This window comes from Pleurodeles waltl, chromosome 1_2, assembly GCF_031143425.1.
Source record: "Pleurodeles waltl isolate 20211129_DDA chromosome 1_2, aPleWal1.hap1.20221129, whole genome shotgun sequence".
Classification (NCBI taxonomy): domain Eukaryota; kingdom Metazoa; phylum Chordata; class Amphibia; order Caudata; family Salamandridae; genus Pleurodeles; species Pleurodeles waltl.
The window spans coordinates 1352060760-1352349117 of record NC_090437.1 but is presented as its reverse complement, the minus strand read 5'-3'; the positions used below and the strand labels follow the sequence as shown (position 1 = coordinate 1352349117).

Below are 288358 nucleotides of genomic sequence, written 5' to 3'. Positions count from 1 at the left end.
AAATAACGTGTACGTTATTTCACTCAGGCTGCACTGGTAGGCCTGTGTAAGAATAGTCAGATCTCCCTATGGGTGGCAAAATAAATGCTGCAGCCCATAGGGATCTCCTGGAACCCCAATTCCCTGGGTACCTCAGTACCATATACTAGGGAATTATAAGGGTGTTCCAGTATGCCAATGTGAATTGGTGAAATTGGTCACTAGCCTGCTTGTGACAATTTGGAAAGCAGAGAGAGCTTAACCACTGAGATTCTGGTTAGCAGAGCCTCAGTGAGACAGTTAGGCATCACACAGGGAACACATATATATAGGCCACAAACCTATGAGCACTGGGGTCCTGGCTAGCAGGGTCCCAGTGACACATAACAAACATACTGACAACATAGGGTTTTCACTATGAGCACTGGGCCCTGGCTAGCAGGATCCCAGTGAGACAGTGAAAACACCCTGACATATACTCACAAACAGGACAAAAGTGGGGGTAACAAGGCTAGAAAGAGGCTACTTTCTCACACAACCCTCCCCCCAAACGAAGGAGAATAAGGCTAACCTTGGCCATTTGAGACTTTATTGTCTAAGTGGTGATAAGTGGAGAGTAGCTCTGCAATAGACTGGTTACTCCCTTTATCATCCACTATATGGTTACTTCCCTGTGGGGATGTAAACCACCCTGTTTGAAGTTTTTTAGCTAACAAGCAATGTGAAGATATATTTTCAGAGTTTCTATCAGTAAGTTTTAGTTTAGAACAGTGGGAATTGTCCACTGGACCTATTTCTAGTGATGAGAATGCCAGACAGGGATACTGTCTCAGTAAAGCCATAGCTGGGCAAAAACTTTGTCCATTTGGCTGGAATAGAGAACAGGGATGCTGTTTCACTTGAGTTGGAGCAGGGCAGGGATGCTGTCCTTATGAGCTCCACACTAGGGCAGGGCTGCTGCCCTAAGTGTTGTGAGGCAGTGCAGGGTTTCTACACTAAAGTTTCTCTGGGAGGGTTGGAGGGATGCTCCATGTTAACTAAAATGGTGCCTTTTTCCTCACCAATATTAGTTATCGCACAGAGAGGTACTTCCACTTCAGGGAGTACAGCTATGCCAGCTGATGATTCCCTTGGTACAGGTGCCACCCCAGGAGAGGTTTCTCCCACCACAGGAATGGTATCCTGAATGGCAGGGTGGTTAGGGGATACTGTGATACCCTCTTTACCTGTTGGAGAGGGATCCTGAGTTTTCAGGCCTTTTTCTCTCCTTTGCTTTTTCATTTCAGTAGAAATGAGAGGGAACAATTCCTCTGGGATGCCCAGCATGGCTGCATGGGCATAAAACTCTACATCAGCCCAACCTGAGGTCTCTAGGTCATTACCTAAGAGACGGTCTACAGGTAAGCTAGGTGATACTACCACCTGCTTAGGGCCAGTAACTCCACCCCAACTAAGCTGAACTATAGCTAAGGGAAGAAACTTGGTGGAGTTATAGACATCAATAATCTTGTACAGTTGTCCAATGATGTGTTGTTCAGGAGGCACTAGGTTTTCAGTCACCAAAGTGATACTGGCACCTGTGTCCCTGTAGGCCTGGGCCTTAACACCATTTATTGAAAATGTCTGCCTGTACTTATCCATTGTAAGGGGACAAGCAGCCAGTGTGGCAAGGCCAATGCCACCAGGTGTGACAGAAACTGTCTTGGGACTGACTACCCCAGTTTCTATGATGGACCCATAAGTGAACCCAACTACACCCTTAGTTTGACTGTTGGCAGCAGTCCCACCACTATTACCACTACTGATAGGGGCACTAGAGTTCGATGTATTGGTGGTGGTAGGCTCAGGGGGTTTACCTGGACAGGACTTGTCCCCTTGCCAATGGCCTTTATTTTTACACATATAGCACCAAGGGTTTTTAATGTGTGTATGTTGTGAAGAAGAGGAAGAATTTGATTTATCTCTACCCCCTGAAGAGTGTTTAGGATTTGAAGAAGGATCTTTGGTTTTACCCTTATCCCCATGCTTATCCTGAGATTTCTCCCCATTTTTCTTCTTGTCATCCTTGTCACCCCCTGTATGAACTTTTCTGTTCACTCTTGTTCTGACCCATTTGTCTGCCTTCTTTCCCAATTGTTGGGGAGAGGTCAGATCTGAGTCCACTAGATATTGGTGTAACAAATCAGACACACAGTTATTCAGAATATGCTCTCTCAGAATTAGATTGTACAGGCTTTCATAGTCAGAAACTTTACTGCCATGTAACCACCCCTCCAAGGCCTTCACTGAACAGTCAACAAAGTCTATCCAGTCTTGTGAGGACTAGTTTCTGATTTCTCTGAACGTAATCCTGTATTGTTCAGTGGTTAAGCCAAATCCATCCAAGAGTGCATCCTTCAAAACTGTAAAATTATTGGCATCACTTTCTTTAATTGTAAGGAGCCTATCCCTACCTTTTCCATTGAACGATAGCCATGGGATAGCAGCCCACTGCCTTTGAGGGACCCCCTGTACCATACAGGCCCTCTCAAGTACAGCAAACCACTTGTTAATGTCACCCCCCTCCTTGTAAGGGGGAACTATCTTGTGCAGATTCCTGGAATCATGCTCTTTCACAGGATTGCTATCAGGAATACTGTTGCTGCCACCATGGGGTCCAAACCCCAACCACTGTCTCTCCTTCTCCAGTTCTAGGGATTCCCTGTCTGGAGCCAGCTGTTGCTGTTTAAGCTTCAGTCTGGTCTCTTCCACTCTCAACTTATTGAGTTCCCTTTCTGACAATTTGTCTTGAGGGTGGGTGGGTTGGGAATGCTTTGACACAGAAGAAATATTGGATTCAACAGAGGGAGACCTGCCTCTAACAGCTTGCACTATAACAACTTGGCCTTCAGAAACAAAAACATCCCTACTATGATGGGAGCTTCTACTACTACCAGCATTGCTAGGTGGTCTGCTAAGGGGCAGATTAGGAAGAGAACCCTGTACACCTCCATCAAGGGGTTCCCCTGGGTCAGAGTGTGAGCTATCTACTAACTTTTCAGATGAGGGGCCACCCTGGGCCTTATCATTCTCAATAAGCACGTTAGACAGAAATTCTCTAGAAGGGTTCTTTCCTACCACTAAACCTCTATCAATGCAGAGACTCCTTAGGCTCTTAAAGTTAAGATTGTCATATGTTGTATTGACCATTTTAAGAGAAGTTCCTACATCAGATATGATAGAAGAAGGTTTGGGGACAGTCAGAAGAGGGAACAAGTTTCAGGACTTTTTAAAGAACAGAAAAAAACTTTTTTAAACTTTTTGAAATTTTTAGAAAGTTTAGGAGTACTTTTCAGCACTTAGCAAATAGTGTAATAGAAGAAAAGCAAAACTTTTTCGTTAGGTATACATACACTAAACTTGTTTTGTATATTTTTCTCATATGAAAAGTACAATATCACAAAATGGTAAGTAGTTAGAAGTACTTATCCCACTGCTGCACAACCAATGTAGGAGGCTGGCCTGGCTTGTAGTGGGTACCAAGGGGTACTTGCACCTTGTGCCAGGTCCAGGATAGGCTAGTAAGAAAGGTAAGAGCCTATCAGAAGGAGTCTCTGACGTCACCTGATGGCACTGGCCACTCAGAGCAGTCCAGTGTGCCAGCAACACCTCTGTTTCCAAGATGGCAGAGGTCTGGAGCACACTGGAGGAGCTCTGGGCACCTCCCAGGGGAGGTGCAGGTCAGGGGAATGGTCACTCCCCTTTCCTTCGTCCAGTTTCGCGCCAGAGCAGGGCTGGGGGATCCCTGAACCGGTGTAGACTGGCTTATGCAGAAATGGGCACCATCTGTGCCCATGAAAGCATTTCCAGAGGCTGGGGGAGCTATTCCTCCCCAGCCCTATCACCTTTTTCCAAAGGGAGAGGGTGTAACACCCTCTCTCTGAGGAAGTCCTTTGTTCTGCCTTCCTGGGCCAAGCTTGGCTGGACCCCAGGAGGGTAGAAACCTGTCTGAGGGGCTGGCAGCAACAGCAGCTGCAGTGAAACCCGGGGAAAGGCAGTTTGGCAGTACCCGGGTCTGAGCTAGAGACTCGGGGGATCATGGAATTGTCTCCCCAATTTCAGAATGGCATTGGGGTGACAATTCCATGATCTTAGACATGTTACATGGCCATGTTCGGAGTTACCATTGTGACGCTATACATATGTCGTGACATATGTATAGTGCACACGTGTAATGGTGTCCCCGCACTCACAAAGTCCGGGGAATTTGCCCTGAACAATGTGGGAGCACCTTGGCTAGTGCCAGGGTGCCCACACACTAAGTAACTTAGCACCCAACCTTTACCAGGTAAAGGTTAGACATATAGGTGACTTATAAGTTACTTAAGTGCAGTGGTAAATGGTTGTGAAATAACGTGGACGTTATTTCACTCAGGCTGCACTGGCAGGCCTGTGTAAGAATTGTCAGATCTCCCTATGGATGGCACAAGAAATGCTGTAGCCCATAGGGATCTCCTGGAACCCCAATACCCTGGGTACCTCAGTACCATATACTAGGGAATTATAAGGGTGTTCCAGTATGCCAATGTAAATTGGTGAAATTGGTCACTAGCCTGTTAGTGACAATTTGGAAAGAAATGAGAGAGCATAACCACTGAGGTTCTGGATAGCAGAGCCTCAGTGAGACAGTTAGTCATAACACAGGTAACACATACAGGGCACACTTATGAGCACTGGGGCCCTGGCTGGCAGGGTCCCAGTGACACATACAACTAAAACAACATATATACAGTGAAATATGGGGGTAACATGCCAGGCAAGATGGTACTTCCTACATGTGGCAGCTGTGGAGCCTGTGGACAGAGATGAGGAGGAAGCAGAGGAAGAAGACATTGATAACAGGGACTCTGTCATACAGCAATATTTCCAGTGACACACAAGTGAGAAATTTTGTTTTACAATTACATTCACTTTCACACTTCTACCTCTATCCTGTCTGTCAATTTGAAGTAGTATCTGCTAACTGAGTGATACATTTCCATTACGGTTTCACAGGTGTGGTTAACAATGTGTGTCATCTGCTTGCATCCTTCATGGACTTGTGATGTGTGCATAGGTATGTTGACATTACTGTTGAGAACGGATTTTGTCACTGTCATAGCTAATACACATTTTCAAAATCACAGGCTGATTCCAGATTGTTTTGTGGTTCAAGGGTGTTTATTGAAGTGCTAATTAATGGAGGGGGTGGCAAAATGGTGATGGCTGTTGGTGGATGAATGTCCATGGCAGAGTCCAGTCTATTAGTCTTACAGGTGCATTGCCCATATTGGAATAGGAACTGGAGCTGGGACAGTTCCTATATGGACAGGGTGACAAAGTGGGACAGTGGGAGGACAATCAGGGTGGTCTCATTTTCTGGCGGGGGTCATGCCATCTTGCTCTGTCCTGTTCCTGGATCTCAGGGACCGCTTGCGGGGTGGTTCTCCGCCTGCAGGGGGTGGGGTGCTGGTGTGGTAGTCCTGTGGCGGGGCGTCCTGTCCACAAGCGCCGGCGGAGGTGGTGGACAGTTCATCATCCATGCTAGTGTCAGGGGCCCCTTGGAGTGCCACGGTGTCCCTAATGGGCTTTTGTATGTCCTTCAGCACCCCTACGATGGTGCCCAGGGCGGAGCTGATGGTTCTGAGCTCCTCCCTGAACCCCAAATACTGTTTGTCCTGCATGCGCTGGGTCTCCTGAAACTTGGCTAGGACCGTTGCCATCGTCTCCTGGGAGTGGTGGTATGCTCCCATGATGGAGGAGAGGGCCTCGTGGAGAGTGGGTTCCCTTGGCCTGTCCGCCCCCTTTCGCACGGCAGCCCTCCCAGTTCGCCTGTGTTCCTGTGCCTCCGTCCCCTGGAACGTGTGCCCACTACCACTGCCTCCAGGTCCCTGTTGTTGTTGGGGTGGTGGGTCATCCTGGGTTCCCTGTAGTGGTGGACACACAGCTGACTGACGTGTCCTGGGTACGGAGGTATGGGCCCGCTGGGTGGGTGCTCTGCTGGTGTTGCCAGAGGGTGGAAGGTCAGTGTTGGGCTGTGCCTGTGCGAGGGGAACTGACTGTCTTGAGGCCCACGATGGTCCGGGCTGGTCATCTGGATCCAGTTGGCCAGAGCTTTTGTCATCACTGTGGGCCTCTTCTGTGGGTGGGGTAGAGATGTCTGGACCCTCCTGTCTGGTGACGTTAGGTTGTGGTCCTGCAGGGGTATAAAAGCATGATTATTGCATCTGTGTGTGTCATGGTGTGCAATGGGTGGGTGTGCGTGTACCCCAGTGCAAGCACTCCTGTGTGGGGGCTTGTGTGATGATGGTTCGGGGGTGTTATGTGTATGTGCAGTGGGCATGCTTTAGTGATGGGTGTCCATGCTTAGTTGTGTCATGCAGGGCTTGGTGTTGGGATTAGTGAAGAGTTGGAGTGATAGGGGAGGGGGTGAGGGTGGGGGGGGGTGTGATAGCATGCAGGTAGGGTGGGGGATATGATAGTTAAGATTTGACTTACCAGTGTCCATTCCTCCACCGACTCCTCCGAGGCCCTCAGGCCCTCAGGATGCATCATGGTCAAGACCTACTCCTCCCATGTTGTTAGTTGTGGGGGAGGAGGTGGGGGTCCGCCGCCAGTCCGCTGAATCGCGATGTTGTGCCTGGTGACCACTGAACGCACCTTCCCACGTAGGTCGTTCCACCGCTTCCTGATGTCCTCCCGATTTCTTGGGTGCTGTCCCACTGCGTTTACCCTGTCGACGATTCTTCGCCATAGCTCCATCTTCCTGGCTATAGAGGTGTGCTGCACCTGTGATCCAAATAGCTGTGGCTCTACCCATACGATTTCCTCCACCATGACCCTGAGCTCCTGTAGGAAAGTACCATCTTGCCTGGCATGTTACCCCCATTTTTCACTGTATATATGTTGTTTTAGTTGTATGTGTCACTGGGACCCTGGTAACCCATGGCCCCAGTGCTCATAAGTGTGCCTGAATGTGTTACCTGTGTAGTGACTAACTGTCTCACTGAGGCTCTGCTAATCAGAACCTCAGTGGTTATGCTCTCTCATTTCATTCCAAATTGTCACTAACAGGCTAGTGGCCATTTTTACCAATTTACATTGGCTTACTGGAACACCCTTATAATTCCCTAGTATATGGTACTGAGGTACCCAGGGTATTGGGGTTCCAGGAGATCCCTATGGGCTGCAGCATTTCTTTTGCCACCCATAGGGAGCTCTGACAATTCTTACACAGGCCTGCCACTGCAGCCTGAGTGAAATAACGTCCACGTTATTTCACAGCCATTTTTACACTGCACTTAAGTAACTTATAAGTCACCTATATGTCTAACCTTTACCTGGTAAAGGTTAGGTGCAAAGTTACTTAGTGTGAGGGCACCCTGGCACTAGCCAAGGTGCCCCCACATTGTTCAGGGCCAATTTCCCTGACTTTGTGAGTGCGGGGACACCATTACACGCGTGCACTACATATAGGTTACTACCTATATGTAGCTTCACAATGGTAACTCCGAATATGGCCATGTAACATGTCTATGATCATGGAATTGCCCCCTCTATGCCATCCTGGCATAGTTGGCACAATCCCATGATCCCAGTGATCTGTAGCACAGACCCTGGTACTGCCAAACTGCCCTTCCTGGGGTTTCACTGCAGCTGCTGCTGCTGCCAACCCCTCAGACAGGCATCTGCCCTCCTGGGGCCCAGCCAGGCCTGGCCCAGGATGGCAGAACAAAGAACTTCCTCTGAGAGAGGGTGTGACACCCTCTCCCTTTGGAAAATGGTGTGAAGGCAGGGGAGGAGTAGCCTCCCCCAGCCTCTGGAAATGCTTTCTTGGGCACAGATGTGCCCAATTCTGCATAAGCCAGTCTACACCAGTTCAGGGGACCCCTTAGCCCTGCTCTGGCGCGAAAATGGACAAAGGAAAGGGGAGTGACCACTCCCCTGACCTGCACCTCCCCTGGGAGGTGTCCAGAGCTCCTCCAGTGTGCTCCAGACCTCTGCCATCTTGGAAACAGAGGTGCTGCTGGCACACTGGACTGCTCTGAGTGGCCAGTGCCACAAGGTGACGTCAGAGACTCCTTGTGATAGGCTCCTTCAGGTGTTGCTAGCCTATCCTCTCTCCTAGGTAGCCAAACCCTCTTTTCTGGCTATTTAGGGTCTCTGTCTCTGGGGAAACTTTAGATAACGAATGGAAGAGCTCATCCGAGTTCCTCTGCATCTCTCTCTTCACCTTCTGCCAAGGAATCGACTGCTGACCGCGCTGGAAGCCTGCAACACTGCAACAAAGTAGCAAAGACGACTACTGCAACTCTGTAACGCTGATCCTGCCGCCTTATCGACTGTTTTCCTGGTGGTGCATGCTGTGGGGGTAGTCTGCCTCCTCTCTGCACTAGAAGAAATCTCCCGTGGGTCGACGGAATCTTCCCCCTGCAACCGCAGGCACCAATAAGCTGCATTACTGGTCCCTTGGGTCTCCTCTCAGCACAACGAGCGAGGTCCCTCGAATCCAGCAACTCTGTCCAAGTGACCCCCACAGTCCAGTGACTCTTCAGTCCAAGTTTGGTGGAGGTAAGTCCTTGCCTCACCTCGCTAGACTGCATTGCTGGTATCCGCGACTTTTGCAGCTACTCCGGCCCCTGTGCACTTCCGGCGGAAATCCTTCGTGCACAGCCAAGCCTGGGTCCACGGCACTCTAACCTGCATTGCACAACTTTCTAAGTTGGTCTCCGGCGACGTGGGACTCCTTTGTGTAACTTCGGGTGAGCACCGTTTCACACATCCTCGTAGTGCCTGTTTCTGGCACTTCTCCGGGTGCTACCTGCTGCTTAGAGGGCTCCTTGTCTTGCTCCACGTCCCCTCTACCTTCTGGTCCAATTTGCGACCTCCTGGTCCCTCCTGGGCCACAGAAGCATCCAAAAACGTTAACCACACAATTTGCAGCTAGCAAGGCTTGTTGGCGTTCTTTCGGCGGGAAAGTACTTCTGCACGACTCTACTAGGCGAGAGGGATCTGTCCTCCAAAGGGGAAGTCTCTAGCCCTTTGCGTTCCTACAGAAACCGCAGCTTCTTCTGTCCAGTAGAAGCTTCTTTGCACCCGCAGCTGGCATTTCCTGGGCATCTGCCCATCTCCGACTTGCTTGTGACTTTTGGACTTGGTCCCCTTGTTCCACAGGTACCCCAGATTGGAAATCCAGCATTGTTGCATTGTTGGTTTGTGTCTTTCCTGCATTATTCCTCTAACATGACTTCTTTGTCCTTAGGGGAACTTTAGTGCACTTTGCACTCACTTTTCAGGGTCTTGGGGAGGGTTATTTTTCTAACCCTCACTATTTTCTAATAGTCCCAGCGACCCTCTACAAGGTCACATAGGTTTGGGGTCCATTCGTGGTTCGCATTCCACTTTTGGAGTATATGGTTTGTGTTGCCCCTATCCCTATGTGTCCCCATTGCATCCTATTGTAACTATACATTGTTTGCACTGTTTTCTAAGACTATACTGCATATTTTTGGTATTGTGTACATATATCTTGTGTATATTTCCTATCCTCTCACTGAGGGTACACTCTAAGATACTTTGGCATATTGTCATAAAAATAAAGTACCTTTATTTTTAGTATAACTGTGTATTGTGTTTTCTTATGATATTGTGCATATGACATTAAGTGGTACTGTAGTAGCTTCACACGTCTCCTAGTTCAGCCTAAGCTGCTCTGCTAAGCTACCATTATCTATCAGCCTAAGCTGCTAGACACCCTATACACTAATAAGGGATAACTGGGCCTGGTGCAAGGTGCAAGTACCCCTTGGTACTCACTACAAGCAAGTCCAGCCTCCTACGTTGGTTGTGCAGTGGTGGGATAAGTGCTTTGAGACTGCTTACCACTCTTGTCATTGTACTTTTCATAAGAGAAAAATATACAAAACAAGGTCAGTGTATATACACATAGCCAAAAAGTTTTGCATTTCCTCTTTTCACTCTTTTCTAAGTGCTGAAAAGTACTTCTAAACTTTCTAAAAAGTTCTAAAAAGTTTTAAAAGTTTTTTTCTCTGTCTTTCTAAAAGCTCTGACAAACTTTTTTCTCTTTTACTATCACTTTAACTCTCTCTAAAAATGTCTGGCACAGGCCAAAATGTTGATCTGTCCAAACTTGCATATGATCACCTTAGCTGGAAAGGAGCAAGGAGTCTCTGCATAGAGAGAGGTTTGAGTGTAGGGAAGAATCCTTCCTTGGAATTGTTACTTAACATGCTTAGAGAACAGGATAAGGCTAGAAGTGCCCCATCTGTTGAAAAAGTAGCTAATGGTTCCCAATCTGATCCAGGGACTCCCCCAGGAAAAGATTCAGAAAATAAACTTCCTAGCCTGCCCATTACTAGACAGTCTAGCATAGTTGGTAATGATGAAGAGCCACACCATACAAATAGTGTTGTCTCACATCATAGCAAAAGCATTTACTCACAACACAGTGGTACTGATGTTTCTGTTAGCCAAGCTGTTAGGGTGCCCTCTGTAAGGGACAGGTCTCCTTCTGTTCATTCCCATCATACCTCTGTATCTAGAAATGTCCCTCCCACCAACCCTGATGACAGATTGTTAGAAAGGGAACTCAATAAGTTGAGGGTGGAACAAACCAGACTGAAGCTTAAAAAGCAACAGCTGGATTTTGATAGACAGTCTTTAGAATTAGAGAAGGAAAGACAGAAGTTGGGGTTTAGAAACCCATGGTGGCAGCAGCAGTATTCCCCATAGTCATCCTGCAAAAGAGCATGATTCCAGGAATCTGCACAAGATAGTTCCCCCTTATAAGGAGGGGGATGACATTAACAAGTGGTTTGCTGCACTTGAGAGGGCCTGTGTTGTACAGGATGTCCCTCAAAGGCAGTGGGCTGCTATCCTATGGCTATCATTTAGTGGAAAAGGTAGGGATAGGCTCCTTACTGTGAAAGAAAGTGATGCCAATAATTTTACAGTACTTAAGAATGCACTCCTGGATGGTTATGGCTTAACCACTGAATAGTACAGGATAAAGTTCAGAGAGACCAAAAAGGAGTCTTCACAAGACTGGGTTGATTTCATTGACCATTCAGTGAAGGCCTTGGAGGGGTGGTTACATGGCAGTAAAGTTACTGATTATGACAGCCTGTATAACTTCATCCTGAGAGAGCATATTCTTAATAATTGTGTGTCTGATTTGTTGCACCAGTACTTGGTGGACTCTGATCTGACCTCTCCCCAAGAATTGGGAAAGAAGGCAGACAAATGGGTCAGAACAAGGGTGAACAGAAAAGTTCATACAGGGGGTGACAAAGATGGCAACAAAAAGAAGGATGGTAAGTCTGCTGACAAGGGTGGGGACAAATCTAAAAATGAGTCTTCATCAGGCCCACAAAAACACTCTGGTGGGGGTGGTGGGTCCAAATCCTCCTTTAATCAAAACAAAGAAAAGAAACCATGGTGCTATTTATGTAAAGTAAAAGGCCATTGGACAACAGATCCCAGTTGTCCAAAGAAAAGCACCAAGCCTCCTACCACTACAACCCCTACTGCTACCCCTAGTGTCCCTACTAATAGCAGTGGTGGTGGGAGCAAACCTACTAATAGCCAATCCAAGGGAGTAGCTGGGCTCACTATTGGTAACTTAGTTGGGGTTGGCCTTGTTAGGGAGGCCACAGAGGCTGTGTTAGTCTATGAGGGGGCTATTGATTTAGCCACCTTAGTTGCTTGTCCCCTTAATATGGATAAGTACAAGCAGCTACCCCTAATAAATGGTGTTGAGGTTCAGGCCTACAGGGACACTGGAGCCAGTGTGACTATGGTCATAGAGAAACTGGTCCACCCTGAACAACACCTACTTGGTCACCAGTACCAAGTAACCGATGCTCACAACAACACACTTAGCCACCCCATGGCTGTTGTTAATCTCAACTGGGGGGGGGGTTACTGGTCCAAAGAAAGTTGTGGTAGCCACAGATTTACCTGTATACTGTCTACTAGGAAATGATTTGGAGACATCAGCTTGGTCAGATGTGGAGTTGGAGACCCATGCAGCAATGCTGGGCATCCCAGGGCATATTTTTGCTTTGACAAGGGCTCAGGCCAAAAAGCAAAAAGGACAGTGAAGCTTGGATCCTGGAACAATGGACCAAGTGCTCCCTAAAGCTAGGGCTAGTAGAAGCAAACCACTTCCTACTATCCCACCCTCTACAGTGGATTCTATTTCTGAGGAAGAATAATTCCCTCCCTGTGCAGAACCTACACCAGAGGAGCTTGAAGCAGACACTGCTGAGCTTTTGGGTGAAGGGGGGCCTGCCAGGGAGGAGCTGAGTGTTGCACAGCAAACCTGTCCCACATTAGCGGGTCTAAGACAGCAAGCTGTCAAACAGGCTAATGGGGATGTCAGTGACTCTCACAGAGTTTACTGGGAGGACAACCTCTTGTACACTGAGCATAGGGATCCTAAACCTGGAGCTGCCAGGAGATTAGTGATTCCTCAGGAGTACAGAAAGTTCCTCCTAACTCTTGCCTACGACATTCCCCTAGCTGGGCATCTGGGACAAATGAAAACTTGGGACAGACTTGTTCCCTTGTTTCATTGGCCTAGAATGTCTGAGGACACAAAAGATTTTTGTAAGTCCTGTGAAACCTGTCAAGCCAGTGGCAAGACAGGTGGCACCCCAAAGGCACCCCTTATTCCACTGCCTGTGGTTGGGGTTCCCTTTGAAAGGGTAGGGGTTGACATAGTTGGCCCCCTTGACCCTCCTACTGCTTCAGGCAATAGGTTTATCTTGGTGGTAGTGGACCATGCCACAAGATACCCTGAAGCAATTCCTTTAAGGACCACTACAGCACCTGCAGTGGCAAAGGCCCTCCTGGGAATATTTTCTAGGGTGGGCTTCCCAAAGGAAGTAGTATCAGACAGGGGAAGCAATTTCATGTCTGCATACTTAAAGGCCATGTGGAAGGAGTGTGGTGTAACTTACAAGTTCACAACACCCTATCATCCACAAACAAATGGACTGGTGGAGAGATTTAATAAAACTCTCAAAGGCATGATTATGGATCTCCCTGAAAAACTCCTCAGGAGATGGGATATCCTTCTACCATGCCTCCTTTTTGCCTACAGGGAGGTACCCCAGAAAGGAGTGGGCTTCAGCCCCTTTGAACTTCTTTTTGGACACCCTGTTAGGGGTCCACTCACACTTGTAAAGGAGGGTTGGGAACAACCTTTAAAAGCTCCTAAGCAGGATATTGTGGATTATGTACTTGGCCTCAGATCAAGGATGGCTGAGTACATGAAAAAGGCCAGCAAAAACCTTCAGGCCAGCCAAGAGCTCCAGAAGCAATGGCATGATCAGAAGGCTGTTTTGGTTCAGTACCAACCAGGGCAGAATGTGTGGGTCTTGGAGCCTGTGGCCCCAAGAGCACTCCAAGATAAATGGAGTGGACCCCACACAATTGTTGAAAAGAAGGGAGAAGTCACCTATTTAGTTGACTTAGGCACTGCCAGGAGTCCCCTTAGGGTGCTCCATGTCAACCGCCTGAAACCCTACTATGACAGGGCTGATCTCACCCTGCTCATGGCAACTGATGAGGGACAGGAAGAAGACAGTGATCCTCTACCTGATCTCTTCTCTTCCACAGAACAAGATGCTCTTGTGGAAGGTGTAGTTTTGGCTGATTGTCTTACTGCTGAGTAGAAAGACCATTGCATAAATCTCCTGGATCAATTCTCTGAACTCTTCTCTACTGTGCCAGGTACCACTTCTTGGTGTGAGCACACTATAGATACTGGAGACAGTTTACCTGTCAAAAGTAAGATCTATAGGCAGCCTGACCATGTCAGGGACTGCATAAAGCAAGAGGTGCAGAAAATGTTAAAACTAGGAGTGGTTGAGCACTCTGAAAGTCCATGGGCTTCTCCTGTGGTACTTGTACCAAAACCCCATTCCAAAGATGGAAAGAAGGAAATGCGGTTTTGTGTAGACTATAGAGGTCTCAACTTGGTAACCAAAACTGATGCTCACCCTATACCCAGGGCAGATGAGCTCATAGATACACTGGCATCTGCCAAGTATCTAAGCACTTTTGATTTGACTGCAGGGTATTGGCAGATCAAATTGTCAGAAGATGCTAAACCTAAAACTGCATTTTCAACCATTGGAGGACATTACCAGTTTACTGTAATGCCTTTTGGTTTGAAAAATGCACCTGCCACTTTTCAAAGGTTGGTGAACACAGTCCTGCAAGGGCTGGAAGCTTTCAGTGCAGCATATTTGGACGATATAGCTGTCTTTAGCTCCAGCTGGGATGATCACCTGGTCCACCTATGGAAAGTTTTGGAGGCCCTGCAAAAGGCAGGCCTCACTATCAAGGCTTCAAAGTGCCAGATAGGGCAGGGTAAGGTGGTTTATCTGGGACACCTTGTTGGTGGGGAACAGATTGCACCACTTCAGGGGAAAATCCAAACAATTATTGATTGGGTTCCCCCTACCACTCAGACTCAGGTGAGAGCCTTCCTAGGCCTCACTGGGTATTACAGGAGGTTCATTAAGAACTATGGCTCCATTGCAGCCCCTCTGGGGAGAATGTTCATTTAAAGTTCTGTAACCCAAGCAACACTAAAAAAATGCTCTTTCATGGCCAAGTCATCAGCAAGTTGGACTACAGGAAGACCCTCTACATTGGGATCATCAAAAAACAAACTAGAAGCTATCAGAATCATCTTCACCCTCCCGCACATCACACACATCTCAGGTAGCTTCACTGGCTCCCGATAAACCAACACGCTAATTTCAATCTCCTCACACACACATTCAAGGCACTAAACAAATTAGGGCCACTAACTTGAACAATTGCATCTCATTTCGCGAACCTACCCAACACTAATGCTCCACAGGACTCCTACTTGCACACATCCAGCGCATACACATGATCAGAACAGTATTACGGGCATTCTTTTACATCACTCCTGAAGCATGGAACAGTCTCCCACTCCACATCAGAGCCTCCTCCTCTTTTCTTGAATTCTGCAAGAAGCTGAAGATCTGGCTTTTCAATTAACCTACCTGCCACATGCAGGGCCAGGCACACACACGCTCAGGGCCAGACACACACACACGCTCAGGGCCAGGCACACACACGCTCAGGGCCAGACACACACACACGCTCAGGGCCAGGCACTCACACGCTCAGGGCCAGGCACACACACGCTCAGGGCCAGGCACACACACACGCTCAGGGCCAGGCACACACACACGCTCAGGGCCAGGCACACACATGCTCAGGGCCAGGCACACACACGCTCAGGGCCAGGCATACACACGCTCAGGGCCAGGCATACACACACTCAGGGCCAGGCACACACACACTCAGGGCCAGGCACACACACACTCAGGGCCAGGCACATACACGCTCAGGGCCAGGGTACTCTCACGGGTGATAGTGCACTTTACAAATACACATACCAGAATATAACGCTGAGTTGAGCTTCTACATGCCAGATCAAGGCAGGAGACACTGCATCTCCACCCATCTTTACACTAACTTCTTAAACAATCTTCTCAGGAAAAACAACCTAATGCAAACATGTCCAGTATATTTGCCAAGGTCCTAGCACCTATCCTGAGCCACTGCCCATGATGCCCATGATGCATTGATGATACGTGGGAGAGGCCAAGAAATACAGCTCATCCTGCAATCAACTTTGAGCCACAGATGTAATGAGCAGGGAAAGCTTCATAGAAGAATTAGCACACCCACAAAGGCCACACAACAGTGAGAGGCCTCACCCAGCTGCATACAGTATTGCATCTCTGCAGCCCCTACCTCATCCATCAAAGCTGGTGGAGCCCCAGAGACAAAATCCTTCTCCCACAGAGCAACATTGGCAGTATATGTGCAAAAAACTCAAGCACACTAACCGGGTAATGGTTAAATCTACAATTTTTATAATACCTCTGACTGCCTGAACATACTCCCCTCCCCTGCAGACTGCAGAGGGCAGATCTAAAGACTGATTTTACAGAAATAGGACAAGTGATATGGCCATTAATGTTACTGAGAGTACTACATTTCTGTTTCCAGAAGGAATAGCGCAGCTTGGACATTGCATTTATTATGAGTTGTTTCTCTGCTACCTGAACTAGTCTTCATCCCGATACCACCCTGCCTGGTCAAGTTTGCTACCTCCTGAAAGTTCAGTGGAGTTGACCATGAAAAGTCTCTCACTGAAAGTTTTGTGGAGTCGACCACAACATCACTGCTTAGTCCATAACTGCTCCCAGGTGCTGTGCACAGCTGTGAACAATTTCCTTCTACAGACCATAGCTAGAGAAGATTAAACTTTTGAAGAACCCACCGTATTAACTTTGATCCCTGCCCCAGGACTTGCCACGTCGCCAGCCTTGCCTTGCTCTTGTGCCTTAAGCACTGTCCCCCGGGTACCCTGCTACTTGAAACCCTAAACTGTGACCAACAAGCTAGGGTACAACCTCCAACACTTTTGTGTCATCACAGGGTGTCAGGTACTGGCACCTTGGTGAACAACTACCTTAGATACGTGACTAGTCGGACTCCAGTAACTGCGCCTGGACCGCAGGTGTCAGTAACAGGAACCGTCACCGCTGGACCAGCGCTGTGTATGAGGAAGGGTGGGCACTTGTGGGACAGTGAGCAGACCCGAAACATCTGAGGTAATGCCAACTGCAGAAGCCAGATCACTGCAATGCAGGCACTGCTATCATGGCTCTAGCTCTGAAGACTAACCCTGTGCATGGTGGTCTATAGATTCCATTGTTAATTGTTTCATAGTGTCTCCTATCTAGGAGCTATAATACTACTGTATTTTGAGTATAACTCTGGCCCAGAGGGTCCTAGATCAATTCTGGGAAAATACTAAAACATACGGTGAGCTTAAGCCAGCTCATTACTTACCAATGGTTGGCTTTGTCTCTCTCATTTGCTTGTGTCTTATTTGACAGCATTATTTTCTCGTTTGCCCCTCCCTTGGAGCACAATCCATTTACCATTCTTTTGATTGGATGGCTGGTATCCTTTCACTATTCATATTCAGGGAATGACATTTTTCTTAAGTATTAGACAAGTGGATGTGTGTTCTTTCTCTCTCCCTGTGTGTTGGTTCCTTTCCCAATCACTGCCGTGTATGTGTTCCATGGTGGTCCCTTACCCGCACCACTTGATCTCTCTTTTGTGTTGCTTTTCCCAAACAAAACTCACCTCCACCCTCTGTGCTGCACCCTCTTTTTTTCTCCTACTGCCTAAAACTTTTCACTTGCTACATGATCCCACATCACATTCCTTCCCACCACCTGATCCACCCCACAGCTCCACCATGACTCACCTTCCTTTTTAAAAAAAAACTTTTGGAGGGCCGAAAGCTCCTATTTTATGATAACCCACTCTGATTTCAAAAGAGTGCTTTTGCACAACTGATAATTCTTTTAGCTTTATTTGCTATACCAAGTGGGATCTGCCAACTTGGATCGGAAAATTAAAAAAATTAAGTAAATGGAGTGTACGTCATTTAGTATGGGTGCATTCTAAGTGACAGCCTGCACTTCTTGGTCATGCCAGATGCATACACTACTGAATGATGCAGGTTCCAGCAGTAGCACGTTTGTCACACCATCACATCATCTCATTTTTTTTTTGCTGATGCTGCGTAGCATTGCCAAAAAGTATTGGAAAAAGCAATGGTGAGAAAAAGTCAAAACCCTTTGGCTTTGCCAACAGTTGTTGCTGCTGTGCCTCAGTTTGTAAATAAAGCACAGACTGAATGGTGATGTTTTAACTAATAATGTGTAAACTGCATTTTATGGAGTGTCTAACCCACCTCTCCTCCTTGAGGAACTCTTTCAATGCTCAGTACCACTCCTTTGAGAGAGTTACCAAAGGGAAGAACTTAGGCCCACATTTATACTTTTTAACACAAAACTGCGCCGGTGCAGTTTTGCGTAAAAAAAATTACCGCCGGCTAACGCCATTTTGTTGCGCCGTGCAGGCGTCATATTTATACTTTGACGCACGGCCGCGCAATCAACAGGTGGGAGTCATTATTTTTGACGCACACCGCGGCGTCAAGTCGTAAAGGAAAACGACGTTAACGCGGCGGAAATGACTGTGGTTCGATTTACGACACCGCAACCCGAATATGCGCCATTTTTTTATGCAATAGCGTCAAAAAAACCTGCGAACACTGCAAGTGCACCAGAGGAGTGCCAAAATGGATCCCAGATGCCACTACAGACCCCAGGAAGATGACAGCAGACCAGGAACCAGCCAGGACGATCCATACAAGAGCCAGGACACTTATAGAAAGAAAAGAAAGTGTCGCTTCAGTGCAGAGGAGCAGGAAATTCTGGTTAAAGAGGTGACGGAACACCAGCACCAACTGTTTATCACCTCAAAGTTGGCAATCAGTAGGAGAGAGGCCATATGGCAACAAATTGTTGACAAGATTAACAGTGTGGCTGAAGTACGCAGAACAGTCACCGAGTGTAAGAAACACTGGCATGACTGCAAACGCAGGACCAAGGAAAAGATGGCCAGGAACAGGAAAGCAGCACTGCAGACTGGAGGTGGGAGTCCAGCACACCAGGAGGCCCTGGACCACATGGAGGAGATGGTCGCAGCCGTCATCCCCGAGGAGATCGTCACAGGGATTCAAAGACAGGACAGCGCAGACTACCACGAGACAACACACATGCAGGGTAAGTAGCATGGGGAATTATAATGCAATAATGTTGACTGGAAGCGGGGGGAAATACCTACTACACATTGCATGTAAGTCATCATATACATGGAGTGGCATGGGTAAAGGGGCACCGCAGGGGGGCATGGCCTGCACAAACAGAAGCTGGGGCACACCATTACACTACACCAACAACAGTCCCATGGGGGCATGCTGTCATGCCAATGATGGAGCAAAGGGAAAGCCACGACAGGAGGGAAGGCCACTACGTCAAACTTACATCCTGGCACTCGTCAGCCAACATATCTCCTACATTAACTAGGGCCCTATTAGCAATCCTCCAGCCAAACCGACAACTGCAATATAACTGCAACAACAGTTTCCACTACCACCTCTGATCTGTGTGCAGCTCAAGTAGCCAATAGCAGTAACCTCCCCATGGATCATACACACCTAAATTAGGGAGTGAGGATGACATCAGCAACAATCTCCTGAAACAAGACAAAGGCCCCAGTACACTCATATGTCAATGCCCATAGTTGTCGCAAACATCAGCCAATGTAACAACAATAGGAGCGACACAGCACTAAGGACACACCCATGCTGCATATGTCAGGGTCCATCCCGTGCCTGGCTAACAAGGCAACATCACAAATGTCATACTGCTCAGACAACAGCATTGAGGAGGGGACACATGGAACTGGTCACTGAAATACACCTGCACAGTCAGATAACAAAATAAGACACTGATAAGACTATCAGGGCAATCCAATGTAACACACATTACCCAACATCAGCAGGGTACATCAACAATGTCAACATCCATATCACAACACAACATTGGCATGCATAGGATATGCTACATGTCAAGTAAAATTAAGTTGATGTGAACGATCAGGGATTTGGGCAGGTCCTGATAGTTAAGTGTGGTGCCAGGGCCATCACAACACCTACAGCCACTGAAAGGTCTCACCATGAGAATGTATATACACGGAGGGTCGAGTAGGACAAGAAGGTGGCAATTCTCTAGTTGGCATAAATCTACACCTAGAGGCGATGAGGCTGACAAGTCGGATAACTCAATAACATACATGTGACACACAGGTGGGCCATAGGCCTGAAACAATGCCCATCTGAAGGATTGCAGATATTAACACAAAACAAGATCACAAAGTGAATTCATCAAAAGGCAGGCACGTCACGTCAAAAATGTCACAACACAGACACACTAATTGTACCCTGTTTCATTGCAGAGGAAGATGGATCTCCTGCCGATATGCCTGTCCCAGATTTCCCTGATGACATGGATGACGAGCCCATAAACATTCCCCAGGAGACTATCCAAAAGGTCCTTGAAACCCTCCAGACCCCACCTTCAGTCACAAGGAGGAGCACAGAACAAGCAGCCATCGCAGAGGACCCACCCACCATCCCAATTGCAAGACCTGCCAGCTCCAATACAGCTGAGGACTCAGACGACACTGGCACCAGCTTTGAGCGAACTGTAGTTGGAGTACAGTGGGAGCTGGCCAAGGGGGTACGGGTGGGGATGCAAAATATGGCATGATGTCATCTGCAGATCAGGCAGCAGCTATGCAAGCCCTAACATCCACACTGCAAGGACTACAAGAAACTGTCAAGGAATTCACCACTGCAGTAAGGGAGTTGCCACAACACCTCGCACCCCAAACATTCCACTGCATGCACGAATGCAATCATGACTCCCTCAGGGCTGACCTGGCTGCCTACCATCGTGATGTGGCTGCTAGTCTCAAAAACCAGCAGACCCTCCTTGCTGCAATACTGCCCTTAAGACCTTCACAGGGAGCAGCGACCGGGATGTCTGACTCCACGTCTTCTACCACTGAGGTGTGTGTTGCCCCTTCACAACCAACAACAACAAGGACGAAGCAGGCAACACACACATCAGAAGAAGAGGACATGGAACAGATCACATTCACACAGAAGAGTACCCGGAAGCACTAGTTCCTGCACCATGGCCTACTTTGACCAAGGTCCAACGTTTTGTCAAATCTCGGTCTTACAACAACTATACTCAATGACTGTTCTGCTAACCACTGTATGACTTGTCAGCATTGCCAGTGAATGTCTCTCTCCTACTAATCGGCAAATCCTGTCCCTCTGCACTGTCTATAACATCACCCCAGCATGTCAGGAGCATTATCCACACCACTTCTGTAGGATCACCATGTAAGATTGCACTAGAACGGACTCAGCAAACATGGACAATGTACATATTGCACTACAGCACCTATCAATAAATAGCACTTGCACACATAATAAGTCTCTGTGTAATTTGACACATCAACTGTGCAGTAGATAACGCAAATGTGCCTGTGTTCAAATCATGTAGCTTGTCAATACAACTGTCCTGACATCATGTAGTCTGATACATCTGTGCAGTGGTCAGGATTGCATCATAGCCTGCCCATCCTGAGGAGAATAACTGATGAATGGAGAAACCACACACAATCAAGCTGTGTTGGACAGAATAATGCTTCCTCAAGAGATATCAAAGTCAACTATTAGTGGCTGTTAAATGTTGTCACCATGCAATACTAACAGATTGAACTGTGCAGTCTAATCTAAGCAAACACTACAAAACACAGCATGAATCAATCTTTCTGAGTTAACACCCGAATAGGTAATCATGCTGAATATTGACACAAATGATCTATGTCAGTTATGAAGACAAGAAGACAAGAGTGTTAACAAGACCTCATCTTCGAAGGTGTCCCTGAACATCACACTGCAGTCCGACCTAACACTGTCCCCACAATACCAAGTCTGGAAGCACACTTTGTGACGTAGAAAACATACTCATCGACAAAAATCCTTTGTGATCCATGTCAACTCCGATTGGTGGTTCGAACAAATGGTGGATTCTTACCAAGGTAGCACTGGGGTAGCTGCTATTTTACACCTCAGTTTGTATTTGTTTGTAGCATAGGACACAAATGTCATAGAACAACAATCATCTACACTGATGCCAAGGACATGATCAAGTAGCAGTTAATACATAATGTAAAGGGTTATCTATATATTTATTCAAAACTAATCACACCAGAGGCAACAAAGGGAAAAGTCATACCTACCCTAATCTAACCTGACTACTCATTACCCACAACTGTCCCTAACTAACCTAAGCTAAACTTACTCTTCACATATAACGAATCGATCTAAGCATCAACCCCCCACCCACCATTATGAGACAGGACACATGGAGGACAACACATACTAACCTACACACATACTCTACTATCCTAAACAATCCTATATTTTTTTGTAATTTTTTTAAAATAATTTTTATATATGTATATATATATTTTTTTCAAACACACAGGAACCCCAACATTGACCCCCACCCACCCACCCACACACTTAATAAGGAAAAGTAGAAAGAATCAGGACCCCCCACCCACCTCCCTAACACTAACTACACTAACAACCTATACTAACCTAACACTAATCCCCCAAACCCACTAATCATGATAACAAGGAAAGAGGAGGGAGGGGAGGGAATTATGTCCATAGAAAAAAGTTCTTCCTAGAGGTTGGCCCTCCGGAGGGTCCGCCTGATCGACTTGACCCGCTTCTTCATGTAGCTGACATGCTGGCTAAGATTGTTCACCTTCCTTAGAACTCTGTCCATCTTACGCTCCAAAGCCAGGAATGCCGCAGGGTTGATTGTTGGTGCTGGTGCCGTTTTTGTCCCGGCCGAGGTGCTCTGTGGCTGTGTGGAGCCTAGCCCACTGGACTGTCCTGCAGCTGTCACACTGCTGGGGCCTAGGTGTGCTGCAGATGTAGGGACAACTGTCCCCGCTGTGGGTGGGGCCACCTAGGGAGAACCGGTGGTTGTGGTGGTGGTGGCTGTAGTAGGCAATGTTGGGCCACCCTGTGGTGAAGCCCACCATGCTCCGGAGGCCCGATCCGACTGGTATTTACGGGCCATCCTTCGGAACCCCGACTGCACCTGCAGGATGTGTCGGAACCTCATGGCCCGCCTCTCAAATTCATGCTTCTGGGCGGGTGTCATGTTTGCAGCTGTGAAGACAAAGAGCAACTATTTACCATAGGAACTACATTGTGTGGAATAGCAGAACTGGTCAATCTGACAATAAATTTACTGTACCTGTAACAGCTCATATCACCATACAGATCATTGAAAGTCTCTGAGGAAGTACATGGGAAGCCTGCCTACAAAGGTCATCTCACACATAGCACATCCAAAACCTACATGATGGGTAACAACTGGCAATAACTTGTCATCAGAGCACTGACAGTTGCAGCTAACAATCATGCTGCACCTCCTCCGCCTATTGCCTGGACTACATATGTCAGTGTATGTGATGAGATTTGTAATATGATTTGCTAGTACAGTACTCATGTGCCACACCTCAGTGTGTACACTAGGTTCAAAACAATTTTTCAAATAGTCACAAGTATGTGTAACATACTGGTTGCTTCAGTCCTAGGTACCTATTCACAAACCCATGTCTGTGTTTGGGGGGGTGTAGGAGGCTGGACTGGCTTGTAGTGAGTACCAAGGGGTACTTGCACCTTGCACCAGGCCCAGTTATCCCTTATTAGTGTATAGGGTGTCTAGCAGCTTAGGCTGATAGATAATGGTAGCTTAGCAGAGCAGCTTAGGCTGAACTAGGAGACGTGTGAAGCTACTACAGAACCACTTAGTGTCATATGCACAATATCATAAGAAAACACAATACACAGTTATACTAAAAATAAAGGTACTTTATTTTTATGACAATATGCCAAAGTATCTTAGAGTGTACCCTCAGTGAGAGGATAGCAAATATACACAAGATATATATACACAATAGCAAAAATATGCAGTATAGTCTTAGAAAACAGTGCAAACAATGTATAGTTACAATAGGATGCAATGGGGAAACATAGGGATAGGGGCAACACAAACCATATACTCCAAAAGTGGAATGAGAACCCCGAATGGACCCCAAACCTATGTGACCTTGTAGAGGGTCGCTGGGACTATTAGAAAATAGTGAGAGTTAGAAAAATAACCCTCCCCAAGACCCTGAAAAGTGAGTGCAAAGTGCACTAAAGTTCCCCTAAGGACAAAGAAGTCGTGTTAGAGGAATAAGGCAGGAAAGACACAAACCAACAATGCAACAACGCTGGATTTCCAATTTGGGGTACCTGTGGAACAAGGGGACCAAGTCCAAAAGTCACAAGCAAGTCGGAGATGGGCAGATGCCCAGGAAATGCCAGCTGCGGGTGCAAAGAAGCTTCGACTGGACAGAAGAAGCTGCGGTTTCTGCAGGAACGCAAAGGGCTAGAGACTTCCCCTTTAGAGGAAGGATCCCTCTCGCCTTGTAAAGTTGTGCAAAAGTGTTTTCTCGCCGAAAGAACGCCAACAAGCCTTGCTAACTGCAAATTGTGCGGTTAGAGTTTTTGGACGCTGCTGCGGCCCAGGAGGGACCAGGAGGTCGCAAATTGGACCAGGAGGTAGAGGGGACGTCGAGCAAGACAAGGAGCCCCCTTAGCAGCAGGTAGCACCCGGAAAAGTGCCAGAAACAGGCACTACGAGGATGCATGAAACGGTGCTCACCCGAAGTTACACAAAGGAGTCCCACGTCGCCGGAGACCAACTTAGAAAGTCGTGCAATGCAGGTTAGAGTGCCGTGGACCAGGCTTGGCTGTGCACAAAGGATTTCCACCAGAAGTGCACAGGGGTCGGAGTAGCTGCAAAAGTCACGGTTCCCAGTAATGCAGTCTAGCGAGGTGAGGCAAGGACTTACCTCCACCAAACTTGGACTGAAGAGTCACTGGACTGTGGGGGTCACTTGGACAGAGTTGCTGGATTCGAGGGACCTCGCTCGTCGTGCTGAGAGGAGACCCAAGGGACCGATAATGCAGCTTTTTGGTGCCTGCGGTTGCAGGGGGAAGATTCCGTCGACCCACAGGAGATTTCTTCGGAGCTTCTAGTGCAGAGAGGAGGCAGACTACCCCCACAGCATGCACCACCAGGAAAACAGTCGAGAAGGCGGCAGGATCAGCGTTACAGAGTTGCAGTAGTCGTCTTTGCTACTATGTTGCAGGTTTGCAGGCTTCCAGCGCGGTCAGCAGTCGATTCCTTGGCAGAAGGTGAAGAGAGAGATGCAGAGGAACTCGGATGAGCTCTTGCATTCGTTATCTAAAGTTTCCCCAGAGACAGAGACCCTAAATAGCCAGAAAAGAGGGTTTGGCTACCTAGGAGAGAGGATAGGCTACTAACACCTGAAGGAGCCTATCAGAAGTAGTCTCTGACATCACCTGGTGGCACTGGCCACTCAGAGCAGTCCAGTGTGCCAGCAGCACCTCTGTTTCCAAGATGGCAGAGGTCTGGAGCACACTGGAGGAGCTCTGGACACCTCCCAGGGGAGGTGCAGGTCAGGGGAGTGGCCACTCCCCTTTCCTTTGTCCAGTTTCACGCCAGAGCAGGGCTAAGGGGTCCCCTGAACCGGTGTAGACTGGCTTATGCAGAATTGGGCACATCTGTGCCCAAGAAAGCATTTCCAGAGGCTGGGGGAGGCTACCCCTCCCCTGCCTTCACACCATTTTCCAAAGGGAGAGGGTGTAACACCCTCTCTCAGAGGAAGTCCTTTGTTCTGCCATCCTGGGACAAGCCTGGCTTGACCCCAGGGGGGCAGAAACCTGTCTGAGGGGTTGGCAGCAGCTGCAATGAAACCCCAGGAAAGGCAGTTTGGCAGTACCAGGGTCTGTGCTACAGACCACTGGGATCATGGAATTGTACCAACAATGCCAGGATGGCATAGAGGGGGCAATTCCATGATCTTAGACATGTTACATGGCCATATTCGGAGTTACCATTGGGAAGCTACATATAGGTATTGACCTATATGTAGTGCACGCGTGTAATGGTGTCCCCGCACTCACAAAGTTCAGGGAATTGGCTCTGAACAATGTGGGGGCACCTTGGCTAGTGCCAGGGTGCCCTCACACTAAGTATCTTTGCACCTAACCTTTACCAAGTAAAGGTTAGAAATATAGGTGACTTATAAGTTACTTAAGGGCAGTGTAAAATGGCTGTGAAATAACGTGGACGTTATTTCACTCAGGCTGCAGTGGCAGGCCTGTGTAAGAATTGTCAGAGCTCCCTATGGGTGGCAAAAGAAATGCTGCAGCCCATAGGGATCTCCTGGAACCCCAATACCCTGGGTACCTCAGTACCATATACTAGGGAATTATAAGGGTGTTCCAGTAAGCCAATGTAAATTGGTAAAATTGGTCACTAGCCTGTTAGTGACAATTTGAAAGAAATGAGAGAGCATAACCACTGAGGTTCTGGTTAGCAGAGCCTCCGTGAGACAGTTAGGCACCACACAGGGAACACATACATATAGGCTACAAACTTATGAGCACTGGGGTCCTGACTAGCAGGGTCCCAGTGACACATAACAAACATACTGAAAACATAGGGTTTTCACTATGAGCACTGGGCCCTGGCTAGCAGGATCCCAGTGAGACAGTGAAAACACCCTGACATACACTCACAAACAGGCCAAAAGTGGGGGTAACAAAGCTAGAAAGAGGCTACTTTCTCACACAACCCCCCCCCCCAAACGAAGGACAATAAGGCTAACCTTGGCCAGTTGAGACTTTATTGTCTAAGTGGTGATAAGTAGAGAGTAGCTCTGCAATAGACTGGTTACTCCCTTTATCATCCACTATATGGTTACTTCCCTGTGGGGATGTAAACCAACCTATTTGAAGTTTTTTAGCTAAGCAACAATGTGAAGATGTATTTTCAGAGTTTCTATCAGTAAGTTTTAGTTTAGAGCAGTAGGAATTGTCCACTGAACCTATTTGTAGTGATGAAAATGCCAGACAGGGATGCTGTCTCAGAAAAGCCATAGCTGGGCAAAAACTTTGTCCATATGGCTGGAAGAGAGAACAGGGATGCTGTTTCTCTTGAGTTGGAGCAGGGCAGGGATGCTGTCCTATGAGCTCCACACTAGGGCAGGGATGCTGTCCTAAGTGTTGTGAGGCAGTGTAGGGTTTCTGCACTAAAGTTTCTCTGGGAGGGTTGGAGGGATGCTCCATGTTAACTAAAATGGTGCTCTTTTTCTCACCAATGTTAGTTATCCCACAGAGAGGTACTTCTACCTCAGGGAGTCCAGCTTTGACAGCTGATGATTCCCTTGGAACAGGTGCCACCCCAGGAGAGGTTTCTCCCACCACAGGAATGGTATCCTGAATGGTAGGGTGGTTAGGGGATACTGTGATACCCTTTTTACCTGTTGATGGAGAGGGATCCTGAGTTTTCATGCCTTCTCTCCTTTGCTTTTTCATTTCAGTAGAAATGAGAAGGAACAATTCCTCAGGGATGCCCAGCATGGCTGCATGGGCATAAAACTCTACATCAGCCCAACCTGAGGCCTCTAGATCATTACCTAAGAGACAGTCTACAGGTAAGCTAGGTGATACTACCACCTGCTTAGGGCCAGTAACTCCACCCCAACTAAACTGAATTATAGCTAAGGGAAGAAACTTAGTGGAGTTATGGACATCAATAATCTTATACTGTTGTCCAATGATGTGTTGATCAGGATGCACTAGGTTTTCAGTCACCAAAGTGATACTGGCACCTGTGTCCCTGTAGGCCAAGGCCTCAACACCATTTATTGAAACTGTCTGCTTGTACTTATCCATTGTAAGGGGACAAGCAGCCAGTGTGGCAAGGCCAATGCCACTAGGTGTGACAGAAACTGTCTTGGGACTGATTACCCCAGTTTCTATGATGGACCCATAAGTGAACCCAACTACACCCTTAACTTGACTGTTGCCAGCAGTCCCACCACTAGTACCACTACTGCTAGGGTCACTAGAGCTTGATGTATTAGTGGTGGTAGGCTCAGGGGGTTTACCTGGACAGGACTTATCCCCTGGCCTATGGCCTCTATTTTTACACACAAAGCACCAAGACTTTTTAAATTGTGTAGGTTGAGAAGAAGAGGAAGAATTTGTTTTATCTCCACCCCCTGAAGAGTGTTTAAGATTTGAAGTGGGATCTTTGGTTTTACCCTTGTCCCCATGCTTATCTTGAGATTTTTCACCATCTTTCTTCTTAGTGTTCTCTTTGTCACCCCCTGTATGAACTTTTCTGTTCACCCTTGTTCTGACCCATTTGTCTGCCTTCTTTCCCAATTCTTGGGGAGAGGTCAGATCAGAGTCCACCAAGTACTGGTGCAACAAATCAGACACACAATTGTTAAGAATATGCTCTCTCAGGATCAAGTTATACAGGCTGTCATAATCAGTAACTTTACTGCCATGTAACCACCCCTCCAAGGCCTTCACTGAATGGTCAATGAAATCAACCCAGTCTTGTGAAGACTCCTTTTTGGTCTCTCTGAACTTTATCCTGTATTGTTCAGTGGTTAAGCCATAACCATCCAGGAGTGCATTCTTAAGAACTTGGAAATTATTAGCATCATTTTCTTTCACAGTAAGGAGCCTATCCCTACCTTTTCCACTAAATGATAGCCATAGGATAGCAGCCCACTGCCTTTGAGGGACATCCTGTACAACACAGGCCCTCTCAAGTGCAGCAAACCACTTGTTAATGTCATCCCCCTCCTTATAAGGGGGAACTATCTTGTGCAGATTCCTGGAATCATGCTCTTTTGCAGGATGACTATGGGGAATACTGCTGCTGCCACCATGGGTTTCTAAACCCAACTTCTGTCTTTCCTTCTCTAGTTCAAAAGACTGTCTATCCAAATCCAGCTGTTGCTTTTTAAGCTTCAGTCTAGTTTGTTCCACCCTCAACTTATTGAGTTCCCTCTCTAACATTCTGTCATCAGGGTTGGTGGGAGGGACATTCCTAGATACAGAGGTATGATGGGAATGAACAGAAGGAGACCTGTCCCTTACAGAAGCCACCCTAACAGCTTGGCTTACAGAAACATTACTACCAGTATGGTGAGAATAAATGCTTTTGCTAAGATGTGAGACAACACTATTTGTATGGTGTGGCTCATCATCATTACCAACTATGCTAGACTGTCTAGTAATGGGCAGGCTAGGAAGTTTCTTTCCTGAATCTTTTCCTGGGGGAGTCCCTGGATCAGATTGGGAACCATTAGCTACTTTTTCTACAGATGGGGCACTTCTAGCCTTATCCTGTTCTCTAAGAATGTTAAGTAACAGTTCCAAGGAAGGATTCTTCCCTACACTCAAACCTCTCTCTATGCAGAGACTCCTTGCTCCTTTCCAGCTAAGGTGGTCATATGCAAATTTGGACAGATCAATATTTCGGCCTGTGCCAGACATTTTTAGAGAAAGTTAAAGTGATAGAAAAAGAGAAAAAAGTTTTCAGAACTTTTTAGAAAGACAGAAAAAAAACTTTTTAAACTTTTAAGAACTTTTTGAAAGTTTAGAAGTACTTTTCAGCACTTTAGAAAAGAGTGAAAAGAGGAAATGCAAAACTTTTTGGCTATGTGTATATACACTGACCTTGTTTTGTATATTTTTCTCTTATGAAAAGTACAATGACAAGAGTGGTAAGTAGTCTCAAAGCACGTATCCCATCACTGCACAACCAATGTAGGAGGCTGGACTGGCTTGTAGTGAGTACCAAGGGGTACTTGCACCTTGCACCAGGCCCAGTTATCCCTTATTAGTGTATAGGGTGTCTATCAGCTTAGGCTGATAGATAATGGTAGCTTAGCAGCGCAGCTTAGGCTGAACTAGGAGACGGGTGAAGCTACTACAGTACCACTTAGTGTCATATGCACAATATCATAAGAAAACACAATACACAGTTACACTAAAAATAAAGGTACTTTATTTTTATGACAATATGCCAAAGTATCTTAGAGTGTACCCTCAGTGAGAGGATAGCAAATATACACAAGATATATATACACAATAGCAAAAATATGCAGTATAGTCTTAGAAAACAGTGCAAACAATGTATAGTTACAATAGGATGCAATGGGGAAACATAGGGATAGGGGCAACACAAACCATATACTCCAAAAGTGGAATGCGAACCACGAATGGACCCCAAACCTATGTGACCTTGTAGAGGGTCGCTGGGACTATTAGAAAATAGTGAGATTTAGAAAAATAACCCTCCCCAAGACCCTGAAAAGTGAGTGCAAAGTGCACTAAAGTTCCCCTAAGGACAAAGAAGTCGTGTTAGAGGAATAAGGCAGGAAAGACACAAACCAACAATGCAACAACGCTGGATTTCCAATCTGGGGTACCTGTGGAACAAGGGGACCAAGTCCAAAAGTCACAAGCAAGTCGGAGATGGGCAGATGCCCAGGAAATGCCAGCTGCGGGTGCAAAGAAGCTTCGACTGGACAGAAGAAGCTGCAGTTTCTGCAGGAACGCAAAGGGCTAGAGACTTCTCCTTTGGAGGACGGATCCCTCTCGCCTTGTAGAGTCGTGCAGAAGTGTTTTCCCGCCGAAAGAATGCCAACAAGTCTTGCTAGCTGCAAATCGTGCGGTTAGCGTTTTTGGACGCTGCTGCGGCCCAGGAGGGACCAGGAGGTCGCAAATTGGACCAGGAGGTAGAGGGGATGTCAAGCAAGACAAGGAGCCCAATTAGCAGCAGGTAGCATCTAGAAAAGTGCCAGAAACAGTCACTACAAAGATGCGTGAAACGGTGCTCACCCGAAGTTACACAAAGGAGTCCCACGTCGCCGGAGACCAACTTAGAAAGTCGTGCAATGCAGGTTAGAGTGCCGTGGACCCAGGCTTGGCTGTGCACAAAGGATTTCTGCCGGAAGGGCACAGGGGCCGGAGTAGCTGCAAAAGTCGCGGTTCCCAGCAATGCAGTCTAGCGAGGTGAGGCAAGGACTTACCTCCACCAAACTTGGACTGAAGAGTCACTGGACTGTGGGGGTCACTTGGACAGAGTTGCTGGATTCGAGGGACCTCGCTCGTCGTGCTGAGAGGAGACCCAAGGGACCGGTAATGCAGCTTTTTGGTGCCTACGGTTGCAGGGGGAAGATTCCGTCGACCCACGGGAGATTTCTTCGGAGCTTCTAGTGCAGAGAGGAGGCAGACTACTGTAGGAAAGTACCATCTTGCCTGGCATGTTACCCCCATTTTTCACTGTATATATGTTGTTTTAGTTGTATGTGTCACTGGGACCCTGGTAACCCAGGGCCCCAGTGCTCATAAGTGTGCCTGAATGTGTTACCTGTGTAGTGACTAACTGTCTCACTGAGGCTCTGTTAATCAGAACCTCAGTGGTTATGCTCTCTCATTTCTTTCCAAATTGTCACTAACAGGCTAGTGACCAATTTTACCAATTTACATTGGCTTACTGGAACACCCTTATAATTCCCTAGTATATGGTACTGAGGTACCCAGGGTATTGGGGTTCCAGGAGATCCCTATGGGCTGCAGCATTTCTTTTGCCACCCATAGGGAGCTCTGACAATTCTTACACAGGCCTGCCACTGCAGCCTGAGTGAAATAACGTCCACGTTATTTCACAGCCATTTTACACTGCACTTAAGTAACTTATGAGTCACCTATATGTCTAACCTTTACCTGGTAAAGGTTAGGTGCAAAGTTACTTAGTGTGAGGGCACCCTGGCACTAGCCAAGGTGCCCCCACATTGTTCAGAGCCAATTCACTGAACTTTGTGAGTGCGGGGACACCATTACACGCGTGCACTACATATAGGTCACTACCTACATGTAGCTTCACCATGGTAACTCCGAATATGGCCATGTAACATGTCTATGAGCATGGAATTGCCCCCTCTATGCCATCCTGGCATTGTTGGTACAATTCCATGATCACAGTGGTCTGTAGCACAGACCCTGGTACTGCCAGACTGCCCTTCCTGGGGTTTCTCTGCAGCTGCTGCTGCTGCCAACCCCTCAGACAGGCAGCTGCCCTCCTGGGGTCCAGCCAGGCCTGGCCCAGGATGGCAGAACAAAGAACTTCCTCTGAGAGAGGGTGTGACACCCTCTCCCTTTGGAAAATGGTGTGAAGGCAGGGGAGGAGTAGCCTCCCCCAGCCTCTGGAAATGCTTTGTTGGGCACAGATGTGCCCAATTCGGCATAAGCCAGTCTACACCGGTTCAGGGACCCCTTAGCCCCTGCTCTGGCGCGAAACTGGACAAAGGAAAGGGGAGTGACCACTCCCCTGACCTGCACCTCCCCTGGGAGGTGTCCAGAGCTCCTCCAGTGTGCTCCAGACCTCTGCCATCTTGGAAACAGAGGTGCTGCTGGCACACTGGACTGCTCTGAGTGGCCAGTGCCACCAGGTGACGTCAGAGACTCCTGCTGATAGGCTCCTTCAGGTGTTAGTAGCCTTTCCTCTCTCCTAGGTAGCCAAACCCTCTTTTCTGGCTATTTAGGGTCTCTGTCTCTGGGGAAACTTTAGATAACGAATGCATGAGCTCAGCCGAGTTCCTCTGCATCTCTCTCTTCACCTTCTGATAAGGAATCGACCGCTGACCGCGCTGGAAGCCTGCAAACCTGCAACATAGTAGCAAAGACGACTACTGCAACTCTGTAACGCTGATCCTGCCGCCTTCTCGACTGTTTTCCTGCTTGTGCATGCTGTGGGGGTAGTCTGCCTCCTCTCTGCACCAGAAGCTCCGAAGAAATCTCCTGTGGGTCGACGGAATCTTCCCCCTGCAACCGCAGGCACCAAAAAGCTGCATTACCGGTCCCTTGGGTCTCCTCTCAGCACGACGAGCGAGGTCCCTCGAATCCAGCGATGCTGTCCAAGTGACCCCCACAGTCCAGTGACTCTTCAGCCCAAGTTTGGTGGAGGTAAGTCCTTGCCTCACCTCGCTGGGGTGCATTGCTGGGACCCGCGACTTTGCAGCTACTCCGGCCCCTGTGCACTTCCGGCGGAAATCCTTTGTGCACAGCCAAGCCTGGGTCCACGGCACTCTAACCTACATTGCACGACTTTCTAAGTTGGTCTCCGGCGACGTGGGACTCCTTTGTGCAACTTCGGCGAGCACCGTTTCATGCATCCTCGTAGTGCCTGTTTCTGGCACTTCTTCGGGTGCTACCTGCTTCAGTGAGGGCTCTTTGTCTTGCTCGACGTCCCCTCTCTCTGCAGGTCCAATTTGCGACCTCCTGGTCCATCCGGGGCCCCAGCAGCGTCCATAAACGCCAAACGCACGATTTGCGTGTAGCAAGGCTTGTTGGCGTCCTTCCGGCGGGAAAACACTTCTGCACGACTCTCCAAGGCGAGAGGGATCCTTCCACCAAAGGGGAAGTCTCTAGCCCTTTTCGTTCCTGCAGAAACCTCAGCTTCTTCTGTCCAGTCGAAGCTTCTTTGCACCCGCAGCTGGCATTTCCTGGGCATCTGCCCATCTCCGACTTGCTTGTGACTTTTGGACTTGGTCCCCTTGTTCCACATGTACCCTAGATTGGAAATCCACAGTTGTTGCATTGCTGGTTTGTGTCTTTCCTGCATTATTCCTCTAACACGACTATTTTGTCCTTAGGGGAACTTTAGTGCACTTTGCACTCACTTTTCAGGGTCTTGGGGAGGGTTATTTTGCTAACTCTCACTATTGTCTAATAGTCCCAGCGACCCTCTACAAGGTCACATAGGTTTGGGGTCCATTCGTGGCTCGCATTCCACTTTTGGAGTATATGGTTTGTGTTGCCCCTATCCCTATGTTTCACCCTTCCATCCTATTGTAACTATACATTGTTTGCACTGTTTTCTAAGACTATACTGCATATTTTTGCTATTGTTTATATATATCTTGTGTATATTTCCTATCCTCTCACTGAGGGTACACTCTAAGATACTTTGGCATATTGTCATAAAAATAAAGTACCTTTATTTTTAGTATAACTGTGTATTGTGTTTTCTTATGATATTGTGCATATGACACTAAGTGGTACTGTGGTAGCTTCACACGTCTCCTAGTTCAGCCTAAGCTGCTCTGCTAAGCTACCATTATCTATCAGCCTAAGCTGCTAGACACCCTATACACTAATAAGGGATAACTGGGCCTGGTGCAAGGTGCAAGTACCCCTTGGTACTCACTACAAGCCAGTCCAGCCTCCTACATTGGTTGTGCAGTGGTGGGATAAGTGCTTGAGACTACTTACCACTCTTGTCATTGTACTTTTCATAAGAGAAAAATATACAAAACAAGGTCAGTGTATATACACATAGCCAAAAAGTTTTGCATTTCCTCTTTTCACTCTTTTCTAAGTGCTGAAAAGTACTTCTAAACTTTCAAAAAAGTTCTTAAAAGTTTAAAAAGTTTTTTTCTGTCTTTCCAAAAAGTTCTGAAAACTTTTTTCTCTTTTTCTATCACTTTAACTCTCTCTAAAAAAATGTCTGGCACAGGAAACAATGTTGAACTGTCCAAACTTGCATATGATCACCTTAGCTGGAAAGGAGCAAGGAGTCTCTGCATAGAGAGAGGTTTGAGTGTAGGGATGAATCCTTCTTTAGAACTGTTAATTAATATGCTTAGAGTACAGGATAAGGCCATAAGTGCCCAATCTGTAGAAAAGTAGCTAATGGTTCTGAATCTGATCCAGGGACTCCCCCAGGAAAAGGTTCAGGAAAGAAACTTCTCAGCCTGCCCATTACTAGACAGTCTAGCATAGTTGGTACAGAGGCTGAATCACACCATACTAATGGTGTGCTCTCACATTATACTGGTAGCCAAGCTGTTAGGGTGCCCTCTGTAAGGGACAGGTCTCCTTCTGTTCATTCCCATCATACCTCTGTATCTAGAAATGTCCCTCCCACCCACCCTGATGACAGATTGTTAGAAAGGGAGCTCAATAGATTGAGAGTGGAACAAACCAGACTGAAGCTCAAGAAGCAACAGCTGGATTTGGATAGACAGTCTTTAGAAGTAGAGAGGGAAAGACAGAAGTTGGGTTTAGAAACCCATGGTGGCAGCAGCAGTATTCCCCATAGTCATCCTGCAAAAGAGCATGATTCCAGGAATCTGCACAAGATAGTTCCCCCTTATAAGGAGGGGGATGACATTAACAAGTGGATTGCTGCACTTGAGAGGGCCTGTGCTGTACAGGATGTCCCTCAAAAGCAGTGGGCTGCTATCCTATGGCTATCATTTACTGGAAAAGGTAGGGATAGGCTCCTTACTGTAAAAGAAAATGATGCTAATAATTTCCAAGTTCTTAAGAATGCACTCCTGGATGGTTATGGCTTAACCACTGAACAGTACAGGATAAAGTTCAGAGAGACCAAAAAGGAGTCTTCACAAGACTGGGTTGATTTCATTGACCAGGCAGTGAAGGCCTTGGAGGGGTGGTTACATGGCAGTAAAGTTACTGATTATGACAGCCTGTATAACTTAATCCTGAGAGAGCATATTCTTAATAATTGTGTGTCTGATTTGTTGCACCAGTACTTGGTGGACTCTGATCTGACCTCTCCCCAAGAATTGGGAAAGAAGGCAGACAAATGGGTCAGAACAAGAGTGAACAGAAAAGTTCATACAGGGGGTGACAAAGATGGCAACAAAAAGAAGGATGGTAAGTCTTCTGACAAGGGTGGGGACAAATCTAAAAATGAGTCTTCATCGGGCCCACAAAAACACTCTGGTGGGGGTGGTGGGTCCAAATCCTCCTTTAATCAGAACAAGGAAAAGAAACCATGGTGCTATTTATGTAAAATAAAAGGCCATTGGACAACAGATCCCAGTTGTCCAAAGAAAGGCACCACAGCTCCTACCACTACAACCCCTACTGCTACACCTAGTGTCCCTACTAATAGCAGTGGTGGTGGGAGCAAACCTACTAATAGCCAATCCAAGGGAGTAGCTGGGCTCACTTTTGGTAATTTAGTTGGGGTTGGTCTGATTAGGGAGACCACAGAGGCTACTTTAGTCTCTGAGGGGGCTATTGATTTAGCCACTTTGGTTGCTTGCCCCCATAACTTGGAGAAGTCCAAGCAACTAACCCTAATAAATGGTGTTGAGGTCCAGGCCTACAGGGACACAGGTGCCAGTGTCACAATGGTGATTGAGAAACTGGTGCACCCTGAACAACACATACTTGGACACCAGTACCAAGTAACCGATGCTCACAACATAACACAAAGCCACCCCATGGCTGTTGTAAATCTCAACTGGGGGGGGGTAACTGGTCCAAAGAAAGTTGTGGTAGCTTCAGATTTACCTGTAGACTGTCTATTAGGGAATGATTTGGAGACATCAGCTTGGTCAGATGTGGAGTTGGAGGCCCATGCAGCAATGCTGGGCATCCCAGGGCATATTTTTGCTTTGACAAGGGCCCAGGCCAAAAAGCAAAAAGGACAGGGAAGCTTGGATCCTGGAACAATGGACCAAGTGCTCCCTAAAGCTAGGGCTAGTAGAAGCAAACCACTTCCTACTATCCCTCCCTCTACAGTGGATTCTACTTCTGAGGAAGAAGAATTCCCTCCCTGTGCAGAACCTACACCAGAGGAGCTGGAAGCAGACACTGCTGAGCTTTTGGGTGAAGGGGGGCCTGCCAGGGAGGAGCTGAGTGTGGCACAGCAAACCTGTCCCACATTAGAGGGTCTAAGACAGCAAGCTGTCAAACAGGCTAATGGGGATGTCAGTGACTCTCACAGAGTTTACTGGGAGGACAACCTCTTGTACACTGAGCATAGGGATCCTAAACCTGGAGCTGCCAGGAGATTAGTGATTCCTCAGGAGTACAGAAAGTTCCTCCTAACACTGGCACATGACATTCCCCTAGCTGGGCACCTGGGTCAAATGAAAACTTGGGACAGATTGGTTCCATTGTTTCATTGGCCTAGGATGTCTGAGGACACAAAGGAATTTTGTAAGTCCTGTGAAACCTGTCAAGCCAGTGGCAAGACAGGTGGCACTCCAAAGGCACCCCTTATCCCACTGCCTGTGGTTGGGGTTCCCTTTGAAAGGGTAGGGGTTGACATAGTTGGCCCCCTTGACCCTCCTACTGCTTCAGGCAATAGGTTTATCTTGGTGGTAGTGGACTATGCCACAAGATATCCTGAAGCTATTCCTTTAAGGACCACTACAGCTCCTGCAGTGGCAAAGGCCCTCCTGGGAATATTTTCCAGGGTGGGCTTCCCAAAGGAAGTAGTATCAGACAGAGGAAGCAATTTCATGTCTGCATACTTAAAGGCCATGTGGAAGGAGTGTGGTGTAACTTACAAGTTCACAACAGCCTATCATCCACAAACAAATGGACTGGTGGAGAGATTTAATAAAACTCTCAAAGGCATGATTATGGGTCTCCCTGAAAAACTCCGCAGGAGATGGGATATCCTTCTACCATGCCTCCTTTTTGCCTACAGGGAGGTACCCCAGAAAGGAGTGGGCTTCAGCCCCTTTGAACTTCTTTTTGGACACCCTGTTAGGGGTCCACTCACACTTGTAAAGGAGGGTTGGGAACAACCTTTAAAAGCTCCTAAGCAGGATATTGTGGACTATGTACTTGGCCTCAGATCAAGGATGGCTGAGTACATGAAAAAGGCCAGTAAAAACCTTCAGGCCAGCCAGGAGCTCCAGAAGCAATGGCATGATCAGAAGGCTGTTTTGGTTCAGTACCAACCAGGGCAGAAAGTGTGGGTCTTGGAGCCTGTGGCCCCAAGAGCACTCCAAGATAAATGGAGTGGACCCCACACAATTGTTGAAAAGAAGGGGGAAGTCACCTACTTGGTTGACTTAGGCACTGCCAGGAGTCCCCTTAGGGTGCTCCATGTCAACCGCCTGAAACCCTACTATGACAGGGCTGATCTCACCCTGCTCATGGCAACAGATGAGGGACAGGAAGAAGACAGTGATCCTCTACCTGATCTCTTCTCTTCCACAGAACAAGATGCTCTTGTGGAAGGTGTAGTTTTGGCTGATTGTCTTACTGCTGAGCAGAAAGATAATTGCATAAATCTCCTAGGACAATTTTCAGAACTCTTCTCTACTGTGCCAGGCACCACTTCTTGGTGTGAGCACACTATAGATACTGGAGACAGTTTACCTGTCAAAAGTAAGATCTATAGGCAGCCTGACCATGTCAGGGACTGCATAAAGCAAGAAGTTCAGAAAATGTTGGAACTAGGAGTGGTTGAGCACTCTGACAGTCCATGGGCTTCTCCTGTGGTACTGGTACCAAAACCCAATTCTAAAGATGGAAAGAAGGAAATGAGGTTTTGTGTAGACTATAGAGGTCTCAACTTGGTAACCAAAACTGATGCTCACCCTATACCCAGGGCAGATGAGCTTATAGATACACTGGCATCTGCCAAGTATCTAAGCACTTTTGATTTGACTGCAGGGTATTGGCAGATCAAATTGTCAGAAGATGCTAAACCTAAGACTGCATTTTCTACCATTGGAGGACATTACCAGTTTACTGTAATGCCTTTTGGTTTGAAAAATGCACCTGCCACTTTTCAGAGGTTGGTGAACACAGTCCTGCAAGGGCTGGAAGCTTTCAGTGCAGCATATTTGGATGATATAGCTGTCTTTAGCTCCAGCTGGGATGATCACCTGGTCCACCTTTGGAAAGTTTTGGAGTCTCTGCAAAAGGCAGGCCTCACTATCAAGCCTTCAAAGTGCCAGATAGGGCAGGGTAAGGTGGTTTATCTGGGACACCTTGTTGGTGGGGAACAGATTGCACCACTTCAGGGGAAAATCCAAACTATTATTGATTGGGTTCCCCCTACCACTCAGACTCAGGTGAGAGCCTTCCTAGGCCTCACTGGGTATTACAGGAGGTTCATTAAGAACTATGGCTCCATTGCAGCCCCTCTTAATGACCTCACATCCAAGAAAATGCCTAAAAAGGTATTATGGACAGCAAGCTGTCAGAAAGCTTTTGAGGAGCTGAAGCAGGCCATGTGCTCTGCACCTGTCCTGAAAAGCCCTTGTTACTCTAAAAAATTCTATGTCCAAACTGATGCATCTGAATTAGGAGTAGGGGCAGTCCTATCACAACTTAATTCTGAGGGCCAGGATCAACCTGTTGCTTTTATTAGTAGAAGGTTGACCCCTAGAGAAAAGCGTTGGTCTGCCATTGAGAGGGAGGCCTTTGCTGTGGTCTGGGCTCTGAAGAAGTTGAGGCCATACCTGTTTGGCACTCACTTCATTGTTCAGACAGACCACAAACCTCTACTTTGGCTAAAACAAATGAAAGGTGAAAATCCTAAATTGTTGAGCTGGTCCATATCCCTACAGGGAATGGACTATACAGTGGAACATAGACCTGGGAGTAGCCACTCCAATGCAGATGGACTCTCCAGATATTTCCACATAGACAATGAAGACTCATCAGGTAATGGCTAGTCTTATTGTCCTTCGTTTGGGGGGGGTTGTGTAGGAAAGTACCATCTTGCCTGGCATGTTACCCCCATTTTTCACTGTATATATGTTGTTTTAGTTGTATGTGTCACTGGGACCCTGGTAACCCAGGGCCCCAGTGCTCATAAGTGTGCCTGAATGTGTTACCTGTGTAGTGACTAACTGTCTCACTGAGGCTCTGCTAATCAGAACCTCAGTGGTTATGCTCTCTCATTTCTTTCCAAATTGTCACTAACAGGCTAGTGACCAATTTTACCAATTTACATTGGCTTACTGGAACACCCTTATAATTCCCTAGTATATGGTACTGAGGTACCCAGGGTATTGGGGTTCCAGGAGATCCCTATGGGCTGCAGCATTTCTTTTGCCACCCATAGGGAGCTCTGACAATTCTTACACAGGCCTGCCACTGCAGCCTGAGTGAAATAACGTCCACGTTATTTCACAGCCATTTTACACTGCACTTAAGTAACTTATAAGTCACCTATATGTCTAACCTTTACCTGGTAAAGGTTAGGTGCAAAGTTACTTAGTGTGAGGGCACCCTGGCACTAGCCAAGGTGCCCCCACATTGTTCAGAGCCAATTCACTGAACTTTGTGAGTGCGGGGACACCATTACACGCGTGCACTACATATAGGTCACTACCTACATGTAGCTTCACCATGGTAACTCCGAATATGGCCATGTAACATGTCTATGAGCATGGAATTGCCCCCTCTATGCCATCCTGGCATTGTTGGTACAATTCCATGATCACAGTGGTCTGTAGCACAGACCCTGGTACTGCCAGACTGCCCTTCCTGGGGTTTCTCTGCAGCTGCTGCTGCTGCCAACCCCTCAGACAGGCAGCTGCCCTCCTGGGGTCCAGCCAGGCCTGGCCCAGGATGGCAGAACAAAGAACTTCCTCTGAGAGAGGGTGTGACACCCTCTCCCTTTGGAAAATGGTGTGAAGGCAGGGGAGGAGTAGCCTCCCCCAGCCTCTGGAAATGCTTTGTTGGGCACAGATGTGCCCAATTCGGCATAAGCCAGTCTACACCGTTTCAGGGACCCCTTAGCCCCTGCTCTGGCGCGAAACTGGACAAAGGAAAGGGGAGTGACCAATCCCCTGACCTGCACCTCCCCTGGGAGGTGTCCAGAGCTCCTCCAGTGTGCTCCAGACCTCTGCCATCTTGGAAACAGAGGTGCTGCTGGCACACTGGACTGCTCTGAGTGGCCAGTGCCACCAGGTGACGTCAGAGACTCCTGCTGATAGGCTCCTTCAGGTGTTAGTAGCCTTTCCTCTCTCCTAGGTAGCCAAACCCTCTTTTCTGGCTATTTAGGGTCTCTGTCTCTGGGGAAACTTTAGATAACGAATGCATGAGCTCAGCCGAGTTCCTCTGCATCTCTCTCTTCACCTTCTGATAAGGAATCGACCGCTGACCGCGCTGGAAGCCTGCAAACCTGCAACATAGTAGCAAAGACGACTACTGCAACTCTGTAACGCTGATCCTGCCGCCTTCTCGACTGTTTTCCTGCTTGTGCATGCTGTGGGGGTAGTCTGCCTCCTCTCTGCACCAGAAGCTCCGAAGAAATCTCCCGTGGGTCGACGGAATCTTCCCCCTGCAACCGCAGGCACCAAAAAGCTGCATTACCGGTCCCTTGGGTCTCCTCTCAGCACGACGAGCGAGGTCCCTCGAATCCAGCGACGCGGTCCAAGTGACCCCCACAGTCCAGTGACTCTTCAGCCCAAGTTTGGTGGAGGTAAGTCCTTGCCTCACCTCGCTGGGCTGCATTGCTGGGAACCGCGACTTTGCAGCTACTCCGGCCCCTGTGCACTTCTGGCGGAAATCCTTCATGTACAGCCAAGCCTGGGTCCACGGCACTCTAACCTGCATTGCACGACTTTCTAAGTTGGTCTCCGGCGACGTGGGACTCCTTTGTGCAACTTCGGTGAGCACCGTTTCACGCATCCTCATAGTGCCTGTTTCTGGCACTTCTCCGGGTGCTACCTGCTTCAGTGAGGGCTCTTTGTCTTGCTCGACGTCTCTTCTCTCTGCAGGTCCAATTTGCGACCTCCTGGTCCCTCCGGGGCCCCAGCAGCGTCCAAAAACACCAAACGCACGATTTGCGTGTAGCAAGGCTTGTTGGCGTCCTTCCGGCGGGAAAACACTTTTGCACGACTCTCCAAGGCGAGTTGGATCCGTCCACCAAAGGGGAAGTCTCTAGCCTTTTTCGTTCCTGCAGAAACCTCAGCTTCTTCTGTCCAGTTGAAGCTTCTTTGCACCCGCAGCTGGCATTTCCTGGGCATCTGCCCATCTCCGACTTGCTTGTGACTTTTGGACTTGGTCCCCTTGTTCCACAGGTACCCTAGATTGGAAATCCACAGTTGTTGCATTGCTGGTTTGTGTCTTTCCTGCATTATTCCTCTAACACGACTATTTTGTCCTTAGGGGAACTTTAGTGCACTTTGCACTCACTTTTCAGGGTCTTGGGGAGGGTTATTTTGCTAACTCTCACTATTGTCTAATAGTCCCAGCGACCCTCTACAAGGTCACATAGGTTTGGGGTCCATTTGTGGCTCGCATTCCACTTTTGGAGTATATGGTTTGTGTTGCCCCTATCCCTATGTTTCCCCATTGCATCCTATTGTAACTATACATTGTTTGCACTGTTTTCTAAGACTATACTGCATATTTTTGCTGTTGTGTATATATATCTTGTGTATATTTCCTATCCTCTCACTGAGGGTACACTCTAAGATACTTTGGCATATTGTCATAAAAATAAAGTACCTTTATTTTTAGTATAACTGTGTATTGTGTTTTCTTATGATATTGTGCATATGACACTAAGTGGTACTGTGGTAGCTTCACACGTCTCCTAGTTCAGCCTAAGCTGCTCTGCTAAGCTACCATTATCTATCAGCCTAAGCTGCTAGACACCCTATACACTAATAAGGGATAACTGGGCCTGGTGCAAGGTGCAAGTACCCCTTGGTACTCACTACAAGCCAGTCCAGCCTCCTACAACTACCCCCACAGCATGCACCACCAGGAAACAGTCGAGAAGGCGGCAGGATCAGCGTTACAGAGTTGCAGTAGTCGTCTTTGCTACTATGTTGCAGGTTTGCAGGCTTCCAGCGCGGTCAGCAGTCGATTCCTTGGCAGAAGGTGAAGCGAGAGATGCAGAGGACCTCGGATGAGCTCTTGCATTCGTTATCTAAAGTTTCCCCAGAGACAGAGACCCTAAATAGCCAGAAAAGAGGGTTTGGCTACCTTGGAGAGAGGATAGGCTACTAACACCTGAAGGAGCCTATCAGAAGGAGTCTCTGACGTCACCTGGTGGCACTGGCCACTCAGAGCAGTCCAGTGTGCCAGCAGCACCTCTGTTTCCAAGATGGCAGAGGTCTGGAGCACACTGGAGGAGCTCTGGACACCTCCGAGGGGAGGTGCAGGTGAGGGGGGTGGTCACTCCCCTTTCCTTTGTCCAGTTTCGCGCCAGAGCAGGGCTAAGGGGTCCCCTGAACCGGTGTAGACTGGCTTATGCAGAATTGGTCACATCTGTGCCCAAGAAAGCATTTCCAGAGGCTGGGAGAGGCTACCCCTCCCCTGCCATCACAACATTTTCCAAAGGGAGAGGGTGTAACACCCTCTCTCAGAGGAAGTCCTTTGTTCTGCCATCCTGGGACAAGCCTGGCTTGACCCCAGGGGTGCAGAAACCTGTCTGAGGGGTTGGCAGCAGCAGCAGCTGCAGTGAAACCCCAGGAAAGGCAGTTTGGCAGTACCAGGGTCTGTGCTACAGACCACTGGGACCATGGAATTGTACCAACAATGCCAGCATGGCATAGAGGGGGCAATTCCATGATCTTAGACATGTTACATGGCCATATTCGGAGTTACCATTGTGAAGCTACATATAGGTATTGACCTATATGTAGTGCACGCGTGTAATGGTGTCCCCGCACTCACAAAGTTCAGGGAATTGGCTCTGAACAATGTGGGGGCACCTTGGCTAGTGCCAGGGTGCCCTCACACTAAGTAACTTTGCACCTAACCTTTACCAAGTAAAGGTTAGACATATAGGTGACTTATAAGTTACTTAAGTGCAGTCTGTTATTTCACTCAGGCTGCAGTGGCAGGCCTGTGTAAGAATTGTCAGAGCTCGCTATGGGTGCAAAAGAAATGCTGCAGCCCATAGGGATCTCCTGGAACCCCAATACCCTGGGTACCTCAGTACCATATACTAGGGAATTATAAGGGTGTTCCAGTAAGCCAATGTAAATTGGTAAAATTGGTCACTAGCCTGTTAGTGACAATTTGAAAGAAATGAGAGAGCATAACCACTGAGGTTCTGGTTAGCAGAGCCTCAGTGAGACAGTTAGGCACCACACAGGGAACACATACATATAGGCCACAAACTTATGAGCACTGGGGTCCTGACTAGCAGGGTCCCAGTGACACATAACAAACATACTGAAAACATAGGGTTTTCACTATGAGCACTGGGCCCTGGCTAGCAGGATCCCAGTGAGACAGTGAAAACACCCTGACATACACTCACAAACAGGCCAAAAGTGGGGGTAACAAGGCTAGAAAGAGGCTACTTTCTCACAGGGGGGGTGAGAACAACAAACATTTCCAAAATACATGCACACCCAGGAGTGTATAGAAAGCTCAACATGTTTTTGGCTCTACACACACACCACCAGTAAGGGCTATCAACAAATTGGAGTCAGATAAACCTTGTCCTATCCAAGGCCCACACATGTCAGAATGTACAGACCTAGGTCAACATCACATACTTCCAGTGAGGCATAATTTTCAACAGACACAGAGGAGCAAGAACGCCCATGATCATGAATAGCATGCACACCTAGGCCTTTGCACTCTAATGGACAAATGTAAACAACACAGACTCAGACAGTATTCTACAACAATATATTAATGACAAAACAACAAGTAAGATGGCACTCTGGACACAAAAGCACAAAATCACAGGAAAACACTCTGCACACAGCCACACAGTCTAGAATAATCACAGACTGCAAAGTGAAAGTGAAAGTAGACCCACTGTACAGAATCTGTAAACAGGATATCCTATTACATCACATCCTGCATAACATGGCCGCCGTTTTTTTCCATTATGCGTCATATTTTTACGCATACAGCTTGTGCGTCATATTTTTGGACGCACAGGAGTGCAAATAATGCTGAATCAAAATATTTTTTATAATTGGTAAAAATTATTTGTTTGCGGCATAATTTACACTTCCAGAGGTGAAAATTAAGCCGCATGCAAATATTATTTACCAATTATTAAAAATATTTTGACTCAGCATTATTTGCACTCCTGTGCGTCCAAAAATATGACGCACAAGCTGTATGCATGAAAATATGACGCATAATGACAAATATGTATTTTATATGTCCAAATGAGTCATGAAATTTTCCTTTACCAAACGGTGCTAAATAATAAATACTGGGGTTAGCGAAAGCAAAAGTGCCTTACAGGATGTATGGAAGGTATTCACAGTGCAATAGTAATGATTGGCCAAAATGGAGATTACTCATAATTGCGCACACATGTAGGTAAATGCTGTTTGCGACTTTCCAAATATGAAAGAGCTAACAGGATGTCTTTATTAGCTAATTTGTGAGCACATGTATCAAGCTATTCCAAATTGCAAAATGGCAATTTAGGTAATGCAATTGACGCCTAAACAATTTTTGGGGGTAACCATGTGCTAATTACGAGTTAATGTAGCTAACATATGTTTCACTATAGACATGTAGTGCACACATGCCCCTTAAGCATGTGTGTGCTTCACGTGTCCGTAAAAAGTGTTTAATTGGGGTGCAGCAGAGGGGGACTTAGGCCCCCAGCACCCTGGGATTTGCTGTTCCTGACTTGCGAATAAATCAACGGTTTTCCCAATTTCAGTAATGCTAAACCATTGGCAGCAGGCCCATAGATGCAAATTGAGTATGATTCTCTGTTTGCTAATCTGTAATCCCATTAGCCCATTTGAAGTTTGCCCTATTACTTCTTTAGAGAATTGTGACATACCATTTAGCATTGATTTATTAGGAAATTCTCAAAGTTCCTTATGTCATAATTTCAAATAGGTTTTTGATGTATGTGGCCCTTTATGCATTACCTGGTTTAGTGGCATGTTTCAATCTTCATGCTAGTTTACAATTGGGACACTACTGTGATAAGCTGCTTGCAACCACTATTTTGAATGAATGGTACATGTACATGTGTGTGGTCCAATGTTGATCCTGTATCAACTGTTAAGGTGTATGTTGTCACTGTTACGTCCAGGTCTCATCATGAGTTAGTGGCAGCTAATCGTGTATCCAATGAGTATCCTTTGGAGATAAATGTGAGTAAAGTCATTGAGGACATGGTAACCTACACGTGGATGGTCCCACCCTGTCACTGAAGACGTGTAATGAGACTTTCAACTGGGCAACCTTGGTGTGCTGAGTGAGAGTATGTCTCAGGTGTCAGGATCCGGCATGTGTCATTGCAAAATTTGTACTCAAGTTGGCCTCTGTGGATGGAAATGCATCTGGGAACATCATAGCCTCTGTGCAGAATAATATGGCTGGTATTCACCACACACGAGCCATCTCTATTATTTGGACAATGTTACTCAGTGTGTGAACTGTCAGGGTCCTCAAATGTGTCGACTTTTCATGGACATTATCTGAGGTTGCTGGTTCTGCTGGAGGCCACGTACACCATCAAAGGCTATGGGCCAGGTATACTGTCACACTTTGTAGTTTAGGCATTAATGAGGCCCAGACAACGGATGAGCCATGATTTAGCTATTCAAGGGCACTGTAACAAATATGATACCAATAAAAGTCAGATGATGCAACACAATGTATTTGAGTATACATTGATGAGGTAAATGACAAATTAGCGTCTGAGGAAGGAGAGGTTTTGAACAGCAAGTGTGGTCCATATCAGCCACCGGGAATCTTTAGGGTGACCCACGGACAGGTGCCAGTCAGGCTGACAGGATGCAGGGTCAATCAGGATCCAGCTCTTTCAGAATTGACATGATCAGTGGTCTGACTAAGACTGGTCAGAGGGAGCAGTAGGCAGTTGACATGTCAAACTTTGTATGTCCTGTGTTATTCTGAAGGTGACACATGAACCCAGATACAGTGTTACTCTGCAACATTAGTAGCAATGCTTAACGGTGTAATTGTAAAAATAACTACATCTATGCTGTAGGAGGCATCAGCAGGGACAGTGCATGTAAATTTGGCTGGTGTGCATGGAGGTGATCACTGGTGTGGCCTCCATCAGTGTCTCACAAGTCCTGTCGGATGAGAATTGCTTTCAAATGGCCTACAGTACGTTTCACACAGGAAGCAAACTACAGGTGATACCAGGCCTTAAAAACTCCAAGCCAGTGTATTATTTGAGCTGACTTCCATGCAGTCAGATAGTACAATGACAATGGTATACCATAGGAAAGGGTGTGGCACACTGGATGACTCTTGTTAGTGTGTGTGTGTGGATGAGGGAATATCAGGGTACACATATTTGTATTCCAGGGACCTCTTCAGACAGGTGCGGTGTGACCAGATGCTTGGGTGTGTCATGTTTTTAGAAAAGGGCTGACATGTAGATGGGATGTGATGTGCTGGATGCTTGTCATATGTGTGGCACTTGTGCTGTGTATGTTCTGCTTATGTGTAACTTTAGTGACAGATAGTCTTTGCAAAGATTGTATGTAGCTGGAATTACTGCTGCCAAGGGTCTGGTCATACATTCCTGTTCCTGATGCAAAAGCATGTCAACTGCCTGATGTATGAGGCCTGTTTTCCCCTAGTTGAGCGATGGTGTTTTCGTTGTGTGCAATATGCCGCGATGAAACATATTTCCAACATGAATGTGTGTAAAAGGTGTGGTCCTCAGCTATTGCCCTTCAAAGGTGAACTGTACAGGATGTCAGTCATTTACATTGTGTGTGTATGTGACCGTTGTATGATAGGCATCACATTTGTAGTGGGATTTTCTGTGTCCTGATTGTTATATCATCAATGCTCCATGAGGTGACATTCTTCTTCTGATATTTAGAGCTAAAGGTGTGCAGAAATGATTAGCCAGACCATGATGTGGTGTTTCTTATCAGTGTTTATTTACAATGGTTCATTAAGCTGTGATGGTGATAATATTTTTAAAAAATTGTTCACAATGTGTTGGCGCCTACGCACTCCAGCTGCCGTGTTTGGTTGTTCCCCCTCATGTTGCAGGGCAGCATCCTGCTCTTCCTAGTCTTCAGGCATGTATGGGTCTGGTTCCAGGAGGGGAATGTTCCTTTTGATGCAAATGTTGTGCAGGATGGAACATGTTAGTATGATCTTACAGACCATCTCGGGGGAATATAGTAGGCTACCACCAGTGCTGTCGTGGCAGCGGAACCTTGACTTGAGGATGCCGAAGGTCTGCTCGACAATGCTGCGTGTCCTCTTATGGGCGTCGTTGTATGCACGCTCTGCAGCTGTACTCGGGTTGCCAAATGGTGTCATTATCCATGGCTGGATGCCATACCCCTGATCAGCTGAAAGAGAAAAAGAATGGGATCATGTTGATGTAGCTGGCCCTATTGAAAAGACCTTTCATGGCAGTAGTTGTCTTGTGTTGTCTTTGACTCTTTTGTGTACTAATGTGACATCCTATGCTTGTAGGCTGTACCATCTGCATTGTGTTGTTTCCTTGGCTGAGCAAGTGTTTGTCTGCTAACCGTTTGTCATCAGTATGTTTTGGGAATTTCAGTGCAGTGTGCCCTCCCTAGCATTGTGACTTGTGATACAGGTGTCCGTGTGTCTTCACTTGGGGTGAGATGATAGTTCCATGTACAGTTAAAATTGAAAGTGTTGTTAGCACGTTCATATGTAAGTACCCTGGACATCCCATACCTTTAGTCTTCTGCAATGTATTAATGTAAAGGTCATTAGGACACTTACAATTTGCGAGGTGACATTTAGGCAACCACACTCATTAATGTCTTCACATTCGGCTGTACAGTAAAGTCCAATGTGTGACAGGTTCAATAGTGAGTTAAGAAACATGGCTAGTGATGTCAGGACCTCAGTGTGTTCCTGTTGACATGTTGCTGTTGTGGTGTATGTGTTGTGTGTCCTAGAGGGTTGCTGTGCAGTGTGTATATATGTAGGTTATTGTACTTACCAACAAGAAGTCCATTGCCATACCGTCCATCCTGGAAGTGTTGGTTGATGGTGCAGTGACGGAAGATGTATGAGTCATGTACACTCCCAGGATATTTAGCCACGATGTTGGTGAACATTCCTTGATCGACAATGGCCTGCACGTTGATGGAATGTGTGTGCTTCCTGTTGCGGTAGAGGTGTTCAGTTGCAGCAGGTGGCACAAGGCGTACATGTGTGCAGTCAATTGCACCAAGGACGTGTGGGAAGCCACTGATTGCGTAGAACCCCTGTTTTGTTTCCTGCTGCTTCTGCAGTGTGTTAGGGAAGCAGATGTGGCGGGGTGTCAGTCCAATCAATCATTTAACTTTATTTCGGTAAGTAAAAAACAAACCATTAAAGTACAATACACAACAAAGAGAAAAAGGGCCTCTTAAAAGCAGGGGGGTACTAAACAAATAAGGTAAAAGCACAGGTAAAAGGGACAAGACAAGTTTAAAAAACAAACAAGAAATAAGCAGCCAGATAAACATCACTTAATATAAAGAAAGGCTGCACTCAATAATGAGAATAGTTACCTGAATCAGCACTGGTTAAAAATATAATACACCAATATCTATATCCAATGGAGCAATCACACATCCAAATTGACAAATATACATAAATAAGTCTAAAAATTAATTCCCCACTCTTGCTCCTTAAAATTGCTAATCTCAGATGTCAGAATAATACATATTTTTTTTATTTTTTTCCCCCATTAATAAAACTGTCTGGGTGGATGAGTTTCGTTTTAAAATTCTCACGACATAAAATGAGGGATCAGTTCCATAGGACTATAAATAATCCATAATAAACCAAACCAAGGTCTATTTCCTGTGCAACAAAAACTGCAATCATACATCCAAGTTGAGTAAATATACATAGATAAAACTAAACAATGACTACACAGTTTTGCCCCTTAACCTTGCTAGTCTCAACCGCCAGATAGACTCGAGAAATCTTGCCACAGGTAGAGCTATCTGGACGGACGGGTCACATTTTAAAATTCTCTCAGCGTGGAGACAGGATCTAACCCCTAATTGTTTGCAAAGCGGGATGAGCCAAAGTGCTCTTTGTTTGTGATATGCTTGACAGTGGAAGAAAACGTGTGGAACAGTTTCTTCACTTTTACAACCCATCGGGCAACCTTTAGATCTATTAGTTGAACTGGACCATTTGTACGTAAAGCAGCACAGAGGGAGAGACCCGATCCTAAACCTGATAAAAAGGGCACGAGCAAATGGAGATGTCCAACCTGAACATTATGCCAGTAAGCATCCTTTAGCAGCTGTGCAGCATTTTTAGGAATAGAAATAGGATCATGCCAATAGGAACCTAAGCCAAGCCGAGAAAAGTATTGTTCAACAAAAAAACACCATTTAGATTTAATACTAGAATCACAGCCCACCACATTGAGAAGGCCACACCGAAAAGGGGTTAGGGCATCTGTTGTCCACAGCCGAATCCAAAATAGCAGGGGCCTTAGGGCAGCAATCTGTGAGATTGAGAAAATATTTAGGCCCAGGTGAATGGGCAAGGATGGGGTACTCGATGGAACCTTTAGCATCATTTTTAGAAACTGATTTTCCACCCTAGCCAGATTTGCCAAATTACAGTGGCCCCAAAGTTCAGCTCCATATAAGGCGGCCCCTCTAGCTTGAGCTTTGTATATTTCCAGTGCAGGAGATATTGCAAATTTCGGGGAACTAGAGGCAAATCTGACAATTCCACCCGCCCTCTGCTTCAGGCATAATAAAGATTTATGGCGCTGGGCATGCCAAAGATGTGAATCTTCCATTTTAATACCTTTTCCACCCTTTCCAAGGGGACACCATCTAAGTATATGGGCCTTTTCAGTTTTTGCCTAATATCTCCAAAAACCATGTATTTTGTTTTTGCTGAATTAATTGATAGCCCATGGTCAGTGCAAAACTCCAGGAATCTGGAGAGCAGCCTAGAAAGGCCCATTGCAGTACGTGATAACAATAGGGTATCATCTGCAAACAGAAGACAGGGAATCTTCTGCCCGCCCAGGCTAGGGGCATCACTTTGACAGTCTAAGAAATATGGCAAACAGGCATTAATAAACAAGAGAAATAAAGTGGGCGCCAATACACAACCTTGCCTCACACCCCGTGTAGTTGGAAAAGCAGGAGTCAGATCGCCAATAGCACCCCAACGGACTTTAGCACAATTATCAAAATAAAGATCCTTGATAATATTAATCATGGAATCCGGAACACCGGTGGTACTAAGAACCTCCCAAAGCTTGGCACGCGGGACCAGGTCAAACGCAGACTTTAAATCAACAAAGGCCACAAATAAGTGGCCTTTGTCTGCATCTACGGTCTTCCACTTGATGGTGGTAAATCGGAAGATCTGATCGATGGTGCTGATCTTGTCCCTAAATCCTGCCTGGAGATGGCTCAAGACCTGATTTTCCGTTATCCATTGTTTTAGTCTAATTAGCAACTGGTACGAAAAAAAATTCTGCAAGTTGTCTAATAGACTAATAGGCCTATAATTCCCGGGGGAGCTCTTGTCTCCTTTTTTATGAACGGGGACAATAATCGCCATCTTCCACGAAAGCGGATAGGATCGAGATGCCATGGCAGTGTTTGATACCCTGTTTATATATCGGGTCCACACAGATAAGTCTGATTTGTACAGATCCGAGGGAATACCATCTTGGCCAGGGGCCCTACCAGATCTTTGAGCGCAAATTGCCATCTCTGTTTCTTTTAGGGTGAAGGGCGGCATTTCGGGCTGGCACAGTGCATAATCTGTGGAAGTATCATTAAACTCCAGCCGAGAGCCATACAGTTCACGAAAATAAGAGAACCAGTTTCCTGGGTCGATATGACATTCAGTAGTGGATGACAGGCCTGGGTCGCTGCGCGCAACCAAAGTCCAAAAGAGCTTGGCGTCGCGAGAGCTAGCAGCCTCCGCCAGACACTCCCATAAATGCTCCTCATGTTTGAGTTTTGATAGAGTGAGAGTAGACACATAGGGCCAGATGTAGCAAAGTGTTTGCGCCTCGTAAACAGCGAAAATCGCCGTTTGCGAGGCGCAAAAGCCACTTTGCCATTCAGAAATGCATTTTGCGAGTCGGCTCCGACTCGCAAAATGCATTTCCGACTCGCAAACAGGAAGGGGTGTTCCCTTCCTATTTGCGACTCGCAGTGGGATGCAATTCCATTTGCGACCGCATACGCGGTCGCAAATGGAGTCGCAGTTACCATCCACTTCAAGTGGATGGTAACCCACTCGCAAATTGGAAGGGGTCCCCATGGGACCCCTTCCAGTTTGTGACTGGACCCCAAATTATTTTTCAGGGCAGGGAGTGGTCCAAGGGACCACTCCCTGCCCTGAAAAAAAACGAAACTAAAGGTTTCGGTTTTTTTGAAGTGCAGCTCGTTTTCCTGTTAGGAAAACGGGCTACACTTAAAAAAAAAAAAAACTGCTTTATTGAAAAGCAGGTCGCTAACATGGAGGCCTGCTGACGTCAGCAGGCCTCCATGTTAGCGAGTGCCTATACTCGCAATGGGGCCGCAATTTGCGACCCACCTCATGAATATTCATGAGGTGGGTCATTGCGACCCCATTGCGAGTCGCAGTCGGTGTCTGAGACACCGTACTGCATAGCAATTTGCGACTTGCAAATTGCGAGTCGCAGGGACTCGCAATTTGCAAGTCGCAAATTGCCGACTTGCTACATCTGGCCCATAGTTCTTTCTCGCATATGTAATGTCATCCCGGTTCTTTACCTTTAAGGCTTCAGATAAAAGATGTTTGGCCGCCCGGCACTCTTTGTCAAACCATTTGCACCTAGGAGCAGAAGATTTTGTTTGGGATTTGGAAGGTTTAGTGAAAAGCTCCCTAAGTTCCGCAAAAAAACCCACATGGGCGGACAAACTTTCTGAAGGAGATAACGCGATGGAGTCCTCAAAAAGTTGGTGACGGGACATCATAATGCCAAGCTTATGGTTCAGTAAGTTAGATTTTAAAAAGGAAGGCCACTTTACCTCAAGCATATTAGTGGAAAGTTTCGGCAGATCACTTCGACCAACCAAACCAGCGGATAGATCAAACAGGGCTACGTTATATGCAATTTGCAGGGGGGCATGGTCGCTAGTGCGGGGAAGACTCACCTCTACATTAGTTATGAGATGCCAAACTCGCAAATCCAAGATGACATAATCCAAACAACTACTATAATTACCTCTGAAAAAAGTGGGCCTAGCAGGGTTATCATTTGGAAATCGGCCATTTCCAAAACGGAGGCCATAGGTAAGTGCAAGGTCTATTATCTGAGACACCCTAGGGGAAGGAATAAGTGGCGTAGGATGAAATTGAAGTGGGGGAATATTCCATACTACGTCCTCATCCTGAGTGGACTCAGCAAAGGCTGAGCCAAGTTCAATTTGGGCGTTAAGATCACCAGCGATAATGACTCGGTATTTAGAATGGAATTCTGAAAGAACATTATGCAAGCGATGAATGATATCAGACTCTTGGTTAAGGGAGCCTGGACGGTTATAGATATCAATGCACAGCACAGGGGTACTAGACCTAGGCTGTATTACTATGGCTAAAATATTACAAGAATCAACAGCAATTTCCTTAACCCTAACCAACTCAGACATCTTGACCCAGATACATAGACCCCCAACCGCCCTTCATCTAGGGGATTGAATTGCCTTTTTTATAAAAGAACGATAACCTTGCCTATACACACCACCCATTGCCCAAGTTTCCTGGAACATGCAGATAGAGTAAGATTCCACAAAAGCCCCCCACTCCGGATCAGGCAGTTTGCTCTTAATACCTGCCACATTCCAGGACAGCAAATAACCTTCAGAAGTTGGAGTTTTACAAGTGAGCGTACCAGAATCAGTATCCGTAACTAATTTAGAATTTACTATTGGGGTGCAAAGAGAAGCATTTGAAATGGGACCACGTGGGCTGATTAAAGGTCTTTGAGACAATACAAGTGGACCACAGGGTATGCAATGATTAGAGAAGCGTAGTCAGTCCACATCAGATGTATCCACTATAGTAACGGGGTCTTGAGTACCAATGTGTTTAGGATTGTGGACCAAGGCAGCCCCATCAGCAGGGAAAGGCAACAAGCCAGACTTAGGAACAAGAACTGGAGCACTGCAGGGGATTCCCTTGGGCCTAAAAAGATGGGCGGGCAAGGTCTTGTGGCCAGTAGCAGGCAGGCGTTCGCGGAAATGTATATCAAGGTCAGTTCTTAACATATTGCGGGCTTCCATCTGCAAAAGTCCCCTAACTAGTTTGGGGTTAGTGAGGTTAATTTTAATGGTGTCACGGCCACCGGGACAACCACATACCCGAGAAGCAAAGACAATGTCAGAGTGAATAATAGAAGCACAGCCCCTGGTATGACGAATCCAATATGCCACCTTGTTAACAAGAGAGGAGGTATCTTCTCTGATATGAGATGTAAGAGGAGGAACATTGCACAAATAAATACAATTTGAATTAGACACATGAGTAGGAGGGGCCACAACTTGGCCAGAGTCAAAAGAGGAAGGTGCCGAGCGTACTGTCGAAGTGGCCCATTGAATCCTATGGCCTGGCTTATTGGTGGGGCCCTTGTTAAGGTCCCCACTTGATGAAGAAATAACAGGCAGTACAATCGGGCCCAGAGGGCAAGAAGATTGTACTGGCACAGGAATCAAAGTACGGTGAGGAGGTGAGTCAAGTTTTTTTAGGAGATTGAGAACCTCAAACAGTAGGCCCTTTAGCTCCCCGACTTCACGTTTTAAACTAGAGACTATTGTTAGCACGTCTTCTCCTGGAGGGTCACAGGGAGTGATAGCGTGTGGAGATATCGAAGATTGGTTGGCACCCACCGAGTCAGCCTGGTCTAAAATACAAAAACGATTAGCGCAAGGGATGCCACTGAGGATAGGATCATGAGAAGTAGCATCTAAGTTATCCATTAGACCAGGGGGAGTCAAAGATTTAGGCAAACCCAACTGGCTAGGCGATACAGAAACTTGCACAGGGGATTTCAAAGGCTGGGGATCAATAGAAAGGTTAGGGCCTGCTATTAGGAACGGAAGTAGAGTCCCAGATTTCAGTCTCTTGCAGGCTTTGCCCTCCTTTTCCTTAAGAATAGATTCCACCTCCTCAATTAAGTTATCAATTTCTCTTGAGACGCAGTTTGAATGGACTTGCGCTACTCTATTGAGTTTTAGATTTTTGGATTTAGCACATGCAGCATCAGGACTGGTGCGCGCCTTACGCTTCCCCATGCTCGGCAAGGGAAATAAGATAGATAAGGAAGGGCAAAAAAGGCACTCACTACACTCTTGTAAGGTGCACGACCAAAAAATTTAGAAGAGAAAACCAAGGGGGGTGGCCCAGCCCAGCCTCTTCCGGGCACTGACGGGCAAAGGACGGGCCTGCCCTTGGCCCGGGCTTTGCCCGGGCACGTCCCGCTAAGCGGGCACGCTCTGTTCAAGTTTAAAGGGCACTCAGCCCCGCCCCCAGGCACCCCTCAGCTGACTTCTTGCTTTGGCACAAACGCGCGACCCGCGAAGTGGGAGTGCTCTGTTCAAGTTTAGAGGGCTCTCAGCCCCGCCCCCATGCTCCAGGGACTCCTCAGCTGACTTCTTGCTTCGGCACAAATGCGCGACCCGCGAAGCGGGCGGCCTCTGTTCAAGTTTAAAGGGCTCTCAGCCCCGCCCCCATGCTCCAGGGACTCCTCAGCTGACTTCTTGCTTCGGCACAAACGCGCGGGTGTCAGTCCAATGATGGCATCCAGTACTTTGGGCAGAAATGCGGAGAATGATGGTTGTGATATTCTGCCTACCAGGGCACCAGTTGTTTGAGAAGAGCCACTTGCCAGCATGTGAAGTACGGCAAGCAGCTTTGTTTCTGTTGGTATGGTGTGGGGTGTCACCAAAGTGGGGGCCAACTGCTGTTGGATATTTCGCAGCAGCTGCTGAATGGCCTGCCAGTTCAACCGGTACCTCTGTATGATGTTATGTTCCCTGAGGCCCTGAAGGGTTGTTCTTGGGCGGAATATTCTCTCCTGCCTTCTGCGCTGCCTTTGGGGTCCCTGCTAGTGTTGTTGCAGCTGTTGTTGCTGCTGGGCTCTGCGTCTGCATGCACACTGGATTAGAATGACCTCCATGGCTCCCTGTTGCTGCTCTGCTGTTTGTTCTCTGTGTTCTGATTAAATACTGGTGTGTTTTCCCCATTTTAACGCCTGCCCTGACCCAGGCGTTATTTTTTTACGCAAATCGGGCTGTGCGTCATTTTCTGGCTCCGCTTCCCTGATGTGCGTCATTTTTGCCAGAAAGCATAAATACGATGCACGGCTGTTTAAGCCATTTTTGGGACGGGAACGCCTACCTCGCATATAATTAACTCAGGGCGGGTTGCCACATCCAAAAAACGATGCTCACGGCGGGATTCTGTCATCCGCGGGCTCGGGCGTCAAAGTTTAAATACAGGGCAACGTTTGCGCTGATTGTGCGTCAAAAATGTTGACGCACAATCGGCGCAAACGGAGTATAAATATGGCCCTTAGTTACTCAGTTCGGGGCCCAGTAGTCCTGCCTGAAAACAAGTGGGGTGAATGACTCCAATTGTTCTAAGCAAAACCTTTTAGTCCACCCACTAACCTGAGATCCCAGGGATCAGTTCATTATAATGAATGGATGGATGGAAGCATCTCATCCACCCATTGACTCATTGTGTCATTCATCCACTGCCCTCTCAAGGTACCGCACACAGAGAAATTCACCACTTATAAGTCAGACTTCTTGGCTTTGTCAATGCATATTTAATTTACCACCTTCTGGGCCACCCCTGTGCATGCATAAATACATTCAGGTGTAAATAAAAGATAATTAGATCCACAATGTAGGTGTCAAGTGAAAACATTACATTTTTATTGATTCTTTCTGTGCACACATAAAACCAAGGCTGCTAACTTTGGGGTCATCATGAACCCTCCGAATCATAACAAAGTAGCAAAGAGGAGTGAGAGTTGGAGACCATCCAAACAGTGAATGACAGGCAGCTCATGCAGAAGGTGATTGGTACATTGTTCCAGCCCGGCAGGTAGCATTATTACTATGAATTGATCACACCACTTACTCCACTACCCAGCTGGTCATTTTCCCCCCACTTGCAGTGTCCAACGGCCTCCAGCCAGCGAGCATCTGATGGGACCTTACATGAGATAGGACACAACCCCAGACATCAACGAGATGCATTTCGAACACTGGGACACATCAGCTGTGTCCCAAAGTCACTTTGTATATAGGGTGTGGGAATGATCACACGTGTCTCATCCATTTGCCCCATACATGTCTTATCACTGTGTCCCACTTCATGCTTTTCTGGCTCCCACACATCTTACATCAACTCTTGGGCTTATGAGGTTCACACCACCTACTCTTTCTCTGCTCCGTCACCTCATTAGAGGTTAATAAAACACAGATGGAAACAGGGGCAACAGGGAAGGCTCTAGATCTTTGCCTCATCTTTGCCACATCACTAAGCAGTCTCTAATGTGCTAGGATCTTGGGGGAGACAGTCCTATTCCTGGTGGAGACACTCCAGGATCTGCTGGTATTCAGGCGAGTCATTCTGTAGGTAGGACTCTTGAGCAACCCAGGATTCAAGTGCCTCCCGCTGCGTAGCCTGAAGAACGTTTAGCTCCCAGTAGTTGTTCAGTAGCTGATAAAAGCCCATCTGGTAATAGGCTTTGATGCCTTCATCTGACAAGGGTCCTGGAGATGAGACCTTCAGGTTTGGAGTCAGCAGGGCTGTGAATGAGAAACACAGAAGCTAATGCATGATGTTCCATGGACTTTAACATCTGCATCCAGGGGACCCACCCAGGGGCATCAATGTTAATGCTTCACGTCATGGCCTCTAGCATCAGCACAAGAGACCCTTCAACACATGCGTAGACACAGGATTGTTAATGATCATATGAGATGTGACCCAGGGGCTCCACCGCAAGAATGAAGAAATGCATTAGTATCAGTGCTTCACATGTCACATTCTTCAGGAACTGTATCTGGAGAACCTACCTGAGAAACCAACCCACGCATGGGTACATACATCAGTGTTAATGCTTTATGTTTCATGGGTTGTGGTAACTGCATCCAGAGACCCACCCAGGGGACTTCAAATGCACATCCCACACATCTGTGCTAATGCTTCACGCTTCATGGAATCCCTCCAATACATACTTGCATCCTGTCTGAGGTTCTACTTTTAGTGCGTCTCACTAATACTACCTGCGTGTGAATCTCTCTATCACACACATGCACCCTGCCTGAGGTTCCATCTTTAGCATCCCTCACTTATGCTACATGCGTGTGAATCACTACATCACATACCTGCAAAGTGCCTGAGGTTCCATCTTTTGCCTCCCTCCCTGATGCTACCTGTGTGACAATCTCTCCATCACATACCTGCATCCTGCCTAAGGTTCCATCTTTAGCGTCCCTCACTCATGCTACATGCGTGTGAATCTCTCTGTCACATATCTGTATCCTGCTAAGGTTCCATCTTTAGCATCCATTGCTGATTCTACCTGTATGTGATTGTCTCCATCACATGCCTGCATCCTTCCTGAGGTCCTATCTTTAGTGACCCTCAATGATGCTACCTTTGTGTGAATCTCTCATTATATACCCACACCCTGCCCGAGGTTCCCTCTTTAGTGTTCATCACTGATTCTTTATGCAGGTGAATCTCTCCATCACAACCTGATCCTGCCTGCAGTTCCATCTTTAGTGACCCTCACTGATGCTAAATGTGTGTGAATCTCTCCATCACAATCCTGCATGCTGTCTGAGGTTCCATCTTTAGCATCTTTCACTAATGCTACATGTTCGTGAATCTCTCCATCACATATCTGCATCCTGCCTGAGGTTCCATCTTTAGCATCTCTAACTGATGCTACATGCGTGTGAACTTCTCCATCACATACATGCATCCTGCCTAGGGTTCTATCTTTCGTGTCCCTCACTAATGCTACGTGTGTGTGAATCTCTCCATCACATACTTGGGAATCTCTCCATCACATACCTGTATCGTGCCTGAGGATCCATCTTTAGCTTCCCTCACTGATGCTACATACATGTGAATCCCTCTATCATGTACCTGCACCCTGCCTGAAATTCCATCTTTAGCGTCCCTCACTGATGCTACGTACATGTGACTCTCTCCATCACGTACATATGAATCTCCCCATCACATACCTCCAGTGTGTCAATTGCTTTACCAGTAGATAAGTGTGGCACAATTGTTAGAGCGGCAGACCTTGATGCAGAGGTCTAGGGTTCAATTCCCGCCATGACGGGTCTTGGGCTCAGTTCCCTTGGAGCAGATAATTCTTGACTCAGTGCCTAATCTAATTAACCACTTCTTTGCTGTGGACGTAACAGTTGCAGCACAGTGCTTGTGTGCCGAGGACGTAACCTTTATGTCCTCAGCACTGAGCTCAGAGGGAGCGCTAGTGCTCCCTCTGTGGGCTTCCCTCCCACTCCCCCAAGGCTTGGATGGAAGGGGAAGCCCTTCCCCTTCCACCCCCGTAATGATGTCAGCACGCGATCGCATGCTGACATCATTACAGGGTGCTGGTCGCACTGGAAGCCATTTGCTTCCAGTGTGTGATCGGAGAAACAGGTACGTTTTTCCTCCGGCGGGTGGGGGGTTTGGAACAAAAAGGCACCGGGGGAAAGGAAAGGCTTTTCCTTTACCTCGGTGTCTCTTTGAGCATTCCTGCGGTCCGATCGCATTGCTATCGGATAGCAGGAATGCGCACTAGACTCCAGGGATTTTTTATTTTTTATTTTTATTGTGATGTGTGTGTCGGGAGCGGCCCCTTGGGCAAGGGTCACTCCCATTTGGAGGGCATGTTTGTTGTGGCCATTTCTGCCCCTCATGGGGGCAGATCGGCCAAATATTTTTAACCACTAGACGCCAGGGATTTTTTTTTTTTTCAAATTGCTCTATTCTGTTGTTTGGGAGCGGCCCCTTGGGCAAGGGTCACTCCCATTTTGGGGGCATGTTACCTGAGGCCATTTCTGCCTATTATTTTTAGGCTGATCTGCCCCCAAGGAGGGCAGAAACCACTAGAACACCAGGGATTTTAGTAATTTTTTTTATTTATGTGGGGGGGTGCCCCCTTGGGCAAGGGGCGCCCCTCAAGGGAGGCATTGAACTGTTGGCCATTTCTTCCCCCCTTGGGGGCAGATCGGCCTATTCTTTTTAGGCTGATCGGCCCCCAAGGGGGGCAGAAACCACTAGAACGGCAGCAATTTTTTTTATATGTTTATTTAAGTGGGGGGGCATCCCCTTGGGCAAGGGGTGCCCCCCAAGGGTGGCATTGAACTGTTGGCCATTTCTACTTAGACAGTAGGGATAGTGTGTGTGTTAGTGGAGGGGGCGCGGCCCATTGGGCAAGGGTTGCCCTCCTTTGGGGGCACGTGTACCAAGGCCATTTCTGCCCCCCCTTGGGGACAGATCGGCTTATTATTTTTAGGCTGATCTGCCCCCAAGGGGGGCAGAAACCACTAGAACACATCTTGGATTGGGCAAGGGTTGCTCCCCGTGGGGACACACTACTAAAGGTATTTTTTGCCCTCCTTGGGGCAGATAGGCCTATTTTTTAGTAGGCCCATCTGCCCCTATGGCAGAATCTACTTAGGCACCAATTTCTAAATGCTGCATGGTGGGATGTTTGTCAACTGACAAAGTATTTGCATTTGTGATAATTTCTTTTCCTCCTTTTTGTTCTACTTCAAAGCTTTTGCTTTTTTTGCTGTGGCTCCTTGCAGTTTTGGCGGTGGTTGACCTGCGGTTTGCATAGTTGCATGTTTTAGGTAAGTAAAAACTATTTACTCCAAAGGAGTATTATTGCCATGCATGAATGACATGTTTGTAGGTGGTGTACTAAATGCAGGTTTGTGTGAAATTGTCCTTAGATTCGTGCACAATGATATTTGTGTTGTCTTATTTCTAATTTGCATTTCTTTCTTTCTTTTTAGTGGGATATCATTGGTGATTGCTGTGTCTGTGCAGAGTAGTTACTATTGATTCAAGCTTTTTCAGGCAAGTGAGCAGTATAGTTTTTGAGTTTATAACTCTTACTAATTGTAGGAAAGTACCATCTTGCCTGGCATGTTACCCCCATTTTTCACTGTATATATGTTGTTTTAGTTGTATGTGTCACTGGGACCCTGTCATCCAGGGCCCCAGTGCTCATAAGTGTGCCTGAATGTGTTACCTGTGTAGTGACTAACTGTCTCACTGAGGCTCTCCTAATCAGAACCTCAGTGGTTATGCTCTCTCATTTCTTTCAAAATTGTCACTAACAGGCTAGTGACCAATTTCACCAATTTACATTGGCTTACTGGAACACCCTTATAATTCCCTAGTATATGGTACTGAGGTACCCAGGGTATTGGGGTTCCAGGAGATCCCTATGGGATGCAGCATTTCTTTTGCCACCCATAGGGAGCTCTGACAATTCTTACACAGGCCTGCCACTGCAGCCTGAGTGAAATAACGTCCACGTTATTTCACAGCCATTTTACACTGCACTTAAGTAACTTATAAGTCACCTATATGTCTAACCTTTACCTGGTAAAGGTTAGGTGCAAAGTTACTTAGTGTGAGGGCACCCTGGCACTAGCCAAGGTGCCTCCACATTGTTCAGGGCCAATTCCCCGGACTTTGTGAGTGCGGGGACACCATTACAAGCGTGCACTACATATAGGTCACTACCTATATGTAGCTTCACAATGGTAACTCCGAATATGGCCATGTAACATGTCTATGATCATGGAATTGCCCCCTCTATGCCATCCTGGCATAATTGGCACAATCCCATGATCCCAGTGGTCTGTAGCACAGACCCTGGTACTGCCAAACTGCCTTTCCTGGGGTTTCACTGCAGCTGCTGCTGCTGCCAACCCCTCAGACAGGCATCTGCCCTCCTGGGGTCCAGCCAGGCATGGCCCAGGATGGCAGAACAAAGAACTTTCTCTGAGAGAGGGTGTTACACCCTCTCCCTTTGGAAAATGGTGTGAAGGCAGGGGAGGAGTAGCCTCCCCCAGCCTCTGGAAATGCTTTCTTGGGCACAGATGTGCCCAATTCTTCATAAGCCAGTCTACACCGGTTCAGGGGACCCCTTAGCCCTGCTCTGGCGCGAAACTGGACAAAGGAAAGGGGAGTGACCACTCCCCTGACCTGCACCTCCCCTGGGAGGTGTCCAGAGCTCCTCCAGTGTGCTCCAGACCTCTGCCATCTTGGAAACAAAGGTGCTGCTGGCACACTGGACTGCTCTGAGTGGCCAGTGCCACCAGGTGACGTCAGAGACTCCTTCTGATAGGCTCCTTCAGGTGTTGCTAGCCTATGCTCTCTCCTAGGTAGCCAAACCCTCTTTTCTCGCTATTTAGAGTCTCTGTCTCTGGGGAAACTTTAGATAACGAATGCAAGAGCTCATCCGAGTTCCTCTGCATCTCTCTCTTCACCTTCTGCCAAGGAATCGACTGCTGACCACGCTGGAAGCCTGCAAAACTGCAACATAGTAGCAAAGACGACTACTGCAACTCTGTAACGCTGATACTGCCGCCTTCTCGACTGTTTTCCTGGTGGTGCATGCTGTGGGGGTAGTCTGCCTCCTCTCTGCACTAGAAGCTCTGAAGAAATCTCCAGTGGGTCGACGGAATCTTCCCCCTGCAACTGCAGGCACCAAAAAGCTGCATTACCGGTCACTTGGGTCTCCTCTCAGCACGACGAGCGAGGTCCCTCGAATCCAGCAACTCTGTCCAAGTGACTCCCACAGTCCAGTGACTCTTCAGTCCAAGTTTGGTGGAGGTAAGTCCTTGCCTCCCCACGCCAGACTGCATTGCTGGGAACTGCGACTTTTGCAGCTACTCCGGCCCCTGTGCACTTCCGGTGGAAATCCTTTGTGCACAGCCAAGCCTGGGTCCACGGCACTCTAACCTGCATTGCACAACTTTCTAAGTTGGTCTCCGGCGACGTGGGACTCCTTTGTGTAACTTCAGGTGAGCACTGTTTCACGCATCCTCGTAGTGCCTCTTTCTGGCACTTCTCTGGGGGCTACCTGCTGCTGAGAGGGCTCCTTTTCTTCCTCGATGTCCCCTCTCTCTTATGGCGCAATTTGCGACATCCTGGTGCTTCCTGGGCCACAGCAGCATCCAAAAACGCTAACCACACGATTTGCAGCTAGCAAGGCTTGTTGGTATTCTTTCGGCGGGAAAATACTTCTGCACGACTCTCCACGGCGTGAGGGATCCGTCCTCCAAAGGGGAAGTCTCTAGCCTTTGTCGTTCCTGCAGAAACCTCAGCTTCTTCTGTCCAGTAGAAGCTTCTTTGCACCCACAGCTGGCATTTCCTGGGCATCTGCCCATCTCCGACTTGCTTGTGACTTTTGGACTTGGTCCCCTTGTTCCACAGGTACCCTCGACTGGAAATCCATTGTTGTTGCATTGCTGGTTTGTGTCTTTCCTGCAGTATTCCTCTATCACGACTTATTTGTCCTTGGGGGAACTTTAGTGCACTTTGCACTCACTTTTCAGAGTCTTGGGGTGGGCTATTTTTCTAACCCTCACTATTTTCTAATAGTCCCAGCGACCCTCTACAAGGTCACATAGGTTTGGGGTCCATTCGTGGTTCGCATTCCACTTTTGGAGTATATGGTTTGTGTTGCCCCTATCCCTATGTTTCCCCATTGCATCCTATTGTAACTATACATTGTTTGCACTGTTTTCTAAGACTATACTGCATATTTTTGGTATTGTGTATATATATCTTGTGTATATTTCCTATCCTCTCACTGAGGGTACACTCTGAGATACTTTGGCATATTGTCATAAAAATAAAGTACCTTTATTTTTAGTATAACTGTGTATTGTGTTTTCTTATGATATTGTGCATATGACACTAGGTGGTACTGTATGAGGTTCACTCGTCTCCTAGTTCAGCCTAAGCTGCTCTGCTAAGCTACCATTATCTATCAGCCTATGCTGCTAGACACCCTATACACTAATAAGGGATAACTGGGCCTGGTGCAAGGTGCAAGTACCCCTTGGTACTCACTACAAGCCAGTCCAGCCTCCTACATTGGTTGTGCAGCGGTGGGATAAGTGCTTTGAGACTACTTACCACTCTTGTCATTGTACTTTTCATAAGAGAAAAATATACAAAACAAGTTCAGTGTATATACACATAACCAAAAAGTTTTGCATTTCCTCTTTTCACTCTTTTCTAAGTGCTGAAAAGTACTTCTAAACTTTCTAAAAAGTTCTAAAAAGTTTTTAAAGTTTTTTTCTGTCTTTCTAAAAAGTTCTGAAAACTTTTTTCTCTTTTTCTATCACTTTAACTCTCTCTAAAAATGTCTGGCACAGGCCAAAATGTTGATCTGTCCAAACTTGCATATGACCACCTTAGCTGGAAAGGAGCAAGGAGTCTCTGTGTAGAGAGAGGTTTGAGTGTAGGGAAGAATCCTTCCTTGGAATTGTTACTTAACATGCTTAGAGAACAGGATAAGGCTAGAAGTGCCCCATCTGTTGAAAAAGTAGCTAATGGTTCCCAATCTGATCCAGGGACTCCCCCAGGAAAAGATTCAGGAAAGACATTTCTTAGCCTGCCCATTACTAGACAGTCTAGCATACTTGGTACTGAGGTGGAGTCACATCATACAGATGATGTGCTCTCACATTACACTGTCAGCCAAGCTGTTAGGGTGCCCTCTGTAAGTGACAGGTCTCCTTCTGTTCATTCCCATCATACCTCTGTATCTAGGAATGTCCCTCCCACCAACCCTGATGACAGATTGTTAGAGAGGGAACTCAATAAATTGAGGGTGGAACAAACCAGACTGAAGCTTAAAAAGCAGCAGCTGGATTTGGATAGACAGTCTTTAGAACTAGAGAAGGAAAGACAGAAGTTGGGTTTTGAAACCCATGGTGGCAGCAGCAGTATTCCACATAGTCATCCTGCAAAAGAGCATGATTCCAGGAATCTGCATAAGATAGTTCCCCCTTATAAGGAGGGGGACGACATTAACAAGTGGTTTGCTGCACTTGAGAGGGCCTGTGTTGTACAGGATGTCCCTCAAAGGCAGTGGGCTGCTATCCTATGGCTATAATTTAGTGGAAAAGGTAGGGATAGGCTCCTTACTGTGAAAGAAAGTGATGCCAATAATTTTACAGTTCTTAAGAATGCACTCCTGGATGGTTATGGCTTAACCACTGAACAATACAGGATAAAGTTCAGAGAGACCAAAAAGGAGTCTTCACAAGACTGGGTTGATTTCATTGACCATTCAGTGAAGGCCTTGGAGGGGTGGTTACATGGCAGTAAAGTTACTGATTATGACAGCCTGTATAACTTGATCCTGAGAGAGCATATTCTTAATAATTGTGTGTCTGATTTGTTGCACCAGTACTTGGTGGACTCTGATCTGACCTCTCCCCAAGAATTGGGAAAGAAGGCAGACAAATGGGTCAGAACAAGGGTGAACATAAAAGTTCATTCAGGGGGTGACAAAGATGGCAACAAAAAGAAGGATGGTAAGTCTTCTGACAAGGGTGGGGACAAATCTAAAAATGAGTCTTCATCAGGCCCACAAAAACACTCTGGTGGGGGTGGTGGGCCCAAATCCTCTTTTAATCAAAACAAAGAAAAGAAACCATGGTGCTATTTATGTAAAGTAAAAGGCCATTGGACAACAGATCCCAGTTGTCTAAAGAAAAGCACCAAGCCTCCTACCACTACAACCCCTACTGCTACACCTAGTGTCCCTACTAATAGCAGTGGTGGTGGGAGCAAACCTACTAATAGACAATCCAAGGGAGTATCTGGGCTCACTATTGGTAACTTAGTTGTGGTTGGTTGTAGGAGGCTGGACTGGCTTGTAGTGAGTACCAAGGGGTACTTGCACCTTGCACCAGGCCCAGTTATCCCTTATTAGTGTATAGGGTGTCTAGCAGCTTAGGCTGATAGATAATGGTAGCTTAGCAGAGCAGCTTAGGCTGAACTAGGAGACGTGTGAAGCTACTACAGTACCACTCAGTGTCATATGCACAATATCATAAGAAAACACAATACACAGTTATACTAAAAATAAAGGTACTTTATTTTTATGACAATATGCCAAAGTATCTTAGAGTGTACCCTCAGTGAGAGGATAGGAAATATACACAAGATATATATACACAATAGCAAAAATATGCAGTATAGTCTTAGAAAACAGTGCAAACAATGTATAGTTACAATAGGATGCAATGGGGAAACATAGGGATAGGGGCAACACAAACCATATACTCCAAAAGTGGAATGCGAACCACGAATGGACCCCAAACCTATGTGACCTTGTAGAGGGTCGCTGGGACTATTAGAAAATAGTGAGAGTTAGAAAAATAACCCTCCCCAAGACCCTGAAAAGTGAGTGCAAAGTGCACTAAAGTTCCCCTAAGGACAAAATAGTCGTGTTAGAGGGAAAATGCAAGGAAAACACAAATCAGCAATGCAACAACGATGGATTCCTGACTGAGGGTACCTGTGGAACAAGGGGACCAAGTCCAAAAGTCACAAGCAACTCGGAGATGGGCAGATGCCCAAGAAATGCCAGCGGTTGGTGCAAAGAAGCTCTTACTAGGCTGAAGAACTGTGAATACTGCAGGAACGACAAGGGCTAGAGACTTCCCCTTTGGAGGATGGATCCCCCACGCCTTGGAGAGTCGTACAGATGTGTTTTCCCGCCGGATGGACGCCAATAAGCCTTGCTACACGCAAATCGTGCGTTTGGCGTTTTTGGACGCTGCTGTGGCCCAGGAGGGACCAGGAGGTCGCAAATTGGACCTGCAGAGAGAGGGGACGTCGAGCAAGACAAAGAGCCCTCACTGAAGCAGGTAGCACCCGGAGAAGTGCCAGAAACAGGCACTACGAGGATGCATGAAACGGTGCTCGCCGAAGTTGCACAAAGGAGTCCCACGTCGCCGGAGACCAACTTAGAAAGTCGTGCAATGCAGGTTAGAGTGCAGGGGACCCAGGCTTGGCTGTGCACGAAGGATTTCCGCCGGAAGTGCACAGGGGCCGGAGTAGCTTGCAAAGTCGCGGTTCCCAGCAATGCAGCCCAGCGAGGTGAGGCAAGGACTTACCTCCACCAAACTTGGGCTGAAGAGTCACTGGACTGTGGGGGTCACTTGGACGGTGTCGCTGGATTCGAGGGACCTCGCTCGTCGTGCTGAGAGGAGACCCAAGGGACCGGTAATGCAGCTTTTTGGTGCCTGCGGTTGCAGGGGGAAGATTCCGTCGACCCACGGGAGATTTCTTTGGAGCTTCTGGTGCAGAGAGGAGGCAGACTACCCCCACAGCATGCACAAGCAGGAAAACAGTCGAGAAGGCGGCAGGATCAGCGTTACAGAGTTGCAGTAGTCGTCTTTGCTACTATGTTACAGGTTTGCAGGCTTCCAGCGCGGTCAGCGGTCGATTCCTTATCAGAAGGTGAAGAGGGAGATGCAGAGGAACTCGGCTGAGCTCATGCATTCGTTATCTAAAGTTTCCCCAGAGACAGAGACCCTAAATAGCCAGAAAAGAGGGTTTGGCTACCTAGGAGAGAGGAAAGGCTACTAACACCTGAAGGAGCCTATCAGCAGGAGTCTCTGACGTCACCTGGTGGCACTGGCCACTCAGAGCAGTCCAGTGTGCCAGCAGCACCTCTGTTTCCAAGATGGCAGAGGTCTGGAGCACACTGGAGGAGCTCTGGACACCTCCCAGGGGAGGTGCAGGTCAGGGGAGTGGTCACTCCCCTTTCCTTTGTCCAGTTTCGCGCCAGAGCAGGGGCTAAGGGGTCCCTGAACCGGTGTAGACTGGCTTATGCAGAATTGGGCACATCTGTGCCCAACAAAGCATTTCCAGAGGCTGGGGGAGGCTACTCCTCCCCTGCCTTCACACCATTTTCCAAAGGGAGAGGGTGTCACACCCTCTCTCAGAGGAAGTTCTTTGTTCTGCCATCCTGGGCCAGGCCTGGCTGGACCCCAGGAGGGCGGCTGCCTGTCTGAGGGGTTGGCAGCAGCAGCAGCTGCAGTGAAACCCCAGGAAGGGCAGTCTGGCAGTACCAGGGTCTGTGCTACAGACCACTGGGATCATGGAATTGTACCAACAATGCCAGGATGGCATAGAGGGGGCAATTCCATGATCATAGACATGTTACATGGCCATATTCGGAGTTACCATGGTGAAGCTACATATAGGTAGTGACCTATATGTAGTGCACGCGTGTAATGGTGTCCCCGCACTCACAAAGTTCAGTGAATTGGCTCTGAACAATGTGGGGGCACCTTGGCTAGTGCCAGGGTGCCCTCACACTAAGTAACTTTGCACCTAACCTTTACCAGGTAAAGGTTAGACATATAGGTGACTTATAAGTTACTTAAGTGCAGTGTAAAATGGCTGTGAAATAACGTGGACGTTATTTCACTCAGGCTGCAGTGGCAGGCCTGTGTAAGAATTGTCAGAGCTCCCTATGGGTGGCAAAAGAAATGCTGCAGCCCATAGGGATCTCCTGGAACCCCAATACCCTGGGTACCTCAGTACCATATACTAGGGAATTATAAGGGTGTTCCAGTAAGCCAATGTAAATTGGTAAAATTGGTCACTAGCCTGTTAGTGACAATTTGAAAGTAATGAGAGAGCATAACCACTGAGGTTCTGGTTAGCAGAGCCTCAGTGAGACAGTTAGGCACCACACAGGGAACATATACATGCATACCTATGAGCACTGGGGCCCTGTGTGACAGGGTCCCAGTGACACATACATATAGGCCACAAACCTATGAGCACCGGGGTCCTGACTAGCAGGATCCCAGTGACACATACAACCATACTGAAAACATAGTGTTTTCACTATGAGCACTGAGGCCTGGCTATCAGGATCCCAGTGAGACAGTGAAAACAGTGACAAACACCCTGACATACACTCACAAACAGGCCAAAAGTGGGGGTAACAAGGCTAGAAAGAGGCTACCTTCTCACATTGGTCTTGTTAGGGAGACCACAGAGGCTATATTAGTCTCTGAGGGGGCTATTGATTTAGCCACCTTAGTTGCTTGTCCCCTTAATATGGATAAGTACAAGCAGCTACCCCTAATAAATGGTGTTGAGGTTCAGGCCTACAGGGACACTGGTGCCAGTGTGACTAGGGTCATAGAGAAACTGGTCTACCCTGAACAACACCTACTTGGTCACCAGTACCAGGTAACCGATGCTCACAACAACACACTTAGCCACCCCATGGCTGTTGTAAATCTCAACTGGGGGGGGGTTACTGGTCCAAAGAAAGTTGTGGTAGCCACAGATTTACCTGTAGACTGTCTACTAGGAAATGATTTGGAGACATCAGGTTGGTCAGATGTGGAGTTGGAGGCCCATGCAGCAATGCTGGGCATCCCAGGGCATATTTTTGCTTTAACCAGGGCTCAGGCCAAAAAGCAAAAAGGACAGGGAAGCTTGGATCCTGGAACAATGGACCAAGTGCTCCGTAAAGCTAGGGCTAGTAGAAGTAAAGCACTTCCTACTATCCCTCCCTCTACAGTGGATTCTACTTCTGAGGAAGAAGAATTTCCACCCTGTGCAGAACCTACACCAGAGGAGCTGGAAGCAGACACTGCTGAGCTTTTGGGTGAAGGGGGGCCTGCCAGGGAGGAGCTGAGTGTGGCACAGCAAACCTGTCCCACACTAGAGGGTCTAAGACAGCAAGCTGTCAAACAGGCTAATGGGGATGTCAGTGACTCTCACAGAGTTTACTGGGAGGACAATCTCTTGTACACTGAAGCAAGGGATCCTAAACCTGGAACTGCCAGGAGGTTAGTGGTTCCTCAGGAGTACAGAAAGTTCCTCCTAACTCTAGCCCACGACATTCCCCTAGCTGGACACCTGGGACAAATGAAAACTTGGGACAGACTTGTCCCCTTGTTTCATTGGCCTGGGATGTCTGAGGACACAAAGGAATTTTGTAAGTCCTGTGAAACCTGTCAAGCCAGTGGCAAGATAGGTGGCACTCCAAAGGCACCCCTTATTCCACTGCCTGTGGTTGGGGTTCCCTTTGAAAGGGTAGGGGTTGACATAGTTGGCCCCTTTGACCCTCCTACTGCTTCAGGCAATAGGTTTATCTTGGTGGTAGTGGACCATGCCACAAGATATCCTGAAGCAATTCCTTTAAGGCCCACTACAGCACCTGCAGTGGCAAAGGCCCTCCTGGGAATATTTTCTAGGGTGGGCTTCCCAAAGGAAGTAGTATCAGACAGGGGAAGCAATTTCATGTCTGCATACTTAAAGGCCATGTGGAAGGAGTGTGGTGTGACTTACAAGTTCACTACACCCTATCATCCACAAACAAATGGACTGGTGGAGAGATTTAATAAAACTCTCAAAGGCATGATTATGGGTCTCCCTGAAAAACTCTGCAGGAGATGGGATATCCTGTTACCATGCCTCCTTTTTGCCTACAGGGAGGTACCCCAGAAAGGAGTGGGCTTCAGCCCCTTTGAACTCCTCTTTGGTCACCCTGTTAGGGGTCCACTAACACTTGTCAAGGAGGGTTGGGAACAACCTTTAAAAGCTCCAAAACAAGATATTGTGGATTATGTACTTGGCCTCAGATCAAGGATGGCTGAGTATATGAAAAAGGCCAGTAAAAACCTTCAGGCCAGCCAAGAGCTCCAGAAGCAATGGCATGATCAGAAGGCTGTTTTGGTTCAGTACAAACCAGGGCAGAAAGTGTGGGTCTTAGAGCCTGTGGCCCCAAGAGCACTCCAAGATAAATGGAGTGGCCCCCACACAATTGTTGAGAAAAAGGGTGAAGTCACCTATTTAGTTGACTTAGGTACTGCCAGGAGTCCCCTTAGGGTGCTCCATGTCAACTGCCTGAAACCCTACTATGACAGGGCTGATCTCACCCTGCTCATGGCAACTGATGAGGGACAGGAAGAAGACAGTGATCCTCTACCTGATCTCTTCTCTTCCACAGAACAAGATGCTCTTGTGGAAGGTGTAGTTTTGGCTGATTGTCTTACTGCTGAGCAGAAAGACCATTGCATAAATCTCCTTTGTCAGTTTTCTGAACTCTTCTCTACTGTGCCAGGTACAACTTCTTGGTGTGAGCACACTATAGATACTGGAGACAGTTTACCTGTCAAAAGTAAGATCTATAGGCAGCCTGACCATGTCAGGGACTGCATAAAGCAAGAGGTGCAGAAAATGTTAGAACTGGGAGTGGTTGAGCACTCTGAAAGTCCATGGGCTTCTCCTGTGGTACTTGTACCAAAACCCCATTCCAAAGATGGAAAGAAGGAAATGCGGTTTTGTGTAGACTACAGAGGTCTCAACCAGGTAACCAAAACTGATGCTCACCCTATACCCAGGGCAGATGAGCTCATAGATACACCGGCATCTGCCAAGTATGTAAGCACTTTTGATTTGACTGCAGGGTATTGGCAGATCAAATTGTCAGAAGATGCTAAACCTAAAACTGCATTTTCAACCATTGGAGGACATAACAAGTTCACTGTAATGCCTTTTGGATTGAAAAATGCACCTGACACTTTTCAGAGGTTGGTGAACACAGTCCTGCAAGGGCTGGAGGCTTTCAGTGCAGCATATTTGGACGATATAGCTGTCTTTAGCTCCAGCTGGGATGATCACCTGGTCCACCTATGGAAAGTTCTGGAGGCCCTGCAAAAGGCAGGCCTCACTATCAAGTCTTCAAAGTGCCAGATAGGGCAGGGTAAGGTGGTTTTTCTGGGACACCTTGTTGGTGGGGAACAGATTGCACCACTACAGGGGAAAATCCAAACAATTATTGATTGGGTTACCCTGCTACTCATACTCAGGTGAGAGCCTTCCTAGGCCTCACTGGGTATTACAGGAGGTTCATTAAGAACTATGGCTCCATTGCAGCCCCTCTTAATGACCTCACATCCAAGAAAATGCCTAAAAAGGTATTATGGACAGCAAACTGTCAGAAAGCTTTTGAGGAGCTGAAGCAGGCCATGTGCTCTGCACCTGTCCTGAAAAGCCCTTGTTACTCTAAAAAATTATATGTCCAAACTGATGCATCTGAATTAGGAGTAGGGGCAGTCCTATCACAACTTAATTCTGAGGGCCAGGATCAACCTGTTGCTTTTATTAGTAGGAGGTTGACCCCTAGAGAAAAGCGTTGGTCTGCCATAGAGAGGGAGGCCTTTGCTGTGGTCTGGGCTCTGAAGAAGTTGAGGCCATACCTGTTTGGCACTCACTTCATTGTTCAGACAGACCACAAACCTCTACTTTGGCTAAAACAAATGAAAGGTGAAAATCCTAAATTATTGAGGTGGTCCATATCCCTACAGGGAATGGACTATACAGTGGAACATAGACCTGGGAGTAGCCACTCCAATGCAGATGGACTCTCCAGATATTTCCACTTAGACAATGAAGACTCATCAGGTCATGGCTAGTCTTATTGTCCTTCGTTTGGGGGGGGGGGTTGTGTAGGAAAGTACCATCTTGCCTGGCATGTTACCCCCATTTTTCACTGTATATATGTTGTTTTAGTTGTATGTGTCACTGGGACCCTGTCATCCAGGGCCCCAGTGCTCATAAGTGTGCCTGAATGTGTTACCTGTGTAGTGACTAGCTGTCTCACTGAGGCTCTGCTAATCAGAACCTCAGTGGTTATGCTCTCTCATTTCTTTCAAAATTGTCCCTAACAGGCTAGTGACCAATTTCACCAATTTACATTGGCTTACTGGAACACCCTTATAATTCCCTAGTATATGGTACTGAGGTACCCAGGGTATTGGGGTTCCAGGAGATCCCTATGGGCTGCAGAATTTCTTTTGCCACCCATAGGGAGCTCTGACAATTCTTACACAGGCCTGCCACTGCAGCCTGAGTGAAATAACGTCCACATTATTTCACAGCCATTTTACACTGCACTTAAGTAACTTATAAGTCACCTATATGTCTAACCTTTACCTGGTAAAGGTTAGTTGCAAAGTTACTTAGTGTGAGGGCACCCTAGCACTAGCCAAGGTGCCTCCACATTGTTCAGGGCCAATTCCCCGGACTTTGTGAGTGCGGGGACACCATTACACGCGTGCACTACATATAGGTCACTACCTATATGTAGCTTCACAATGGTAACTCCGAATATGGCCATGTAACATGTCTATGATCATGGAATTGCCGTCTCTATGCCATCCTGGCATAGTTGGCACAATCCCATGATCCCAGTGGTCTGTAGCACAGACCCTGGTACTGCCAAACTGCCTTTCCTGGGGTTTCACTGCAGCTGCTGCTGCTGCCAACCCCTCAGACAGGCATCTGCCCTCCTGGGGTCCAGCCAGGCCTGGCCCAGGATGGCAGAACAAAGAACTTCCTCTGAGAGAGGGTGTTACACCCTCTCCCTTTGGAAAATGGTGTGAAGGCAGGGGAGAAGTAGCCTCCCCCAGCCTCTGGAAATGCTTTCTTGGGCACAGATGTGCCCAATTCTGCATAAGCCAGTCTACACCGGTTCCGGGGACCCCTTAGCCCTGCTCTGGCGCGAAACTGGACAAAGGAAAGGGGAGTGACCACTCCCCTGACCTGCACGTCCCCTGGGAGGTGTCCAGAGCTCCTCCAGTGTGCTCCAGACCTCTGCCATCTTGGAAACAGAGGTGCTGCTGGCACACTGGACTGCTCTGAGTGGCCAGTGCCACCAGGTGACGTCAGAGACTCCTTCTGATAGGCTCCTTCAGGTGTTGCTAGCCTATCCTCTCTCCTAGGTAGCCAAACCCTCTTTTCTGGCTATTTAGAGTCTCTGGGGAAACTTTAGATAACGAATGCAAGAGCTCATCTGAGTTCCTCTGCATCTCTCTCTTCACCTTCTGCCAAGGAATCGACTGCTGACCGCGCTGGAAGTCTGCAAAACTGCAACATAGTAGGAAAGACGACTACTGCAACTCTGTAACGCTGACCCTGCCGCCTTCTCGACTGTTTTCCTGGTGGTGCATGCTGTGGGGGTAGTCTGCCTCCTCTCTGCACTAGATGCTCCGAAGAAATCTCCTGTGGTTCGACAGAATCTTCCCCCTGCAACCGCAGGCACCAAAAAGCTGCATTACCGGTCCCTTGGGTCTCCTCTCAGCACGACGAGCGAGGTCCCTCGAATACAGCAACTCTGTCCAAGTGACTCCCACAGTCCAGTGACTCTTCAGTCCCAGTTTGGTGGAGGTAAGTCCTTGCCTCCCCACGCAGACTGCATTGCTGGGAACCGCGACTTTTGCAGCTACTCCGGCCCCTGTGCACTTCCGGCAGAAATCCTTTGTGCACATCCTGGGTCCACGGCACTCTAACCTGCATTGCACGACTTTCTAAGTTGGTCTCCGGCGACGTGGGACTCCTTTGTGTAACTTCGGGTGAGCACTGTTTCACGCATCTTCGCAGTGCCTGTTTCTGGCACTTCTTTGGGTGCTACCTGCTGCTGAGAGGGCTCCTTGTCTTGCTCGACGTCCCCTCTCTCTCCTGGCGCAATTTGCGACATCCTGGTCCTTCCTGGGCCACAGCAGCATCCAAAAACGCTAACCGCATGATTTGCAGCTAGCAAGGCTTGTTGGCGTTCTTTCGGCGGGAAAATACTTCTGCACGACTTTCCACCGCGTGAGGGATCCGTCCTCCAAAGGGGAAGTCTCTAGCCCTTGTCGTTCATGCAGAAACCTCAGCTTCTTCTGTCCAGTAGAAGCTTCTTTGCACCCACAGCTGGCATTTCCTGGGCATCTGCCCATCTCCGACTTGTTTGTGACTTTTGGACTTGGTCCCCTTGTTCCACAGGTACCCTCGACTGGAAATCCATTGTTGGTGCATTGCTGGTTTGTGTCTTTCTTGCAGTATTCCTCTATCACGACTTCTTTGTCCTTGGGGGAACTTTAGTGCACTTTGCACTCACTTTTCAGGGTCTTGGGGTGGGCTATTTTTCTAACCCTCACTATTTTCTAATAGTCCCAGCGACCCTCTACAAGGTCACATAGGTTTGGGGTCCATTCGTGGTTCGCATTCCACTTTTGGAGTATATGGTTTGTGTTGCCCCTATCCCTATGTGTCCCCATTGCATCCTATTGTAACTATACATTGTTTGCACTGTTTTCTAAGACTATACTGCATATTTTTGGTATTGTGTATATATATCTTGTGTATATTTCCTATCCTCTCACTGAGGGTACACTCTGAGATACTTTGGCATATTGTCATAAAAATAAAGTACCTTTATTTTTAGTATAACTGTGTATTGTGTTTTCTTATGATATTGTGCATATGACACTAGGTGGTACTGTAGGAGCTTCACTCGTCTCCTAGTTCAGCCTAAGCTGCTCTGCTAAGCTACCATTATCTATCAGCCTATGCTGCTAGACACCCTATACACTAATAAGGGATAACTGGGCCTGGTGCAAGGTGCAAGTACCCCTTGGTACTCACTACAAGCCAGTCCAGCCTCCTACACTAATAAAGCTACACTTTATTACTTATCTTACACAGTGCTGGTTGTTGGTGGTGCATTTGTCCAGTTAATTTTCGTAGGAGAGATCATGGTTAGCCGCAGGATGACCGCTCAGCAGGTGATTGTTATGCTTTTTGAGTCATTGTCTGATCATGATTATAAGACGGACTCTGTATCTGAGGCAGAGGAGGAAGTGAGAGATTCTGGCAGTGAAGTTTCTGTCAGAGAAGAATCTTCTGATGAGGAAGCCACACTCAGTGCAGATGAAGGGCCTGTTTTAGAGGAGGACACTGATGTGCCATTAGTGCAGCAACCTGGGGCTGAAAGGTTTCCCGTTAGAAGACCTGAACTCTGGGTTGCCCCAAACATGGAGCAGCCAGAGTTGCCTGCCTTTACTGGTCTCCCAGGGTGTAGAGTCAATACAGAGAACTATTTGCCTGTCAATTTCTTTGAGTTATTTGTGGATGATGTGTTTTTGGAAGAGATTGTTGAGCAGACTAATTTGTATGCAGAGCAGTATTTGAGGGACAATGCTGCTAGACTTAGGCCACATTCTAGAGCTACCCAGTGAATTCCCACAAATTTGGAGCAGATGAAAAGGTTTTTGAATTTTACTCTTTTGATGGGGTTGATAAGGAAGCCGTCACTGGCTTCTTATTGGTCTACTAGTCCCTTGATGGCAACAGCTATATTTCCTGCAACCATGAGTCGTGATCGGTATTTGCATCTTCTTAGGATGCTGCATTTTATTGACAATGCATTAGCTTTGAACGAGATCACCCTGATTCTGACCGTCTTTTTAAGATTAGGCCTGTCCTTGATCATTTTGTAGATCGGTTTTCAGAGGTCTATGTTCCAGGCAAAGAAATAGCTGTGGACGAGTCCTCTTCAAGAGGCGTTTCATTTTTAAGCAGTACATTCCTATCAAGAGGGCATGATATGGAATTAAATTGTATGTGCTGTCTGAAAGTAGTACAGGATATGTGTATAATTTCCGTGTCTACACTGGTAGGAATTCTAATATTTCCCCCCCTGGTTGTCTTCCCACTTTTGAAGTTACTGAGAAAATTGTGGGGGAACTTGGTAGACGACTGTTCAACAAAGGTCACCATTTGTATGTAGATAACTTTTACACTGGAGTGCAGTTGTTCAATGAATTGTTTAGAGTGGGCACTGTTGCTTGTGGCACAATTCGTTGTAAACGGAAAGGCTATCCAAGGGAGCTTGTCTGTAAAAAACTTGAGAGGGGACAGTGCAGTGCCTTGCGGAATGATGAGCTGCTAGCTTTGAAGTTTTCAGACAGGAGGGATGTCTACATGCTAAGTACCATCCATGATGAGAGTACTTCCCCCCTGACTGTTTGGGGCCAGGTTGCTGAAGTGCGCAATCCTGTGTGCATTTTAGATTATAATAAGCACATGGGAGGTGTAGATAGAGTTGATCAGAGGTTGGAACCTTATACTGCTATTCTTAAGTCTTACGTTTGGTATAAGAAGTTAGCAATTCATCTCTTCCACTTAGCAACTTTTAATGCTTTTATTGTACTTAAGGATAGGTCTCCAGAGTCAAAGATGACATTTGTGAAATTTCAGGAGTCAGTGATAGAGAGCTTTATTGTGGTGGAACAGGCCAGAGTTCCTAGAGAAGCAGTGGAGGAGAATATGGCTAGATTGAAAGATCGCCATTTTGCTGAGCACATTCCTCCCACACCCAAAAAAGACTTTCCAGCTAAGAAATGTAGAGTGTGTTTTCGAAGAGGTATCCAGAGGGAGACTCGAATGTACTGCCCAGATTGTCCTTCAAAGCCTGGGCTGTGTGTCGGTGGTTGTTTTAAGAATTACCACACCCAGAAGAATTACTGGGAACAACCATGAGTGTAAGCTGCCTGTTTTGTATTTTCATGTGTTCAGTTTCATGGTTGCCATTTCTGTTATGTACTTAGTTAGAGCTTTTGAGTTTGTAGTTTTGTAATTATTTCTAATTAGTTAGTGGTTTCTTTGTTTAAAAAAAAAAAAAGTGATGCCATTGTGTGTGGAGTGGCGCTTGGCTGACGGTGTACATATTGACTTGCTGTTGGCTATTGCAACCCACTGCCAGCCAAACACCAGTCAACACACTCCCATCAGCTGGTGTGATTGTTGTATCAGGCATGTGGGCACATTTAAGTTATGGGCCCTTGAGTGGCGCTGTCTGTCGATGCAAGTGTTGTAATGTGCTGGGCCCGTGGCTGGCGGTGTGAATGGTCTTGTGCATGTCATGTATGAAAGGTGTGTGAATGGACTGTAAAGCGGTTGGTGCCTTGCCGTGGCTTTACAGCTCATGAGCTGTGAGTCATTGGTTCAGTTTTTTGGCCTTTCAGTTATTAACAGTGCATTTCATTTTTATGAAATCTCTTGTTAATAAAATTTGATCCACTGAACCATCACTCACCCTCGTGCCAAATCCAATCAGTGTGTGTGGTAAAAATGACAAAACCTGCTCCGCTGTAATCAGGCGTCGCAGCACACCTGTGACACGCTAGGTGCCTCGGGTGGGACCCCGATGATGAAGCATGCCACCAACTTAGTTGGTGGGTAAGGGGTCTTTTTAACATAACCTAAGTGCGTTTCTTTTCACAATTTTAGTGTTTGGAACATCACATAAGTTTTGGTCCTGGGTGCGGCCTTCATCTAGGGAAAACCTACCAAACCCAGACATGTTTTAAAAATAGGCACCCCAAGGAGTCCACGGAGGTGTGGTGTGCCTGGATCCCCCAACATTTTCTTACCCAGACTCCTCGGCAAACCTCAAAATTTGCATAAAAATTATATTTTCCTCACTTTTCTTTGTAGGGTTACCGCTGCAGCACAAATCTCCTACCACCCAGCATCCCACTCAGTCCCCCAAGTAAAATAATACCTCACTTGCATGGGTCCCCAAAGCAGAGTCAGCCTAAAAGATGTATAAAAGAAAAATATGTACTTATCAACTCGCTGTGCTATCCCCTCAATCTCTGCAAGTTTTTGGCCTTTTTCTGTTGCAGGCACCTGGCCCACCCCCACAAGTGAGGTACCATTTTTATCAGGAGACTTGGGGTAAATCTGGGTGGAAGGAAATTTGTGGCTCCTCACAGATTCCAGAACTTTCTGTCACCGAAATGAGAGGAAAAAGGGTTTTTTGGGCCAAATTTTGAGGTTTGCAAAGGATTCTGGGTAACAGAACCTGGTCAGAGCCCCACAAGTCACCCCATCTTGGATTCCCCTAGGTCTCTAGTTTTTACAACTGCGCAGGTTTGATAGGTTTCCCTAGGTGCCGGCTGAGTTAGAGGCCAAAATCCATAGCTAGGCACTTTGCTAAAAACTGCTCCGTTTTCTTTGTGAAAATGTGATGTGTCCACGTTGTGTTTTGGGGGTTTTCCTGTCACGGGCGCTAGGCCTATCCCCACAAGTGAGGTACCATTTTTATCGGGAGACTTGGGGGAATGCTGGGTGGAAGGACATTTGTGGCTCCTCTCAGATTCTAGAACTTTCTGTCACCGAAATGAGAAGGAAAAGTGTTTTTTTGGCCATATTTTGAGGTTTGCAAAGGATTCTGGGTAACAGAACCTGATCAGAGCCCCACAAGTCACCCCATCTTGCATTCCCCTAGGTGTCTAGTTTTCAAAAATGCGCAGGTTTAGTAGGTTTCTCGGGAGATGTGGGGGAACACAGAATAGCAAAACAAGTGTTATTGCCCCTTGTCTTTCTCTACATTTTGTCCTTTGAAATGTAAGACGGTGTGTAAAGAAGGCGTCTATTTGAGAAATGCGCTGTAATTCACATGCTAGTATGGGCATCCCGAAATTCAGAGATGTGCAAATAACCACTGCTTCTCAATGCCTTATCTTGTGGCTATTTTGGAAATACAAAGGTTTTCTTGATACCTATGTTTCACTCTTTACATTTCAGCAAATTAATAGCTGTATACCCGGTATAGAATAAAAATCCATTGCAAGGTGCAGCTCATTTATTGGCTCTGGGCACCTAGGGTTCTTGATGAACCTACAAGCCCTATATATCCCCGCAAGCAAAAGAGTTCAGCTGACGTAACGGTATATTGCTTTAAAAAATCTGACATTGCAGGAAAAAGTTACAGAGTAAAATGTGGAGAAAAATGGCTGTTTTTTTTCACCTCAGTTTCAATATTTTTTTATATCAGCTGTTATTTTCTGTAGGAAACACTTGTAGGCTCTACACAAATACCCCTTGCTGAATTCAGATTTTTGTCTACTTTTTAGAAATGTTTAGCTTTCTGGGATCTAGCATTGGTTTCTTACCCATTTAATCACTAACTGGAAGGAGGCTGAAAGCACAAAAAATAGTAAAAATGGGTTATGTCCCAGTAAAATGTCGAAATGTTATTGAAAAATTGGGTTTTCTAATTCAAGTCTGCCTGTTCCTGTAAGCTGGGAAGATGGTGATCTTACCACCGCAAACCCTTTGTTGATGCCATTTTCAGGGGAAAAACCAAGAGCCGCCTTATGCAGTCCTTTTTTCCTATTTAAAAAAAAAGTCAAAACTCTATTTTGGCTAATTTTTTAGTCTCCTTCAGGGGAACCCACAAAGTCTGGGTACCTCTAGAATCCCTAGGATGTTGGAAAAAAAGGACGCAAATTTGGCATGGGTAGCTTGTGTGAACAAAAAGTTATGAGGGCTTAAGCGCGAACTGCCCCAAATAGCCAAAAAAAGGCTCGGCACAGGAGGGGAAAAGGCCTGGCAGCGAAGGGGTTAATGGGTCCAACTCTGGGCAATAGCTTGCTTAATCTCCACAACGTCCCTGACAGCGCTTGGATGCCTGGCTTCACCCTGGGGGTTGCCCAGGAGTGGGCACCTCACAGAGAAAAAAAGCCAGGAGGGGTTCCACAGCGGTATGTGTAAAGCACCTTGAGACCCTAAAGAGTGAGTAGTGCGCTATACAAGTGCAAAGTTTTTTAGGTTTACATACCTGCATCCTACCTGAGGTTCCATGTTTAATCTCTCCAACACATATATGTGAATTCCTCTATCACGTAGCTGCACCCTGCCTTAGGTTCAGTGCTTAGGTTCCCTCACTGATGGTACATATATGTGACTCTCTCCACAACATACCTGCATCCTGCCTGAGGTTTTATCTTTAGTGCCTCTCACTGATGCTACCAGCATATGAATCCCTCTATCACATAGAATAAATCTCTCCATCACATATGTGCAAATTTCTCCATCGCATACCTCCTGCATTTGAATCTCTCCATCACATACCTCCTACATGTGAATCACTCCATCAAATATGTTAGTCCCTCCACCACATACTTGAATCCTGCCAGAGGTTCCATCTTTAATGTCCCTGACTGATGCTACATGCATGTGAATCCATCCATCACATATGTATGAATCTCTTCATTACATACCTCCTACGTGTCAATCTCATCACCACATACCTGCATCCTGTCTGAGGTTCCATCTTTAATGTTCCTGACTGATGCTACATGCATGTGAATCTCTCCATCACATACATGTGAATCTCTCCATCACATACCTCCTGCATGTGTATCTCTTCATCACATACCTCCTATGTGTCAATCTGTTCACCACATACATGCATCCTGTCTGAGGTTCCATCTTTAGCGTCCCTCACTGATGCTACATACTTGTGAATCTCTCCATCACATATATCCAGTGTGGGTATCTCTCCATCACATACCTCCTGCATGTGAATCTCCCCATCACATACCTGAATCCTCCCTGAGGCTCTCTGATGCCAGTGGATGAGCAGCGATCATGGACAGCTTCAGGACCTTCTCCCAGTCTCCGCTCATGATCTCTTCTGCGATCATCTCTCTGTCAATCACAAGGACACATCGTGAGGACCACTTAGAGCTCAGAGGCCAGGCTTCTTTTAACATTGATGCTCTACAGTCAGTTTGCCACATTCATGCGTAAAAGCCAATATGAGTAAACTGCAGGTCACTGTAAACTGAGGTGAATGTGGGGTGCGCTTAACAGGCTGCAGAGCATCTGTGCATCAGAGCGAGCAGTAGTTTGGAGCAAAACCCCAGGCTCAAGAGACGTGTTATAGCTGCTGGACTGACTGAGTCTCACACGCCTGGCTCTAATCCATAATGGTACAGGATCTGATGTAATGGAATGCAGTGTAGCATAATTATCAGTGGTTCAGATTAACTCAAACATTTCCAGGGATCACATTTTGCTTTTTTTGCAGACCCAGGATTGGCAAGGCTGGAGAAAAAGCACAGTCCAGGAGTTCACATGCACATTTAATCCACATGGGTAAACCAGTGGTGTGTCTGGGGATCCTTTTCACCCTATTTAAAAGTAAAAAAAAAAATGTATCCCATGTTATGGGACGCAAGTTCTTGCATGTCAAAGGAAGCTTTGCCAACTACCTATATTGGACTTTCTAGTCTGCTCTGTGTTTTACCCAGGTACTCTGTCTTCACATCCACTGGAGAGACTCCACATTTCTGATGGCAGTTCTAGGCTGCTCCCTTGTGCCATGCTGCAATGAGACTGGACCTGTTGGATGCAGCCGATTAGAGATCAATTGAACCTGCTGACGAACATGTAAACTAGCAGAACGAGACACCTAAGAGGAGAAGAGACTCTTTCAATTTCCAACTCCCCCCAGTGACCATGCCTGACCTCCTCGTACCCCTTTGGCATTAATCTGGGCATCACCCTAGGACTCAAGAGAGACTGGGTTTGGTCTTGTCGCATAGGCTCTCATTATCCGAATGAGACCACATGATTTGGGAGGCAGAATCACCTGCACTGTGGGAGACTGAGCCTGAACCAACTACAGATGACACCTGTCGGCCTAATCTGGGTTTTGTTCCGGCTAACTAGCAGTGCCTCACCTCCACCCTAGAGTAGGGAGGATTGGGCAGCCGAGCACATGACACAATTGATTCCTCAGGGAAACGTGTTCACTAAGATCGCATCTGTTTCTCTCAGTTACATTGGTCTCACATATACAAGGACAATCAGAGGCAGAATCTATTTCAATAAGATTTTATTGAAGCAACTTCATCTTTAAAAATAAAGCATGTACTGCAATAACTAGGACGATGAAGCATGACAGGATTAAAATTGTGACTAGGGGAGTGAAACACAAAAATAATGCTATCATGTTGTCACTACAGTTTTTAAGGATATTTCCTACCTAAGCTGTGTTAGAGCACAGCGTGTTAAGCTCTAATTCTGCCCTTCAGGTTCCCCTGGGAAGACATCATCCCTCATACCTGAGTAAGAGGCTTGTAGTCTACACAAGTAGCTGCAGCAGAGCAATCAGCAATCAGCAATCAGTTGTGGTCATCTGGTTGGAACAATCCTCTAACATACATGGGTCAAAGTAGTGTTTTTATCATAAAACAGCTGATGTTAAAGAAAGAATCACTACGTAAGAGGGTGTAAGTTTCTATGAACACTAGAGACAAAGCTTTAGCATGTTTGCCGGAGGCTTTTCTTACTGCAGCCTTCAGAAAAGCAAAGAGTGAAAGAAATGTCTTGTTTAAGAACGCAGTGCTGGCCTAGGCAAAGAACAGCTAGATAGAGAAAATAAAACAAGACTGCAAATGTGGCAATCGTTAGAATAATAAATGAAGCTAAATAAATATATCTAGGTTAAAGTGCTCAGCGGCAGGCCTATTTTGCTAAAATAACGTGTTTGAAGCCAATGTACATCCTGACCAGCGGATAGCAGCCTCTCGTCTGTGCAGTCTGAAGCTTGGGACGTTGCACTCTCAGTGGCCTGGAGAAGAGTTCTCATTTTAAAGTTGTGTGGTTTGTGGTTTACACCACTTCCACAAGTACCCAGAGATGAAGATAAGTACTGGTGCTGTACATCCAGTGTGGAGATAGGGTGACTCCAAACAGAGAGACACAGTGTAAAGTGGATCCACACCTCGAAGGAGCCACAAGAAGCTTTGAGGACCAGCTAGGTCACAGTATTCCACAGCAAACATTTGAGGAAAGTAAAAGTGATGAACACACATTTGTAGGACGTCCGCCTGGTGTGTGGTGGGTACCTAAGGTACTTACACCTTATACCAGGTCCAGGTATCACCTACAAGTGAAATGTAGGCAGTGTCTAGAAGCCAGGCTCTCTAGAGGTAGCCGTGGATGAGCAGCCAAGGCGTCTCTAGGAGACATGCAAAGCTCATGCAAAACTACTGTAGTCAAGTCAAGTCACACAAGCTTTATTCGGTCTAATTTAAACCATCAAAGCAATAACTTACAACAATAAAACCATGATCTATACATAATAAATATATAATTGCAAGATTAAATAGTAAATAATGAGGATGAGATAAAAATAAAATGAGAGATCTGCGAGTGTACAAAAGAGAAAAGGTAGATATAAATCTTCGCATGTGTCTCCCATCCTATGTAAGAGGGGGGAACGTCGGGATTCCTTATTATTGGTGCCTTTAACTTCCTCATCAATCATTTTATAAACATTTCAATGAGTAAAACTATTGAATTAAATAAATTAGAATCAGGGTTCAATTAATAACAAATCACTGTGATCTTTTTAAAAAATGTCTACGTATGTGCCAGGCGGACGCAAGGAACTTGCTGACCGCACAGGTTAGGAAAGAGGAGCAATCTCTCCACATCAACCTTAGGGCATCTTTGCACGTTCTCAACCCCATATTCCTTCAAGCGGGACGGAGCCATTTCCGCCGGGCAGTGCCATAGGTAGGACAAATAAACATAAAGTGCACTACAGTTTCCACAGAACCGTTACAGCTTGGGCATTGATCAGATAGCGGGGTGGAGCACCATGAACTGGAGAAGGACTTCAGAGGGAGCATCCATACCTGAACCGAACATACAAACTTTTACTTAGTTGATCAGTAATTAAATCCAAGAAGGGTTGAAAGTGGGGAAACCACTTGTAATCGAGAAATTGAGTCGTCAGCCTACCATGTGAAGGGCATAACAGATATTTTTCCCTAACATGGGACCAATAAACTGATTTTAAGAGGTCCTTGTGAACCCTCCTTAGATTATTAGGCTGGCTCCAGAAATCACTGAGTCCCAAAGTATGGAACCATTCCGAAATATACTTGAGCCAAGGGATAGAGAGTACGTTTGGTCTATCCAATAAGTCTTGCAAAGACTCCTTGTATATGACTAATTCAGGGGTAGTCCAGATGCGAACCCAAAAAGTTAAAGGCCTTAAAGCTATTACATCAGAAATGTTGGGGAACCCTAGGTCCAAAAACACTGGAACCAAGGGCGTGCTACGAGGACATGCCAAGAGCGATCTTACAAAATTATTTTCCCCCACAGATAACTTGCTAGTTTTGGAACAACCCCAGACCTCAGCACCATGGACCGCGGCACTCTGAGCCTCGGCTAGATAAATTTTAATAGTTGGGGAAACAACTTTCACAGTATTAGACATTTGGAAACACAAAATTGCCCCCGACCTGTGTGCTAAGAGAGCTAGGCTTTTTCCTACCTGGGCCTGCCAGTTCATATCGTTGCTGATTCTCACCCCTAAATAATCAAAAGAGTATACCTTGCTCAGAGGAACCTCGTTATATAAGATGTTACATCGTTTTGTGCAACCAAGACCGAAGATCATCAGTTCTGTTTTACTGGAATTAAGTTCCAATCCATGGTCTGCACAAAACACACTGAACCTATCCAGGAGGACCTGTAGGCCCATAGGTGTTTTAGAGATCAAGAGGGAGTCATCAGCAAATAAAAGAATTGGAACTTTTGAATTGTTCAAGGAAGGGGCATCGTTTTGACAATCTGTTACAACTTGCACCACTTCATTAATGAACAGACAGACATTTCCTCTGTATGGGAAACCAATAGACAACTTTATTAATGAGAGAATCGTGAGACTCTCTCTGCCCAGCAGATACGGGCACCTGTACACCCTTTCCGTCCATAGCTTCCTTGGGCAAGGGATTTATACAGGGAAGACGTTGGTCATTATTTTTTAAGGCAGGATTAAGCATACGGCCGGTATCGGTGGGGTTGTCTACAGGTAGAGATAGACAACTCCCCTTTTTATTTGTTGCCATGCTCGTGGACTTAACCCCCAACTTTAGACATTTGGGGTGAGAAATTAAATTATCCACAGTGACTAATGGTGCTAGCACGTTAGCCCCTCCAGTCAGCTCAGGAGTGTGGTCATTCATACTGGGCGATTTACAATTACACAGTACCTTCGGCTCAGATAGTCCAGAGATTTTACCCAAAATAACGATTACCAAAGATTTTAAATTATCCAGCTTCTGGGAAACATTTTCCAGTTCAAGTGACATCTTACTTTGGGTCTGCCAGTCCAATTCCTATATATCAGGTTCCGCAGGAATTAAAGGCGGAGAGCGACCTGGGCTCTCACTAGAAGTGGATAGGAGTTGAAATCTATTTGAGCAGAGAATATCACTAGAAACTACAGTCTTAGGGCCTAGATGCAGAGAGTCCCTAGATTGGGTACATTCTGCAACTTCAGCATTTGAAGTGTGCCTCATTGGCGGTGAAAAAATTGCAGCCTTAGAAATGGGAGGCGGATCGAGGTCCGCTTCCACAGACAAATGAGGTGTCTGTAGTTTTTTAATAAATAGATCCGGAATCTTCCTAAGAGTCGAAGTAGCAGGAATGGGGGGAGCGGTGATAGATGGGCTCCTCAGTATTGCCTCTACTTCCTCGAACAAGGAGTCAATAGCTTGAAATTGATTCCTAATGGGCTTAGGAGGGTCATCGGTTTTCCTACTAGCTCGTTTCTTGTGTTTTTTGGCACCAGAAGGTGGCGCAGGGACATCATCTGCCTTACGCTTCCCCATTATTGACTGCGAGGTATCCGAACCAAAACTGGGGCCCCCAAAAGCAGAAAGAAAATTAAAGAGGGATGGCCCGGCCCGGCCTCAGTCGGTCGCTGACGGGCGAAGGACGAGCCCGCCCTTGGTCCGGGCTTTGCCCGGGCGCGGCCTGCGCAGCGGCATTATGCGGTGCGCTTTATAGCGCCCACGAGTGTCCCCAGGTGTAGGGAGAGAGCAGGGGTGCCTGGGACTTGGAGTCCCACCAGGCACTGACAGGCAGCAGGTGCGGCGTTGCGCGGTGCACTTTATAGCGCCCACCAGTGTCCCCAGGTGTAGGGAGAGTGCAGGGGTGCCTGGGACTTGGAGTCCCACCAGGCACTGACAGGCAGCAGGTGCGGCGTTGCGCGGTGCGCTTTATAGCGCCCGTGAGTGTCCCCAGGTGTAAGGAGAGAGCAGGGGTGCCTGAGACTTGGAGTCCCACCAGGCATTGACAGGCAGCAGGTGCGGCGCTGCACGGTGCGCTTTATAGCGCCCGCAAGTGTCCCCAGGTGTAGGGAGAGAGTAGGGGTGCCTGGGACTTGGAGTCCCACCAGGCACTGACAGGCCGAGTCATGTGTGTTTGTTTTTCATAGAGCGGGGATTTGTGGACCAGTCCTTCCGTATCATTGGGGAGGAAGATGATCAACCAGTCTTTCCACATTAGATTGAGCTCTGTGAGGAAATGTTACTAGTACCGTTTTGAGTTTTATTCAGGTGACCAGTTTTGATACACACTTTTAGAAATGGTCAATGCAGAACTGTTTGTGATTCTGGTTTTACCTATTCTTCCATTTTTGTTCATTCACTTGCAGAAACCAAATTTTGTCATTCCATAACCCTATATTGTGCTACTGGAGCAACATTCTTACTTGGCAGCGGTGTGAATCTTGAGGCGTCGGCGGCACCTGTAACGCCGCGCTCGTTAGGGAAACCTTTGTGAGATATGACGATAATCACGGCCAGATGGGAGCGCAAACCATATGGGAGAGCAAACGGGGACAGAAGAACGCCACTAATAGAAAAGGGGAGAATTACTGTAGTCACACAGCACTTACACACATTAATGAATACACTCAGTGTTACAAAATTAACAGTACTTTATTATGGTAACACATCACGAAAAATACTATAGAGGCAATACTCCCTTAGGAGGTAAGTAATACATAAGATATATACACTAGTTGTCAGAACTAGGCTAAGAATAATGAGAAAACAGAGCAAATAGTGTAAAACAATAGAGAATAGTGGTCCTAGGGGGAGCACAAGCCATATACTAAAAAAATGGAATGCAAGAGTGTCGCTCCCACCCAGGTAAGTGGAGTGTGTAGACGGTCGTTGGGGGTACCTGGAAAGCACAAAGGTAAGTACCACAACACCCCCCAGCAACCAGGAAAACAGGAGTAAATTACTCAAATTTTCCCAGAACACCCACTTAGAAGAAAAGAAGGGAATTGCAAAACCCAGAGATGACTGCAAGAAACCAACGGTCGATTCCTGAAGAGCAAGACCTGTGGAAAGAGGGGACCGAGTCCAGAAGACACAGCAGAGTCTAGTGGGGGCAGGAGCCCCTGCCCACCAAGCTGAGGATTGCAGGAGTTAGTCTATGGTGAAGAATGAAAGTCAGCACTGCAGCCCTGGATTTGGAGTCGAGTTCCTAGAGGATGCAGGAGATATCCCACACTGGAAGGAAGAGCGCAGTCAGGTTTTTGTGTCTGGATTCCACCAAGAAGCCTTGGCACAGGCATAACTCGCGGTTAGCAGAAAGTGGTGCAGCCGGGGACCAGCAAGGCTGAGGAGGACTCAACCTAGGAGAGGGAGTTAGTGGGGACCATCGAAAAGAACAGTTGATGGACGGAATGTAGAACAAATCAAACATTCACCCCCAGTCACAGATCTGGGTTTAATCCATCAGTTTTTTTGCTCACCATGCCATTCCAGTTTGGACCCAGTCATATGCAAATCAGTCTTGACCCTGTTCCCCATGGGAACAGTCCAGCCCGAACTGCCAGACCAGGTCCTCCCTGGACCAGAAACAAGCATCCTGGGACCGGTTTCGGGGTATCACCCCTCTTCAGCCAGGATAGCTTGAATATGGTGGCATAGTGAGCACAGGACCCACATCTGGGCATTCCCTTCCCAATTGGGGCGACAAACGCAAAAAGAACAGTTGATGGACAGAATGTAGAACAAATCAAACATTCACCCCCAGTCACAGATCTGGGTTTAATCCATCAGTTTTTTTTGCTCACCATGCCATTCCAGGATGGAATCCAAACTTTGAATATTTGATTTGTTCTACATTCCGTCCATTAACTGTTCTTTTTGCACTTCGGAGAGGAGACAGAGGTGGCCCTCAGAAACAAAGAGAGCCCACTGGAAGGAAGAAAGCACCCACAGGAGTCCTTGAACACGGGTTCAAGAAGACTGAACATGGCGGTTGTCTCAACACTACAAAGAGAGGTCCCACGACACCGGAGGTCAACTCAGGGAGCTGAGCATCACAGGACGGAGTGCTGGGGACCTAGGCTCGGCAGTGAATGCAGGATTTCTTGGAAATGTGCACAGAAGCCCTTGTAGCTGCAGATCACACAGTGCACAGGAGTACTGTCTGGGGAGGGGAGGCAAGGATTTACCTCCTACGACAGCTGGACCTCTGGACAGTCAGGCCACTTGGGATCACCACCTGTGTTCCAGGGACCACGCTCGTCAGGATGAGAGGGGACCCAGAGTACCAGTGAGGATGTAGTTTGGTGCCTGCTGGAGCAGGGGGAAGTTTCCGTCAACCCATGGGTGATTTCCTCATGACTCCCAGTGCAGGGTGAAGGCAGGCAGTCCCCAGAGCATGCACCACCAGGAAACAGTCGAGAAAGCTGTCAGGATTAGGCGCTACAATGTCGCTGATAGTCTTCTGGCTACTTTGTTGCAGTTTTGCAGGCGTCCTGGAGCAGTCAGCGGTCAATCCTTGGCCGAAGTCGTAGAGAGAAGTGCTGAGTAGCCCTGGTGAACTCTTGCAAGTTGAAATCTGAAGAGAAACCCACAGGGGAGACCCTAAATAGCCCTGAGAGGAGGAATGTCTACCTACCCAGGTATGCACCTATCAGGAGGGGTCTCTGACATCACCTGCTGCCACTGGCCATTCAGAGGCCTCAAGAGTGTCCCTACCGCTCTGAAAACAAGATGGCAGAGGTCTGTACACACTGGAGGAGCTCTGGGCACCACCCCTGGAGTGGTGATGGACAGGGAAGTGGTCACTCCTCTTTCCTTAGACATATAGGTGACTTATAAGTTACTTAAGTGCAGTGAAAATGGCTGTTAAATAGCGTGTGCACTATTTCACGCAGGCTGAAATGGCAGTCCTGTGTAAGGGTTTGTCCCTATGGGTGGCACAAGAAATGCTGCAGCCCATATGGATCTCCTGGAACCCCAATGCCCTGGGTACCTAGGTACCATATACTAGGGACTTATATGAGGGGTCCACTATGCCAATTGAAATTGGTAAATGTAGTCACTAGCCTATAGTGACAAATTTAAAGTGAGAGAGAGCATGAGCACTGAGTTTCTGATTAGCAGAGCCTCAGTGACCCATTTAGGCCACAAACTATGAGCACTGGGGTCCTGGCAAGCAGAATCCCAGTGAGACAGGCAAAAAAATACTAACATACATGTAAAATTGAGGGTAGCATGCCAAGAAGGATGGTACTTTCCTACAGGTATGATTCCAACATGTTTGATACCAAACCTGCCTACGTTCGGAGTGACCATTATGTAGCTGGGCATTGGTAGTGACCTATATCCAGTACACACGTAAAGTGGCATTCCTGCATTCTCAAAGTCCAGGAAAGTGGGTCTGGAGTTTGTGGGGGCACCTCTGCTAGTGCAAGGGTTCCCTCACAAACAGATACATGCACCCTGCCCTCTGGGTTCAGAGGGCCTACCATAGGGGTGACTTATAGTGACCTGGTTTAGTGACCTATAGTGAAAATGGGTGCAGGCACCCGGTTCATGCAGACTGCAATGGCAGACCTGCAGAACTCTTTGCATGGGCTTTCTATGGGTGGCAGAATAACTACTGCAGCCCATACGGATCCCCTGGATTCTCAGTGCCCTGGGTACCTAGGTACCATATACTTTGGACTTACATGGGGGCATCAGTATGGATGAAATACATAGCTTTGGGAGTCAGAGCATAATCACTGTGGTCCTATTTAGCAGGATCCCAGTGAACACAGTCAAACACAATGACATCAGGCAGAAAAGGGGATAACCATGCCTAGAAAGAGGGCATTTTCCCACAACACTGTCCTGAACCTGGAGGAGGCATCGCCATCACCCACAAGAACACCCTCTGGATCACGACCAACACCGAAGACACCCTCAGCACCGCCCAACTCCTGCACTTCCAAGCCCACACTGACCCAAACACCACCCTCCGAGGGACCCTCCTCTACAGGCCCCCTGGCCTACTACAGCAATATAGCGACTCCATTACCAACATCATCAGCACGCACGCTCTTGCATCCACTGACTACCTACTCCTCGGAGACTTAAACTTCCACCTCGAGAACACCAACGACAAAAACACCACCACCCTGCAGGACAACCTCTCCAACCTCAGCCTCAAACAGCTCGTCACAACACCAACCCACTCCGCAGGACACACACTCAGCCCTCGACTCACCAGCAATCACGTCTCTTTCAGCCACACCACCGAATTCCACTGGGTATACCACTGCTGCATCCACTTCTCCTTCAAGAAACCCACAACACACCACCACCCAAAACGGATCCCCCACTGCAGAAGGTCACCGAAGACCAACTTATCGCAACCTTCTCCCAGAACCCACCCTTCAACACCACCGACCCTGATGCAGCTGCCCGCAACTTCTGGCAATGCGTTAACACCTGTGCCAATACTCTCGCCCCAATCAAGAATCCCTCCAATAGACGCACCGACAGAAAGGCCTTCTGGTTTACCGCCGCCCCCCACAAATCTAAGCAAAGCTGCTGAAAGTGAAAACCAAGATCAGACTCTGGACAACCACACAGCCTTCAAAAACGCCATCCGCAGACACCACCAACTCATCTGAGCCGTCAAAAGAACCACCTTCAAAAACCGAATCAGTAACAACGCACACAGCCACAAGGAGCTCTTCAACGCCGCAAAGGAACTTTTCAACCCCAGCTCCAACGCCAACGACATCCGGCCATCCCAAGACCTCTGCGACTCCTTAGCCTCCTACTTCCACCGCAAGATTGCAGACATCCATGACAGCTTCAGCACCCAGACCCCCCCGGCAACCACCAACACCACAGATTCACCTCCAACCAACCTCCTGCTGTCCTGGACCCCTGTCAATGACAACAACACCATCGAAATCATGAACACCATCCACTCCGGCTCTCCATCTGACCCCTGCCCTCAACACATACTCAACAAAGCAAGCTCTGTCATCGCACCCCAACTACGGAAGATCATCAACAGCTCCTTCGAGTCCACCACCTTCCCGGAGAGCTGGAACCACACTGAGATCAACGCCCTCCTCAAAAAACCCAAGGCAGACCCAAAGGACTTCAAGAACTTCCGGTCTATCTTCCTGCTCCCCTTCCGGGCAAAAGGTATTGAGAAGGCCATCAACAGACAACCAACACGATTCCTAGAGGAGAACCGCACCTTGGACCCTTCCCAATCCACATTCCACACAACCACAGCACTGAAACCACCCTCATTGCCGCCACAGACAACATCAGAACCATACTGGACAGCGGCAAAACCGTGGCCCTCATCCTCCTGGACCTCTGGGCAGCGTTCAACACTGACTGCCACCACACCCTTCACTCACGCCTCAGCAATGCTGGAATCCGCGTCAGAGCCCTGGACTGGGTCACCTCCTTTCTCACCGGCAGAACCCAGAGAGTCCACCTCCCCCATTCTGCTCCGAGGCCACCAAAATCATTGGCGGCTGTAGGAGGCAGGCCTGGCTTGTAGTGGGTACCAAGAGGTACTTACACCTTGCACCAGGTCCAGGTATCCCTTATTAGTGTAGAGGGGTGTCTAGCAGCTTAGGCTGATAGAAAAGGTAGCTTAGCAAAGCAGCTTAGGCTGAACTAGGAGACGAGTGAATCTCCTACAGTACCACTAGTGTCATATGCACAATATCATAAGAAAACACAATACACAGATATACTAAAAATAAAGGTACTTTATTTTTATGACAATATGCCAAAAGTATCTCAGTGAGTACCCTCAGTATGAGGATAGCAAATATACACAAGATATATGTACACAATACCAAAATATGCAGTGATAGCAATAGAAAACAGTGCAAACAATGTATAGTCACAATAGAATGCAATGGGGGCACATAGGGATAGGGGCAACACAAACCATATACTCTAGAAGTGGAATGCGAACCACGAATGGACCCCAAACCTATGTGACCTTGTAGAGGGTCGCTGGGACTGTAAAGAAACAGTGAGGGTTAGAAAAATAGCCCACCCCAAGACCCTGAAAAGTGGGTGGAAAGTGCACCTAAGTTCCCACGAGAGCACAGAAGTCGTGATGGGGGAATTCTGCAAGGAAGACCAACACCAGCAATGCAACAATGATGGATTTCCTGATGAGAGTACCTGTGGAACAAGGGGACCAAGTCCAAAAGTCACGATCAAGTCGGGAATGGGCAGATGCCCAGGAAATGCCAGCTGTGGGTGCAAAGAAGCTGCCACCGGATGGTAGAAGCTGTGGATTCTGCAAGAACGACAAGGGCTAGAAACTTCCCCTTTGGAGGATGGATGTCCACGTCGTGAAGAGTAGTGCAGAGGTGTTTCCGTGCAGAAAGACCACAAACAAGCCTTGCTAGCTGCAAGGGTCATGGTTAGGGTTTTTGGATGCTGCTGTGGCCCAGGAGGGACCAGGATGTCGCCAATTGCGTGAGGGGACAGAGGGGGCGTCCAGCAAGACAAAGAGCCTACTCAGAAGCAAGCAGCACCTGCAAAAGTGCCGGAACAGGCACTACAAAGTGGAGTGAACCGGAGCTCACCCAAAGTCACAAAGGAGAGTCCCTCGACGCCGGAGGACAACTCAGGAGGTCATGCACTGCAGGTTAGAGTGCCGGGGACCCAGGCTTGGCTGTGCACAAAGGAAATCGTGGAAGAGTGCACAGGAGCCAGAGTAGCTGCAAAACACGCGGTTCCCAGCAATGCAGTCTAGCGTGGGGAGGCAAGGACTTACCTCCACCAAACTTGGACTGAAGAGTGACTGGACTGTGGGAGTCACTTGGACAGAGTTGCTGAGTTCAAGGGGCCTCGCTCGTCATGCTGAGAGGAGACCCAGAGGACCGGTGATGCAGTTCTATGGTGCCTGCGGTTGCAGGGGGAAGATTCCGTCGACCCACAGGAGATTTCTTCGGAGCTTCTAGTGCAGAGAAGAGGCAGACTACCCCCACAGCATGCACCACCAGGAAAACAGTCGAGAAGGCAGCAGGATCAGCGTTACAAGGTCGCAGTAGTCGTCTTTGCTACTTTGTTGCAGTTTTGCAGGCTTCCAGCGCAGTCAGCAGTCGATTCCTTGGCAGAAGGTGAAGAGAGAGATGCAGAGGAACTCTGATGAGCTCTTGCATTCGTTATCTCAGGAATTCCCCAAAGCAGAGACCCTAAATAGCCAGAAAAGGAGGTTTGGCTACTTAGGAGAGAGGATAGGCTAGCAACACCTGAAGGAGCGTATCAGAAGGAGTCTCTGATGTCACCTGCTGGCACTGGCCACTCAGAGCAGTCCAGTGTGCCAGCAGCACCTCTGTTCCAAGATGGCAGAGGTCTGGAGCACACTGGAGGAGCTCTGGGCACCTCCCAGGGGAGGTGCAGGTCAGGGGAGTGGTCACTCCCCTTTCCTTTGTCCAGTTTCGCGCCAGAGCAGGGCTGAGGGATCCCTGAACCGGTGTAGACTGGCTTATGCAGAGATGGGCACTATCTGTGCCCATCAAAGCATTTGCAGAGGCTGGGGGAGGCTACTCCTCCCCAGCACTGACACCTTTTTCCAAAGAGAGAGGGTGTAACACCCTCTCTCTGAGGAAGTCTTTTGTTCTGCCTTCCTGGGCCAAGCCTGGCTGGACCCCAGGAGGGCAGAAACCAGTCTGAGGGGTTGGCAGCAGCAGCAGCTGCAGTGAAACCCCAGGAAAGGTAGTTTGGCAGTACCCGGGTCTGAGCTAGAGACTCGGGGGATCATGGAATTGTCTCCCCAATGCCAGAAAGGCATTGGGGTGACAATTCCATGATCTTAGACATGTTACATGGCCATGTTCGGAGTTACCATTGTTAAGCTATACATATGTCGTGACATATGTATAGTGCACGCGTATAATGGTGTCCCCGCACTCACAAAGTCCGGGGAATTTGCCCTGAACAATGTGGGAGCCCCTTGGCTAGTGCCAGGGTGCACACACACTAAGTAACTTAGCACCCAACCTTTACCAGGTAAAGGTTAGACATATAGGTGACTTATAAGTTACTTAAGTGCAGTGGTAAATGGCTGTGAAATAACGTGGACGTTATTTCACTCAGGCTGCAGTGGCAGGCCTGTGTAAGAATTGTCAGAGCTCCCTATGGGTGGCAAAAGAAATGCTGCAGCCCATAGGGATCTCCTGGAACCCCAATACCCTGGGTACCTCAGTACCATATACTAGGGAATTATAAGGGTGTTCCAGTATGCCAATATGAATTGGTGAAATTGGTCACTAGCCTGTTAGTGACAATTTGTACAGAGAGAGCATAACCACTGAGGTTCTGGTTAGCAGAGCCTCAGTGAGACAGTTAGGCATTACACAGGGAACACATACATATAGGTCACAAACTTATGAGCACTGGGGTCCTGGCTAGCAGGGTCCCAGTGACACATAACAAACATACTGAAAACATAGGGTTTTCACTATGAGCACTGGGCCCTGGCTAGCAGGATCCCAGTGAGACAGTGAAAACACCCTGACATACACTCACAAACAGGCCAAAAGTGGGGGTAACAAGGCTAGAAAGAGGCTACTTTCTCACAGCGGCGTACCCCAAGGTTCGTCCCTCAGCCCGATCCTCTTCAATGTCTACATGGCCCTGCTCGCTAACATCGCCCGATCCCACAACCTCAACATCATCTCATACGTCGACGACACCCAGCTGATCCTCTCCCTCACCAAGGACTCTGCCAAGACCTACCTCCATGAAGGAATGAAGGTCATTGCCAAATGGATGAAGAGCAGCTGCCTCAAACTCAATTCTGACACAACGGAAGTCCTCATCTTCACCTCCACCAATCCGCATGGGATGACACCTGGTGGACTGCCACTCTCGGAACCGCTCCGACTCCCTCCGACCACGCACGCAACCTAGGATTCATCTTAGACCCCTCACTATCCATGACCCAGTAAGTCAACGCCATCTCCTCCTCCTGCTTCAACACCCTCCGCATGCTCCGAAAGATCTACAAATGGATACCCACCGCAACCAGAAGAACAGTCACCCAGGCCCTCCTAAGAAGCAAGCTGGACTAAGGCAATGCCCTCTACGCAGGAACCACGGGCAAACTCCAGAAGAGGCTGCAACGCATCCAGAACGCCTCTGCACGCCTGTAGGAGGCTGGCATGGCTTATAGTGGGTACCTTATGGTACTTACACCCTGTGCCATGTCCAGTTATCTCTTACTAGTAGAATAGAGGTGTTTGTAGCAGAGTAGGCTGATAGAAGGTAGCTATGGCAAAGCAGCTTAGGCTGTACTAGGAGACATGCAAAGCTCCTACTATACCACTTATATCATATAGCACAATATCATAAGAAAACACAATATTCAGAGTTACTAAAAATAGAGGTACTTTATTTTAGTGACAATATGCCAAAAGTATCTCAGAGAATGCCCTCACTTAGGAGGTAAGTAATATACACAAGTTATGTGTACACAAACCCAAAACACGTAAGTAACAGCAAGAAAAGTAGTGCAAACAATGTAGAATCACAATAGGATGCATTAGGCAAACATAGGTCTAGGGGCAACACAAACCATACACTCCAAAAGTGGAATGCGAATCACGAATGGACCCCAGACCTATGGGAAGTTGTAGAGGGTCGCTGGTACTGTATGAAAACAGTAAGGGTGTCCAAAATACCCCACCCCAAGACCCTAGAAAGTAGGAGTAGAGTTACACTACTACCCCAGAAAGACACAGTAGTTGTGATAGGGGGATTCAGCAACAACCACAAGCACCAGCAAAACTCTGAAGACGGATTCCTGGACCGGAGGACCTGAAAAGTTAAACCTTTTTGAAATTTAATAAAAGTAGACTTTTTGTGTGTAATTATGCACCATAGAAATCAAAGGAAAAAATACTTAGAAAATGCACATAAAATCAGGCAATTTGTTTACCAATGTTTCCTTTCGCAGGTATGTTTTTGGAGCTCGTGTAAGGCCGCTGCTGGGGACCACTTGGGAAAGCATGCACATGTGGACTTAAAGGTAAGTCCAGTGGGTCCCTTTGGAGTGTTGAGGTTGCAAAGGATGAGGGACCCTTAGGGCACTGCTGGATCTTTGGTGCAGGGCACAGGGCAGCTGGGTGCAAAGCAAATCTGTGAGCCAGGAGCTGTGTGCGAAGGTGCCCTTGGAAGCAGGAGGTAGGTCACTTTGAGGGTTGCTTACAGGTCAGCAGGGACACTCTGGTGGAGTGTACTGGTGATTTCTGAAGTCCCTCAACTGGGGCTTCCTCCTGGTCCTTTTACAGTATGGAATTGGACTGTCCTTCTTGGTGTCCGACATTAGGTGACTATAACCTAGGGCTATTGCACGGTTTGGCCACTAGAGGGAGCAGTGTCACTAACCTTTGCGCACTTGCAGGGTTTGTCCTCACAGTTTAGCTAGCTGAATTGCCCAGCAAACATTTGAGTAAAATAAAAGTACTGAACATGCACTGTCCCCAATAAACTGTATGTTGAACTACTTCACACTTTTACAGCATGATGGGGAAACAGACCAGCTGAGGATGACCACTCACGTCAGTCCTTAAAAAGATGCCTTTACGGCTCCTCAGACACATGGAAGGTTTCCCTAGAACATCTGGTCCTGGAGTGAGTTCAGTGATGATGCCCAATATTTTGGGTGAGCACATCAATAGAAAATAGCCACTAGTAAGGTTTAAGATACGGGCATTTAAAGTTTTGGCACCACTGGGGATTTACCTTGGAGACTCGTCCAGCACTAGCGCTGGTCTCCTTCCACTAATAGATGTCTCCTCTGCTTTCATCATTAGATCTCCTCCTCACAGCACTGTTTATAAAACTAAATATCCCCCTCCTGAGCACTACTCCTAATGTTAACGTCTCTTCCTCCTAGCACATTTCCTAATGTTAGACATCTCCTCCCCTGAGCCTGTTCCCAATATTAGACGTCTCCCACTCGTAGGATTGTTCCTAATATTAGAATTCTCCTCCTCCTAGCATTGCTCCTAACATTAGACGTCTCCTCCTCCTGGCACTGTTCCTAACATTGGACGTCTCCTCCTCCTAGCACTGTTTCTAACATTAGACTTCTCCTCCTCCTAGCATTAGACATCTCCCCCTCCTAGCACTGTTCCTAACATTAGACATCTCTTCCTCCTAGCACTGTTCCTAACATTAGATGTCTCCCTCTCCTAGCACTGTTCCTAACGTTAGACGTCTCCTCATTCTAGCACTGTTCTTAACATTAGATGTCTCCTCCTCCTAGCATTAGACGTCTCCTTCTCCTAGCATTAGACGTCTTCTCCTCCTAGCACTGTTCCTAACATTAGATGCCTCCTCCTCCTAGCACTGTTCCTAACATTAGACGTCTCCTCATTCTAGCACTGTTCTTAACATTAGATGTCTCCTCCTCCTAGCATTAGACGTCTGCTCCTCCTAGCACAGTTCCTAACATTAGAAGTCTCCTCCTCCTATCATTAGATGTCTTCTCCTCCTAGCACAGTTCCTAACATTAGACGTCTCCTCCTCCTAGCATTAGACGTCTTCTCCTCCTAGCACTGTTCCTAACATTAGACGTCTCCTCCTCCTAGCACTGTTCCAAACACTAGACGTCTCCTCCTCCTAGCACTGTTCCTAACATTAGATGCCTCCTCCTCCTAGCACTGTTCCTAACATTAGACGTCTCCTCATTCTAGCACTGTTCTTAACATTAGATGTCTCCTCCTCCTAGCATTAGACGTCTGCTCCTCCTAGCACAGTTCCTAACATTAGAAGTCTCCTCCTCCTATCATTAGATGTCTTCTCCTCCTAGCACTGTTCCTAACATTAGATGTCTCCTCCTCATAGCACTGTTCCTATCATTAGATGTCTACTCCTCCTAGCACTGCTCCTAACATTAGATGTCTCCCCCTCCTAGCACTGTTCCTAACATTAGACGTCTCCTGATCCTTGCACTGTACCTAACATTAGATGTCTCCCCCTCCTAGCATTAGCCGTCTCCCCCTCCTAGCACTGTTCCTAACATTAGACGTCTCCTCCTCCTAGCACTTTTCCTAACATTAGACGTCTCCTCATCCTAGCACTGTTCCTAACATTAGACGTCTCCTCCTCCTAGCATTAGACGTCTCCTCCTCCTAGCACTGTTCCTAACATTAGACTTCTCCCGTTCCTAGCACAGTTCCTAACATTAGACGACTCCTCCTCCTAGCACAGTTCCTAACATTAGATGTCTCCTCCTCCTAGCACAGTTCCTAACATTAGACGTCTCCTCATCCTAGCACTGTTCTTAACATTATACGTCTCCTCCTCCTAGCACTGTTCTTAACATTAGACGTTTCCTCATCCTAGCACTGTTCTTAACATTAGACGTCTTCTCCTCCTAGCACAGTTCCTAAGATTAGACGTCTCCTCCTCCTAGCATTAGACGTCTCCTCCTCCTAGCACTGTTCCTAACATTAGAGGTCTCCACCTCCTAGCACCATTCCTAACATTAGACGTCTCCTCCTCCTAGAACTGTTGCTAACATTAGACATCTCCCCCTCCTAGCACTGTCCTTAACATTAGACGTCTCCCCCTCCTAGCAGTGTTACTAACATTAGACGTCTCCTCCTCCTAGCACTGTTCCTAACATTAGATGTCTCCTCCTCCTAGCACAGTTCCTAACATTAGACGTCTCCCCCTCCTAGCACCGTTCCTAACATTAGACGTCTCCTCCTCCTAGCACAGTTCCTAACATTAGACGTCTCCCCATACTAGCACTGTCCCTAACATTAAACGTCTCCTCCTCCTAGCACTGTTCCTAACATTAGACGTCTCCTCATCCTAGCACTGTTCCTAACATTAAATGTTTCCCCCTCCTAGCATTAGCCGTCTCCCCCTCCTAGCACTTTTCCAAACATTAGATGTCTCCTCCTAATAGCACTGTTCCTAACACTAGACGTCTCCCCCTCCTAGCACAGTTCCTAACATTAGACAACTCCTCCTAGTAGCACAGCTCCTAACATTAGATGTCTCCTCATCCTAGCACAGTTCCTAACATTAGATGACTCCTCCTACTAGCACAGTTCCTAACATTAGACGTCTCCTCATCCTAGCACTGTTCTTAACATTAGACGTCTCCTCCTCCTTGCACAGTTCCTAACATTAGACGTCTCCCCATCCTAGCACTGTCCCTAACATTAAACGTCTCCTCCTCCTAGCACTGTTCCTAACATTAGACGTCTCCTCATCCTAGCACTGTTCCTAACATTAAATCTTTCCCCCTCCTCGCATTAGCTGTCTCCCCCTCCTAGCACTTTTCCTAACATTAGATGTCTCCTCCTCCTAGCACTGTTCCTAACATTAGACATCTCCCCCTCCTAGCACAGTTCCTAACATTAGACAACTCCTCCTAGTAGCACAGCTCCTAACATTAGATGTCTCCTCATCCTAGCACAGTTCCTAACATTAGATGACTCCTCCTCCTAGCACAGTTCCTAACATTAGACGTCTCCTCATCCTAGCACTGTTCCTAGCATTAGCCGTCTCCCCCTCCTAGCACTGTTCCTAACATTAGACGTCTCTTCCTCCTAGCACTTTTCCTAACATTAGACGTCTCCTCATCCTAGCACTGTTCCTAACATCAGCCGTCTCCTCCTCCTAGCACTGTTCCTAACATTAGAGGTCTCCCCCTCCTAGCACCATTCCTAACATTAGACGTCTCCTCCTCCTAGCACTGTTGCTAACATTAGACATCTCCCCCTCCTAGCACTGTCCCTAACATTAGACGTCTCCCCCTCCTAGCAGTGTTCCTAACATTAGACGTCTCCTCCTCCTAGCACTGTTCCTAACATTAGATGTCTCCTCCTCCTAGCACAGTTCCTAACATTAGACGTCTCCCCCTCCTAGCACCGTTCCTAACATTAGACGTCTCCTCCTCCTAGCACAGTTCCTAACATTAGACGTCTCCCCATCCTAGCACTGTCCCTAACATTAAACGTCTCCTCCTCCTAGCACTGTTCCTAACATTAGTCGTCTCCTCATCCTAGCACTGTTCCTAACATTAAGGGGGTCATTCCGACCCTGGCGGTCATGGACTGCCAGGGCCGGGGACGGAGGAAGCACCGCCAACAGGCTGGCAGTGCTTCAGGGGCAATTCTGACCGCGGCGGTAAAGCCGCGGTCAGAAAAGGGAAACCGGCGGTTTCCCGCCGGTTTTTCCCTGCCCCAGGGAATCCTCCACGGAGGCGCTGCAAGCAGCGCCGCCATGGGGATTCCGACCCCCTTCCCGCCAGCCTGTTCCTGGCGGTTTACACTGCCAGGAAGAGGCTGGCGGGAACGGGTGTTGTGGGGCCCCTGGGGGCCCCTGCAGTGCCCATGCCACTGGCATGGGCACAGCAGGGGCCCCCTAACAGGGCCCCATTAAGATTTTCAGTGTCTGCAAAGCAGACACTGAAAATCGCGACGGGTGCCACTGCACCCGTCGCACACCAGCAACTCCGCCGGCTCCATTCGGAGCCGGCTTCATCGTTGCTGGGGCTTTCCCGCTGGGCGGGAGGGCGGCCTTTTGGCGGTCGCCCGCCCGCCCAGCGGGAAAGTCAAAATGACCGCTGCGGTCATTTGACCGCGGTCCGGTCTTTTGGCGGTCTCCGCCCGGTGGGCGGCGCCCGACGCCCGCCGGGGTCGGAATGACCCCCTAAATGTTCCCCCCTCCTAGCATTAGCCGTCTCCCCCTCCTAGCACTTTTCCTAACATTAGATGTCTCCTCCTCCTAGCACTGTTCCTAACATTAGACGTCTCCCCCGCCTAGCACAGTTCCTAACATTAGACAACTCCTCCTAGTAGCACAGCTCCTAACATTAGATGTCTCCTCATCCTAGCACAGTTCCTAACATTAGATGACTCCTCCTCCTAGCACAGTTCCTAACATTAGACGTCTCCTCATCCTAGCACTGTTCCTAGCATTAGCCGTCTCCCCCTCCTAGCACTGTTCCTAACATTAGACGTCTCTTCCTCCTAGCACTTTTCCTAACATTAGACGTCTCCTCATCCTAGCACTGTTCCTAACATTAGACGTCTCCTCCTCCTAGCACTGTTCCTAACATTAGACGTCTCCCCCTCCTAGCAGTGTTCCTAACATTAGACGTCTCCTCCTCCTAGCACTGTTCCTAACATTAGATGTCTCCTCCTCCTAGCACAGTTCCTAACATTAGACGTCTCCCCCTCCTAGCACCGTTCCTAACATTAGACGTCTCCTCCTCCTAGCACAGTTCCTAACATTAGACGTCTCCCCATCCTAGCACTGTCCCTAACATTAAACGTCTCCTCCTCCTAGCACTGCTCCTAACATTAGTCGTCTCCTCATCCTAGCACTGTTCCTAACATTAAGGGGGTCATTCCGACCCTGGCAGTCATGGACTGCCAGGGCCGGGGACGGAGGAAGCACCGCCAACAGGCTGGCAGTGCTTCAGGGGCAATTCTGACCGCGGCGGTAAAGCCGCGGTCAGAAAAGGGAAACTGGCGGTTTCCCGCCGGTTTTTCCCTGCCCCAGGGAATCCTCCACGGCCATGGGGATTCCGACCCCCTTCCCCCCAGCCTGTTCCTGGCGGTGAAGAGGCTGGCGGATGGGCACTGCAGGGGCCCCCTAACAGGGCCCCATTAAGATTTTCAGTGTCTGCAAAGCAGACACTGAAAATCGCGACGGGTGCCACTGCACCCGTCGCACACCAGCAACTCCGCCGGCTCCATTCGGAGCCGGCTTCATCGTTGCTGGGGCTTTCCCGCTGGGCGGGAGGGCGGCCTTTTGGCGGTCGCCCGCCCGCCCAGCGGGAAAGTCAAAATGACCGCCGCGGTCATTTGACCGCGGTGCGGTCTTTTGGCGGTCTCCGCCCGGCGGCCGGCGCCTGCCGCCCGCCGGGGTCGGAATGACCCCCTGAATGTTTCCCCCTCCTAGCATTAGCCGTCTCCCCCTCCTAGCACTTTTCCTAACATTAGATGTCTCCTCCTCCTAGCACTGTTCCTAACATTAGACGTCTCCCCCTCCTAGCACAGTTCCTTACATTAGACAACTCCTCCTAGTAGCACAGCTCCTAACATTAGATGTCTCCTCATCCTAGCACAGTTCCTAACATTAGATGACTCCTCCTCCTAGCACAGTTCCTAACATTAGACGTCTCCTCATCCTAGCACTGTTCTTAACATTAGGCGTCTCCCCTCTTAGCCCTGTTTCTAACATTAGACGTCTCCTCCTACTAGCACTGTTCTTAACATTAGACGTTTCCTCATCCTAGCACTGTTCTTAACATTAGACGTCTCCTTCTCCTATCACAGTTCCTAAGATTAGACGTCTCCTCCTCCTAGCACTGTTCCTAACATTAGACGTCTCCCCCTCCTAGCACCTTTCCTAACATTAGACGTCTCCTCCTCCTAACACTAACACTGTTCCTAAAATTAGACGTCTCCTCCTCCTAGCACTGATCCTAAAATTAGACGTCTCCCCCTGCTAGCATTAGACGTCTTCTCCTCCTAGCACTGTTCCTAACATTAGACGTCTCCTCCTCCTAGCACTGTTCCAAACACTAGACGTCTCCTCCTCCTAGCACTGTTCCTAACATTAGATGCCTCCTCCTCCTAGCACTGTTCCTAACATTAGACGTCTCCTCATTCTAGCACTGTTCTTAACATTAGATGTCTCCTCCTCCTAGCATTAGACGTCTGCTCCTCCTAGCACAGTTCCTAACATTAGAAGTCTCCTCCTCCTATCATTAGATGTCTTCTCCTCCTAGCACTGTTCCTAACATTAGATGTCTCCTCCTCATAGCACTGTTCCTATCATTAGATGTCTACTCCTCCTAGCACTGCTCCTAACATTAGATGTCTCCCCCTCCTAGCACTGTTCCTAACATTAGACGTCTCCTGATCCTTGCACTGTACCTAACATTAGATGTCTCCCCCTCCTAGCATTAGCCGTCTCCCCCTCCTAGCACTGTTCCTAACATTAGACGTCTCCTCCTCCTAGCACTTTTCCTAACATTAGACGTCTCCTCATCCTAGCACTGTTCCTAACATTAGACGTCTCCTCCTCCTAGCATTAGACGTCTCCTCCTCCTAGCACTGTTCCTAACATTAGACTTCTCCCGTTCCTAGCACAGTTCCTAACATTAGACGACTCCTCCTCCTAGCACAGTTCCTAACATTAGATGTCTCCTCCTCCTAGCACAGTTCTTAACATTAGACGTCTCCTCATCCTAGCACTGTTCTTAACATTATACGTCTCCTCCTCCTAGCACTGTTCTTAACATTAGACGTTTCCTCATCCTAGCACTGTTCTTAACATTAGACGTCTTCTCCTCCTAACACAGTTCCTAAGATTAGACGTCTCCTCCTCCTAGCATTAGACGTCTCCTCCTCCTAGCACTGTTCCTAACATTAGAGGTCTCCACCTCCTAGCACCATTCCTAACATTAGACGTCTCCTCCTCCTAGAACTGTTGCTAACATTAGACATCTCCCCCTCCTAGCACTGTCCTTAACATTAGACGTCTCCCCCTCCTAGCAGTGTTACTAACATTAGACGTCTCCTCCTCCTAGCACTGTTCCTAACATTAGATGTCTCCTCCTCCTAGCACAGTTCCTAACATTAGACGTCTCCCCCTCCTAGCACCGTTCCTAACATTAGACGTCTCCTCCTCCTAGCACAGTTCCTAACATTAGACGTCTCCCCATACTAGCACTGTCCCTAACATTAAACGTCTCCTCCTCCTAGCACTGTTCCTAACATTAGACGTCTCCTCATCCTAGCACTGTTCCTAACATTAAATGTTTCCCCCTCCTAGCATTAGCCGTCTCCCCCTCCTAGCACTTTTCCAAACATTAGATGTCTCCTCCTAATAGCACTGTTCCTAACACTAGACGTCTCCCCCTCCTAGCACAGTTCCTAACATTAGACAACTCCTCCTAGTAGCACAGCTCCTAACATTAGATGTCTCCTCATCCTAGCACAGTTCCTAACATTAGATGACTCCTCCTACTAGCACAGTTCCTAACATTAGACGTCTCCTCATCCTAGCACTGTTCTTAACATTAGACGTCTCCTCCTCCTTGCACAGTTCCTAACATTAGACGTCTCCCCATCCTAGCACTGTCCCTAACATTAAACGTCTCCTCCTCCTAGCACTGTTCCTAACATTAGACGTCTCCTCATCCTAGCACTGTTCCTAACATTAAATCTTTCCCCCTCCTCGCATTAGCTGTCTCCCCCTCCTAGCACTTTTCCTAACATTAGATGTCTCCTCCTCCTAGCACTGTTCCTAACATTAGACATCTCCCCCTCCTAGCACAGTTCCTAACATTAGACAACTCCTCCTAGTAGCACAGCTCCTAACATTAGATGTCTCCTCATCCTAGCACAGTTCCTAACATTAGATGACTCCTCCTCCTAGCACAGTTCCTAACATTAGACGTCTCCTCATCCTAGCACTGTTCCTAGCATTAGCCGTCTCCCCCTCCTAGCACTGTTCCTAACATTAGACGTCTCTTCCTCCTAGCACTTTTCCTAACATTAGACGTCTCCTCATCCTAGCACTGTTCCTAACATCAGCCGTCTCCTCCTCCTAGCACTGTTCCTAACATTAGAGGTCTCCCCCTCCTAGCACCATTCCTAACATTAGACGTCTCCTCCTCCTAGCACTGTTGCTAACATTAGACATCTCCCCCTCCTAGCACTGTCCCTAACATTAGACGTCTCCCCCTCCTAGCAGTGTTCCTAACATTAGACGTCTCCTCCTCCTAGCACTGTTCCTAACATTAGATGTCTCCTCCTCCTAGCACAGTTCCTAACATTAGACGTCTCCCCCTCCTAGCACCGTTCCTAACATTAGACGTCTCCTCCTCCTAGCACAGTTCCTAACATTAGACGTCTCCCCATCCTAGCACTGTCCCTAACATTAAACGTCTCCTCCTCCTAGCACTGTTCCTAACATTAGTCGTCTCCTCATCCTAGCACTGTTCCTAACATTAAGGGGGTCATTCCGACCCTGGCGGTCATGGACTGCCAGGGCCGGGGACGGAGGAAGCACCGCCAACAGGCTGGCAGTGCTTCAGGGGCAATTCTGACCGCGGCGGTAAAGCCGCGGTCAGAAAAGGGAAACCGGCGGTTTCCCGCCGGTTTTTCCCTGCCCCAGGGAATCCTCCACGGCGGCGCTGCAAGCAGCGCCGCCATGGGGATTCCGACCCCCTTCCCGCCAGCCTGTTCCTGGCGGTTTACACTGCCAGGAAGAGGCTGGCGGGAACGGGTGTTGTGGGGCCCCTGGGGGCCCCTGCAGTGCCCATGCCACTGGCATGGGCACAGCAGGGGCCCCCTAACAGGGCCCCTTTAAGATTTTCAGTGTCTGCAAAGCAGACACTGAAAATCGCGACGGGTGCCACTGCACCCGTCGCACACCAGCAACTCCGCCGGCTCCATTCGGAGCCGGCTTCATCGTTGCTGGGGCTTTCCCGCTGGGCGGGAGGGCGGCCTTTTGGCGGTCGCCCGCCCGCCCAGCGGGAAAGTCAAAATGACCGCTGCGGTCATTTGACCGCGGTCCGGTCTTTTGGCGGTCTCCGCCCGGTGGGCGGCGCCCGACGCCCGCCGGGGTCGGAATGACCCCCTAAATGTTCCCCCCTCCTAGCATTAGCCGTCTCCCCCTCCTAGCACTTTTCCTAACATTAGATGTCTCCTCCTCCTAGCACTGTTCCTAACATTAGACGTCTCCCCCGCCTAGCACAGTTCCTAACATTAGACAACTCCTCCTAGTAGCACAGCTCCTAACATTAGATGTCTCCTCATCCTAGCACAGTTCCTAACATTAGATGACTCCTCCTCCTAGCACAGTTTCTAACATTAGACGTCTCCTCATCCTAGCACTGTTCCTAGCATTAGCCGTCTCCCCCTCCTAGCACTGTTCCTAACATTAGACGTCTCTTCCTCCTAGCACTTTTCCTAACATTAGACGTCTCCTCATCCTAGCACTGTTCCTAACATTAGACGTCTCCTCCTCCTAGCACTGTTCCTAACATTAGACGTCTCCCCCTCCTAGCAGTGTTCCTAACATTAGACGTCTCCTCCTCCTAGCACTGTTCCTAACATTAGATGTCTCCTCCTCCTAGCACAGTTCCTAACATTAGACGTCTCCCCCTCCTAGCACCGTTCCTAACATTAGACGTCTCCTCCTCCTAGCACAGTTCCTAACATTAGACGTCTCCCCATCCTAGCACTGTCCCTAACATTAAACGTCTCCTCCTCCTAGCACTGCTCCTAACATTAGTCGTCTCCTCATCCTAGCACTGTTCCTAACATTAAGGGGGTCATTCCGACCCTGGCAGTCATGGACTGCCAGGGCCGGGGACGGAGGAAGCACCGCCAACAGGCTGGCAGTGCTTCAGGGGCAATTCTGACCGCGGCGGTAAAGCCGCGGTCAGAAAAGGGAAACTGGCGGTTTCCCGCCGGTTTTTCCCTGCCCCAGGGAATCCTCCACGGCCATGGGGATTCCGACCCCCTTCCCCCCAGCCTGTTCCTGGCGGTGAAGAGGCTGGCGGATGGGCACTGCAGGGGCCCCCTAACAGGGCCCCATTAAGATTTTCAGTGTCTGCAAAGCAGACACTGAAAATCGCGACGGGTGCCACTGCACCCGTCGCACACCAGAACTCCGCCGGCTCCATTCGGAGCCGGCTTCATCGTTGCTGGGGCTTTCCCGCTGGGCGGGAGGGCGGCCTTTTGGCGGTCGCCCGCCCGCCCAGCGGGAAAGTCAAAATGACCGCCGCGGTCATTTGACCGCGGTGCGGTCTTTTGGCGGTCTCCGCCCGGCAGCCGGCGCCTGCCGCCCGCCGGGGTCGGAATGACCCCCTGAATGTTTCCCCCTCCTAGCATTAGCCGTCTCCCCCTCCTAGCACTTTTCCTAACATTAGATGTCTCCTCCTCCTAGCACTGTTCCTAACATTAGACGTCTCCCCCTCCTAGCACAGTTCCTTACATTAGACAACTCCTCCTAGTAGCACAGCTCCTAACATTAGATGTCTCCTCATCCTAGCACAGTTCCTAACATTAGATGACTCCTCCTCCTAGCACAGTTCCTAACATTAGACGTCTCCTCATCCTAGCACTGTTCTTAACATTAGGCGTCTCCCCTCTTAGCCCTGTTTCTAACATTAGACGTCTCCTCCTACTAGCACTGTTCTTAACATTAGACGTTTCCTCATCCTAGCACTGTTCTTAACATTAGACGTCTCCTTCTCCTATCACAGTTCCTAAGATTAGACGTCTCCTCCTCCTAGCACTGTTCCTAACATTAGACGTCTCCCCCTCCTAGCACCTTTCCTAACATTAAACGTCTCCTCCTCCTAACACTAACACTGTTCCTAAAATTAGACGTCTCCTCCTCCTAGCACTGATCCTAAAATTAGACGTCTCCCCCTGCTAGCACTGTTCCTAAAATTAGACATCTCCCCCTCCTAGCACAGTTCCTAACATTAGACGTCTCCTCATCCTAACACAGTTCCTAACATTAGACGACTCCTCCTCCTAGCACAGTTCCCAACACTAGACATTTCCTCATCCTAGCACTGTTCTTAACATTAGACGTCTCCTACTCCTAGCACAGTTCCTAAGATTAGATGTCTCCTTCTCCTAGCATTAGACGTCACCTCCTCCTAGCACTGTTCCTAACATTATACGTCTCTCCCTCCTAGCACCGTTCCTAACATTAGACGTCTCATCCTCCTAGCACTGCTCCTAACATTAGACATCTCCCACTCCTAGCACTGTCCCTAACATTAGACGTTTCCCCATCCTAGCACAGTTCCTAACATTAGACGTCGCCTCCTCCTACCACAGTTCCTAACATTAGACGTCTCCCCCTCCTAGCACCATTCCTAACATTAGACGTCTCCTCCTCCCAGCACTGTTCCTAACATTAGACGTCTCCCCCTCCTAGCACTGTCCCTAACATTAGACGCCTCCCCCTCCTCGCACTGTTCCTAACATTAGACGTCTCCTCCTTCAAGCACAGTTCCTAACATTAGACATCTCCTCCTCCTAGCATTGTTCCTAACATTAGACACCTCCTCCTCCTAGCACAGTTCCTAACATTAGACGGCTCCTCCTCCTAGCACTGTCCCTAATATTAGACGGCTCCTCCTCCTAGCATTAGACGTCTACCCCTCCTAGCACTGTTCCTAACATTAGATGTCTCCTCCTCCTAGCACTGTCCCTAATAGTAGACATCTCCTCCTCCTAGCATTAGACATCTCCTCCTCCTAGCACTGTTCCTAACATTAGACGTCTCCTCATCCTAGCACAGTTCCTAACATTAGACGTTTCTACCCTCCTAGCACTGTTCCTAGCATTAGACGTCTCCCCCTCCTAGCACTGTTCCTAACATTAGAAGTCTCCCCATCCTAGCACAGTTCCTAACATTAGACGTTGCCTCCTCCTAGCACTGTTCCTAACATTAGACGTCTCCTCATTCTAGCACTGTTCTTAACATTAGACATCTCCCCCTCCTAGCACTGTATTTAACATTAGACGTCTCCCCCTCCTAGCCCTGTCCCTAACATTAGACGTCTCCTCCTCTTAGCACTGTTGCTAACATTAGATGTCTCCTCCTCCTAGCACAGTTCCTAACATTAGACGTCTCCTCCTCCTAGCACTGTTCCTAACATTAGACGTCTCCTCCTCCTAGCACAGTTCCTAACATTAGACGTCTCCTCCTCCTAGCACTGTCCCTAATATTAGATGGCTCCTCCTCCTAGCATTAGACGTCTCCCCCTCATAGCACTGTTCCTAACTATAGATGTCTCCTCCTTCTAGCACTGTCCCTAATAGTAGACATCTCCTCCTCCTAGCATTAGACGTCTCCTCCTCCTAGCACTGTTCCTAACATTAGACGTCTCCTCATCCTAGCACAGTTCCTAACATTAGACGTCTCTACCCTCCTAGCACTGTTCCTAACATTAGATGTCTCCCCCTCCTAGCACTGTTCCTAACATTAGATGTCTCCTCATCCTAGCACAGTTCCTAACATTAGACGTCTCCTAGTCCTAGCACTGTTCCTAACATCAGACGTTCCCCCCTCCAAGCACTGTTCTTAACATTAGATGTCTCCTCCTCCTAGCATTAGACGTCTGCTCCTCCTAGCACAGTTCCTAACATTAGAAGTCTCCTCCTCCTATCATTAGATGTCTTCTCCTCCTAGCACTGTTCCTAACATTAGATGTCTCCTCCTCATAGCACTGTTCCTATCATTAGATGTCTACTCCTCCTAGCACTGCTCCTAACATTAGATGTCTCCCCCTCCTAGCACTGTTCCTAACATTAGACGTCTCCTGATCCTTGCACTGTACCTAACATTAGATGTCTCCCCCTCCTAGCATTAGCCGTCTCCCCCTCCTAGCACTGTTCCTAACATTAGACGTCTCCTCCTCCTAGCACTTTTCCTAACATTAGACGTCTCCTCATCCTAGCACTGTTCCTAACATTAGACGTCTCCTCCTCCTAGCATTAGACGTCTCCTCCTCCTAGCACTGTTCCTAACATTAGACTTCTCCCGTTCCTAGCACAGTTCCTAACATTAGACGACTCCTCCTCCTAGCACAGTTCCTAACATTAGATGTCTCCTCCTCCTAGCACAGTTCCTAACATTAGACGTCTCCTCATCCTAGCACTGTTCTTAACATTATACGTCTCCTCCTCCTAGCACTGTTCTTAACATTAGACGTTTCCTCATCCTAGCACTGTTCTTAACATTAGACGTCTTCTCCTCCTAGCACAGTTCCTAAGATTAGACGTCTCCTCCTCCTAGCATTAGACGTCTCCTCCTCCTAGCACTGTTCCTAACATTAGAGGTCTCCACCTCCTAGCACCATTCCTAACATTAGACGTCTCCTCCTCCTAGAACTGTTGCTAACATTAGACATCTCCCCCTCCTAGCACTGTCCTTAACATTAGACGTCTCCCCCTCCTAGCAGTGTTACTAACATTAGACGTCTCCTCCTCCTAGCACTGTTCCTAACAATAGATGTCTCCTCCTCCTAGCACAGTTCCTAACATTAGACGTCTCCCCCTCCTAGCACCGTTCCTAACATTAGACGTCTCCTCCTCCTAGCACAGTTCCTAACATTAGACGTCTCCCCATACTAGCACTGTCCCTAACATTAAACGTCTCCTCCTCCTAGCACTGTTCCTAACATTAGACGTCTCCTCATCCTAGCACTGTTCCTAACATTAAATGTTTCCCCCTCCTAGCATTAGCCGTCTCCCCCTCCTAGCACTTTTCCAAACATTAGATGTCTCCTCCTAATAGCACTGTTCCTAACACTAGACGTCTCCCCCTCCTAGCACAGTTCCTAACATTAGACAACTCCTCCTAGTAGCACAGCTCCTAACATTAGATGTCTCCTCATCCTAGCACAGTTCCTAACATTAGATGACTCCTCCTACTAGCACAGTTCCTAACATTAGACGTCTCCTCATCCTAGCACTGTTCTTAACATTAGACGTCTCCTCCTCCTTGCACAGTTCCTAACATTAGACGTCTCCCCATCCTAGCACTGTCCCTAACATTAAACGTCTCCTCCTCCTAGCACTGTTCCTAACATTAGACGTCTCCTCATCCTAGCACTGTTCCTAACATTAAATCTTTCCCCCTCCTCGCATTAGCTGTCTCCCCCTCCTAGCACTTTTCCTAACATTAGATGTCTCCTCCTCCTAGCACTGTTCCTAACATTAGACATCACCCCCTCCTAGCACAGTTCCTAACATTAGACAACTCCTCCTAGTAGCACAGCTCCTAACATTAGATGTCTCCTCATCCTAGCACAGTTCCTAACATTAGATGACTCCTCCTCCTAGCACAGTTCCTAACATTAGACGTCTCCTCATCCTAGCACTGTTCCTAGCATTAGCCGTCTCCCCCTCCTAGCACTGTTCCTAACATTAGACGTCTCTTCCTCCTAGCACTTTTCCTAACATTAGACGTCTCCTCATCCTAGCACTGTTCCTAACATCAGCCGTCTCCTCCTCCTAGCACTGTTCCTAACATTAGAGGTCTCCCCCTCCTAGCACCATTCCTAACATTAGACGTCTCCTCCTCCTAGCACTGTTGCTAACATTAGACATCTCCCCCTCCTAGCACTGTCCCTAACATTAGACGTCTCCCCCTCCTAGCAGTGTTCCTAACATTAGACGTCTCCTCCTCCTAGCACTGTTCCTAACATTAGATGTCTCCTCCTCCTAGCACAGTTCCTAACATTAGACGTCTCCCCCTCCTAGCACCGTTCCTAACATTAGACGTCTCCTCCTCCTAGCACAGTTCCTAACATTAGACGTCTCCCCATCCTAGCACTGTCCCTAACATTAAACGTCTCCTCCTCCTAGCACTGTTCCTAACATTAGTCGTCTCCTCATCCTAGCACTGTTCCTAACATTAAGGGGGTCATTCCGACCCTGGCGGTCATGGACTGCCAGGGCCGGGGACGGAGGAAGCACCGCCAACAGGCTGGCAGTGCTTCAGGGGCAATTCTGACCGCGGCGGTAAAGCCGCGGTCAGAAAAGGGAAACCGGCGGTTTCCCGCCGGTTTTTCCCTGCCCCAGGGAATCCTCCACGGCGGCGCTGCAAGCAGCGCCGCCATGGGGATTCCGACCCCCTTCCCGCCAGCCTGTTCCTGGCGGTTGACACTGCCAGGAAGAGGCTGGCGGGAACGGGTGTTGTGGGGCCCCTGGGGGCCCCTGCAGTGCCCATGCCACTGGCATGGGCACAGCAGGGGCCCCCTAACAGGGCCCCATTAAGATTTTCAGTGTCTGCAAAGCAGACACTGAAAATCGCGACGGGTGCCACTGCACCCGTCGCACACCAGCAACTCCGCCGGCTCCATTCGGAGCCGGCTTCATCGTTGCTGGGGCTTTCCCGCTGGGCGGGAGGGCGGCCTTTTGGCGGTCGCCCGCCCGCCCAGCGGGAAAGTCAAAATGACCGCTGCGGTCATTTGACCGCGGTCCGGTCTTTTGGCGGTCTCCGCCCGGTGGGCGGCGCCCGACGCCCGCCGGGGTCGGAATGACCCCCTAAATGTTCCCCCCTCCTAGCATTAGCCGTCTCCCCCTCCTAGCACTTTTCCTAACATTAGATGTCTCCTCCTCCTAGCACTGTTCCTAACATTAGACGTCTCCCCCGCCTAGCACAGTTCCTAACATTAGACAACTCCTCCTAGTAGCACAGCTCCTAACATTAGATGTCTCCTCATCCTAGCACAGTTCCTAACATTAGATGACTCCTCCTCCTAGCACAGTTTCTAACATTAGACGTCTCCTCATCCTAGCACTGTTCCTAGCATTAGCCGTCTCCCCCTCCTAGCACTGTTCCTAACATTAGACGTCTCTTCCTCCTAGCACTTTTCCTAACATTAGACGTCTCCTCATCCTAGCACTGTTCCTAACATTAGACGTCTCCTCCTCCTAGCACTGTTCCTAACATTAGACGTCTCCCCCTCCTAGCAGTGTTCCTAACATTAGACGTCTCCTCCTCCTAGCACTGTTCCTAACATTAGATGTCTCCTCCTCCTAGCACAGTTCCTAACATTAGACGTCTCCCCCTCCTAGCACCGTTCCTAACATTAGACGTCTCCTCCTCCTAGCACAGTTCCTAACATTAGACGTCTCCCCATCCTAGCACTGTCCCTAACATTAAACGTCTCCTCCTCCTAGCACTGCTCCTAACATTAGTCGTCTCCTCATCCTAGCACTGTTCCTAACATTAAGGGGGTCATTCCGACCCTGGCAGTCATGGACTGCCAGGGCCGGGGACGGAGGAAGCACCGCCAACAGGCTGGCAGTGCTTCAGGGGCAATTCTGACCGCGGCGGTAAAGCCGCGGTCAGAAAAGGGAAACTGGCGGTTTCCCGCCGGTTTTTCCCTGCCCCAGGGAATCCTCCACGGCCATGGGGATTCCGACCCCCTTCCCCCCAGCCTGTTCCTGGCGGTGAAGAGGCTGGCGGATGGGCACTGCAGGGGCCCCCTAACAGGGCCCCATTAAGATTTTCAGTGTCTGCAAAGCAGACACTGAAAATCGCGACGGGTGCCACTGCACCCGTCGCACACCAGCAACTCCGCCGGCTCCATTCGGAGCCGGCTTCATCGTTGCTGGGGCTTTCCCGCTGGGCGGGAGGGCGGCCTTTTGGCGGTCGCCCGCCCGCCCAGCGGGAAAGTCAAAATGACCGCCGCGGTCATTTGACCGCGGTGCGGTCTTTTGGCGGTCTCCGCCCGGCGGCCGGCGCCTGCCGCCCGCCGGGGTCGGAATGACCCCCTGAATGTTTCCCCCTCCTAGCATTAGCCGTCTCCCCCTCCTAGCACTTTTCCTAACATTAGATGTCTCCTCCTCCTAGCACTGTTCCTAACATTAGACGTCTCCCCCTCCTAGCACAGTTCCTTACATTAGACAACTCCTCCTAGTAGCACAGCTCCTAACATTAGATGTCTCCTCATCCTAGCACAGTTCCTAACATTAGATGACTCCTCCTCCTAGCACAGTTCCTAACATTAGACGTCTCCTCATCCTAGCACTGTTCTTAACATTAGGCGTCTCCCCTCTTAGCCCTGTTTCTAACATTAGACGTCTCCTCCTACTAGCACTGTTCTTAACATTAGACGTTTCCTCATCCTAGCACTGTTCTTAACATTAGACGTCTCCTTCTCCTATCACAGTTCCTAAGATTAGACGTCTCCTCCTCCTAGCACTGTTCCTAACATTAGACGTCTCCCCCTCCTAGCACCTTTCCTAACATTAGACGTCTCCTCCTCCTAACACTAACACTGTTCCTAAAATTAGACGTCTCCTCCTCCTAGCACTGATCCTAAAATTAGACGTCTCCCCCTGCTAGCACTGTTCCTAAAATTAGACATCTCCCCCTCCTAGCACAGTTCCTAACATTAGACGTCTCCTCATCCTAACACAGTTCCTAACATTAGACGACTCCTCCTCCTAGCACAGTTCCCAACACTAGACATTTCCTCATCCTAGCACTGTTCTTAACATTAGACGTCTCCTACTCCTAGCACAGTTCCTAAGATTAGATGTCTCCTTCTCCTAGCATTAGACGTCACCTCCTCCTAGCACTGTTCCTAACATTATACGTCTCTCCCTCCTAGCACCGTTCCTAACATTAGACGTCTCATCCTCCTAGCACTGCTCCTAACATTAGACATCTCCCACTCCTAGCACTGTCCCTAACATTAGACGTTTCCCCATCCTAGCACAGTTCCTAACATTAGACGTCGCCTCCTCCTACCACAGTTCCTAACATTAGACGTCTCCCCCTCCTAGCACCATTCCTAACATTAGACGTCTCCTCCTCCCAGCACTGTTCCTAACATTAGACGTCTCCCCCTCCTAGCACTGTCCCTAACATTAGACGCCTCCCCCTCCTCGCACTGTTCCTAACATTAGACGTCTCCTCCTTCAAGCACAGTTCCTAACATTAGACATCTCCTCCTCCTAGCATTGTTCCTAACATTAGACACCTCCTCCTCCTAGCACAGTTCCTAACATTAGACGGCTCCTCCTCCTAGCACTGTCCCTAATATTAGACGGCTCCTCCTCCTAGCATTAGACGTCTACCCCTCCTAGCACTGTTCCTAACATTAGATGTCTCCTCCTCCTAGCACTGTCCCTAATAGTAGACATCTCCTCCTCCTAGCACTGTTCCTAACATTAGACGTCTCCTCATCCTAGCACAGTTCCTAACATTAGACGTTTCTACCCTCCTAGCACTGTTCCTAGCATTAGACGTCTCCCCCTCCTAGCACTGTTCCTAACATTAGAAGTCTCCCCATCCTAGCACAGTTCCTAACATTAGACGTTGCCTCCTCCTAGCACTGTTCCTAACATTAGACGTCTCCTCATTCTAGCACTGTTCTTAACATTAGACATCTCCCCCTCCTAGCACTGTATTTAACATTAGACGTCTCCCCCTCCTAGCCCTGTCCCTAACATTAGACGTCTCCTCCTCTTAGCACTGTTGCTAACATTAGATGTCTCCTCCTCCTAGCACAGTTCCTAACATTAGACGTCTCCTCCTCCTAGCACTGTTCCTAACATTAGACGTCTCCTCCTCCTAGCACAGTTCCTAACATTAGACGTCTCCTCCTCCTAGCACTGTCCCTAATATTAGATGGCTCCTCCTCCTAGCATTAGACGTCTCCCCCTCATAGCACTGTTCCTAACTATAGATGTCTCCTCCTTCTAGCACTGTCCCTAATAGTAGACATCTCCTCCTCCTAGCATTAGACGTCTCCTCCTCCTAGCACTGTTCCTAACATTAGACGTCTCCTCATCCTAGCACAGTTCCTAACATTAGACGTCTCTACCCTCCTAGCACTGTTCCTAACATTAGATGTCTCCCCCTCCTAGCACTGTTCCTAACATTAGATGTCTCCTCATCCTAGCACAGTTCCTAACATTAGACGTCTCCTAGTCCTAGCACTGTTCCTAACATCAGACGTTCCCCCCTCCAAGCACTGTTCCTAACATTAGACGGCTCCCCCTCCTAGCACTGTTCCTAACATTAGATGTCTCCTCATCCTAGCCCAGTTCCTAACATTAGACGTCTCCTCCTCCTAGCACTGTTCCTAACATTAGACGTCTCCTCATCCTAGCACAGTACCTAACATTAAACGTCTCCTCCTTGTAATACTGTTTATGATGTTAAGCTTTTCTGTTAAATATCCAGACACACAGAAGTCCTCAGTACACACATAAACCTGTCCTCTTTGAGTTAGACATATCAAGCAGTTGGTGTTCCACGTTTGTTAAACACTCACCTGGTCTTAGCCGCTGGTCGGCTGTAGTTGTTGGCCAGTGATGCCCAGCAATGGTCATACAACACGTTGACTGCTGGCAGTGTGCTTCCAGTGGGGTCCTGCAGAGCACGTGCTATCAGGGGGTCCTGACTGCTGGTTGAACGCTCTGCTGCCTGCAGGATCGCAGCTTTTGGGGGGATGTACTGGGCTTCTACTAGGAGCTGGTCATTATCCCCTCGAACGGTGGAGGTCGCCAACCTGCATCGAGCAAAGAAACATTCACTTTACTTCAAGTGATGGAGAGCTACTGGAGCTCTGGAGCTGATAAGCAATCATGTCTGTAGGACAGAACAGCAGGGGTGTACCACCAATACAAGCAAAACATGGATCCACTCCCCCAGCCGAGTAGCAAAATACAAACTGAATAGGGAAGCAGTGGACCCCTCACAACCGGAGGCCTGGTGCCACTGCACCAGCCGCACTAGGGCTAGATATGCTGCTACACAGGAGCAGTCAGAAGAACAAAGCAGGTATTTACCTTTTTCGAGGCGCTAGTGGACTACTTTCAGAAGGCTGGAAGTGTCAGGATCTGGGTCACACTATCTGTGTTTCTAAGCACCTGCTGCAAGTACTACCCTCAATGCACTGACACGAGTAAGTAATCCAGGTAGATACGCAGCCCACTGAGCAATAAACACTATGTGGGGGGGGGGATTTCTGGTCATTAATTCCACTTGATGAGTTCAGGGACACAGTGGAACTCCAAGCACTCTCTTAAATGGATAACACACTAAAAACAGTCCTATGAAACAGGGGAAGAATTTTAAAATGTTTATTTTTAAAACCCAAGTCTAGTGCATAAAATATGAACACTAACCACACAGATTGGGAGAATAAATGCAGTAATGCCGTCCATGTCCGGAAAAAATAACATGAAATTTCCTAACATGGTTAGCAAGCTCCTAGCATCCACCACCCTATCGCTACTTCTGAGCTCTGCGCTGACTTTAATACCAGCCTAGAAATGGAGTTTAATAGAGCCTTACATGGATGTTGGCACCTACCAACCAACTCTGTGGTGGGGAGAAGTACTTTAGCATTGCCCCAGTTGGGTGTGCCCAGTAGAAGTTAGTCTGTATTTGGTCTAATTTAGTCATGCACTAACCTTTGCAGTTCTGAGTACTCGTGTGATTGGATGTGTGGAGCGTTAGCGACTGATTTCCTTGTTCAATTTGTTGGACTTAGCTGTGCTGTAAAGGTTGGTCATAGGCAAGACTCTTTCCTGGTTTGGATCCAGACACAACCACATTGGTACCCACCTCACCCTGTGTGCAGTAGCTTTGCAAGTCTTCCTGCATGAATGTTAGTTTGGTTCTTTCTTCCTCAGTCAGGGTTGGCAGACTTGGAGGACAGCAGCGTGGCACACAGTGGAGTCTTCTAAAGTATTTCTTGTTTGTGTTATTGTCAGGAACCTATACCTGGCAGGGGATTCATGTCAAGGAGTAGAGTGGTGGTTGGGTGAACAATGGGAATATAAGGTTGTGTCTGGTGCCCCTCAGAGCACGTACCATGAGTCGCCCAGAGGCGCTGTGATTAGGACGCTGCAAACCCGCTCCGCGGGATGAACTTCCTCGTGACTGGGAGGGAGCCTGAACTACAAGTCCCAGACTCCTTAGCGGCACTAGAGCCGCTGGATGCCATTTCGCACCCGGAGGTGCTGTGATGAGGACGCTGCAAACCCGCTCCGCGGGACGAGACCGGGTGCGCGCCAGGGCGAAGACCAGGCCAAGAGCGGGCCCGTCTATGCCCGTCAGAACCCGGAGGAGGCTGGGCTGGGTGTACTCTGTTAATTTTTTGTTTAGAGAACTGCATTAACCTAGTTTAGATTGGTAAAGAGTATTTAATATAGCAACCCCATATTTACAACGGGGAAAAGAAGGCAAAACCAAATGGGGAATGGTATTAATACAAAATCTCAGAGAACCACTAATATGATAATTAATTATCTTACAGATGCAATGGGGAAAAGTAATGAAGAAATTATTAATGTTGAAGCATGTTTAGTGGCAACAAAAAATGTTTTACATGAGGCCATTATTGAAGTGAGTACTGAGGCTGTAGGTTCAATTATTGAACTAGAATCCCCAAAAGAAAGTCTCATTGGGGTGGATCCTCGGTTCTCCTTAGACCCACCATTACCCATAGACACAGTAGAAGAAACTGAACCATTGAACAGTATAGATGACCCAATCCCTCCACCACCAAAGAAAAAACTAAGTAGACAGATAACCAAACCTAACTTTGTGTCACCACCACAGTCCCGTAAGGGCAGGAAAATAACTATTGAAATATATGGAGGCCACCCAGTAGCTTTACCACCAGGCCATGATGGTGCCCTACTAAAACGCATTGAAACTCTTTTTAAGAAATCACATGGTAAACTAGATCTTATAGAGTCAAAAGTACTGATATAAATTAAGGATATTAAAGAATGCATCAGTAAGATAGAAGCAAGTGTGAATTTAGTGACCAATGCGAAAAACCTGCCCCTTGGCCGCGATATCACACTAAATGAGAACCAAGTGGTTGTAGATACAAGGAATAGCATAATGATAGGGAAGGAAGATCCTAACAAAAGAAGTATGGAATACCTGCACCCCATACAGAAAGAAACATCCCAGCCTAAGGCACCTATTATCAATCAAGGGAGACAACCAGATGGTACTTACAAATGGTAGCGTTTGAATAGAGATAGATCTGTGAAAGAAGTTTTACAACTACCGCCAGATGCTACTCCATACACAATCATTCTTAAAAATGTTCCCAAATTGGGACCAAACATCGTTGAGACCTGGCCAATCTACGTAATAAAGTAGTACACTGGATGTTGAAGAATATATGTGCATGAGACATATTATTTTGTGAATTTTTTTATGCAAGGTGAGTTGACTGGGTGGGATATTTGGAGGAAGAAGAAGGAGATTGTATTGTGGTCAATTTTCGTGATCCCCGTTTTGTGGGCAACTTATTATTGGACCTAGAGAAAAGACATCGAACCTGTAAAAACATGAGAAGGGAGATCATGGCTGTCCCCCTAGGATATTTCTATAGATTGCTGAACAGTCCAGGCCCAAGATTCACAGGGGCCATAAGGAAAACATCTAGCAATTTGGATAGGCATGACAAATTAGAGTGTTCTAATCAATTTACACCCCTGAGTAATATGGAGGACCTGGATTGACTACAGGAGGACATAAACAGAATAGGGACTCTGTTACCTGATAAAACGCAAATTACTACTATAGTGTCTAAACCAAATATTTTAAGCAGTGACGGTGACGCTGAGCTTGATAAGAGGCCCTTATCCGGAGACTCAATCACAATAATGTCGTAGAACAAAGCTGGAGTAAGAACCAGAATGGCTGATAAGGAACGGCATTCCATAATACGTTTGTCACATATAATATGTCTGCAAGAGACATGGCATACGTGATCTTTCTACATTGAAGGATATGCTATATTGTTTACACCAGCTTCCGCTTCAGCAAGCGGTAGGGCCAAGGGAGGGTTAGCAATATTGATCTCAACACTGGTACCGTTTACATTGGTTAAATCCTTTCTTGACTCCCCTTATTTCCAGTTTCTACATTTTCGGATAGATAATATCATAGGTTTTGTATTTATAAATTATTACAACAAAAAATTTGATGATACCAACAAAGTAGTGGCACAAAACCTCCAGGATGATTTTCAGATCTTCATAAACGATATAACATCTAGTTATACATTAGTATGGGCTGGAGACTTTAACATTGGCACGTGCCAGAACACTTTAGAAAAGATATGTGGATTTACTGATGATGGGGGAAATGCACAATCGCACTTTATACATGACAACTATGGAGCCGTACTGAATGAAATAATATTTAGACATGACTTAGCATTGGTGGAACAAGATGGGGATAAGGGAACGAAGCTTCCAACGTTTATAGGAAGAGGGCATTTCTCAACAATTGACCATATACTAATTTCTAAGAGTAATACAGACATGATTGAATCTCTGAAGATTGAGCAAACTATCTATAGTGACCCCTACCCTTTGTCACTTACTATGAGATTAGTTAATTCTTTTAACATAGGAAAAAGATTAGCAATGAATATAGGGATAAAAGGGAAAATGGAATTGCCATTACTGTAAATGGACTGAGGTAAATGAAGTAAATTTGATGACAAAAATTGTGACACGATATAGACAAGATATTTTAACATGTACAGAATATAACCAAAGTCCATTTGAGATCTTAGTATCCTTTAACCAGCTTAGTAATGCCATTGCAGGGAGCCTAGTGGCAAAATCGGGGAACAAAAGGAGAGTAAAAGTGGGGTGGTTTGATCATAATTGTTCACTAGCAAGCCAGGAACTCAAACGAGCCCTGCAGGCTCAACCAAGAAATAGGGAAGAAGTAATCATTAGACGCTCCAGCTACAAAGATGCACTGAAGATTAGGAAGGCACAATTGAGAGCTAGGACATGGGATAATCTTGAGCAAGCAGCAGCACTGAGAGATAGTACCCTATTTTGGAAAACAATTAATCAACCATTCCTAAAAAATAGGGATGCACTCGAAATAACTGTACACGTTCCATCATCAGAATGGCTTTCCCTTTTCGGCTTGATTTTTAACCCAGATCATCTGATTACGTACCCATCGAATACTGGGATAACTGAGATCAAGCCACCCTTTCTGAAACCGGCTAGTCTAGGGGAAGTGAAATCTGCCATGGGAAGGTGTCTGAAAGGGAAAGCACCGGGCCCGATGGGGTGCCAGTAGATGCCTATCTGACATGTATTGATCTATGGTCCCCTATTTTGACCCAAGTTTCTTTGAGTGCGTCAAAGGGATACATCTTAACATCGTGGACTGAAAGCATAATTGTTCCTACTTTTAAAAAGGGGAACAGAGGTGACCCTGAATGTTACCGACCTATCTCCCTCCTAGACACTTCTGTCATGTTATTAGGGAGAGTACTCCTAGAAAGATTTGAGGTATGGGCAACCAACAATCATATACTTACAGAGGCCCAACTGGGGTTTAGATCTGTGGTTGGCAACTTGGAACAATGTATAAATCTTAGTTTAATAATATGTAAATATACAATTGCAAAAAAGGGCCATCTGTTCCTCTGTTTTGCAGATCTTAGCAGCGCTTTTGACTTGGTGAACCATGAAAAGCTGGGGAAAGTCTTAGTAGACCTGGGTGCGCACCTAGATATAATTAACTTCTTGGCACAACTGTATAACCATTTAATAGCACAGGTGAGATATGGACGAAATGGCGAGTGTACTCCGGGTTTTAGGATAGGGAGAGGGATACGTCAAGGCTGCGTCTTGGTGCCCCTTCTATGTTCCCTTTATATAAAGGGAGTAGATGCCCACCTAAAAAATATGGAAATCGATACCCCTAAAACAGGGGAATGTCCTATCCCAGTCCCAGTCCTTTTATATGCAGATGACCCAGTATTGCTGTCACGAACCGCCAATGGGCTGCAGCGGCTGATGGAGGGCTTTGTAGATTTTATGGAGGCAAGAGATATGTCACTGAATATGAACAAAACTGTTGTAATGATTTGTGGACAGGGAAAGTTCAGAAAGAAAGCGTATTTTATCAAGGTTCATAAATGCGAAGAAGTGAACAGATTTACATATCTGGGTGTCCAGTTTTCTAATATAGGCCATTGGAAACAACATTTAGAAATTATTAAAATGAAGTATATTAGGACAACAGAGGCTGTCTTTAGATTTTCAAATAAAATTGGTAATAAACCCCTCAGGGAAATGCTGCAAATTTACAAAAGCAGATCAATTAGCAGCATTACATGTGGTTCCGCACTTTGGGTCTTAACGCCCGAGATCCATTTATTACAAGTATTAGAGAGCAAATTCCTCTGTTGAGTACTTGCAGTGCCAAATCCTACTTCCACACTAATGGTACATAGGCAATTGGGCTGCTTTTTTGTGGAGGACCTAATATATACCAATGCCTTATCGGCTTTGCACAGCATCTGGTCTAAAGAAGGGAGGTTATCAAAGACTGCCTCACATTAGAATACAGGGATAGAATCCCATGGTTCACGCACCCAAAAGTTTTGCGGAAAGGCATAAATTTAGCACCAAATTTAGATGATCCAGGTATTATACTCCAATTTAGTAAAAAAGAAGTGAAAAATCAATTAATGGCATGGAGGGATAGCGATAGAATAAATAGAGAGTGTAGGAAACCAACAGTAGCACTTCATATGACTGAAGTCAACGAGGTAATGCCAAATTATCTATGGATGGTTGCAAACACTCAGGATAGAGTTTATTTAACTCAGATGCGTTTTAGGACGTTGCATTTTTTAGTAGCTTTTCGAAAGGTGAGGATGTGGAGTAAAAACCTACCGAAGTGCCCCTGTGTGGGGCGATTTGCACAATCTACAATGCACTTTATTATATCCTGTAAATTCTACCATGATATTAGGAAATATTTTTTAAAACCTTTATTTGTTATTAATAAACTATTTTATTGTAGAGAACCTTTTAACTATTTATGTAAATTGGACACTAAAGAGAAATGTGATTAAGTGATAAAATTCATTTTATATGCTATAGAACAAAGGTATAATATGACGCATTTAGAAAACCTCTGGTATGAGTAATTAATAATGGCCTATTTGTTGCAGCGAAGGACCTTATCTATTTTTTTATCAGTAATGTTTTAAAATATTTTATTCTACATTATTATCCCTTTTAAAGAGTGTTGTATGTCTTTTTTGGAGTAAAATCTAAATAAAGATCAAATTTAATTGAATTGAGTCTCTGGTAGAAGGCTCTGATTCTTGTGCCACTCAGCGCAGGTACCATGAGTCTCTGGGCTCTGATTCTTGTGCCTCTCAACACAGATACCATGAGTCTCTGGGCTCTGATTCTTGTGCCCTCAGTGCAGGTACCATGAGTCTCTGGGCTCTGATTCTTGTGCCTCTCAACACAGATACCATGAGTCTCTGGGCTCTGATTCTTGTGCCCTCAGTGCAGGTACCATGAGTCTCTGGGCTCTGATTCTTGTGCCCCTCAGCGCAGGTACCATGAGTCTCTGGGCTCTGATTCTTGTGCCTCCCAGCGCAGGTACCATGAGTCTCTGGTGGGAGGCTCTGATTCTTGTGCCCCTCAGTGCAGGTACCATGAGTCTCTGGGCTCTGATTCTTGTGCCACTCAGCGCAGGTACCATGAGTCTCTGGGCTCTGATTCTTGTGCCTCTCAACACAGATACCATGAGTCTCTGGGCTCTGATTCTTGTGCCCTCAGTGCAGGTACCATGAGTCTCTGGGCTCTGATTCTTGTGCCCCTCAGTGCAGGTACCATAAGTCTCTGGGCTCTGATTCTTGTGCCTCTCAACACAGATACCATGAGTCTCTGGTCTCTGATTCTTGTGCCCTCAGTGCAGGTACCATGAGTCTCTGGGCTCTGATTCTTGTGCCCCTCAGCGCTGGTACCATGAGTCTCTGGGCTCTGATTCTTGTGCCACTCACTGCAGGTACCATGAGTCTCTGGGCTCTGATTCTTGTGCCCCTCAGTGCAGGTACCATAAGTCTCTGGGCTCTGATTCTTGTGCCTCTCAACACAGATACCATGAGTCTCTGGTCTCTGATTCTTGTGCCCTCAATGCAGGTACCATGAGTCTCTGGGCTCTGATTCTTGTGCCTCCCAGCGCAGGTACTATGAGTCTCTGGGCTCTGATTCTTGTGCTACTCAGCGCAGGTACCACGAGTCTCTGGGATCCGATTCTTGTGCATCTCAGTGCAGGTACCATGAGTCGCTGGGCTGTGATTCTTCTGCCTCTCAGCGCAGGTACCATGAGTCTTTATTGGGAGGCTGTAATTCTTGTGCCACTCAGCGCAGGTGCCATGACTCTCTGGGCCCTGATTCGTGTGCCCCTCAGCGAAGGTACCACGAGTCTCTGGGCTCTGATTCTTGTGTCCATCCATGCAGGTACCACGAGTCTCTGGGCTCTGATTCTTGGGTCTCTCAGCGCAGGTACCACAAGTCTCTGGGCTCTGATTCTTGGGTCTCTCAGCACAGGTACCATGAGTCTCTGGGCCCTGATTCTTGTGTCCCTCAGTGCAGGTACCATTAGTCTCTGGTGGGAGGCTCTGATTCTTGTGCCCCTCAGCGCAGGTACCATGAGTCTCAGGTGGGAAACTCTGATTCTTGTGCCTTTCAGCACAGGTACCATGAGTCTCTGGGCTCTGATTCTTGTGCCTCTCAGCGCAGGTACCATGAGTCTCTGATTCTTGTGCCACTCAGCGCAGGTACCACGAGTCTCTGGACTCTGATTCTTGTGCCTCTCAGCGCAGTTACCACGAGTATCTGGGCTCTGATTCTTGAGCCACTCAGTGCAGGTACCTGCACTGAGGGGCACAAGAATCAGAGTCCAGAGACTCGTGGTACCTGCGCTGAGAGGCACAAGAATCAGAGTCAGAATCAGAATCAGCGCAGGTACCATGAGTACCATGAGGTACCATGAGTCTCTGGGCTCTGATTCTTGTGCTACTCAGCGCAGGTACCACGAGTCTCTGGGATCCGATTCTTGTGCCCCTCAGTGCAGGTACCACGAGTCTCTGGGCTCTGATTCTTGTACCCCTCCGTGCAGGTACCACAAGTCTCTGGGCCCTGATTCTTGTGTCCCTCACTGCAGGTACCATGAGTCTCTGGTTCTTGTGCCCCTCAGAGCAGGTACCATGAGTCTCTGGGCTCTGATTCTTGTGCCCCTCAGCGCAGGTACCATGAGTCTCTGGTGGGAAGCTCTGATTCTTTTGCCACTCAGCGAAGATACCCTGAGTCTCTGGGTTCTGATTCTTGTGCCTCTCAGCGCAGGTACCATGTGTCTCTGTTGGGAGGCTCTGATTCATGTTTACCTCAGCGCAGGTACCACGAGTCTCTAGGCTCTGATTCTTGTGCGTCTCAGTGCAGGTACCACGAGTCTCTGGGCTCTGATTCTTGTGCCTTTCAACGCAGGTACCATGAGTCTCTGGGCTCTGATTCTTGTGCCTCTCAGCGCAGGTACTATGAGTCTCTGGGCTCTGATTCTTGTGCCCCTCAGCGCAGGTACCACGAGTCTCTGGGCTCTGATTCTTGTGCCTCTCAGCGCAGGTACCACAAGTATCTGGGCTCTGATTCTTGTGCCACTCAGCGCAGGTACCATGAGTCTCTGGTGGGAGGTTCTGATTCTTGTGCCACTCAGCGCAGGTGCCATGAGTCTCTGGTGGGAGGCCCTAATTCTTGTGCCTCTCAGCACAGGTACCATGATTCTGTGGTGGGAGGCCCTGATTCTTCTGCCCCTAAGCGCAGGTGCCATGAGTCTCTGGGCTCTGATTCTTGTGTCACTCAGCGCAGGTACCATGAGTCTCTGGTGGGAGGCTCTGATTCTTGTGCCACTCAGTGCAGGTGCCATGAGTCTCTGGTGGGAGGCCCTAATTCTTGTGCCCCTCATTGCAGGTACCATGAGTCTCTGGTGGGAGGCTCTGATTCCTGTGCCACTCAGCGCAGGTATCATGAGTCTCTGGGCTCTGATTCTAGTGCCCCTCAGCGCAGGTATCATGAGTCTCTGGGCTCTGATTCTTGTGCCCCTCAACACAGGTATCATGAGTCTCTGGGCTCTGATTCTTGTGCCACTCAGCGCAGGTACCATGAGTCTCTAGTGGGAGGCCTTGATTCTTGTGCCCCTCAGCGAAGATACCCTGAGTCTCTGGGCTCTGATTCTTCTGCCACTCAGCGCAGGTACCATGAGTCTCTGGTGGGAGGCTCTGATTCTTGTGCCACTCAGTGCAGTTACCATGAATTTCTGGTGGGAGGCTCTGACTCTTGTGCCTCTCAGCGCAGGTACGATGTGTCTCTGGGCTCTGATTCTTGAGCCACTCAGTGCAGGTACCATGAGTCTCTGGTGGGAGGCTCTGATTCTTGTGCCTCTCAGCACAGGTACCATGAGTCTCTGGGCTCTGATTCTTGTGCCCCTCAGTGCAGGTACCATGAGTCTCCGGTGGGAGGTTCTGATTCTTGTGCCCCTCAGCACAGGTACCACAAGTCTCTGGTGGGAGGCTCTGATTCTTGTGCCCCTCAGTGCAGGTACCATGAGTCTCTGGTGGGAGGCCCTGATTCTTGTGCCCATAAGCACGGGTACCATGAGTCTCTAGTGGGAGGCTCTGATTCTTGTGCCACTCAGCGGAGGTACCATGAGTCTCTGGGCTCTGATTCTTGTGCCACTCAGCGCAGGTATCATGAGTATCTGGGCTCTGATTCTAGTGCCCCTCAGCGAAGGTATCATGAGTCTCTGGGCTCTGATTTTTGTGCCACTCAGTGCAGGTACCATGAGTATCTAGTGGGAGGCCCTAATTCTTGTGGCCATCAGCACAGTTACCATGAGTCTCTGGTGGGAAGTTCTGATTCTTGTGGCCATTAGTGCCGGTGCCATGAGTCTCTGGTAGGAGGCTCTGATTCTTGTGCCACTCAGCGCAGGTACCATGAGTCTCTGGGCTCTGATTCCTGTGCCCCTCAGAGCAGGTACCGTGAGTCTCTAGTGGGAGGCTCTGATTCTTGTGCCCCCCAGCGCAGGTACCATGAGTCTCTGGTTGGAGGCTGTAATTCTTGTGCCACTCAGCACAGGTACCATGAGGCTCTGTGCTCTGATTCTTGTGCCACTTGGCGCAGGTAACATGAGTCTCTGGTGACAGCCTCTGATGCCTGTGTTTGGTGAGTTAAGAGTGCATGTGCATGAGTGATGTTGCAGAAAGCTGTCCTCTTTCTCGTCAGCCTTTAAGTGGCCAAAGCTGTTGACTCTTCGAGAGGACTAGAAATAAACTGACCAGGTTTGTTGGCTGGTTTGGTTTAGGTTAATGGTTCATGGCAGAGCCTGGAGTCTTCACCTACAGTATTAGTCTTTGGACTGGAGGTGTGCTCTCTTAGGTTTGGGGTCATGATGGTTGTGTGGAGCATGGGCCATGATGGGTGGTGGACTGGAGTCTTCTCTGGTTGGTGGGCATGCATGGTGTATAGTTGACTGCAGGTGGTCTTTAGGGTCCACTGTTGCGGAGGGGATGGGTGCTGTTTAAGGCAGTGCTTGGAGTTTGAATGGTCTCTTGTTGGATGTTGCTGGCTTCTAATGTTGGGTACAAGACAGGGAGAGCTCATGCGTTAGTATTCTGAACATGCTGAAGTCTATAGATTAAGCAAGAAGAGCCAGAAAGAGCTGACTGCAAACGTTTTCTCTACACTGAACGCCATGAATATCCAATACCTCTGAAGGGCTATTAGAAGACACTTGTTGGGTGTCCGCGGCAGGGGCGTAGCTTGAAGGGGGGGGTGGGGTGTTACACCCCCCTAATAAATGTATTTTGTGATGAAATGCATGTGCTTTCGGTCAGGTATGGTGAGGTGTCCGTTGGATTTCACCAGGAATGTTTATGCACACAGCGAAAAACAAACACCACACTCTCTCCCTGTGTCTGCTTGGAAGGACTTCAGAAATGTTGGCTTATTTCACAAAATGATGTGCTTTGTCTCACTGAATGCACCTACCAACCTGCATTCCTCTCCCTTTCCGCTGCCTCTTAAGCCCCTCTCATGCGCCTTGCTTGTCGTATAATGTATTTTAACATCATGTGCCAGTGCGACTGTCAGGAAATATGAAGCAAACACCCTTGAATCATCCTGGCCAGGCCACGCTCCTCTCTGCCATGTACCAAAGGCGAGCCTATCCAACAGTGGGATCTTCTCCGCTCTGGCGGAGGAGCGTCGCTCCCCACCCTGTCAGCAGCTGCAAATCTTTCAAAATAAAATGATAATACATTATGTTTATTATTGTTTTATTTTTAAAGGGGCGGGCCATGGGAGGATAACCGCCGAGGAGGGGAGGGGTGTGCACTCCATCAGTGTGGACACATGGGAACTGGGCTCTCTCCAACCAGACACTGTGTTGCCGGGTTGCAGACAACAGGCACAGGCTCACAGTCTTCCTAGGAGCGTAAGACCGGGGCACTCAGGCCAATCCTGGTGCTGCTCTCATGCGAGCAGCGTTAGAATTGGCCACAGGGCAGGCTGGGAGTCTGTGCGTGCCTGAAGTGCAGTGGAGGGCAGAAGAGCAGCGGTGCGGCAGGGTCGACGTAAGTGTTTTTAAATTGCTTTTGTTTTGTTCCCCTGTCCCCACTACTTTGTCCTGTCGCCAGTCACAGCTGCTGTCTGCGCTCATCCACAACTGGAAGATGGTGGCACCCAAAACCCTGGACAGATATGACCAGAATTAGGGAAAAGAACGCTTAAAAGAGAACATGTTTTGGAGATTGTAAAGACAGAGTTTACTCTTTGGAAGATTATTCACCTTCCCCTCTAAGTTATCAAAAATCGAAAGTATGAGACAGAGCCCTGAGGAAACAACTCTGAAAACTGCAAAGAGCTTAATTAACTATTGGGTGCAATTACTGAGAGATGACTCCCAAGACACAGCATTGAATGAGACGAACCTATTAGTGATCAGAAAGCGGATATTCTATTGAAAACCGACAGCGGCTATTCGATGTGTCCATTCCAGAGGGTGTAAGATTCACCACCATCCTCTCACTTACGCTGTTGGGTTAGAGGGAGTAAAACGAGCAGCGGTATTAGCTGTGAATATATCTCTGTCGCCATAAAGTGAATTTCTTGCATCCTTGCCTGTCAACTACCTGGCCAAGAAAAAGTGTATCCTTGACTGGAGTCAACTTGTAACTTTTTCAGTTCTTACTCCTGTCTATTTATTGTTTTTTAATCCAATTCTCCATTTTTAATAGACACTTAAGAGCCTTTGGATTCTCTAACACATCTTGGAGTGAGACAACTGGAACATGAACCTGTCATACCGCAGGACACTGCACTGACCTCCCCTTCACATGACAGCTCTTTACAGCTTCAGGACCTCACCTTCACATGACAGCTCTTTACACCTTCAGGACCTCACCTTCACATGACAGCTCTTTACAGCTTCAGGACCTCACCTTCACATGATAGCTCTTTACACCTTCAGGACCTCACCTTCACATGATAGCTCTTTACACCTTCAGGACCTCACCTTCACATGATAGCTCTTTACACCTTCAGGACCTCACCTTCACATGACAGCTCTTTACATCTTCAGGACCTCACCTTCACATGATAGCTCTTTACACCTTCAGGACCTCACCTTCACATGATAGCTCTTTACACCTTCAGGACCTCACCTTCACATGATAGCTCTTTACAGCTTCAGGACCTCACCTTCACATGACAGCTCTTTACACCTTCAGGACCTCACCTTCACATGATAGCTCTTTACACCTTCAGGACCTCACCTTCACATGACAGCTCTTTACAGCTTCAGGACCTCACCTTCACATGATAGCTCTTTACACCTTCAGGACGTCACCTTCACATGATAGCTCTTTACATCTTCAGGACCTCACCTTCACATGATAGCTCTTTACACCTTCAGGACCTCACCTTCACATGACAGCTCTTTACACCTTCAGGACCTCACCTTCACATGACAGCTCTTTACAGCTTCAGGACCTCACCTTCACATGATAGCTCTTTACACCTTCAGGACCTCACCTTCACATGACAGCTCTTTACATCTTCAGGACCTCACCTTCACATGACAGCTCTTTACACCTTCAGGACCTCACCTTCACATGATAGCTCTTTACACCTTCAGGACCTCACCTTCACATGACAGCTCTTTACATCTTCAGGACCTCACCTTCACATGACAGCTCTTTACACCTTCAGGACCTCACCTTCACATGACAGCTCTTTACAGCTTCAGGACCTCACCTTCACATGATAGCTCTTTACACCTTCAGGACCTCACCTTCACATGATAGCTCTTTACACCTTCAGGACCTCACCTTCACATGATAGCTCTTTACACCTTCAGGACCTCACCTTCACATGATAGCTCTTTACAGCTTCAGGACCTCACCTTCACATGACAGCTCTTTACATCTTCAGGACCTCACCTTCACATGATAGCTCTTTACACCTTCAGGACCTCACCTTCACATGATAGCTCTTTACACCTTCAGGACCTCACCTTCACATGACAGCTCTTTACACCGTAAGGACCTCACCTTCACATGACAGCTCTTTACAGCTTCAGGACCTCACCTTCACATGACAGCTCTTTACAGCTTCAGGACCTCACCTTCACATGATAGCTCTTTACACCTTCAGGACCTCACCTTCACATGACAGCTCTTTACATCTTCAGGACCTCACCTTCACATGACAGCTCTTTACATCTTCAGGACCTCACCTTCACATGACAGCTCTTTACATCTTCAGGACCTCACCTTCACATGACAGCTCTTTACATCTTCAGGACCTCACCTTCACATGACAGCTCTTTACATCTTCAGGACCTCACCTTCACATGACAGCTCTTTACACCTTCAGGACCTCACCTTCACATGACAGCTCTTTACACCGTAAGGACCTCACCTTCACATGACAGCTCTTTACATCTTCAGGACCTCACCTTCACATGACAGCTCTTTACACCTTCAGGACCTCCCCTTCACATGACAGCTCTTTACACCGTAAGGACCTCACCTTCACATCACAGCTCTTTACATCTTCAGGACCTCACCTTCACATGACAGCTCTTTACACCTTCAGGACCTCACCTTCACATGATAGCTCTTTACACCTTCAGGACCTCACCTTCACATGATAGCTCTTTACACCTTCAGGACCTCACCTTCACATGACAGCTCTTTACAGCTTCAGGACCTCACCTTCACATGACAGCTCTTTACACCTTCAGGACCTCACCTTCACATGACAGCTCTTTACACCGTAAGGACCTCACCTTCACATGATAGCTCTTTACACTTTCAGGACCTCACCTTCACATGACAGCTCTTTACACCTTCAGGACGTCACCTTCACATGATAGCTCTTTACACCTTCAGGACCTCACCTTCACATGACAGCTCTTTACATCTTCAGGACCTCACCTTCACATGATAGCTCTTTACACCTTCAGGACCTCACCTTCACATGATAGCTCTTTACACCTTCAGGACCTCACCTTCACATGACAGCTCTTTACATCTTCAGGACCTCACCTTCACATGACAGCTCTTTACACCTTCAGGACCTCACCTTCACATGACAGCTCTTTACATCTTCAGGACCTCACCTTCACATGATAGCTCTTTACACCTTCAGGACCTCACCTTCACATGATAGCTCTTTACACCTTCAGGACCTCACCTTCACATGACAGCTCTTTACAGCTTCAGGACCTCACCTTCACATGATAGCTCTTTACATCTTCAGGACCTCACCTTCACATGACAGCTCTTTACATCTTCAGGACCTCACCTTCACATGACAGCTCTTTACACCTTCAGGACCTCACCTTCACATGACAGCTCTTTACATCTTCAGGACCTCACCTTCACATGACAGCTCTTTACATCTTCAGGACCTCACCTTCACATGATAGCTCTTTACACTTTCAGAACCTCACCTTCACATGATAGCTCTTTACATCTTCAGGACCTCACCTTCACATGATAGCTCTTTACATCTTCAGGACCTCACCTTCACATGACAGCTCTTTACACCTTCAGGACCTCCCCTTCACATGACAGCTCTTTACACCTTCAGGACCTCACCTTCACATGACAGCTCTTTACAGCTTCAGGACCTCACCTTCACATGACAGCTCTTTACAGCTTCAGGACCTCACCTTCACATGACAGCTCTTTACAGCTTCAGGACCTCACCTTCACATGACAGCTCTTTACATCTTCAGGATGTTATTCCATCAACCTGAACGGATCAGTATCTGAGTGTAGAGATTTCGGGGGTCATTCTGACCCTGGTGGCCGCCAGGGCCACCGACCACGGGAGCACCGCCAACAGGCTGGCGGTGCTCCCACAAGCATTCTGACCGCGGCGGTTCAGCCGCGGTCAGAAGCGGAAAGTCGGCGGTCTCCCGCCGACTTCCCGCTGCTCGGGGGAATCCTCCATGGCGGCGGAGCGTGCTCCGCCGCCATGGGGATTCTGACACTCCCTACCGCCATCCTGTTCCTCGCGGGTCTCCCGCCAGGAACAGGATGGCGGTAGGGGGTGCCGCGGGGCCCCTGGGGGCCCCTGCAGTGCCCATGCCAATGGCATGGGCACTGCAGGGGCCCCCATAAGAGGGCCCCACTGTGTATTTCAGTGTCTGCAATGCAGACACTGAAATACGCGACGGGTGCAAACTGCACCCGTCGCACCCCTGCAACTACGCCGGCTCAATTCTGAGCCGGCGTCCTTGTTGCAGGGGCATTTCCTCTGGGCCGGCGGGCGCTCTTTTGGAGAGCGCCCGCCGGCCCAGAGGAAATGTTTGAATGGCCGCCGCGGTCTTTTGACCGCGGTGCGGTCATTTGGCGGCGGTACCTTGGCGGACGGCCTCCGCCGTCCGCCAAGGTTAAAATCACCCCCTTTATGTTTCTCAATGCAAGTCACCGGCTCTAACACTTCGAGCCTCACCTGGGATCTCTGAGGACATTATTAACTGCAGATTGAATGAAACTCCCAGACCTCTCGTCGATAAAGATGTGTTTGTTGTGGCACAATCGCTTATCAGTGAAGTACCAATAAACTCCTCAGAAGCCTGGGATGAGGCTTCCTTAAGATTAAGGAACCTGGAAAGTAAGCACTTAAAAGGAAATGCCATAAACGTGCTCTGGTTTTGTCTTTTAAGTCATATATTGGACACTTTTATACTGCATGTAAACAATCAAAGTAGAGAAATGGGCCTTTTAAAATCGAGCGTCAAACATTTCTGAGTTGGGGTTCAGACCATGGTATGAGGTGTTTGGTTTTCTACTCAGAAAGAAATATAAATCGGGTTCCTGGCAGAACATATCAGCTAAAGGCAGAATCTGAGACGTGAGCAGTAATGGTCATTCTTATGTGCCCAGCACTTCACTCTCCTCCTGTCCTTGCTTCAAGCCGCTCTTTTTAACATCTAATATGTCTCCTGAGGAAGCCCAACTAGTGGTACCTCCACCAGTGAATGAGATGTCTTGTTTTAAAATATTTAAAACTGTTAAAAGTTTTATTAAATTGTATTAATATAAAGTAATTGTATTACGTTGTTTCTTAGGAGATCCAAAACTTGAAATAAACTTGACGAAGCCTTATATCAATATAAACATAAATATTAAAAGCTTCTTAAAGAAACAGAAGTGACAGTCATTGTAAATAGGATACGATCAGCCATTGATTTGTGGAGTAACTTTTTAAATTTGGAGATGAGTTAGAAAGTTGAGTTTGCTGAGCCAATCAAAGAGATCCCACCCCACGCCAGAGGCATGTGGTGCTCTAGTCCTCTGTTCTCAGAAAGGCTCAGACCAATGTGCACATCCTTGCTGACGCCTGCACGCTCTGGAGGAGGTGAGGATGCTTGGTGCCCCTCACATTCAGCTCGGTCTCAGAAGAGGGGTCCACAACATGGCTATGAAGGTGAAATTAGGTTCACATCACTGCTCCCCCTTTCATCCAGCCATGAGAATCATGGCCCCTCACCTGACTGACGTCATCAGCTGTTAGTTTCTGACTAGAACAGACTTCTCGGTATGAAACAAGTATTGAATATTGATGGGTAATACTGAAGAAACCTTCCACAGACCCAACTGTTCATAGCTAGGTCCGCCCTACCTCACCACTGCTTTTCTAGTCGAAAGTCACGGAGAAGATTGCTTACTTCCAACTACACAAGTTTTTATGGATAAAGACCGCCTGCATGGTTATCAGGCAGGTCTGAGGGCTCACCACCCAATGGAGGGGGCTGCATCAGTGGCGATGGAAGAGCTGCAGATGGCCCAGCCTAAGGAAGAGTCGCAGCTCTTATCCGACTGGATCTTTCCGCAGCTTTCGACACCGTATACCGCCATGTTCTAATCACTCGACTACAAGACAGCGGCAAGAATGGCCAAGCATTGCAGCAGCTAAAGTCTTCCCTGTCCACCACTGTCACTCAGACTCTTGACCTCCTTTTACATCCACAGAGACCACCCTAAAATAGGGGGAACCTCAAGGTGCATCTCTCAGCCCCAAGTTATTCATCATAGATGTTGCTTCTTCATAGCTGCCAAGTTTGCAGATTGTTCACGCGTGACATTTTCATGGTTTTAGTGTCCTCACGAGTGACATTCAAGAATCAAATGTGCGGCTCTTAAAGGGACACGTTCTCGTGAGCAGTGAAGTCAGTGGAAAGAAAGATCAGAAATGTTGTGAATTTGTAAAGCACCTGCATTACCTGTTACTAAAATATATATATTTTTTAGAGAACTTGCTATATATTAAACACAATCGCCTCGTTCAGGAGGAAACAGCGCAGAGCGATGCTGCAAGCAGTTTTGCTGTGCCAAGCTGCATCATTTCCAAAACTCAGGAGTGCATTGTATTTACAAGAAAATGGCGCCCCCCAGTGTTTCCCCCTGAGCCGGCTCTAAATCAGCTGCGCCATGGTGCAAAGATGCCTGCATTGTGGGGGTGATTGTTTATGTGCAGGAATGGACACCTTCCTGAGCAGAAACAATCATTAATGACGATTGGCTTCTTCTATGTGAGCTGCAGAATGCAGCACACATAGAAAGGGCAGAAAACTAGGAGAAATAAAAGTGTTTCTCCTCGTTACGTTACTCTAATACCAACCCTGGGGAGGCTGCCTCAGGTTTACTTTTCCTTGTAAATCTGGGGCAGTGTCAAAGCAATAGGTGCTGTGTGGGTACGTCCCGCATCACCCATTGCATGCCTCTTTGCAGCAGAAAATGTGTTGGAACGACCCATATATACAAGTCTTCGTTAAGCCACAAAGTGGCTTAATGCCACCTTGTAAATATGGAGCAGGGCACAGTTCCACCAGAGCATCACAAAAACTGTTTTTTTGGTGGCACAAGGAGCTTGTGAATGAGCCTCTTATGTCTGCATATTTTGTGGCAGCCTTTCCTATGCTGGGTGTAGTACAATTTTGAAATAATGACTTGCATGTTGACAGTGCTTTTAGTCGCAGGCTTTGGCGCCTTAGCACTATAATGCACTATTCACTATTCCCCTTCAGCCAACCAGGATTCCGTTAGTTTCTGCAGTGATTGCATGAACTAATGAGGTCTCAAAGTGCACTTCCTCGCCAATCTTCAAAGTCAAGCTGGTGATGGTGATGGTGAGACCGTGCCAGTGGCGCAGCAGTGGGCGCCCCAGAGTTATTGGAACAGAGCAGAACACGCACTGGGCAGTTCTGCATGATCGCTTCATAAATGCCTGCAGCCTGCCTCGGGAGGGGGATGGAGGGGATCTTTGAGGTGCCATAATGTCAATCAATCAATCAAATTATTTGTTGAGCACGCTACTCACCCAGAAGGGTCTCAAGGTGCTGGGGTGGGGGTTGCTACTGCTCGAAGAGCCAGGTCTTAAGGCTCTTCCTGAAGGTCAGGAGTTCTTGGGTCTTACGTAGATTGGTGGGGAGTTAGTTCCAGATTTTGGCTGCTGCGAGGTGGGAGAAGGATCTGCCGCCGGTTGTGCTACGGTGGATGCGAGGGACTGTTGCGAGGGCGAGGTTAGCGGAGCTGGCATGTCAGGATGTGGAAGTTGAGTCGATTGTTGAGGGTGTGGGTGACCGTTCTTCTGGTTTCTACGGGAATCCACCTGAAGGTCTTGCAGAGCATTCAAACGCTGTTGAAGCATGAGGACGAGATGGCGTTGACTTGATGGGTCATGGAGAGTAAAGAGTCTAGTATGAAGCCGAGGTTGCGTGCGTGGGTGGTTGGTGTTGACGGTGACCCCAGGAGTCATCCCATGCTGACTTGTTGGGGCCGAAAATGATGATCTTGTTTTTTTCTGAGTTCAGCTTGAGGTGGCTTACTGTCATCCAGTTGGCAATAGCGAGGAGTCTGGTGTGGAGGTTGTTCTTGGCGGTTGTGGGGTTCCTTGTGAGGGAAAGGATGAGCTAGGTGTCGTCAGCGTAGGAGATGATGTTGAGGCCGTGGGATCGGACAATGTTGGCTAGCGGAGCCATGTAGATATTGAAGAGGGTGGGGCTGAGTGAGGATCCCTGGGGGACTCCGCAGATGGTTTTTGTGGCCTTTGACTGGAACGGGGGAGGCAAACTCTTTGTGCTCTTTCGGAGACGAAGGAGGTGAGCCAGTCCCGTCCAATGTATGATCATGTGCATTTCAGAGCAATGATGGTGACACTTACACTAACATATTTTAGTCTAACCCATTGCACCTGGTACATGGCACAACTGCATAAAAGACCTTACAGAAGGCACATCTTTAGCGGAGATTAAAAACTGCACACCTGTGGTAATCACTTGTTCACAGAATAAACACACCCGCTAGCAAAGGACAGAGTGTAGACAAACATCCCCCCGAAGAAGAAAAGCCCACTGGAAATTGCAGACCAATATTTTAACATCATCAGTAGTACTCATGATAACTAATTGATTAGCACATCAAGGCCCTCATTACAATCTCGGCGGTCTTTTCGCAGACCGCCGAGGTACCGCCGTGCTGAAGACCGCCAGTGGTGGCGGTCTTCCGCGCCGCGTATTATGACCGCTGGCAGCCCGCTGTCCTTTTTCATATGGAAAGCCACCAGCAGCCATACTGGCGGATGGCGGGAAAGTGGAGGTTGCTCAACCTCCACCGCCACGTTAACAGAACACTGCCCACTGAATCACGTCCTATGATTCGGTGTGGCGGTGTTCTGGTGATGGTGTTCTGGTGGCAGAGCTGCCCCCAAGGATCCCGTCCCCTCCCGGAGGATCAACGGACAAGGTAAGTTGATCGTCTGTTAGGGAAGGGGGTGGGGGGGAGTTGTGTGTTGTGTGCATGCATGGGGGTGTGCGTGTGAGAGTGTAGAGGGGGTGAGTGAGTGAGTGTATGCGTGCGGGGTGGTGTTGTGTGTATGGGAAATGTGTACGGGTCAGACGGTGTGCATGTCTTTTTGTGTGTGTGCGGGTACGTGTTGTTGGGGTGTATGTGTGCGTGTAGGGGTGTGTATATGTGCATGTTGGAGGTGTGTACGTGTAGGGTAGTGTATATGTGCATGTTCGCCGTCAGGATGGTAGGGGGGTGGGGGGGAGGATTCATGGGGGGTAGATCCGTGTCCTTAATAGAATTGAAAATTCTTGACGCGATAGCTAAAAAAAAATTTATTCAAATCTAATTCCTCAATTTTAGTTAGCAGCTGTAGCTGGAAGGCGACATCCTCCACTCACTTAAACAGTAGACAAAAACAACTACAAATGGATGTGTTTACAATGGACAGAAATACAGCTACTCAACTGAAATGGGCACTATGGCTGTAGTATTATGAGCAAAGCCTTTGATTGGTAATTTTCAAGGCTTATAATTAATTTCTGCCAATGGGACACCTTGCAGAATAGCAAATTGTTTCTTGTTGTTGTTTCCTGACTTCGATGGGAGGAGGAATTGGGGCTCAATGCATACAATGCAGGTTTAAAATAAACCTGACCTGCTGTAACTTACTAAAGTGAGCATCATTTTAGAGAGGGATCAGTGCAGGAAGAGATAGGATCTGTAAAAAGTTACGTCACCGATTTACAAAAGCTAGCATCTTCTTGCAGTGTTGGGCACACACTAGAAGAAAGAATGCAGTATAATTCGAAGCTTGGTTGCAGTAAAGGAAAAGTTAAAGACGGTCTGGGGCAGAAATATGATGCCATTCTAGAGGAGGTACTGGTGACGGGGAACATCCGGAACAACGACTCTAGAACAACGACTGATGTTGTTAACGCAAGCGGAACCACATTTGCGTTAATGACGACTCCCTTTTTCTCTGCCTTAACCACTCATGTGCTGTACAACGCACATGCGTTATTAAGGCAGAGAGAAAGAGTCAGCTTCAGGAGAGGACGCAGTCAGGTAAGTGGGGCTGGGGCAGGTTTGGGGGGTATCTTTTAGGGGGTTGGGTGGATTAAGAACTTGGGGTGGGGGTAGGTCAGAGTAGTTTGTTTTTTTAGGGGCAGGGCTGGGTGGGGGATTGGGATAGTTCTGTTTTTCAGGGGTGGGGGAATCGGGCAGTTCTGTTTTTAGGGGTGGGGTGGGGGGTCAGGGTAGTTCTGTTTTGGGGGCGGGGTGATCAGGGTTCTTTTGTTTTTGGGGATGGGGTGGGGGATCAAGGTAGTTTGTTTTTTGGCGGTGGGGGAATTGGAGTAGTTTGTTTTTTGGGGATGGGGGTAGTTTTGTTTTTGGGGGTGGGGTATGGGGTAGTTTGGTTTTTGGGGGTGGGAGTCAGAGTAGTTTGGTTTTTGGGAGTGGGGTGGGGGTAGTTTGGTTTTTGGGGGTGGGAGATAAGGGTAGTTAGGTTTTTGGGGGTACGGGGTGGGGGATTGGGGTAGTTTGGTTTTTGGGGGTGGGGGATTGGGGTAGTTTGTTTTTTTGGGGTGGGGGTTGGGTAGTTTGTTTTTTGGGGGTGGGGTCATTGGTTTTTGAGGGTGGGGGGTCAGAGAAATTTTGTTTTTAGTGGCGGGTAGTTTTATTTTTGGGGTGGGGTTGGTTGTTTTTGGGATGGGAGGGCCTCGGGTAGGTTTTAGGTCTCAGGGTGCATTGGGGTATCAGGATAGTTGTATTTTTAGGGCGGGTGGGGGGATAGCAAGCGAAAACCATGCATGCCATTCCACACATGCATTTACTAGGAACGCCTTTACAATGAAAAATCGTTGTAAAGGCATGCGTGGTAAAGGCATTTGTGGAAACAACGTGGTTGTTGTTCCGACTGCGTTGTTCAGGCATGCATGGTTGGCGCATGCGTTGTTCCATCATACATTCAAAGGTGACAGTCAAAACGCTATAACACTTGATTACATGTGTGGAGAATATTAAAAAGAGCCACATATAGTTAGAGATAGTGCAAGAGATAAAATCAGGAACACTCAAGCAAGATTAAATGAGAGATTTTCAAGGGAGGTGCTTCAGGTGTGAAAATAAAGGGCATATTTTTAATAAATGCCCTGCATGGAAAGTAGTGTGTAATGCGCCTGGCAGTAGAATGCATTATGCAAAGAACCGTAGAAATAAAAACGGTAAAAGAAAAGGGAGACTGGGCTGGAATGCGATACACTATAGATATGGAGAGAGTGTTCCAGGAGAAAGGTGACTGTAAAGAGACTTGGTTAAAATAGGAAAGGCAGAGGTCTGTATGTTATTGAATCTTGGCCAAGAACTTTTGAACGTAAAGAGCTCTACATGGATCATATCAGGGGAAAGGTTAAAAAATATTAGTCTGATTCCATTTGGTGATGATGTCCAGTACACACGTAAAATGGCATTCCTGCACTCACGAAGTCTGGTAAAAGGGTCCTGGAGGTTGTGGGGGCACCTCTGCTAGTGCAGGGGTGCCCTCGCACACAGGTACTCTGCACCCTGCCCTCAGGGCTGGGGCTTCTGCTATAGGGGTGACTTATAAGTGACCTGGTGCAGCGTAATGGCAGAGAAACGGTGCATGAACCTTTTCACACAGCCTGCAATGGCAGTCCTGCAGAAGCCTTTGTATGGGCTCCCTATGAGTGGCAAAAGAAATGCTGCAGCATATATGGATCCCGTGGAACCCCAGTGCCCTGGGTAACTAGGTACCATATACTCGGGACTTATAAGGGGGCACCAGTATGTCAATTGTGGGTGAAATACTGGGTTACCAGTATGCAGTGACACCATTTAGAGGAGAGAGAGCTTAATCACTGGGGTCCGGATTAGCAGGATCCCAGTGAACACAGTCAAGCACACTGACATTTGGGCGAAAATGGGGGTAAACATGGCAAAAAGAGGGTATTTTCCTACACAGAGGGATCTGGACTTAATGTTAGATCCCAACAGAATATTTCTGAATTGAAATTGTAAACAAAGATAGTGTGGCTGAGGAGTTTGTTTAGGGGTAGCAGACAGCATTCCCAGAAGTTTTTCAAGAGAAGCTCGGATGATTAAATGGTCATATCTAGTGCATTTGTTTGAATAGAGATCACCATGCTAAGTCCAAGTTGCATAAGGTGTGCGGAGTACCCATAATGATCAGATAAGTCATGCAGGTAAAACTGCTAGGGGTAAAGAGAGAACATGTCTTAGAAAAAGTAGAGTCCACCAAGTAGTTGGCACCAGTTGTGGTTGCACGGAAGGCCAATAGAGATCTTAGATTGTGTGTAGATCTTAAAGAGCTGAACAAGTATTCTAGCCTCCTCATATCTGAGACAATGTAATTGTTGAAAGGTGGCCATGTATTCATCACAATAAAGATTACTTCAGTGTATCTTCAAATGGATCTAGAATAACGTTAAAAAATTGTTCATCGGGTATCTCACCATCTGAGACCTTTATATACATGAGAATGCCATAGGGACTATTATGGGCAGTATTAGTTTTTTTTAGAGGGTAATGTTTTTAGAGGGTTGAAAATGTATAGCTATACCTAGATGACATTCTGGTGTATGGCTGGGATGGGCAAGAGCACAACATTAGGTTGAGGGAATTACTTTGTAGGCTCAGAGAGAAATGGTTAACAGTGAAACATGAGAAATGTAAATTTAGAAGGAGACTGATTATGCACCTGGGGTATAAAATGACAGTTGAGAGGATTAGATTGAAAAATATGTTAGACCCATACATGAAGTGCCCTCACAAGTACAGAGAAATTGATTAGATTTATTGGCATAGCAGAGTAATATAACAGGTTTGATCCTGTGTTCTGTGAGGATAGATATGGTGAGTGAAAGGCTGCTTTTGTGTCTGTTCTCAATATACTGAATATCAATCCAGCAGTTTAATCCACATTGACTACTGTAGGAAAGTACCATCTTGCCTGGCATGTTACCCCCATTTTTCACTGTATATATGTTGTTTTAGTTGTATGTGTCACTGGGACCCTGGTAACCCAGGGCCCCAGTGCTCATAAGTGTGCCTGTATGTGTTACCTGTGTAGTGACTAACTGTCTCACTGAGGCTCTGCTAATCAGAACCTCAGTGGTTATGCTCTCTCATTTCTTTCCAAATTGTCACTGACAGGCTAGTGACCATTTTTACCAATTTACATTGGCTTACTGGAACACCCTTATAATCCCCTAGTATATGGTACTGAGGTACCCAGGGTATTGGGGTTCCAGGAGATCCCTATGGGCTGCAGCATTTCTTTTGCCACCCATAGGGAGCTCTGACAATTCTTACACAGGCCTGCCACTGCAGCCTGAGTGAAATAACGTCCACGTTATTTCACAGCCATTTTACACTGCACTTAAGTAACTTATAAGTCACCTATATGTCTAACCTTTACCTGGTAAAGGTTAGGTGCAAAGTTACTTAGTGTGAGGGCACCCTGGCACTAGCCAAGGTGCCCCCACATTGTTCAGAGCCAATTCACTGAACTTTGTGAGTGCGGGGACACCATTACACGCGTGCACTACATATAGGTCACTACCTATATGTAGCTTCACCATGGTAACTCCGAATATGGCCATGTAACATGTCTATGATCATGGAATTGCCCCCTCTATGCCATCCTGGCATTGTTGGGACAATTCCATGATCCCAGTGGTCTGTAGCACAGACCCTGGTACTGCCAGACTGCCCTTCCTGGGGTTTCTCTGCAGCTGCTGCTGCTGCCAACCCCTCAGACAGGCAGCTGCCCTCCTGGGGTCCAGCCAGGCCTGGCCCAGGATGGCAGAACAAAGAACTTCCTCTGAGAGAGGGTGTGACACCCTCTCCCTTTGGAAAATGGTGTGAAGGCAGGGGAGGAGTAGCCTCCCCCAGCCTCTGGAAATGCTTTGTTGGGCACAGAGGTGCCCAATTCTGCATAAGCCAGTCTACACCGGTTCAGGGACCCCTTAGCCCCTGCTCTGGCGCGAAACTGGACAAAGGAAAGGGGAGTGACCACTCCCCTGACCTGCACCTCCCCTGGGAGGTGTCCAGAGCTCCTCCAGTGTGCTCCAGACCTCTGCCATCTTGGAAACAGAGGTGCTGCTGGCACACTGGACTGCTCTGAGTGGCCAGTGCCACCAGGTGACGTCAGAGACTCCTTGTGATAGGCTCCTTCAGGTGTTAGTAGCCTTTCCTCTCTCCTAGGTAGCCAAACCCTCTTTTCTGGCTATTTAGGGTCTCTGTCTCTGGGGAAACTTTAGATAACGAATGCATGAGCTCAGCCGAGTTCCTCTGCATCTCCCTCTTCACCTTCTGATAAGGAATCGACCGCTGACCGCGCTGGAAGCCTGCAAACCTGCAACATAGTAGCAAAGACGACTACTGCAACTCTGTAACGCTGATCCTGCCGCCTTCTCGACTGTTTTCCTGCTTGTGCATGCTGTGGGGGTAGTCTGCCTCCTCTCTGCACCAGAAGCTCCGAAGAAATCTCCCGTGGGTCGACGGAATCTTCCCCCTGCAACCGCAGGCACCAAAAAGCTGCATCTCCGGTCCCTTGGGTCCCCTCTCAGCACGACGAGCGAGGTCCCTCGAATCCAGCGACACCGTCCAAGTGACCCCCACAGTCCAGTGACTCTTCAGCCCAAGTTTGGTGGAGGTAAGTCCTTGCCTCACCTCGCTGGGCTGCATTGCTGGGAACCGCGACTTTGCAAGCTTCTCCGGCCCCTGTGCACTTCCGGCGGAAATCCTGTGTGCACAGCCAAGCCTGGGTCCACGGCACTCTAACCTGCATTGCACGACTTTCTAAGTTGGTCTCCGGCGACGTGGGACTCCTTTGTGCAACTTCGGCGAGCACCGTTTCACGCATCCTCGTAGTGCCTGTTTCTGGCACTTCTCCGGGTGCTACCTGCTTCAGTGAGGGCTCTTTGTCTTGCTCGACGTCCCCTCTCTCTGCAGGTCCAATTTGCGACCTCCTGGTCCCTCCTGGGCCCCAGCAGCGTCCAAAATCGCCAAACGCACGATTTGCGTGTAGCAAGGCTTGTTGGCGTCCTTCCGGCGGGAAAACACTTCTGCACGACTCTCCAAGGCGTGGGGGATCCATCCTCCAAAGGGGAAGTCTCTAGCCCTTGTCGTTCCTGCAGTATTCACAGTTCTTCAGCCTAGTAAGAGCTTCTTTGCACCAACCGCTGGCATTTCTTGGGCATCTGCCCATCTCCGAGCTGCTTGTAACTTTTGGACTTGGTCCCCTTGTTCCACAGGTACCCTCAGTCAGGAATCCATCGTTGTTGCATTGCTGATTTGTGTTTTCCTTGCATTTTCCCTCTAACACGACTATTTTGTCCTTAGGGGAACTTTGGTGCACTTTGCACTCACTTTTCACGGTCTTGGGGAGGGTTATTTTTCTAACTCTCACTATTTTCTGATAGTCCCAGCGACCCTCTACAAGGTCACATAGGTTTGGGGTCCATTCGTGGTTCACATTCCACTTTTGGAGTATATGGTTTGTGTTGCCCCTATCCCTATGTTTCCCCATTGCATCCTATTGTAACTATACATTGTTTGCACTGTTTTCTAAGACTATACTGCATATTTTTGCTATTGTGTATATATATCTTGTGTATATTTCCTATCCTCTCACTGAGGGTACACTCTAAGATACTTTGGCATATTGTCATAAAAATAAAGTACCTTTATTTTTAGTATAACTGTGTATTGTGTTTTCTTATGATATTGTGCATATGACACTAGGTGGTACTGTAGTAGCTTCACACGTCTCCTAGTTCAGCCTGAGCTGCTTTGCTAAGCTACCATTATCTATCAGCCTAAGCTGCTAGACACCCTATACACTAATAAGGGATAACTGGGCCTGGTGCAAGGTGCAAGTACCCCTTGGTACTCACTACAAGCCAGTCCAGCCTCCTACATTGGTTGTGCAGTGGTGGGATAAGTGCTTTGAGACTACTTACCACTCTTGTCATTGTACTTTTCATAAGAGAAAAATATACAAAACAAGGTCAGTGTATATACACATAGCCAAAAAGTTTTGCATTTCCTCTTTTCACTCTTTTCTAAGTGCTGAAAAGTACTTCTAAACTTTCAAAAAGTTCTTAAAAGTTTAAAAAGTTTTTTTTTCTGTCTTTGCAAAAAAGTTCTGAAAACTTTTTTCTCTTTGTCTATCACTTTTACTCTCTCTAAAAAATGTCTGGCACAGGCCAAAAAGTTGAACTGTCCAAACTTGCATATGATCACCTTAGCTGGAAAGGAGCAAGGAGTCTCTGCATAGAGAGAGGTTTGAGTGTAGGGAAGAATCCTTCCTTAGAACTGTTAATTAATATGCTTAGAGTACAGGATAAGGCCATAAGTGCCCAATCTGTAGAAAAAGTAGCTAATGGTTCTCAATCTGATCCAGGGACTCCCCCAGGAAAAGGTTCAGGAAAGAAAATTCTCAGCCTGCCCATTACTAGACAGTCTAGCATAGTTGGTACAGAGGTTGAATCACATCATACTGATGATGTGCTCTCACATTATACTGGTAGCCAAGCTGTTAGGGTGCCCTCTGTAAGGGACAGGTCTCCTTCTGTTCATTCCCATCATACCTCTGTATCTAGAAATGTCCCTCCCACCCACCCTGATGACAGATTGTTGGAAAGGGAGCTCAATAGATTGAGAGTGGAGCAAACCAGACTGAAGCTCAAGAAGCAACAGCTGGATTTGGATAGACAGTCTTTAGAAATAGAGAGGGAAAGACAGAAAATGGGTTTAGATACCCATGGTGGCAGCAGCAGTATTCCCCATAGTCATCCTGCAAAAGAGCATGATTCCAGGAATCTGCATAAGATAGTTCCCCCTTACAAGGAGGGGGATGACATTAACAAGTGGTTTGCTGCACTTGAGAGGGCCTGTGCTGTACAGGATGTCCCTCAAAGGCAGTGGGCTGCTATCCTATGGCTATCATTTACTGGAAAAGGTAGGGATAGGCTCCTTACTGTAAAAGAAAATGATGCTAACAATTTCCAAGTTCTTAAGAATGCACTCCTGGATGGTTATGGCTTAACCACTGAACAGTACAGGATCAAGTTCAGAGATACCAAAAAGGAGTCTTCACAAGACTGGGTTGATTTCATTGACCAGGCAGTGAAGGCCTTGGAGGGGTGGTTACATGGCAGTAAAGTTACTGATTATGACAGCCTGTATAACTTAATCCTGAGAGAGCATATTCTTAATAATTGTGTGTCTGATTTGTTGCACCAGTACTTGGTGGACTCTGATCTGACCTCTCCCCAAGAATTGGGAAAGAAGGCAGACAAATGGGTCAGAACAAGAGTGAACAGAAAAGTTCATACAGGGGGTGACAAAGATGGCAACAAAAAGAAGGATGGTAAGTCTTCTGACAAGGGTGGGGACAAATCTAAAAATGAGTCTTCATCAGGCCCACAAAAACACTCTGGTGGGGGTGGTGGGCCCAAACCTTCCTCTAATCAGAACAAGGAAAGGAAACCATGGTGCTATTTATGTAAGATAAAAGGCCATTGGACAACAGATCCCAGTTGTCCAAAGAAAGGCACCACAGCTCCTACCACTACAACCCCTACTGCTACACCTAGTGTCCCTACTAATAGCAGTGGTGGTGGGAGCAAACCTACTAATAGCCAATCCAAGGGAGTAGCTGGGCTCACTTTTGGTAATTTAGTTGGGGTTGGTCTGATTAGGGAGACCACAGAGGCTACTTTAGTCTCTGAAGGGGCTATTGACTTAGCCACTTTGGTTGCTTGCCCCCATAACTTGGAGAAGTACAAGCAACTAACCCTAATAAATGGTGTTGAGGTCCAGGCCTACAGGGACACAGGTGCCAGTGTCACAATGGTGATTGAGAAACTGGTGCACCCTGAACAACACATACTTGGACACCAGTACCAAGTAACCGATGCTCACAACATAACACAAAGCCACCCCATGGCTGTTGTAAATCTCAACTGGGGGGGGGTATCTGGTCCAAAGAAAGTTGTGGTAGCTTCAGATTTACCTGTAGACTGTCTATTAGGGAACGATTTGGAGACATCAGCTTGGTCAGATGTGGAGTTGGAGGCCCATGCAGCAATGCTGGGCATCCCAGGGCATATTTTTGCTTTGACAAGGGCTCAGGCCAAAAAGCAAAAAGGACAGGGAAGCTTGGATCCTGGAACAATGGACCAAGTGCTCCCTAAAGCTAGGGCTAGTAGAAGCAAACCACTTCCTACTATCCCTCCCTCTACAGTGGATTCTACTTCTGAGGAAGAAGAATTCCCTCCCTGTGCAGAACCTACACCAGAGGAGCTGGAAGCAGACACTGCTGAGCTTTTGGGTGAAGGGGGGCCTGCCAGAGAGGAGCTGAGTGTGGCACAGCAAACCTGTCCCACATTAGAGGGTCTCAGACAGCAAGCTGTCAAACAGGCTAATGGGGATGTCAGTGACTCACACAGAGTTTACTGGGAGGACAACCTCTTGTACACTGAGCAAAGGGATCCTAAACCTGGAGCTGCCAGGAGATTAGTGATTCCTCAGGAGTACAGAAAGTTCCTCCTAACACTGGCACATGACATTCCCTTAGCTGGACACCTGGGTCAAATGAAAACTTGGGACAGATTGGTACCACTGTTTCATTGGCCTAGGATGTCTGAGGACACAAAAGATTTTTGTAAGTCCTGTGAAACCTGTCAAGCCAGTGGCAAGACAGGTGGCACTCCAAAGGCACCCCTTATCCCACTGCCTGTGGTTGGGGTTCCCTTTGAAAGGGTAGGGGTTGACATAGTTGGCCCCCTTGACCCTCCTACTGCTTCAGGCAATAGGTTTATCTTGGTGGTAGTGGACCATGCCACAAGATATCCTGAAGCTATTCCTTTAAGGACCACTACAGCTCCTGCAGTGGCAAAGGCCCTCCTGGGAATATTTTCCAGGGTGGGCTTCCCAAAGGAAGTAGTATCAGACAGAGGAAGCAATTTCATGTCTGCATACTTAAAGGCCATGTGGAAGGAGTGTGGTGTAACTTACAAGTTCACAACACCCTATCATCCACAAACAAATGGACTGGTGGAGAGATTTAATAAAACTCTCAAAGGCATGATTATGGGACTCCCTGAAAAACTCCGCAGGAGATGGGATATCCTTCTACCATGCCTCCTTTTTGCCTACAGGGAGGTACCCCAGAAAGGAGTGGGCTTCAGCCCCTTTGAACTTCTTTTTGGACACCCTGTTAGGGGTCCACTCACACTTGTAAAGGAGGGTTGGGAACAACCTTTAAAAGCTCCTAAGCAGGATATTGTGGACTATGTACTTGGCCTCAGATCAAGGATGGCTGAGTACATGAAAAAGGCCAGTAAAAACCTTCAGGCCAGCCAAGAGCTCCAGAAGCAATGGCATGATCAGAAGGCTGTTTTGGTTCAGTACCAACCAGGGCAGAAAGTGTGGGTCTTGGAGCCTGTGGCCCCAAGAGCACTCCAAGATAAATGGAGTGGTCCACACACAATTGTTGAAAAGAAGGGTGAAGTCACCTACTTGGTTGACTTAGGCACTGCCAGGAGTCCCCTTAGGGTGCTCCATGTCAACCGCCTGAAACCCTACTATGACAGGGCTGATCTCACCCTGCTCATGGCAACAGATGAGGGACAGGAAGAAGACAGTGATCCTCTACCTGATCTCTTCTCTTCCACAGAACAAGATGCTCTTGTGGAAGGGGTAGTTTTGGCTGATTGTCTTACTGCTGAGCAGAAAGATAATTGCATAAATCTCCTAGGACAATTTTCAGAACTCTTCTCCATTGTGCCAGGCACCACTTCTTGGTGTGAGCACACTATAGATACTGGAGACAGTTTACCTGTCAAAAGTAAGATCTATAGGCAGCCTGACCATGTCAGGGACTGCATAAAGCAAGAAGTTCAGAAGATGTTGGAACTAGGAGTGGTTGAGCACTCTGACAGTCCATGGGCTTCTCCTGTGGTACTGGTACCAAAACCCAATTCTAAAGATGGAAAGAAGGAAATGAGGTTTTGTGTAGACTATAGAGGTCTCAACTTGGTAACCAAAACAGATGCTCACCCTATACCCAGGGCAGATGAGCTAATAGATACACTGGCATCCGCCAAGTATCTAAGCACTTTTGATTTGACTGCAGGGTATTGGCAGATCAAAATGTCAGAAGATGCTAAACCTAAGACTGCATTTTCTACCATTGGAGGACATTACCAGTTTACTGTAATGCCTTTTGGTTTGAAAAATGCACCTGCCACTTTTCAGAGGTTGGTGAACACAGTCCTGCAAGGGCTGGAAGCTTTCAGTGCAGCATATTTGGATGATATAGCTGTCTTTAGCTCCAGCTGGGATGATCACCTGGTCCACCTTTGGAAAGTTTTGGAGGCCCTGCAAAAGGCAGGCCTCACTATCAAGGCTTCAAAGTGCCAGATAGGGCAGGGTAAAGTGGTTTATCTGGGACACCTTGTTGGTGGGGAACAGATTGCACCACTTCAGGGGAAAATCCAAACTATTATTGATTGGATTCCCCCTACCACTCAGACTCAGGTGAGAGCCTTCCTAGGCCTCACTGGGTATTACAGGAGGTTCATTAAGAACTATGGCTCCATTGCAGCCCCTCTTAATGACCTCACATCCAAGAAAATGCCTAAAAAGGTATTATGGACAGCAAACTGTCAGAAAGCTTTTGAGGAGCTGAAGCAGGCCATGTGCTCTGCACCTGTCCTGAAAAGCCCTTGTTACTCTAAAAAATTCTATGTCCAAACTGATGCATCTGAATTAGGAGTAGGGGCAGTCCTATCACAACTTAATTCTGAGGGCCAGGATCAACCTGTTGCTTTTATTAGTAGAAGGTTGACCCCTAGAGAAAAGCGTTGGTCTGCCATTGAGAGGGAGGCCTTTGCTGTGGTCTGGGCTCTGAAGAAGTTGAGGCCATACCTGTTTGGCACTCACTTCATTGTTCAGACAGACCACAAACCTCTACTTTGGCTAAAACAAATGAAAGGTGAAAATCCTAAATTGTTGAGGTGGTCCATATCCCTACAGGGAATGGACTATACAGTGGAACATAGACCTGGGAGTAGCCACTCCAATGCAGATGGACTCTCCAGATATTTCCACTTAGACAATGAAGACTCATCAGGTAATGGCTAGTCTTATTGTCCTTCGTTTGGGGGGGGGTTGTGTAGGAAAGTACCATCTTGCCTGGCATGTTACCCCCATTTTTCACTGTATATATGTTGTTTTAGTTGTATGTGTCACTGGGACCCTGGTAACCCAGGGCCCCAGTGCTCATAAGTGTGCCTGTATGTGTTACCTGTGTAGTGACTAACTGTCTCACTGAGGCTCTGCTAATCAGAACCTCAGTGGTTATGCTCTCTCATTTCTTTCCAAATTGTCACTGACAGGCTAGTGACCATTTTTACCAATTTACATTGGCTTACTGGAACACCCTTATAATCCCCTAGTATATGGTACTGAGGTACCCAGGGTATTGGGGTTCCAGGAGATCCCTATGGGCTGCAGCATTTCTTTTGCCACCCATAGGGAGCTCTGACAATTCTTACACAGGCCTGCCACTGCAGCCTGAGTGAAATAACGTCCACGTTATTTCACAGCCATTTTACACTGCACTTAAGTAACTTATAAGTCACCTATATGTCTAACCTTTACCTGGTAAAGGTTAGGTGCAAAGTTACTTAGTGTGAGGGCACCCTGGCACTAGCCAAGGTGCCCCCACATTGTTCAGAGCCAATTCACTGAACTTTGTGAGTGCGGGGACACCATTACACGCGTGCACTACATATAGGTCACTACCTATATGTAGCTTCACCATGGTAACTCCGAATATGGCCATGTAACATGTCTATGATCATGGAATTGCCCCCTCTATGCCATCCTGGCATTGTTGGGACAATTCCATGATCCCAGTGGTCTGTAGCACAGACCCTGGTACTGCCAGACTGCCCTTCCTGGGGTTTCTCTGCAGCTGCTGCTGCTGCCAACCCCTCAGACAGGCAGCTGCCCTCCTGGGGTCCAGCCAGGCCTGGCCCAGGATGGCAGAACAAAGAACTTCCTCTGAGAGAGGGTGTGACACCCTCTCCCTTTGGAAAATGGTGTGAAGGCAGGGGAGGAGTAGCCTCCCCCAGCCTCTGGAAATGCTTTGTTGGGCACAGAGGTGCCCAATTCTGCATAAGCCAGTCTACACCGGTTCAGGGACCCCTTAGCCCCTGCTCTGGCGCGAAACTGGACAAAGGAAAGGGGAGTGACCACTCCCCTGACCTGCACCTCCCCTGGGAGGTGTCCAGAGCTCCTCCAGTGTGCTCCAGACCTCTGCCATCTTGGAAACAGAGGTGCTGCTGGCACACTGGACTGCTCTGAGTGGCCAGTGCCACCAGGTGACGTCAGAGACTCCTTGTGATAGGCTCCTTCAGGTGTTAGTAGCCTTTCCTCTCTCCTAGGTAGCCAAACCCTCTTTTCTGGCTATTTAGGGTCTCTGTCTCTGGGGAAACTTTAGATAACGAATGCATGAGCTCAGCCGAGTTCCTCTGCATCTCCCTCTTCACCTTCTGATAAGGAATCGACCGCTGACCGCGCTGGAAGCCTGCAAACCTGCAACATAGTAGCAAAGACGACTACTGCAACTCTGTAACGCTGATCCTGCCGCCTTCTCGACTGTTTTCCTGCTTGTGCATGCTGTGGGGGTAGTCTGCCTCCTCTCTGCACCAGAAGCTCCGAAGAAATCTCCCGTGGGTCGACGGAATCTTCCCCCTGCAACCGCAGGCACCAAAAAGCTGCATCTCCGGTCCCTTGGGTCCCCTCTCAGCACGACGAGCGAGGTCCCTCGAATCCAGCGACACCGTCCAAGTGACCCCCACAGTCCAGTGACTCTTCAGCCCAAGTTTGGTGGAGGTAAGTCCTTGCCTCACCTCGCTGGGCTGCATTGCTGGGAACCGCGACTTTGCAAGCTTCTCCGGCCCCTGTGCACTTCCGGCGGAAATCCTGTGTGCACAGCCAAGCCTGGGTCCACGGCACTCTAACCTGCATTGCACGACTTTCTAAGTTGGTCTCCGGCGACGTGGGACTCCTTTGTGCAACTTCGGCGAGCACCGTTTCACGCATCCTCGTAGTGCCTGTTTCTGGCACTTCTCCGGGTGCTACCTGCTTCAGTGAGGGCTCTTTGTCTTGCTCGACGTCCCCTCTCTCTGCAGGTCCAATTTGCGACCTCCTGGTCCCTCCTGGGCCCCAGCAGCGTCCAAAATCGCCAAACGCACGATTTGCGTGTAGCAAGGCTTGTTGGCGTCCTTCCGGCGGGAAAACACTTCTGCACGACTCTCCAAGGCGTGGGGGATCCATCCTCCAAAGGGGAAGTCTCTAGCCCTTGTCGTTCCTGCAGTATTCACAGTTCTTCAGCCTAGTAAGAGCTTCTTTGCACCAACCGCTGGCATTTCTTGGGCATCTGCCCATCTCCGAGCTGCTTGTAACTTTTGGACTTGGTCCCCTTGTTCCACAGGTACCCTCAGTCAGGAATCCATCGTTGTTGCATTGCTGATTTGTGTTTTCCTTGCATTTTCCCTCTAACACGACTATTTTGTCCTTAGGGGAACTTTGGTGCACTTTGCACTCACTTTTCACGGTCTTGGGGAGGGTTATTTTTCTAACTCTCACTATTTTCTGATAGTCCCAGCGACCCTCTACAAGGTCACATAGGTTTGGGGTCCATTCGTGGTTCACATTCCACTTTTGGAGTATATGGTTTGTGTTGCCCCTATCCCTATGTTTCCCCATTGCATCCTATTGTAACTATACATTGTTTGCACTGTTTTCTAAGACTATACTGCATATTTTTGCTATTGTGTATATATATCTTGTGTATATTTCCTATCCTCTCACTGAGGGTACACTCTAAGATACTTTGGCATATTGTCATAAAAATAAAGTACCTTTATTTTTAGTATAACTGTGTATTGTGTTTTCTTATGATATTGTGCATATGACACTAGGTGGTACTGTAGTAGCTTCACACGTCTCCTAGTTCAGCCTGAGCTGCTTTGCTAAGCTACCATTATCTATCAGCCTAAGCTGCTAGACACCCTATACACTAATAAGGGATAACTGGGCCTGGTGCAAGGTGCAAGTACCCCTTGGTACTCACTACAAGCCAGTCCAGCCTCCTACAACTACTGATGCAATTGTCCAGCAGTCAGGAGCAGTATTGTTGCAATGTGATGCTTAGTCTAACAGTATATTGATGTTTATGATCTGGCGTCTATCTATTCCTCTAAGAGTGAGTAGCCATGGCAATCCATTGGGTGTCAAGGAAGTTGAGAAAGTTCTGTTGGGAAGTACTTTCACAATATAAATCAATCGCAATCAATTGAAGGAAGTTTTCAGTAAAAGGGAATTGGTAGTCTTGTGTAGAATTGCCAATGGATTATTTGCTTACAGATATTTACTTTTGATGTGGAGTATATTCCAGGTGCAAAAACCACAATGCTGATTGCTTAATAAGATTAGTGTTTAGAGAGGCTGATAAAAAAAGATGACAACAACAAAGATATACGTCATGGATTTTAAGATGTGTGAGATATCAGGTGGGATTATTATTGAAAAAAAGGTGAAGAAAAATAGTAACCACAGAAAATGTTTTGCAAGAAGTAGTCAGGCATATTTGAGAAGGTTGATAACGTAAAGTGGCATGCAGGGAGAGTTGTAGAAAGGTTTGGGGTATTAAAGGTGGTCGAACAGAAAGAGACAGGTTAGTCTTTGGGGATTAACCAGTTTTCTTGATGACAGAGATGTGTGTAAGGAGTGGTGTTAAGACAACAGTTATGATAGGATTTTTAAGAGACTTTTGGATAGAGGGGGACACAGAGCACCTTGCTGACTAATGGTTTGCAGCTTGTGTAAAATGAGATGGCGAAGTTCTTGAAGAAATTGTACATAAGTGTACCCTCTACTGTCCCAAGGCAAATGCAATAACAGAATGGCTGAACAGGGTGTTAAGAGACCATTCAGACTGGCAAGTATGATTTAAGGATTGGATAGAAGAAGTATATACGTGTTTGAAGTGTATAGCTTTACCCCACCACCAGGAGACTGCCATTAAAACTATTCTGGAGTTGGAGGTTGGATAACCAATACATTAGTATCCCCTGTTTGTGTGAACCAGATGGAGACAAATTTGGGTTTGTAAATGAGGGCTGATGAAGAAAGGAGGAAAAGGTACAGTGGATGTGCAAGCACATAAGTGGTCTGATAAAAAGACAACACTTATGACTGTTTTAGCTGAAACCCTTGATGTAGTAACAAGGGAAGAAAGTTCTGCAAACCTATTATAGCGATTATGTTGTTTCACTTGCAATGAAAGCAGCAACCTATGATTTGGAATGTAAATGGGTGGTGGTAAAAATCAGTTGATGTGACGAGGGAAAGAGTATAAAAACATGTTAAGACCGGAGAATCTGTGGCGGTGGATGATTCAGTGTGAAGAAGCAACAGGAAGGTAAAGTTACTGGAGTATTTGCTTTATTGTAAGAAATAGTGATGTTTTATCTATTGCATCCTCTGCTTGCCTATTTCTTTCTGCAACATTTGTAGTGCTGTATGTGTAGTTTGTATTCATAATACATTTATGTACATAAGTTTATCTTTTTCTTTTTTAAGACGCGAGGTGTGTGGGATGCTGTCTAATTGAGCCAGTGGAGGGACTGCTTTATAGATGGCCAAGGCGATTAGTAGTTTGCTTCTACTGTGTTTACTACTCAGTTTCGAACAGTGAATTAGTTTGTTGTATGACCTAATTGAAAAGGGAAAGAAGAAGTTGCAGATCATTGAACTGTCTAGACTACAGACCAGCACATCCACTGTCCCTCTGAGTACATCGAAGGCTGATGGGGCAGGACAGGAAGAGAGTCATCCTTAGAGGTCTGTTTGTGACCCGAGCCAGTAAAGGAGATCTTTCATCCCTACATGAACAGCTGGGAGTGACAAGCTCCATGTTAACTTGTTTAAAATGAACTGATGTACTGGTATGTGATGGTATGGACAAGGTTTCGACACTGCAGGCAGGTTCTGGCCAGCTGGTCTGCAAGCTCCCGTGTTTTCCAGGTGACTCAGTTTCTAAATACAGCCTAGATGCAGCCCTCAACCTGCTGGCACTAGCTCTGCTTCACCCCACACTGAGAATTCCCCTTGGACGGAAAATACCTCCCATCAAAGACCATATTTAAACTGTGCAAAAGCAATTTACTATACAAAAGGACCACAGTCATACAAAACTTTATTAAAATAAAAATAATCAACACTTATTGCAGCCTAAATCCACATTTGAATGCCTTTAGATGCTGATGTTAGGGGAGATACCTGTAAACTCATTTCCACTACCCAGACATGAAGGGTTATTTCCACTGCCCAGTGAAACCCTGCACATGAAAATTCACACTATGATCTGTTTAATGAATAATTCTTTCATCACCCACCTAGAATATTCATCAGCTCTGCCCAGCATGTGCATCAACACCATGTCTTGTTCTTCTGAGCTCATCCTGCTCAGGCAGCCTTTGTTCTTGTCTCGTGGTATGTAGATAGTCTCTATTTCACTAACGATGGAGCCTTGTTTGTTGCCGTCCTCCATGCCCCAGGCAGGCGCGCATGCTGCCTGGACTGTGAACCTTCCTGCGGTGGTGTAGAGCTTCTCAAAGTCCAGCTGCTGCTTCACCAAGCGTCCATAACGATCCAGGTTCTCAGACACCTGCCACAAGGTGGAACAAATAGGAAACAGGAGTCAAATGATATGTAGACCTGGGCCTCCGCCAATCTTCAGAAGAAATACCCAAATGTAACAATGTGACCCAAAGGACCTGTCGGAGGCAGGGTCTGCAGGTGAGTGTAGATATACGGCTTCAATCTCTGATCCTAAGCTTACTGAGGGTATCAATGTATAGGGCTCTCTCATGAGTGCAGCGTAAGGGAAGATAGTGAGAATGTGTCATGCCCGTGCTTTAGAGGCTTGTTGATAGTGCTGTACCTCCAGCACAGTAAGAGCCTCATTTCTCAGGTGCATCAACCATTCATTACAGCCAGACTTAAATGCTTGAAGACACTACCCTGGAATATTATCATTTTAGCACTTTAACCCAGACCTGGGACATCTGAAGACTTAGCCACATGTTCCCCAATCCAAGGAGTCTAGGGCCACTCAGGGATCGCGGACTAAAGGAACAGGGATGATATACATGTCTGGTTGCTCTAGATCTATAGAGACTGGTAGGATGTGCTCTCTAGGCTGACAGAACAAGCCTCCCAAGGAAGAAATACAAAATTAAACTTTAGGGGGTACAAGAAGAAACAAGGACATAGGTAATAGGACATTTTGGCTAGGTCAACAGTAGAGGACAGGAGAGGAGGGGACTGGGTCAACAGAAGACATAGCGGGGGCTAGGTCAACAAAACGACCTGATAGCAGGGGTGCTAGGCCAACAGAAGATGACAGGAGAGGTGTGACTGGGTCAACAGAAGATGACAGGAGAGGGGGACTGGGTCAAAAGAAAATTATAGGAGAGAGGGGGCTGAGTCAACAGAGGACACAGCAGGAAAGAACTTCTGGGTCAACAAAAGAGGTGATGGGAAAGGTGTATTAGGTGAACAGAAGATGACAGAGCCTGGGTCAACAAAAGGGGTGAAGAAAGAGGGTGGCTAGGTCAACAAGATGACATGAGAGGGAGGTTAGCCCCCCCAAACTCCTCTTACAGAAAGGTTTCTCATCCCTGGAATCAGAAGATCTAATGGGTATATATAGAAGATGACAGGGGCATCTAAATCTTACCTAAACTACATAAAACAATTGATCTAAATGTGTGGTGGTAGAGAGGATTAATTCAGTAGAAAGTCTGGTTGACACCAAAGTCCAAAGATGTGTGGCACTCCACACAGGGGCACAGTGCTTCTGTTTAGGCACCAGAGTCCCCAACAAAAGACTGGCTTACATACATACATCTGAAAGAAGGATGTGGTGCTTCTATAAGCTGGGAGCACCTTCCCTTCTCCCAGGCTCAATCACACCCTGACATCAGAAGGGCCAAGTGCTCTGTCTGCAGGAGACTCTGAAGCACTATAACTCATACAGTGACGTGGAGGAACATTGGCTAGAAGTGTTCGGGAGATGGTGAGACCACAAAGTCCACTAAAGGGATAGTTAATTACACACTGACATGGAAGCAACTGGTCAAAGACTTAAAACTCTAAGAACACAACCCAATCATGTTCCCAAGAAGATGGATCCATAGTATTAAACAATTTTTGAAGTTACATTACCTCCTTGTGAACCCTCAGTTTGAAATCTTCAGCCGCCTTTGTGATATCTTGGTCTGCCTGGATCCCTTTGGCCAGTGTCAGAGCGTGGTAGAGGGAGCTCCCCACCTCAGACTGGTCTGGAATCACTGACCCATCAGCAGCTACCAAGCTGAATTGTCCCTTGTATAAAGCTTCTTTTCCTATTACACGATTCTTGACTTTATCTGTCCAACTTGATCCACTGGAAAAATATAAACACATTAGACCATTTGTAGAAAAATAGCTGTGAGTAGTATAATCCTGGCTGATCTGTCTCCATACGTATAGATGCATGTGACCGTGGCCCACACTTAGTGCATGGGAATCAGCCCCGCAGAAAGTGTATCCAGAAGTGATAAGGCCAGGTTTCATTAGAATGACTAGCTTCTCTTCTGTGTGCCTCCTCTCCTTATTACCCCACACATGACTTCAGGTGATCACTGGGTACTGATGCTGTGGTGTATAATGTTAATAACCCCCAATGTCCTTTGCCCCATTTATGATAAAGGCTCAGAATGTGGATGTTTTCTGGATTGATGACAAAAGTGTGGTCACCTGAAGTCACCTTGATGAGGCAAAGCTGTGAAACGTAAAGCGATTCCTGTAGACATAATAAAATGGGCTCTCAGATGTCTTCCTCATTCTGCCAGGGAGCGTCAAATATCTACTTCTAACATTAGCAGCAGTATGTCCGTTGATTCAGTCCAAGATGCTCTACTTTCGCTTTCAGCCTGTTCTTCAGGAAATACTTTGACTGCCACAGCTCCTCTTCTGACAAAATGGCGTTCAGGAGTGCATGACTTTTACATTGGACACAAAACACTAACGCTGTATTTGCTAATTAGAACTCTGAAAGCGAAAGTAGAGCATCCCCTTTCTGCATCTGTTTACTCAGCCTACCCATCTTCTTAGTCACTTTAGTAACTTCTTGGTAGAAAATAATTAGTTTATTCACTGACAAAACCAAAGATTAAACTGAGGTTAGTTAGGTGTTGAAGTATAAACCAACGTTTAAAAAAAAGAAAAAAATCACTAGTCAGAGTTTACTGCGAAAACTAACTTGTGCCCCACAGAGCCTTGCTCAACGAAGCATCCAGACTCACTCTCAGCCTCTCATCCTGCACACCACCTCACACCTCGGATACAGGAACATGACAGGACAGCATTCAAATATGCCCAGAGATGCTACCACCGTATGATCTAGACCACCAACCGCAACCCTCTGGCAGACTTCATTGATCCCAGCACCAATGAAAGCATAGAAATCACCTCACCAGCGACCACCTCCAACTCGATCCCTCCTCACAAGATCTCAGTAACAATCTCTCTGAATGCTACAGCAGCAAAATCACCGCCATTTACAGCAACTTCAACCTGCAGCCAGACCCGGAAGACCCCAAACACCTCCTGATCTTATCCAAAGGACCAATACTAACCACATGGCACTCCAGAAGAAACCGCTCACAATGGAGTCCATCCACTCCACGACCCTGTCAGGCCTCGCAATCTATCAGCGCCGTGTTCACACCGTTTCTGAAAAAACCATTTCTTCTGCAACCTTCGCAGATGCAGGAAAACACAACTGTCCTCTTATTGCGTAAGAAACCATCAGCGGACCCTGCAATGCTCACCATCTACAGACTGATCTACTTGCTACCTTTCCCAGCCAAGGTCTTGGAGAAAATCTTCAACAGACACCTTGCCGAATACCTCAATGACCACCAACTCACTGACACCATTCTGTCTGGTTTCAGACCCACCACAGCACCAAACCTGTCCTCACTATCGCTACAGATGACATCTGCGTAACTCCAGACAGAAGAGACACGGCTGCCCTCATCCTCCTGGAACTTTTGGTATCATTTGTTATGGACTCCCAACCAATCGTCATCCCACACCTGCATGCCATCGGAATCCAAGGACATGCATTGGCCATCTATGGAGTTCCTTAAGGATTCTTCTGGAGCTGGACCCTTTTCAACACATACATGATCCCTCCAGTTAGTATCATCTGCTCTTAAAACGTCAACATCCTCTCCTACCCTGACATCACGCAACTCATTCCCTCCTTCACGGACCAGACACCCAGTACCCAGATCAAGTTTAATGACAACGTGACTGAAATCGCCCTCTGAAAGAAGACCAAGACCCAGAGTTACAAAATCCTCACTCAAAGCAGTGCAGCACTCAAAGTTGCTGTCCTGTGTTGCATGGTTGCATGAGATGGAAAGGCAGCGGCATATCTTCCAAGAACCTCAGGATCATCATCCACAGCAAACTTGACATGACTGCCCAAGTCAGCGCCATCACTGGCTCATGCTAACATAACCTGAAGATACTGAGGACGATTTTCAAATGGCTTCCAGCCAGCACCCAAATATCATCATACATGCCTCATCACAAGGAAAATGAACCACTAGAACACCCTCGATCCGGGGATCAGCAAAATAGTCACTTGGTTGCAAAAAACAGGCTGTCAGGAGGACAGGAGCTGTCTATGGGCCATCCCAAACTGATTTATGATCTATGACACTTGCCACAGTCTCCTTTTGAGAACTTGTTGTATGAAATGTGAACACAGACATATGAATGAATAAACAGCAGATGCTTGGCACCTTACCTTTCATCCCCGTCCTTTACTTTCTGTAGCTGGAGGGTGATGACACCAGCTGAGGAGTCTTTGCCTGGGTAGATCTCCGTGGAGATGTTCTTCTGATTCTCATCCACCATAATGACCTTGATACCTTTCCCCTCCAGAAGGTCACTCTTGGTGAGGACGTTCAAGTCCAGCTCTGTGGCCGGACTGCTTCTGTCCTCCATTTTCTTCACATAGTCATTCACCTCCTTCTGCTCGGCCTCTGTTAGTTTAAGTTTTTCTCCATTAACTTGTGTCTTCTTCATTTTCCTTTTGTGCTTTTGTTCAATGAAGAACCGCTCAGTCTTGTTTCTCCCCAGGATATTGTCAATGGTTTTCCCAACATGCTGATTCATTTCTTTGCGGATAGGATTGTTTACCAAAGTTGTTAATCGATTGGTAAATATGCTAAGAAATTCATCATTTAATAACTCAGCTACCGTATCTAATAATTCAGTTTTCACTGTCTGTACATCAGGGAAATTGTGACGTCCATCTTCCTCATATTCAGCTGCAGATGAAACCTCACCACACCTCTGAACCATAAAAGGGATGACTCTTGTTTCAATTATGTCTTGAGTTGGGGCAGAATTTATCATCTGCACAAACTCAACAGTGCTTTTACCAATCTCAACACTGAGCTTAAAGCCTTTCTGGATGGCTCCTTTCACCTTAGCTTTCTCCATAATTTCAAGGATGCCACTTTCCATGGTCTGGAGATAAGTAAACACTTTACTCACGGTGTCGTAGTCACCGGTAACATCAGCCACTGCAGATTGACAAACCTCTGCCATTATATTCTTCATGATCTCTCTATGGGCTGCTCTCACCTGAAAGGTGGTCGGGGTTTCCGTCAGAAGAGCTTTTTCTGGAACTCCGTTGACTATCACAAACTTGATCATCATCTCATTCAAAGATTGATCTCCCTTGACTGATTTTGTGATCATGTCTTTGAATGCTTTCTCAAAGATACCTTTGAAGGCGGCTTCGAGCCCTTTGTCCATGCCGTATTCCAGGCCTTTTAGTGCCCCTTGCTTGGCGATCTCTTGACCAGCATACTTTGCTGCATGCACAAAATTTTTTTTTAAGGCAGAATTTGAGGCAAGGGTCTTGATGGACCTTGTTAGAGACTCTTTGGTCACAGCCGAGGCTGTTGATTTTGCTGAAGAAGTAATTGCAGAAATTAGAGCTTTCCCTGAACGAATTATATCATCAGCAACAGATGCAAAGGTTTTGGCTCCGGTTATCAGGCTTTTTGCAACTTTGATGACAGTTTCAGATATTTTTTTTATAGTGCTAAATCCTGCAGTTACCAGGGATAGCCCAATACTTATAGCTTTTGATATGGCCCATTCTGCCCAGTCAAAGGTGCCTTTTATCATCCCTTCGATTCCAGATATCATGTCCGAGACACCCTCAGAAATCAGACCCATGCCGATTTGACTAGCTGTTCCTAATGTGAGAACGCACACAAGAATCCCAGCAAGGACCTGCAAAGCTCCAAGGATAAAGCAAATGAGAGCATCAATGCAGAATTCTGGCTTCTTCTCAACTTCAAACACAAAAGAAAGGCCATAGTCATACAGCACAGTCATCTCATCATTGGTTATAAGGCCATGATCCGTTGACAATGAGAAAACAGCCTGGTCCTTGGTTATAGCATTACTTTTGCTGTTTTGAAGCTCAGTTAACTTTTCTACAGACTTGTCAATGTAATCGATCCAGGACTTGAACAGGCTCTTGCGGGTCTGCATTTGTTTTGTAAAGTTGGGATCATCCTTGTTGTGAGGTTCAAACTTTGCTATGCAGGACATCTGGCAATAAACTGTGGCATTGGACACCTCGGATACATAAACATCGATAATTTTCTTGGATTCTTTCAAGAGATCCACTGCCTTCTGCATGTATCCGTCCTGTCCCAGATTGATTGTAATGTAGGCTTGATTATAGAGTGAGACAGCACGGTACACCCGATCAGTATTCTCTGCTTTCTGCCAGAATGATAGTGCTCCATAATCCGATGCTTTGTTCTGAGTGTGGAGATACATGCGATCCATAGCTTGTTTGATGAAGTCGTAGAAGTTATCTGATTCCCCTCGTAGGAGGCTGTCTGACCTCTTCTGGATCACTTGGTCAAGGTCTTTCTTGAGTTCATTGATGTTTTTATGATCTTCAATGTCCTTCTCATGTAGTGTGAGCCAAAGGGCCCAGCTCTCCTTTAATGCATTGAGGGCTGGGCGGTAGTCTAGCTTTGTCTTGGAGTAATCAAAGGTGTCTTCACATATCACCAAATCAGAAGTCATATAGATATCTCGTTTTTCCTCCTTATTGTAATGACCTTGAAAAAGATTTAGATGTCCACAAAAGTTCTCAAAGAGTTCCTCCCGCATCTGTACTTCCAAGAGCTCATCGTTTTCCATGTCCGCAATTCGCTTCTTTTCATAATCTGCTCTGAGCTGTCTCATAACCTCAATGGGTTGGCCTTGGTACGATGGTGACAGGTCATTGTGATTCAATATCATCTGGACCATCCCAGGGTTTCCTTTACGAGAGGTTCGACCAAATATTTGTTTTTCGACTCTCATGTTTGTGGGGAAGTGGGTGAGAATTACAAAGAGTCCGCCACTTTCATTGACATCTTTAGTGATTTTAACATCAGTGCCCCTTCCACCGAGGTTTGTGGCAATGATAACATCTCCTGCATCAAAGGTCCTCTTCTCAATATTGTGTTTATCACTTCTGGTGTACAAGGTTATTTTGTCTGGATTGGACACCTTTAATTCTATCAGGTCTTTTTGCAGCCTTTCAGATGTTTTCACATCTTCACAAACAACTAAAGCCGCTTGGCCTTTACCCCACTGATTTGGACTTGTGCGCTCCTTCACATGTTCACAAATACTTTTGATCCATGCGTCGCGCCCTCCTTTGACCTGGAGAATAGGTAGCTCAGTCTTCTTGGTGTAGCGATGAGTAGGCATGATGTAACTAGACACCTTGTAGTGTTTTTTAAGGAATTCAACATCTGCCTCATCTCCTAGGGTTCCAGAGACCCCAAACATGCCTGTGCCTTTAGTATATCGTTTAAGGAAATGGAAATTTGACATGAAGTTGGTGACATTCGACAGTGGAGATATTGCCAGTTGATGCTTCAACTCCAGGAACTGCTGTAAGCCGTCACCCCAGCGCTTATTCTTCTCAAGCACACCAGTGGCTTTGAAGTCCACTGGGATGATGGTGTGGTATTCATGTATGGGTGTGGTGGTCTTCACTTGTCCTGCGTCTGTTGCTGATTCTATCATGTACGCCCGATCCTTCTCCATTACGAGGGCCTTCAATGCATTTTCCACCAAGACCTTCATTCGGTTCTTGGTATATTCCTTCAGGTAGGCTGGCAGGAGAATAAAGTTCTCATCACTGCTCTCTTGTTTATCTAGTGGCTGAATGGTGTCTGAGTAGCGGATTCTGGATTCCAGTTCAGTCACCGCTCCTTCCACCAAAGCCCTTTCGCTCATCAACTCACAGGCACGGCCATTTTCCAGGAGAAGAATTTGAACCTTGTCATGATCAGGTGTGGACTTCTTCTCTGATGAGGAGCTATCCAATGATGTATTGATCTCAAATTCAGAGGCTTTACCTTCCTTTATCTCATAATATTCAAAAACAACTGCGTCTTCAAAGACTTTCTGAAATATGGACAATAGATCTCGCTGCTGTGCAGGCCCAAGTTTATCCATGAGTTCTTTGAGTGCAGAGTCTTTCGGCGCTTCAGTGATTGGCTGCTCAGACGTATCCAGAGTGGACTGAATCTGCTTCACATCCTCTTCAGTGAAGAACCCCAGCTGTAGTCCTGGCATGAGAATATCGAGGGGAGAAAAATGCTCTGATGTCTTCGGTCCCATGACAGCTGCTGCAGCAACTTTGTGAAAGTATTGTGATCCTGTTGCCCAAAGAATGCCATCAGTTTTGGCCTCCTGGATGCGTTGGCAAGTGCATATCTTCGCCCAGATGGCTGCCAGCAGTTGTTCTAAGTGCCGCATTCCTGTTGCGGCATGTGAAAGGTATGTGACTTGGACACCGCTGTCCAGGGTCATATAGTCTACCTCATCCACAATGGCCATGTCAAAAGTACGATCTCCTCTGGTTTTGTACTTTTCAAACTCTTGCCGCAGAATGTCAGCAGCAAAGTTCCCAACAGTACCGTACACAACATCAGCTGCATAAGCCTTTTTAATTAATTTGTCACTTTCTCTTGAATCAGTGCATTTATCTAACCCTGGAGGTGGCACAACACTACAAGACACATCAAACATCTGGTACAGTTTGATCCATTCCTCTTGATCACGTCGGGCAAGTACTGGTGAACTTGTGATAACATCAACCTTATTCCCACGAATGGCATGTACAAGAGCGAGCATGGCCACGATGGAGGATTTACCCTCTCCCGTGGCGATCTCCAAAAGACAACCACTGCATTCAGGGTCCTTAGAAATGAGAAGAGCTAATAGAGATGCAAGCTGGGTCATGCGTGGAAAATAGCCCTCAATCTTCTCTCCTGACTGCTTAACAATAGTCGTAGAGTCCTGAACAGCCACACACAAGCCAATCAATATTTTAGCCAGTGTCTCAATATCTGGATTTTCAAAGTCCATCGATCTGATCATGTCTATCCCTTCTGTCTTCATCTTTTCATCCAGATCTAGGGTTTGATATGCTGAAAGTTGATTGCCAACTTCGCTAAGCACTTGTTCGAGGATAGAAAGCACCTTTTCAGGATAATTGTACTTTCTCATTTCTGCTAGTATGGTTTTTAAATCCTTGTCCTTCTCGTTCTTTACATGTTGCTGTAGAAGCAGCATAGGATCCTGGTCCTTCAGTGATGCGATGGTGGTGTTTATATCAATCAGGTATGCCTGCACGCATTGGAGTATGGCTTCCACCTTCTCTTGTGGAACGCTGCACTCCTGCACCTTTAGAGTGAATCGAACTCCCTGAATTGGGGTCCAGATTCCACTGAATAACATATGTCCAAGAAGGTCTTGGCTAGTGCTGGAGAGCTTTGAAAAGACGACTCTTGATAGTTTCCCAGCCAAAGTCTTGTTTGCTTTGTAGAGTATGTCCAGGATACGGATAAGGCAGCTGGATTTACCATCCAGTTCCTCCTTATACTGCAGAAGGTTAATCATCTCTAATCCAGCATCGTTCAGTGTCACTTGGACTGTTGCCTGAAGGAGACTTAGGTGTTCAGTTAACGACAAGTTGTCATAATCAAAGGCCTTATCCAGACTTGCTTGGCCCCAGATGGGTATGTCCTTTTCCATGAAGTACTGAGCAATGAGCTGTTGCTGTAGTGCTTTCATCCGCTCACCAATGTCCTGGGGTCCCAGACCATCCTCTTCCTTCATGTTGATATCAAGTAGGAGCTGGTTAAATTTCTTCTCGGTCTCTTTCTCCTGAAATAAAGGTAAAGCGATAGGTTACTTTTGCATCTACAAATTCAGGATGCCATCAGAGAGCAAACCACCCCTCCCTGCATTGCGATAGATGGAACACTAACCATTACATGTTGACTGTTATTAAAACCCTAAGCAACAGTTTGTGATTCTCCTGTGGTCTGCACCAACACGTAGCCTATCGATCAATCCCGGGAAGAGCACTATCTTGTGTTTCACACTATCAATTCTTGGGTAATCAATTGCAAAGAGCATCATCTGGTGTTCTGCACCAACATGTAACCTTTGAATAAATCTCATTTCTACACAGAACGTTCTCTTTTACATACTGGAGTGCTTCAAGACTATCCTAGATGTTCCAGAGTACTCAGGGGATTATTTGCAAGTCTTTAAAAAATGATACCAAGCAGAAGTAATCGGATAAGAGAAGATTTCCAATTTTCTTTCTCTTGGTCCCCGGAGAATGAGGCCCATCTCATTGATCATAGACCACTTTTTTGACACTTCTACACTTGGTCCCCTTATTTCTCCCACTCTGAAGTCATGTTCCTCAGTTTCTTTCAAGCTAAAGAGAGGTTTGGGGTGACACGTAGGGTGCACTGTACCTCATGGTTTTCGATGCCACCAGCATCATCTTCCACGGCGTACTGCATGATGTGCGAGCGCTCTTGTAGGTTGGATCGCCCTCGCTGGTGGCTTCTTTGCTTTAACTTTTCTGATACTTTTGTCAACTTCTCCTCCAGGGATCTGCTTTCTCTCTCAATCTCTTCAGCAATCCGTTTCTCCCTTTCCAGACGTTCCTGTTGTCGCTTCTCCTCTTCCCGCTGCCTTCGTTCTTCTTCTCTCTGCCGTTCTTCTTCTCGCTGCCTTCTCTCTGCTTCTTCTCGCTGCCTTCTCTCTGCTTCTTCTCGCTGCCTTCTTTCTGCCTGCTCGCGTTCCCTGCCTCTCCGGTCTGCCTCCTGTTTCCCTTCAAAATGGAGTGAGAAAAAACACATGCTGAGGGTCTTATTGCAGTCAACGGATACATGAAATAGCCACAAAGTAGCATTTACTAACAGACATGTATTAGCATTTAATGATTCTGTAACCACTGCATGATTTATGAGTTTTCTTGAGCTAGAGCGTTATAAAATTGGCGGGAGGATCACAGCGCTGGCTACTACATTTACACCTCTTAAGGAGTAAAATGTTCACACCTTATAAAGTGAATGCATGTAGACTGCAGTATAAACATTGCCAGGTTTCTGCTTCCCTGAGGAACAACATGTTTATTTTTTGGGGATTTAATTTTAAAGAATGACTGTATTCTTGAAGTTTTACCTTTGTTTACTGCCATTGGATCCAATAGTTTAACGTACCCTAAAATTTTGTAGAGATTTTCTTAGGACTGGATACTGTCTGTATGGCACACAGTGTAAGAGTCGTTCACTGTTTGAGGCTGATTTAATTATTGGCGCACGGAGTTATTACTGTCACCATGTTGCAGTACTTTACCCCTGCCACAAAGAGGGTACTTAGGCCACTGTATTTACAGATGCCCACTGCCCCTGAGCACACCTCTAACCTTTCAAGGAGCTGCCGCCAAGGCGGTTCCTGGAAATGCATTGTAAGTTTGATGGACGGCTCCATCAACATGATGGAGCCATACATTAAAGTTACTACTTTTTTCCCGAAAATAAAATCCCAAAGAAGGATCCCCTTACCATGATGTGAGGGCCATTTAAACATTTCACTGCCCCTTACCACCACATTCTTCAATGTTGTGAAAAGGACTCTCAGCGAGACTGCTGGTTTAGGGGCAGCAGCACTTCTGCTTGTAGCCGACTGACTCACTCCTGCACCAGTTCCCAGCTGCCGACCCAACCCTCCCGGCTCAGTAGCAGCACCTCACCAACACTCATACAGTAAAGGTCATTTCTGCAGCATGGAACATGCACTCTCAATGAGACCTCTCACGGAAGTCGTAGTGAACGAATCTTACCTCTTTCTCTCCTGAGTAATACGTCTCTTACACAACATATAGGTAATAACGGAGATGCAGGAACGTTTACACTACATTTATTGAAAAGACTGCAATCTACGATAAAATGCATGAGCTTCAATGATTAAGATAATGAGCAACAACAAAATCAGAATTTGTGAAAATGAGAGTTGAGAATATGAAGCCCAATAACTTATTGCAATAAACAGGAAATATGCAATTCCTAATAAAAAGGCCTAATCCCTACCCTAAGCGAGAGCTTGGCATGAAAAACCTAATCTGCCAGTACAGTGATCACGCGAAGCACCCCCAAATCCTGTGGAGTCAGAAAGCTGTGGTCTGCTGCAGAGTAACCTGCAGTCTAGATGGCATCCTGGGTGGCATCCCCTCTAACGACCTTGGTCTCTCAAGGTGTTTCCATAAGGCACGTGTTATTGTTTGTGCAGGAATCCTGACGCGGGTATGTACCTAAACATCAAATTCTGTACGTGGCTTTGTGTCGGCAATTACATAACAAATACCTGACATGTTCCTGCTCTTGTTCTTGTCCACATACAGCAAAAGAACATGATGACAATACCCCACATACATGACTGATAATGACGCTTTCTCTGAATGACACTGATTAAGAAAACAAAAACATTTCTCTAAAATTTAAGCATCTGCATGCAGTGTTAAAAGGAATAATAAAACAAATGAAGTAAAACAGAGCATGATAAGTAGCACAAAGGTTACTAGGTGAAGAAGGCAACAGTCCAACAAGACTAATGCTAAGCTAATTCCTGTGCCCAGGAACTAAAAATGGACCCACAGTACTCCCCCAAGTGATAAAACAAGAGTGCTAGTCAATGTGTAGTGAGGATGGAAGAGCCCAAATCTAAACATGCTCTGAACTAAAACCCTAAAAGCAAAGTAAGTTAAAATCTAAGCTAAAATCATCCATAAGAGACAGGCCCTCATTTTGACTTCGATGGACGGAAAAGCCTGTCCGCCGAAGTCCTGATGGTGAGGTTGCCACCAGTGCGGCTGCCTCCCTGCCGGCTTCATTATGAGCAGAAAACAGCCCAGTGGGAAATGGCCTACAGCATTGTCTCAGGCTTATAATAGAGCCGCCAGCAATGCTGTAGGGCGTAGGATACACCAGCACCTGTTTGCAGACAGTGAAAATTGCGATGGGGCTTGCCAGTGGGGCCCCTGCACTGCCCAAGCCAAGTGCATGGGCAGTGCAGGGGCCCCCTGCACCTCATCCCTGCCAGCCATTTCATGGAGGTGCTACCACCATGGAACCGCTGGCGGAGAAAGGAGTCGTAATCCCCAAGGTAGCGCTGCTTGCAGTGCTGCCCTTGCCGATTAGGACCACCAGCACCGCTGGCTGACAAAAAGTGGTGGTGCTGGCGGTCCAACCATGGTGCTACCGCTGCAGTTGTAATGTGGTGGTCAGACCGCCACCACAACCCTGGCGGTTTATGGACTGCCAGGGTCGTAATGAGGGCTATAATGTCAAAAGTGACAAGCAAACCAGCCCAACAGACAGGCCAAATCAAAAAGGCAACTTGGTGCCACATTTTACATTTTCAAAAAGCCAATGGTTGAATTTAACAATAATTGTGATCCTGGAGAAGGTCACCAAAGTCATCAAAGGGCAGTGCGTCCAGGAAGGACTCCAGTTCGGAAGGTAGCAGATTAACCATAGTATTGGCAAAAGTATCCACAGAGCTGAAGTGTGCAGAGACTTCAGATGCACACTTCAGCTCTGTGGATACTTTTAGGCATCACCATTCATTGTGCCAGGTGGTGTTGGTGCCAAGAAGTTCACAAGTGGTGGCTCATAAGTTGCCTCACGAATCAACTGCAGTTTCACGGAGCATGACCGTGAATGTACCCTCATCGAGAACATTATTAGTTCCTAGTCCACAGGAGGTACAGGTTGTATGGAAAGACACACTATTAGTGTACATCTGACGAGGGACCAGGGGCAGTGGAAGACCTGCTTCACATACTATGAGACTGGTCGCAATGACAAAGGCCAATCATGCCCCAGCTTTTCCAGCAGGTGAGCTCCGAATACTGCATCATGCGATCACAACACAGCTGGGATAGTGTAGGAGGCTGGCCTGGTTTGTAGTGGGCACCAGAGGTACTTACACCTTGTACCAGGTCCAGGTATCCCTTATTAGTGAATTGTAGTCAGTGTCTAGCAGCCAGGCTGTCTAGGGGTAGCTGTAGCTGAGCAGCCAAGGCTGATGTAGGAGACATGCAAAGCTCTTGCAATACCACTGTAGTCACACAGTACTCACACACATGAAAGAAAATATTCAGTGTTACAAAAATAAAGGTACTTTATTTTTAGTGACACAATGCCAAAAATACCTTAGAGACTATACTCCCTTTGGAGGTAAGTAATAGATACAGAATATACACTATAATGCAGAAACAGCTGTACAAATGGTTAGAAAACAGTGAAGATTGCAGTAGGTTGCAATGGGCCAAGGGGGAATACAAACCATATACTAAAATAGTGGAATGTGAAAGTCGGTTTCGCACCTAGGCAATTGTAGTATGAGAGGGGCACTGGGAGTGTAAGAAAAAAACACAGGTAAGTAATAGAACCCACCCCAGAGAAAACAGGAGTAAATCACAGTAAGTTTCCTCAAACACACAAGAAGTTGTGATAGAAGATTATGCAAGAGCCAGAAGAGACTGCAAGACACCAATGATGGATTCCTGGACCAAAAGACCTGTGGAAGAAGGGGGACCAAGTACAAGAAGCTCTGAAGAGTCCAGGGAGAACAGGAGCCCTGCTAACCTGGATTAAGGTGCAAAAGAAGAACCACCGGTGAGAAGACAAAGTCAGTTATGCACCCAAAAAGACAGATGCGGGTTCCTGGTTGGTGCAGAAGATGACCCACGCTGGATCGATGATTACAGTCTGGTTTGCGTCGCTGGATTCTGCCAACAAGCCTTGGCACATTCAAAGATCGCAGTTAGCGAAAAATGGAGCTGCCCGGGACTAGGGGGACCTTGCGGGCTCTACCCATGAGGGGAAGATAGAGGCCACTCTCAGCAATGCAGCGAGCCCTCGGAAAACCAGGGAGCATGCACAAGAGTCCCACAGCATGGGGACAAAGAAGGTATAAATGGAGGCTCATGCAGCATGACACACAGGAATTCCACGCCGCTGGAGAACCACTCAGGAAGCTGTGCGTCACAGGATGGAGCGCTGGGGGCCTTAGCTGTGCTGGGCACAAAGACTGTCAGGGTCACTTCAGTCCACCACCTGTGTTGCTGGCTCCACACTCGTCGTCTGGAGAGGGGACCCACGCCATCGGTCATCACTGCAGAGAGGTGCCTGCGAAGCAGGGAAGTGACTCCGTCACTCCATGGGAGATTCCTTCGGTTCTTCTTGTGCAGGCTTAAGACAGACAGTCCTCGGAGGATGCACGGCCTGGAAACAGTTGCAGTTGCTGTCAGGAGCTGAAGATACAATGTTGCAGAAGTCATCTTGGCTTCTTTGTTGCAGTTTGTAGAGTTCCTAGAGGGTTCAGCTGCGGTTCCGTAGGTAAAAGATGAAGTAAAGGATGCAGAGGATTCCTGCTGGAGTCTTGCAATCAGAATCTGAGGAATCACCCAGGAGAGAGACCCTAAATTGCCCCGGAAGCGGGTTTGGCTAGCTACACAGGTAAGCACGTATCAGGGAAGGACTCTGGCGTCACCTGCTGGCACTGGCCAGTCAGATGCTCCCAGAGTGCCCCACCACCTTGGAATCCAAGATGGCAAAACTCAGGGTAACTATGGAGGCGCTCTGGGCACCACCCCTGGGGTGGTGATGGACAGAGGAGTGGTCACTCCCCTTTCCTTTGTCCAGTTTCGCACCAGCGCAGGGACTGAGGGTCTCTGAACCGGTGTAAGCTGGATTATTCAAGGAGGGCACCATGTGTGCCATTCAAAGCATTTCCAGAGGCTGCCCCTCCCATGCCTGTAACACCTATTTCCAAAGGGAGAGGCTGTAACACCCCTCTCCTAAAGAAAATGCCTCTGTATGGCTGACCAACGCTTCTCTTTAGGGTCAACCTTCTACTGATAAAAGCAACAGGTTGATCCTGGCCCTCTGAATTTCGTTGCGAGAGAACTGCCCCAATCCCTATCTCCGAAGCATCTGTCTGGATAATAAACCTCTTTGAATAGTTTGGGCTTTTCAGGACAGGTGCAGTACATACTCCTGAAGCACCTCAAAAGCTTTCTGACAGCTTTGAAGCATTGATAGTGAGGCCTGCCTTTTGCAGGGCCTCCATAAAGTTCCATAGGTGGACCAGGTGGTCATTCCAGGTGGAGCTGAATACAGCACTACCATCTATATATGCTGCACTGATAGTGGGCATGAGTAGGGATAAGTCTGCACTATCATAGTAGGGTTTCCGGACTCTATTAGAGGACTTCTGGGAGTGCCTAGATCCACTAAATAAGTGACCTCACCCTTTTTCTCCACTATCAGATGTGGGCTTCGTCATTTGTCCTGGAGTGCTCTTGGTGCCACAGGCTCCAGAACCCACACCTTCTGTCCTGTGTGGTACTCAGTTAAGACAGCCTTCTGATCATGCCATTGTTTTTATAACTCTTGTCTTTCTGTAGGTTTTTAGTGGCCTTTTTCATGTACTCAGTCATTCTTGATCTTAGGCCAAGTACATAATCCACAATGTCTTGTTTGGGGGGCTTAAAGGGTTGCTCCCACCCCTCCTTCACAAGTGCAAGTGGACCCCTAACAGGGTGAGCAAAAAGAAGTTCAAATAGGCTGTAGCCCACTCCCTTTTGGGGTACTTCCCTGTAGGCAAAAAAGAGGCAAGTCAATAGGATATCCCATCTCCTTCTGAGCTTTTCAAATAGTCCCATTGTTAGACCTGACAGCCTTAGGGTTGTCACCCCTAACTTTTTGCCTGCCTCCCTCCACTTTTTGGACACTGTTTTTTGTGGTTTTAGGACTCTGTGCACTTTACCACTGCTAACCATTGCTAAAGTGCATATACTCTCTCCCTTAAACATGGGGACATTGGTTCATACCCAATTGCTGTATTTAATCTACTTGTAAGTCCCCAGTAAAGTGCACTACATGTGCCCAGGGCCTATAGATTAAATGCTACTGGTGGACCTGCAGCACTGGTTGTGCCACCCACATAAGTAGCCCCTTAACCATGCCTCAGGCCTGCCATTCCAAGGCCTGTGTGCAGTTTCACTGCCTCTTCGACTTGGCATTTAAAAGTACTTGCCAAGCCCTGAACTCCCCTTTTTCTACATATAAATCACCCCTAAGGTAGCACCTAGGTAATCCCTAGGGCAGGGTGCTATGTCAATAAAAGGCAGGACGTGTACTTGTGTAGTTTACATGTTCTGGCAGCGTAAAACTCCTAAATTGCCTTTACTCTGCTGTGAGGCCTGCTCCTTTCATAGGCTAACATTAGGGCTCCCCTCATACACTGTTTGAATGGTAGATTCTGATCTGAAAGGAGTAGCGAGGTCATGTTTAGTATGGCCAGAATGGTAATACAAAATCCTGCTGACTGTTGAAGTAGGATTTAATATTACTATTTTAGAAATGCCACTTTTAGAAAGTGAGCATTTCTCTGCACTTAAATCCTTCTGTGCCTTACAATCCACGTCTGGCTAGGTTTAGTTAACAGCTCTCTTGTGCATTCACTCAGACAAACTCCAAACACAGGATGCTCAGTCACACTTGCACACATCTGCATACTGAATGGGTTTTCCTGGGCTGGGATGGTGGAGGGCCTGACACTTACATGTCAAAGGACAGTAGCCTGCCCTCACACAAAGGACTGCCACGCCCCTACTGGGACCCTGGCAGACAGCATGGAACTGAAAGGGGGCATTGTACACTTCTAAGTCAATCTTTGAAAGCTCACCCACTTCAAAGGCACATTTGGGTATTTAAACAGGTATTCTGCCCCTACCAACACAGACACTTCTGAACAAGAAACCTGCTGGTGAAGAATCCCTGAACCAGAACCTGAAACCTGCCAACAAGAACTGCCTGGGTGCCCAAAGGATTCACCTAAACTGCTTTTCTGAGAGGGACTGCCGCCTTGATGTAGCCCAGCTGCCTTGCTGCTCTCTGGCTGTGCTGAGAAGTACTCTCCAAGGGCTTGGATTGAGCTTGCCTCCTGCTCCCTGAAGTCTCAGGACCAAAAAGACTTCATTCCTGCAACAGAACTCCTTGTGCTGCGAAAATCGACGCACAGCCTGTGAAAAATTACGCACTGCCTGCATTGCGGTGAAAAATTCACTGCAAGCCGAACCGGAACGATGCAGCCTGACTTTGTGACTGAAGATCGACGCAGTGCCAGCATTGCAACAGGAACTTCAATGCACAGCCCACGTAATCAACGCATAGACGAGCCGAAACTACGCAGCCCGACTTCCTGGGAGGAATTGACACAGCGCCAGCCGTGCTGCAGAAATTTCCACGCAACGTCCACTGGATCGACCCTGCGCCTGTGACTTCGCTCTTCACGCCCAGGATTTCCACGCATCGTTCTGAGGGGTCCGAAAATCCCCCAACCTGAAGAGGATCCCAGTCTATACGCCAGAAATCGACGCAAAGCCTGCCCTGATTCAAAACTCAATGATGCATCATCTGTGTGCACCGGAAAAATCGATGCACATCTCCCCGTTTTCCACGCATCTCCTCCTCTGCAGTCCCTTGCAAAGATTTTGAACGCAAACCAGGAACTCTGTGCTTGCAAGAGACTCTTATTGCTTTTTAAAGACTAAAGACACTTTATATAATTGTTACAGTGAAATTTCAACATATATTTATTGATTCTTGATCGTTTTGACCTGCATCTTATCAGATAAATATTATATATTTTTCTAAACACTGTGCAGAGTATTTTTGTGGTGTTCTAATATGTTATTGCATGATTTATTGCACAAATACTTTACACATTGCCTTCTACATTATGCATGACTGCTCAATGCCAAGAGGGTGGGCTCAGGATAATGTGGATTGTGTCTGACTTACCCTGACTAGAGAGTGGGTCCTTGCTTGGACAGGGGGTAACCTGACTGCCAACCAAAGACCCCATTTCTAACACCCATGATCATACCTTTGAGAGTTTTATTAAACCTCTCAACCAATCCATTTGTCTGGGGGTGGTAAGGTGTGGTGAACTTATATGTTATACCACACTCTTTCCACATTGCCTTCAAGAATGCAGACATAATACTTCCTCTTTAGGGAAGCACTCCCTGAAAATATTCCCAGGAGAGCCTTTGCCACTGCATGAGCTGTAGTGGTCCTTAGAGTGATGGCTTCTGGATATCTAGGACTTCTGGATATCTAGTGGCATAGTCCACTACAACCACGATAAATCTTTTTCCAGAAGCAGAAAGAGGGTCAAGGGGGCCAACTATGTCAAACCCAACCCTCTCAAAGGGTACCCCAACCGGCAGTGGGATTAAGGGGGCCTTTGGGGTGCCACCAGTTTTACCACTGGCTTGGCAGGTGACACAAGAGCGACGGAACTCTTTTGTGTCCTCAGACATGTGAGGCTGGTGAAAGTGAGGGACTAGTCTGTCCCAGGTCTTGTTTTTCCCCAAATGTCCAGCAAGGGGAATGTCATGTGCTAGTGTGAGAAGAAACTCCCTATAATGGAAGGGAATGACCAGTCTCCTGATAGCTAAAGGTTTTGGGTCACTGGCCTCTGATTAAGGGAGATTATTTTCCCAATACACTTTGTGAGAGTCACTGACACCCCCTGCTTCTTGTTTGACAGCTTGCTGTCTCAAACCCTCTAGCGTGGGACAGGTCTGCTGTGCCACACTCAATTCCTCCCTGGCAGGCCCCCCTGCACCCAAAGGCTCAGCTGTGTCAGCTTTAAGCTCCTCTGGTGTAGGTTCTGCAAAGGGAGTAGACACCTCCTCATCAAAAGGGGAATCTTCAGGAGAGGGAGGGATAGTGGATAAGGGTTTACCCTTTCTAGCCCTAGTTTTTGGGGGCACTTAGTCTATTGTTCCAGGATCCAAGTTTCCCTGTCCTCTTTGCTTCTTGGCCTGAGCCCTTCTGAGAGCAAAGAGTTGGCCAGGAATGCCCAGCATTGCTGCATGACCCTCAAATTCCACTTCAGCCCAAACTGAAGTCTCCAAATCATTGCCCAGTAGACATTCTACAGGTAGGTCAGTGGATACCACAACTTTCTTTGGACCAGTAACCGCCTCCCAGTTGAGATTCACAACAGCCATGGGGTTATGGGTGTCAGTCACTTGGTACTGATGACCAAGTAGGTGTTGCTCAGGGGCTACCAGTTTTTCCACCATCATAGTTACACTGGCACCTGTGCCCTCAACCTGAACACCATTGATTAGGGGTTGTTGCTTGTACTTATCCATATTAAGGGGGCAAGTAACGAAGGTGGCAAGGTCAATGCTACCATCTGAGACTAAAACAGCCTCAGTGGGTTCCCTAACTAAAACAACCCCCACTACATTATCCAAAGTGAGCCCAGCTACACCCTTGGACTGGTTATTTGCAGTGTTATTCCCACCACCACTGTTATTACTAGGGGCACTAGTGGAAGCAGTAGGGGTTGTGGTGGTAGGAGGTTTGGTGTTCCTCTTGGGACAAGTGTTGTTACTGGCCCAATGGCCTTTGTTCTTAGAATAGTAACACCAAGGTTTTTTCTGTTTGTTGGAAGAGGATTGGTGCCCAACCCCAGAGTAGTTATGTGGGCCTGATGAAGATTCTGACTTTTTATATTTGTCCCCACCTTTCTCATGTGGCTTACCTTCCTTCCTCTTGTCCTTGTCACCCCCTGTATGAGCTTTTCTGCTCACTCTTGTTCTGACCCATTTGTCTGCCTTCTTTCCCAATTCTTGGGGAGAGGGCAGATCTGAGTCTACCAAGTACTGATACAACAATTCAGACACACAAATGTTAAGAATATGCTCTCTTAAAATCAGATTATAAAGACCCTCATAGTCAGTGTAGGAGGCTGGCCTGGCTTGTAGGGGGTACCAAGGGGTACTTACACTCTGTACCAGGTCCAGTTATCCCTTATTAGTGTAGAAGAGGTGTTTCTAGCAGCTTAGGCTGATAGAAGGTAGCTATGGAAAAGCAGCTAAGGCTGAACTAGGAGACATGCAAAGCTCCTACTATACCACTGGTGTCATATGCACAATATCATAAGAAAACACAATACACAGATATACTAAAAATAAAGGTACTTTATTTTTATGACAATATGCCAAAAGTATCTCAGTGAGTACCCTTAGTATGAGGATGCCAAATATACACAAGATATATGTACACAATACCAGAAATATGCAGTAATAGCAAAAGGAAGTAATGCAAGCAATGTAAAGTTACAGTAGACTGCAATAGGAGCACATAGGTATAGGGGCAACACAAACCATATACTCCAAAAGTGGAATGCGAACCACGAATGGATCCCAAACCTATGTAAGCTTGTAGAGGGTCGCTGGGGCTGTAAGAAAACAGTAAGGGTTAGAAAAATAGCCCACCCCAAGACCCTGTAAGGTAGGTGTAAAGTGCACCTACAACCCCCAGAGAGCACAAAAGTCGTGATGGGGGATTCTGCAAGGAAGACCAACACCAGCAAAGCAACAACAGTGGATTTCCAGACCTGAGTACCTGTAAGACAAGGGGACCAAGTCCAAGAGTCGCGACAGTGTCGAGAGTGGGCAGATGCCCAAGAAATGCCAGCTGAGGGTGAAAAGAAGCTGCCACCGGATGGAAGAAGCATAGTGTTCTGCAAGAACGAAGAGGACTAGGAACTTTCCCTTAGAAGGATGGATGTCCCACGTCGTGAAGAAGCTTGCAGAGGTGTTCCCACGCAGAAAGACCGTAAACAAGCCTTGCTAGCTGCAAGGGTCGCGGTTAAGGTTTTTGGATGCTGCTGTGGCCCAGGAGGGACCAGGATGTCGCCACTTGCATGAGGAGACAGAGGGGGCGCCCAGCAAGTCAGGGAGGCCTCACAGAAGCAGGCAGCACCCGCAGAAGTACCGGAACAGGCACTTAGAAGAGGAGTGAACCGGAGTCCACCCGAAGTCACAAAAGGGAGTCCCACGACGCCGGAGAACAACTCAGAAGGTTGTGCACTGCAGAGTGTCAGGGATCCAGGCTTGGCTGTGCACGAAGGAAATCCTGGAAGAGTGCACAGGAGCCGGAGCAGCTGCAAATCAAGCAGTACCCAGCAATGAAGTCTAGCGTGGGGAGGCAAGGACTTACCTCCACCAAACTTGGACTGAAGAGTCACTGGACTGTGGGAGTCACTTGGACAGAGTTGCTGAGTTCCAGGGACCACGCTCGTCATGCTGAGACGGGACCCAGAGGACCGGTGATGCAGTCTTTTGTTGCTTGCGGTTGCAGGGGGAAGATTCCATCAACCCACGGGAGATTTCTTCAGAGCTCCTGGTGCAAGAAGGAGGCAGACTACCCCCAGAGCATGCACCACCAGGAAACAGTCGAGAAGGCCTCAGGATCAGCGATACAAGGTTGCAGTAGTCGTCTTTGCTACTATGTTGCGGTGTTGCAGGCCTCCTGAGCAGTCAGCGGTCGATCCTTTGGCAGAAGGTGAAGAGAGAGATGCAGAGGAACTCTGATGAGCTCTTGCATTCGGTATCTGAAGAATTCCCCAAAGCAGAGACTCTAAATAGCCAGAAAATGAGGTTTGGCTACCTAGGAAGGAGGATAGGCTAGTACACAGGTAAGAGCCTATCAGAAGGAGTCTCTGACGTCACCTGCTGGCCCTGGCCACTCAGAGCAGTCCAGTGTGCCAGCACACCTCTGAATCCAAGATGGCAGAGGTCTGGGGCACGCTGGAGGAGCTCTGGGCACCTCCCCTGGGAGTTGCAGGTCAGGGGAGTGGTCACTACCCTTTCCTTTGTCCAGTTTCGCACCAGAGCAGGGCTGGGGGATCCCTGAACCAGTGTAGACTGGCTTATGCAGAGATGGGCATCATCTGTGCCCATCAAAGCATTTCCAGAGGCTGGGGGAGGCTACTCCTCCCCAGCCCTGACACCTTTTTAAAAAGGGAGAGGGTGTAACACCCTCTCTCTGAGGAAGTCCTTTGTTCTGCCTTCCTGGGCCAGGCCTGGCTGGACCCCAGGGGGGCAGAAACCTGTCTGAGGGGTTGGCAGCAGCTGCAGTGAAACCCCGGGAAGTGCAGTGGTAAATCGCTGTGAAATAACGTGGACGTTATTTCACTCAGGCTGCAGTGGCAGGCCTGTGTAAGAATTGTCAGAGCTCCCTATGGGTGGCAAAAGAAATGCTGCAGTCCATAGGGATCTCCTGGAACCCCAATACCCTGAGTACCTTAGTACCATATACTAGGGAATTATAAGGGTGTTCCAGTATGCCAATGTGAATTGGTGTAATTGGTCACTAGCCTGCTAGCGACAATTTAGAAAGTAAAGAGAGAGCATAACCACTGAGGTTCTGGTTAGCAGAGCCTCAGTGAGACAGCTAGGCATCACACAGGGAACACATACATATAGGCCACAAACTTATGAGCACTGGGGTCCTGGCTAGCAGGGTCCCATTGACACATAACAAACATACTGAAAACATAGGGTTTTCACTATGAGCACTGGGCCCTGGCTAGCAGGATCCCAGTGAGACATTGAAAACACCCTGACATATACTCACAAACAGGCCAAAAGAGGGGGTAACAAGGCTAGAAAGAGGCTACTTCCTCACACTCCCCCTTCCTGCCTCACCATCTGCTGAGGGGAGATCCCCTCCCACAGGCACATCTCTTTGTGTGAAGCCAGGCCACTTCACACCTCATCAAGGCAGCCTGGCCAGGCTGCCAGAGGCTGGCCAATCAGAGCACAGCAGCAAAAACAATGCAGGGCTGAAATTGGCAACTTTTCAGGTAAAGTTTAAAACTCTTTACCTGAACAAGTTATATTAAATCCCACAACTGGAAGTTGTGGGATTTATTATAACAATTACTTTGATACCAAACACTTGGTATCCATTACTTAAGGGGACTTTAAAAATTAAAATAAAGTCTCCCCATTCTAGCCTATGAAGGGCATTCACTACAATGAGGGGAAACTGAATTTGGCTGTTTTTACCCCACCAGCTTCCTGACCTTCATTGCAAGCCTTGGGGTGTAGTACAGAAGAAAGCGCATCGACAATGCGTGAGGCAGAGGTCCATACTGTGGACAAGTGTGAGTACAGCATCCAAGGGCGCCACCAGCTTTCTGACCCTCAGTGCGAACCTTTGTGTGTAGTACAGAAGAAAGCCCACCGACAATGCACGTGGCAGAGGTCTGTGGACAAGTGCGAGTAAAGCATCCAAGGACTACCAGCTTCCTGACCATCAGTGTGAGCCTTGGTGTGTAGTACAGAAGAAAGCCCACCGACAATGCGCGAGGCAGAGGGGTGCGGACAAGTGCGAGTGAATCAGTGTGAGCCTTGGTATGTAATGCAGAAGGAAGCACACCGACAATGTGTGAGACAGAGGTCCATACTGTGGAGAAGTGCGAGTAGAGCGTCCAAGGGCACCACCAGTTTCCTGACCCTCAGTGCGAGCCTTGGTGTGTAGTACAGAAGAAAGCCCACCCACAGTATGCGAGGCAGAGGTCTGTGGACAAGTGTGAGTAAAACATCCCAGGGCACCACCAGCTTCCTCACCCCTCAGTGCGAGCCTTGGTGTGTAATACAGAAGGAAGCCCACCGACAATGCGAAAGGCAGAGGTCAGTACTGTGGACAAGTACAAGTACAGCGTCCAAGGGCATCAACAGCTTCCTAACCATCAGTGCGAGCCTTGGTGTGTAGTACAGAAGAAACCCCACCGACAATGCGAGAGGCAGAGATCTGTACTGTGGACAAGTGCGAGTAGAGCATCCAGGACAACCAGCTTCCTGATCCTCAAAGTGAGCCTTGGTGTGAAGTACAGAAGGAGGCGTACCAACAGTGATAGAGACAGTGGTCTGCCCGTGGACAAGTGCCAGTAGAGCATCCAAGGGCACCACCAGCTTCCTGATCCTCAATGTGAGCCTTGGTTTGAAGTACAGAAGGAGGCATACCAACAGTGAGCGATACAGAGGTCTGTACCATGGACAAGTGTGAGTAGAGCATCCAGAACCACCAGCTTCCTGATCCTCAATGTGAGCCTTGGTGTGAAGTACAGAAGGAGGCTTACCCAACAGTGAGAGAGACAGAGGTCTGCATCGTGGAGAAGTACGTATAGAGCGTCCAAGGGCACCACAAGCTTCCTGACACCCTGCACTTGCCTTGGTGTGAAGTACAGAAGGAGGTGGACCAACAGTGTGCGAGACAGAGGTCTGCACCATGGACAAGTGCATGTAGAGCATCCAAGGGCAACCCTTCTATAAGAAGTTGCCAGCAGGATGACAAATATTCTCTTGAATATAAAATGGGCACTGAAGGGCAAGCATGGGCCAGCACCAAAACCCCAAAATATGTATTGATCAAGGAAAACCATAAACTGAGCACAATGACGAAACCAAGTGAGTTCTGTTTAACATGTACATATTAACTATTTGTTTTTAAATGCTCGAGCTCTTTTACTGTTAACTTTGACATTCAGTTGGCTGATTGTTATTCCAATGCAACTTATTTTTTTATTTTTTGTCTTTACATTTTTGACCACTTCATGTTTTTCCATGGTTTGTCATCCATTTGTATTTATTCTTCAGTTTTCTTTGACTATTTTCCCTGTTTGTCACTTCTTCCATTACAGAAATTGCCTAACACTCTTCCTTATGTCCCTTTTCAGTTTTCTCATTTCCAAAGCTCCTATTAATCATGATTTTTTAGGAAGTCTTACGCTAAGAGTTGAATAGGAAGTGTTAAGATATTATCCTTCCATCTGGAAAAATAAAGCCCTGATTTTTGCACTTTGCACACCAATGTTTGTGAACCCCTGGAGGCAGATGCCATGGAAGTTCAGCCAACCCTCTTATGCCTGTAGTGCCTCTGCCCCTCGTGCCCTGCCAGGCACTCTCGCTTACGAATGATGCTCTTGGTGCCACAGGATATGATGTAATCAGTGATCTCATTGTGGACCTTAATGATGTAACTGGTGTAGGAGGCTGGACTGGCTTGTAGTGAGTACCAAGGGGTACTTGCACCTTGCACCAGGCCCAGTTATCCCTTATTAGTGTATAGGGTGTCTAGCAGCATAGGCTGATAGATAATGGTAGCTTAGCAGAGCAGCTTAGGCTGAACTAGGAGACGTGTGAAGCTCCTACAGTACCACTTAGTGTCATATGCACAATATCATAAGAAAACACAATACACAGTTATACTAAAAATAAAGGTACTTTATTTTTATGACAATATGCCAAAGTATCTCAGAGTGTACCCTCAGTGAGAGGATAGGAAATATACACAAGATATATATACACAATACCAAAATATGCAGTAATAGTCTTAGAAAACAGTGCAAACAATGTATAGTTACAATAGGATGCAATGGGGACACATAGGGATAGGGGCAACACAAACCATATACTCCAAAAGTGGAATGCGAACCACGAATGGATCCCAAACCTATGTAAGCTTGTAGAGGGTCGCTGGGACTATTAGAAAATAGTGAGGGTTAGAAACATAGCCCACCCCAAGACCCTGAAAAGTGAGTGCAAGTGCACTAAAGTTCCCCAAAGGACATAGAATTCGTGATAGGGGAATTCTGCAGGAAAGACACAAACCAGCAATGCAACAACGATGGATTTCCAGTCGAGGGTACCTGTGAAACAAGGGGACCAAGTCCAAAAGTAACAAGCAAGTCGGAGATGGGCAGATGCCCAGGAAATGCCAGCTGCGGGTGCAAAGAAGCTGCTACTGGACTGTAGAAGCTTAGTTTTCTGCAGGAACGACAAGGACTAGAGACTTTCCCTTTGGAGGACGGATCCCTCATGCCGTGGAGAGTTGTGCAGAATTGTTTTCCCGCCGAAAGACCGCCAACAAGCCTTGTTAGCTGCAAATCGTGCTGTATGGGTTTTTGGATGCTGCTGTGGCCCAGGAGGGACCAGAATGTTGCAAATTGCGTCAGGAGACAGAGGGGACGTCGAGCAAGACAAGGAGCCCTCTCAGCAGCAGGTAGCACCCGGAGAAGTGCCAGAAACAGGCACTACGAGGATGCGTGAAACGGTGCTCACCCAAAGTCGCACAAAGGAGTCACACAACTTAGGAGGTCGTGCAATGCAGGTTAGAGTGCCGTGGACCCAGGCTGGACTGTGCACAAAGGATTTCCGCCGGAAGTGCACAGGGGCCGGAGTATCTGCAAAAGTCACGGTTACCATTAATGCAGTCTGGCGTGGGGAGGCAAGGACTTACCTCCACCAAACTTGGACTGAAGAGTCACTGGACTGTGGGAGTCACTTGGACAGAGTTGCTGGATTCAAGGGACCTCGCTCGTCGTGCTGAGAGGAGACCCAAGGTACCGGTGATGCAGTTCTTTGGTGCCTGCGGTTGCAGGGGGACGATTCCGTCGACCCACAGGAGATTTCTTCGGAGCTTCTAGTGCAGAGAGGAGGCAGACTACCCCCACAGCATGCACCACCAGGAAAACAGTCGAGAAGGCGGCAGGATCAGCGTTACAGAGTTGCAGTAGTCGTCTTCGCTACTATGTTGCAGTTTTGCAGGCTTCCAGCGCGGTCAGCAGTCGATTCCTTGGCAGAAGGTGAAGAGAGAGATGCAGAGGAACTCGGATGAGCTCTTGCATTCGTTATCTAAAGTTTCCCCAGAGACAGAGACCCTAAATAGCCAGAAAAGAGGGTTTGGCTACCTAGGAGAGAGGATAGGCTAGCAACACCTGAAGGAGCCTATCAGAAGGAGTCTCTGACGTCACCTGGTGGCACTGGCCACTCAGAGCAGTCCAGTGTGCCAGCAGCACCTCTGTTTCCAAGATGGCAGAGGTCTGGAGCACACTGGAGGAGCTCTGGGCACCTCCCCGGGGAGGTACAGGTCAGGGGAGTGGTCACTCCCCTTTCCTTTGTCCAGTTTCTCTCTGAGGAAGTCCTTTGTTCTGCCATCCTGGGCCAAGCCTGGCTGGACCCCAGGAGGGCAGAAGCCTGTCTGAGGGGTTGGCAGCAGCAGCAGCTGCAGTGAAACCCCAGGAAAGGCAGTTTGGCAGTACCAGGGTCTGTGCTACAGACCACTGGGATCATGGGATTGTGCCAACTATGCCAGGATGGTATAGAGGGGGCAATTCCATGATCATAGACATGTTACATGGCCATATTCGGAGTTACCATTGTGAAGCTACATATAGGTAGTGACCTATATGCAGTGCACGCGTGTAATGGTGTCCCCGCACTCACAAAGTCCGGGGAATTGGCCCTGAACAATGTGGGGGCACCTTGGCTAGTGCCAGGGTGCCCTCACACTAAGTAACTTTGCACCCAACCTTTACCAGGTAAAGGTTAGACATATAGGTGACTTATAAGTTACTTAAGTGCAGTGTAAAATGGCTGTGAAATAACGTGGACGTTATTTCACTCAGGCTGCAGTGGCAGGTCTGTGTAAGAATTGTCAGAGCTCCCTATGGGAGGCAAAAGAAATGCTGCAGCCCATAGGGATCTCCTGGAACCCCAATACCCTGGGTACCTCAGTACCATATACTAGGGAATTATAAGGGTGTTCCAGTAAGCCAATGTAAATTGGTAAAATTGGTCACTAGCCTGTTAGTGACAATTTGAAAGAAACGAGAGAGCATAACCACTGAGGTTCTGATTAGCAGAGCCTCGGTGAGGCAGTTAGTCACTACACAGGTAACACATTCAGGCACACTTATGAGCACTGGGGCCCTGGCTGGCAGGGTCCCAGTGACACATACAACTAAAACAACATATATACAGTGAAAAATGGGGGTAACATGCCAGGCAAGATGGTACTTTCCTACAACTGGTGATGCCAAGGACCTTGAAATCCCTTTGAATGCATTAAATTGTGTCAGTTGTTCAGTCTGACTGATGCTGCACATGAAATGTAAGCATTTTGAGTAGTATCTACAGGAAGGGCAGAAAATCCTACTCGTTGTTCTGAAGATGGCGTGCCTGTGGTGTTTGCACAGCTCAACAACAAAGGCTGTCACCATCTTGAATGACAGGACTCACTGTTCTATACTCCGATTAACTTACCAGTCGCAGAAGACTGGACTTAGAGAGCTGTGGACGTCCAGACCTTGGCGTGGACACACAGCTCTTTTCCTGGGATTCTCATTTATGGTCTTCAAGCAGACAGTAATTGGATCACATGGACAGCAAGACTCCATCAATATTGTCCACATATTTATCACAAGAGTATTCTGGGGATTGTGCTAAACTTTACAACTCCAATACGTGGCTGTGTTGAACCACAGTTACTATACATGCACTTACCATAGTTGGGACAGACGGGGGCGTCTCCGCCACGATTAGACACCAGTTGTATCTGCGACCGATCCCAGTTGATCTCACGGATGTAGAATGTTGGGTTGTGGATGCCACTGAACTGGCGCCAGAGATCTGGGGCCTGTTGACAAACACCTCCATAATGTCTTCCGAATTTCACATATATGCGACTAAGAATCTCTCGCTGCCCAGACACAGTGGACTGACCAGGTGCGAGGAAAGCTTGATGCTAGGAGAAAAATAGGTGGGACGTGTCCTAAGTTAGTTATGTTTGTCACTGGTAGACAACATCATAATCATTTCACTACAATCATGGCATAAACATTGAACTGCAATCCGTTACTGTAGCATCCGCCGTGGCATTCACTATCAATACTCTGAATCATTATTACTGAAACATCTGACACAGCTGTCACTATTCATACTATGAATCACTATTACTGTAATATCGGTCACTGCAGCCTCTGTCCATAATATGAATCACTCTTTTTTAGAAATGGGGTCTCTGGTTGGCTGTCAATTTTCACTCTGTCCAAGTAAGGACCCTCACTCTAGTCAGGGTAATGGAGATACACACATAGATAACTCTTGCTCACCCGCTTGGTAGCTTGGCACAAGTAGTCAGGCTTATCTCAAAGGCAATGTTTAAAGTATTTGTACCAAACACACAGTAATACAGTAAAAACACTACAAAATGGACACCACACCAGTTTCGAAAAATAGGAAATACTTATCAAAATTAAACAAGACCACAATGACTAAAATCCAACGTACAGAAGTAAAGGTATGAATTCTTAAAATAATAGAGTTTTATTCCATAGTAAACAACGGAAACGTTGTTGTTACACAAAGTACCTCGTTTGCATAAAAAATAAAGCTGCACAGGTGAGAGTGTGTCAGAAAACTCAGCGAAGCGTTGATTTCTTACTCGCAAGTGAGGCCGTGCGTCGTTTCTTCTCTGATCGGGTAGGCAATGGGTTGTTTTTCTCTCCAGCAAGAGAGCGCTGCAGGGATTTCTGAACGGGGCACCCCAGATCCGCGCAGGCTCACAAAGATTTTGATGCCAAGCGATGATGCGTGAGAAATTTAGCCACTCAATGACAGAAAACCACACTTCCTGGGGTATGTGTTGTTCTCAGGAACCGCAAGTGAGTGTTTCATCGTTTATTCAGCCGCGATCCAGGTGGTGCGTCAAAAGTTTCCACACACTGCTTTCTGTGCATGGATTTCAGCCCTTTTTCTACCAGGTATACCTTATGGGCCCAGGGACTGGATATGGCACTGCATGGCAGGGCAGGGCTCTCAGCAGAGAGTCCAGGTGCTGGCAGGGGAAGTCTCTGATGGACCTGAGACTTCAAAACAGGAGGCAAACTCAGTTCAATCTCTTGGAGATATACCACAAAGTCTAGTCTCTGTCCTCTTTCAGGCAGAAGCAGCGACTGCAGGCCAACCAGCAAAGCACAGTCACAGTCACAGGCAAAGGGGCAGTACTCCTCCTCCAGCTCTTCAGCTCTTCTCCTTGGCAGAGGTTCCTTTTGGTTCCTGAAGTAGTCAGACAATCTGGGGTTTTTGGCCCACTGTGTATACCCCTTTTTGCCCTTGAAGAAGGAAAACTTCAAAGGAAGGTCTCTGTTGTTCATAAGATCCTGCCTTGCCCAACCCTGGCTCCAGACTCACACCAGGGGGTTAGAGAATGCATTGCGTGAGGGCAGGAGCAGCCCATTCCAGTGTAAGTGACGACTCCTCCCTCCACTGTAGCTCAGATGGCTCATCAGGATATGCAGGCTCCACCCCAGCTCCCTTTTTGTCACTGTCTAGAGGAGGTTCACAAACAGCCCAACTGTCAGTCCGATCCAGACAGGGAATCCACAAACAGGCAGAGTCACAGAATGGTTAAAGCAAGAAAATGCCTACATTCTAAAAGTGACATTTTTAAACTAACAATCTAAAAACCAATTTTACCAAAAGTTCACTGCAGTCACTGTCCATACTATTGTATTGTATTGTATTGTATTGTAATCGTATTTATATAGCGCTTACTACCCCTGACGAGGCGTCGAAGCGCTTTTCGATGAGTAGCACGCTACTCCGGAATCCAACAAGAATTAGTGATGGATTAGTATTGTTTAATAATGAGTACAGTTTTAGTATTATTATGAGTTAATTTGAGCCGCGGATATGAGAGTTTGTTAGTTAGATTGACTGGAGTAATGGAGGGGTGGAGGAGGAAAGAAATCCAGAAGTGTTAATTGGGAGTATATCCTTCATTTACTCAACCCAAAGGCTTGGGATGAATAAAGGGGGGCAGAGGGGGAAGAGTATGTGGAAGGGTTAGGGAGAGCATAGTAGCAGGGTGAGATGAATGCAGGAGAATTTAGTAGGGTTGTGTGGGAGGTCACAGAGGTAGAGTGAGGTTTGGTGAGTTAGATGTGGAGGGAAGAGCTTAGGCAGAGATATTTAGGAGATGAAAGTGGTAGAAGGGATTTGGGATGAGTCAGAGTGAGAATGGAGGATAGTTTGATAGAGACATGACATAAGAGTGATGAGTAGATAAGTGTGATAAGATGAGAGCAGGAATTCATAGATATCTAGTATAACAACCCAAAAAAAAAAAGAAAAACAGGAGCGATACAATGATCCACGAACATGCCAAGCACAGAAACAACATATACACATACATACACACATATATATATATATATATATGTATATATATATATATATACACACACGGATACACACACATATGCACATACAATACATAATTAGAATCATGGTCAGACAGGTTTCAAGAGTGTGTGTGTATTTTATTGTTATGACAGTAGCAATACATATTTTCCAAAGAAACTATAAATAGAAATATACATATAATCTGAAAAAAATATTTATCCACATAGGCATATGCAGTTCATAGTTGTTTGAAAAAGGTGGTTATGAAGGAAAGAGCCAACTCTTGAGTAGTTTTCTGAAGACAAGAAAGTTATCTGTGGCTCTTATAGTTGGGGGTAATGAATTCCATAGTTTGGCTGCTTGGACGGAGAAGGATGTACCACCTACAGTCTTTTTCTTGTATGCTGGGGTTCTAAGGGGTGCCAGTCTTGAGCGGAGGGTTCTTTGTTGGATGTATTTGGTAATTTTCTTTCTGATAAAAAGCGGTCCTGTTCCATGTATAGCTTTGTGGGTGATACAAAGCAGCTTGAAAGTGCATCTTCTGGCAACGGGTAACAAGTGTAGTGCTCTCAAGGCAGGGGAGATGTGGGCTTGTGGCTTTATATGTAGTAGTAGCCTGGCTGCGGAATTCTGGATACGTTGTAGTTTTTTCATAACAGATAGAGATGATCCATGGTAGAGGCTATTGGCATAATCCAGTTTGGATAGTACAAGCGAGATAGTAGCTTGCACCTTGTGTGGAAATCCGAGGTGGGGGAAGATGCGTTGTAAAGTCTTTAAGGTGATGAAGCTTGTGCGTGCTAATTTGTCTACTTGTGCATTCATAGTTAGCTTGGAATCCATGGTGATTCCTAGGTTTTTAACTTCCTTGGATAATTGAGGAGGTGGTCCGAGATCGTCAGGCCAGACGCACAGAGGGTCATAATTTTTCCAGTCACCACATATGAGTATTTCTGTTTTGGAGGTATTTAGTTTGAGATAGCTCCAGGTCATCCACTGATCAACGGCTCTGAGGCAACTGAAGATTTGTGAGTTTTCAATGTTTTTGGGGTCTTCTAATTTAAGTAGCATTTGTGTGTCATCTGCATAGTTGTAGCATGTGAGATGAAAATCACTGATCAGTTCTGGTAAAGATATCATGTAGATGTTGAAAAGCAAAGGTGAGATGATTGACCCTTGGGGGACCCCTGCTTTTGTGAGGTAGGGTTCGGACGAGAAAGGGGGCGAGTGGATGATATTCGCTCTTTTTTGGAGATAGGAAGTAATCCAGTCGAGAGCAATCCCTTGTATGCCGGCTTTGTGGAGTCTTTGAGTTAGGGTGTCATGGTCAACCGTATCAAAGGCAGCTGAGAGGTCCAAGAGAAGTAGTGCAGCAACTCCATTTCGGTCGACTGTGTTTTTAAGATCATCACAGATTGCCATGAGTGCCGATTCAGTGCTTCTTCCTGGGCGGAATCCAGTTTGGAAGTCTGAAAGTATAGAATTGTCTTCAATGAATTGTGACATCTGGGCGAATGCTGCTCTTTCTATCAATTTGCCCAGGAAAGGTCCATTTGTGATAGGTCTGTAGTTGTTGGGGTCTTGCGGGTCTAGGTTTGTTTTCTTTAATAATGGTCGTATGTATGCCTTTTTCAGGTCTGCAGGAAAGGTTCCTGAAGTTAAAGAGTTGTTGATGATTCTTCTTACAGGTGTGGCAGCAGAAGTAGATAGCAGGATGTTCTTGAATATTTGTGGTGGGCAAGGGTCAGAAGGGCAACCAGAAGGTCTGCTTGCTTTGACCAAATCCATAAATTCATCCTGGGATATTTGTTTGAATGACTGTAGAGGTTGGGATGGTTTATTCTTAAAGGGTATTTTAGTAAAGGGGTTGGTGCTGATGGTTTTCTTCTGTTTTAAATAGGAGTCCAATGTGTCTGCCTTGGTTGTGTAGTGAGTTGCCAATTTGTTTGTGAAATCTTGAGTGGTGGGATGACTTCCTTCCATGCATGTAGGTTTTCGAAATTAATTGAGAATTTAGTAAAATTCCTTGGTTGTAGATTGAGCATTTAGAATTCTGTCTGAGTAGTATATTTTTTTAGCTTTTTTGATTGATGATTTGTATATCCTGTTAAGTTTGTGTAGCTGCAGTTTGTCTTGACTGTTGTGTGTTTTGAGCCAGGTCCGCTACAACTTTCTGATTTGTTGCTTTATCTTGTTAAGTTCTGTGTTTCTCCAAGGTGTTGGTTTTATTTTGTCGTGTTTAGTTTTTCTGAGTGGTATTAGGACATCAAAAGCTTCCTGTAGCCACTCATAAAGTTTTGGTACAGAATTAATTGTATCTAGATCTGTGTTTGCTGTTAGTTGTGTTTCTAAGTGATCCAAATTGAGTTTGCTCCATGGTCGATAGGTGTATGTATGCAAGTGGTTGTCGGGTGTGTTGATTTGTGGAGTTGTCTGTCAGAAAGTTATCATTTGGTGGTCTGACCAGGTGGTTGGTGTGATGGTATGAATAGTAACGAGTTCAGGCTTAGCAAAAATGACATCTAGGATGTGACCAGCGATGTGTGTGGGATTGTGTGCAATCTGATGTAGGTTCAATGCGAGTAGGCCAGTGGTGATAGCTTTTGGATGGGGTATATTGGGTTTGTCAAACCAAATGTTTAGATCCCCAAGAATGCATAGATTGGAGTATAGTGTAATAAGGTTTGAGACTGTGTCAAGAAAAGCATCAGGGAAAGTGGAGTTGTTAGGTGGAGGTCAGTAAAGGAGGAGAAAGTTACAGGAGGAAGTTGGAGTAGGGTGGCATCTGGTAAGGAGGGCTTCACAACCTTGTATGGAGATGTTGTCTGTTTTACTGAGGTTTATTGCCTGTTTGAATGTAATAGCTAGTCCACCTCCTCTCTTGCCTATACAGTTTTGTGTGATGGTTTGATAGCCCGGAGGAAGGGCTTCGTGCAACACTGTTGCCATGTCATCTCCCAACCAGGATTCCGTAATGAATAGTAAGTCAGGTTGTGTGTCTGTGAGCAGGTCGTAGATGTGGTGCTTGTTTTTTTAGAGTGATCGAGCATTTATGAGCTGGCAGTTTAGATAAGGTGTGTTAGTGGTAGTGTTGTTTTGTTTAGTAGAAGGGTAAGTAGTGTCATGTGAGCTTGAAGCAGGAGTGTTGCTAGTTGTGATAACTGTTTGAGGCTCACAATAGTCTTGCTTTTCAATATAGTGTTCCTTTTCCAGCAGGTTAAGGAGGCATTTTGTTGGGTCTGTGTGTGTGGGTGGTGGACTTGGTGGCTGAGAGAGCCATGAGGAGTGTAGTGTTTTTTGTAGAGTAGTTTTATTATATAACAGACAAGAGGATGTGATGTTGCTATGAGTGGCATGTTTTTTATTTTGTTTGCGTTTGTTTAGTGTGGATGGAGTATGGGTTAGGGGTGGTGGAGGAGCATGTGGCTCATGATGTAAGGCTCTTAATTGTGCAAAGGAGGAGAGGCGAGTGAATGAAAGTTGCTGGGTTGGGGTGCTTGAGGTAGGTGTTTGTGAAGAGTGGGGGGGTAGGGGTGGAGATATGATGGAATTTGTATCCTTTGTGTAGACCTGGGGGTGGGAGTGGGAATGACGATGAGTGTAATGTAAGTTTTGTGTTGCTTTGATGTGTTGATGTTTGTGGTCGGTATTGTTTTTGTGGAATAATGAGAAGGGATATTGGTGTAGTTGTTTTTGGTGAGGGATTTGCATGTGAGTTAGTGCTGCTAAGTGGAATTTGAGTGTTAGATGGGGTGTTGCTGTGTTTTGGAGATGAATGTATGAGGTGTGTAAGAGGTGATGGGTGTGTGTCAGGGAAGTAAGTATTAGTTGAGATGACCGGAAGAGGTAATATGTGTGGTGGAGTGAAATGTGGGGATTTTATGGTTGTGTGTAATTGGTGAGGAGAGGGGAAGAGTGTTTATAGATGATGTGTTTGAATGCAGGGTTTGGGCATTGTTATGATGTAAGGTGGTCTGTGGGGAGTGAACAGCGGATAGTGTTGTTGGTTAGTATCAGCAGAGAGTGTGTCTGGGAAAGTGAAACTGAGCAAAATGTATGTTGTAGTTTTGTATTGTGTGGGTGGTGGCAGTTAGTGGGAGGGGACTGTAGGAGGCTGGACTTGCCTGTAGTGAGTACCAAGGGGTACTTGCACCTTGCACCAGGCCCAGTTATCCCTTATTAGTGGATAGGGTGTCTAGCAGCATAGGCTGATAGATAATGGTAGCTTAGCAGAGCAGCTTAGGCTGAACTAGGAGACGAGTGAAGCTCCTACAGTACCACTAGTGTCACTTGCACAATATCATAAGAAAACACAATACACAGATATACTAAAAATAAAGGTACTTTATTTTTATGACAATATGCCAAAGTATCTCAGTGAGTACCCTCAGTATGAGGGTAGCAAATATACACAAGATATATGTACACAATACCAAAAATATGCAGTATAGTCTTAGAAAACAGTGCAAACAATGTATAGTTACAATAGGATGCAATGGGGACACATAGGGATAGGGGCAACACAAACCATATACTCCAAAAGTGGAATGTGAACCATGAATGGACCCCAAACCTATGTGACCTTGTAGAGGGTCACGGGGACTATTAGAAAATAGTGAGGGTTAGAAAAATAGCCCACCCCAAGACCCTGAAAAGTGAGTGCAAAGTGCACTAAAGTTCCCCAAAGGACATAGAAGTCGTGATAGGGGAATTCTGCAGGAAAGACACAAACCAGCAATGCAACAATGATGGATTTCCAGTCGAGGGTACCTGTGGAACAAGGGGACCAAGTCCAAAAGTCACAAGCAAGTCGGAGATGGGCAGATGCCCAGGAAATGCCAGCAGTGGGTGCAAAGAAGCTGCTACTGGACAGTAGAAACTGAGGATCCTGCAGGAACGACAAGGGCTAGAGACTTCCCCTTTGGAGGACGGATCCCCGACGCCGTGCAGAGTTGTCCAAAAGTGTTTTCCCGCCAAAAGACCACAAACAAGCCTTGCTAGCTGCAAATTGTACGGTTAGGGTTTTTAGATGCTGCTGTGGCCCAGGAGGGACAAGAATGTCGCCAATTGCGTCTGGGGACAGAGGGGGCGTCGAGCAAGACAAGGACCCCTCTCAAAAGCAGGCAGCACCCACAGAAGTGTCAGAACAGGCACTACAAAGAAGAGTGAAACAGTGCTCACCCAAAGTTGCACAAAGGAGTCCCACGTCGCCGGAGACCAACTTAGAAAGTCGTGCAATGCAGGTTAGAGTGCCGTGGACCCAGGCTTGGCTGTGCACAAAGGATTTCCGCGGGAAGTGCACAGAGGCCGGAGTAGCTGCAAAAGTCACGCTTCCCAGCAATGCAGTCTGGCGTGGGGAGGCAAGGACTTACCTCCACCAAACTTGGACTGAAGAGTCACTGGACTGTGGGAGTCACTTGGACACAGTTGCTGGATTCAAGGGACCTCGCTCGTCATGCTGAGAGGAGACCCAGGGGACCGGTGATGTAGTTCTTTGGTGCCTGCGGTAGCAGGGGGAAGATTCCGTCGACCCACAGGAGATTTCTTCGGAGCTTCTAGTGCAGAGAGGAGGCAGACTACCCCCACAGCATGCACCGCCAGAAAAACAGTCGAGAAGGCGGCAGGATCAGCGTTACAGAGTTGCAGTAGTCATCTTCGCTACTTAGTTGTAGTTTTGCAGGCTTCCAGCGCGGTCAGCAGTCGATTCCTTGGCAGAAGGTGAAGAGAGAGATGCAGAGGAACTCTGATGAGCTCTTGCATTCGTTATCTAAGGAATCCCCAAAGGCAGAGACCCTAAATAGCCAGAAAAGAGGGTTTGGCTACTTAGGAGAGAGGATAGGCTAGCAACACCTGAAGGAGCCTATCAGAAGGAGTCTCTGACGTCACCTGCTGGCCCTGGCCACTCAGAGCAGTCCAGTGTGCCAGCAGCACCTCTGTTTCCAAGATGGCAGAGGTCTGGAGCACACTGGAGGAGCTCTGACACCTCCCAGGGGAGGTGCAGGTCAGGGGAGTGGTCACTCCCCTTTCCTTTGTCCAGTTTCGCGCCAGAGCAGGGCTGAGGGGTCCCTGAACCGGTGTAGACTGGCTTATGCAGAAATGGGCACCATCCGTGCCCATGAAAGCATTTCCAGAGGCTGGGGGAGGCTACTCCTCCCCTGCCTTCACACCATTTTCCAAAGGGAGAGGGTGTAACACCCTCTCTCAGAGGAAGTCTTTTGTTCTGCCATCCTGGGACAAGCCTGGCTGGACCCCAGGAGGGCAGAAACCTGTCTGAGGGGTTGGCAGCAGCAGCAGCTGCAGTGAAACCCCTGAAAAGGCAGTTTGGCAGTACCAGGGTCTGTGCTACAGACCACTGGGATCATGGGATTGTGCCAGCTATTCCAGGATGGCATAGAGGGGGCAATTCCATGATCATAGACAGGTTACAAGGCCATATTCGGAGTTACCATTGTGAAGCTACATATAGGTAGTGACCTATATGTAGTGCACGCGTGTAATGGTGTCCCCGCACTCACAAAGTCCGGGCAATTTGCCCTGAACAATGTGGGGGCACCTTGGCTAGTGCCAGGGTGCCCTCACACTAAGTAACTTTGCACCTAACCTTTACCAGGTAAAGGTTAGACATATAGGTGACTTATAAGTTACTTAAGTGCAGTGTAAAATGGCTGTGAAATAACGTGGACGTTATTTCACTAAGGCTGCAGTGGCAGGCCTGTGTAAGAATTGTCAGAGCTCCCTATGGGTGGCAAAAGAAATGCTGCAGCCCATAGGGATCTCCTGGAACCCCAATACCCTGGGTACCTCAGTACCATATACTAGGGAATTATAAGGGTGTTCCAGTATGCCAATGTAAATTGGTGAAATTGGTCACTAGCCTGTTAGTGACAATTTGTACAGAGAGAGCATAACCACTGAGGTTCTGGTTAGCAGAGCCTCAGTGAGACAGTTAGGCACCACACAGGGAACACATACATATAGGCCACAAACTTATGAGCACTGGGGTCCTGACTAGCAGGGTCCCAGTGACACATAACAAACATACTGAAAACATAGGGTTTTCACTATGAGCACTGGGCCCTGGTGTAGGAGGCTGGACTGGCTTGTAGTGAGTACCAAGGGGTACTTGCACCTTGCACCAGGCCCAGTTATCCCTTATTAGTGTATAGGGTGTCTAGCAGATTAGGCTGATAGATAATGGTAGCTTAGCAGAGCAGCTTAGGCTGAACTAGGAGACGTGTGAAGCTACTACAGTACCACTTAGTGTCATATGCACAATATCATAAGAAAACACAATACACAGTTATACTAAAAATAAAGGTACTTTATTTTTATGACAATATGCCAAAGTATCTCAGAGTGTACCCTCAGTGAGAGGATAGGAAATATACACAAGATATATATACACAATAGCAAAAATATGCAGTATAGTCTTAGAAAACAGTGCAAACAATGTATAGTTACAATAGGATGCAATGGGGAAACATAGAGATAGGGGCAACACAAACCATATACTCCAAAAGTGGAATGCGAACCACGAATGGACCCCAAACCTATGTGACCTTGTAGAGGGTCGCTGGGACTATTAGAAAATAGTGAGAGTTAGAAAAATAACCCTCCCCAAGACCCTGATAAGTGAGTGCAAAGTGCACTAAAGTTCCCCTAAGGACAAAGAAGTCGTGTTAGAGGAATAATGCAGGAAAGACACAAACCAACAATGCAACAACGATGGATTTCCAATCTAGGGTACCTGTGGAACAAGGGGACCAAGTCCAAAAGTCACAAGCAAGTCGGAGATGGGCATATGCACAGGAAATGCCAGCTGTGGGTGCAAAGAAGCTTCTACTGGACAGAAGAAGCTGAGGTTTCTGCAGGAAGGAAAAGGGCTAGAGACTTCCCCTTTGGTGGACGGATCCCGCTCGCCGTGGAGAGTCGAACAAAAGTGTTTTCCCGCCGAAAGAATGCCAACAAGCCTTGCTAGCTGCAAATCGTGCAGTTAAAGTTTTTGGACGCTGCTGTGGCCCAGGAGGGACCAGGAGGTCCCAAATTGGACCAGGAGATAGAGGGGACGTTGAGCAAGACAAAGAGCCCTCTTAGCAGCAGGTAGCACCCGGAGAAGTGCCAGAAACAGGCACTACAAGGATGCGTGAAACGGTGCTCACCTGAAGTCACACAAAGAAGTCCCACGTCACCGGAGAACAACTTAGGAGCTCGTGCAATGCAGGTTAGAGTGCCGTGGACCCAGGCTGGTCTGTGCACAAAGGATTTCCGCCCGAAGTGCACGGAGGCCGGAGTAGCTGCAAAAGTCGCGTTTCCCAGCAATGCAGTCTAGCGAGGTGAGGCAAGGACTTACCTCCACCAAACTTGGACTGAATAGTCACTGGACTGTGTGGGTCACTTGGACAGAGTTGCTGGATTCGAGGGACCTCGCTCGTCATGCTGAGAGGAGACCCAAGGGACCGGTAATGCAGCTTTTTGGTGCCTGCGGTTGCAGGGGGAAGATTCCGTCGACCCACGGGAGATTTCTTCGGAGCTTCTAGTGCAGAGAGGAGGCAGACTACCCCCACAGCATGCACCACCAGGAAAACAGTCGAGAAGGCGGCAGGATCAGCGTTACAGAGTTGCAGTAGTCGTCTTTGCTACTATGTTGCAGGTTTGCAGGCTTCCAGCACGGTCAGCAGTCGATTCCTTGGCAGAAGGTGAAGAGAGAGATGCAGAGGAACTCGGATGAGCTCTTGCATTCGTTATCTAAAGTTTCCCCAGAGACAGAGACCCTAAATAGCCAGAAAAGAGGGTTTGGCTACTTAGGAGAGAGGATAGGCTAGCAACACCTGAAGGAGCCTATCACAAGGAGTCTCTGATGTCACCTGGTGGCACTGGCCACTCAGAGCAGTCCAGTGTGCCAGCAGCACCTCTGTTTCCAAGATGGCAGAGGTCTGGAGCACACTGGAGGAGCTCTGGACACCTCCCAGGGGAGGTGCAGGTCAGGGGAGTGGTCACTCCCCTTTCCTTTGTCCAGTTTCGCGCCAGAGCAGGGCTAAGGGGTCCCCTGAACCGGTGTAGACTGGCTTATGCAGAATTGGGCACATCTGTGCCCAACAAAGCATTTCCAGAGGCTGGGGGAGGCTACTCCTCCCCTGCCTTCACACCATTTTCCAAGGGGAGAGGGTGTAACACCCTCTCTCAGAGGAAGTTCTTTGTTCTGCCATCCTGGGCCAGGCCTGCCTGGACCCCAGGAGGGCAGATGCCTGTCTGAGGGGTTGGCAGCAGCAGCAGCTGCAGTGAAACCCCAGGAAAGGCAGTTTGGCAGTACCAGGGTCTGTGCTACAGACCACTGGGATCATGGGATTGTGCCAACTATGCCAGGATGGTATAGAGGGGGCAATTCCATGATCATAGACATGTTACATGGCCATATTCGGAGTTACCATTGTGAAGCTACATATAGGTAGTGACCTATATGTAGTGCACGCGTGTAATGGTGTCCCCGCACTCACAAAGTCCGGGGAATTGGCCCTGAACAATGTGGGGGCACCTTGGCTAGTGCCAGGGTGCCCTCACACTAAGTAACTTTGCACCTAACCTTTACCAGGTAAAGGTTAGACATATAGGTGACTTATAAGTTACTTAAGTGCAGTGTAAAATGGCTGTGAAATAACGTGGACGTTATTTCACTCAGGCTGCAGTGGCAGGCCTGTGTAAGACTTGTCAGAGCTCCCTATGGGTGGCAAAAGAAATGCTGCAGCCCATAGGGATCTCTTGGAACCCCAATACCCTGGGTACCTCAGTACCATATACTAAGGAATTATAAGGGTGTTCCAGTAAGCCAATGTAAATTGGTAAAATTGGTCACTAGCCTGTTAGTGACAATTTGGAAAGAAATGAGAGAGCATAACCACTGAGGTTCTGATTAGCAGAGCCTCAGTAAGATAGTTAGTCACTACACAGGTAACACATTCAGGCACACTTATGAGCACTGGGGCCCTGGGTTACCAGGGTCCCAGTGACACATACAACTAAAACAACATATATACAGTGAAAAATGGGGGTAACATGCCAGGCAAGATGGTACTTTCCTACACAACCCCCCCCAAACGAAGGACAATAAGACTAGCCATGACCTGATGAGTCTTCATTGTCTAAGTGGAAATATCTGGAGAGTCCATCTGCATTGGAGTGGCTACTCCCAGGTCTATGTTCCACTGTATAGTCCATTCCCTGTAGGGATATGGACCACCTCAACAATTTAGGGTTTTCACTTTTCATTTGTTTTAGCCAAAGTAGAGGCTTGTGGTCTGTCTGAACAATGAAGTGAGTGCCAAACAGGTATGGCCTCAACTTCTTCAGAGCCCAGACCACAGCAAAGGCCTCCCTCTCTATGGCAGACCAACGCTTTTCTCTAGGGGTCAACCTCCTACTAATAAAAGCAACAGGTTGATCCTGGCCCTCAGAATTAAGTTGTGATAGGACTGCCCCTACTCCTAATTCAGATGCATCAGTTTGGACATAGAATTTTTTAGAGTAACAAGGGCTTTTCAGGACAGGTGCAGAGCACATGGCCTGCTTCAGCTCCTCAAAAGCTTTCTGACAGTTTGCTGTCCATAATACCTTTTTAGGCATTTTCTTGGATGTGAGGTCATTAAGAGGGGCTGCAATGGAGCTATAGTTCTTAATGAACCTCCTGTAATACCAAGTGAGGCCTAGGAAGGCTCTCACCTGAGTCTGAATGGTAGGGGGAACCCAATCTATATTAGTTTGGATTTTCCCCTGTAGTGGTGCAATCTGTTCCCCACCAACAAGGTGTCCCAGATAAACCACCTTACCCTGCCCTATCTGGCACTTTGAAGCCTTGATAGTGAGGCCTGCCTTCTGCAGGGCCTCCAAAACTTTCCATAGGTGGACCAGGTGATCATCCCAGCTGGAGCTAAAGACAGCTATATCGTCCAAATATGCTGCACTGAAAGCCTCCAGCCCTTGCAGGACTGTGTTTACCAACCTTTGAAAAGTGGCAGGTGCATTTTTCAAACCAAAAGGCATTACAGTAAACTGGTAATGGCCTCCAATGGTTGAAAATGCAGTTTTAGGTTTAGCATCTTCTGACAATTTGATCTGCCAATACCCTGCAGTCAAATCAAAAGTGCTTAGATACTTGGCAGATGCCAGTGTATCTATGAGCTCATCTGCCCTGGGTATAGGGTGAGCATCAGTTTTGGTTACCATGTTGAGACCTCTATAGTCTACACAAAACCGCATTTCCTTCTTTCCATCTTTGGAATGGGGTTTTGGTACAAGTACCACAGGAGAAGCCCATGGACTTTTAGAGTGCTCAACCACTCCTAGTTCTAACATTTTCTGCACCTCTTGCTTTATGCAGTCCCTGACATGGTCAGGCTGCCTATAGATCTTACTTTTGACAAGTAAACTGTCTCCAGTATCTATAGTGTGCTCACTCCAAGAAGTGGTACCTGGCACAGTAGAGAAGAGTTCAGAGAATTGATCTAGGAGATTTATGCAATGGTCTTTCTGCTCAGCAGTAAGACAATCAGCCAAAACTACACCTTCCACAAGAGCATCTTGTTCTGTGGAAGAGAAGAGATCAGGTAGAGGATCACTGTCTTCTTCCTGTCCCTCATCAGTTGCCATGAGCAGGGTGAGATCAGCCCTGTCATAGTATGGTTTCAGGCGGTTTACATGGAGTACCCTAAGGGGACTCCTTGCAGTGCCTAAGTCAACTAAATAGGTGACTTCACCCTTTTTCTCAACAATTGTGTGGGGACCACTCCATTTATCTTGGAGTGCTCTTGGGGCCACAGGCTCCAAGACCCACACTTTCTGCCCTGGTTGGTACTGAACCAAAACAGCCTTTTGATCATGCCATTGCTTCTGGAGCTCTTGGCTGGCCTGAAGGTTTTTGCTGGCCTTTTTCATGTACTCAGCCATCCTTGATCTGAGGCCAAGTACATAATCCACAATATCCTGCTTAGGAGCTTTTAAAGGTTGTTCCCAACCCTCCTTTACAAGTGTGAGTGGACCCCTAACAGGGTGTCCAAAAAGAAGTTCAAAGGGGCTGAAGCCCACTCCTTTCTGGGGTAACTCCCTGTAGGCAAAAAGGAGGCATGGTAGAAGGATATCCCATCTCCTGCGGAGTTTTTCAGGGAGACCCATAATCATGCCTTTGAGAGTTTTATTAAATCTCTCCACCAGTCCATTTGTTTGTGGATGATAGGGTGTTGTGAACTTGTAAGTTACACCACACTCCTTCCACATGGCCTTTAAGTATGCAGACATGAAATTGCTTCCCCTGTCTGATACTACTTCCTTTGGGAAGCCCACCCTGGAAAATATTCCCAGGAGGGCCTTTGCCACTGCAGGTGCTGTAGTGGTCCTTAAAGGAATAGCTTCAGGATATCTTGTGGCATGGTCCACTACCACCAAGATAAATCTATTGCCTGAAGCAGTAGGAGGGTCAAGGGGGCCAACTATGTCAAACCCTACCCTTTCAAAGGGAACCCCAACCACAGGCAGTGGAATAAGGGGTGCCTTTGGTGTTCCACCTGTCTTGCCACTGGCTTGACAGGTTTCACAGGACTTACAAAACTCTTTTGTGTCCTCAGACATCCTAGGCCAATGAAACAAGGGAACAAGCCTGTCCCAAGTTTTCATTTGTCCCAGATGTCCTGCTAGGGGAATGTCGTGGGCAAGAGTTAGGAGGAACTTTCTGTACTCCTGAAGGATCACTAATCTCCTGGCAGCTCCAGGTTTAGGATCCCTTGCCTCAGTATACAAGAGATTGTCCTCCCAGTAAACTCTGTGAGAGTCACTGACATCCCCATTAGCCTGTTTGACAGATTGCTGTCTTAGACCCTCTAATGTGGGACAGGTTTTCTGTGCCACACTCAGCTCCTCCCTGGCAGGCCCCCCTTCACCCAAAAGCTCAGCATTGTCTGCTTCCAGCTCCTCTGGTGTAGGTTCTGCACAGGGAGGGAATTCTTCTTCCTCAGAAGTTGAATCCACTGTAGAGGGAGGGATAGTAGGAAGTGGTTTGCTTCTACCAGCCCTAGCTTTAGGGAGCACTTGGTCCATTGTTCCAGGATCCAAGCTTCCCTGTCCTTTTTGCTTTTTGGCCTGAGCCCTTGTCAAAGCAAAAATATGCCCTGGGATGCCCAGCATTGCTGCATGGGCCTCCAACTCCACATCTGACCAAGGTGATGTCTCCAAATCATTTCCTAGTAGACAGTCTACAGGTAAATCTGTGGCTACCACAACTTTCTTTGGACCAGTAACCCCCCCCCCAGTTGAGATTAACAACAGCCATGGGGTGGCTAAGTGTGTTGTTGTGAGCATCGGTTACTTGGTACTGGTGACCAAGTAGGTGTTGTTCAGGGTGGACCAGTTTCTCTATGACTATAGTCACACTGACTCCTGTGTCCCTGTAGGCCTGAACCTCAACACCATTTATTAGGGGTAGCTGCTTGTACTTATCCATATTAAGGGGACAAGCAACTAAGGTGGCTAAATCAATAGCCCCCTCAGAGACTAACACAGCCTCTGTGGCCTCCCTAACAAGGCCAACCCCAACTAAGTTATCAATAGTGAGCCCAGCTACTCCCTTGGATTGGCTATTAGTAGGTTTGCTCCCACCACCACTGCTATTAGTAGGGACACTAGGGGTAGCAGTAGGGGTTGTAGTGGTAGGAGGCTTGGTGCTTTTCTTTGGACTACTGGGATCTGTTGTCCAATGGCCTTTTACTTTACATAAATAGCACCATGGTTTCTTTTCCTTGTTTTGATTACAAGAGGATTTGTGCCCACCACCCCCACCAGAGTGTTTTTGTGGGCCTGATGAAGACTCATTTTTAGATTTGTCCCCACCCTTGTCAGAAGACTTACCATCCTTCTTCTTGTTGCCATCTTTGTCACCCCCTGTATGAACTTTTCTGTTCACCCTTGTTCTGACCCATTTGTCTGCCTTCTTTCCCAATTCTTGGGGAGAGGTCAGATCAGAGTCCACCAAGTACTGGTGCAACAAACCAGACACACAATTATTAAGAATATGCTCTCTCAGGATCAAGTTATACAGGCTGTCATAATCAGTAACTTTACTGCCATGTAACCACCCCTCCAAGGCCTTCACTGAATGGTCAATGAAATCAACCCAGTCTTGTGAAGACTCCTTTTTGGTCTCTCTGAACTTTTTCCTGTACTGTTCAGTGGTTAAGCTATAACCATCCAGGAGTGCATTCTTAAGAACTTTGTAATCATTAGCTTCATTTTCTTTTACAGTAAGGAGCCTATCCCTACCTTTTCCACTAAATGATAGCCATAGGATAGCAGCCCACTGCCTTTGAGGGACATCCTGTACAACACAGGCCCTCTCAAGTGCAGCAAACCACTTGTTAATGTCATCCCCCTCCTTATAAGGGGGAACTATCTTGTGCAGATTCCTGGAATCATGCTCTTTTGCAGGATGACTATGGGGAATACTGCTGCTGCCACCATGGGTTTCTAAACCCAGTTTCTGTCTCTTCTTCTCTACTTCTAAAGTCTGTCTATCCAAATCCAGCTGTTGCTTCTTGAGCTTCAGTCTGGTTTGTTCCACTCTCAATCTATTGAGCTCCCTTTCTAGCAATCTGTCATCAGGGTGGGTGGGAGGGACATGCCTTGAAACAGAAGTATGGTGAGAATGGACAGAAGGAGACCTGTCCCTTACAGAGGGCACCCTAACAGCTTGGCTAACAGAAACATCAGTACCACTGTGGTGTGAATAAATGCTATTGCTATGATGTGAGACAACACTATTTGTATGGTGTTGTAGGAAAGTACCATCTTGCCTGGCATGTTACCCCCATTTTTCACTGTATATATGTTGTTTTAGTTGTATGTGTCACTGGGACCCTGGTAACCCAGGGCCCCAGTGCTCATAAGTGTGCCTGAATGTGTTACCTGTGTAGTGACTAACTGTCTCACTGAGGCTCTGCTAACCAGAACCTCAGTGGTTATGCTCTCTCATTTCTTTCCAAATTGTCACTAACAGGCTAGTGACCATTTTTACCAATTTACATTGGCTTACTAGAACACCCTTATAATTCCCTAGTATATGGTACTGAGGTACCCAGGGTATTGGGGTTCCAGGAGATCCCTATGGGCTGCAGCATTTCTTTTGCCACCCATAGGGAGCTCTGACAATTCTTACACAGGCCTGCCACTGCAGCCTGAGTGAAATAACGTCCACGATATTTCACAGCCATTTTACACTGCACTTAAGTAACTTATAAGTCACCTATATGTCTAACCTTTACCTGGTAAAGGTTAGGTGCAAAGTTACTTAGTGTGAGGGCACCCTGGCACTAGCCAAGGTGCCCCCACATTGTTCAGAGCCAATTCCCTGAACTTTGTGAGTGCGGGGACACCATTACACACGTGCACTACATATAGGTCACTACCTATATGTAGCTTCACAATGGTAACTCCGAATATGGCCATGTAACATGTCTATGATCATGGAATTGCCCCCTCTATGCCATCCCGGCATAGTTGGCACAATCCCATGATCCCAGTGGTCTGTAGCACAGACCCTGGTACTGCCAAACTGCCCTTCCTGGGGTTTCACTGCAGCTGCTGCTGCTGCCAACCCCTCAGACAGGCATCTGCCCTCCTGGGGTCCAGCCAGGCCTGGCCCAGGATGGCAGAACAAAGAACTTCCTCTGAGAGAGGGTGTGACACCCTCTCCCTTTGGAAAATGGTGTGAAGGCAGGGGAGGAGTAGCCTCCCCCAGCCTCTGGAAATGCTTTGTTGGGCACAGAGGTGCCCAATTCTGCATAAGCCAGTCTACACCGGTTCAGGGACCCCTTAGCCCCTGGAAACTGGACAAAGGAAAGGGGAGTGACCACTCCCCTGACCTGCACCTCCCCTGGGAGGTGTCCAGAGCTCCTCCAGTGTGCTCCAGACCTCTGCCATCTTGGAAACAGAGGTGCTGCTGGCACACTGGACTGCTCTGAGTGGCCAGTGCCACCAGGTGACGTCAGAGACTCCTGCTGATAGGCTCCTTCAGGTGTTAGTAGCGTATCCTCTCTCCTAGGTAGCCAAACCCTCTTTTCTGGCTATTTAGGGTCTCTGTCTCTGGGGAAACTTTAGATAACGAATGCAAGAGCTCATCCGAGTTCCTCTGCATCTCTCTCTTCACCTTCTGATAAGGAAACGACTGCTGACCGCGCTGGAAGCCTGCAAACCTGCAACATAGTAGCAAAGACGACTACTGCAACTCTGTAACGCTGATCCTGCCGCCTTCTCGACTGTTTTCCTGCTTGTGCATGCTGTGGGGGCAGCCTGCCTCCTCTCTGCACCAGAAGCTCCGAAGAAATCTCCCGTGGGTCGACGGAATCTTCCCCCTGCAACCGCAGGCACCAAAAAGCTGCATCACCGGTCCCTTGGGTCTCCTCTCAGCACGACGAGCGAGGTCCCTCGAATCCAGCGACTCTGTCCAAGTGACCCCCACAGTCCAGTAACTCTTCAGCCCAAGTTTGGTGGAGGTAAGTCCTTGCCTCACCTTGCTGGGCGGCATTGCTGGGAACCGCGACTTTGCAGCTACTCCGGCCCCTGTGCACTTCCGGCGGAAATCCTTCGTGCACATCCAAGCCTGGGTCCACGGCACTCTAACCTGCATTGCACGACTTTCTAAGTTGGTCTCCGGCGATGTGGGACTCCTTTGTGCAACTTCGGCGAGCACCGTTTTATGCATCTTCGTAGTGCCTGTTTCTGGCACTTCTCCGGGTGCTCCCTGCTTTAGTGAGGGCTCTTTGTCTTGCTCGACATCCCCTCTCTCTCCAGATCCAATTTGCGACCTCCTGGTCCCTCCTGGGCCCCAGCAGCGTCCAAAAACGCCAAACGCACGATATGCGACTAGCAAGGCTTGTTGGCGTCCTTCCGGCGGGAAAATACTTCTGCACAACTCTCCAAGGCGAGAGGAATTCGTCCACCAAAGGGGAAGTCTCTAGCCCTTTTTGTTCCTGCAGAAACCTCAGCTTCTTCTGTCCAGTTGAAGCTTCTTTGCACCCGCAGCTGGCATTTCCTGGGCATCTGCCCATCTCCGACTTGCTTGTGACTTTTGGACTTGGTCCCCTTGTTCCACAGGTACCCTAGATTGGAAATCCACAGTTGTTGCATTGCTGGTTTGTGTCTTTCCTGCATTATTCCTCTAACACAACTACTTTGTCCTTAGGGGAACTTTAGTGCACTTTGCACTCACTTTTCAGGGTCTTGGGGAGGGTTATTTTTCTAACTCTCACTATTTTCTAATAGTCCCAGCGACCCTCTACAAGGTCACATAGGTTTGGGGTCCATTCGTGGTTCGCATTCCACTTTTGGAGTATATGGTTTGTGTTGCCCCTATCCCTATGTTTCCCCATTGCATCCTATTGTAACTATACATTGTTTGCACTGTTTTCTAAGACTATACTGCATATTTTTGCTATTGTGTATATATATCTTGTGTATATTTCCTATCCTCTCACTGAGGGTACACTCTAAGATACTTTGGCATATTGTCATAAAAATAAAGTACCTTTATTTTTAGTATAACTGTGTATTGTGTTTTCTTATGATATTGTGCATATGACACTAGGTGGTACTGTAGTAGCTTCACACGTCTCCTAGTTCAGCCTAAGCTGCTCTGCTAAGCTACCATTATCTATCAGCCTAAGCTGCTAGACACCCTATACACTAATAAGGGATAACTGGGCCTGGTGCAAGGTGCAAGTACCCCTTGGTACTCACTACAAGCCACTCCAGCCTCCTACATTGGTTGTGCAGTGGTGGGATAAGTGCTTGAGACTACTTACCACTCTTGTCATTGTACTTTTCATAAGAGAAAAATATACAAAACAAGGTCAGTGTATATACACATAGCCAAAAAGTTTTGCATTTCCTCTTTTCACTCTTTTCTAAGTGCTGAAAAGTACTCCTAAACTTTCAAAAAGTTCTTAAAAGTTTAAAAAGTTTTTTTCTGTCTTTCCAAAAAGTTCTGAAAACTTTTTTTCTTTTTCTATCACTTTAACTCTCTCTAAAAAATGTCTGGCACAGGCCAAAGTGTTGATCTGGCCAAACTTACATATGACAACCTTAGCTGGAAAAGAGCAAGGAGTCTCTGTATAGAGAGAGGTTTGAGTGTAGGGAAGAATCCTTCCTTGGAACTGTTACTTAACATGCTTAGAGAACAGGATAAAGCCATAGGTGCCCCATCTGTTGAAAAAGTACCTAATAGTTCCCAATCTGATTCAGGGACTCCCCCAGGAAAAGATTCAGGAAAGAAACTTCCTAGCCTGCCCATTACTAGACAATCTAGCATAGATGGTAATGATGATGAGCCACACCAAAGAAATAGTGTTGTCTCACATCATAGCAAAAGCATTTATTCTCACCATACTGGTAGTAATGTTTCTGTAAACCAAGCTGTTAGGGTGGCTTCTGTAAGGGACAGGTCTCCTTCTGTTCATTCCCATCATAGCTCTGTTTCTAGAAATGTCCCTCCCACCAACCCTGATGACAGAATGTTAGAGAGGGAACTCAATAAGTTGAGGGTGGAACAAACCAGACTGAAGCTTAAAAAGCAACAGCTGGATTTGGATAGACACTCTTTTGAATTAGAGAAGGAAAGACAGAAGTTGGGTTTAGATACCCATGGTGGCAGCAGCAGTATTCCCCATAGTCATCCTGCAAAAGAGCATGATTCCAGGAATCTGCACAAGATAGTTCCCCCTTATAAGGAGGGGGATGACATTAACAAGTGGTTTGCTGCACTTGAGAGGGCCTGTGTTGTACAGGATGTCCCTCAAAGGCAGTGGGCTGCTATCCTATGGCTATCATTTAGTGGAAAAGGTAGGGATAGGCTCCTTACTGTGAAAGAAAATGATGCTAATAATTTCCAAGTTCTTAAGAATGCACTCCTGGATGGTTATGGCTTAACCACTGAACAGTACAGGATAAATTTCAGAGAGACCAAAAAGGAGTCTTCACAAGACTGGGTTGATTTTATTGACCATTCAGTGAAGGCCTTGGAGGGGTGGTTACATGGCAGTAAAGTTACTGATTATGACAGCCTGTATAACTTGATCCTGAGAGAGCATATTCTTAATAATTGTGTGTCTGGTTTGTTGCACCAGTACTTGGTGGACTCTGATCTGACCTCTCCCCAAGAATTGGGAAAGAAGGCAGACAAATGGGTCAGAACAAGAGTGAACAGAAATGTTCATACAGGGGGTGACAAAGATGGCAACAAAAAGAAGGATGGTAAGTCTTCTGACAAGGGTGGGGACAAATCTAAAAATAGTCTTCATCAGGCCCACAAAAACACTCTGGTGGGGGTGGTGGGTCCAAATCCTCCTTTAATCAGAACAAGGAAAAGAAACCATGGTGCTATTTATGTAAAATAAAAGGCCATTGGACAACTGTAGGAGGCTGGACTGGCTTGTAGTGAGTACCAAGGGGTACTTGCACCTTGCACCAGGCCCAGTTATCCCTTATTAGTGTATAGGGTGTCTAGCAGCTTAGGCTGATAGATAATGGTAGCTTAGCAGAGCAGCTTAGGCTGAACTAGGAGACGTGTGAAGCTACTACAGTACCACCTAGTGTCATATGCACAATATCATAAGAAAACAAAATACACAGTTATACTAAAAATAAAGGTACTTTATTTTTATGACAATATGCCAAAGCATCTTAGAGTGTACCCTCAGTGAGAGGATAGGAAATATACACAAGATATATATACACAATAGCAAAAATATGCAGTATAGTCTTAGAAAACAGTGCAAACAATGTATAGTTACAATAGGATGCAATGGGGAAACATAGGGATAGGGGCAACACAAACCATATACTCCAAAAGTGGAATGCGAACCACGAATGGACCCCAAACCTATGTGACCTTGTAGAGGGTCGCTGGGACTATTAGAAAATAGTGAGAGTTAGAAAAATAACCCTCCCCAAGACCCTGAAAAGTGAGTGCAAAGTGCACTAAAGTTCCCTAAGGACAAAAGAGTCGTGTTAGAGGAATAATGCAGGAAAGACACAAACCAGCAATGCAACCACTGTGGATTTCCAATCTAGGGTACCTGTGGAACAAGGGGACCAAGTCCAAAAGTCACAAGCAAGTCGGAGATGGGCAGATGCCCAGGAAGTGCCAGCTGCGGGTGCAAAGAAGCTTCAACTGGACAGAAGAAGCTGAGGTTTCTGCAGGAACGAAAAGGGCTAGAGACTTCCCCTTTGGTGGACGTATCCCTCTCTCCTTGGAGAGTGGTGCAGAAGTGTTTTCCCGCCGGAAGGACGCTAACAAGCCTTGCTACACGCAAATCGTGTGTTTGGCCTTTTTGGACGCTACTGGGGCCCAGGAGGGACCAGGAGGTCGCAAATTGGACGTGTAGAGAGAGGAAACGTGGAGCAAGACAAAGAGCCCTCACTAAAGCAGGTAGCTCCCGGAAAAATGCCAGAAACAGGCACTACAAGGATGTGTGAAACGTTGCTCACCGAAGTTGCACAAAGGAGTCCCACGTCGCCGGAGACCAACTTAGAAAGTCGTGCAATGCAGGTTAGAGTGCCGTGGACCCTGGCTTGGCTGTGCACAAAGGATTTCCGCCGGAAGTGCACAGGGGCCGGAGTAGCTGCAAAGTCGCGGTTCCCAGCAATGCAGCCCAGCGAGGTGAGGCAAGGACTTACCTCCACCAAACTTGGGCTGAAGAGTCACTGCACTGTGGGGGTCACTTGGACAGAGTCGCTGGATTCGAGGGACCTCGCTCGTCGTGCTGAGAGGAGACCCAAGGGACCGGTAATGCAGCTTTTTGGTGCCTGCGGTTGCAGGGGGAAGATTCCGTCGACCCACGGGAGATTTCTTCGGAGCTTCTGGTGCAGAGAGGAGGCAGGCTACCCCCACAGCATGCACAAGCAGGAAAACAGTCGAGAAGGCGGCAGGATCAGCGTTACAGAGTTGCAGTAGTCGTCTTTGCTACTATGTTGCAGGTTTGCAGGCTTCCAGCGCAGTCAGCAGTCGTTTCCTTATCAGAAGGTGAAGAGAGAGATGCAGAGGAACTCGGCTGAGCTCTTGCATTCGTTATCTAAAGTTTCCCCAGAGACAGAGACCCTAAATAGCCAGAAAAGAGGGTTTGGCTACCTAGGAGAGAGGATAGGCTACTAACACCTGAAGGAGCCTATCAGCAGGAGTCTCTTACGTCACCTGGTGGCACTGGCCACTCAGAGCAGTCCAGTGTGCCAGCAGCACCTCTGTTTCCAAGATGGCAGAGGTCTGGAGCACACTGGAGGAGCTCTGGACACCTCCCAGGGGAGGTGCAGGTCAGGGGAGTGGTCACTCCCCTTTCCTTTGTCCAGTTTCGCGCCAGAGCAGGGGCTAAGGGGTCCCTGAACCGGTGTAGACTGGCTTATGCAGAATTGGGCACATCTGTGCCCAAGAAAGCATTTCCAGAGGCTGGGGGAGGCTACTCCTCCCCTGCCTTCACACCATTTTCCAAAGGGAGAGGGTGTCACATCCTCTCTCAGAGGAAGTTCTTTGTTCTGCCATCCTGGGCCAGGCCTGGCTGGACCCCAGGAGGGCAGATGCCTGTCTGAGGGGTTGGCAGCAGCAGCAGCTGCAGTGAAACCCCAGGAAGGGCAGTTTGGCAGTACCAGGGTCTGTGCTACAGACCACTGGGATCATGGGATTGTGCCAACTATGCCGGGATGGCATAGAGGGGGCAATTCCATGATCATAGACATGTTACATGGCCATATTCGGAGTTACCATTGTGAAGCTACATATAGGTAGTGACCTATATGTAGTGCACGCGTGTAATGGTGTCCCCGCACTCACAAAGTTCAGGGAATTGGCTCTGAACAATGTGGGGGCACCTTGGCTAGTGCCAGGGTGCCCTCACACTAAGTAACTTTGCACCTAACCTTTACCAGGTAAAGGTTAGACATATAGGTGACTTATAAGTTACTTAAGTGCAGTGTAAAATGGCTGTGAAATAACGTGGACGTTATTTCACTCAGGCTGCAGTGGCAGGCCTGTGTAAGAATTGTCAGAGCTCCCTATGGGTGGCAAAAGAAATGCTGCAGCCCATAGGGATCTCCTGGAACCCCAATACCCTGGGTACCTCAGTACCATATACTAGGGAATTATAAGGGTGTTCCAGTAAGCCAATGTAAATTGGTAAAAATGGTCACTAGCCTGTCAGTGACAATTTGAAAGTAATGAGAGAGCATAACCACTGAGGTTCTGGTTAGCAGAGCCTCAGTGAGACAGTTAGGCACCACACAGGGAACATATACATGCACACCTATGAGCACTGGGGCCCTGTGTGACAGGGTCCCAGTGACACATACATATAGGCCACAAACCTATGAGCACTGGGGTCCTGACCAGCAGGATCCCAGTGACACATAACAAACATACTGAAAACATAGTGTTTTCACTATGAGCACTGAGGCCTGGCTATCAGGATCCCAGAGACAGTGAAAACAGTGACAAACACCCTGACATACACTCACAAACAGGCCAAAAGTGGGGGTAACAAGGCTAGAAAGAGGCTACCTTCTCACAACAACAGATCCCAGTTGTCCAAAGAAAGGCACCACAGCTCCTACCACTACAACCCCTACTGCTACACCTAGTGTCCCTACTAATAGCAGTGGTGGTGGGAGCAAACCTACTAATAGCCAATCCAAGGGAGTAGCTGGGCTCACTATTGGTAACTTAGTTGGGGTTGGTCTGATTAGGTGACCACAGAGGCTACTTTAGTCTCTGAAGGGGCTATTGATTTAGCCACTTTGGTTACTTGCCCCCATAACTTGGAGAAGTACAAGCAACTAACCCTAATAAATGGTGTTGAGGTCCAGGCCTACAGGGACACAGGTGCCAGTGTCACAATGGTGATTGAGAAACTGGTGCACCCTGAACAACACATACTTGGACACCAGTACCAAGTAACCAATGCTCACAACATAACACAAAGCCACCCCATGGCTGTTGTTAATCTCAACTGGGGGGGGGTAACTGGTCCAAAGAAAGTTGTGGTAGCTTCAGATTTACCTGTAGACTGTCTATTAGGGAATGATTTGGAGACATCAGCTTGGTCAGATGTGGAGTTGGAGGCCCATGCAGCAATGCTGGGCATCCCAGGGCATATTTTTGCTTTGACAAGGGCTCAGGCCCAAAAGCAAAAAGGACAGGGAAGCTTGGATCCTGGAACAATGGACCAAGCGCTCCCTAAAGCTAGGGCTAGTAGAAGCAAACCACTTCCTACTATCCCTCCCTCTACAGTGGATTCTACTTCTGAGGAAGAAGAATTCCCTCCTTGTGCAGAACCTACACCAGAGGAGCTGGAAGCAGACACTGCTGAGCTTTTGGGTGAAGGGGGGACTGCCAGGGAGGAGCTGAGTGTGGCACAGCAAACCTGTCCCACATTAGAGGGTCTCAGACAGCAAGCTGTCAAACAGGCTAATGGGGATGTCAGTGACTCTCACAGAGTTTACTGGGAGGACAACCTCTTGTACACTGAGCATAGGGATACTAAACCTGGAGCTGCCAGGAGATTAGTGATTCCTCAGGAGTACAGAAAGTTCCTCCTAACCCTGGCACATGACATTCCCCTAGCTGGGCATCTAGGACAAATGAAAACTTGGGACAGGCTTGTTCCCCTGTTTCATTGGCCTAGAATGTCTGAGGACACAAAGGAATTTTATAAGTCCTGTGAAACCTGTCAAGCCAGTGGCAAGACAGGTGGCACCCCAAAGGCACCCCTTATCCCACTGCCTGTGGTTGGGGTTCCCTTTGAAAGGGTAGGGGTTGACATAGTTGGCCCCCTTGACCCTCCTACTGCTTCAGGCAATAGGTTTATCTTGGTGGTAGTGGACCATGCCACAAGATATCCTGAAGCTATTCCTTTAAGGACCACTACAGCACCTGCAGTGGCAAAGGCCCTCCTGGGAATATTTTCCAGGGTGGGCTTACAAAAGGAAGTGGTATCAGACAGGGGAAGCAATTTCATGTCTGCATACTTAAAGGCCATGTGGAAGGAGTGTGGTGTAACGAACAAGTTCACAACACCCTATCATTCACAAACAAATGGACTGGTGAAGAGATTTAATAAAACTCTCAAAGGCATGATTATGGGTCTCCCTGAAAAACTCCGCAGGAGATGGGATATCCTTCTACCATGCCTCCTTTTTGCCTACAGGGAGGTACCCCAGAAAGGAGTGGGCTTCAGCCCCTTTGAACTTCTTTTTGGACACCCTGTTAGGGGTCCACTCACACTTGTAAAGGAGGGTTGGGAACAACCTTTAAAAGCTCCTAAGCAGGATATTGTGGATTATGTACTTGGCCTCAGATCAAGAATGGCTGAGTACATGAAAAAGGCCAGTAAAGAAATTCAGGCCAGCCAAGAGCTCCAGAAGCAATGGCATGATCAGAAGGCTGTTTTGGTTCAGTACCAACCAGGGCAGAAAGTGTGGGTCTTGGAGCCTGTGGCCCCAAGAGCACTCCAAGATAAATGGAGTGGACCCCACACAATTGTTGAGAAAAAGGGAGAAGTCACCTATTTAGTTGACTTAGGCACTGCAAGGAGTCCCCTTAGGGTACTCCATGTAAACCGCCTGAAACCCTACTATGACAGGGCTGATCTCACCCTGCTCATGGCAACAGATGAGGGACAGGAAGAAGACAGTGATCCTCTACCTGATCTCTTCTCTTCCACAGAACAAGATGCTCTAGTGGAAGGTGTAGTTTTGGCTGATTGTCTTACTGCTGAGCAGAAAGACAATTGCATAAATCTCCTAGATCAATTCTCTGAACTCTTCTCTACTGTGCCAGGTACCACTTCTTGGTGTGAGCACACTATAGATACTGGAGACAGCTTGCCTGTCAAAAGTAAGATCTATAGGCAGCCTGACCATGTCAGGGACTGCATAAAGCAAGAGGTCCAGAAAATGTTAGAACTAGGAGTGGTTGAGCACTCTGACAGTCCATAGGCTCTCCTGTGGTACTTGTACCAAAACCCCATTCCAAAGATGGAAAGAAGGAAATGCGGTTTTGTGTAGACTATAGAGGTCTCAACTTGGTAACCAAAACTGATGCTCACCCTATACCCAGGGCAGATGAGCTCATAGATACACTGGCATCTGCCAAGTATCTAAGCACTTTTGATTTGACTGCAGGGTATTGGCAGATCAAATTGTCAGAAGATGCTAAACCTAAGACTGCATTTTCAACCATTGGAGGACATTACCAGTTTACTGCAATGCCTTTTGGTTTGAAAAATGCACCTGCCACTTTTCAGAGGTTGGTGAACACAGTCCTGCAAGGGCTGGAAGCTTTCAGTGCAGCATATTTGGACGATATAGCTGTCTTTAGCTCCAGCTGGGATGATCACCTGGTCCACCTATGGAAAGTTCTGGAGGCCCTGCAAAAGGCAGGCCTCACTATCAAGGCTTCAAAGTGCCACATAGGGCAGGGTAAGGTGGTTTATCTGGGACACCTTGTTGGTGGGGAACAGATTGCACCACTTCAGGGGAAAATCCAAACAATTATTGATTGGGTTCCCCCTACCACTCAGACTCAGGTGAGAGCCTTCCTAGGCCTCACTGGGTATTACAGGAGGTTCATTAAGAACTATGGCTCCATTGCAGCCCCTCTTAATGACCTCACTTCCAAAAAGATGCCTAAAAAGGTATTATGGACAGCAAACTGTCAGAAAGCTTTTGAGGAGCTGAAGCAGGCCATGTGCTCTGCACCTGTCCTGAAAAGCCCTTGTTACTCTTCTTCTACGTCCAAACTGATGCATCTGAATTAGGAGTAGGGGCAGTCCTATCACAACTTAATTCTGAGGGCCAGGATCAACCTGTTGCTTTTATTAGTAGGAGGTTGACCCCTAGAGAAAAGCGTTGGTCTGCCATAGAGAGGGAGGCCTTTGCTGTGGTATGGGCTCTGAAGAAGTTGAGGCCATACCTGTTTGGCACTCACTTCATTGTTCAGACAGACCACAAACCTCTACTTTGGCTAAAACAAATGAAAGGTGAAAATCCTAAATTGTTGAGGTGGTCCATATCCCTACAGGGAATGGACTATACAGTGGAACATAGACCTGCGAATAGCCACTCCAATGCAGATGGACTCTCCAGATATTTCCACTTAGACAATGAAGACTCATCAGGTCATGGCTAGTCTTATTGTCCTTCGTTTGGGGGGGGGGTTGTGTAGGAAAGTACCATCTTGCCTGGCATGTTACCCCCATTTTTCACTGTATATATGTTGTTTTAGTTGTATGTGTCACTGGGACCCTGGTAACCCAGGGCCCCAGTGCTCATAAGTGTGCCTGATTGTGTTACCTGTGTAGTGACTAACTGTCTCACTGAGGCTCTGCTAATCAGAACCTCAGTGGTTATGCTCTCTCATTTCTTTCCAAATTGTCACTAACAGGCTAGTGACCATTTTTACCAATTTACATTGGCTTACTGGAACACCCTTATAATTCACTAGTATATGGTACTGAGGTACCCAGGGTATTGGGGTTCCAGGAGATCCCCATGGGCTGCAGCATTTCTTTTGCCACCCATAGGGAGCTCTGACAATTCTTACACAGGCCTGCCACTGCAGCCTGAGTGAAATAACGTCCACGTTATTTCACAGCCATTTTACACTGCACTTAAGTAACTTATAAGTCACCTATATGTCTAACCTTTACCTGGTAAAGGTTAGGTGCAAAGTTACTTAGTGTGAGGGCACCCTGGCACTAGCCAAGGTGCCCCCACATTGTTCAGAGCCAATTCCCTGAACTTTGTGAGTGCGGGGACACCATTACACGCGTGCACTACATATAGGTCACTACCTATATGTAGCTTCACAATGGTAACTCCGAATATGGCCATTTAACATGTCTATGATCATGGAATTGCCCCCTCTATGCCATCCTGGCATAGTTGGCACAATCCCATGATCCCAGTGGTCTGTAGCACAGACCCTGGTAATGCCAAACTGCCCTTCCTGGGGTTTCACTGCAGCTGCTGCTGCTGCCAACCCCTCAGACAGGCATCTGCCCTCCTGGGGTCCAGCCAGGCCTGGCCCAAGATGGCAGAACAAAGAACTTCCTCTGAGAGAGGGTGTTACACCCTCTCCCTTTGGAAAATGGTGTGAAGGCAGGGGAGGAGTGGCCCCCCCCAGCCTCTGGAAATGCTTTGTTGGGCACAGATGTGCCCAATTCTGCATAAGCCAGTCTACACCGGTTCAGGGGACCCCTTAGCCCTGCTCTGGCGCGAAACTGGACAAAGGAAAGGGGAGTGACCACTCCCCTGACCTGCACCTCCCCTGGGAGGTGTCCAGAGCTCCTCCAGTGTGCTCCAGACCTCTGCCATCTTGGAAACAGAGGTGCTGCTGGCACACTGGACTGCTCTGAGTGGCCAGTGCCACCAGGTGACGTTAGAGACTCCTTGTGATAGGCTCCTTCAGGTGTTGCTAGCCTATCCTCTCTCCTAAGTAGCCAAACCCTCTTTTCTGGCTATTTAGGGTCTCTGTCTCTGGGGAAACTTTAGATAACGAATGCAAGAGCTCATCCGAGTTCCTCTGCATCTCTCTCTTCACCTTCTGCCAAGGAATCGACTGCTGACCGCGCTGGAAGCCTGCAAACCTGCAACATAGTAGCAAAGACGTCTACTGCAACTCTGTAACGCTGATCCTGCCGCCTTCTCGACTGTTTTCCTGCTTGTGCATGCTGTGGGGGTAGTCTGCCTCCTCTCTGCACCAGAAGCTCCGAAGAAATCTCCCGTGGGTCGACGGAATCTTCCCCCTGCAACCGCAGGCACCAAAAAGCTGCATTACCAGTCCCTTGGGTCTCCTCTCAGCACGACGAGCGAGGTCCCTCGAATCCAGCGACTCTGTCCAAGTGACCCCCACAGTCCAGTGACTCTTCAGTCCAAGTTTGGTGGAGGTAAGTCCTTGCCTCACCTCGCTGGGCTGCATTGCTGGGAACCGCGACTTTTGCAGCTACTCCGGCCCCTGTGCACTTCCGGCGGAAATCCTTTGTGCACAGCTAAGCCTGGGTCCACGGCACTCTAACCTGCATTGCACGACTTTCTAAGCTGGTCTCCGGCGACGTGGGACTCCTTTGTGTGACTTCGGGTGAGCACTGTTTCACACATCCTCGTAGTGCCTGTTTCTGGCACTTCTCCGGGTGCTACCTGCTGCTGAGAGGGCTCCTTGTCTTGCTTGACTTCCCTTCTCTCTCCTGGTCCAATTTGCGACCTCCTGGTCCCTCCAGGGCCACAGCAGCGTCCAAAAACGCTAACCGCATGATTTGCAGCTAGCAAGGCTTGTTAGCATTCTTTTGGCGGGAAAACACTTCTGCACAACTCTCCACGGCAAGAGTGATCCGTCCACCAAAGGAGAAGTCTCTAGCCCTTTTCGTTCCTGCAGAAACCTCAGCTTCTTCTGTCCAGTAGAAGCTTCTTTGCACCCGCAGCTGGCATTTCCTGGCCATCTGCCCATCTCCGACTTGCTTGTGACTTTTGGACTTGGTCCCCTTGTTCCACAGGTACCCTAGATTGGAAATCCACAGTTGTTGCATTGTTGGTTTGTGTCTTTCCTGCATTATTCCTCTAACACGACTTCTTTGTCCATAGGGAAACTTTAGTGCACTTTGCACTCACTTTTCAGGGTCTTGGGGAGGGTTATTTTTCTAACTCTCACTATTTTCTAATAGTCCCAGCGACCCTCTACAAGGTCACATAGGTTTGGGGTCCATTCGTGGTTCGCATTCCACTTTTGGAGTATATGGTTTGTGTTGCCCCTATCCCTATGTTTCCCCATTGCATCCTATTGTAACTATACATTGTTTGCACTGTTTTCTAAGACTATACTGCATATTTTTGCTGTTGTGTATATATATCTTGTGTATATTTCCTATCCTCTCACTGAGGGTACACTCTAAGATACTTTGGCATATTGTCATAAAAATAAAGTACCTTTATTTTTAGTATAACTGTGTATTGTGTTTTCTTATGATATTGTGCATATGACACTAAGTGGTACTGTAGTAGCTTCACCCGTCTCCTAGTTCAGCCTAAGCTGCTCTGCTAAGCTACCATTATCTATCAGCCTAAGCTGCTAGACACCCTATACACTAATAAGGGATAACTGGGCCTGGTGCAAGGTGCAAGTACCCCTTGGTACTCACTACAAGCCAGTCCAGCCTCCTACAACTGGTTACTCCCTTTATCATCCACTATATGGTTACTTCCCTGTGGGGATGTAAACCACCCTGTTTGAAGTTTTTTAGCTAAGCAACAATGTGAAGATGTATTTTCAGAGTTTCTATCAGTAAGTTTTAGTTTAGAGCAGTGGGAATTGTCCACTGAACCTATTTGTAGTGATGGAAAAGCCAGACAGGGATGCTGTCTCAGAAAAGCCATAGCTGGGCAAAAACTTTGTCCATATGGCTGGAAGAGAGAACAGGGATGCTGTTTCTCTTGAGTTGGAGCAGGGCAGGGATGCTGTCCTATGAGCTCCACACTAGGGCAGGGATGCTGTCCTAAGTGTTGTGAGGCAGTGCAGGGTTTCTGCACTAAAGTTTTTCTGGGAGGGTTGGAGGGATGCTCCATGTTAACTAAAATGGTGCTCTTTTTCTCACCAATATTAGTTATCCCACAGAGAGGTACTTCTTCCTCAGGGAGTCCAGCTTTGCCAGCTGATGATTCCCTTGGAACAGGTGTCACCCCAGAAGAGTTTTCTCCCACCACAGGAATGGTATCCTGAATGGTAGGGTGGTTAGGGGATACTGTGATACCCTTTTTACCTGTTGATGGAGAGGGATCCTGAGTTTTCAGGCCTTCTCTCCTTTGCATTTTCATTTCAGTAGAAATGAGAGGGAACAATTCCTCAGGGATGCCCAGCATGGCTGCATGGGCATAAAACTCTACATCAGCCCAACCTGAGGCCTCTAGGTCATTACCTAAGAGACAGTCTACAGGTAAGCTAGGTAATACCACCACCTGCTTAGGGCCAGTAACTCCACCCCAACTAAACTGAATTATAGCTAAGGGAAGAAACTTAGTGGAGTTATGGACATCAATAATCTTATACTGTTGTCCAATGATGTGTTGATCAGGGTGCACTAGGTTTTCAGTCACCAAAGTGATACTGGCACCTGTGTCCCTGTAGGCCAAGGCCTCAACACCATTTATTGAAACTGTCTGCCTGTACTTATCCATTGTAAGGGGACAAGCAGCCAGTGTGGCAAGGCCAATGCCACTAGGTGTGACAGAAACTGTCTTGGGACTGACTACCCCAGTTTCTACTATGGACCCATAAGTGAACCCAACTACACCCTTTGCTTGACTGTTGCCAGCAGTCCCACCACTAGTACCACTACTCCTAGGGGCACTAGAGCTTGATGTATTAGTGGTGGTAGGCTCAGGGGGTTTACCTGGACAGGACTTATCCCCTGGCCTATGGCCTCTGTTTTTACACACAAAGCACCAAGGCTTTTTAAATTGTGTAGGTTGAGAAGAAGAGGAAGAATTTGTTTTATCCCCACCCCCTGAAGAGTGTTTAAGATTTGAAGTGGGATCTTTGGTTTTACCCTTATCCCCATGCTTATCTTGAGATTTTTCACCATCTTTCTTCTCATTGTTCTCTTTGTCACCCCCTGTATGAACTTTTCTGTTCACCCTTGTTCTGACCCATTTGTCTGCCTTCTTTCCCAATTCTTGGGGAGAGGTCAGATCAGATTCCACCAAGTACTGGTGCAACAAATCAGACACACAATTATTAAGAATATGCTCTCTCAGGATCAAGTTATACAGGCTGTCATAATCAGTAACTTTACTGCCATGTAACCACCCCTCCAAGGCCTTCACTGAATGATCAATGAAATCAACCCAGTCTTGTGAAGACTCCTTTTTGGTCTCTCTGAACTTTATCCTGTACTGTTCAGTGGTTAAGCCATAATCATCCAGGAGTGCATTCTTAAGAACTTTGTAATCATTGGCTTCACTTTCTTTCACAGTAAGGAGCCTATCCCTACCCTTTCCACTAAATGATAGCCATAGGATAGCAGCCCACTGCCTTTTAGGGACATCCTGTACAACACAGGCCCTCTCAAGTGCAGCAAACCACTTGTTAATGTCATCCCCCTCTTTATAAGGGGGAACTATCTTGTGCAGATTCCTGGAATCATGCTCTTTTGCAGGGTGACTATGGGGAATACTGCTGCTGCCACCATGGGTTTCTAAACCCAATTTCTGTCTTTCTCTCTCCACTTCTAAGCACTGTCTATCCAAATCCAGCTGCTGCTTCTTGAGCTTCAGTCTGGTTTGTTCGACTCTCAATCTATTGAGCTCCCTTTCTAACAAACTGTCATCAGGGTGGGTGGGAGGGACATGCCTTGAAACAGAGGTATGGTGAGAATTAACAGAAGGAGACCCATCCCCTACAGAAGGCACCCTAACAGCTTGGTTAACAGCAACATCACTTCTACTGTGGTGAGAAGGAATACTCTTGCTATTATGTGAGACAACACTATCAGTATGGTGTGACTCTACATCAGTCCCAACTATGCTAGGCTGTCTAGTAATGGGCAGGCTAGGAAGTTCCTTTTCTGAATCTTTTTCTAGGGTAGTCCCTGGATCAGATTGTGAACCATTAGCTACTTTTTCAACAGATTGGGCCCCTTTGGCCTTATCCTGTTCTATAAGCATGTTAACCAATAGTTGTCTGGGGGGATTCTTCCCTACAATCAAACCTCTCTCTATGCAGAGACTCCTTGCTCCTTTCCAGCTAAGGTGATCATATGCAAGTTTGGACAGATCAACAATTTGGCCTGTGCCAGACATTTTTAGAAAGAGTTAAGTGACAGAAAAAGAGAACAAAAGTTTTTCAGAACTTTTAGAAAGACAGAAAAAAAATAACTTTTAAAACTTTTTAAGAACTTTTAGAAAGTTTAGAGGTACTTTTCAGCACTTAGAAAAGAGTGAAAAGAGGAAATGCAAAACTTTTTGGTTAGGTGTACATACACTGAACTTCTTTTGTATATTTTTCTCTTATGAAAAGTACAGTGACAAAAGTGGTAAGTAGTTGCAAAGTACTTATCCCACCGCTGCACAACCAATGTAGGAGGCTGGACTGGCTTGTAGTGAGTACCAAGGGGTACTTGCACCTTGCACCAGGCCCATTTATCCCTTATTAGTGTATAGGGTGTCTAGCAGCATAGGCTGATAGATAATGGTAGCTTAGCAGAGCAGCTTAGGCTGAACTAGGAGACGAGTGAAGCTCCTACAGTACCACTAGTGTCACTTGCACAATATCATTTGAAAACACAATACACAGATATACTAAAAATAAAGGTACTTTATTTTTATGACAATATGCCAAAGTATCTCAGTGAGTACCCTCAGTATGAGGATAGCAAATATACACAAGATATATGTACACAATACCAAAAATATGCAGTATAGTCTTAGAAAACAGTGCAAACAATGTATAGTTACAATAGGATGCAAAGGGGACACATAGGGATAGGGGCAACACAAACCATATACTCCAAAAGTGGAATGTGAACCACGAATGGACCCCAAACCTATGTGACCTTGTAGAGGGTCGCTGGGACTATTAGAAAATAGTGAGGGTTAGAAAAATAGCCCACCCCAAGACCCAGAAAAGTGAGTGCAAAGTGCACTAAAGTTCCCCAAAGGACATAGAAGTCGTGATAGGGGAATTCTGCAGGAAAGACACAAACCAGCAATGCAACAACAATGGATTTCCAGTCGAGGGTACCTGTGGAACAAGGGGACCAAGTCCAAAAGTCACAAGCAAGTCGGAGATGGGCAGATGCCCAGGAAATGCCAGCTGTGGGTGCAAAGAAGCTGCTACTGGACAGTAGAAGCTGAGGATTCTGCAGGAACGACAAGGGCAAGAGACTTTCCCTTTGGAGGATGGATCCCCCACGCCGTGGAGAGTCGTGCAGTAGTGTTTTCTCGCCGAAAGACCTCCAACAAGCCTTGCTAGCTGCAAATTGTGTGGTTAGAGTATTTGGATGCTGCTGTGGCCCAGGAGGGACCAGGATGTCGCCAATTGTGTCTGGGGACAGAGGGGCCGTCAAGCAAGACGAGGAGCCCCCTCAGAAGCAGGCAGCACCCGCAAAAGTGCTGGAACAGGCACTACAAAGAAGAGTGAAACGGTGCTCACCCGAAGTTGCACAAAGGAGTCCCACGTCGCCAGAGACCAACTTAGAAAGTCGTGCAATGCAGGTTAGAGTGCCGTGGACCCAGGCTTGGATGTGCACAAAGGATTTCTGCCAGAAGTGCACAGAGGCCGGAGTAGCTGCAAAAGTCGTGGTTCCCAGCAATGCAGTCTGGCGTGGGGAGGCAAGGACTTACCTCCACCAAACTTGGACTGAAGAGTCACTGGACTGTGGGAGTCACTTGGACAGAGTTGCTGGATTCAAGGGACCTCGCTCGTTGTGCTGAGAGGAGACCCAGGGGACCGGTGATGCAGTTCTTTGGTGCCTGCGGTTGCAGGGGGAAGATTCCGTCGACCCACGGGAGATTTCTTCGGAGCTTCTAGTGCAGAGAGGAGGCAGACTACCCCCACAGCATGCACCACCAGGAAAACAGTTGAGAAGGCAGCAGGATCAGCGTTACAGAGTTGCAGTAGTCGTCTTCGCTACTTTGTTGCAGTTTTGCAGGCTTCCAGCGCGGTCAGCAGTCGATTGCTTGGCAGAAGGTGAAGAGAGAGATGCAGAGGAACTCTGATGAGCTCTTGCATTCGTTATCTAAGGAATCCCCAAAGGCAGAGACCCTAAATAGCCAGAAAAGAGGGTTTGGCTACTTAGGAGAGAGGATAGGCTAGCAACACCTGAAGGAGCCTATCAGAAGGAGTCTCTGACGTCACCTGCTGGCCCTGGCCACTCAGAGCAGTCCAGTGTGCCAGCAGCACCTCTGTTTCCAAGATGGCAGAGGTCTGGAGCACACTGGAGGAGCTCTGGACACCTCCCAGGGGAGGTTCAGGTCAGGGGAGTGGTCACTCTCCTTTCCTTTGTCCAGTTTCACGCCAGAGCAGGGCTGAGGGGTCCCTGAACCGGTGTAGACTGGCTTATGCAGAAATGGGCACCATCTGTGCCCATGAAAGCATTTCCAGAGGCTGGGGGAGGCTACTCCTCCCCTGCCTTCACACCATTTTCCAAAGGGAGAGGGTGTAACACCCTCTCTCAGAGGAAGTCCTTTGTTCTGCCATCCTGGGACAAGCCTGGCTGGAACCCAGGAGGGCAGAAACCTGTCTGAGGGGTTGGCAGCAGCAGCAGCTGCAGTGAAACCCCTGAAAAGGCAGTTTGGCAGTACCAGGGTCTGTGCTGCAGACCACTGGGATCATGGGATTGTGCCAGCTATGCCAGGATGGCATAGAGGGGGCAATTCCATGATCATAGACATGTTACATGGCCATATTCGGAGTTACCATTGTGAAGCTACAAATAGGTAGTGACCTATATGTAGTGCACGCGTGTAATGGTGTCCCCGCACTCACAAAGTCCAGGGAATTTGCCCTGAACAATGTGGGGGCACCTTGGCTAGTGCCAGGGTGCCCTCACACTAAGTAACTTTGCACCTAACCTTTACCAGGTAAAGGTTAGACATATAGGTGACTTATAAGTTACTTAAGTGCAGTGTAAAATGGCTGTGAAATAACGTGGACGTTATTTCACTAAGGCTGCAGTGGCAGGCCTGTGTAAGAATTGTCAGAGCTCCCTATGGGTGGCAAAAGAAATGCTGCAGCCCATAGGGATCTCCTGGAACCCCAATACCCTGGGTACCTCAGTACCATATACTAGGGAATTATAAGGGTGTTCCAGTATGCCAATGTAAATTGGTGAAATTGGTCACTAGCCTGTTAGTGACAATTTGTACAGAGAGAGCATAACCACTGAGGTTCTGTTTAGCAGAGCCTCAGTGAGACAGTTAGGCACCACACAGGAAACACATACATATAGGCCACAAACTTATGAGCACTGGGGTCCTGACTACTAGTGTCCCAGTGACACATAACAAACATACTGAAAACATAGTGCTTTCATTATGAGCACTGGGCCCTGGCTAGCAGGATCCCAGTGAGACAGTGAAAACACCCTGACATACACTCACAAACAGGCAAAAAGTGGGGGTAACAAGGCTAGAAAGAGGCTACTTTCTCACAGGGACAGAGTAGTGTTTGCTGTGAGAATGAAGATGTTTTACTGTAGTAGTTGTGGGGGGTATATGTGTTGTATGTAGGGTATTGTGTTGGGTGGTGGGTCAATGCAGTCTGTCTGTGGTCAGTTTGTGATGCATGAGTTGATATCTTTGCAGATAATATGTTTGCATGTTGAGGGATGTGTACGGGCTGACACCATTCCTGGTCAATTGTGAATTGGGCAGCATTTCTGGCCCTAGTCCCTAGTCCCTGCCTGTCCCGAACAGGCCCAAACAGACAACTGCCCTTATCCTCTCCGCCCAAACAGACAACTACCCTTATCCTCTCCGCCCTTAGAGACAACTGCCCTTATCCTCTCCGCCCTTTGCCTCGACGCCCGGGCTGAGACGCCCTGAATCCTGGCCTTTCATAGCCCTACTGGCCAATAAGAAGCTCGTCCTAACCCTAGCCAATCTTATTTTAAACCCTGATTTAGTCAAGTAATAGGAGACCCAGCCCTAATCACCAGTCATAGCCCTATTCCTGACCACCAATCACAGCCCCAGCCCTAAAACCAGCAACCAATCAGAATCCCAGCCCTATCCACCAATGACAGCCCTAGAACCAACAGCCAATCAGAATCTCAGCCTTATCCACCAATCACAGCCCTAGAACCAACAGCCAATCAGAATCTCAGCCCTATCCACCAATCACAGCCCTAGAACCAACAGCCAATCAGAATCTCAGCCCTATCTACCAATCACACCCCTAGAACCAACAGCCAATCAGAATCTCTGCCCTATCCACCAATCATAACTGCATCCCTGGAGCTAGCAACCAATGAAACACCAGCTCCCAACAACCTATCACAACAGCATATGCAACAACCAGAAGGAACTTATATAAGGAGCAAGTTAACTAAACTCCAGTCCCTGTGGGCAGGGGGAAAGGCAGCTGCTGCTCTATTCAGTATCTCCTTGGATACAGACAGGCTGAATGCACACTTCCAAGCTAGCAGAGTCTACTTTCCAGGTAAGGGGGAGATTGTTTAAGAGACAAACACTGCAATAGTGCTGGGCGCACACTCTAAAATCTGGCTTTTTTTAAGGCAAAAATACAGGGGGGCAGACAGTTTTTAAGCACAATTTAAATCACACAAACAGATTAAAACATTCTCCTAAAACCACACTCTGAACGATGTATGTAGCCTTTTTACTAAGAATAGGGGGGGGGGAAAGGGGGGGCTGGGGGGGTTGCCACAAACTAGCAAGGGAATTCACACAGTCACGGCAAAAACATTTTTTTTTTAAAACACCACTTAGTCACAGTTAGTCACTACACAGGTAACACATTCAGGCACACTTATGAGCACTGGGGCCCTGGGTTACCAGGGTCCCAGTGACACATACAACTAAAACAACATATATACAGTGAAAAATGGGGGTAACATGTGTAGGAGGCTGGACTGGCTTGTAGTGAGTACCAAGGGGTACTTGCACCTTGCACCAGGCCCAGTTATCCCTTATTAGTGTATAGGGTGTCTAGCAGCTTAGGCTGATAGATAATGGTAGCTTAGCAGAGCAGCTTAGGCTGAACTAGGAGACGTGTGAAGCTACTACAGTACCACCTAGTGTCATATGCACAATATCATAAGAAAACACAATACACAGTTATACTAAAAATAAAGGTACTTTATTTTTATGATAATATGCCAAAGTATCTTAGAGTGTACCCTCAGTGAGAGGATAGGAAATATACACAAGATATATATACACAATAGAAAAAATATGCAGTATAGTCTTAGAAAACAGTGCAAACAATGTATAGTTACAATAGGATGCAATGGGGAAACATAGGGATAGGGGCAACACAAACCATATACTCCAAAAGTGGAATGCGAACCACGAATGGACCCCAAACCTATGTGACCTTGTAGAGGGTCGCTGGGACTATTAGAAAATAGTGAGAGTTAGCAAAATAACCCTCCCCAAGACTATGAAAAGTGAGTGCAAAGTGCACTAAAGTTCCCCTAAGGACAAAGAAGTCGTGTTAGAGGAATAATGCAGGAAAGACACAAACCAGCAATGCAACAACTGTGGATTTCCAATCTAGGGTACCTGTGGAACAAGGGGACCAAGTCCAAAAGTCACAAGCAAGTCGGAGATGGGCAGATGCCCAGGAAATGCCAGCTGCGGGTGCAAAGAAGCTTCTACTGGACAGAAGAAGCTGAGGTTTCTGCAGGAACAAAAAGGGCTAGAGACTTCCCCTTTGGTGGACGGATTCCACTTGCCTTGGAGAGTTGTGCAGAAGTGTTTTCCTGCTGAAAGGACGCCAACAAGCCTTGCTAGTCGCAAATTGTGCGTTTGGCGTTTTTGGACGCTGCTGGGGCCCAGGAGGGACCAGGAGGTCGCAAATTGGACCTGAAGAGAGAGGGTATGTCGAGCAAGACAACGAGACCTCACTGAAGCAGGTAGCACCCGGAAAAGTGCCAGAAACAGGCACTACAAGGATGCGTGAAACGGTGCTCGCCGAAGTTGCACAAAGGAGTCCCACGTCGACGGAGACCAACTTAGAAAGTCGTGCAATGCAGGTTAGAGTGCTGTGGAACCAGGCTTGGCTGTGCACAAAGGATTTCCGCTGGAAGTGCACAGGGGCCGGAGTAGCTGCAAAGTCGCAGTTCCCAGCAATGCAGCCCAGCGAGGTGAGGCAAGGACTTACCTCCACCAAACTTGGACTGAAGAGTCACTGGACTGTGGGGGTCACTTGGACAGAGTTGCTGGATTCAAGGGACCTTGCTCGTCGTGCTGAGAGGAGACCCAAGGGACCGGTAATGCAGCTTTTTGGTGCCTGTGGTTGCAGGGGGAAGATTCCGTCGACCCACGGGAGATTTCTTCGAGCTTCTGGTGCAGAGAGGAGGCAGACTACCCCCACAGCATGCACAAGCAGGAAAACAGTCGAGAAGGCGGCAGGATCAGCGTTACAGAGTTGCAGTAGTCGTCTTTGCTACTATGTTGCAGGTTTGCAGGCTTCCAGCGCGGTCAGCAGTCGATTCCTTATCAGAAGGTGAAGAGAGAGATGCAGAGGAACTCGGATGAGCTCTTGCATTCGTTATCTGAAGTTTCCCCAGAGACAGAGACCCTAAATAGCCAGAAAAGAGGGTTTGGCTACCTAGGAGAGAGGATAGGCTACTAACACCTGAAGGAGCCTATCAGCAGGAGTCTCTGACGTCACCTGGTGGCACTGGCCACTCAGAGCAGTCCAGTGTGCCAGCAGCACCTCTGTTTCCAAGATGCAGAGGTCTGGAGCACACTGGAGGAGCTCTGGACACCTCCCAGGGGAGGTGCAGGTCAGGGGAGTGGTCACTCCCCTTTCCTTTGTCCAGTTTCGCGCCAGAGCAGGGGCTAAGGGGTCCCTGAACCGGTGTAGACTGGCTTATGCAGAATTGGGCACATCTGTGCCCAACAAAGCATTTCCAGAGGCTGGGGGAGGCTACTCCTCCACTGCCTTCACAACATTTTCCAAAGGGAGAGGGTGTCACACCCTCTCTCAGAGGAAGTTCTTTGTTCTGCCATCCTGGGCCAGGCCTGGCTGGACCCCAGGAGGGCAGATGCCTGTCTGAGGGGTAGGCAGCAGCAGCAGCTGCAGTGAAACCCCAGGAAGGGCAGTTTGGCAGTACCAGGGTCTGTGCTACAGACCACTGGGATCATGGGATTGTGCCAACTATGCCAGGATGGCATAGAGGGGGCAATTCCATGATCATAGACATGTTACATGGCCATATTCGGAGTTACCATTGTGAAGCTACATATAGGTAGTGACCTATATGTAGTGCACGCGTGTAATGGTGTCCCCGCACTCACAAAGTTCAGGGAATTGGCTCTGAACAATGTGGGGGCACCTTGGCTAGTGCCAGGGTGCCCTCACACTAAGTAACTTTGCACCTAACCTTTACCAGGTAAAGGCTAGACATATAGGTGACTTATAAGTTACTTAAGTGCAGTGTAAAATGGCTGTGAAATAACGTGGACGTTATTTCACTCAGGCTGCAGTGGCAGGCCTGTGTAAGAATTGTCAGAGCTCCCTATGGGTGGCAAAAGAAATGCTGCAACCCATAGGGATCTCCTGGAACCCCAATACCCTGGGTACCTCAGTACCATATACTAGGGAATTATAAGGGTGTTCCAGTAAGCCAATGTAAATTGGTAAAATTGGTCACTAGCCTGTTAGTGACAATTTGAAATAAATGAGAGAGCATAACCACTGAGATTCTGGTTAGCAGAGCCTCAGTGAGACAGTTAGGCACCACACAGGGAACACATACATATAGGCCACAAACTTATGAGCACTGGGGTCCTGACTAGCAGGGTCCCAGTGACACATAACAAACATACTGAAAACATAGGGTTTTCACTATGAGCACTGGGCCCTGGCTGTCAGGATCCCAGTGAGACAGTGAAAACACCCTGACATACACTCACAAACAGGCCTAAAGTGGGGGTAACAAGGCTAGAAAGAGGCTACTTTCTCACACAACCCCCCCCAAACGAAGGACAATAAGGCTAACCTTGGCCAGTTGAGACTTTATTGTCTAAGTGGTGATAAGTAGAGAGTAGCTCTGCAATAGACTGGTTACTCCCTTTATCATCCACTATATGGTTACTTCCCTGTGGGGATGTAAACCACCCTGTTTGAAGTTTTTTAGTTAAGCAACAATGTGAAGATGTATTTTCAGAGTTTCTATCAGTAAGTTTTAGTTTAGAGCAGTGGGAATTGTCCACTGAACCTATTTGTAGTTATGGAAATGCCAGACAGGGATGCTGTCTCAGAAAAGCCATAGCTGGGCAAAAACTTTGTCCATATGGCTGGAAGAGAGAACAGGGATGCTGTTTCTCTTGAGTTGGAGCAGGGCAGGGTTGCTGTCCTATGAGCTCCACACTAGGGCAGGGATGCTGTCCTAAGTGTTGTGAGGCAGTGCAGGGTTTCTGCACTAAAGTTTCTCTGGGAGGGTTGGAGGGATGCTCCATGTTAACTAAAATGGTGCTCTTTTTGTCACCAATGTTAGTTATCCCACAGAGAGGTACTTCTACCTCAGGGAGTCCAGCTTTGCCAGCTGATGATTCCCTTGGAACAGGTGCCACCCCAGGAGAGGTTTCTCCCACCACAGGAATGCTATCCTGAATGGCAGGGTGGTTAGGGGATACTGTGATACCCTTTTTACCTGTTGATGGAGAGGGATCCTGAGTTTTCAGGCCTTCTCTCCTTTGCTTTTTCATTTCACTTGAAATGAGAGGGAACAATTCCTCAGGGATGCCCAGCATGGCTGCATGGGCATAAAACTCTACATCAGCCCAACCTGAGGCCTCTAGGTCATTACCTAAGAGACAATCTACAGGTAAGCTAGGTGATACCACCACCTGCTTAGGGCCAGTAACTCCACCCCAACTAAACTGAATTATAGCTAAGGGAAGAAACTTAGTGGAGTTATGGACATCAATAATCTTATACTGTTGTCCAATGATGTGTTGATCAGGATGCACTAGGTTTTCAGTCACCAAAGTGATACTGGCACCTGTGTCCCTGTAGGCCAAGGCCTCAACACCATTTATTGAAACTGTCTGCCTGTACTTATCCATTGTAAGGGGACAAGCAGCCAGTGTGGCAAGGCCAATGCCACTAGGTGTGACAGAAACTGTCTTGGGACTGACTACCCCAGTTTCTATGATGGACCCATAAGTGAACCCAACTACACCCTTTGCTTGACTGTTGCCAGCAGTCCCACCACTAGTACCACTACTGCTAGGGGCACTAGAGCTTGATGTATTAGTGGTGGTAGGCTCAGGGGGTTTACCTGGACAGGACTTATCCCCTGGCCTATGGCCTCTGTTTTTACACACAAAGCACCAAGGCTTTTTAATGTGTGCAGGTTGAGAAGAAGAGGAAGAATTAGTTTTATCCCCACCCTCTGAAGAGTGTTTAAGATTTGAAGTGGGATCTTTGGTTTTACCCTTATCCCCATTCTTATCTTGAGATTTTTCACCATCTTTCTTCTTATTGCCATCTTTGTCACCCCCTGTATGAACTTTTCTGTTCACCCTTGTTCTGACCCATTTGTCTGCCTTCTTTCCCAATTCTTGGGGAGAGGTCAGATCAGAGTCTACCAGGTACTGGTGCAACAAATCAGACACACAATTATTAAGTATATGCTCTCTCAGGATTGTGTTATACAGGCTTTCATAATCAGTAACTTTACTGCCATGTAACCACCCCTCCAAGGCCTTCACTGAATGGTCAATGAAATCAACCCAGTTTTGTGAAGACTCCTTTTTGGTCTCTCTGAACTTTATCCTGTACTGTTCAGTGGTTAAGCCATAACCATCCAGGAGTGCATTCTTAAGAACTTGGAAATTATTAGCATCATTTTCTTTCACAGTAAGGAGCCTATCCCTACCTTTTCCACTAAATGATAGCCATAGGATAGCAGCCCACTGCCTTTGAGGGACATCCTGTACAACACAGGCCCTCTCAAGTGCAGCAAACCACTTGTTAATGTCATCCCCCTCCTTATAAGGGGGAACTATCTTGTGCAGATTCCTGGAATCATGCTCTTTTGCAGGATGACTATGGGGAATACTGCTGCTGCCACCATGGGTTTCTAAACCCAACTTCTGTCTTTCCTTCTCTAGTTCAAAAGACTGTCTATCCAAATCCAGCTGTTGCTTTTTAAGCTTCAGTCTGGTTTGTTCCACCCTCAACTTATTGAGTTCCCTCTCTAACATTCTGTCATCAGGGTTGGTGGGAGGGACATTCCTAGATACAGAGGTATGATGGGAATGAACAGAAGGAGACCTGTCCCTTACAGAAGCCACCCTAACAGCTTGGTTACCAGAAACATTACTACCAGTATGGTGAGAATAAATGCTTTTGCTATGATGTGAGACAACACTATTTGTATGGTGTGGCTCATCATCATTACCAACTAGGCTAGTCTGTCTAGTAATGGGCAGGCTAGGAATTTTCTTTCCTGAATCTTTTCCTGGGGGAGTCCCTGAATCAGATTGAGAACTATTAGGTACTTTTTCAACAGATGAGGCACCTATGGCCTTATCCTGTTCTCTAAGCATGTTAAGTAACAGTTCCAAGGAAGGATTCTTCCCTACACTCAAACCTCTCTCTATACAGAGACTCCTTGCTCTTTTCCAGCTAAGGTTGTCATATGCAAGTTTGGACAGATCAACATTTTGGCCTGTGCCAGACATTTTTAGAGAGAGTTAAAGTGATAGTAAAAGATAAAAAGTTTGTCAGAGCTTTTAGAAAGACAGAGAAAAAAACTTTTTAAACTTTTTAGAACTTTTTAGAAAGTTAGAAGTACTTTTCAGCACTTAGAAAAGAGTGAAAAGAGGAAATGCAAAAACTTTTTGGCTATGTGTATATACACTGACCTTGTTTTGTATATTTTTCTCTTATGAAAAGTACAATGACAAGAGTGGTAAGCAGTCTCAAGCACTTATCCCACCACTGCACAACCAATGTAGGAGGCTGGACTGGCTTGTAGTGAGTACCAAGGGGTACTTGCACCTTGCACCAAGCCCAGTTATCCCTTATTAGTGTATAGGGTGTCTAGCAGCTTAGGCTGATAGATAATGGTAGCTTAGCAGAGCAGCTTAGGCTGAACTAGAAGACGTGTGAAGCTACTACAGTACCACCTAGTGTCATATGCACAATATCATAAGAAAACACAATACACAGTTATACTCAAAATAAAGGTACTTTATTTTTATGACAATATGCCAAAGTATCTTAGAGTGTACCCTCAGTGAGAGGATAGGAAATATACACAAGATATATATACACAATAGCAAAAATATGCAGTATAGTCTTAGAAAACAGTGCAAACAATGTATAGTTACAATAGGATGCAATGGGGAAACATAGGGATAGGGGCAACACAAACCATATACTCCAAAAGTGGAATGCGAACCACGAATGGACCCCAAACCTATGTGACCTTGTAGAGGGTCGCTGGGACTATTAGAAAATAGTGAGAGTTAGCAAAATAACCCTCCCCAAGACCCTGAAAAGTGAGTGCAAAGTGCACTAAAGTTCCCCTAAGGACAAAGAAGTCGTGTTAGAGGAATAATGCAGGAAAGACACAAACCAGCAATGCAACAACTGTGGATTTCCAATCTAGGGTACCTGTGGAACAAGGGGACCAAGTCCAAAAGTCACAAGCAAGTCGGAGATGGGCAGATGCCCAGGAAATGCAAGCTGCGGGTGCAAAGAAGCTTCTACTGGACAGAAGAAGCTGAGGTTTCTGCAGGAACGAAAAGGGCTAGAGACTTCCCCTTTGGTGGACAGATCCCGCTCGCCTTGGAGAGTCGTGCAGAAGTCTTTTCCTGCTGAAAGGACGCCAACAAGCCTTGCTAGTCGCAAATCGTGTTTTGGCGTTTTTGGACGCTGCTGGGGCCCAGGAGGGACCAGGAGGTCGCAAATTGGACGTGAAGAGAGAGGGGACGTCGAGCAAGACAAAGAGCCCTCACTGAAGCAGGTAGCCCCTGGAGAAGTGCCAGATACAGGCACTACGAGGATGCGTGAAACGGTGCTCGCCGAAGTTGCACAAAGGAGTCCCACGTCGCCGGAGACCAACTTAGAAAGTCGTGCAATGCAGGTTAGAGTGCCGTGGACCCAGGCTTGGCTGTGCACAAAGGATTTCCGCCGGAAGTGCACAGGGGCCGGAGTAGCTGCAAAGTCACGGTTCCCAGCAATGCAGCCCAGCGAGGTGAGGCAAGGACTTACCTCCACCAAACTTGGACTGAAGAGTCACTGAACTGTGGGGGTCACTTGGACAGAGTTGCTGGATTCGAGGGACCTCGCACATCGTGCTGAGAGGAGACCCAAGGGACCGGTAATGCAGCTTTTTGGTGCCTGAGGTTGCAGGGGGAAGATTCCGTCGACCCACGGGCGATTTCTTCGGAGCTTCTGGTGCAGAGAGGAGGCAGACTACCCCCACAGCATGCACAAGCAGGAAAACAGTCGAGAAGGCGGCAGGATCAGCGTTACAGAGTTGCAGTAGTCGTCTTTGCTACTATGTTGCAGGTTTGCAGGCTTCCAGCGCGGTCAGCAGTCGATTCCTTATCAGAAGGTGAAGAGAGAGATGCAGAGGATCTCGGATGAGCTCTTGCATTCGTTATCTGAAGTTTCCCCAGAGACAGAGACCCTAAATAGCCAGAAAAGAGGGTTTGGCTACCTAGGAGAGAGGATAGGCTACTAACACCTGAAGGAGCCTATCAGCAGGAGTCTCTGACGTCACCTGGTGGCACTGGCCACTCAGAGCAGTCCAGTGTGCCAGCAGCACCAAAGTTTCCAAGATGGCAGAGGTCTGGAGCACACTGGAGGAGCTCTGGACACCTCCCAGGGGAGGTGCAGGTCAGGGGAGTGGTCACTCCCCTTTCCTTTGTCCAGTTTCGCGCCAGAGCAGGGGCTAAGGGGTCCCTGAACCAGTGTAGACTGGCTTATGCAGAATTGGGCCCATCTGTGCCCAACAAAGCATTTCCAGAGGCTGGGGGAGGCTACTCCTCCCCTGCCTTCACACCATTTTCCAAAGGGAGAGGGTGTCACACCCTCTCTCAGAGGAAGTTCTTTGTTCTGCCATCCTGGGCCAGGCCTGGCTGGACCCCAGGAGGGCAGATGCCTGTCTGAGGGGTTGGCAGCAGCTGCAGTGAAACCCCAGGAAGGGCAGTTTGGCAGTACCAGGGTCTGTGCTACAGACCACTGGGATCATGGGATTGTGCCAACTATGCCAGGATGGCATAGAGGGGGCAATTCCATGATCATAGACATGTTACATGGCCATATTCGGAGTTACCATTGTGAAGCTACATATAGGTAGTGACCTATATGTAGTGCACGCGTGTAATGGTGTCCCCGCACTCACAAAGTTCAGGGAATTGGCCCTGAACAATGTGGGGGCACCTTGGCTAGTGCCAGGGTGCCCTCACACTAAGTAACTTTGCACCTAACCTTTACCAGGTAAAGGTTAGACATATAGGTGACTTATAAGTTACTTAAGTGCAGTGTAAAATGGCTGTGAAATAACGTGGACGTTATTTCACTCAGGCTGCAGTGGCAGGCCTGTGTAAGAATTGTCAGAGCTCCCTATGGGTGGCAAAAGAAATGCTGCAGCCCATAGGGATCTCCTGGAACCCCAATACCCTGGGTACCTCAGTACCATATACTAGGGAATTATAAGGGTGTTCCAGTAAGCCAATGTAAATTGGTAAAATTGGTCACTAGCCTGTTAGTGACAATTTGAAATAAATGAGAGAGCATAACCACTGAGGTTCTGGTTAGCAGAGCCTCAGTGAGACAGTTAGGCACCACACAGGGAACACATACATATAGGCCACAAACTTATGAGCACTGGGGTCCTGACTAGCAGGGTTCCAGTGACACATAACAAACATACTGAAAACATAGGGTTTTCACTATGAGCACTGGGCCCTGGCTGTCAGGATCCCAGTGAGACAGTGAAAACACCCTGACATACACTCACAAACAGGCCTAAAGTGGGGGTAACAAGGCTAGAAAGAGGCTACTTTCTCACAACATGCCAGGCAAGATGGTACTTTCCTACACAACCCCGCCCCCAAACAAAGGACAATAAGACTAGCCATGACCTGATGAGTCTTCATTGTCTAAGTGGAAATATCTGGAGAGTCCATTAGCATTGGAGTGGGTACTCCCAGGTCTATGTTCCACTGTATAGTCCATTCCCTGTATGGATATGGACCACATCAACAATTTAGGGTTTTCACCTTTAATTTGTTTAAGCCATAATAGAGGTTTGTGGTCTGTCTGAACAATAAAGTGTGTCCCAAAAAGGTATGGTCTCAACTTTTTCAGTGCCCAGACCACAGCAAAGGCATCCCTCTCTATGGCAGACCAACGCTTTTCTCTAGGGGTCAGCCTTCTGCTGATAAAAGCAACAGGTTGATCCTGGCGCTCAGTGTTAAGCTGTGATAGAACTGCCACTACCGCTAATTCAGAAGAATCAGTCTGGACTATGAATTTCTTGGAGTAAGAAGGGCTTTAGGACAGGTGCAGAGCACATGGCCTGTTTTACCTCATCAAAAGCCTTTTGACAGCTAGATGTCCACAATACCTATTTAGGCATCTTCTTGCTGGTGAGGTCATTAAGAGGGGATGCAATGGAGCCATAGCTCTTAATGAACCCCCTATAGTACCCTGTGAGGCCTAGGAAGGCTCTCACCTGGGTTTGAGTTTTAGGAGGAGCCCATTCCATAATGGTCTGGATCTTCCCCTGCAGTGGTGCAATCTGTTCCCCAGCTACCAGGTGGCCCAGATAAACCACTTTCCCTTGCCCTGTCTGGCACTTTGAAGCCTTGATAGCGAAGCCTGCCTTTTGCAGGGCCTCCAAAACTTTCCATAGGTGGACCAGGTGATCATCCTAGGTGGAGCTAAAGACAGCTATATCATCTAGATATGCAGCACTAAAGGCTTCCAACTCTTGCAGGACTGTGTTCGCCAAACTCTGAAAAGTGGCAGGTGCATTTTTCAGACCAAAAGTCATAACAGTGAACTGATAGTGCCACCCAATGGTTGAAATAGCAGTTTTGGGTTTAGCATCTTCTAACAATTTAGTCTGCCAATACCCTGCAGTTAAGTCAAAAGTGCTTAGATACTTGGCAGATGCCAGTGTATCTATCAGCTCATCTGCCTTGGGTATAGGGTGAGCATCAGTTTTGGTTACTTGATTGAGACCTCTGTAGTCAACACAAAACCTAATTTCCTTTTTACCGTCTTTACTATGAGGTTTGGGGACAAGCACCACTGGGCTAGCCCATGGGCTTTCAGAAGGCTCAATCACTCCCAGATCTAACATTTTCTGTACCTCTTGTTTTATGCAATCCCTGACATTTTCAGGCTGCCTATAAATCTCACTTCCAGTGTTGATTGTGTTCTCACACCAGGTAGTTGTACCCGGGACCAGTGAGAAGAGGTCAGAAAACTGATCTAAGAGATTTATGCAGTTGTGAGCAGTAAGGCAATCTGCAAGCACAGCTCCCTCCACTAAGCCATCAGCTTCAGTGGAGGAGAAGAGGTTAGGGAGAGTTGCCATAAGCAGGGTAATGTCATAATAAGGTTTAGACGATTGACATGGAGCACCCTAAGGGGACTCCTGGCAGTGCCCTAGTCTACCAAATAGGTGACCTCACCTTTCTTTTCAACAATGAGATGGGGTCCACTCCATTTGTTGTGGAGTGCTCTTGGGGCCACAGACTCCAATACCCACACCTTCTGTCCTGGGTGGTACTGGGTCAGGACAGCTTTCTGGTCATGCCATTGCTTTTGGAGCTCTTGGCTGGCCTGAAGGTTTTTAGTGGCCTTTTTCATGTACTCAGCCATCCTAGAACTCAGGCCAAGTACATAATCCACAATGTCTTGCTTGGGAGCTTTTAAAGGTTGTTCCCAACTCTCCTTCACAAGAGCAAGGGGACCTCTTACAGGGTGCCCAAAGAGAAGTTCAAAGGGGCTAAAGCCCAATCCTTTTTGGGGTACCTCCATATAAGCAAAAAGGAGGCATGGCAGCAGTACATCCCATCTCCTTCTGAGTTTTTCAGGGAATCACATAATCATACCTTTGAGAGTTTTGTTAAACCTCTCAAATCAGACCATTTGTCTGTGGATGATAAGAACTAGTGAATCTATAAGTTACACCACACTCCTTCCACATAGCTTTGAGGTATGCAGACATGAAGTTACTACCTCTGTCTGACACTACTTCCTTAGGGAAACCCACTCTGGAAAAGATTCCCAGGAGAGCTTTTGCCACTGCAGGAGCTGTAGTGGTCCTTAAGGGAACAGCTTCAGGATACTGTCGTAGTTTGGACTCTTGCTCTAGGCAAGACTGCTGCTTAAAGGATGACAGTACTTTTGCTTGTAGGCAACTACGCCTTCCCTACAACAAGTCGCAACTGTTATCCCAACCTTACCGGCTAACTAGCAGCACCTCACCAGAAATACAATAGTAAAAGGTGATTTGTGACAGCCTTTACGCATGGACTCGAGAATAAGACATCTCAGGGAGTGTCGTGGTTAAACGGAGATTATCCCTTTCTCACTGATATATCATGTCTCATACAAACACAGGCAATGACAAAGATGCAGTAAAGGTTCAATAGTTTTTATGCAACATAACTGCAATTTGCGATAGGTTGCATAGGCTGCAATGATTAGGATAATGAATAATGCAAGAAACAGAGTTGTGAAGACGAGAGTCATTATTACAAAGACCCCCACCATCTTGCAATGCATAGGAAAGACATATGAGATGTACTATGCCCTAATACCCTAATGTGAAAGGCCTAACCTCCTACCTAAAGGAGTGCTGAGTTTGTTAAACCTAACCTGCCAATGCCATGTTCATGAGAGGAGCCCCCAACCCTCATTACCTTGGAATGAGGTCTCTATCTCAGACTCCGCAGGGACACGAAGACTGGGTCAGCGTCAAGACGACTGCAGAATCGATATCAGCGATAGTGGCGATGCCCTCTGGTCAGAATCCCTCTGATTATCTGTCTAAAGTGCGATATATTAATACAGATCATCAAGGACCCCTGATGTAGGTGTGTCCCAGACAATAGATAACAGGCATGCTTGGGACAGCAATTAATATAAACAATCCCTCGGAAGTATAGAGAGGGAAAATCCCTAAGTCTTTGGTTCTTGATCGTGACGCCTTAGAGCAGTGACAATGATAATGTAACTCATAACAAGTGGCCGAACTCTAAACAAGGCAGCCATCTTAGACGAAATAAATAATTAAATGAGCTAAGACAGAGCAAGCTCAGTAGGTTAAAAGTCACTAGGAGAAGGGGGCACGAGTCTGCAAGCCAAAGCTAAGCTAACTCCTGTTATCCCATTAAAACGAAGTAGGATTCACTATAATACCTAGTAGCATGGTCCACTACCACATGGATAAACCTATTGCCTGAAGCTGTTGGAGGGTCAAGGTGGCCAACTATGTCAATGTAGGAGGCTGGCCTGGCTTGTAGTGGGTACCAGAGGTACTTACACCTTGTGCCAGGTCCAGTTGTCCCTTATTAGTGTAGAAGAGGTGTTTCTAGCACCTTAGGCTGATAGACAGTAGCTATGGCAAAGCAGCTTAGGCTGAACTAGGAGACATGTAAAGCTCCTACTATACCACTGGTGTCATATGAACAATATCATAAAAAAACACAATACACAGAAGTACTAAAAATAAAAGTACTTTATTTTTATGACAATATGCCAAAAGTATCTCAGTGAGTATCCTCAGTATGAGGATAAGATATATACACAAGACATATGTACCCAAACCAAAATTATGCATTTAATAGCAAAAGGAAGTAATGCAAGCAATGTAAAGTTACAGTAGATTGCAATAGGAGCACATAGGTATAGGGGCAACACAAACCATATACTCCAAAAGTGGAATGCGAACCACAAATGGACCCCAGACCTATGTGAGCTTGTAGAGGGTCGCTGGGACTGTAAGAAAACAGTCAGGGTCTCCAACATACCCCACCACAAGACCCTGAAAAGTAGGCGTAAAGTACACCTACTACCCGAAAAGAGCACAATAGTTGTGATAGGGGGATTCTGCAAGAACAACAAACACAAGCAGTGCTCTGACAACAGAATTCCAGACCTGAGGACCTGCAAGGCAAGGGTACCAAGTCCAATAGTTGCAACAGTGTCCGGGGGGGCAGGAGCCCAGGAAACCCGGGATGAAGGTGCAATGAAGCTGCCTCTGGATGGAAGAAGCTTGGAGTTCTGCAAGAAAGAAGAGGACTAGGAACTTCTCCTTTGGAAGACAGATGTCACACGTCGCGATAAAGCTTGCAGAGGTGTTCCCACGCAGAAATACCGCAAAAGAGCCTTGCTAGCTGCAAGGGTTACGGTAGAGGTTTTTGGGTGCTGCTGAGGACCAGGAAGGACCAGGATGTTGACCTTTGGAGGAGGAGACAGAGGGGGCGCTCAGCAACTCAGAGAGCCCTCACAGAAGCAGGCAGCACCCACAGAAGTACCCCAACAGGCACTTAGAAGAAGAGTGAACCAGAGTCCACATGAAGTTACAAAAGAGGGTCCCACGACTTCGGAGGCCAACTCAGAGGGTTGTGCACTGCAGGACGGAGTGCAGGGGACCCAGGCTAGGCTGTGCACAAAGGAAATTCTGGAAGAGTGCACAGGAGCCAGAGCAGCTGCAAATCACGCAGTACACAGCTTTGCAGTCTAGCGTGGGGAGGCAAGGACTTACCTCCACCAAACTTGGACTGAAGAGTCACTCGACTGTGGGAGTCACTTGGACAGAGTTGCTGTGTTCCAGGGACCACACTCGTCAGGATGAGAGGGGACCCAGAAGACCCGTGATGCAGTCTTTTGGTGCCTGCATTAGCAGAGGGAAGATTCCGTCGACCCACAGGAGATTTCTTCTGAGCTTCAGGTGCAGGGTGAAGGCAGGCTACCCCCAGAGCATGCACTACCTGGAAACAGTCGAGAAAGCCGGCAGGATTAGGCCCTACAATGTTGCTGGTAGTCGTCTTGCTACTTTGTTGCAGTTTTGAAGGCGTCCTGGAGCAGTCAGCGGTCGATCCTTGGTAGAAGGAGAAGAGGGAGATGCAGAGGAACTCTGGTGAGCTCTTGCATTCGTTATCTGAAGAATTCCCCAAAGCAGAGACCCTAAGTAGGCAGAAAAAGGGGTTTGGCTACCAAGAAAGGAGGATTGGCTACCAAGACAGGTAAGAGCCTATCAGGAGTCTCTGATGTCACCTGCTGGCACTGGACACTCATAGCAGTCCAGTGTGCCCTCAACACCTCTGTTTCCAAGATGGCAGAGGTTTGGGACACTCTGGAGGAGCTCTGGGCACCTCCCCTGGGAGGTACTGGTCAGGGGAGTGGTCACTCCCACCATCTGTGTCCATCAAAGCATTTCTAGAGGCTGGGGGAGGCTACTCCTCCCAGCCCTTCACACCTATTTCCAAAGGGAGAGGGTGTAACACCCTCTCTCAGAGGAAATCCTTTGTTCTGAGTACCAGGGCTGCCAGGGCTGCCTGCACCCCAGGAGGGCAGAATCCTGTCTGAGGGGTTGGCAGCAGCAGCAGCTGCAGTGGAAACCCCAGAAAGGCAGTTTGGCAGTACCCGGGTTCTGTGCTTGAGACCCGGGGGATCATGGAATTGTCACCCCAATACCAAGATGGTATTGGGGTGACAATTCCATGATCTTAGACATGTTACATGGCCATGCTCGGAGTTACCATTGTTACGCTATACATAGGTAGTGACCTATGTATAGTGCACACGTGTAATGGTGTCCCTGCACTCACAAAGTCCAGGGAATTTGCCCTGAATGATGTGGGGGCACCTTGGCCCCACTTTTGGCGGCAAGGCCGGAGAAGATAATGAGAAAAACAAGGAGTCACTGGTCAGTCAGGACAGCCCCTAAGGTGTCCTGAGCAGAGGTGACTCTAACTTTTAGAAATCCTCCATCTTGCATATGGAGGATTCCCCCAATAGGATTAGGGATGTGCCCCCCCTCCCCTCAGGGAGGAGGCACAAAGAGGGTGTAGCCACCCTCAGGGCTAGTAGCCATTGGCTACTAACCCCCAGATCTAAACACACCCCTAAATTCAGTATTTAGGGGCTCCCCAGAACCTAGGAGCTCAGATTCCTGCAACCAAAGAAGAAGAGGACTGCTGAACTGAAAAACCTGCAGAGAAGAAGGAGACACCAACTGCTTTGGCCCCAACTCTACCGGCCTGTCTCCCCACTGCTAAAGACACCGCTCCAGCAACGCGTTCCCAGGGTCCAGCAACCTCTGAAGCCTCAGAGGACTACCCTGCATCTAGAAGGACCAAGAACTCCCGAGGACAGCAGCTCTGTTCACCAAAGACTACAACTTTGCAACAAAGAAGCAACTTTGAAACAACACACGTTTTCCGCCGGAAGCGTGAGACTTTGCACTCTGCACCCGACGCCCCCAGTTCGACTTGTGGAGAACAAACACCACAGGGAGGACTCCCCGGCGACTATGAGACCGTGAGTAGCCAGAGTTGACCCCCCTGAGCCCCCACAGCGACGCATGCAGAGGGAATCCCGAGGCTCCCCCTGACCGCGACTGCCTGCTTCAAAGATCCGACGCCTGGTAAAGACACTGCACCTGCAGCCCCCAGGACCTGAAGGATCCGACCTCCAGTGCAGGAGCGACCCCCAGGTGGCCATCTCCCTTGCCCAGGTGGTGGCTACCCCGAGGAGCCCCCCCACTTGCCTGCCTGCATCGCTGAAGAGACCCCTTGGTCTCCCATTGATTTCTATTGCGAACCCGAAACCTGTTTACACACTGCACCCGGCCGCCCCCGTGCTGCTGAGGGTGTACTTTTTGTGTGGACTTGTGTCCCCCCCGGTGCCCTACAAAATCCCCCTGGTCTGCCCTCTGAAGACGCAGGTACTTACCTGCTGGCAAACTGGAACCGGGGCACCCCCTTCTCCATTGAAGCCTATGTGTTTTGGGCACCACTTTCACCTCTGCACCTGACCGGCCCTGAGCTGCTGGTGTGGTAACTTTGGGGTTGCTCTGAACCCCCAACGGTGGGCTACCTTGGACCCAAACTTGAACCCCGTAGGTGGTTTACTTACCTGCAAAAACTAACAAACACTTACCTCCCCCAGGAACTGTTGAAAATTGCAGTGTCTAGTTTTAAAATAGCTATATGTCATTTATGTGAAAACTGTATATGCTATTTTGCTAATTCAAAGTTCCTAAAGTTCCTACATGAAATACCTTTCATTTGAAGTATTACTTGTAAATCTTGAACCTGTGGTTCTTAAAATAAACTAAGAAAATATATTTTTCTATACAAAAACCTATTGGCCTGGAATTGTCTTTGAGTGTGTGTTCCTCATTTATTGCCTGTGTGTGTACAACAAATGCTTAACACTCCCCTCTGATAAGCCTACTGCTCGACCACACTACCACAAAATAGAGTATTAGAATTATCTCTTTTTTGCCACTATCTTACCTCTAAGGGGAACCCTTGGACTCTGTGCATGCTATTTCTTACTTTGAAATAGTACATACAGAGCCAACTTCCTACATTGGTGGATCAGCAGTGGGGTACAAGACTTTGCATTTGCTGGACTACTCAGCCAATACCTGATCACACGACTAAATTCCAAAAATTGCCATTAGAAACAGTTTTTTGAAATTTGAGCTATTTTTCTAAATTTTTAAAAGTCCTGCTAGGGCCTTGTGTTAGTCCCTGTTAGCATTTCTTTTTGAGTTTAAAAGTTTTGTAAAAGTTTGAATTAAGTTCTAGAGATAGTTTTAGATTCTTAAAAAGTATTCCAACTTTTAGAAACATAGGGGGTCATTCTGACCCTGGCGGTCTTTGACCGATAGGGCCACGGACGACTGAAGCACCGCCAACAGGCTGGCGGTGCTTCATTGCCCATTCCGACCGCGGCTGTAAAGCCGCGGTCGGAAAACCGGGTCTGGCGGTTTCCCGCCGGATTAGCCCCGGCTGGGCGAATCCTCCATAGCGGCGCTGCAAGCAGCGCCGCCATGGGGATTCCGACCCCCTTCCCGCCAGCCTGTTTCTGGCGGTTTTCACCGCCAGAAACAGGATGGCGGGAACGGGTGTCCTGGGGCCCCCTAACAGGGCCCCAGTATGCTTTTCACTGTCTTCTTAGCAGACAGTGAAAAGCGCGACGGGTGCAACTGCACCCGTCGCACACCTGCAACACCGCCGGCTCCATTCGGAGCCAGCTTCTGTGTTGCAGGCCCTTTCCCGCTGGGCCGGCGGGCGCGCCCTTGGCGGGCGCCCGCCGGCCCAGTGGGAAAGTCAGAATGGCCCCCGCGTCTTTTGACCGCGGAGCGGCCAATTGGCGGTTCCCACCAGGCGGGCGGCCACCGCCGCACGCCCAAGTCAGAATGAGGGCCATAATGTCTAATGCAGAAGAGAATGTGATGGAACTCGACATCACCCCTTACCTGAATCTTAGGATGTCAGAGTTAAGGTCTCTCTGCAAAACAAAAAAGATTAGAACTGGTTCAAACCCTACCAAAATACAGCTCCAGGAGCTTTTGGCAGAGTTAACCAAGAACAACCCCTCTGAGGATGACCTCCCAGAGGGGGAAGCTGGCGAATTGGAGGAATACCCACCTCCAGTCCTAGTTAGGGAGACCAGTGCTCCTCAAGCCCTGGTCCCAAATGTGATAGTCAGAGATACTGGTTCTCTCACAGGAGAGTCCAGCAACTCTGGAATCACTGAGGACAGCCTCAGTGAAGATGACCTACTGTTAGCCAGGATGGTCAAAAGATTGGCTTTAGAGAGACAGCTCCTAGCCATAGAAAGGGAAAGACAAGAGATGGGCTTAGGTCCCATCAATGGTGGCAGCAACATAATTATGGGTCAGAGATTCTCTTGACATGTTGAAAATCCCAAAAGGGATTGTAACTAAATATGAAGATGGAGATGACATCACCAAATGGTTCACAGCTTTTGAGAGGGCTTGTGCAACCAGAAAAGTAAACAGATCTTACTGGGGTGCTCTCCTTTGGAAAGTATAGGGATAGACTCCTCCCACTCTCTGGAAAAGATGCAGAATCCTATGACCTCATGAAGGCTACCCTGATTGAAGGCTTTGGATTCTCCACTGAGGAGTATAGAATTAGGTTCAGGGGGCTCAAAAATCCTCGAGCCAGACCTAGGTTGATTTTGTTGACTACTCAGTGAAAACACTGGATGGTTGGATTCAAGGCAGTGGTGTAAATGATTATGATGGGCTGTACAATTTGTTTGTGAAAGAACATCTGTTAAGTAATTGTTTCAATGATAAACTGTATCAGCATCTGGTAGACCTAGGATAAATTTCTCCCCAAGAATTGGGAAAGAAGGCGGACCATTGGGTCAAGACTAGGGTGACCAAGACTTCCACAGGGGCTGACCAAAAGAAAGGGGTCACAAAGACTCCCCAGGGGAAGAGTGTTGAGACATCCAAAGGGAAAAATAGTAAAGAGTCTTCTACAGGGCCCCAAAAACCTGCTCAGGAGGGTGGTGTAGGAGGCTGGACTGGCTTGTAGTGAGTACCAAGGGGTACTTGCACCTTGCACCAGGCCCAGTTATCCCTTATTAGTGTATAGGGTGTCTAGCAGCTTAGGCTGATAGATAATGGTAGCTTAGCAGAGCAGCTTAGGCTGAACTAGGAGACGTGTGAAGCTACTACAGTACCACTCAGTGTCATATGCACAATATCATAAGAAAACACAATACACAGTTATACTAAAAATAAAGGTACTTTATTTTTATGACAATATGCCAAAGTATCTTAGAGTGTACCCTCAGTGAGAGGATAGGAAATATACACAAGATATATATACACAATAGCAAAAATATGCAGTATAGTCTTAGAAAACAGTGCAAACAATGTATAGTTACAATAGGATGCAATGGGGAAACATAGGGATAGGGGCAACACAAACCATATACTCCAAAAGTGGAATGTGAACCACGAATGGACCCCAAACCTATGTGACCTTGTAGAGGGTCGCTGGGATTATTAGAAAATAGTGAGAGTTAGAAAATAACCCTCCCCAAGACCCTGAAAAGTGAGTGCAAAGTGCACTAAAGTTCCCCTAAGGACAAAGAAGTTGTGTTAGAGGAATAATGCAGGAAAGACACAAACCAGCAATGCAACAACTGTGGATTTCCAATCTAGGGTACCTGTGGAACAAGGGGACCAAGTCCAAAAGTCACAAGCAAGTCGGAGATGGGCAAATGCCCAGGAAATGCCAGCTGCGGGTGCAAAGAAGCTTCTACTGGACAGAAGAAGCTGAGGTTTCTGCAGGAACGAAAAGGGCTAGAGACTTCCCCTTTGGTGGACGGATCTCACTCACAGTGGAGAGTCGTCCAGAAGTATTTTCCCGCCGAAAGAACGCCAACAAGCCTTGTTCACTGCAAATCATGCGGTTAGCGTTTTTGGACGCTGCTGAGGCCCAGGAGGGACCAGGAGGTTGCAAATTGGACCAGCAGAGAGAGGAGACGTCGAGCAAGACAAGAAACCCTCTCTAAAGCAGGTAGCACCCGGAAAAATGCCCGAAACAGGCACTATGAGGATGCATGAAACGGTGCTCACCCGAAGTTACACAAAGGAGTCCCACGTCGCCGGAGACCAACTTAGAAAGTCGTGCAATGCAGGTTAGAGTGCCGTGGACCCAGGCTTGGCTGTGCACAAAGGATTTCCGCCGCAAGTGCACAGGGGCCGGAGTAGCTGCAAAAGTCGCGGTTCCCAGCAATGCAGGCCAGCGAGGTGAGGCAAAGACTTACCTCCACCAAACTTGGGCTGAAGAGTCACTGGACTGTGGGGGTCACTTGGACAGAGTCGCTGGATTCGAGGGACCTCGCTCGTCGTGCTGAGAGGAGACCCAAGGGACCGGTAATGCAGCTTTTTGGTGCCTGCGGTTGCAGGGGGAAGATTCCGTCGACCCACGGGAGATTTCTTCGGAGCTTCTGGTGCAGAGAGGAGGCAGACTACCCCCACAGCATGCACAAGCAGGAAAACAGTCGAGAAGGCGGCAGGATCAGCGTTACAGAGTTGCAGTAGTCGTCTTTGCTACTATGTTGCAGGTTTGCAGGCTTCCAGCGCGGTCAGCAGTCGATTCCTTGGCAGAAGGTGAAGAGAGAGATGCAGAGGAACTCGGATGAGCTCTTGCATTCGTTATCTAAAGTTTCCCCAGAGACAGAGACCCTAAATAGCCAGAAAAGAGGGTTTGGCTACCTAGGAGAGAGGATAGGCTAGCAACACCTGAAGGAGCCTATCACAAGGAGTCTCTGACGTCACCTGGTGGCACTGGCCACTCAGAGCAGTCCAGTGTGCCAGCAGCACCTCTGTTTCCAAGATGGCAGAGGTCTGGAGCACACTGGAGGAGCTCTGGACACCTCCCATGGGAGGTGCAGGTCAAGGGAGTGGTCACTCCCCTTTCCTTTGTCCAGTTTCGCGCCAGAGCAGGGCTAAGGGGTCCCTGAACCGGTGTAGACTGGCTTATGCAGAATTGGGCACATCTGTGCCCAAGAAAGCATTTCCAGAGGCTGGGGGAGGCTACTCCTCCCCTGCCTTCACACCATTTTCCAAAGGGAGAGGGTGTCACACCCTCTCTCAGAGGAAGTTCTTTGTTCTGCCATCCTGGGCCAGGCCTGGCTGGACCCCAGGAGGGCAGATGCCTGTCTGAGGGGTTGGCAGCAGCAGCAGCTGCAGTGAAACCCCAGGAAGGGCAGTTTGGCAGTACCAGGGTCTGTGCTACAGACCACTGGGATCATGGGATTGTGCCAACTATGCCAGGATGGCATAGAGGGGGCAATTCCATGATCATAGACATGTTACATGGCCATATTCGGAGTTACCATTGTGAAGCTACATATAGGTAGTGACCTATATGTAGTGCACACGTGTAATGGTGTCCCCGCACTCACAAAGTTCAGGGAATTGGCTCTGAACAATGTGGGGGCACCTTGGCTAGTGCCAGGGTGCCTTCACACTAAGTAACTTTGCACCTAACCTTTACCAGGTAAAGGTTAGACATATAGGTGACTTATAAGTTACTTAAGTGCAGTGTAAAATGGCTGTGAAATAACGTGGACGTTATTTCACTCAGGCTGCAGTGGCAGGCCTGTGTAAGAATTGTCAGAGCTCCCTATGGGTGGCAAAAGAAATGCTGCAGCCCATAGGGATCTCCTGGAACCCCAATACCCTGGGTACCTCAGTACCATATACTAGGGAATTATAAGGGTGTTCCAGTAAGCAAATGTAAATTGGTAAAAATGGTCACTAGCCTGTTAGTGACAATTTGGAAAGAAATGAGAGAGCATAACCACTGAGGTTCTGATTAGCAGAGCCTCAGTGAGACAGTTAGTCACTACACAGGTAACACATTCAGGCACACTTATGAGCACTGGGGCCCTGGTGAACAGGGTCCCAGTGACACATACAACTAAAACAACATATATACAGTGAAAAATGGGGGTAACATGCTAGGCAAGATGGTACTTTCCTACAAACCCCCCCCCCAAACGAAGGACAATAAGACTAGCCATGACCTGATGAGTCTTCATTGTCTAAGTGGAAATATCTGGAGAGTCCATCTGCATTGGAGTGGCTACTCCCAGGTCTATGTTCCACTGTATAGTCCATTCCCTGTAGGGATATGGACCACCTTAACAATTTAGGATTTTCACCTTTCATTTGTTTTAGCCAAAGTAGAGGTTTGTGGTCTGTCTGAACAATGAAGTGAGTGGCAAACAGGTATGGCCTCAACTTCTTCAGAGCCCAGACCACAGCAAAGGCCTCCCTCTCAATGGCAGACCAACGCTTTTCTCTAGGGGTCAACCTCCTACTAATAAAAGCAACAGGTTGATCCTGGCCCTCAGAATTAAGTTGTGATAGGACTGCCCCTACTCCTAATTCAGATGCATCAGTTTGGACATAGAATTTTTTAGAGTAACAAGGGCTTTTCAGGACAGGTGCAGAGCACCTGGCCTGCTTCAGCTCCTCAAAAGCTTTCTGACAGTTTGCTGTCCATAATACCTTTTTAGGCATCTTTTTGGAAGTGAGGTCATTAAGAGGGGCTGCAATGGAGCCATAGTTCTTAATGAACCTCCTGTAATACCCAGTGAGGCCTAGGAAGGCTCTCACCTGAGTCTGTGTGGTAGGGGGAACCCAATCAATAATTGTTTGGATTTTCCCCTGAAGTGGTGCAATCTGTTCCCCACCAACAAGGTGTCCCAGATAAACCACCTTACCCTGCCCTATCTGGCACTTTGAAGCCTTGATAGTGAGGCCTGCCTTTTGCAGGGCCTCCAAAACTTTCCATAGGTGGACCAGGTGATCATCCCAGCTGGAGCTAAAGACAGCTATATCGTCCAAATATGCTGCACTGAAAGCTTCCAGCCCTTGCAGGACTGTGTTCACCAACCTTTGAAAAGTGGCAGGTGCATTTTTCAAACCAAAAGGCATTACAGTAAACTGGTAATGGCCTCCAATGGTAGAAAATGCAGTCTTAGGTTTAGCATCTTCTGACAATTTGATCTGCCAATACCCTGCAGTCAAGTCAAAAGTGCTTAGATACTTGGCAGATGCCAGTGTATCTATGAGCTCATCTGCCCTGGGTATAGGGTGAGCATCAGTTTTGGTTACCAAGTTGAGACCTCTATAATCTACACAAAACCGCATTTCCTTCTTTCCATCTTTGGAATTGGGTTTTGGTACCAGTACCACAGGAGAAGCCCATGGACTGTCAGAGTGCTCAACCACTCCTAGTTCTAACATTTTCTGGACCTCTTGCTTTATGCAGTCCCTGACATGGTCAGGCTGTCTATAGATCTTACTTTTGACAGGTAAACTGTCTCCAGTATCTATAGTGTGCTCACACCAAGAAGTGGTACCTGGCACAGTAGAGAAGAGTTCAGAGAATTGATCTAGGAGGTTTATGCAATTGTCTTTCTGCTCAGCAGTAAGACAATCAGCCAAAACTACACCTTCCACAAGAGCATCTTGTTCTGTGGAAGAGAAGAGATCAGGTAGAGGATCACTGTCTTCTTCCTGTCCCTCATCAGTTGCCATGAGCAGGGTGAGATCAGCCCTGTCATAGTAGGGTTTCAGGCGGTTGACATGGAGCACCCTAAGGGGACTCCTGGCAGTGCCTAAGTCAACTAAATAGGTGACTTCTCCCTTCTTTTCAACAATTGTGTGGGGTCCACTCCATTTATCTTGGAGTGCTCTTGGGGCCACAGGCTCCAAGACCCACACTTTCTGCCCTGGTTGGTACTGAACCAAAACAGCCTTCTGATCATGCCATTGCTTCTGGAGCTCTTGGCTGGCCTGAAGGTTTTTACTGGCCTTTTTTATGTACTCAGCCATCCTTGATCTGAGGCCAAGTACATAATCCACAATATCCTGCTTAGGAGCTTTTAAAGGTTGTTCCCAACCCTCCTTTACAAGTGAGTGGACCCCTAACAGGGTGTCCAAAAAGAAGTTCAAAGGGGCTGAAACCCACTCCTTTCTGGGGTACCTCCCTGTAGGCAAAAAGGAGGCATGGTAGAAGGATATCCCATCTCCTGCGGAGTTTTTCAGGGAGACCCATAATCATGCCTTTGAGAGCTTTATTAAATCTCTCCACCAGTCCATTTGTTTGTGGATGATAGGGTGTTGTGAACTTGTATGTTACACCACACTCCTTCCACATGGCCTTTAAGTATGCAGACATGAAATTGCTTCCCCTGTCTGATACTACTTCCTTTGGGAAGCCCACCCTGGAAAATATTCCCAGGAGGGCCTTTGCCACTGCAGGTGCTGTAGTGGTCCTTAAAGGAATAGCTTCAGGATATCTTGTGGCATGGTCCACTACCACTAAGATGAATCTATTGCCTGAAGCAGTAGGAGGGTCAAGGGGGCCGACTATGTCAACCCCTACCCTTTCAAAGGGAACCCCAACCACAGGCAGTGGAATAAGGGGTGCCTTTGGTGTGCCACCTGCCTTGCCACTGGCTTGACAGGTTTCACAGGACTTACAAAATTCCTTTGTGTCCTCAGACATCCTAGGCCAATGAAACAATGGAACCAGTCTGTCCCAAGTTTTCATTTGACCCAGGTGCCCAGCTAGGGGAATGTCATGTGCCAGGGTTAGGAGGAACTTTCTGTACTCCTGAGGAATCACTAATCTCCTGGCAGCTCCAGGTTTAGGATCCCTATGCTCAGTGTACAAGAGGTTGTCCTCCCAGTAAACTCTGTGAGAGTCACTGACATCCCCATTAGCCTGTTTGACAGCTTGCTGTCTGAGACCCTATAATGTGGGACAGGTTTGCTGTGCCACACTCAGCTCCTCTCTGGCAGGCCCCCCTTCACCCAAAAGCTCAGCAGTGTCTGCTTCCAGCTCCTCTGGTGCAGGTTCTGCACAGGGAGGGAATTCGTCTTCCTCAGAAGTTGAATCCACTGTACAGGGAGGGATAGTAGGAAGTGGTTTGCTTCTACTAGCCCTAGCTTTAGGGAGCACTTGGTCCATTGTTCCAGGATCCAAGCTTCCCTGTCCTTTTTGCTTTTTGGCCTGAGCCCTTGTCAAAGCAAAAATATGCCCTGGGATGCCCAGCATTGCTGCATGGGCTTCCAACTCCACATCTGACCAAGCTGATGTCTCCAAATCATTCCCTAATAGACAGTCTACAGGTAAATCTGAAGCTACCACAACTTTCTTTGGACCAGTAACCCCCCCCCCAGTTGAGATTTACAACAGCCATGGGGTGGCTAAGTGTGTTGTTGTGAGCATCGGTTACTTGGTACTGGTGACCAAGTAGGTGTTGTTCAGGGTGGACCAGTTTCTCTATGACCATAGTCACACTGGCACCAGTGTCCCTGTAGGCCTGAACCTCAACACCATTTATTAGGGGTAGCTGCTTGTACTTATCCATATTAAGGGGACAAGCAACTAAGGTGGCTAAATCAATAGCCCCCTCAGAGACTAACACAGCCTCTGTGGCCTCCCTAACAAGGCCAACCCCAACTAAGTTACCAATAGTGAGCCCAGCTACTCCCTTGGATTGGCTATTAGTAGGTTTGCTCCCACCACCACTGCTATTAGTAGGGACACTAGGTGTAGCAGTAGGGGTTGTAGTGGTAGGAGGCTTGGTGCCTTTCTTTGGACAACTGGGATCTGTTGTCCAATGGCCTTTTATTTTACATAAATAGCACCATGGTTTCTTTTCCTTGTTCTGATTAAAAGAGGATTTGGGCCCACCACCCCCACCAGAGTGTTTTTGTGGGCCTGATGAAGACTCATTTTTAGATTTGTCCCCACCCTTGTCAGAAGACTTACCATCCTTCTTTTTGTCGCCATCTTTGTCACCCCCTGTATGAACTTTTCTGTTCACCCTTGTTCTGACCCAATTGTCTGCCTTCTTTCCCAATTCTTGGGGAGAGGTCAGATCAGAGTCCACCAAGTACTGGTGCAACAAATCAGACACACAATTATTAAGAATATGCTCTCACAGGATCAAGTTATACAGGCTGTCATAATCAGTAACTTTACTGCCATGTAACCACCCCTCCAAGGCCTTCACTGAATGGTCAATGAAATCAACCCAGTCCTGTGAAGACTCCTTTTTGGTCTCTCTGAACTTTATCCTGTACTGTTCAGTGGTTAAGCCATAACCATCCAGGAGTGAATTCTTAAGAACTTGGAAATTATTAGCATCATTTTCTTTGACAGTAAGGAGCCTATCCCTACCTTTTCCACTAAATGATAGCCATAGGATAGCAGCCCACTGCCTTTGAGGGACATCCTGTACAACACAGGCCCTCTCAAGTGCAGCAAACCACTTGTTAATGTCATCCCCCTGCTTATAAGGGGGAACTATCTTATGCAGATTCCTGGAATCATGCTCTTTTGCAGGATGACTATGGGGAATACTGCTGCTGCCACCATGGGTTTCTAAACCCAGTTTCTGTCTCTCCATCTCTACTTCTAAAGTCTGTCTATCCAAATCCAGCTGTTGCTTCTTGAGCTTCAGTCTGGTTTGTTCCACTCTCAATCTATTGAGCTCCCTTTCTAACAATCTGTCATCAGGGTGGGTGGGAGGGACATGCCTTGAAACAGAAGTATGGTGAGAATGGACAGAAGGAGACCTGTCCCTTACAGAAGCCACCCTAACAGCTTGGCTAACAGAAACATCACTACCAGTATGGTGAGAATAAATGCTTTTGCTATGATGTGAGACAACACTATTTATATGGTGTGGCTCATCATCATTACCAACTATGCTAGACTGTCTAGTAATGGGCAGGCTAGGAAGTTTCTTTCCTGAATCTTTTCCTGGGGGAGTCCCTGGATCAGATTGGGAACCATTTGCTACTTTTTCAACAGATGTGGCCCCTATGGCCTTATCTTGTTCTCTAAGCATGTTAAGCAATAATTCCAAAGAAGGATTCTTCCCTACACTCAAACCTCTCTCTACACAGAGACTCCTTGCTCCTTTCCAGCTAAGGTGGTCATATGCAAGTTTGGACAGATCAACATTTTGGCCTGTGCCAGACATTTTTAGAGAGAGTTAAAGTGATAGAAAAAGAAAAAAAGTTTTCAGAACTTTTTAGAAAGACAGAAAAAAACTTTTTAAACTTTTAAGAACTTTTTGAAAGTTTAGAAGTACTTTTCAGCACTTAGAAAAGAGTGAAAAGAGGAAATGCAAAACTTTTTGGCTATGTGTATATACACTGACCTTGCTTTGTATATTTTTCTCTTATGAAAAGTACAATGACAAGAGTGGTAAGTAGTCTCAAAGCACTTATCCCACCGCTGCACAACCAATGTAGGAGGCTGGACTGGCTTGTAGTGAGTACCAAGGGGTACTTGCACCTTGCACCAGGCCCAGTTATCCCTTATTAGTGTATAGGGTGTCTAGCAGCTTAGGCTGATAGATAATGGTAGCTTAGCAGAGCAGCTTAGGCTGAACTAGGAGACGTGTGAAGCTACTACAGTACCACTTAGTGTCATATGCACAATATCATAAGAAAACACAATACACAGTTATACTAAAAATAAAGGTACTTTATTTTTATGACAATATGCCAAAGTATCTTAGAGTGCACCCTCAGTGAGAGGATAGGAAATATACACAAGATATATATACACAATAGCAAAAATATGCAGTATAGTCTTAGAAAACAGTGCAAACAATGTATAGTTACAATAGGATGCAATGGGGAAACATAGGGATAGGGGCAACACAAACCATATACTCCAAAAGTGGAATGCGAACCACGAATGGACCCCAAACCTATGTGACCTTGTAGAGGGTCGCTGGGACTATTAGAAAATAGTGAGAGTTAGAAAAATAACCCTCCCCAAGACCCTGAAAAGTGAGTGCAAAGTGCACTAAAGTTCCCCTAAGGACAAAGAAGTCGTGTTAGAGGAATAATGCAGGAAAGACACAAACCAACAATGCAACAACTGTGGATTTTTAATCTAGGGTACCTGCGGAACAAGGGGACCAAGTCCAAAAGTCACAAGCAAGTCGGAGATGGGCAGATGCCCAGGAAATGCCAGCTGCGGGTGCAAAGAAGCTTCTACTGGACAGAAGAAGCTGAGGTTTCTGCAGGAACGAAAAGGGCTAGAGACTTCCCCTTTGGTGGACGGATCCCTCTCGCCGTGGAGAGTCGTGCAGAAGGGTTTTCCCGCCGAAAGAACGCCAACAAGCCTTGCTGGCTGCAAATCGTGCGGTTAGCGTTTTTGGACGCTGGTGAGGCCCAGGAGGGACCAGGAGGTCGCAAATTGGACCAGCAGAGAGAGGGGACGTCGAGCAAGAGAAGGAGCCCTCTCTGAAGCAGGTAGCTCCCGGAGAAGTGCCCGAAACAGGCACTACGAGGATGCGTGAAACAGTGCTCACCCAAAGTTACACAAAGGAGTCCCACGTCGCCGGAGACCAACTTAGAAAGTCGTGCAATGCAGGTTAGAGTGCCGTGGACCCAGGCTTGGTTGTGCACGAAGGATTTCCGCCGGAAGTGCACAGGGGCCGGAGTAGCTGCCAAGTCGCGGTTACCAGCAATGCAGCCCAGCGAGGTGAGGCAAGGACTTACCTCCACCAAACTTGGGCTGAAGAGTCACTGGACTGTGGGGGTCACTTGGACAGAGTCGCTGGATTCGAGGGACCTCGCTCGTCGTGCTGAGAGGAGACCCAAGGGACAGGTAATGCAGCTTTTTGGTGCCTGCGGTTGCAGGGGGAAGATTCCGTCGACCCACAGGAGATTTCTTCGGAGCTTCTGGTGCAGAGAGGAGGCAGGCTACCCCCACAGCATGCACAAGCAGGAAAACAGTCGAGAAGGCGGCAGGATCAGCGTTACAGAGTTGCAGTAGTCGTCTTTGCTACTATGTTGCAGGTTTGCAGGCTTCCAGCGCGGTCAGCGGTCGATTCCTTATCAGAAGGTGAAGAGAGAGATGCAGAGGAACTCGGCTGAGCTCATGCATTCGTTATCTACAGTTTCCCCAGAGACAGAGACCCTAAATAGCCAGAAAAGAGGGATTGGCTACCTAGGAGAGAGGATAGGCTACTAACACCTGAAGGAGCCTATCAGCAGGAGTCTCTGACGTCACCTGGTGGCACTGGCCACTCAGAGCAGTCCAGTGTGCCAGCAGCACCTCTGTTTCCAAGATGGCAGAGGTCTGGAGCACACTGGAGGAGCTCTGGACACCTCCCAGGGGAGGTGCAGGTCAGGGGAGTGGTCACTCCCCTTTCCTTTGTCCAGTTTCGCGCCAGAGCAGGGGCTAAGGGGTCCCTGAACCGGTGTAGACTGGCTTATGCAGAATTGGGCACCTCTGTGCCCAACAAAGCATTTCCAGAGGCTGGGGGAGGCTACTCCTCCCCTGCCTTCACACCATTTTCCAAAGGGAGAGGGTGTCACACCCTCTCTCAGAGGAAGTTCTTTGTTCTGCCATCCTGGGCCAGGCCTGGCTGGACCCCAGGAGGGCAGCTGCCTGTCTGAGGGGTTGGAAGCAGTAGCAGCTGCAGTGAAACCCCATGAAGGGCAGTTTGGCAGTACCAGGGTCTGTGCTACAGACCACTGGGATCATGGGATTGTGCCAACTATGCCAGGATGGCATAGAGGGGGCAATTCCATGATCATAGACATGTTACATGGCCATATTCGGAGTTACCATTGTGAAGCTACATATAGGTAGTGACCTATATGTAGTGCACGCGTGTAATGGTGTCCCCGCACTCACAAAGTTAAGGGAATTGGCTCTGAACAATATGGGGGCACCTTGGCTAGTGCCAGGGTGCCCTCACACTAAGTAACTTTGCACCTAACCTTTACCAGGTAAAGGTTAGACATATAGGTGACTTATAAGTTACTTAAGTGCAGTGTAAAATGGCTGTGAAATAATGTGGACGTTATTTCACTCAGGCTGCAGTGGCAGGCCTGTGTAAGAATTGTCAGAGCTCCCTATGGGTGGCAAAAGAAATGCTGCAGCCCATAGGGATCTCCTGGAACCCCAATACCCTGGGTACCTCAGTACCATATACTAGGGAATTATAAGGGTGTTCCAGTAAGCCAATGTAAATTGGTAAAAATGGTCACTAGCTTGTTAGTGACAATTTGAAAGTAATGAGAGAGCATAACCACTGAGGTTCTGGTTAGCAGAGCCTCAGTGAGACAGTTAGGCACCACACAGGGAACATATACATGCACACCTATGAGCACTGGGGCCCTGTGTGACAGGGTCCCAGTGACACATACATATAGGCCACAAACCTATGAGCACTGGGGTCCTGACCAGCAGGATCCCAGTGACACATAACAAACATACTGAAAACATAGTGTTTTCACTATGAGCACTGAGGCCTGGCTATCAGGATCCCAGTGAGACAGTGAAAACAGTGACAAACACCCTGACATACACTCACAAACAGGCCAAAAGTGGGGGTAACAAGGCTAGAAAGAGGCTACCTTCTCACAGGGGTCCCCTTTGAAAGAGTGGGTGTGGACATAGTGGGTCCACTTGAACCTCCCACAGCCTCAGGGAACCAATACATACTAGTAGTAGTGGATCATGCTACTAGATTCCCTGAAGCAATTCCCCTTAGGTCGACTACTGCCCCTGCAGTAGCCAAAGCACTCATTGTTATTTTTACCAGAGTGGGATTTCCTAAGGAGGTGGTGTCTGACAAAGGTACCAACTTTATGTCAGCATACCTGAAAACACATGTAGAATGAGTGTGGGGTGACTTACAAATTCACCACACCATACCATCCACAAACCAATGGTCTTGTTGAAAGGTTTAAGAAGACATTGAAAGGCAAAATCATGGGGCTCCCTGAAAAACGCAAAAGGAGATGGGATGTCTTCTTGCCATGTCTGCTTTTCGCTGTAGGAAAGTACCATCTTGCCTGGCATGTTACCCCAATTTTTCACTGTATATATGTTGTTTTAGTTGTATGTGTCACTGGGACCCTGGTAACCCAGGGCCCCAGTGCTCATAAGTGTGCCTGAATGTGTTACCTGTGTAGTGACTAACTGTCTCACTGAGGCTATGCTAATCAGAACCTCAGGGGTTATGCTCTCTCATTTCTTTCCAAATTGTCACTAACAGGCTAGTGACCATTTTTACCAATTTACATTGGCTTACTGGAACACCCTTATAATTCCCTAGTATATGGTACTGAGGTACCCAGGGTATTGGGGTTCCAGGAGATCCCTATGGGCTGCATCATTTCTTTTGCCACCCATAGGGAGCTCTGACAATTCTTACACAGGCCTGCCACTGCAGCCTGAGTGAAATAACGTCCACGTTATTTCACAGCCATTTTACACTGCACTTAAGTAACTTATAAGTCACCTATATGTCTAACCTTTACCTGGTAAAGGTTAGGTGCAAAGTTACTTAGTGTGAGGGCACCCTGGCACTAGCCAAGGTGCCCCCACATTGTTCAGAGCCAATTCCCTGAACTTTGTGAGTGCGGGGACACCATTACACGCGTGCACTACATATAGGTCACTACCTATATGTAGCTTCACAATGGTAACTCCGAATATGGCCATGTAACATGTCTATGATCATGGAATTGCCTCCTCTATGCCATCCTGGCATTGTTGGTACAATTCCATGATCCCAGTGGTCTGTAGCACAGACCCTGGTACTGCCAAACTGCCCTTCCTGGGGTTTCACTGCAGCTGCTGCTGCTGCCAACCCCTCAGACAGGCATCTGCCCTCCTGGGGTCCAGCCAGGCCTGGCCCAGGATGGCAGAACAAAGAACTTCCTCTGAGAGAGGGTGTGACACCCTCTCCCTTTGGAAACTGGTGTGAAGGCAGGGGAGGAGTAGCCTCCCCCAGCCTCTGGAAATGCTTTCTTGGGCACAGATGTGCCCAATTCTGCATAAGCCAGTCTACACCGGTTCAGGGACCCCTTAGCCCCTGCTCTGGCGCGAAACTGGACAAAGGAAAGGGGAGTGACCACTCCCCTGACCTGCACCTCCCCTGGGAGGTGTCCAGAGCTCCTCCAGTGTGCTCCAGACCTCTGCCATCTTGGAAACAGAGGTGCTGCTGGCACACTGGACTGCTCTGAGTGGCCAGTGCCACCAGGTGACGTCAGAGACTCCTTGTGATAGGCTCCTTCAGGTGTTGCTAGCCTATCCTCTCTCCTAGGTAGCCAAACCCTCTTTTCTGGCTATTTAGGGTCCCTGTCTCTGGGGAAACTGCAGATAACGAATGCAAGAGCTCATCCGAGTTCCTCTGCATCTCTCTCTTCACCTTCTGATAAGGAATCGACTGCTGACCGCGCTGGAAGCCTGCAAACCTGCAACATAGTAGCAAAGACGACTACTGCAACTCTGTAACGCTGATCCTGCCGCCTTCTCGACTGTTTTCCTGCTTGTGCATGCTGTGGGGGTAGTCTGCCTCCTCTCTGCACCAGAAGCTCCGAAGAAATCTCCCGTGGGTCGACGGAATCTTCCCCCTGCAACCGCAGGTACCAAAAAGCTGCATTACCGGTCCCTTGGGTCTCCTCTCAGCACGACGAGCGAGGTCCCTCGAATCCAGCGACTCTGTCCAAGTGGCCACCACAGTCCAGTGACTCTTCAGCCCAAGTTTGGTGGAGGTAAGTCCTTGCCTCACCTCGCTGGGCTGCATTGCTGGGAACCGCGACTTTGCAGCTACTCCGGCCCCTGTGCACTTCCGGCGGAAATCCTTTGTGCCCAGCCAAGCCTGGGTCCACGGCACTCTAACCTGCATTGCACGACTTTCTAAGTTGGTCTCCGGCGAAGTGGGACTCCTTTGTGCAACTTCGGCGAGCACCGTTTCATGCATCCTTGTAGTGCCTGTTTCTGGCACTTTTCTGGGTGCTACCTGCTTCAGTGAGGGCTCTTTGTCTTGCTAGACATCCCCTCTCTATTCAGGTCCAATTTGCGACCTCCTGGTCCCTCCTGGGCCCCGGCAGCGTCCAAAAACGCCAAACAAACGATTTGCAACTAGCAAGGCTTGTTGGCATCCTTTCAGCGGGAAAACACTTCTCCACGATTTTCCAAGGCGAGTGGGATCCGTCCACCAAAGGGGAAGTCTCTAGCCCTTTTCGTTCTTGCAGAAACCTCAGCTTCTTCTGTCCAGTAGAAGCTTCTTAGCACCCGCAGCTGGCATTTCCTGGGCATCTGCCCATCTCCGACTTGCTTGTGACTTTTGGACTTGGTCCCCTTGTTCCACAGGTACCCTAGATTGGAAATCCACAGTTGTTGCATTGCTGGTTTGTGTCTTTCCTGCATTATTCCTCTAACACGACTTCTTTGTCCTTAGGGGAACTTTAGTGCACTTTGCACTCACTTTTCAGGGTCTTGGGGAGGGTTATTTTTCTAACTCTCACTATTTTCTAATAGTCCCAGCGACCCTCTACAAGGTCACATAGGTTTGGGGTCCATTCGTGGTTCGCATTCCACTTTTGGAGTATATGGTTTGTGTTGCCCCTATCCCTATGTTTCCCCATTGCATCCTATTGTAACTATACATTGTTTGCACTGTTTTCTAAGACTATACTGCATATTTTTGCTATTGTGTATATATATCTTGTGTATATTTCCTATCCTCTCACTGAGGGTACACTCTAAGATACTTTGGCATACTGTCATAAAAATAAAGTACCTTTATTTTTAGTATAACTGTGTATTGTGTTTTCTTATGATATTGTGCATATGACACTAAGTGGTACTGTAGTAGCTTCACACGTCTCCTAGTTCAGCCTAAGCTGCTCTGCTAAGCTACCATTATCTATCAGCCTAAGCTGCTAGACACCCTATACACTAATAAGGGATAACTCTCATTTCTTTCTAAATTGTCACTAACAGGCTAGTGACCAATTTCACCAATTCACATTGGCATACTGGAACACCCTTATAATTCCCTAGTATATGGTACTGAGGTAACCAGGGTATTGGGGTTCCAGGAGAGCCCGATGGGCTGCAGCATTTCTTTTGCCACCCATAGGGAGCTCTGACAATTCTTACACAGGCCTGCCACTGTAGCCTGAGTGAAATAACGTCCACGTTATTTCACAGCCATTTACCACTGCACTTAAGTAACTTATAAGTCACCTATATGTCTAAACGTTTACCTGGTAAAGGTTAGGTGCAAAGTTACTTAGTGTGTGGGCACCCTGGCACTAGCCAAGGTGCCCCCACATTGTTCAGGGCAAATTCCCTGAACTTTGTGAGTGCGGTGACACCATTACACGCGTGCACTACATATAGGTCACTACCTATATGTAGCTTCACAATGGTAACTCCGAATATGGCCATGTAACATGTCTATGATCATGGAATTGCCCCCTCCTGCCGCCTTCTCGACTGTTTTCCTGGTGGTGCATGCTGTGGGGGTAGTCTGCCTCCTCTCTGCACTAGAAGCTCCGAAGAAATCTCCCGTGGGTCGACGGAATCTTCCCCCTGCTACCGCAGGCACCAAAGAACTGCATCACCAGTCCCCTGGGTCTCCTCTCAGCACAACGAGCGAGGTCCCTTGAATCCAGCAACTCTGTCCAAGTGACTCCCACAGTCCAATGACTCTTCAGTCCAAGTTTGGTGGAGGTAAGTCCTTGCATCCACACGCCAGACTGCATTGCTGGGAACCACGACTTTTGCAGCTACTCCGGCCTCTGTGCACTTCCGGTGGAAATCCTTTGTGCACAGCCAAGCCTGGGTCCACGCCACTCTAGCCTACATTGCACGACTTTCTAAGTGGCCCTCCAGCGACGTGGGACTCCTTTGTGCAACTTCGGGTGAGCACTGTTTCACTCTTCTTTGTAGTGCCTTTTCCAGCACTTCTGCGGGTGCTGCATGCTTCTGAGAGAGCTCCTTGTCTTGCAAGACGTCCCCTCTGTCCCCAGATGCAATTGGCGACATCCTGGTCCCTCCTGGGCCACAGCAGCATCCAAAAACCCTAACCGCATTATTTGCAGCTAGCAAGGCTTGTTGGTGGTCTTTCGGCGGGAAAACACTTCTGCACAACTTTCCACAGCGTGCGGGATACATCCTCCAAAGGGGAAGTCTCTAGCCCTTGTCGTTCCTGCAGTATCCTCAGCCTCTACTGTCCAGTAGAAGCTTCTTTGCACCCACAGCTGGCATTTCCTGGGCATCTGCCCATCTCCGACTTGCTTGTGACTTTTGGACTTGGTCCCCTTGTTCCACAGGTACCCTCGACTGGAAATCCATTGTTGTTGCATTGCTGGTTTGTGTTTTTCCTGCAGAATTCCCCTATCACGACTTCTATGTCCTTTGGGGAACTTTAGTGCACTTTGCACTCACTTTTCAGGGTCTTGGGGTGGGCTATTTTTCTAACCCTCACTGTTTTCTTACAGTCCCAGCGACCCTCTACAAGGTCACATAGGTTTGGGGTCCATTCGTGGTTCGCATTCCACTTTTGGAGTATATGGTTTGTGTTGCCCCTATCCCTATGTGTCCCCATTGCATCCTATTGTAACTATACATTGTTTGCACTGTTTTCTAAGACTATACTGCATATTTTTGGTATTGTGTACACATATCTTGTGTATATTTGCTATCCTCATACTGAGGGGACACTCTCAGATACTTTGGCATATTGTCATAAAAATAAAGTACCTTTATTTTTAGTATATCTGTGTATTGTGTTTTCTTATGATATTGTGCAAGTGACACTAGTGGAACTGTAGGAGCTTCACTTGTTTCCTAGTTCAGCCTAAGCTGCTCTGCTAAGCTACCATTATCTATCAGCCTAAGCTGCTAGACACTCTATACACTAATAAGGGATACCTGGGCCTGGTGCAAGGTGTAAGTACCCCTTGGTACTCACTACAAGCCAGTCCAGCCTCCTATATTGGTTGTGCAGCGGTGGGATAAGTACTTTGCAACTACTTACCACTTTTGTCACTGTACTTTTCATAAGAGAAAAATATACAAAACAAGTTCAGTGTATGTACACCTAACCAAAAAGTTTTGCATTTCCTCTTTTCACTCTTTTCTAAGTGCTGAAAAGTACCTCTAAACTTTCTAAAAGTTCTTAAAAAGTTTTAAAAGTTTTTTTTCTGTCTTTCCAAAAGTTCTGAAAAACTTGTTCTCACTTTTTCTGTCACTGTAACACTTTCTAAAATGTCTGGCACAGGCCAAACTGTTGATCTGTCCAAACTTTCTTATGATCACCTTAGCTGGAAAGGAGCAAGGAGTCTCTGCATAGAAAGAGGTTTAAGTGTAGGGAAGAATCCCTCTAGAGAACTGTTGGTTAACATGCTTATAGAACAGGATAAGGCCAGAGGTGCCCCTTCTGTGGAAAAAGTAGCTAATGGTTCCCAATCTGATCCAGGGACACCCCTAGAAAAAGAGTCAGGAAAGAAACTTCCTAGCCTGCCCATTACTAGACAGCCTAGCATAGTTGGGACTGATGTAGAGTCACACCATACTGATAGTGTTGTCTCACATCATAGCAAGAGTATTCCTTCTCACCACAGTAGAAGTGATGTTTCTGTTAACCAAGCTGTTAGGATGCCTTCTGTAAGGGATGGGTCTCCTTCTGTTCATTCTCACCATACCTCTGTTTCAAGGCATGTCCCTCCCACCCACCCTATGACAGATTGTTAGAAAGGGAGCTCAATAGATTGAGAGTGGAACAAACCAGACTGAAGCTCAAGAAGCAACAGCTGGATTTGGATAGACAGTGCTTAGACGTGGAGAGAGAAAGACAGAAATTGGGTTAAGAAACCCATGGTGGCAGCAGCAGTATTCCCCATAGTCATCCTGCAAAAGAGCATAATTCCAGGAATCTGCATAAGATAGTTCCCCCTTATAAGGAGGGGGATGACATTAACAAGTGGTTTGCTGCACTTGAGAGGGCCTGTGTTGTATAGGATGTCCCTCAAAGGCAGTGGGCTGCTATCCTATGGCTATCATTTAGTGGAAAGGGTAGGGATAGGCTCCTTACTGTAAAAGAAAGTGATGCCAATAATTTTACAGTTCTTAAGAATGCACTCCTTGATGGTTATGGCTTAACCACTGAACAGTACAGGATCAAGTTTAGAGAGACCAAAAAGGAGTCATCACAAGACTGGGTTGATTTTGTTGACCATTCAGTGAAGGCCTTGGAGGGGTGGTTACATGGCAGTAAAGTTACTGATTATGAAAGCCTGTATAACTTGATCCTGAGAGAGCATATTCTTAATAACTGTGTGTCTGATGTGTTGCACCAGTACTTGGTGGACTCTGATCTGACCTCTCCCCAAGAATTGGGAAAGAAGGCAGACAAATGGGTCAGAACAAGGGTGAACAGAAAGGTTCATACAGGGGGTGACAAAGATGGCAATAAGAAGAAGGATGGTAAGTCTTCTGACAAGGGTGGGGACAAATCTAAAAATGAGTCTTCATCAGGCCCACAAAACCACTCTGGTGGGGGTGGTGAGCCCAAATCCTCTTCCAATCAAAACAAAGAAAATAAACCATGGTGCTATTTATGTAAAATAAAAGGCCATTGGACAACAGATCCCAGTTGTCCAAAGAAAAGCACCAAGCCTCCTACCACTACAACCCCTACTGCTACACCTAGTGTCCCTACTAATAGCAGTGGTGGTGGGAGCAAACCTACTAATAGCCAATCCAAGGGAGTAGCTGGGCTCACTATTGGTAACTTAGTTGGGGTTGGTCTGATTAGGGAGACCACAGAGGCTGTGTTAGTCTCTGAGGGGGCTATTGATTTAGCCACCTTGGTTGCTTGTCCCCTTAACATGGATAAGTACAAGCAACTGCCCCTAATAAATGGTGTTGAGGTTCAGGCCTACAGGGACACTGGTGCTAGTGTTGCAATGGTAATAGAGAAACTGGTCCACCCTGAACAACACCTACTTGGTCACCAGTACCAAGTAACCGATGCTCACAACAACCCACTTAGCCACCCCATGGCTGTTGTAAATCTCAACTGGGGGGGGGGTTACTGGTCCAAAGAAAGTTGTGGTAGCCTCAGATTTACCTGTAGACTGTCTACTAGGAAATGATTTGGAGACATCAGCTTGGGCAGATGTGGAGTTGGAGGCCAATGCAGCAATGCTGGGCATCCCAGGGCATATTTTTGCTTTAACCAGGGCTCAGGCCAAAAAGCAAAAAGGACAGAGTGACTTGGATCCTGGAACAATGGACCAAGTGCTCCCTAAAGCTAGGGCTAGTAGAAGTAAAGCACTACCTACTATCCCTCCCTCTACAGTGGATTCTTGTTCTGAGGAAGAAGAATTTCCATCCTGTGCAGAACCTACACCAGAGGAGCTGGAAGCAGACACTGCTGAGCTTTTGGGTGAAGGGGGACCTGCCAGGGAGGAGCTGAGTGTGGCACAGCAGACCTGTCCCACACTAAAGGGTCTAAGGCAGCAAGCTGTCAAACAAGCAAATGGGGATGTCAGTGACTCTCACAGAGTTTACTGGGAGGACAACCTGTTGTACATTAAAGCAAGGGATCCAAAACCTGGAGCTGCCAGGAGATTCGTGATTACTCAGGAGTACAGAAAGTTCCTCCTAACTCTTGCTCACGACATTCCCTTTGCTGGACATTGGGGGCAAATGAAAACTTGGGACAGGCTTGTTCCCTTGTTTCATTGGCCTAGAATGTCTGAGGACACAAAAGATTTTTGTAAGTCCTGTGAAACCTGTCAAGCCAGTGGCAAGACAGGTGGCACACCAAAGGCACCCCTTATACAACTGCCTGTGGTTGGGGTTCACTTTGAAAGGGTAGGGGTTGACATAGTTGGCCCCCTTGACCCTCCTACTGCTTCAGGCAATAGGTTTATCTTGGTGGTAGTGGACCATGCCACCAGATATCCTGAAGCAATTCCTCTAAGGACCACTACAGCTCCTGCAGTGGCAAAGGCCCTCCTGGGAATCTTTTCCAGGGTGGGCTTCCCAAAAGAGGTGGTATCAGACAGGGGAAGAAATTTCATGTCTGTTTACTTAAAGGCCATGTGGAAGGAGTGTGGTGTGACATACAAGTTCACCACACCCTATCATCCACAAACAAATGGACTGGTAGAAAGATTTAACAAAACTCTCAAAGGCATGATTATGGGACTCCCTGAAAAACTCCGCAGGAGATGGGATATCCTTTTACCATGCCTTCTTTTTGCTTACAGGGAGGTACCCCAGAAAGGAGTGGGCTTCAGCCCCTTTGAACTTCTTTTTGGTCACCCTGTGAGAGGTCCTCTAACACTTGTTAAGGAGGGTTGGGAACAACCTTTAAAAGCTCCAAAGCAAGACATAGTGGACTATGTACTTGGCCTCAGATCAAGGATGGCTGAGTACAGGAAAAGGCCAGTAAAAACCTTCAGGCCAGCCAAGAGCTCCAGAAGCAATGGCATGATCAGAAGGCTGTTTTGGTTCAGTACCAACCAGGGCAGAAAGTGTGGGTCTTGGAGCCTGTGGCCCCAAGAGCACTGCAAGATAAATGGAGTGGACCCCACACAATTGTTGAGAAAAAGGGTGATGTCACCTACTTAGTTGACTTAGGCACTGCCAGGAGTCCCCTTAGGGTGCTCCATGTCAATCGCCTGAAACCCTACTATGACAGGGCTGATCTCACCCTGCTCATGGCAACGGATGAGGGACAGGAAGAAGACAGTGATCCTGTCCCTGATCTCTTCTCTTCCACAGAACAAGATGCTCTAGTGGAAGGTGTTGTACTGGCAGATTGTCTTACTGCTGAGCAGAAAGACCACTGCATAAATCTCCTGGGTCAGTTTTCTGAACTCTTCTCTACGATGCCAGGTACCACTTCTTGGTGTGAGCACACTATAGATACTGGAGACAGCTTGCCTGTCAAAAGTAAGATCTATAGGCAGCCTGACCATGTCAGAGACTGCATACAGCAAGAGGTGCAAAAAATGCTTGAACTGGGAGTGGTTGAGCACTCTGAAAGTCCATGGGCTTCTCCTGTGGTACTTGTACCAAAACCTCATTCCAAGGATGGAAAGAAGGAAATGCGGTTTTGTGTAGACTACAGAGGTCTCAACCAGGTAACTAAAACTGATGCTCACCCTATACCCAGGGCAGATGAGCTCATAGATACACTGGCATCTGCCAAGTATCTAAGCACTTTTGATTTGACTGCAGGGTATTGGCAGATCAAATTATAAGAAGATGCTAAAGCTAAAACTGCATTTTCAACCATTGGAGGACATTACCAATTCACAGTAATGCCTTTTGGATTGAAAAATGCACCTGACACTTTTCAAAGGTTGGTGAACACAGTCCTGCAAGGGCTGGAAGCTTTTAGTGCAGCATATCTGGACGATATAGCTGTCTTTAGCTCCAGTTGGGATGATCACCTGGTCCACGTATGGAAAGTTTTAGAGGCCCTGCAAAAGGCAGGCCTCACTAACAAGGCTTCAAAGTGCCAGATAGGGCAGGGAAAGGTGGTTTATCTGGTACACCTGGTTGGTGGAGAACAGATTGCACCACTTCAGGGGAAAATCCAAACAATTATTGATTGGGTTCCCCCTACTACTCAGACTCAGGTGAGAGCCTTTTTAGGCCTCACTGGGTACTATAGGAGGTTCATAAAGAACTATGGCTCCATAGCAGACCCTCTTAATGACCTCACTTCAAAGAAAATGCCTAAAAAGGTATTATGGACAGCAAACTGTCAGAAAGCTTTTGAGGAGCTGAAGCAGGCCATGTGCTCTGCACCTGTCCTGAAAAGCCCTTGTTACTCTAAAAAATGCTATGTCCAGACTGATGCATCTGAATTAGGAGTAGGGGCAGTCCTATCACAACTTAATTCTGAGGGCCAGGATCAACCTGTTGCTTTTATTGGTAGGAGGTTGACCCCTAGAGAAAAGCATTGAGGGGGAGGCCTTTGCTGTGGTCTGGGCACTGAAGAAGTTGAGGCCATACCAGTTTGGCACTCACTTCATTGTTCAGACAGACCACAAACCTCTACTTTGGCTAAAACAAATGAAAGGTGAAAATCCTAAATTGTTGAGGTGGTCCATATGCCTACAGGGAATGGACTATACAGTGGAACATAGACCTGGGAGTACCCACTCCAATGCAGATGGACTCTACAGATAATTCCACTTAGACAATGAAGACCCATCAGGTAATGACTAGTCTTATTGTCCTTCGTTTCGGGAGGGGACGTTGTGTAGGAAAGTACCATCTTGCCTGGCATGTTACCCCCATTTTTTCACTGTATATATGTTGTTTTAGTTGTACGTGTCACTGGGACCCTGCCAGCCAGGGCCCCAGTGCTCATAAGTGTGCCTGAATGTGTTACCTGTGTTATGACTAACTGTCTCACCGAGGCTCTGCTATCCAGAACCTCAGTGGTTATGCTCTCTCATTTCTTTCTAAATTGTCACTACCAGGCTAGTGACCAATTTCACCAATTCACATTGGCATACTGGAACACCCTTATAATTCCCTAGTATATGGTACTGAGGTACCCAGGGTATTGGGGTTCCAGGAGATCCCTATGGGCTGCAGCATTTCTTTTGCCACCCATAGGGCGCTCTGACAATTCTTACACAGGCCTGCCACTGCAGCCTGAGTGAAATAACGTCCACGTTATTTCACAGCCATTTACCACTGCACTTAAGTAACTTATAAGTCACCTATATGTCTAAACCTTTACCTGGTAAAGGTTAGGTGCAAAGTTACTTAGTGTGTGGGCACCCTGGCACTAGCCAAGGTGCCCCCACATTGTTCAGGGCAAATTCCCCGGACTTTGTGAGTGCGGGGACACCATTACACGTGTGCACTACACATAGGTCACTACCTATGTGTAGCTTCACAATGGTAACTCCGAATATGGCCATGTAACATGTCTAAGATCATAGAATTGCCCCCTCTATGCCATCCTGGCATTGTTGGCACAATCCCATGATCCCACGGGTCTGTAGCTCAGACCCGGGTACTGCCAAACTGCCTTTTCAGGGGTTTCACTGCAGCTGCTGCTGCTGCCAACCCCTCAGACAGCTTTCTGCTCTCCTGGGGTCCAGCCAGGCTTGGCCCAGGATGGCAGAAAAAAGGACCTCCTCAGAGAGAGGGTGTTACACCCTCTCCCTTTGGAAAAAGGTGTTAAGGCAGGGGAGGAGTAGCCTCCCCCAGCCTCTGGAAATGCTTTCATGGGCACAGATGGTGCCCATTTCTGCATAAGCCAGTCTACACCGGTTCAGGGACCCCTCAGCCCTGCTCTGGCGCGAAACTGGACAAAGGAAAGGGAAGTGACCACTCCCCTGACCTGCACCTCCCCTGGGAGGTGCCCAGAGCTCCTCCAGTGTGCTCCAGACCTCTGCCATATTAGAAACAGAGGTGCTGCTGGCACACTGGACTGCTCTGAGTGGCCAGGGCTAGCAGGTGACGTCAGAGACTCCTTCTGATAGGCTCCTTCAGGTGTTGCTAGCCTATCCTCTCTCCTAAGTAGCCAAACCCTCTTTTCTGGCTATTTAGGGTCTCTGCTTTGGGGAATTCCTTAGATAACGAATGCAAGAGCTCATCAGAGTTCCTCTGCATCTCTCTCTTCACCTTCTGCCAAGGAATCGACTGCTGACCGCGCTGGAAGCCTGCAAAACTGCAACAAAGTAGCTAAGACGACTACTGCAACTCTGTAACGCTGATCCTGCTGCCTTCTCGACTGTTTTCCTGGTGGTGCATGCTGTGGGGGTAGTCTGCCTCCTCTCTGCACTAGAAGCTCCGAAGAAATCTCCCGTGGGTCGACGGAATCTTCCCCCTGCTACCGCAGGCACCAAAGAACTGCATCACCAGTCCCCTGGGTCTCCTCTCAGCATGACGAGCGAGGTCCCTTGAATCCAGCAACTCTGTCCAAGTGACTCCCACAGTCCACTGACTCCTCAGTCCAAGTTTGGTGGAGGTAAGTCCTTGCCTCCCCACGCCAGACTGCATTGCTGGGAACCGCGTCTTTTGCAGCTAGTCCGGCCTCTGTGCAGTTCCGGCGGAAATCCTTTGTGCACAGCCAAGCCTGGGTCCACGGCACTCTAACCTGCATTGCACGACCTTCTAAGATGTCCTCCGGCGGCGTGGGACTCCTTTGTGCAACTTCGGGTGAGCACCATTTCACTCTTCTTTGTAGTGCCTCTTCTGGCACTTCTTTGGGTGCTGCCTGCTTTTGAGAGGGCTCTTTGTCTTGCTCGACGCCCCCTCTGTCCCCAGACGCAATTGGCGACATCCTGGTCCCTCCTGGGCCACAGCAGCATCCAAAAACCCTAACTGCATGATTTGCAGATAGGAAGGCTTGTTGGCGGTATTTCGGCGGGAAAACACTTCTGCACGACTCTCCACGGCGTGGAGGATCCATCCTCCAAAGGGAACATCTCTAGCCTTTGTCGTTCCTGCAGAATCCTCAGCCTCTACTGTCCAGTAGCAGCTTCTTTGCACCCACAGCTGGCATTTCCTGGGCATCTGCCCATCTCCGACTTGCTTGTGACTTTTGGACTTGGTCCCCTTGTTCCACAGCTACCCTCGACTGGAAATCTATCGTTGTTGCATTGCTTCTTTGTGTTTTTACTGCAGAATTCCCCTATCACGACTTCTATGTCCTTTGGGGAACTTTAGTACACTTTGCACTCACTTTTCAGGGTCTTGGGGTGGGCTATTTTTCTAACCCTCACTGTTTTCTTACAGTCCCAGCGACCCTCTACAAGGTCACATTGGTTTGAGGTCCATTCGTGGTTCGCATTCCACTTTTGGAGTATATGGTTTGTGTTGCCCCTACCCCTATGTGTCCCCATTGCATACTATTGTAACTATACATTGTTTGCACTGTTTTCTAAGACTATACTGCATATTTTTGGTATTGTGTACATATATCTTGTGTATATTTGCTATCCTCATACTGAGGGTACACTCTGAGATACTTTGGCATATTGTCATATGAATAAAGTACCTTTATTTTTAGTATATCTGTGTATTGTGTTTTCTTATGATATTGTGCAAGTGACACTAGTGGTACTGTAGGAGCTTCACTCGTCTCCTAGTTCAGCCTAAGCTGCTCTGCTAAGCTACCATTATCTATCAGCCTAAGCTGCTAGACACCCTATACACTAATAAGGGATACCTGGGCCTGGTGCAAGGTGTAAGTACCCCTTGGTACTCACTACAAGCCAGTCCAGCCTCCTACAAGGGCTGATGTGAATTTGTTGATGGTAACAGATGAGGACCAGGGAGCTGAGAGTGAACTTCTCCCTGATCTCCTCTCCACAGACCCTAAAGATGGTTCAGTAGATGGAGTGATCTATTCAGACACCCTCTCTGGCCAACAGCAATCTCACTGTAGGAAGGTCCTGCAACAGTTTACTGAGCTCTTTTCCCTAACCCCTGGTCAGACACACCTGTGTACCCATGATGTGGACACAGGAGACAGCATGCCTGTCAAAAACAAGATTTTCAGACAGTCTGACTAGGAGGCTGGACTGGCTTGTAGTGGGTACCAAGGGGTACTTACACCTTGCACCAGGCCCAGGTATCCCTTATTAGTGTAGAGGGGTGTCTAGCAGCTTAGGCTGATAGAAAAGGTAGCTTAGCAGAGCAGCTTAGGCTGAACTAGGAGACGAGTGAAGCTCCTACAGTACCACTAGTGTCATATGCACAATATCATAAGAAAACACAATACACAGATATACTAAAAATAAAGGTACTTTATTTTTATGACAATATGCCAAAGTATCTCAGTGAGTACCCTCAGTATGAGGATAGCAAATATACACAAGATATATGTACACAATACCAAAATATGCAGTAATAGCAATAGAAAGCAGTGCAAACAATGTATAGTCACAATAGAATGCAATGGGGGCACATAGGGATAGGGGCAACACAAACCATATACTCTAGAAGTGGAATGCGAACCTCGAATGGACCCCAAACCTATGTGACCTTGCAGAGGGTCGCTGGGACTGTAAGAACCCAAAGAGCACAGAAGTCGTGATAGGGGAATTCTGCAGGAAAGACCAACACCAGCAATGCAACAACAATGGATTTCCAGACTAGAGTACCTGTGGAACAAGGGGAGCAAGTCCTAAAGTCACGATCGTATGTGACCTTGTAGAGGGTCGCTGGGACTATTAGAAAATAGTAAGGGTTAGAAAAATAGCCCACCCCAAGACCCTGAAAAGTGAGTGCAAAGTGCACTAAAGTTCCCCAAAGGACAAAGAAGTCGTGATAGGGGAATACTGCAGGAAAGACACAAACCAGCAATGCAACAACGATGGATTTTCAGTCGAGGGTACCTGTGGAACAAGGGGACCAAGTCCAAAAGTCACAAGCAAGTCGGAGATGGGCAGATGCCCAGGAAATGCCAGCTGTGGGTGAAAAGAAGCTTCTACTGGACAGAAGAAGCTTAGGTTTCTGCAGAAACGACAAGGGCTAGAGACTTCCCCTTTGGAGGACGGATCTCGCACGCCGTGGAGAGTCGTGCAGAAGTGTATTCCCGCCAAAAGAACGCCAACAAGCCTTGGTAGCTGCAAATCATGCGGTTAACATTTTTGGATGCTGTTGTGGCCCAGGAGGGACCAGGATGTCGCAAATTGCGCCAGGAGACAGAGGGGAGGTCGAGCAAGACAACGAGCCCTCTCAGCAGCAGGTAGCACCCAGAGAAGTGCCAGAAACAGGCACTATGAGGATGCTTTAAACAGTGCTCACCCGAAGTTACACAAAGGAGTCCCACGTCGCCGGAGACCAACTTAGAAAGTCGTGCAATGCAGGTTAGAGTGCCGTGGACCCAGGCTTGGCTGTGCACCAAGGATTTCCGCCGGAAGTGCACAGGGGCCGGAGTAGCTGCAAAAGTCGCGGTTCCCAGCAATGCAGTCTGGCGTGGGGAGGCAAGGACTCACCTCCACCAAACTTGGACTGAAGAGTCACTGGACTGTGAGGGTCACTTGGACAGAGTTGCTGGATTCGAGGGACCTCGCTCGTCGTGCTGAGAGGAGACCCAAGGGACCGGTAATGCAGTTTTTTGGTGCCTGCGGTTGCAGGGGGAAGATTCCGTCGACCCACGGGAGATTTCTTCTGAGCTTCTAGTGCAGAGAGGAGGCAGACTACCCCCACAGCATGCACCACCAGGAAAACAGTCGAGAAGGCGGCAGGATCAGCGTTACAGAGTTGCAGTAGTCGTCTTTGCTACTATGTTGCAGTTTTGCAGGCTTCCAGTGCGGTCAGCAGTCGACTCCTTGGCAGAAGGTGAAGAGAGAGATGCAGAGGAACTCGGATGAGCTCTTGCATTCGTTATCTAAAGTTTCCCCAGAGACAGAGAACCTAAATAGCCAGAAAAGAGGGTTTGGCTACCTAGGAGAGAGGATAGGCTAGCAACACCTGAAGGAGCCTATCAGAAGGAGTCTCTGACGTCACCTGGTGGCACTGGCCACTCAGAGCAGTCCAGTGTGCCAGCAGCACCTCTGTTTCCTAGATGGCAGAGGTCTGGAGCACACTGGAGGAGTTCTGGACACCTCCCAGGGGAGGTGCAGGTCAGGGGAGTGGTCACTCCCCTTTCCTTTGTCCAGTTTCGCACCAGAGCAGGGCTAAGGGGTCCCTGAACCGGTGTAGACTGGCTTATGCAGAAATGGGCACCAAAAGTGCCCATGAAAGCATTTCCAGAGGCTGGGCGAGGCTACTCCTCCCCTGCCTTCACACCATTTTCCAAAGGGAGAGGGTGTAACACCCTCTCTCAGAGGAAGTCCTTTGTTCTGCCATCCTGGGCCAGGCCTGGCTGGATCCCAGGAGGGCAGAAGCCTGTCTGAGGGGTTGGCAGCAGCAGCAGCTGCAGTGAAACCCCAGGAAAGGCAGTTTGGCAGTACCAGGGTCTGTGCTACAGACCACTGGGATCATGGGATTGTGCCAACTATGCCAGGATGGCATAGAGGGGGCAATTTCATGATCATAGACATGTTACATGGCCATATTCGGAGTTACCTTTGTGAAGCTACATATAGGTAGTGACCTATATGTAGTGCACGTGTGTAATGGTGTCCCCGCACTCACAAAGTCCGGGGAATTGGCCCTGTACAATGTGGGGGCACCTTGGCTAGTGCCATGGTGCCCTCACACTAAGTAACTTTGCACCTAACCTTTACCAGGTAAAGGTTAGACATATAGGTGACTTATAAGTTACTTAAGTGCAGTGTAAAATGGCTGTGAAATAACGTGGACGTTATTTCACTCAGGCTGCAGTGGCAGGCCTGTGTAAGAATTGTCAGAACTCCCTATGGGTGGCAAAAGAAATGCTGCAGCCCATAGTGATCTCCTGGAACCCCAATACCCTGGGTACCTCAGTACCATATACTAGGGAATTATAAGGGTGTTCCAGTATGCCAATGTAAATTGGTGAAATTGGTCACTAGCCTGTTAGTGACAAGTTGGAAATAAATGAGAGAGCATAAACACTGAGGTTCTGACTAGCAGAGCCTCAGTGAGACAGTTAGTCATAACACAGGTAACACATACAGGGCATACTTATGAGCACTGGGGCCCTGGCTGGCAGGGTCCCAGTGACACATACAACTAAAACAACATATATACAGTGAAATATGGGGGTAACATGCCAGGCAAGATGGTACTTTCCTACACTGACCAAGTTAAAGAAAGCATCAAGGTGGAAGTCCACACGATGCTGGAATTGGGAGTCATTGAGCACTCTGACAGCCCCTGGGCTAGCCCAGTGGTCTTAGTCCCCAAACCTCACACCAAGAGAGATGAGGTTTTGTGTGGACTACAGAGGACTTAATTCTGTCACCAAGACAGATGCCCATCCCATTCCAAGGGCAGATGAACTGATAGACAAACTAGGTGCTGCCAAATAGTTAAGTACCTTTGACTTGACAGCAGGGTACTGGCAAATCAAAATGGCACCAGAGCAAAAGAAAAGACAGCATTCTCCACACCTGATGGGCATTATCAGTTTACTGCTATGCCCTTTGGTTTAAAGAATGCCCCTGCCACCTTCCAAAGGTTGATGAATCAAGTCCTTGCTGGCTTGGAGTCCTTTAGTGCAGCTTATCTTGACGATATTGCTGGCTTTAGCTCCAGCTGGCAGGATCGCCTGGTCCACCTGAAGCAGGTTTTGAAGGCCCTGCAATCTGCAGGCCTCTCTATCAAGGCATCCAAATGCCAGATAGGGCAGGGAACTGTGGTTTACTTGGGACACCTTGTAGGTGGAGGCCAAGTTCAGCCACTCCAGCCTAAGATCCAGACTATTCTGGACTGGGCAGCTCCAAAAACCCAGACTCAAGTCAGGGCATTCCTTGGCTTGACTGGGTACTACAGGAGGTTTGTGAAGGGATATGGATCTACAGTGACAGCTCTCACAGAACTTACCTCTAAGAAAATGCCCAAGAAGGTAAACTGGACTGTAGAATACCAACAGGCCTTTGACACACTGAAACAAGCAATGTGCACAGCACCAGTTCTCAAAGCTCCAGATTACTCCAAGCAGTTCATTGTGCAGACTGATGCCTCTGAACATGGGATAGGGGCAGTTTTGTCCCAAACAAATGATGATGGCCTTGACCAGCCTGTTGCTTTCATGAGCAGGAGGTTACTCCCCAGGGAGGGTTTTTGGATGCTGCTGTGGCCCAGGAGGGACCAGGATGTCACCAATTGCGTGAGGGGACAGAGGGGGAATCCAGCAAGACAAAGAGCCCACTCAGAAGCAAGCAGCACCCGCAGAAGTGCCGGAACAGGCACTACGAAGTGGATTGAATCGGTGCTCACCCGAAGTTGCACAAGAGAGTCCCACGCCGCCGGAGGACAACTCAGGAGGTTGTGCAATGCAGGTTAGAGTGCCGGGGACCCAGGCTTGGCTGTGCATGAAGGATATCCTCGGTGAATGCACAGGAGCCAGAGTAGCTGCAAAACACGAGGTTCCCAGCAATGCAGTTTAGCGTGGGGAGGCAAGGACTTACCTCCACCAAACTTGGATTGAAGAGTCACTGGACTGTGGGAGTCACTTGGACAGAGTTGCTGAGTTCAAGGGACCTCGCTCGCCGTGCTGAGAGGAGAACCAGAGGACCGGTGATGCAGTTCTTTGGTGCCTGCGGTTGCAGGGGGAAGATTCTGTCGACCCACGAGAGATTTCTTCTGAGCTTCTAGTGCAGAGAGGAGGCAGACTACCCCCACAGCATGCACCACCAGGAAAACAGTTGAGAAGGCGGCAGGATCAGCGTTACAAGGTCGCAGTAGTTGTCTTTGCTACTTTGTTGCAGTTTTGCAGGCTTCCAGCGCGGTCAGCGGTCGATTCCTTGGCAGAAGGTGAAGAGAGAGATGCAGAGGAACTCTGATGAGCTCTTGCATTCGTTATCTAAGGAATTCCCCAAAGCAGAGACCCTAAATAGCCAGAAAAGGAGGTTTGGCTACTTAGGAGAGAGGATAGGCTAGCAACACCTGAAGAAGCCTGTCAGAAGGAGTCTCTGACGTCACCTGCTGGCACTGGCCACTCAGAGCAGTCCAGTATGCCAGCAGCACCTCTGTTTCCAAGATGGCAGAGGTCTGGAGCACACTGGAGGAGCTCTGGGCACCTCCCAGGGGAGGTGCAGGTCAGGGGAGTGGTCACTCCCCTTTCCTTTGTCCAGTTTTGCGCCAGAGCAGGGCTGAGGGGTCCCTGAACCGGTGAAGACTGGCTTATGCAGAAATGGGCACCATCTGTGCCCATGAAAGCATTTCCAGAGGCTGGGGGAGGCTACTCCTCCCCTTCCTTAACACCTTTTTCCAAAGGGAGAGGGTGTACCACCCTCTCTCTGAGGAAGTCCTTTGTTCTGCCTTCCTGGGCCAAGCCTGGCTGGACCCCAGGAGGGCAGAAACCTGTCTGAGGGGTTGGCAGCAGCTGCAGTGAAACCCCTGAAAAGGCAGTTTGGCAGTACCCGGGTCTGTGCTAGAGACCCGAGGAATCATGGGATTGTCTCCCCAATACCAGGATGGCATTGGGGGGGCACTTCTATGATCTTAGACATGTTACATGTGTAGGAGGCTGGACTGGCTTGTAGTGAGTATCTCGGGGTACTTGCACCTTGCACCAGGCCCAGTTATCCCTTATTAGTGTATAGGGTGTCTAGCAGCATAGGCTGATATATAATGGTAGCTTAGCAGAGCAGCTTAGGCTGAACTAGGAGACGAGTGAAGCTCCTACAGTACCACTTAGTGTCATATGCACAATATCATAAGAAAACACAATACACAGTTATACTAATAATAAAGGTACTTTATTTTTATGACAATATGCCAAAGTATCTCAGAGTGTACCCTCAGTGAGAGGACAGGAAATATACACAAGATATATATACACAATACCAAAAATATGCAGTATAGTCTTAGAAAACAGTGCAAACAATGTATAGTTACAATAGGATGCAATGGGGACACATAGGTATAGGGGCAACACAAACCATATACTCCAAAAGTGGAATGCTAACCACGAATGGACCCCAAACCTATGTGAGCTTGTAGAGGGTCGCTGGGACTGTAAGAAAACAGTGAGGGTTAGAAAAATAGCCCACCCCAAGACCCTGTAAGGAAGATGTAAAGTGCACCTACAACCCCCAGAGAGCACAGAAGTCATGATAGGGGGATTCTGCAAGGAAAACTAACACCAGCAATGCAACAACAGTGGATTTCTGGACCTGTAAGACAAGGGGACCAAGTACAAGAGTCGCGACAGTGTTGAGAGTGGGCAGGAGCCCAGGAAATGCCAGCTGATGGTGCAAGGAAGCTGCCACCGGATGGAAGAAGCTTGGTGTTTTGCTAGAACAAAGATGACTAGGAACTTCCCCTTTGGAGGATGGATGTCCCACGTCAAGAAGAAGCTTGCAGAGGTGTTCCCAGGCAGAAAGACAGCAAACAAGCCTTGCTAGTTGCAAGGGTTGCAGTTAGGGTTTTTCGATGCTGCTGTGGCCCAGGAGGGACCAGGATGTCTCCACTTGGATGAGGAGACAGAGGGGGTGCCCAGCAAGTCAGGGAGCCCTCACAGAAGCAGGCAACACCCGCACTTAGAAGAGGAGTGAACCGGAGTCCACGCAAAGTCACAAAAGGGAGTCCCACGACGCCGGAGGACAACTCAGAAGGTTGTGCACTGCAGGTTAGAGTATCAGGGACCCAGGCTTGGCTGTGCATGAAGGAAATCCTGGAAGAGTGCACAGGAGCCGGAGCAGCTGCAAATCACGCGGTACCCAGCAATGCAGTCTAGCGTGGGGAGGCAAGGACTTACCTTCACCAAACTTGGACTGAAGAGTCACTGGACTGTGGGAGTCACTTGGACAGAGTTGCTGAGTTCCAGGGACCACGCTCGTCGTGCTGAGACGGGACCCAGAGGACCGGTGATGCAGTCTTTTGTTGCCTGCGGTTGCAGGGGGAAGATTCCGTCGACCCACAGGAGATTTCTTCAGAGCTCCTGGTGCAGAATGGAGGCAGGCTACCCCCAGAGCATGCACCACCTGGAAACAGTTGAGAAAGCCGGCAGGATGAAGCAATACAAGGTTGCTATTAGTCGTCATGCTACTTTGTTGCGGTTTTGCAGGCGTCCTGAGCAATCAGCAGTCGATCCTTTGGCAGTCGATCCTTTGGTCTGCCTGGACCCCAGGAGGGCAGAAACCTGTCTGAGGGGTTGGCAGCAGCTGCAGTGGAAATCCCGGAAAGGCAGTTTGGCAGTACCCGGGTTCTGTGCTAGAGACCCGGGGGATCATGGAATTGTCTCCCCAATGCCAGAATGGCATTGGGGTGACAATTCCATGATCTTAGACATGTTACATGGCCATGTTCGGAGTTACCATTGTGACGCTATACATAAGTAGTGACCTATGTATAGTGCACGCGTGTAATGGTGTCCCCGCACTCACAAAGTCCGGGGAATTTGCCTGAACAATGTGGGGGTACCTTGGCTAGTGCCAGGGTGCCCACACACTAAGTAACTTTGCACCCAACCTTCACCAGGTGAAGGTTAGACATATAGGTGGCTTATAAGTTACTTAAGTGCAGTGGTAAATGGCTGTGAAATAACGTGGACGTTATTTCACTCAGGCTGCACTGGCAGGCCTGTGTAAGAATTGTCAGATCTCCCTATGGGTGGCAAAAGAAATGCTGCAGCCCATAGGGGTCTCCTGGAACCCCAATACCCTGGGTACCTCAGTACCATATACTAAGGAATTATAAGGGTGTTCCAGTATGCCAATGTGAATTGGTGAAATTGGTCACTAGCCTGTTAGTGACAATTTGGAAAGCAGAGAGAGCATAATCACTGAGGTTCTGGTTAGCAGAGCCTCAGTGAGACAGTTAGTCACTACACAGGTAACACATACAGGGCACATACTTATGAGCACTGGGGCCCTGCCTGGCAGGGTCCCAGTGACACATACAACTAAAACAACATATATACAGTGAAATATGGGGGTAACATGCCAGGCAAGATGGTACTTTCCTACAGCGGTTAGTGTCGTTTCTGTTGTGTGAAAGATGCATGAAAGCTTTCTCATCTAGACCAAACACCACTTCAACTACTAATGCCTGCAATAGGTGAGGAAGACCCAAGTAAGGGAATACACGTTTGAGCTTTCTCATAATTTAGGAGCAACTCTAGTCACTTTTGTGAAGGCTGGAATCAATGACCCCACTAAGGTGTTTCACTTTGGTTGGTGGCCACCGTCTCTCAAGAGACTAGGTAATAAGAACCATAGTTTTGCTGTTCAAAACCCACATTGTGCTGGCGCTGACTCGTATTATGTTTCCTTGGGGTGGCATTTTAGTGAGTGGGAGTGCAAGGAAATCTGTTAGATGGTGTTTTCATGTTCACACTGATGAGGTAAACTTTCCTTCTAATGGGGTTTCAATTTTTAACTGTCTGCAGGTTTCAAAATTTCCCACATTAGATCATTTCAGTGTATCCTTTGTCTTCAGTGATGATTACAGCAGGATGTGGTGGGAAACAAACGCCCGCATGAAGGAGAGACCGTATATATGTTCTCAATTTGACAAAGTATTCAGGGCAAGTAACTTTCATATAACACCTGGCAGCCCAGACAAGACGGAGAACACATACATGTAATAACTGAGAAGACATTCACACAAAAGAGTTTTTCATCATTAGATGATGTTAGAAATGGGGTCTTTGGTTGGCAGTCAGGTTACCTCCTGTCCAAGCAAGGACCTTCACTCTAGTCAGGGTAAGTCATACACAATCCAAATTATCCTGTGCCCACCCTCTGTTAGTTTGGCACTGAGCAGTCAGGCTTAACTTAGAAGGCAATGTGTAAAGTATTTGTGCAATAAATCATACAATAACACAATATAGCACCACAAAAATACACCACACAGTGTTAGAAAAATATATAATATTTATCTGAGAAGATGCAGGTCAAAACTATTAAAATGCAATAAGTATATGTTCAGATATCACTGTAAAAGTGATATAAAGGCCCTCATTACAACCCTGGCGGTCGGTGTTAAAGCAGCGGTAGTACCGCAAACAGGCCAACGGTAAAAAACATGGGATTTGGACCCTGGCGGTTACCGCCATCCAACACCGCCACTTTAACACACCGACTGCCAGGGTGGTAACGTCCACTAGACTGGAGACTTCGGTCTCCAGCCCGGTGGCCGCCACAATCCCACTCCCGGAATTACGATCCTGCTACCGCCATGGTTTTCGTGCCAAACTTACAGCCACGAAACCATGGCGGTAGGCACTATCAGTGCCAAGGAATCTCTTCCCTGGCACTGATAGGGGTCTCCCTCGCCCCCCCCTCCACAGAGACCTCTCCCACCCTCCCGCTCCTGCCACCGCACATATACACACCCACAAGCGCACCCATATACACACATGCACACATGCATCACCACTACACACACCAACATAGCTTGTCACACACATGCATCCACAACACACAACACTCACAATCACTCATTCACGCATGCATCCAACATGACTCACACCCACATGCATGCATCCCAAAACACACACACACCCCCCCCACATACACACAGCACCCCCCACCCCCTCTCCGGTCAGAGAACCCGACTTACCTGCTTGCAGGGGGTCCTCCGGCTGGAGACAGTCTGCGTCACTGCTGTCAGCAGCAGCGTCTGCCAGAAAAACACCGCCAGGCTGTATCATTGCTCATGATACGGCTGGTGGTGTTTTGCTGGCGTGGAGGTGCTGCTGTCAGCAGTGCCTCCTTGCCGCCATGACCGTCAACGGTGTTCCGCCAGTATTCTGGCAGAACACCATTGGCGGTCATAACACGTGTTGATGGCTGGTAGCCACGGCGGTGGTATGTTGGCGGCCGTCGCCATGTTGGTAGTTGGTCAACACCGTCAATGTTGTAATGAGGGCCAAAGTGTCTTAAGTCTTTCAAAAGCAATCAATGTCTCTTTCAGGCACAAAGTACCAGGTTTGTGTGCAAAAGCTCCGCAAAGAACCGCAGAGGAAGAGATGCATGGACACAAAGTGGTGTGCATAGATTTCTCGGGCCACACACAGTGATGTGTTGTTCAGTTTTCACGCAGGGATGTCATTTTCTGGCGATCGGTCGTGGATCCTCTTTGGGTTGCGGGGTTTTCGGAGGCCCCAGGGATGATGCGTGGATTTCCTGTGCTGGCAGGACGAAGTCACAGGAGCTGCGTCGATTCGGTTGGCGTTGTGTGGAATTTTCTACTGCACGGTAGGCAATGCGTTGATTCCTCTCTGGAAGTCGGGCTGCATTGTTCCAGCTTGGTTGTGCGTCAATCTTGTGGACCATGCGTCAAATTCCCAGTCGCTATGCTGGTGCTGCATCGATCTTCTCAATGCGAAGTTGGGCTGCGTAGCTCCGGTTCAGTGAGCGTGAATTGTTCATCGCGGTGCAGGCTGTGAGTCGTTTCTGGCAGGCTCTGCGTAGAATTTCGCCACACAAAGATCCTTCTTGTAGAGATGAAGTCTTTTTGGTCCTGAGACTTCAGGGAACAGGAGACAAGCTCTATCCAAGCTCTATCCAAGCCCTTGGAGATCACTTCTTCATCACAGCTAGAGAGCAGCAAGGCAGCAGGGCAACAGCAAGGCAACAGACCTTCACAGAAAGCAAACAGGTGAGTCCTTTTGAGCAGCCAGGGTGGTCTTCTTGGCAGGATGCAGGTTCTGGTTCAGGTTATCTTCTCCAGGAAGTGTCTGAGTTGGTAGGGGCAGAGGCACTGTTTAAATACCCAAATGTGCCTTTGAAGTTGGGGAGACTTCAAAGAGTGGCTTAGAAGTGCACAATGTCCCCTTCCAGTTCAATCCTGTCTGCCAGGGTCCCAGTTGGGAGTGTAGCAGTCCTTTGTGTCAGAGCAGGCCCTCCACCCTCTGAGCCCAGGAAGACCCATTCAAAATGCAGATGTATGCAAGTGAGGCTCTGTATCCTGTGTCTGGGGTGTGTCTGAGTGAATGAACAAGGGAGCTGTCAATTAATCCCAGCCAGACGTGGATTGTAATGCACAGAAGGATTTAAGTGCAGAGAAATGCTCACTTTCAAAAAGTGGCATTTCTAAAATAGTAATATTAAATCCAACTTCACCAGTCAGCAGGATTTTGAGTCACTATTCTGGCCTTACTAAATATGACCTTGTACTCCTTTCAGATCAGCAGATCCTTTCAGATCAGCAGCTACCACTCAAACAATGCATGAGGGCAGTCCCAATGTTAGCCTCTGAAGGGAGCAGGCCTCACAGCAGTGTAAATTTTTTTTTAGGAGTATTAGACTACCAGGACATGTAAACTACACAGGTACATGTCCTGCCTTTTGCCTACACAGCACCCTGCACTCTGGGTTACCTAGGGCATACCTTAGGGGTGACTTATATGTAGAAAAAGGGGAGTTTTAGGTTTGGTAAGTTAAATGCCAAGCCGAATTGGCAGTGAAACTGCACACACAGGCCTTGCAATGGCAGGTCTGAGACAAGGTTAAGGAGCTACTTGAGTGGGTGGCACAAACAGTGCTGCAGGCTCACTAGTAGCATTTAATCTACAGGCCCTGGGCACATATGGTGCACTCTACTAGGGACTTATAAGTAAATTAAATAGTCCAATTGGGTATGATCCAATGTTACCATGTTTAAAGGGAGAGAGCATATGCTCTTTAGCACTGGTTATCAGTGGTAAAGTGTGCAGAGTCTTAAGACCAGCAAAAACAGTATCTAAAAAGTAGAGGGAGGCAGGCAAAAAGTTGGGAGTGACAGGTCTAACAGATGAGATAGGTCACACTTTGAGAAATCATATAAATGTAATATCACAAATCTTTCCATTCAAGGTAAAAATTGACACCGTAACCGATTGTCCACAACAGGAACAATCTTGAAAATGTTAGGAGTGTGGCAGGACAATTATTAGAAAAGGGATTTAAAAAGAGAGCTAATAAGGCACCAGATAGGTCCACACTGGGAAGGAACCTCCTGAATGTGACAAAGCATTCATTAAAAACTAGTGTCCAGGCTGATCGAGGTACTCACTATAATATCATCACCCTCGAGGGCCATTGTCACCCAAGCAGATCCCTTTTGGTGGAAAGCCTCCAAACAATGAAAGGGTTTATAGGTACATAGTAGTAGTCAGTGATTTGAAGATCTGAATGGGGATAGAGATGTCAGACTCACTGGTACCTTCATGCATGCATTGTCATGCAACCTGGTACAAGATAATGGCGTCTGAATACAAGACAATCCATTTCTTCCTACACTAAGATGGCCAAATTGATAAACCTAATGACTACCTTTGCAGCATAAACCTATGGATGATGAGTAAAGACTTAGAGCTCAATGCCATTAAAACATAAAAAGATAATCAAAGGTGGACATTGGCAAACGTACCAGCCCAATGAGCTGGAGGCATCTCCAACGACATCTAGAGAAGTTGGTAACCCAGGGATAAACATGGATTCAGAACTATTTTTCATACCACATGTCACGAGGTCACAAAGATAGAAAAATAATAATAAATACTGCAACATGTCTGCTCATAGCTTGGATACCAGCTCATCACACACATGTGCACAATTCCCCTATAGGATACAATTTAAAGACAACTCTCTTCCCACTACACACCCTGGAAGGTGTAGCCTTCTCCCCCTGCAGTCAAGCGCTTCAGTGTCCCACATAGAATTATTAAGTACTATAGAAATGCTACAAAACCATATCAATACATATCTTGGTCTGCTGATATTCCATGTCTCTGTTCATGTATTACGGGCTGCACACCTCGGAGTGCCCCCATCTTGAAGACTTTATACCTGCCCCCTCTCACATAACACTGTACTTCTTCCACTTGTATTAATTTCTGAACTGTATGAACTGTGGGCCTGTGCCTTCCAGGCTGATACTCACTTGAATGTTCCACTCACTGCCCAGATAGGTGCACCCGTAGCTGAACTCATAGGGGGTCTCGTTGACCACTGTCACGCAGTAGTTCCCCATGGTGGGCGCCCAGCTTCACACCTCTGGTGCTCCAAGGAAGCTGTGGCTGCTGCCGGCAGGGGTCCCTGTGGTATCAAGAACTGGACACATGACATAAATGAGAAAGAGTAGGAGGGCAGAAGGAGGAGAGACACAACAATGATTTAATAACACAACCTCCAAAACTGTTTATACCATTCTGACTTTGGAAACTCTTGGCAGCAGCAAAAGTGTTTGTATGAAAACCATAGTAGATCAGAATGGAAGAGACAAGCAGGTGTCCCAGATGTGATAACTAAACAGACCACAGCAGGAGAGGAATAAAATAATTGTGGAACAGCCTGTGCACGACATCCGCAGCCCAAGAGGAGAGCTGAACACAGTCACAACACCTTGATAACATGCACAAAAGAACCAATAATCAAGAAAGTAATTGGAACAACAGCATGGGAAGAAACTTACAAATCACCCATAAACCTGTAAGATAACCTCACAAGACAGCAGAGCACCAGAAGAATAAAGTGAACACTCCCGGCAGCAAACAACACAACACAAGCCCAGCAGCTGTGGAACCAGAGATATTACTACTCAACAGTCCAAGAACTGAAAAAACCAACACAACACCATGAGTGCAAGCAGAGATCTGTAGTATTGCAGTGTATTGTAATACCATCAATGTAGCACTTACTACTCCTGATGAGGTATTGAAGCGCTTTATGCTGGGCAGCACGGTGCTACAGAGCCGGAGGTTAGTGGTAATTGCTGGATGGTGGGATAAGCCTCGTGCTCTCAAAGAAACCACTCCATGCATGAACTGCAGTCTCTTTGTGGTAGGTTAAGTTAATGAGTTAAGTGTGATCATAAATGGGAGATGTGAGCTCATGCAGCCGGTTGTTGGGATTACTAGATAAACTAGAGATAATTAGGTGGTTTGCGGCAGAGTATACCTTTCAAGAAGGAGAAGTTGTGATCTTTGAAAGTAGATGTACAGAGCACAGGAGTTCAGTGGAGGCTTTTTGAGATAACTTGTAGTCCGAGGATGTAAAGCCATCATCTTTTGCATAACATGTGTATTTGTAAAGCACACACAACCCGTAGGTATCTGGGCGCTGAACAACAGATGTTTATTGTTACCTAACTCAATGGCAATCATTTTATCAACCTCAGAATTTTGGATGAAAGACTGAGTGGACCCACCAGGATTTGAACCTGTGACCATAAGATCAAACACAGGTTCCTACCGTGGATGCATTAGTCCACTAAGCCACCAGAACCACCTACTTTCTATGAGATAATACTATATTAGGTACTTTTGACAGGTGCTAGGATCAGGTGAAGAGTGCATCTGCTGCTAGGCTACCTCTAGACCACCCCTCCATCGAGGGCAGATTATCGGCTTTGGGCTGGAAGAGCACAGGATGGAGTAAATAATACAGATGTCAAAGGGGATTCTACAGATGTTGGAATGGATATCTTCCAATATCGACCCCTAAAGTTTGGCGAACAGTATTCATCATCATCATCACCATAAAAGACATCCAATAAATAAAACATACAGGTTTCTCAGTCATAAAATTACTAAAAGCGTTATTAATACATATTTCGAATTCCATAAGCAGCGTATATAAAATTTAACACAGCCTGAATTATATCCACAGGTTCTGTAAGTATAAATAAGCAAGCTGGCTAGTTCTAATACTTTCAGATAAAAATAACGGGCGTAAAAACCTTTTTCTCGGAGCAGCATAAAGAGTGCAAAAGAGCATAAAGTGCAGTGTACTCTGGGGTGTCTTTCCATCACAGCAACATGGAGGAAGATTCTTAAACCAGGTTCCACGTACTGGAAGTGCTACCAAATAATATAATGTATTTAAGCGTAGCCTCGTGAGTAGGAACCTTTGTCGCTCGAGGCTAGTGATAGTCAAATATAGCTTTGGATGCAACTGTTGTATCTGGTTCCTCACCAGTGTTCTATTTGTGCCCGGGGTTGGCTCCATGTCCTGGCTTTTCTGCCAAAATATATCTTTCACCTTTTTAATATCCCGTTTTGTTAAAATATCCAGATTAAGGAAAAAGCCCAGGTATATCCAGAGACTGTGATAAAAGGAGACAGTCCTGTATCACCTTTCTGCATAGAGACGCTTCTGGCTTAGTCCAAATTTTTAGCCATAATAATACGTGTTGAAGCTTTATATAACTAGATATATATCTTAAACCTACTTCTTCATGACAGAACATTACTGATGTAGATTGGGGGACTGCTAGTAGCCTTCTTAAAAACGTATTTTTTACAATCTGGAGCCTTGAGCATTCAGCATAACCCCAAACCCCAGCTCCAAATGTCGCAATAGAAAGACATTTGGTGGAAAAAACAGTCATAATTTCTTTAACAGGTTTATGTCGCAGTCTTTTCGCGAACCTAAAAACTGCTTCTATGGCTTTTTGAAATTGTATTGAACGTATATTTACTAAAAATGTCCAATTAAAATCTACATCAATGGGGACCCCCAGATACGTAAAATGTGGGACCTTGAGTATCTCATGCCCATCTAAAGCAAATTTTTTTGTTTTTGCTAATTTGGGCCCAGTCTTCATCACAAATGACTTAGTTCTATTAATTTTGAGTCCAAGGTTCCCCATAAAAGTGTTAAAAGCATTCAACAAAATCTGGAGGCCATTTGCTGTCCTTGAAATGAGTACAGCGCCGTCCGCATACAATAATACAGGAATTGGGGAATTGTTAATAACTGGAAAATCCTTCCCCGATTCACAGAGAAATTTCTCTAACCCATTTATATATAAAAGAAAAAGAAAAGGGGCCAGGACACAGCCCTGTCTGACCCCCTTTAATGAGGGAAACTTTCCTGTTAGACCACCCTCCCGGGAATAGCGACCCCGAGCCACTGTGCAGGCGTAGAGTCTACTGAGTAAAATGATTATGTCTTTGTCCACGCCCATATTCAACATGACCATCCACAGTTTCTCTCTGTTAACTGTGTCGAAGGCGCAGGACAAATCCATGAATGCTAAGTGTATGCACCCCCTTTTAACTTTGGTATATTTTTGTACTATAAGGGTCACATTAAGAGTTTGTTCTATTGTGCCCACACCGGGCCGAAAGCCAAATTGAACTTCTGAAAGAGAATGAGATTCAGTCACCCAGTTTTCCAACTTGTTTAGGATCACTCGGCCTAAGATTTTAACCGAGCTATCCAATAAAGAAATTGGACGATAGCATAAAAGATCTGCCCTGTCCCCCTTCTTAAAAATCTGGACAATGATCGCCTCTTTCCAAGTACCTACTAAAGGGCCTGTCACAGCCGATCTCAGGACATTAGTAAGCAGTGGCCCCAGAAATCTGGACAATGATCGCCTCTTTCCAAGTATCTACTAAAGGGCCCGTCACAGCCGATCTCAGGACATTAGTAAGCAGTGGCCCCAGAAATCTGGACAATGATCGCCTCTTTCCAAGTATCTACTAAAGGGCCTGTCACAGCCGATCTCAGGACATTAGTAAGCAGTGGCCCCAGAAATCTGGACAATGATCGCCTCTTTCCAAGTATCTACTAAAGGGCCTGTCACAGCCGATCTCAGGACATTAGTAAGCAGTGGCCCCAGAAATCTGGACAATGATCGCCTCTTTCCAAGTATCTACTAAAGGGCCTGTCACAGCCGATCTCAGGACATTAGTAAGCATTGGCCCCAGAAATCTGGACAATGATCGCCTCTTTCCAAGTATCTACTACAGGGCCTGTCACAGCCGATCTCAGGACATTAGTAAGCAGTGGCCCCAGAAATCTGGACAATGATCGCCTCTTTCCAAGTACCTACTAAAGGGCCTGTCACAGCCGATCTCAGGACATTAGTAAGCAGTGGCCCCAGAAATCTGGACAATGATCGCCTCTTTCCAAGTATCTACTAAAGGGCCCGTCACAGCCGATCTCAGGACATTAGTAAGCAGTGGCCCCAGAAATCTGGACAATGATCGCCTCTTTCCAAGTATCTACTAAAGGGCCCGTCACAGCCGATCTCAGGACATTAGTAAGCAGTGGCCCCAGAAATCTGGACAATGATCGCCTCTTTCCAGGTATCTACTAAAGGGCCCGTCACAGCCGATCTCAGGACATTAGTAAGCAGTGGCCCCAGAAATCTGGACAATGATCGCCTCTTTCCAGGTATCTACTAAAGGGCCTGTCACAGCCGATCTCAGGACATTAGTAAGCAGTGGCCCCAGAAATCTGGACAATGATCGCCTCTTTCCAAGTATCTACTAAAGGGCCTGTCGCAGCCGATCTCAGGACATTGGGAAGCAGTGGCCCCAGAAATCTGGACAATGATCGCCTCTTTCCAAGTATCTACTAAAGGGCCCGTCACAGCCGACCTCAGGACATTAGTAAGCAGTGGCCCCAGAAATCTGGACAATGATCGCCTCTTTCCAAGTATCTACTAAAGGGCCCGTCACAGCCGATCTCAGGACATTAGTAAGCAGTGGCCCCAGAAATCTGGACAATGATCGCCTCTTTCCAAGTATCTACTAAAGGGCCTGTCACAGCCGATCTCAGGACATTAGTAAGCAGTGTCCCCAGAAATCTCTTTCCAAGTATCTACTAAAGGGCCCGTCACAGCCGATCTCAGGACATTAGTAAGCAGTGGCCCCAGAAGTCTGGACAATGATCGCCTCTTTCCAAGTATCTACTAAAGGGCCCGTCACAGCAGATCTCAGGACATTAGTAAGCAGTGGCCCCAGAAATCTGGACAATGATCGCCTCTTTCCAAGTATCTACTAAAGGGCCTGTCACAGCCGATCTCAGGACATTAGTAAGCAGTGGCCCCCGAAATCTGGACAATGATCGCCTCTTTCCAAGTATCTACTAAAGGACCCGTCACAGCCGATCTCAGGACATTAGTAAGCAGTGGCCCCAGAAATCTGGACAATGATCGCCTCTTTCCAAGTACCTACTACAGGGCCTGTCACAGCCGATCTCAGGACATTAGTAAGCAGTGGCCCCAGAAATCTGGACAATGATCGCCTCTTTCCAAGTATCTACTAAAGGGCCTGTCACAGCCGATCTCAGGACATTAGTAAGCAGTGGCCCCAGAAATCTGGACAATGATCGCCTCTTTCCAAGTATCTACTACAGGGCCCGTCACAGCCGATCTCAGGACATTAGTAAGCAGTGGCCCCAGAAATCAGGACAATGATCGCCTCTTTCCAAGTATCTACTAAAGGGCCCGTCACAGCCGATCTCAGGACATTAGTAAGCAGTGGCCCCAGAAATCTGGACAATGATCGCCTCTTTCCAAGTATCTACTAACGGGCCCGTCACAGCCGATCTCAGGACATTAGTAAGCAGTGGCCCCAGAAATCTGGACAATGATCGCCTCTTTCCAAGTATCTACTAAAGGGCCTGTCACAGCCGATCTCAGGACATTAGTAAGCAGTGGCCCCAGAAATCTGGACAATGATTGCCTCTTTCCAAGTATCTACTAAAGGGCCCGTCACAGCCGATCTCAGGACATTAGTAAGCAGTGGCCCCAGAAATCTGGACAATGATCGCCTCTTTCAAGGTATCTACTAAAGGGCCCGTCACAGCCGATCTCAGGACATTAGTAAGCAGTGGCCCCATAAATCGGGACAATGATCGCCTCTTTCCAAGAATCTACTAAAGGGCCCGTCACAGCCGATCTCAGGACATTGGGAAGCAGTGGCCCCAGAAATCGGGACAATGATCGCCTCTTTCCAAGTATCTACTAAAGGGCCCGTCACAGCCGATCTCAGGACATTAGTAAGCAGTGGCCCCAGAAATCTGGACAATGATCGCCTCTTTCCAAGTATCTACTAAAGGGCCCGTCACAGCCGATCTCAGGACATTAGTAAGCAGTGGCCCCAGAAATCTGGACAATGATCGCCTCTTTCCAAGTATCTACTAAAGGGCCTGTCACAGCCGATCTCAGGACATTAGTAAGCAGTGGCCCCAGAAATCTGGACAATGATCGCCTCTTTCCAAGTATCTACTAAAGGGCCTGTCACAGCCGATCTCAGGACATTAGTAAGCAGTGGCCCCAGAAATCTGGACAATGATCGCCTCTTTCCAAGTATCTACTAAAGGGCCTGTTACAGCCGATCTCAGGACATTAGTAAGCAGTGGCCCCAGAAATCTGGACAATGATCGCCTCTTTCCAAGTACCTACTAAAGGGCCTGTCACAGCCGATCTCAGGACATTGGGAAGCAGTGGCCCCAGAAATCTGGACAATGATCGCCTCTTTCCAAGTATCTACTAAAGGGCCCGTCACAGCCGATCTCAGGACATTAGTAAGCAGTGGCCCCAGAAATCTGGACAATGATCGCCTCTTTCCAAGTACCTACTAAAGGGCCTGTCACAGCCGATCTCAGGACATTAGTAAGCAGTGGCCCCAGAAATCTGGACAATGATCGTCTCTTTCCAGGTATCTACTAAAGGGCCTGTCACAGCCGATCTCAGGACATTAGTAAGCAGTGGCCCCAGAAATCTGGACAATGATCGCCTCTTTCCAGGTATCTACTACAGGGCCTGTCACAGCCGATCTCAGGACATTAGTAAGCAGTGGCCCCAGAAATCTGGACAATGATCGCCTCTTTCCAAGTATCTACTACAGGGCCTGTCACAGCCGATCTCAGGACATTAGTAAGCAGTGGCCCCAGAAATCTGGACAATGATCGCCTCTTTCCAAGTATCTACTAAAGGGCCTGTCACAGCCGATCTCAGGACATTAGTAAGCAGTGGCCCCAGAAATCTGGACAATGATCGCCTCTTTCCAAGTATCTACTAAAGGGCCCGTCACAGCCGATCTCAGGACATTAGTAAGCAGTGGCCCCCAGAAATCTGGACAATGATCGCCTCTTTCCAGGTATCTACTAAAGGGCCCGTCACAGCCGATCTCAGGACATTAGTAAGCAGTGGCCCCAGAAATCTGGACAATGATCGCCTCTTTCCAAGTATCTACTACCGGGCCTGTCACAGCCGATCTCAGGACATTAGTAAGCAGTGGCCCCAGAAATCTGGACAATGATCGCCTCTTTCCAAGTATCTACTAAAGGGCCTGTCACAGCCGATCTCAGGACATTAGTAAGCAGTGGCCCCAGAAATCTGGACAATGATCGCCTCTTTCCAAGTATCTACTAAAGGGCCTGTCACAGCCGATCTCAGGACATTGGTGAGCAGTGGCCCCAGAAATCTGGACAATGATCGCCTCTTTCCAGGTATCTACTAAAGGGCCTGTCACAGCCGATCTCAGGACATTAGTAAGCAGTGGCCCCAGAAATCTGGACAATGATCGCCTCTTTCCAAGTACCTACTAAAGGGCCTGTCACAGCCGATCTCAGGACATTAGTAAGCAGTGGCCCCAGAAATCTGGACAATGATCGCCCTCTTTCCAAGTACCTACTAAAGGGCCTGTCACAGCCGATCTCAGGACATTAGTAAGCAGTGGCCCCAGAAATCTGGACAATGATCGCCTCTTTCCAAGTATCTACTAAAGGGCCCGTCACAGCCGATCTCAGGACATTAGTAAGCAGTGGCCCCCAGAAATCTGGACAATGATCGCCTCTTTCCAAGTACCTACTAAAGGGCCCGTCACAGCCGATCTCAAGACATTGGGAAGCAGTGGCCCCAGAAATCTGGACAATGATCGCCTCTTTCCAAGTATCTACTAAAGGGCCTGTCACAGCCGATCTCAGGACATTAGTAAGCAGTGGCCCCAGAAATCTGGACAATGATCGCCTCTTTCCAGGTATCTACTAAAGGGCCCGTCACAGCCGATCTCAGGACATTAGTAAGCAGTGGCCCCCAGAAATCTGGACAATGATCGCCTCTTTCCAAGTATCTACTAAAGGGCCCGTCACAGCCGATCTCAAGACATTGGGAAGCAGTGGCCCCCAGAAATCTGGACAATGATCGCCTCTTTCCAAGTATCTACTAAAGGGCCTGTCACAGCCGATCTCAGGACATTAGTAAGCAGTGGCCCCAGAAATCTGGACAATGATCGCCTCTTTCCAAGTATCTACTACAGGGCCCGTCACAGCCGATCTCAGGACATTGGGAAACAGTGGCCTCAGAAATCTGGACAATGATCGCCTCTTTCCAAGTATCTACTAAAGGGCCTGTCACAGCCGATCTCAGGACATTAGTAAGCAGTGGCCCCAGAAATCAGGACAATGATCGCCTCTTTCCAAGTATCTACTAAAGGGCCTGTCACAGCCGATCTCAGGACATTAGTAAGCAGTGGCCCCCAGAAATCTGGACAATGATCGCCTCTTTCCAAGTATCTACTAAAGGGCCTGTCACAGCCGATCTCAGGACATTGGTGAGCAATGCCCCCAGAAATCTGGACAATG

General features: G+C 47.6%; 1 protein-coding gene across 2 annotated transcripts; it reads right to left on the bottom strand.

Annotated features, from left to right (window-relative positions):
* Nucleotides 1-56818: 56818 nt before the first annotated feature.
* Nucleotides 56819-280033, bottom strand: LOC138252860 (uncharacterized). Of its 2 annotated transcripts, XM_069205772.1 has the most exons (9): nucleotides 279915-280033; nucleotides 183654-183894; nucleotides 164890-165251; nucleotides 158820-164284; nucleotides 156182-156401; nucleotides 154348-154619; nucleotides 115916-116152; nucleotides 80526-80632; nucleotides 56819-57063 (listed from the first exon to the last, which is right to left on the bottom strand). In XM_069205772.1, the coding sequence occupies exons 1-9, from the start codon at nucleotides 280002-280004 to the stop codon at nucleotides 56834-56836; spliced, it is 7224 nt and encodes a 2407-aa protein (XP_069061873.1). In that variant the 5' UTR covers nucleotides 280005-280033; the 3' UTR covers nucleotides 56819-56833. The 2 variants fall into 2 exon arrangements, with proteins under 2 accessions (XP_069061873.1, XP_069061875.1); XM_069205774.1 differs by lacking the exons at nucleotides 56819-57063; nucleotides 80526-80632; nucleotides 115916-116152; nucleotides 156182-156401 and having other exon boundaries at nucleotides 154493-154619; nucleotides 279915-280019.
* Between the last annotated feature and the right edge of the window lie 8325 nt (nucleotides 280034-288358).

Coding starts and splice junctions, on each gene's coding strand:
- LOC138252860 (XM_069205772.1), bottom strand. CDS start 280,004: ATGGGGAACTACTGCGTGACAGTGGTCAACGAGACCCCCTATGAGTTC. Junction 156,402..158,819: donor GTAAAGGACGGGGATGAAAG/GTAAGGTGCCAA, acceptor ATATTTTTCCAG/TGGATCAAGTTGGACAGATA. Junction 80,633..115,915: donor CGACCAGCGGCTAAGACCAG/GTGAGTGTTTAA, acceptor TGTGATTGACAG/AGAGATGATCGCAGAAGAGA.